The 288,358-nt window shown below is 39.9% G+C and overlaps 10 protein-coding genes and 3 pseudogenes across 10 annotated transcripts; 11 read left to right on the plus strand and 2 right to left on the minus strand.

Moving 5' to 3' along the window:
• Positions 1–8,528: 8,528 nt before the first annotated feature.
• On the plus strand, positions 8,529–12,904 carry LOC139463814 (uncharacterized). The gene is made up of 2 exons (XM_071245147.1): positions 8,529–8,845; positions 12,592–12,904. Exons 1-2 carry the CDS (start codon positions 8,529–8,531, stop codon positions 12,902–12,904), a joined length of 630 nt encoding a protein of 209 aa, XP_071101248.1.
• Positions 12,905–17,065: 4,161 nt separating this feature from the next.
• Positions 17,066–109,689, minus strand: LOC139464047 (dynein axonemal heavy chain 7-like). Its single transcript, XM_071245572.1, has 70 exons — positions 109,546–109,689; positions 107,252–107,435; positions 104,828–104,966; positions 103,692–103,794; positions 102,287–102,391; positions 101,728–101,806; positions 101,205–101,403; positions 99,767–99,886; positions 99,193–99,376; positions 94,053–94,232; positions 92,212–92,370; positions 91,011–91,124; positions 90,611–90,738; positions 89,795–90,098; positions 88,504–88,650; positions 87,946–88,082; positions 86,502–86,637; positions 85,238–85,501; positions 84,331–84,479; positions 83,310–83,583; positions 82,512–82,618; positions 82,169–82,367; positions 80,846–81,199; positions 80,010–80,119; positions 79,100–79,268; positions 78,893–78,995; positions 77,874–78,001; positions 76,389–76,601; positions 75,560–75,793; positions 74,883–74,996; positions 74,471–74,620; positions 73,773–73,955; positions 73,326–73,505; positions 72,578–72,709; positions 71,948–72,043; positions 71,126–71,251; positions 70,260–70,457; positions 69,686–69,841; positions 64,956–65,124; positions 64,280–64,406; positions 63,567–63,783; positions 62,561–62,877; positions 62,052–62,193; positions 54,202–54,315; positions 52,597–52,715; positions 51,859–52,039; positions 50,604–50,833; positions 48,751–48,940; positions 47,693–47,833; positions 46,404–46,607; positions 46,130–46,272; positions 45,059–45,310; positions 44,094–44,372; positions 43,815–43,968; positions 43,216–43,407; positions 42,539–42,672; positions 41,880–42,012; positions 38,859–39,137; positions 37,664–37,909; positions 36,775–36,867; positions 34,830–35,006; positions 34,188–34,349; positions 32,817–33,017; positions 27,813–27,974; positions 27,453–27,638; positions 26,506–26,643; positions 20,930–21,160; positions 19,378–19,708; positions 19,143–19,246; positions 17,066–18,618 (listed from the first exon to the last, which is right to left on the minus strand). The coding sequence occupies exons 1-70, from the start codon at positions 109,558–109,560 to the stop codon at positions 18,412–18,414; spliced, it is 12,027 nt and encodes a 4,008-aa protein (XP_071101673.1). The 5' UTR covers positions 109,561–109,689; the 3' UTR covers positions 17,066–18,411.
• Positions 109,690–110,022: 333 nt separating this feature from the next.
• On the plus strand, positions 110,023–115,990 carry LOC139463536 (cytochrome c oxidase assembly factor 1 homolog). Its single transcript, XM_071244805.1, has 4 exons — positions 110,023–110,249; positions 110,997–111,148; positions 112,593–112,669; positions 115,043–115,990. The coding sequence occupies exons 1-4, from the start codon at positions 110,153–110,155 to the stop codon at positions 115,131–115,133; spliced, it is 417 nt and encodes a 138-aa protein (XP_071100906.1). The 5' UTR covers positions 110,023–110,152; the 3' UTR covers positions 115,134–115,990.
• A 225-nt stretch (positions 115,991–116,215) lies between these two features.
• Positions 116,216–127,543, plus strand: LOC139463537 (uncharacterized). Its single transcript, XM_071244807.1, has 10 exons — positions 116,216–116,297; positions 120,207–120,281; positions 120,873–121,022; positions 122,494–122,586; positions 122,960–123,022; positions 123,720–123,764; positions 124,443–124,528; positions 125,112–125,187; positions 125,446–126,376; positions 127,481–127,543. The coding sequence occupies exons 2-10, from the start codon at positions 120,207–120,209 to the stop codon at positions 127,498–127,500; spliced, it is 1,539 nt and encodes a 512-aa protein (XP_071100908.1). The 5' UTR covers positions 116,216–116,297; the 3' UTR covers positions 127,501–127,543.
• Positions 127,544–129,202: 1,659 nt separating this feature from the next.
• LOC139463655 (histidine-rich glycoprotein-like) lies at positions 129,203–130,974 on the plus strand. Its single transcript, XM_071244917.1, has 2 exons — positions 129,203–129,224; positions 129,749–130,974. Exons 1-2 carry the CDS (start codon positions 129,203–129,205, stop codon positions 130,972–130,974), a joined length of 1,248 nt encoding a protein of 415 aa, XP_071101018.1.
• A 272-nt stretch (positions 130,975–131,246) lies between these two features.
• On the minus strand, positions 131,247–132,509 carry LOC139463538 (QRFP-like peptide receptor). Its single transcript, XM_071244808.1, has one exon. It carries the CDS (start codon positions 132,507–132,509, stop codon positions 131,247–131,249), a length of 1,263 nt encoding a protein of 420 aa, XP_071100909.1.
• An 8,226-nt stretch (positions 132,510–140,735) lies between these two features.
• LOC139463656 (cytochrome P450 3A29-like) lies at positions 140,736–156,953 on the plus strand (annotated as a pseudogene).
• Positions 156,954–165,270: 8,317 nt separating this feature from the next.
• Positions 165,271–178,625, plus strand: LOC139464048 (cytochrome P450 3A29-like). The gene is made up of 14 exons (XM_071245573.1): positions 165,271–165,356; positions 167,499–167,586; positions 168,501–168,553; positions 168,805–168,901; positions 169,404–169,520; positions 170,383–170,471; positions 170,923–171,074; positions 172,146–172,282; positions 172,578–172,686; positions 174,044–174,201; positions 174,659–174,747; positions 175,186–175,323; positions 175,822–175,972; positions 176,788–178,625. The coding sequence occupies exons 1-14, from the start codon at positions 165,283–165,285 to the stop codon at positions 176,866–176,868; spliced, it is 1,533 nt and encodes a 510-aa protein (XP_071101674.1). The 5' UTR covers positions 165,271–165,282; the 3' UTR covers positions 176,869–178,625.
• A 7,067-nt stretch (positions 178,626–185,692) lies between these two features.
• Positions 185,693–203,555, plus strand: LOC139464049 (cytochrome P450 3A8-like). The gene is made up of 14 exons (XM_071245574.1): positions 185,693–185,839; positions 190,060–190,147; positions 190,822–190,874; positions 191,529–191,625; positions 192,033–192,149; positions 192,788–192,876; positions 194,285–194,436; positions 197,625–197,761; positions 198,250–198,343; positions 198,607–198,764; positions 198,995–199,083; positions 199,835–199,972; positions 201,398–201,548; positions 202,172–203,555. The coding sequence occupies exons 1-14, from the start codon at positions 185,766–185,768 to the stop codon at positions 202,247–202,249; spliced, it is 1,515 nt and encodes a 504-aa protein (XP_071101675.1). The 5' UTR covers positions 185,693–185,765; the 3' UTR covers positions 202,250–203,555.
• Positions 203,556–223,296: 19,741 nt separating this feature from the next.
• LOC139464050 (uncharacterized) lies at positions 223,297–229,991 on the plus strand. The gene is made up of 5 exons (XM_071245576.1): positions 223,297–223,400; positions 226,134–226,323; positions 228,838–228,977; positions 229,341–229,464; positions 229,767–229,991. The coding sequence occupies exons 1-5, from the start codon at positions 223,367–223,369 to the stop codon at positions 229,951–229,953; spliced, it is 675 nt and encodes a 224-aa protein (XP_071101677.1). The 5' UTR covers positions 223,297–223,366; the 3' UTR covers positions 229,954–229,991.
• An 8,038-nt stretch (positions 229,992–238,029) lies between these two features.
• On the plus strand, positions 238,030–240,475 carry LOC139463657 (angiopoietin-related protein 4-like; annotated as a pseudogene).
• Positions 240,476–256,250: 15,775 nt separating this feature from the next.
• On the plus strand, positions 256,251–260,825 carry LOC139463658 (uncharacterized). The gene is made up of 4 exons (XM_071244918.1): positions 256,251–256,336; positions 259,177–259,316; positions 259,680–259,803; positions 260,106–260,825. Exons 1-4 carry the CDS (start codon positions 256,251–256,253, stop codon positions 260,290–260,292), a joined length of 537 nt encoding a protein of 178 aa, XP_071101019.1. The 3' UTR covers positions 260,293–260,825.
• Positions 260,826–268,356: 7,531 nt separating this feature from the next.
• LOC139463659 (angiopoietin-related protein 4-like) lies at positions 268,357–270,831 on the plus strand (annotated as a pseudogene).
• Positions 270,832–288,358: the final 17,527 nt, after the last annotated feature.

The raw sequence follows: 288,358 nt of genomic DNA on the forward strand, positions 1-288,358 counted from the left end.
ATCACGGAACTAAACGTACATTAACATCCAAAAATATATAAAATTGATTTCTTTTCAGTGACATCAACCAGTGGCCTAAACGACTGACGGGACGATGTGAAGGTCATACTTGCGACAACAACTCCAGATGTGAAGTCAACACTGACATGACCATCCAATGTGTCAACACACTGGAAAGGGAATATCTGGATAAAAAATAATCAAACTCTTGAGTCTCAGTATGCAATGCCATCCAGGGTGTTTGGACCTCCTGTCTATGTCATGTGAAGGACATTTCCAAATTAGACACATTTGACAAAAATGAAGTTCGGCTCAATTCCCTATTTGACTAGTATTACATATCCAATGTTCTTTTCCTGAGAACAGTTGACTTGCTTTTGCATGTGTTTGTGACGGGTGCCACCGAGTGGACTGGCTACCTCACCTCTTCGCGAATACCTGGTATCATCACTATATGATAAAGGCCCGAGTGGTAGAGCGTCCGCCCGGAGAGCGGAAGGTCCGGGGTCCGATCCCCGGCCGCGTCACATCAAAAGAAGTTAAAAGATGGTACTTGTTGTTACCCTGTCTGGCGCTCGGCATTAAGGGGCTTTAAGGGGCTAAAGAGGCTCGGAGTCCGCATGCACGTCGCTATATAAGTGCAATCATCTTGGACGCGACGTTAAAACCCATTTCAGCTCACCTCACCATATGATAATGATTCATAAACGCGTGCTTATGAGTCGGAAATGTATAATGGACTTTGCCTTCAGCAGATACTTCTTATGGCCATGGACACAGTCGCCGGTATTTATAACAAAAGCTGAGTCATGAACTGTTCTCACAATTAAAGCACTTTCCACTATGTGAATGTGTCAGTCATCTGGAATCATGTCATGACAGACCTGTATATGTATATTTGTGTGTGTATGTGATTTCGGCATGGTGATATTATTCAACAAGGAGCCAAGACTTAGTGGTCAAAGCGGCCACCCGTGACATCGAAACCCATAATGCTGATAAACATTGTGCGTTTTCTGATATTCAGATTTTATTTATTTTTAATTTGAAGTTTACACGATGTACGGCTTTCCCACTGGAAGACACGCCGGTTACATGACGTTATTTGACGTTCATACGTTTTATACGCGACTCTATTCTTGAAACACTCACGGAATACTTCCACATTCCTGGGGAAACCCCTCGGAATTTCCTTGCACGAAAACATAAAAAGTGTTGCTTCTGATCATGTAGACCCTTTAATCTTGAACTCAGCGTTGTATCATACATTGTAAAACGACAGAGAGTTTGACTGCATGATCGTTCACGAATATCCTCGCTACGACCCACCCGAGTGAACAAAACGTAGAAATGCACATCCACTGTGATACCGTAGTATCAACTCGATCCGTGTCTAGACTACAGTGACAGTCTACAGCAAATTATGACTTAACCTTGGTATCTGTTTGACACATTCTTATAATCGCCTTTCAGTGATCGGCCAACTGATCAGTGATAACTTAAACATGTAGCCGCCACACGTTCATTAACAACTTCGGAAATTTCTCCCATCACGTTTATCATGTTGGGCATTTTAACGTCTTGTACTTGATGCAAATGTATTACGACGCGCTGTCATTGTGACTGACTTACTGAGGTTGTTCTTAACAGACCTTTCTCACCCAATGATGATATTATTTGAATGCATATCTTGTAAACAAACAACAACAGATGTTCATGTAAGGCAAGTTGAGCAAACATACGCTCATGCCACCTCTTTTTAGGGGAACTTTTTTATTCCGCGATACAGCTGGTTGTTGTATGGCTGTCAGTGTAAACATGAAGTAACACGCGCAGATCTAGCGCCACATCCCTGGAGGTATAAAAGAGTGATATAAAAAATACAAATGTAACCCCTTGTAGAGTAAATCTCATAAAATATAAACAAAAGTATAAAAAAATTTAGGGTCACGAAAATTCTTTGTAATAAATTTAGATATGATTATATATACAAAATCAAATTGACAAAAAATATTCTTGAAACTTAGGACACCGCTGTGGTAAGCGAAAGAATCAAGCTGGTCAAGTAACAAACATGTGCTTTGCGAAATGAACAGTCTCGATTGACGAGTTAAATGAGAATTAACAGTTTATAAGGAAACATTTTCCCGAGAATAACAAACGACAAGAAGTAATATTGACTCCATAAATGACCATTGTCATTATTTTGCCTTGTCAATGGGGAAACAACGTAAAGAAAAAGTCAACAGTTTGTGTACGTGCTTGACACTTACGATAAAGGGAGACAATTTAAGGGGAGTTAACTCTCGTATGGCAATACTTCCGTCAAAGTGTTTTGTTCACTGCAGTGAAATATCAAGTGTCGTGTTCACTGCAGTGAAATAGAAAGTGTTATGTTCACTGCAATGAAAATATCACTTTTCTCAACTTCAGAAAACTCAGACTTTCAATTCACACTGAAGTATATGATATAAGAATTGACTTTAACCCTGTGTGAGTTCATTGGAGTATGAACCTTCATAGAGTGAGGGCCAAACATTGTATGAACGTTGTCCCAAGTTCCGACGTCCATACAGTTTGGCCCTCACGCTATGAAGGTTCATACTCCAATAAACTCACATAAAGTGAAAGTAATTTCATTAGTTAATGATAATTCTACCATGAATTTGGAATTTACTCGATTCTGATTGGTCAATCAGAGGCTATTAAATCTCAATAAACCCCCTCTGATTGAAACAGATGGTTTGACGGCCGCATCACCGCGGAAGCTAATATTCATAGAATTGTACTATTTTCAGTCATTGTCGGTAGGCATATTCAAATAACTATATATACAATTACAGGTTACAAAATGCACAGATGCGGTTACTACAATATTCAAAGGATGTGTGGCAATTTATTTCGTGCAGAAAAACACGTCAGAAATCAACAAAGGGAATGTATTTACGATTTGGAGACAACAGAGAGCTTGAAATTTTGGCGGTTTTCTACATACGACTGTGACGTCATATCTTTTGCGTCACAATGAGGAATATGACGTCATAATGGTGACGCGCGATGTAGAGCGAAAGCCTTGCAAAGCTTGCTTTGTTTTCTTTAGGGATGCCCGCCTCATGTTAGCTTACCAAGTTGCCGTGATTATATGCTTTCAATGCCTGTCATATGTTCGAGTGAAGTATTACGGTGTAAACAAACTGCTTGAGTATATACAGCACCATATTTTGTTCGGTGATTCCGTAATTCAGATCGATAACCCACTCAAAACACTGGACTCAGCCCATGCCGCTTCACTCAGTGTATTTGCTAACACCAAAGAGTTCGCGTTTTATTTAGTCATGGTAGAATGGAGATAAACATACTGTGTTTTCAATGTAGAGCTAGGTTACCTGTAGATTAAACCCCGCTAAATTTAACATTTGAAACCTCACGCTGCGCGAGGTTAAATCTACAGGTAACCTAGCTCTACTTTGAAAACACAATTTATCATCCAAAACTGGCTCCCACAGGAGATATCGCTTGGATGAGATCAAGCGATTTATTACTTGCCCGTGAAGAGATCACCCGTTTAATAAACATACAGCTTTATTACACATTGTGTAATACCAAAACGCGTGCTTATGTACTCTCGGAACACGTTTCACGAACAAATATTGAAAGCTCTCAACATCCCTTGGCGTATTCAACGACATTGTGTGTGGAGATGACAGATCACTGGGAGGAGCTTATGTACACTCGATGACCCCAGCAACCTTGTTGCTAGGCTGACGTCACATGGCATTGTTTCGCCGATGGATCTTGCAACAAAATTCAAGACATTACGTCATCGGGTATTGTGACGTCATTGTAAACTTGGAGCTGCAAGGCCCCGTTCCACAAGGCGATCGTACTCTAGCGCAACGACAGTCGTTAGTCTAAGTTAAATTATGTGAGTTGTGACAGCCTTAGCACTACGATAATTTTGTGGGACGAACGCCTGAAATCTAAAGGTGGACCATTGTATGATATTAAATTCATACGTTTCAACTTTTGACGTGTTTGAAGTATTATTCTGTTAAACTCAATTGGATTATGCCTTGCATGGATCGTGTAGGTGTCAGCCTATTTACACTCAACAGTATAATTCTAAAAACATTATAAATGACAAGTAATAAATAAAATACTAAACTCGCTCTCGTGTAAAACCAATTTTATGAAACTCGTGAATAGTTGTGGTATCTGACTCGCTTTCGCTCGTCAGATACCAGAACTATTCACTCGTTTCATAAAATTGGTATTACACGGGAGCTCGTTTAGTATTCTATATATCTACACTGTAGATATCGCTGCAATGAAATTACATCACAATGCTTTGCAGACCATTGTGACATCACTGGTTACCATGACGTCACAATCAAATGACATCACTAATGGCTCTGCTACTGAAGCTGTTTGCAGTACTTTTTACACTGAAGACACTGCTAATTACTGTCTACAAATTGAAAAAGTTGAAAGAATGATGTTGGATGATAAATAAAATCTCACCCTCGTGTCTTTTGATATCAAATATATCAACACTCGTTGATAAAAGTGGCAAAAATCCTCGGCAAGCCTCGGATTTTTCCACTTTTATCAACTCGTGTTGATATATTTGATATCAAAAGACACTCGGGTGAGATTCTCTATATGTTTATCTCCTAATTCAATGCCCTTAAATATAATTTTAAACCGACGGCGTGAGGCGGAGGTTTAAAAAATAAACTTTTGATCTAATCAAATCAGAATAACCAGCACTATTTCCATACTATGTGCTCACATCTGGTAGAGAAGGCAAAAGGTCTCAGTACTGCAGGACCTCGGCCAACACTGGCAGGAAGTCATATTGGAACTTATGTTCGAGCACGTGAGTATTTCACGAGTATCACAATCGTCAAAAGAGAAATTACGACGGGTATGAACTGATAACGTCCACTTAGCACCGATTCTGACGGTGAACGCCTATCGAAGAAGTAGTTCCATGTGACAAACCTGACTGACAACGTAACGACCGTCGTTACAATATGATAACTACAATATATGATTCAACCCAGTTACATGTATTATCAATCTCAACCTCACCATACAATGTATAACAATTTGGGAGTTTTACAGGGAAGTTTTCCGGACGTATGGCTACGTCAATCTCTTCCATTGCTATCATCTTAATGTTACCGAGTTAATTGTAGTGGTATTAAATATTACTCGGCGTGTAAGCTTACGAAAATCTCTGTTGCAGAAAATATGTAATACGACGCAATAATCAAATTCGTGTTCGTGATTTGAATAATTTGTCTGATGTACAGAAATTTAGCGACCATATTCCTTCAAAAGTTCTGAAAAATATGATATACTAATGAGAAGGATCATTGTAATGGACCATGAACGTCACCTTAGGGAAGTAGTTGAATAAAACGTTATCAATTTTTTATCACCTAATGACATTTTCAGGAAGGCCATATAATGCCAGACTCATTTAGGCCTGGTTAATCCCATTAAACTCCAGCACCAGGCAGGGTAATAACTAGTCTGTCAAACAGACCCTGAAACAAATATATCCAATACAACCCATGAAAGTCAATACTATTTGGCAAGTCTCTTGGCTCCTATTTGTTATATTTTATAACTATAATTTAACAACTGTATTTTTTCCGTAAAAAGTGTGTATTTCAGAAACTACATGATAGTCTAGGTAACAACCAGTACCTTTATTTAACGTATTTTTGGTGTGACGTGTACACACATGAATTCAAGATACGGAAGCACCAAGACTTCACATATTTCCTACAAACACAGTCCGCTCCAAATGGATACGGATGTCCGACATTATAGCTCTTTTCTTCGCGTGAATCGACCACATGAAAACAACAACAATTAAAGGGGCACTGATCTAACGCAATTCCCCGGGACTGGTTGTTGCCTTTGTTATTGTTTTTTCCCAGTGAGTACCCGGATGTAGAGCAGAAATCTAGACTAGCTCGCGACCTCTGTTGCGCAATTCGTAAGCGCATTAGTCACTTTTATGGATACCGGTAGTAATAAGAGCGTATGGTCACATTGATCAACAAAATGAAATACAGTTTTCGAGATAATAAGGAAATGTAGGTATTTTTGTGGGTAGCATCGGTAATGGTGACGAAGTTTTGATAAGTCACTTGCTTGGTAATTTTGCGATTTTCGTTTACACTATTTTGACTTGCAACACAAAGTAAATATTTCATCTGAGCATTGCTTTTTTTATAGTGTGTATATTTTTTTACTGTCAAAATGTGTAACATATTTATCAAACGTATAAATATTCAGTTATTTTACAAAGTGACTGAAAAACATTTCCATCTGTATTATTATGATAACGAATTCCAAACATTTTGATGTTTAATGTCATCACCAAGAGACTGAAAATGTTACGTTGAAAAGTACATTTCTATGTTGTTAGGCTTCTAATCCTACATAATAATCTGTTGTGATGTTTGTAGGCCCTTTTGATCGTCTTAATCAATCTGGACAGATCTTTTAGTCAAAATGACTGAAATATTTACACATTTTATAAATTGCCTGAGAGAATCACATTTTACAAATTGACGGTAATCTATACACGCTTACAAAGGAAATGACCTGTGAAAACAATGTCTATCGCGCATTGAAGAATTTCCCAACCAAGACGTAGAGAAACAAGAACGAATCGGTTCAAATGAAGGAAAACAAAATGCAAATACCATAATTACAACTTACCAAATTTATGTGTATAAATAGGCAGCTTCCTTGTTCGAGGAATGTATCCGTGAATATCCACACAAAGGAATAATGTCCCACTCATCTGCAGCTATACAAAATAACTTATTCGATGTCGCGTGTCTCTGTAACTATCAAATATTCTAAAAGATATATATCGTTTCGGGATATTATAACCAGTGTTCGTTTCTCAACTGATCACTTGGATTGTTTCCAAGGGTTGGCTGAGAAAGGCCACGTGACAACTATTTTCATAACGTCCACGGTTCCTAAAACATCCACTGAGTTTGATAACAATGAGCAACCAATCAACGTATTATCAGTTAACCCTTTGAACAAAGTATGTTGTTTTTACATCGGCACTTCACGCCATGATATGAGTGTATTCCCTTTGTTTTAGTAAACCTAGACATGTAAACACTCACTTTTGACATATCCACTGTGCAAGATAACAGTGATTAATCAATCAACGTATTTTCTGTTAATCCTTTGATGACTAGGAACGATCCGTTGATTTACATAAAAAAGTAAATCAACTGATCATTCATCTCTTGCTGGGCTGCCACGTGCATATTACATAACGCACATTTCACCTCACTTCAAACCTGGATATAGATTGAATAATTACCCCAGACACAATAAATGCCAAATGAGAACCTTTGTCAGGTAATCTAAGTGGTGCTACCACTAATTGTACCTGTAATAAATTCATTAACTGAGCATCAAGTGAATGACGACAAATACACAAGTGTAGGGTTATACGAGAAAACGTTGATGACAACAAGGGAGTAGTAATCGTATTATCGACGCAATCCGAAATCCGAAAATGCTTTCACTGCATGGATACCTTTTTTTTAGTATTAAACTATAACCATCTGGGGTATTTCCAAATGACGACTTCCGATGAGCTCCGCCCTTCTTTTTGTCTGTTTGTTTAGGCTGAAGAAATTAATTAACATGCGCCCTTTGTCGAATCTTTATAGATCACATTTAACTAATCAGTGTTTATTCAAAAATGCGTAAAACAAATATTGCCTCCAGCCTCCAAGTTTATTTAGCTGTCCTTGCAGACGGTAGCCCAGTCTCTGGTCACGCTCAGTTCCGTTGCGTATCATCCGGGTACTCACAGGGGAAAAAACAATAACAAAGGCAACAACCAATCCGGGAAATGACGTTAGATCAGTGCCCCTTTAAGATATATATTACACCTGAAGAGCCGTTGAACGGCGAAAGATCTTGTGTGGATAAAGGAGTTTTGACAAGCACGAATATCTTGACTCTGTTTAATCAATTCTATATTTAATACTTAAACACCTTACGAAATCACTTGTTTACATATATATATTTGTACTTGTCTCCAACGGAAAGAGAATGACACAAGAAATTGACGATTCAATTGTTTACTGAATAACTGTTTCCTCTACGATAATCACAAAGTGCACTGGGTTTAGTGGTGCTGGAGAATTTAATGATCGCAAACATGCAACCGATTTGCTTACAGAAAAACTACATCCACATTGGCAATATTTCCAAATAACCAGGGGTTGCTAGGATTTAGCCATATATATGTTACATCAGTCTATTAACCAATGAATATCTCTTCACGTGCAGTTCACAATGGGGATGATGAAAGAGATGCAAAGCTAAATCAGATCAATACATATTGATGTCCCCCCGAGGGTCTTATGGATAGACGCTACAGTGACGGCGATAGGTACAGGGAACCAGTCTTCTGATGGTCTCGTCAGCACTAGCTTGCAGTAGTCAGTAGGTGTAGTCACAAGATGACAAAAAGGCAGCTTGGCGTATGGCGCTGCTCTGCCCACTTGGCCATGTGGCTCATAGTGTGTTCCGTTGGTACAAACGCTGGAGGAACATGTGCTGATTTGAGTAACATTCCACAGCTTGAGGCGTCAAAGCGTCTTATTGGATCCACTTTTCAGACAATCCAAAAATCATCCCCTTTTGGCTGTGCCAGGGAGTGTCTTTTGAGAAAAAGGTGCGGATCTTTCAACTTTTACCTCCCCACGTCAGACTGTGACCTGAATGATAACACAACAGCATCACCTTCGTATGAGCAGAGAAGCGGGTATTATTACAGGTACGTATGCTTCCAACTATAATAGGGGCGATGGGTAAGTCTTGTGGTTAAAGCTTTCGCTCGTCACTCCGAAAGCCCGCGTTCGATTCCCCACTGGAGTTCAATGTGTAAAGTTCTTTTCTGGCGTCCCAAGCAGAGATAGAGTAGCCAACTACCTCCAATTACAATCATGCATCTGGGGTGTTTTCTTGTATTTCATGGTTTGAGGGATTGGTGGTCGAGATAAAACTTTATATCAATACACTTTTAGAACATCGTGTTTGTTCTACACATCGGTGTGTCCGTTTCGTTAATCGGCAGATCTTCTCACTCCCATATTCAGTACATGGGGTTGTCTCCCTTCAGGGGCACGTGACGAGTTTCCAAATTGGGGGATCGCCCCCTTGTTTTTATTTTCTATTGCTTATGTGTATTAAATGTTAATTTCCCTCGTTTTTTACCTGTTCGGCGGTAACGAATAACGGGCCTTTATTGTATGTAAAACAGTGTAAAAGTAGCACCTTAACATGATGGTCTTATTATATACTCGACCGCAAAAGAAACGACACCATGGATAGATATATGAGAAACCTTATACGTCCTAACACTGTAAACATACTTTGAGACATATTAAAACGATGAAACTTGGCAAAACTGGTCAACAAGGTTGATTGAAATTAAAGTGTCAAATGTTCTTAAAGTGAAACACAACACTAGTATCTCGTGTGTCCGCCATGTGCATTGATGACTGATGTGCAAAGTCGATACATGGAATGGATGAGGCGGTTGATGAAGGCCATAGGCACTTGAACCCACACTCTGAGGAACGCCTGACACAGTTTAAGTGCAGTTGTCGGCCTTGGTCGGGCGTCATTCAGCCGTCTTTAAATCTCGACCCACAGGTGCTCAATGGCAGGCCTGAGGGCAGGCCACTGTATGGTTCTGATGCCATTCACCTGGCGGAAGTTTCTTGTTGCTCTCGCAGTGTGGGCACGGGAGTTATCATTCTGAAACTCGGTGTTGCGGCGACGTGCCAAATGAGGTATGGCGTGTAGTCTCAAGACTTGATCTATGTACCGAACTGCTGTAACACAATTGCCTCTCCCTGGACCGATGTTCTGAAAGACCACAGGGCCGACACTCTTTTCAAGACCAATTCCACCCCACACCATGATGCTCGGACCACCCCACGAGTCTTTCTCAACAACACAAGCATCCGAATAACGTTCCCCATGGGGTCGCAAGACTCTCTCTGCCATCTGCTGTTGAGATACAGTAACGGATCTCGTCTGAGAAGAGGACTCTTCTCCACTGCTGGAGGCACCAATGCCGGTGCTGTGTTGCCCACTGAAGACAGTCCCGGCGATGACGTTGTGTCAGAATGGGTCCTCAGTGTGGCCTGTGACAGTGGAGGTGTCTGCTCGTCAATCGTCGACGCTCGGTGTCAGCACTAATGTGTCGCTGGTGTGTCCCCATGGTCTGTCGAGCAATTTCAGCAGCAGTACCAAAGCGATCTTGAAGATGCTGTCGCGCAATCTGACGATCCTGACGTCGGGTGGTGACCCTTGGTCTTCCACTACGTGGTCGGTCATCTGTAGTTTTGGTTGTCTGGTACCGTTGCTGGAGCCTGCATATGGTCCTTACGTGGACTTGAAATGCATTGGCTACTTGCCGCGCGGTTTGTCCAGCTTGCAATCGTCCAAGGGCTTGGTGTCGCTGATTTTTGGTCAATCTTGGCATGTGGTAGCAGTTCAATAACGAATGAATGTTATCCGATCTGGGTGGATTTTTATGGGGCAAGAAATGGGGGAACGCATGTGAATTTCAATTTGCACGGAACTCACGTGCATCGGGTTACCATGGCCGTTGCGTTTGGGCGATCGGTTTTATTGTCATCTGCTTTATTTTTTTATCATCAAATTTCATTTTTCCTGACAAGGTAATGTTAAATTTTAGAAACTTTGACAAAAATTACCCAGGTATATAAATGACAACTTTTCATGCAATGCTACTTGAGTGACGTTTCTTTTGCGGTTCAGTATATATCCTCTGAGAGATGTTTAAACACCTGATACGCTGCCCCGCTGTGCACACAGAATTTTGTGACATAAAGGGTGGTTTTGATCCGATGTTAATTACGACTCGGCTCCTCTGTAAGTAAGGCATTGTTCTAGCGTCATCTATATGACTGCTGTCTGTAAATAATCGAGTCTGGACAAGACAATCCAGTGATTGACATCATGAGCATCGATGCACGCAATTGGGATACGATGACATGCATCGACCAAATCACCGAGTCTGACCACCAGATCCCGTCAGTCGCCTCCCACGACAAGCTTAGTCACTTTTTATGGCAAGTATGAGTTGCTGAAGACCTATTCTACCCCGGATCTTCACGGGTCCAATATATTAAGTGTAACTTAGCGCGTCGGTATCTTGATTTAAACTTGGTGCTTCCTTGGCTTGAGTGTAACTTGGTGCGTCGGTATCTTGATTTAAACTTGGTGCTTCCTTGACTTGAGTGTAACTTGGTGCGTCGGTATCTTGATTTAAACTTGGTGCTTCCTTGGCTTGAGTGTAACTTAGCGCGTCGGTATCTTGATTTAAACTTGGTGCTTCCTTGGCTTGAGTGTAACTTGGTGCGTCGGTATCTTGATTTAAACTTGGTGCTTCCTTGACTTGAGTGTAACTTGGTGCGTCGGTATCTTGATTTAAACTTGGTGCTTCCTTGGCTTGAGTGTAACTTGGTGCGTCGGTATCTTGATTTAAACTTGGTGCTTCCTTGACTTGAGTGTAACTTGGTGCGTCGGTATCTTGATTTAAACTTGGTGCTTCCTTGGCTTGAGTGTAACTTGGTGCGTCGGTATCTTGATTTAAACTTGGTGCTTCCTTGGCTTAACCAACCAGATAACAATGGTGGACAACAATAATTTCAGAGCACGTTACGTTTGTGTTTTGGAAGGTTCTATTTTCTATTTGTAATTATTTTAATTTCAATGTGAATCACTTTCAGACAAGCAACTCCAGGTATCCATATGACGTATTTATATTGCCGAATTTAAACACTTAATGGTGAGCTAGGTTTTCTGTTTTCAGTAAAGACAAGCATGTAAAATGTAGCTTGGCGAGGGATTTGCCTCCAAGTGTTTTTATTTAATACATAATGAAATAAAACAAAACAATTAATGTATTTCCGAGGGGCCCATGGAAAATTTAGAAATTAAATGCAACTTGCAATCACAGATCTACACATTGTACGGTAATATAGCAATGAACGTTTGTGACATTTATCAACGTGAACATTTCTGTGAAGACAGATATAAAATACAATCGTCAGTCAAAGTTCCGTAGATATGTTCGTTATTCTATATTTAGGACACATCAGAAGACGTACGCGCGTCCATCACAACTGGCTTTGTTTGCAAGAAATACGGCTTCATTATATATCTCCTTCGTTGTCACTTCGAATAGCGAGATTACTCAAGCAATGTGAATGGCTCATTCACTTGGTTGATGCATGTCATTGTATCCCCATTGCGTGAATCGAGGCTCATATCAGTCACTGATTTGTCTGGCCCAGACTACATTATGTACACAACCGTTACATAGCCAGAACATGGCTGAGTGGCGCGTTAAACAACAAACAAACAAGCAAACACAATATGAATGTGAATGAGGCCAGTTTTGTGTTCATTTCACTCCTATAGAAAGGAAGGTCCGTATTATTCAGCATTTTTTCCTGTTCACCTAAATATGTATATTTTCAGTGAGATCTACCATTGGCCCACAACCCTGGCAGGTAAATGTCAAGGCCACAACTGCGATGACGAAACGAAATGTGAGGTCGGCGTTGACATGACAACCAGTTGCGTGACAGCGGATATAACCGGCTCTATGTGCCCCCAACCTGATCCGATCCCAAATGGACGCTTGATGGAATATTTTCCTTCTGGCAGAAATCGGAGTCCTGGAAGTATTCAGTGGTACGCTTGCAATGTAGGCTTCTATCAACAAGGCAGATTGGAATGCCTTCCTGATGGATCATGGTCCTCTGCTACTTGTGAAAGCTATCTCGGCTGAGGATTAGGTATTGTACGGAAGCAGGTTAAAGGTTATTGGCTCCAACAGTTACGCTGTAACGCCTTTCCCCCTCTATTAAAACTGCAAGGTCAGAGTTGCCTTTGTTTTCTATTATACGAGAGTTGATTGATAATCTCACAAATGGAATTGCGTAATGGTGAAATATTGTATGATGTATATCCTTAAAAAAAAGCCATTTGATGACAGGGTTTCGCTGTGACAAGTCACTAAAATAAGCAGGGTCAGTGACCTTTGCAAAAAGGACAAACTTGAGGAATGTACATGGAGTGAAAAAGGGATTAAAGTACTGTCGGAAATGCTAGAAAACTGCTTTTCTGGCTGCATTTAATAAATACGAGCCATAGGACTATTGTTACGTGTGGATCCACTAAACCGTTTCCATACATAACAAGGAGAGATCACACAACAATTTAAAAATAATTTAATACTGGCAGTCTAATCAAGATTCACATTATTTACAAACAGCAAAAGCAAGTATCAATCACAATAAAAACAGTCTTACTTTATGATGAAAAATCACATCATTTCCAAACAAGATCCAGTGAATGTTTCGTGTAATCCATAATACACCATAGTTCACAAATTGCCGACATAGCATACACAATTAAAGTTTAAAATCTTGCCGACATGGCATGTCAGTTAACACCTCAACCCGACCTGGGAACTGACCACTTTGTCTACCTGTTGAGCAATAGCCAAGCCACAATTGCATAACATCAGCCTTAACTTGGCTGTGAGCTTACCAGGGCTTACATATAGACAATGTGAAGTGAAGTGTGTAATTGGTCAGTGTTGATCACGGGCAATCTGTACACAAGCAACATAATATATGAAAAGGTAGGAATATACATTTCATGATAACAAAGTACATTTAATATATTCTACATATACGTATAGTAAATATACATGTATAATGGATTCTCATAACACTATGAAAAGAGCATATATCAAAATAACGCGAATTGCCCTAATCTAGCCTGTCCTAACTGACACTTTGTTTACCCTTAAAATGTACTTTTACAGGTAAAATGATGATAAACTATATTCGAAAATATTGTTGTCATGCATGTAAGAAATTTCATATATCCTGAGGTGATGACCTCACACAGTCCCGTGCATTCTCCCACGTGCAAATGTCACCGAGTTGGGGGTGGTCTCAAAATATTGCTGTTATTGTACTGAATTGACTTGCGTTGATGAGGTAGCAATTTAGGATATGTACTGCATTATATTTGCTTGGAAACATGATGGACTAGTTAAGAGCTATGAAACGGGATGAGTATTGGAATGTTGCGTTTTTTGTAATCCAGAAGTATTTGCTGTTCTACAGATGGTTTCTTGAGGTAGCATGTATCTCCGCTGATGACGTATATGAATCTGTACTTTTGAATGCTGTGTAATGTCTTGCCACGAACCTTGTACATTGTAAGACAACGTAACCGTGTTGTGCCGCCAGCACATATGTCTTGTACTTATAACTGGTTTCTTATTCAGCCGAATTTTCTCCATGAGTTGAACTTTCTTTTCATATGGTCTGAAGTCGGCCAATGTCATATATTCCTGTATGGTCGCCTTCCGACTACTCATGGTTTGGGCGACAGTATCTGATTCCCAGACGTTATATTAACTGGCGTTATCCATGACAATCACACTGACGTTGGGCAATAGCTGAAGTTCCAACCAGTCTATGAACACATCACCTCCTATAATTTCCTTATGAAAATCACTAGTTTTCTTTTTCGCCTCGAAAACATCCATCAATAAGCCCCATATCATGGGTTGCAGCGTGCAAAACAATGACACGATTACCTTTACCTGATGGTACCATGGGTACTTTTTGTCCATCTGCCATTAGCCACATGTAGTCAGTGGAATGATTCACCAAGGTAAATAATATGGACGCCCTGACTGTGATAGTTATGAATGGTTCGGAGATATGTGACCTCATAGACAGGATGGAATATTTTCCCCTGAAAAGTGCTCGGTCATCGCCATGCGCAGTGTATCCAAATCCCATCTCTTGGTGAACAATAGTGCAGTCCGGGAAACATTAATTATCCCCCGCCCAACAAAGTTGGCGGGGGATACCGAAACAGGCTCCGTCCGTCCGTCCGTCACGTTTCGTTTCCGGAGCATAATTCAGAAACCGTTCAATATGTTTTCATGAAACTTTGCAGGTCTGTCAAGTACATGCTGAACTGGTGCCTTTTGCTATTTAGAAATGTTAGAAATTTTTATTTTTTACGTTTACATGGCAACAAGATGGACTTAGGTTCCAAACTCTTCCTTTTTTTTACAATTTCCATGACAAGTTCCACCTCAGTTAAAAATGGCTAGGGTTTGTTTAGATTTAATTATGTCATAAATTCTGCAACAGGGGCGGGGGATATAGCCACGTTAGTTGCAAACAATTGTTGTATCTTTAAGTCCTCCCAAATTCTACTGCAAGTCAGGGTTACCTTCTGCTCATAAAACTTGTACACTATACGCCTAATCACCCTGTATCAAAGCTGTCTAATATCCTTTTACGACCCAGTTTTGTATTTGAGACCACCCCAATACCTGTTTTGCTTTCTTATACCGTAGACTTGGTGGTATGAATTGAAAACACAATAGCTTGGGCAGTTCGGTGATTCACCCTATCTAAATTAATAAATGGTTTCCCTCTATCTCTCTAAAGTGTAAAGAACTTGTATGCATTTCCAAGTTCCTTGGTTATGGTTATTCAAGTGTAATGTAACATGCATCATGGAAGCAATAAACGCAGCGTCATTTTGTCATTTAAGGAGATGCACATCTAGAATTTTCTCAAAATGATTTGTGTGTGTGGAGTATATGTTTTATGATGACTACATTATCATCATTGTAAGGAGTCAAGTGCACATATTTCTATATAGTAGGTCCCTTTGCTCGTGTCTCCATGCAGGGATTGTGAGGTAAAATGAATCCCTCTGCTTGTCTCCCCATGCAGGTATCACAGAGTACAGTAGGTTGCTATGCTTGTCTCTTCATGCAGGTATCGCGGAGTAAAGTATAGGTCCCTATGCTTGTCTTCCCATGGAGGGATCGTGGAGTAGAGTAGGTCCCTATGCTTGTCTTCCCATGGAGGGATCGTGGAGTAAAGTAGGTCCCTATGCTTGTCTTCCCATGGAGGGATCGTGGAGTAGAGTAGGTCCCTATGCTTGTCTTCCCATGGAGGGATCGTGGAGTAAAGTAGGTCCCTATGCTAGTCTTCCCATGGAGGGATCGTGGAGTAGAGTAGGCCCTTATGCTTGTCTTCACATGGAGGGATTGCGGAGTAAAGTAGGTCCCTATGCTAGTCTTCCCATGGAGGGATCGTGGAGTAGAGTAGGTCCCTATGCTTGTCTTCCCATGGAGGGATTGTGGAGTAAAGTAGGTCCCTATGCTTGTCTTCTCATGGAGGGATCGTGGAGTAGAGTAGGTCCCTATGCTAGTCTTCCCATGGAGGGATCGTGGAGTAAAGTAGGTCCCTATGCTTGTCTTCCCATGGAGGGATCGTGGAGTAAAGTAGGTCCCTATGCTTGTCTTCCCATGGAGGGATCGTGGAGTAGAGTAGGTCCCTATGCTAGTCTTCCCATGGAGGGATTGTGGAGTAAAGTAGGTCCCTATGCTTGTCTTCCCATGGAGGGATCGTGGAGTAGAGTAGGTCCCTATGCTTGTCTTCCCATGGAGGGATCGTGGAGTAAAGTAGGTCCCTATGCTTGTCTTCCCCTGGAGGGATCGTGGAGTAGAGTAGGTCCCTATGCTTGTCTTCTCATGGAGGGATCGTGGAGTAGAGTAGGTCCCTATGCTTGTCTTCCCATGGAGGGATCGTGGAGTAGAGTAGGTCCCTATGCTTGTCTTCTCATGGAGGGATCGTGGAGTAGAGTAGGTCCCTATGCTTGTCTTCTCATGGAGGGATCGTGGAGTAGAGTAGGTACCTATGCTTGTCTCCCCAGGAAAAGTAGGTCCCTGTGCTTTGAGAGACTGCTAACAAAAGTAATTGATTTATAAACTATTTTTTTCACAATGTGAGTAAACTTGTGTGTTCCAATTTGTGGGTATTTATAAGTACATGATTCCCAGTAAAGGAAGCAAATTCCTTTACATCACTTCAAGAAATAAATTACAAATTACACATCATATTAATATTTTATTGACTTCATATTCACTTTCAAACTGCCTTTCATTGCTTCCCAATGTTTCATTTACAAAATCTATGTAAAACAGTGATCTACAATCCAAATCTACAAAGTTGTATTCACAGCAAATATAGGAATTTGATCAGCACATAGTGAACAGCTTGTCAATAGAAAATAATACACATATCTCTGTATGTACAATATAGATATCACAGATGAGCAAATATATACAGTATGTATAGAAATAACTACTCCACAAAACACACCTAAACAGCACCCTTCTAATGCTGAGGTGAAGACATAGCAAAATCATATCACAAATCCTAAAAACGTCAAATTCAGGGAATTCAGTCACCAGTTCTGTTATATTAGGTTTGATTCTTGCAGTTTGAAGTACATGAAGTAATTTAAAGCGTTGTCCTTTGAAAATGACTTCACAAGATATGAAGCAAACTGTTCATGATCAGGAATCCTGTGAACACTAGGGACTAAACAGTAGTCTACATATTGATGGAAATCCCTGTCAGTGTACACTGGTACATGTATCACACCTATTGTATTGTGGAAATAACTGGCAATAGTTTGTTGAAGGACATGCCCATAAGTTGTATTCTGTATTCACAGAGAAGCGTAACGTAATATCAGAATTCTGAACACAGCCTACAGCACAAACTCATATGCTTCTTTCCTATAATTCCTGATTTTCAACATTTGGTAATTTCAAACATGAATATTAAATATCACTAGGATCTGGACACTACAAAACTTGCTATTTTGTTATTAGACATAATTTAAATCCCAGAGGTAGAAGAGTGATGGATATTGATGTGTGAACAGAGCATATTAAACATCTGTTGTATTTAAAACTAAAAAATAATAATACTGAAACATACTCAAGTACAGGACGGATTTTCTGATACCCCTTCTCCCAAACTTTGGCAATACTGAAATTAACAGCTATTTGTCATATTACAAAAAATAATGTTTGCAGCACAGTAACATAGTATACAGCATAAAAACAATTAAAAAAGGTATCACACTGTCATGTCCATATAAAAACACTTATATGAACAATAACACAAACAGCAAAAACTGCATTGTTTGATAAATAACATTTGGAATGTGGACACTCATATTTGGATTGAAAAAGATAAATATGTTTTACATTTGCTTCATTGATAAAAAGAACATCCTCTGCACTGAAAGGTTAAATTTGGTTCCACTGACCAAGGAATGGCAATATTTCAGTTTACATAATAATGGACATGATAAATACTGTTTTCAATGAAAAAACAAAAATACAACATTGCCATGGCAACAATAAAGTTGTTTCCACAGCAACCGCTAGTTGTCCAGCTGACACATCAAAGCGACACCACGTCCGATCCAGTGGGATTCGGGTTTGTCTGATGGGATCATCATAGCAATAACAAAGTTTGTGGAGTGACCAGTAGTGGACAATGTCCCTCTTCTCTCGCTGGTCTTGTACACTGGACACTTGTACACTGGCTTGTCTGGAATGTCGGACCTCTTGAGGGGCTTCAGCCAAAGCTGAAGTCATAAAATGGAATGTTTGATGAAATCATTTGAAGCAGTTTGGCAAGAAAGGATAAGGAACCTTTTTGGCTTTGAAATACTGATATGAAATTTAGCCATTTAGAAGTCTGACCACTTGACTTTCTTCCATCTGATACACCTCCACTGAGGTAATTCTATTGTTATCCAAGTGAGCTAAATCTCATATTTGGGAAAAATACAATATCCCAGGGAGTTTATATAAAATAAACAAGAGTGTTTACAGAACATCCCAGAGACCTTCTGAACAGTGGGAAATATTTTGAAGTCATAATTTGTGATGAATTATTATTGTCACTGTGTGATAAAATATATTGGTGTCGTTCTAAATTAACAATACGGACAATAACATGTGAATGAATAACAGATACACATTGACAGATACACAGAATGTTTATGAGATCCTGTGGAAGTGGTACTAACTAGAAGAATTTCAGAAAAGGTAAGGTTCAGACAGACATTAGTGACTTTGAAAGCACTTAGTCCAGGATTATGCTTACCGGTGGCATGGTGTCAAACAACACCTTTGGTAATGACTCTGCAAGTTTCTTGCCCTTGCGATCCCATCGGGCTCCATCCACATACAGACCATACACATACACACCTGGAAATGAGGAGTTTCAAATTCAGCTATTCATAAAAAAGAACTGACCTGTCAGACATTTAACCCTGGCAGAACGAATCAGAAAATGTCAGTCCTTTTGGATCATCATCATCATCATCATCAATACTCACCATCCTCAGGGGGTTCATCATACTCCTTATCATCCAGAACTTCATAGTCAAAGCCAAGTAGATCGATGGGGATGGTGTACTTCCTGGCATAATTCTGCTGAGCGCCTGTCAAGAAGGCCTGGGTGAAGAAGAAGCCTGACACCCAGAAGCATGTAGGTGGGCCAGTGTCGTACCAGTCTTGGAGGAACTTGAGACGAGTCAGGAAGTCGTTCACGTAGCTGCCGAGTGGCTTCAGGGATGGGTAGGACCTCTTCATCCACATCCCGGGAATCTTGCCCTTGAGGATGCTGAGCACCACCTCCTCCAGTTCCGATGACATGACCACCAGACCCTGGAAGGGAAGATAAGAAAATAATACACTGTGGTCTCTATGTGATGCCATTCTCAAGGTAACTTCAATACTTTGTATACACCTTGTTTCTCCAGCAGCTGAGAATACATACTGCTGCTATGTGGTGTAACATGGGAATACACACAGCTGCTATGTGGTGTAACATGGGAATACACACAGCTGCTATGTGGTGTAACATGGGAATACACACAGCTGCTATGTGGTGTAACATGGGAATACAGACAGCTGCTATAGGGTGAAACATGGGAATACACACAGCTGCTATGTGGTGTTAAAGTCATACATGTCTATTTTGAGTCGATAGGGCCGTCAAAACTCGTGGGAAGTCAATAAGCCATGTGAGCCTTGCAGGAAGTTTCTGCAAACCCCACTGTTACCTAATCTTGAATAAATATGTAGTGAAGATGGCACATGTTGAATGAAGAATACTGTCAATGTAATCTGAGCGCTCATTGAGCTGGAACCAGACTGTGGCTTGAATTGTTGGTTTAAAAGAGCAACAACATTGCAAAGCTGTTGTCTTCATTCATGGGTAGTGGATGTATGTAAAGTAGGAAAAACTGTGGAGTACTGATGGCCTCCTATAGGACAATGATATAACACTGGCATTCTTTTGACAGATTTCTGTTTGGTATGAGTTGACATATTTGATTTAATGCCAAACTCACAATACACTCATTGAAGGGTCTAACCAGTGGCATAAAAACAAGGTTTCTGGAAGAGAAAAACAAAGACATTATTTCCTTAGTGGATCTCTCGAAGGATTGGTCAGATTCAGTTCATGAACTCGCATGCAACATCTGTGCAAAGTTATTGACATTTAGTATTTAATAACTTTAAACTAAAACTATCATTGCACATGTTCCACAACATAAATGATGGCAAGGTGATGAGTCAAACTTCATACAGAGCAGAATGAGTCAAATAAATATTCTTGACAATGCATCATAGATTATTTTATATATCTGACTCCGTATGTCTGGTCATTTGAAACTTCTGGGGGAGCATGATTGCATGGTCATCCAAATACCTCTCAGCATAATTGGTCATTTAATACATCTGAGTCAGCAGTATTGACCATTTGATACTTCTGTCCCAGTATTATTGGTCAAGTGAAACATCTGGGTAAGCAAGGCTGATCATTTGATAATTCAGACAAAATATGGTAAATAATTTAATACTTTTGATATCTCCACTGACCTTAATAGCCTTCCTGATGTTGATGAGGCTGGCTCTGACTGTGATGAGCAGTCGATTGAAGCGGACCATCTCTTGCACGAGGACAGTGTTCATGCTCTGCTTGTATGATGTTGGGTATTTCCGCAGCGCTGCATCTGTGTCAAAGTTGCTGGGCAGCCTTGACAAGATGTCTGCCGCGACCTCATCCACCACATCATCAGTAGATTTACCTCCCTTTGCTGAAGCTCTTGCCTGTAAGAAGGTAAAGAATGATGAAGATATTTTTCTTTTCAGTAATACAATATCATTACATCTGAAAGAAAACAATGACACAAGTAATACTGAACATACTCTGAGGGTGCAAGAAAGCCACTTTGGAATAATGTGAAAACAGCTTCACAATACGATATCAATACATGAATACAATAACTTTACAAGACTACTTTGACGATTTGTACAGTATAAAGTGAAATCAGTAATAGTGATGGTGGCACCCTGATGATCTGACTGATTTCTTACATCCATAATCCCTTCTATTTATCCTTAAATAATGTTAACACATATGTTCAAATAACCTTAACATGATAATAACAATGCCATGATACCGATCATAAACTTTTATTGTAGGCTGTTACTTTTAAATGAATTTATACATAAAATTACAACTTTTATATTTCTTAACGTAACTTCATTTGACTTTTAAGGAATATACATTTTGAAAAAATTGTGCATTTTGAAATAAAAAAAGAGCTCATGCAGACAGGTAATATACCTGTTTAGGTATCAAAATAATCTGTTCATGCAAGTTTTATAGAACATTTCATTGTTTATATTAATATTCATGCTTATTTAATACATTCCTGTGCATATATTTTCTGCTTATCTATGTTAAAAAACAAATGTTTTCTATTTTTCTGTTCTAGTCTAAACAGCTAGGTTGCATTTTTATATTAGTGCTCATAAATGACTGAAGACTCGTTTTACTTAAAAAAAACTTAATTTAAAAAATATACTCCTTGTTCTATAAAAATCATTTCATTGAATTATTTTTGTTATTAAAATAAAACTACAAAATAGAACTCGACACATAGTCAGCTCAGCTAATTTGAATTTATCTGCACAAATTAAATCCTTATCAATAACAACTGGATGTTTCATATTCTAAATGATTGAATATTTTCAGTCATTTTTCAATATAATTTTGTCAAATCTCCATTGCCTAGGCACAATCAAATAATCCAATTTCTAAACTACTGTCATTCTAAGGTGATGTAGGTATAGAAATCTTTGCATGACATCTAATGAAAAGGAACCGGTGAATGAAATCATGATGAGAAATAGAAACATTATTAAGCACTTGATTTGTTTAGTCCAAGACATTACAAAGAAATATCCAAAAGATATATAAAATATCTTATAAACCTATTTAAGTGAATATGAACTTACTCAAGTCTGAAAATAAAGATTATTTGACACAATAGATTACTATTTAAATGATGCATCCCAGAGAAACATAGCAGCATATATTCTGTACAAATAGTTACCGGACATAATATTAACCAGACATGCATTTCTATTTCTCATCAAGGATGATCAGCTGTGAGTGAAATTGATGACTGCAATGAACGTGACATAAAGGAGAATGTGTGACTGTGACGATATGTCATCCACTATTCTCATTTCCTATCTAATATTTGTCTATTTCCTTCAGCTATACTTTATACTACCTGAATTTCTGCCTGTATTTTGTAATTAGAAATTTACACTTGTACATTTCATTGATGACATGTTAGGATGGAGTGTAGCATGCACGTGAGTGTAATCAATTTCAAATGGACATCTATCACACACTGTAACTCACATTGGAATCCTAGTAACAGTAATTACGAAAGCCATGATTCAAAATTATTTTGCATGAACATTTTACATCATCTATTGGTACTTACCGTAAATAGTTACATAAATCTCAACACTGGGACACAAACAATACAGTATAAATCAGGTACAGTAAACTACATCTACACTACTACAGAAAACATCTATCTAATTATTTGCATGAGATATAAGTGCTATAGTATGAGTGCTTGAAATATATGTTTCAGTTCTCATAAATCTAACTAACAAACATATGTAAATTGTTATTTTGTTATATCTACAGATGCCTGTAAAAGGTTAATTTCCATTATAGTCTCAAAAATTCTAAAAAACTATTTTTCATTGTGTGGAAAATAAATCCACCTAATTTGAAAATGAAGTTAACTTAGACATTCAAATGGACAATGCTTTTAATACATTTTTTTTCTTTTCTGCATAAAAAATCAATTTCAGATAAATAGTCCCTTTTACAGACAGTGTACTCCAGATAAGCATTGTTAGATAGGAGAGAAATGCTGGTATGTAGTAGTGCTATCAGCTTTGATTATGGGAAACAAAGCAAGTCTATATAAGATAACCAGGCTATGGTTAAGAAGTCAGCTAGGCTGGATCATCAGACATTTTGAAGATCTTAAGATTCTAAAATAATAATCGAGACATTTTTCGACAGCTACCGTATCTTACCCACCATGACAATTTTAAATTAATGTTCAGAATGTTTTTCTTTAAAAAATGCAAATTAATTTAAAACATTAACTTTGAAAAAAATTCTTATTAAATAAATCATCAAAAAGATAGTAACCATAAATGTTTAATTTAATGTTAATGACCAAATCCCCCATCCATTACATTTCTTCCAAGATAAAAGGTTTATCTGCCTTCAAATTGTCAGCAAATAGAGATCCAGATTATAAGAGATGAAATCACCGTAGAGAGAGTGTCTATCTAAGCAGCAAGGGACAGACTGTGGGAGGTCCTATATGTCTGTCTTACCCGTTTCTACCAACCCCGATCACACAACACAGCGCATTCAGCACATAGGAGGTGATGCATCCCACATGATAAATATAGTGGAGAGTGCATTCGATACAGCATGCAAAAAAATAAAATACATAATAACATTAGTTCATGCAATGTTCAAATTTTAATGTCATTAATGTGCATATTCCATGATTTCTACACCGTGCATCCGCAGAAACATGACCTCTGACCAGTGAGTGAGTGAGTGAGTGAGTATTGCTGACACCACATCAACATGTTACAGCTACTTGTGGCGATGTGCTTTCTGGTGTATTGATTATTTCTATCTTGTGTATATATAATGACATTAAACAATGATAAATATATGTCCATAATTTTTGTGTGTTGCTCATCTCACGCTGGTCCTAAATGACCATCATGCTCAAAATAAAAAAAATAAAAAGAGGCTATTTCATGAGACACATGAAATATCCTATTTATTATATACTTCTTGTCTAGTTATTCTACTTGTAAATTAAATTATTTCATTACAAATGTAAAACCTTGAAACGTCAATTCGCCCTACCTCACATGCAGGGATAGTTCACCACCCCTTGTAATTGCAACTTAAAAAGTAGTTCTGTATTTGTAAATTTAAAAAAAATATAAATAAAAGTAACAAAAAATATTTGAAGTCAATAAAAGGCTACATTTTTACATGCAGTGATAATTCTAGGGCGGGGCCTCTGGAATATCTAACATGTTCAGATAATAGGCCCATGTCAGAAATATTCCTGAGTGAACCCTGGATATGAAGAGATACAAAAACAACTTCAAAATGATATTTTTGAAATCTTGAGCCAGCTTTTGGAAGCGAAAGAATACATGCTGGTCAAGTAACAAAAATGGCCCTTGTGAAATGAACAGTCTCGATTGACGAGTAAAATGAGAAATTTACAGTTTATAACGAAACATTTTCCAGATATTAACCAACGGAAAGATGCTATATTAACTCCATTAATGACAACCTGTCATTATTTTGCCTTGTCAATGTGGAACTAAGGTAAAATTGAAGTCAAAAACAGTTTTTGGTCGGGCAAGAGACTTCCGAAAAAGGCAATTAACGAGGAGATAACTCTTGTATGACAACAGTTCTGTCAAAGTGTTATGTTCACTGCAATGAAAATATCCCTTTTCTAAACTCCAGAAAACTCAGTCTTTCACAATGAAGTATATAATAAATATATGTACCTATTCACCCGCCTGAATAGACCTTCTTGCTCTTGAGTAATAAATTAAAATTCCCCCTTCCAAAGAAACATGATTGCTGTATTTCATCAGAAGGTTTTATTCAAAGAAGCACAGTTACTCTGCTTAACTGCTTCACTTATCCATCTTATGTTTTCCACGTTATCAACAGCGACACAGCTACGAACATATCACAATAACTCATGTGAAATTATGAACAGATGTGGTTTTGGAAACTATCCAAAATTTATAACCAAACAACAGACAACATATCAGTTGTATTCTGAACCAAACTACAGATTTTGTCCTCATATAATTTTTTTGTTATTTTCTTTCCTCCCACCAGCTCCTTCTCAATCTGAGCATGGAGACGAGAACACACAATATCATATGAATGTCTACTGCAATGTTAATATATAAATTGTGCAATATATATCGCCTACAATTTCATATGAGACAAATAAACATCACATATAAAGACAACAATCTGAATTTGACCAAAAAAAAAGATATTACAACCACTAAAATTCCCAATTAGTTTTTTTTTATAAAAACATGTTACTGCAAATATACACATCACAGCTATACAGTGTATAAAATGGAACTGGCCCTATTAATGTTTATTTAAGTACATAAACAAACTCATGTAAATAACTAAATGAAGTCCCCTTTTTCCAACTGCCACAGACACAAAGCAATTAAAGAGCTTTCAGACATGAACAAACAACAGATACATCAAAATAACTTCCAAATTAATTCACACTCAAACCGAGCGAAAGACATGTATAAAACAGTATTAAAACCTTTCATTTCATCTGATCAGGAAATAATTATTTATTAGGCATGGAAAGTATCTGGATTTGGTTTAGTGTCATTTAATGTTTTGTCATTCAAATTGTCTTTCCTTTTCAAACCAAACTGATGATTACAAAGCCACAATTCGCAGCTTTATACAGTATTTCAATCATATCACAGAGTGATGCAGTGAGAGCAAAGTCATACACGTCATAGGCAGTTACAACCGCAGTGAAACCATCCGACTGACACAGCATCATTACATCAATCATGGTCAAAGTCGGGTTCAAACCCATAATTATTAAGCAGATCCTTGTTCAACCAAGGGATGCAACTCAACACAAGACATTAGACCACTGGACAACCAATGCCCATCTGAGAGGTGGTAGCACAATTATATAACTAGGAAGGCATATTAATTTCATAACTTACATTTCATACTAACTGGAAAGTAATCCTACTAAAATTTAGATTTATCTTTTCCAAAAGTAATTCAGATTAATAAGGAAATTCAGAATTTCAGCTAGATTGATCCATAACTCAGCATTAAGGTTCAAGTTCTCATTTTCAGTCATTCTATAAATTAGCAGACAATTTTCCTCCATAAATCATTGAATTCATTATTTACTTTAATGGAAATCCAGAATCCATCTACTTTCCCGCACAATCTACAATCATTGTGAATCCTCCCTTGTTCAGCTGACTAGTGTTCCACTGACCTGAGTGAGGAGGATGTTGTCAAACAACGTCTGTGTTTCCTTCTGGTCCTTTGTGATGTCCGCGTTGGCGTTCATGCCGAAGATCTCGGGGGACGGATTCAGGGGCAGGTTCCTAGTGTACTCAATGTAGCTCTCGTACTGAAATAAATACACCCGTAGGGAACATGTGACACGTGACACCAGCGGGGTTTACATGAGTCTACTAGGTAAATGGGCTTGTACAACACAAGACCGAAGGTCAAGGAGTTTACACCAATGGTCAGCTTGTAAATTCCAGTACACCCCACCTCGTTAGTGACACATGGAACTAATCTATTGGTAAATAGTTTGACTGACATTTTTAGAAGTTGGTAAATGATAGTAAAGACAAGATATTTGTAAGATAGATCCTTATACCATTGTCCAGGGAGACAACTCTTGCTTGACAACGATATAAAGATCTATTCCGAAACCTTGCATCATAATAGAAAAAAGAAGTCGCCATCCATAAAATATCTTGTCTTGATTATAATTTATTTTAGAAGTTCAAAATTTTGTTCATTTTATCAAGGTAAAGACTTATTTGTGTGTGACAATTAGGTCAATCTTGAGACAATTAGGTCAATCTTGAGACAATTAGGTCAATCTTGAGGCCGCCATTTGACTATAAATAGACCAGACCAGAGCAGACAAACAAGTGATTGAGATTATGACAATATCCCCACATATGAGAGTAGGATGACAAACAAATTAACCAAGTCGACGGCACTCAGAAAAAGTATCAAAAGCATTTATTTTGATGAGGATTTTCATTTTCAACACATGCATATGTTAAATTAATACCAACATTGAATAAAGATCTAAAACAAAGGGAAGCAACTCTGCATAGATCAATGTTCCATCTATGCCAACTGGAATGCTTCTAAGAAGGTTACATGAATTATAATGAACAGAAGACTGAAACCTACATCGCCTGTTGGAGGGGAGTAGAAGAGGCCGCTGACATCAAAGTAGTAGTCCTCGCGCTCAATGATGTCGAAGCAGTAGAACTTGTTGAGGATGGTGAGCAGCGTGCGTCGATCCCAGTCGTCAGTGACACGACCACCATAGTTACACTCTCCGGTCAGGTAGCGCAGGGCATCAAACTGGACACTCTAAACACAGGCCAATGTCATTGGTGAGACATGGATGAATATACATCTGATGGTATGTTAACACATCTCATCTGGGTACAGGGAAAGCGTATAGAGTTCAGTCAAGAAAAAATATCATGTAACAGTTGACTTTGTCATCTTCAAAATCAAACCCATCTGTTCTTTCATCCTTACATCATAGTCATTGAGGAACATGGCCAGCTGACGGACGCTGATCCTGAGATCTGTCTCGTTGAACTCGTACGGGATGTTCCAACCCAGCGGACCAAACTTCCTCCTCTCCTGAATCAGTGCATGGAAGAAGCACAGGCCGTACAACAGTTTCTTCCAGCAACTCTGAAACAGCAGCAGCAGCAGATGTAGCATCTCGACACGGAGAGAGCCCTCAAGGAGGAGCCCCAGCTCAACCCAGAGAGAAGGATCTATCCCTCTTAACAACACAACACAGTGGAATCTGGCAAAACCAGAATCTGACTAATTTCTTTTTTACACAGTGGCTTTTGCTTGGTAATATTTTCTCCGTTAAATGTCTTCGAGATAAGCCATCCCCAGCCCTTTCTGCATAAGGACCAGCACTGAGTCTGTTAATGGAATGTCATTTTGTAACTTGAAACTCCACAATCTCTGCTCAGATCCGAGCACATTCTGACCACTGGAGGATATAGTATAATCCAGATTTCTGTCATTACTGAACTAAATTTACTATGGTAAGTAATAATGTATCTTTAAAACTTGTTATATTTACTATTTCTTTTTTCCAGTCCAGTTTAGACAGATTCCACTGTATAAGGAATTTTGTGACCATGTTCAATATGGTATACTTTGAATGTTTTATATCATATTTGTTTGTAAAAGTTTTTCATCTTGAAATTAGGCCTATGTTAAATCCTTTTGAGGTGTGTGTGAATGTTTTTTGCTTTTCACTACTTTTGGTAATTCATTAAAAGCTTTAAGTAGTATAAATTTGATATAAAATCATCTTAAATATATAATAAGAGTTATCTGTATTATTTGAGGTGAGGTGAAATGGGGTTTAACATTGCGTTCATTGCATGCACATGTGTGTCTTCTTGTACTAACCCGGACTATGCCCATTTTATTGTGCTAGCCCAATGAGATACCATGTTGCAGTTTTACATGAATACCCAACTTAGATAGAGTATACTGACTCCGAGCCGACCAGTCCTTGTTTTAGACCCTTAATGCTGAGCACCAGGCAGGGTAACAACAAGTACCATCTTTTAAAGTCTTTTGGTATAACGTGGCCGGTGATTGAACCCCTGACCTAGCTGCTCTCCAGGCAGACGCTCTACCACAAGACCATGGAGGCGGTCCCTGTGTGATTTGAGAAAACATTAACATTTTTGTTGATCTTTTTTTTTATATGGTGTTTTTTTGTTTAAAGCCACACTCAGCAATATCCCAGCTATACAAGAGCACCCTGTAAATATTCAAATCTTGACCAGACAATCCAGTAATTGATATTGTGAGCATCAATCCATGCAGACAGGGTATGTCTGACACTCTATCAACCAAGTCCAACCCGCTGATCCATTTGGTCATGCACCTCTTACGATATTTCAAAATGACAACTGAGTGTTTAAAATTGAATTGAAATGGAGGCTGGTAGATTTAGAGTGGTCCAAACTTTACACATGATTAGAAACTTTCAGACGACAGATGTTGAACGAGTGATGTACTTTGAATAGTACTTTTGTTACATGCTTGAATGCCACACATCTTGTCTCCTAAGTCTGTTTATTAGAACCATGCAGCATGTCAAACTCCTATATAATTATCTTCAAATCAGACTAAAAATATATGCAAACATCTACTTACCAAAAAACACATTCTCATGAAATTACCATACATTTGCATACCATGTGCTAATGTGCTACTATTTTTCTACTCGGGAAGAACATATCAACTTAATCATTCATTCAGTTGATTGGAAATCTGTTGCTTGTACAACATTCACTGTAAAATAAACATACTACGATATAAACCTTGACCATGTGTAAACAGACCAAAGATAATTGCTGAATTTAGAGGGAAATATATTTTGGAACCAACTCAACCTTGATTTGCTCACAGGAATCAGAAGTTCAGAGTGTCAGATGAAAAGTTGTTTTGTGTCACACGCAGCAATATTCCAGCCGAGACTGACCATCAAACCCAATAAGTTGTCTTACATGATAAACATAGACTGGGGACATGGTGGTAGTCTAACCCTGAGAATCATCATGGGACAGAGATGAAATGAAACAGCTTTACTTGTGTATACCCTATACAGTGGAACACTGTTGTTGATGTGTTGAATCCCTGGTTGTGTCAAACTCACAGTCCAGTCCCAGTAAACTTACAGTCCAGTCCCAATAAACTTACAGCCCAGTCCCAGTACACTTACAGTCCAGTCCCAGTAAACTTACAGTCCAGTTCCAGTAAACTTACAGCCCAGTCCCAGTAAACTTACAGCCGAGTCCCAGTAAACTTACAGTCCAGTCCCAATAAACTTACAGTCCAGTCCCGGTAAACTTACAGCCCAGTCCCAGTAAACTTACAGCCCAGTCCCGGTAAACTTACAGTCCAGTACCAGTAAACTTACAGTCCAGTCCCAGTAAACTTACAGCCCAGTCCCAGTAAACTTACAGTCCTGTCCCAGTAAACTTACAGTCCAGTCCCAGTAAACTTACAGTCCAGTCCCAGTAAACTTACAGTCCAGTCCCAGTAAACTCACAGCCCAGTCCCGGTAAACTTACAGTCCAGTCCCAGTAAACTTACAGTCCAGTCCCAGTAAACTTACAGTACAGTCCCAGTAAACTTACAGCCCAGTCCCAGTAAACTCACAGTCCAGTCCCGGTAAACTTACAGTCCAGTCCCAGTAAACTTACAGTCCAGTCCCAGTAAACTCACAGCCCAGTCCCAGTAAACTTACAGCCCAGTCCAGGTAAACTTACAGCCCAGTCCCAGTACACTTACAGTCCAGTCCCAGTAAAATACAGCCCAGTCCCAGTAAACTTACAGTCCAGTCCCAGTAAACTTACAGCCCAGTCCCAGTAAACTTACAGTCCAGTCCCAGTAAACTTACAGTCCAGTCCCAGTAAACTCACAGCCCAGTCCCAGTAAACTTACAGCCCAGTCCAGGTAAACTTACAGCCCAGTCCCAGTACACTTACAGTCCAGTCCCAGTAAAATACAGCCCAGTCCCAGTAAACTTACAGTCCAGTCCCAGTAAACTTACAGTCCAGTCCCAGTAAACTTACAGTACAGTCCCAGTAAACTCACAGCCCAGTCCCAGTAAACTTACAGCCCAGTCCAGGTAAACTTACAGCCCAGTCCCAGTACACTTACAGTCCAGTCCCAGTAAAATACAGCCCAGTCCCAGTAAACTTACAGTCCAGTCCCAGTAAACTTACAGCCCAGTCCCAGTAAACTTACAGTCCAGTCCCAGTAAACTTACAGTCCAGTCCCAGTAAACTCACAGCCCAGTCCCAGTAAACTTACAGCCCAGTCCAGGTAAACTTACAGCCCAGTCCCAGTACACTTACAGTCCAGTCCCAGTAAAATACAGCCCAGTCCCAGTAAACTTACAGTCCAGTCCCAGTAAACTTACAGTCCAGTCCCAGTAAACTTACAGTCCAGTCTCAGTAAAATACAGTCCAGTCCCGGTAAACACACAGCCCAGTCTCAGTAAACTCAAACTTATAGTCCGAATTTCTAAAAGTTAAAAATATTTTAAATCTTACATGAAAAGTCAAACTCAAGTTTTTCAAACAACTACAGAGAGGCACTGGTTAGATTTTGATATCAGGTACAATGGCCCAGTCTTGATGCAACATGAAACAGATATGACAAATGCCTCTGTTTTTATTGCTTGTTTTACAAATGTTATTTACATATAATATGTACAACGTGGTAATATTGCTAGGTCACACGTTATAAGGTCGAGTCATTTGTATTGAACTATTTCTTTGGTCCCCAGGAATTCAAGACATGGGGGTCACACGTGATAAGGTCGAGTCATTTGTATTGAACTATTTCTTTGGTCCCCAGGAATTCTCGACATCGGGGTTTTACTGTACATAGTGTAACAGTAGTGTACACAGCAATAGGCCATCATATCTCATTCCACCCTCCAAACTTCCTATTCATGTGATCAAATGGAATATCTGACAGAAAATGTCCATGACAAAAAATTATCATCTTTTCTGAAAGTAGAATGATAACCTCATTCGCAATTATCTTGACATAGTCTACAGTTACACTAGGATAAGTCCTTATATAACAAAGTCTCTAAGGTTTAAAGAAAATGTAAAGAAATGGAGAGAAATTCTAAAAAATAACACTCAACGAAAGTTGAAACTTGAAAAGAATAACCCCAATCTCTGTCTCATACCTACCTGGACGCCTTCTGCCTAACAAACTCAAACTCGAAATAACGAACATGAATCTTTCAGAACATGCAATGTGCATTTGATCCTCTACACTCACCACTTTATCAACTGTGTCCTGTTGAAACGGTAAAATCTCAGGTATATACCTGTGCTCATTTTGACACGACCACACATAGGGTAACATCAATGATAACATCCAAAATAATGTGAGTACAAATGACATGGACTGGTTGTGGCAACGTCAATGTGAAGAATCTGCTGGCATCAGATTTTGCTTCAAATTAGGACAACTGGTTGGATCTAAAAAAATTAATATCTTTGAAGATATTTTAAAAATGTGAATTTTGAATGAATCTATTTTCTCAAATTCCATGCATATACATAAACATTATCAACTGTTATGGACAGTGTAATTTTAATTGAGTTAACTGATGTCGGAAAGTAAACTTTACATAAATTGAAAAATATATCTCCCCAAAATTGCAGTTCAAATTTCCAAGATTTAAAAATAGACTAATGAATGAATATTCTTAAGGTAATCATGAATAAAATTCCAACATATTTATACAAATATATACATAGACACACAAAGTCTTGCATCAGATTCCTGATCCAATTATGCAAACATCTCAGATGAATATGCAAGATGATGAATGAAATACATTGCTAAGGTCATGGCATACCAAGTGCAATAGTTTCTTTTAGTAGCCAGAGGCAAACAGCACTGCATTGGAATGATGACATTATTTAGTATCACTACCATAAGACTGAAAACAAAATTTACCTCATTTTTGACGCTACCAAAGAACTCAGGGTCTGAGATCGGATCGCTGAGGTATGACTTGATGATGTTGAATCGGAGACCTTTGGGTGGTTCATTGGTCATCTTGACCCCGTTCTGCAGGATGGAGACTGGGAAGGTGGTGGAGGGATAGCTGGTCAGCCACAGACGGAAGTCAGGGTGGGTGGTCTCAGGGTTGAATTCCTGTGGCAGAATGTAAGGTGTGTCAAGTGAAGTCCTTCTAACATGTCCATGAACTACGTGATCGGGGATTGATTGTGAAGACTCATAAGATTTCAGCCAATCCGACAGCTTCTTACTTAAAGACCAACAGTACTCTGTCATCTGAGTTGAAGGAGATGACAATAGGCTACTAGAGCTGAGAAGGGGATGACAATAGGTTACTAGAGTTGAGAAGGGGATGACAATAGTCTGCTAGAGTTGAGAACTCGGGTGACAATAGTCTGCTAGAGTTGAGAAGGGATGACAATAGCCTGCTAGAGTTGAGAAAGGATGACAATAGGCTACTAGAGTTGAGAAGGGGATAACAATAGTCTGCTAGAGTTGAGAACTTGGGTGACAATAGTCTGCTAGAGTTGAAAACTGGGATGACAATAGTCTGCTAGAGTTGAGAAGGGGATGACAATAGGCTACTAGAGTTGAGAAGGGATGACAATAGGCTACTAGAGTTGAGAAGGGGATGACAATAGGCTACTAGAGTTGAGAAGGGGATGACAATAGGCTACTAGAGTTGAGAAGGGATGACAATAGTCTGCTTGAGTTGAGAAGGGTTGACAATAGTCTGCTAGAGTTGAGAAGGGGATGACAATAGGCTGCTAGAGTTGAGAAGGGATGACAATAGGCTACTAGAGTTGAGGAGGGGATGACAATAGGCTATTAGAGTTGAGAAGGGATGACAATAGTCTGCTAGAGTTGAGAAGGGGATGACAATAGGCTACTAGAGTTGAGAAGGGGATGACAATAGGCTACTAGAGTTGAGAAGGGGATGACAATAGGCTACTAGAGTTGAGAAGGGGATGACAATAGGCTACTAGAGTTGAGGAGGGGATGACAATAGGCTACTAGAGTTGAGAAGGGGATGACAATAGGCTACTAGAGTTGAGAAGGGATGACAATAGTCTGCTAGAGTTGAGAAGGGGATGACAATAGGCCACTAGAGTTGAGAAGGGGATGACAATAGGCTACTAGAGTTGAGAAGGGGATGACAATAGGCTACTAGAGTTGAGAAGGGGATGACAATAGGCTACTAGAGTTGAAAGGGGATGACAATAGGCTACTTAAGCTGAGACAGGGTTGAGTACAACTGCTTTCTACAGTTGTCATGGTGATCAACATGGGGACTGTGGATCTCACCTCGCAGATCTTTTCCATCGTGGGCATCCAGGATGCTGCAAGATGACAGTTCTGAAGCATGACCCAGGTTCCCTCCTTCACGCCCTTCTCTATCATCTGCAGGGCAATAGGGCCTTGACCTTGACCCAAGGACAGGGAGTCAAACTTGGCACCACCAAAGCCCTGAATTTAAAACAATCATTATTGCTACAATGCAATATGCAAATTAATATAATGTTTGATTCTGAATCATGAATGTCCAAAATATCTTCTTTAATAACTTGATTAGAAATGATCAAGTGCTTCTCACCCCACCTTCATTCTCCTCCTGAAATTTGTCATGACACTCATTAAAATATTCTCAATTTTGTAAGTGTTTTGAGCAATAAAGGCAAACAAGACTTTGAATGACTTTTAGAACTGATATATAAATAAGAGAGAGAGAATTTATGCATGTCTGCTTCTTTATTATGAGGAACAAAACGTTTTCGAGTATATGCTTACTCCTTCATCACATACTACGAAAAACGTGCTCCTCATAATAAAATAAGTTGACATCCATAAATGTAGACAACGGTTGAAAATATATCCTTAACAATTATAATAATTCAATGACTTGAGAGCTTTATTTCAAATCCTCTGAATTCTGTCATCAGAGCTCACCTGGTCATCAGCAAACTTGAGCAGTGCAGCCATGGGGTCCGCCCCAGGGGACAGGACAAACAGCAGGGGGGCACAGCAGTGACTGTCTCCGAACGCCTTGGGCAGGTCAAATGGTGGAGGCTCAATGAACTTCTTCCCGATCTTCTCCGTGACAAACTCCTGGACACACGGGATCACCTGTGGGGAGTCCATAATGTCATATGTCACCATAAGAGTAGAACAATTGACCATAATAACTTGCAAATATTTTCACATGTCCATTTGAGCAATTCTCTATGCTGTTCGATTTGTCAGTTGAGGTGATATGACCTCACACAGCTTCATTGTTGAAAATATTGTGGCAGACACAAGTACTGACATACAGTTTTGTTGTACATTTGTTTTTATCTATTTGAGGTCCTTTAAGTCTGTAATATTATTTTAAGTTGTTAGTAAAGTAGGTTGGGCTTCTGGATTAGTTTACTTGTAATGTAGAGGGTGGTTGGGTTGGTCCATGTTTGTGTCATTGTTTCTTCTCTTGTGCTAACCCAAGCCTTGTTTTCATTGGCTTGTTCAAACTGTGCACTTTTCATCCATCTTGCACTAGATACAACACCACTTTAGAAGTCAGTCAACATTTTGGATTTGGACACATCTTTGGATAAATAATTCGATTTTTAAGGTTAGTAATCTATAAGATTGCCAGCTAATATCTATGTATATATTTGTATAATAACATAACTTATGTTTTCTAAGTTATGTGGAATGTTGTTTCAGTATCATTAACATGCTTATCTCTGGTATGGTGATTTTATCACCATATTGCTAAGTTAGTAATTAAATAAGGCTAAGTTAACACTATAAATGCTTCTGATCATTCTTCTATATTTCTGTGTGTGAAAGTTTGAGTGAATGCGTTGATTTTTATAATTATGTAAATACTGTATTTGTATGCTATGTCAAACATTGTATGATGCTGTGTAGTCAGTTACATTTGCTACAATTCTTCAATTGTATTCTATATGTTATATTTATTCATAATTGATTCTGTAAATCATTGTGCTGATAGCTGCATAGCTACCATCAAGGAGGCTACCTGGAGACGACCAACACCCCAGTGTCACCCACAGGGTACAGATAATCGTGGCTCGAAATACATTTTTAAATATTGTATCGTGCCAAATGTATGATCAGTTAATGAATTGATATAGTAGTTTCAAGAAAGTGGTAACTGTATTTGTAATGTTGATTGTATTTCACAATCATGGACCAGGTTTATATTGTATCTTATAAGTAATGTCAGGATAGAGTCATCGCCCTTGATAAATTGTTTGTTTACTTTAGGGTTAAGATAATGATTTTATACATCCTAGATTATTAAGTGCATGTACATAATATAGACGTATGTTTATATTTAATGAATGGACGCTTTGTATTGTATATATATGTATGTGTATGAAACCTGTGAACTACTATTTTTATAATGTTATTGTTTTGTACATTTCAGGGTGTCAGTATCTACTATGGCAATACAGACTCACACCCGTAGCCTGTGTTGGACCTTGTATTTGCCATCACAAACCCCGATTACAATGTGGTACTAGATGGTGTCACAAAATGAATCATCGGAACAACAGGCTTAAGTCATTACGTTCAGAGTAACCGACTCAGAATTACGAAATATCTCTTCTTCGTCCAAAGATGCTGTCAGTCCATTGCCGAAGGTTGGTTATTCTCTAAATGTGGTCTTTGCAACCTTTTGTTAAGTAAGTGATTCTGGCTTAATGCTACTCTTTGCAATATTCCAGCCATATCACAGCCGAACGACACCGGCTTCAGACATATTATCCAGGTAGGGAATCAAACCAGACTGTTTGACTTGATGAGCCAACTTCTTCACCACAAGGCTACCCGTCTGTCTGTGACCTTACGGAAACATCCTCGGAATGCCTTTATGATTACATACCTTGTCAGACCGGAGACAGCGGAGCACCAACATCTTCTGGAAAGTCCCCAGCTTCTCATCCCACTCTCCCGGGAACTTCACATGGTGGGGCTCCTGCAAAAGGAAGAAATTGTTATTCAAGGATAGACTTGACAACAAATTTGTATATCACCAGCAAGACTTGCTCCTTTTATAAGTTACTGGCCCTTCTCCAAAATAAAATGGCCAACAACTAAATGGTGGAGACTGAGAAGTGGCCGAACCTCGGGTCGCCCAGCCACCTAGCTTTGAAAAACGATTGTTCCTGCACTAAGATTAAATCTTGGCGTCCATTTGCCTCATTTCATGGCGAATAAAGAAGTTCTTGAACACAACATTACAAATGGCTCTCTGGTTGTCATTCTACCGAGATGATCAAATTAAAAAAAATTAAACATACACGGAGAAGGGTTGAAATTTTGACTAGCAAGACGGCCAATTTAATTCATGTTTCAGCAAGCCCTTTGTAATTTTAACTGGCCAACAGTTATCTCAACCCCTGTCATTGGGGGCTCTCAAACCATTACTGTTGACTCACAATCAGTGGTAATTCAAAGGACTCAACCACACTTGTCTACTTCACAATTCTTATTGGATGATTCATCACAAATGACACATGATGTCAAAGACTGATCATCATCATAAACATTATCATTGCAAATATCTTCCTACTTATGATATGCCAGGTGTCCCTGCTGTGACACATCACTATCACCTCCTTCACCATCAGTTTATTATGTGACATTATGTTCATGAAGAGAGAGCCCATCAGTGTCATTTGATTAGCATCAACATCAACAACATCAACATCAATATCAACAACATCAACAACATCCTCAACATCATTATCAACTCGTCACCACACACGTACTGGGCTATCATAGACAAGCTTCCATGAATCCTTGTAGCTGACAAACTTCTGTCGGATTCCCTTGAAGCGTGCAAGTTCATCAATGCGACACATCTCATCCCAGGACTTGGAGGGAAGCCATGTGGTGGGGTTGCTGTGTGGGTTGTCCAGGCCGATGCCGCCAGTCAGCAGGAAGCGCCACTCATCGTCATCGATCTCCTTCTTGTGCTTCAGGATGTTCACACAAAGGATGAAGGAGAACAGAAGCTGAAGTAAAGGAATGAGAAGTGAGTGAGTGAGTGATTGAATGAGGTAATCACCAGAAACATCTGGGCTCACAGTAACCTGCACAGTGAGTGAATGTTGCCTTACGCTGCAGTCAGCAATAATCCAGCTTCTAGCCACAACCTGTAAATAATCAAGTCTCAACATTAAGATTCAAATTCAATACTCTGGTACAGATGCCAGTATCGTTATCAAGCAAGTGATCAAGGTACTAGCATCGGTACAACAATTTCACATTGTGAGAATAAGATAGTTGACATTCAAATATTGCTTAATTTGATGACAAACGAAATAGAGTAAGACAATGTTAAATCAAAGTCCTTTTGGTAAACAAAAAATGCATAAGGCATAAAAGAATTGGTTCTCAGGCAATGGTTTTTGTCTTTTTCTTTTTTTTTTTTGGGGGGGGGGGGGTGTTCAAACTAGTATGTAACCAAATAAACTATTGTGTACAATCAACCTCAGAAAGAGCCTCCCTACATAAATGTATTCCTTGATGAGCAAAGTAATGGAATACTGTATTTGTCTTCTGTTGGACGTATATTTAAGGATTTTTAAATTTTTTTTTAAAAATGGAAATAAAAACGAAGCGTGCAGTGAACTTGATGATGCGGGCGGTGCCTGAGAGCCAAGACTATGATTTTTTTTAGCCTAAAATTATTGAAAGCAGAGTACCAATATTATTCTATAATATATTATGTAAGGTAGACCAGTGGTTGATAGCATGAGCAACAATCCTCGCTGCCGGGTACGACACACAATCAGACAGGTCACACATTGTAATCAAGAGATGATCATAAGTCAGCTCTCGTGACCATCATGTGTATTCCGCCCAGAACTCAACACAAGGCGTTGTAAAGCAGATAAATGATCAGGAACATAGAGAACACTATCCCAGACAGTCTAGGTAGACTACAGCGTGTATCCCTACCTTATCCTTCTCAAAGAGGGAGCGACACACATTGCAATACAGCGAGTATGTGAAGTGATCGTGTAGGTTGTTCAGCCTGGTTGGGAGATCCTCCGACGTCTCGGCGTTCTCGATGGACATGGTGAAGAGGTTGATGAACCAGGTGAGGGAGTACTGGTACATGGGCTCGATGTTGGCCAGGTCAGCGATGGAGAAGAAGAGGATGGTGCTGTGGATTGCAATGGGTGTGTAGCCCATTCTGGCTGTGTCAATCTTCTTCTCTGTCTCCTCAGCTATGGCCTATTTCAGGGAGTGATGTATGTTTAGGTCATTCAGTATGGGAATAGTTTTGTTGTTTGTTGTTTAATGCCGCACTCAGCAATTTTCCAGCTATATGACGGCAGTCTGTAAATAATCGAGTCTGCACCAAACAATCCAGTGATAGACATCATGAGCATTGATCCACGCAATTTGCATACAATGACATGCATGAAACAAGTCAGCAAGCTTGACCACCCGATCCCATTAGTCGCCTCTTACGACAAGCATAGTCGCCTCTTTCAACAAGCATGGGTTGCTGAAGACCTATTCTACCCCAGATCTTCACAGGTTTATAGGTATGGTACATGCATTTTAGTACGATTAACAAACAACATGGTGGTGGCATTTACCCGAAATCCATTTAAAACTGATTGTATAAATTTTGCACAAACACTGGACTGAATGTTTTAAATGGGTTTACAGTCATTTATTATTTTTGACAAAGAACACATATATATCATACATAAAAAGATAATATTCTCATGAAAGAGTGGCAGTTGCAAAATGTCTTTGTGTGTACTTCGTTCTTAAGCATTTGATACATGTTAAATGTATGGGATGATCAATGAAAGTTCAGTTTACAATGAATGTTAAAAAAACATGAATTGTTTATGTTTTTTATAGTAAATAATATGATGTTCTTAACAATCAAATATACATATTTAACATTATTTAAGAAGACTCAAAAACTCAAAATATTCATTTCCTAAAATTTTTTGATTGTGACATACTTGATTCGAAGGAATCACATTAGTTTCATGGAAAAAACTTGAAAGAAAATAACATTATTGTTACATGTATAATTGCATGGCTAACTACAAATTCTATGCTATAGTGTAGTACATAATTTCAACCTAAAACTTCCAGTGCAACACAGCGAAAAGTTATTCCACAAATGCTGCCTAAACCTTTCATTTCAAAGTAGTGAAATTTCATTCCTAAACATATGATTAATCATGCAAAATGTGCAATGCCTACAGCATCCCAGTGGCTCAAGTCATCCCACACTGCATCATGCTTTCTGCTGAGTATGCACATCACAATCTCATTTGTGCTGACTAAGCAATTCAGCAGGATGAAATCCCCATGTATTTGTAAACATACACCACAACACAAACCCTCCTGAACTGGAATAATTCATTCAAGAGGATTTCTGCTGTAAACACATATATGCTTTCATCCTGCAGCCAACTAACTACTGCACACTGTTTACCACTTCCTTGTTTTACCTGGGGTAAATAGTGGGTAAATCATTAGTTCAGTAACTTGTAGGAGTCTCATGATTCATTAACGCATCGTTGCATGACAAATTTAACCTGGTGGTAAGAAAATGATAGTCTACCAATGGTTGATCCAGTTTTATTATGTATCAATTTATCTTGTTATGTATCAATTTATCTTACTATGTATCAATTTATCTTACTATGTATCAATTCATCTTATTATGTATTGATTTATTATATTTACAAAGTTTCTCAATACCCTGTCAAGATAACTACTTGGCTGGTGTTACTGTATCGCCATTCATGAAACATCTTGCTAAATCTGATCACAATACTCCATCAGAACAAGCATTTATTGACCGGTCATACAAATACAACCCAAGAGCAGCATCCTCAACATGGAGAATTTCACGCAATAATAGCACATATTGTACCGTGGCTCAAGTATCGAGATAAAGTAATGCTACATGAAATGAGTGTATCGTAATACATCTAATAAGTCAGCGATATTCCAGGCATATCACATCAGCAATGGGCTTCGCACATTGTACACATGTGGAGAATCAACCCGGGTCATTGTTGTTGAGTCAACACTTTAACCTCATGGTCTCCTAAACATACACCCTCTACAAAATAGTGTCAGTATTATACTACAGGCCCATGGTGTCATGAACAAAAAGGGAGGATTGGTCTTGACTGTGGGCTTAGGAAACGTGAAATGTTCCAGTTCGAGATACCCAGCACATGTTGCAGATCACAGCTGCATTAAGCAACTCCAGAACTATGCTTATTGTAAACTCCCCACGGAGCTGAGAATATATTATGAGAGAGTGAGTGAATATGGTTTTACGCCACTTTTAGCAATATTCCAGCAATATCACGGCGGGGGACAGCAGAAATGGGCTTCACACATTGTACCCATGTCGGGAATCGAACCCGGGTCTTCGGCGTGACGAGCAAACGCTTTAACCACTAGGCTGTCCGACCGCCCCGAATGTATTATGAATGCCACCTGATCCACTGACCAGTGTCATAACGTACCAGGTGCTGTCAGCATGCCTTTGATAGAGCAGGCAGTACATAACTGTACTGGTATCCTCAATGTCAGTCTATGTCAAATTAGGGGAGTTTTTGCAGTGTCAGGATTACTTATGGCCTAGTAAGCAATCTCATGTCAACGTCAAGGTATTGTGCATATATATACATACAAATGTGACTGCTGACCTTCAACCGACATATAAGGCAGTTCAGCTTGTATATTCCTCAGGGAGCTGAGAATGAAATTTTGTGCACACTGATCCACTGACCAGGGTAGTAATGTTAATCAATATCATTAGTATTGGTGATTGATATTAAACCTGAAATTCAAGAGCACCTTGTCACAGCCCTAATGTTAAATGGTAAAGATTTAGAAGATGCCTAGATTCAACCAACACAGGAGCAGACCTCAAGGCCCCAAGAACCCCCTTGATTTTTAACATGGCTTTGAAGGGCTCACCTGTTTCTCGGAAATCTCATTGGCGAGTTTCTTGGATGAAGACAAGACCTTGATAGCGGTCTCATCCTCCAAGATGTTACCCTCGGAGCTGGACAACACCTCAAGGATCTTGTCTTCAATCTCCTGCAGTTGTCTGTAACATAAATACATATCCTAGTGACCCTGAGCATATAGTGTAAATACTTCAATAGATGCTGTGGGTGTCTATTTATTTCAGAGATGTTTTACACCCAGGGCCTATTTTTTTATTAGTGAAAGGAATTTTGATTTCATGAAGATGGGACGAATTATTTGAATAGACATGTGTAGTCTGCATTTTGTATGATAACAGCTTTCATTTTCATATGTCTTTATTCAGTATCTAAAGGAATATATATGTTCAGAGATTATGACCCAGTGTCCATTCACGGAAGGGTTTATTCATTTCACAATCAGTCTAGGCAACGACTGGATTATTTGTTCCAGACTATAATGGAATTATAGAGATTTGCTTCAGATTTTAAAAAACCCAACAAATATGAATGTTTGCTGAACATGTGGATGTCTTTAAGACATAATATGTTATGAATTAGGAACTGTTCACAGCCTCATTCGGAGAAAGTTATGTGTGTTTTAAATCGTTGGTCCCCAAATCAACACTGATCTCCACCCTAACCCACCTCTTGTTCTCTGCACTCTGAAGAATGAGTGCGTTCTTTTCCTCCTCCAGTTCGGGACGTTCCTTGGCCACCACAATCCCCAGCAGTTGGTCAGACAGACCCTCGGGGGTGATCATGAAGTTCAGCAGTGTCACCTGGGGATAAACCACACCAGGGAATGTTAGAACTCAATGACATCAAGCTTGTGACGAGACTTATGTTGACAGGTCTCAGCTGATGCTAATGAATCATAAACCACACCAGGGAATGTTAGAACTCAATGACATCAAGCTTGTGACGAGACTTATGTTGACAGGTCTCAGCTGATGCTAATGAATCATTGTGATCATATCATCATTCAGAACATCAACGATCTGTTTGTGAAAAGAAGTGTAACAAAGAATTGTTGAAAGAAAAAACAATGTCATTTAAATCAGATCTTGTACTCTGGTACTACACCTCTCTGCTTGAATATCAGATGACCACTCCGTAGGTCATGTCAGGTGAATATCCAAATCAGCAAAACAGTGTTGAGGCTTCTAAATTCTCTGTATGAGTCAGACCAGCATATCTGATTTGTGTCTCAAAATTACCCAGTTCTTTTAACAATGTTCCCACTGAAACAAATATCTTCCCAACCAAAATCATTCAATTGCCAAAACAGCCAATCCACATCAGGAGTGAGTCAGTTGTCTCACCTTGACCGCGACCTCTGGGAGATAGTGAGGGTTCCTCAGCTTGGTGGTCATGTAGAACTTGAAGTCCTGGGAGTACTCTATGGTGCTGTCTCCCAGCTTGATGCACATGCTGCCTCCCTGCTTGAATGTCTGCTTCATGAGCAGGGGCTCCAGGATGGGGTCCAACTCCTCGGCCACGTTCTCCAGCAGCACCTGCAGACACACCAGCACACCATGTCAGGAGCAGGAAACAGAGTGCAGGGCAGAATGCTCCCTCCGTACCACATGCTTGTTATATCAGCCAATTACAATAAGCATGGACTAGACAAGCAATTCGGGCCTGGACCAGAAAAACAATTCAAGTCCAAGTCAGACAAACAGTCTCGACCAGACACACTATATAAACATGTGGGTGATAATGTGAGCAACCTTCACCACAACCAGGAAGCAGTGTAAAATCATTAAGCTGAGATCTACTTGTGTGGCTTCTTGAGTGTTACTTTTGCCAGCAAACATTGCCAAATACTACATTCAAACATGGGTGATGTGTAAGAATGCTTCATGGATACAAAAACTGAATTAGTTCACTTTTTTCAAATACTCTCTTAGTGACAACTTACAGGTGTTCCGAACTGTATGCAGTTCTCCAGCGTGCGGACAAAGTCTCCGTCCGACAACTTGATCATGTGGAGATTGTTGGCCTTCTCCATGTTCTTCACCCACTTGTTGGCCTGACCCTGAGGGTCAATCATTAAAGGCCATCGACGGGCGTTGCTGAAATAGGAAACTAGATTTCAGCATAGAGTCAACTGTGATTCACCAATTTTTGTTGATATAAACATTAAAGGTATCATCATCATCATCATCATCATCATCATCATCATCATCATCCCACTGACCTGATAATGATACCATTCTCCACTGAGAAGCCATCTGTGGGCAGTCCAGCAATGTTCCAGGCCCGGATCTTCACAGGCTCACCAAGTGTATGGATAAGAGAAAAGTCATCAGAGCATGGGATACCCATCTCCTTGACACACTTCTGCCACTGGACAGCCTGTTCCTGCCGGAATGCTGATGTGAAGGCACCGAGGTACGCCACTATTCCAGAGGAGATGAGAACATCACCAGTCAAGTTGATATATTTCTTGCCCAATTCCCTGGCCGCAACACTCCATCTGTAATAGCAATGTAACTCACGTAACTACAAGCTCAGATGACTCACATCCATGGCAGATCTCTGATCCGTGTCAGATTGTCATGACCAACATGTTGTTACCATACCATATTGACATGGCCTCATCAATGATACTGTCACATTCTTGTTTCCTCTTTAACCATCTTAGCCCTTCGGAACCTCTGGCTCAGGCTTATGTTTAGGGTAAATGGGTTACTATTTACACACAGACTTCTTCTTTGAGCTTGTGATTATGACACAATACGGCCTACTGTTTGTAAGAAATAAGCAAAAGAATTAAAAACCTTCCATGAATTATTTGTACATTATAGTGTCATGGGAAGGTGCTCATGCAGAGTACCACTGTGATTGTCCAAGTAAATCGCTATCATTCTTTAACCAAGTGACAGAGCTACTTTCCAATGTCTTGTCATCAAGCTCTTCATATATCAGAAAGCATCATCATGTCAAATGCTTACCATGGGCATTTGTCTCAATTACTTTGTTTAATGATCTATCTATCGCTTAATCAAAGTTTATAAAACATTATTACATTTTCAGTAAATATTTTGAGAGAGATGGTTCTCACAGATACTTAAATGTCTGCAGTTGTAAGTGGCACAGTACAACAAAGCATCCAAATCTTCATCCTTGACCACTGCTGCAGCAATATCATCTGCCTCTCACCTCTCTCGCTCACCACCGAGGCCACCTATCAGCTGTTCAGCTCTCTCCAGCTTCTTCCTACAGAGGTCCACTTGGTTCTCAAGGTCAGCCTTCTTCTGTTTGTTCTGAGCCAGCTTCTCCTCTAACTTGAAGAGCTTGTCTTGAACCTCCTTCAGAGATGCTCTCTTCTTCTCCAGTGATGCCATGGCAACAGCAAGCTCACCCTCGGCTTTCTTCAAGGCTTCTTTCTTTGGAGCCACTACCTTCGCAACTCTACAGACAGGCAAACACTTTGTCAACAACCAAGAAACAAACAACAACATCCAAACAAAGTGGCACTTTTAGGGATTTGTCTGTTCTATGTGAGGATGTACTTTTCAATCATTTTTTGATTTACTTTTTCTTTAGTCCAAAGCAATTACAAAAAGAAACATAAAGCCTACATCAAACGTTGAAAAATTTGGAAACAAATGCTGTGTTTGATGCTTCTTGTTTAAATAGCGTTTTTTTGTTTACTGTTCCTTCTTTTTTTTGTGTGGGGAAAATCTACCTTAAATCAACCATGAAAAAAGGAAAAGAATTATTTATTTCATGTTGCTTTCAAATTGGCAACAAATATCTTCCAAACAGGAACTGAAATGGTATTGTCAGGACTTGTTTGGTTTCTGATGATGAATAAGAAGATTATATCATTACAAATGAGGTATCTACGTCTCCATCTCAGAAACTATTAAGCAAGAAAGTTCACTAGTTGAACAGAGACACTTCTTCCTAGTCATCAAAATGATGGGCAGTGGGGTAGCCTTGTGGTTAAAGTATTTGCTCATCACACAGAAGACTGTGTTCCATTCCCTATATGACTACAATGTGTGAAACCCCTTTCTGGCGTCCCCCGCTATGATATTGCTGCAGTGGCTAAAAGTGGCATAAAACCATTCACTCACTCAAGGCATAAAAATAACCTTGGAAATTTTCTTCCACATCGTTATTAGCACAGCTTCCTTGTCGTGTTCCAATCTGATATCTTATCGTATGAATACACATGCCAGTAACAAAGTGGACACTCTAGTGAGCAGCTGGTCAAGTACTGACCTGTCATAGGTGTCCATGGCGCGGACCCACTTGCACAATCCCTCACAAGCAGTGGAGGCAGTCTTGATCTTTTCTGGGTCAAAGTCCGGATTGGAGATGTACTTAGCTCTGATTGTCTTCATATAAGCCACGGGGATGTTGTCCTGCAATAGACAGGGGTAGGCATCAGATCCACATTCCAGATGGATGAATGTAATATGTTCCTTGATAACCTGGAAATGTTAGACAGATGTAACAAAGCAATGTCAGAAAACAGCAACTGGATGGCACCCACCTTATCATAGTTATGTAGAGACTCCAGGAACTTCATGTCACCCAGGACTTTCTTGGATGGCCCCCAGAAGTCCTCAATCTTCTTACCAGTCCCGGCAGGGTCCGGGATCCTGTCTGGCTTGACCCCCTTCAGGACGCAGATAGTCTCCATGACCAGACGGACGCCATAGGGTGGACTCTTCATACTCTTCACAACTGTGATGTCCTGTAATGGACACAGGAACCTTTGGTCACATTTGATCCTAATCATAATGATTAACATTTCTTACTTTCTTTTCTTAGCAATGACAACTATTTTATTTATTTCACTGTATTGACAACAGGCAACAACAATGCTAATAGTAAGAAGGAGTGTTTGCTTTACATGTAATACACCCCTGCGCCCTTCAACTGTGCCTCTAGTCAACGAAATAATACAGTTACACGCACTTCCAGTTGATTGACATCACTTTCTGTTTGGGAATACATATGCAAAATGCAGTACAACTTCGATACAGAACGTCCTATAAGCTACAGTTTTAACCCTCTCCTGTGTAATATCATGTCTGGTTTGGAAAACAGTACAACTTAAAAAACAGAAAGTCCTGTACTTATAGCTACTTTGGCAACATTTCGAGCACATCCAGTTTAACAACACACTTCTGGTTTGGGGAAACATCCCCAGTGCAGTACAAGTTTGAAACAGATTATCCAACATATAAACCAAATGTCATATCTCTTGGTGAAACTCAACATTAAAACTGAAACGATAGCACATGTTACACATTGAAAGTAGGTCACTGTGACCTACTACTGGTATCATTAGATTGTCATCAATTGTCATACATGTATACATAACATGCTAAATGCATAATAAGACTTGAAAAATATCTGCACAGAAAGGCATGGTAGTGACTGTGTCTTTTGCCTTCCACGCAGGTCACTCACAACCTTTTCCGATCTGGGTCACGCCCAAATTATGACATGTAAATACCTCTTGAGTTGCAGTCAAAACAAACTTTTCCTTAAGCTATGACCTTGAGAATGACCTTGACCAATAAAATGACTGGTCAGTGAGTCAAAATCTCCCCAGGTCTATGAAGGAGAGATAAATGTTATGATATTCCTGGGATGTCCAAGCAGAACAGGGTTTCAGAACCAAATTGCAGTGGTGGCAGTCCAATTCACACAAATCCTAAAAGATTCCTCATTTAAATGGTGCTGCTTAATAAATCTCATTAAGCAAAGAATCCATTAAATGGTGCAGTATCTCCAAAGCGTACTTCAGTGTGGTCGGCAGGAAGCACTTACCTGTGTTGTGAGGGTGTCGAGGGCAGAAAGTGCAGCATTCAGGGCTGGGATTGCCTCGGCCAGTTCATGGTCACATTCATCCTTGATGGACTGGGCAGCCTTAGCCTGCTCGTTAGCTACTGCTTCATCTGCTTTCACAACCTAGATGGGACACATAGACCTCAATACATCACCCAGCTTTCACAACCTAGATGGGACACATAGACCTCAATACATCACCCAGCTTTCACAACCTAGATGGGACATATAGACCTCAATACATCACCCAGCTTTCACAACCTAGATGGGACAAACCTCAATACATCACCCAGCTTTCACAACCTAGATGGGACAAACCTCAATACATCACCCAGCTTTCACAACCTAGATGGGACATATAGACCTCAATACATCACCCAGCTTTCACAACCTAGATGGGACAAACCTCAATACATCACCCAGCTTTCACAACCTAGATGGGACATAAAGACCTCAATACATCACCCAGCTTTCACAACCTAGATGGGACATATAGACCTCAATACATCACCCAGCTTTCACAACCTAGATGGGACATATAGACCTCAATACATCACCCAGCTTTCACAACCTAGATGAGACATATAGACCTCAATACATCACCCAGCTTTCACAACCTAGATGGGACATATTGACCTCAATACATCACCCAGCTTTCACAACCTACAAACCACTATTTCCCCTTTCAATAATTACAAACCATTATTTCCCCTTTCAGTGATTACAAACCATTATTTCCCCTTTCAGTGATTACAAACCACTATTTCCCCTTTTAATGATAACAGATTATGATTTCTCTTATCACTGACTGTAGATGAATTAAAATGTTATTGTTCTGTGATTTAATGCCAATTTTCCAACTGAATCATTCCAAAAAATCTCATTTTCCTATTCACCATGAAATCCTTATTCTAATGATTACAGACAATGAACAAAATATACATTCTAAGTCTAGAATAACTATACTGTTTTTACATCTTCATCATTTCAAATATATTTCAAAATCTAATCAGACATCTAAAAGCGTGGACCCTAGCTACCTTTTCTACTTTAGCCACTTCAATGGAGTCTCTCTCAATGATGACCATTATCTCCGACACATCTTTGGTGGCCTCTATGAGCTGTGGCTGGAGGTCGGTCAGCTCCTTCTGCATCACTGCGACCTGGGAGGAGGCCGAGTCCAGCTTCTCAAGACCCGTTTCATACCGATTCTTGGCATTCATCACCTCCCTGCAAACAGACAGGGAGCAGATGTTTATCCAATTGTTTAGTCAACAATTTGGAAAGATATTGCTTATGATGTATTTTTTAGAATAGAAATATCACAGAAAAAGCAGCTCACCAGAACACACCTCTGAGTCATGACTTAGCCGGTAGACTTTTCTCTCTCTCTCATTCTCCTACTTACGGTCGAAACACGTTTGAGGTGGAAGAGGGAATGGCTGGGTGGGCGCTTTGGCATATCCCAGGGTTCACCATAGGAGTTTTCTGACATGGGCATTTCATGTGAAAATTTCAAATATTCCAGAGGTAAGCCCATTTAGCACAATGTTAAAATGCCCCATTGTATTTGAAAATATGGGCCTTTTTTCAAATTCATAGGTTAAAAGCACAAGGCCCCACCCTAGAATTATCCATATATATGATTCAGGATAAGTATAAATGTTATTTTTTTTCTAAAAAATACATATTTTACCTTAACCCATCTTCCCGAGGCAAGGGAGTTAACTGACTATAAAAGTCCAGTTTCAACCCTTGCCGAACTAGGCTGGTATTATGGAGTTACATTTTGGCTGGACTAACGAGTCTATGCATAGTCCAATCACCATCGTGCACCGAAATCGAAATCCGATAAGGTAAACTGTCGTGTAGATTTCGGTCGATTGCAGGATTTACAAAGCATGTATACCGCCAACTTGTTGGCAACAAATATTTTCCAAATCTTTTCATGTTTTTAATGAAGGTGCTCACCCATTTTCGATTCAATTCGCGATGTAAGACCCGTTTAATCACACTATAGAACTTGATTATCGATCAGATCGTCTTAACTGGGCGCCGCCATTTTGTTTGATACAAATGCAAGTGATACGAGAGGTGGAATCTGATTGGTCTATAGGAGAGGCTCAGAAGGTCCATGACTCGTATTAACCACTGGTGGCGCTACGATCGAGCCCAGGAATTACAGCCTAGTTCGGCAAGGGTGGAAACTGGACTTTAAAAGTCAGTTAACTCCCTTGCTTCAGGAAGATGCCATATCCTGACTCATACATATTTCTTGAATCCCACAGAAGGTGGTATGCTCCACCGATTGTGTGATTCAGACTGTGAGCTGTTCATATAAACCCTGTAGGACTGTTTTTCCTCATATCCTTGTGGGGATATGAATCCTCAACATTCAAGCAATGAATCTTCTGAAGCTGTAAAACCTCACAAATCCTGTTACTCCTTAGTCTCAGGGCCTAATTTGGGGCTGTTTGGTTTACCAATTTTTTACTAACCCTTAAGGTTGGGTAAGTTTCAAAATTTTGTGGAGTCCAATATTTATTTGTATCAGTCAGCTAAGTGGGGGAAAATATAGGCCAAATCCATTCTAGTGGATGATGGTTACCATATTGACAGTAACAGAAGGCTTTCTAATCAGTGTCTTCTCTCAATTTAAGCCAGATAAAATACTAAAAATGCATTTGATTCAATACTGTTAAAAAAGTCATATTTAAAAAAAAAATTAAAAAAATTCTTTTTCAGTGTCTCTCTATTTTCTTATAAATAAAAAATAGAGCAATTATGCATATAAAAATATATTTATACTTTGTATTATATTTTCACATTCTGGCTTGATTCCAGACTGTCAAATCCATTAAACGAAAACAAAGAAAGTGTCTCCTAAAATTACCCTCTCTTCTTCTCAAGGAGATTCTTGAAGGTGTTGATGAGCTCGAGGTAGGAGGTGGGTGTGACGTAGTTGTGTCTCTCCAGCTCCAGAAGGAATCTCTCCGACAGGTCCCGGGTTGATGTGTGGAACTGCTTGCACATGTTGATGCAGCCCACTCGCTCTTCCTCCACAATCTCGATCTCCTCCAGGAAGCGAGTCGCCACAGCCTGCAGGGCATCCTCGGGCCAGGACTGGGGAGACACACATCAATATAGAGGATGGTAATATTTCAGATAGTCAGCGGGCGACAGAATGTTGTTTAATGCCAGCAACATATGACTTGCAGCTTTGGACCTGTTATGATAAAGTCCAGGCAAATCAGTGACTGACAGCATGAGAAATCCATGCAGTCAGCCAAGTCACTGAGCCTGACCACCCAATCCATTAACTTTGACTCCATACAACCAATTCTATCCTCAAATCTAAACAATATAAGGGTAATGCTATTTTTCAGGGCATTATCATTTGCAGAAGCCAGAGGTCTTCCATTAACTGCCTGACGAAGGAGGGCAGTTGAAAAGACTGAGGGCTTCTGCAAATGATAATGCCCTGAAAAATAGCGTTACCGTTATTATAGTTAAAATGAATGGAATTTTGTATCAAATAAAAAGAGACAACAATATCAGTTTTGAAACATTTACTGCAATCAACACAAATGTCACTGATCGCCTTTTACAAATATGGAAACGTCATAGAACAAACCAGATGACGTCACTATATATTGAACGTGACGTCACCTAACAACGGGTGTGATAATGGCCCGTCATCAAGCCATATGAGGGCATTATCAAGTTACAGTGGCCCGCTGATTCTTGATAACATGCGGGTGTTTTACTGATAATTCTATCCATTTTAGCTATAATATCTGATAGCAATATGTGTAATGTGGTAAGTGAAACAGCATCAAATGTGTCAGTAGTGAGTGGACATGCAGGACTATATTCATTGTGACTTTACTTTGAAATCTTCTCTCGGGGCCAACACTTATGGCGGCCATATTGCTCTCTGATACAGATTGTCGAACATATAACCAAACAAGTCCTTTCACCTTGTGAAATTGTCTGAGGTAAAGAAATTCTAGATTTATGAATAATTGTTACTGAAAAAACATGTTTGTAGATGTCCCTTAGAGAAATCGGCCAGAATAAGGGGTTTTCAGACAAACAGGGTCTGGTTTAACAGGGTTATGTCCCTTCTTACTGGCCATCAATCTCACCTGGAACCAGTCAATGGTGCAGCAGTTGACGAGTGAGGGGAACTTTCGGAGACGGTTTCGGAAGGCGTCGCCGATGGGACTCATGGCCAGGACGACATGCAGCTGGTCACGCACTCTCTGGATGAAGAAGTTGAACAAGGCCACTGGAGACCCATCTGTCTGCTTGGACTTGTCCCTCTGCCTGTGAATACATGCATACAGGAATGAGTGTGAGTGAGTAGTTGGAGTTAGGTGAATCAGGCTAATGCTGCACTCAGCAATATTCCAGCTATATGACGGCAGTCTGTAAACCAGACAGTCTAGACCCTGTCTGATGTCAGTGTCTGATAACATGCCATCAACCAAATCCCTGAGCCAGACTTAAAAAATTCCTGAAACATCAAGTCATAACGCAATCACAGGCTGCTTGGATTTCCAAGGCATCTGTTAAAGCTGCAGTAAGCAATATCACGTCAGCTAGACATTCAGTGGTATGAGCAATGGTCAACATCAAAGTGCATGATGATACACAATCAGCCCAAATCACCTCACCACCCTACCCTAAATAATCAGCTCTTGCAACAGGAATCTTGGAATCTAATCTTCTTTGGAATTCCAACAGCGTCAAATCAGCAACAACCATCTTACCTATCATAGGAAGCTGTCAAATACACATTGATCTCACCTATCATATGAAGCTGTCAAATACACATTGATCTCACCTATCATAGGAAGCTGTCAAATGTACAATGACCTCACCTATCAATCTGTCGCATCTTCTCACAGATCTCTTGCTTCTCATCTATGGGGTAAAGGTTGGGGACTTCGCCCGCATTCAGTAAGTTGTTGATGTCCTCAAGGAATGATTCTTGTTTGATCTGCAACATTTACACACACACACATGACGCTGTAACTGTGACACAGAGGTACATAAACAATGAACACATCATCGTCAACTGGGATGTTACGCAGTATCACTTTTTACTGTAGAAGTTCACAAACCGAAAACAAATTTTACTGGACTTGATAACACAAACTATACCTGTCTGTGCCCAAAACCTTTGAATCTACTAGACTAAACATGACTCTCACATCCGGCCAAAGATGACTCTCACATCAGGCCAAACATGGCCCTTACATCAGGCCAAACATGACTCTCACATCAGGCCAAACATGGCCCTTACATCAGGCCAAACATGACTCTCACATCAGGCCAAACATGGCCCTTACATCAGGCCAAACATGACTCTCACATCAGGCCAAACATGACTCTCACATCAGGCCAAACATGGCCCTTACATCAGGCCAAACATGGCCCTTACATCAGGCCAAACATGGCCCTTACATCAGGCCAAACATGACTCTCACATCATTACATCAGGCCAAACATGACTCTCACATCAGGCCAAACATGACTCTCACATTAGGCCAAACATGGCCCTTACATCAGGCCAAACATGGCCCTTACATCAGGCCAAACATGACTCTCACATCATTACATCAGGCCAAACATGACTCTCACATCAGACCAAACATGACTCTCACATCAGGCCAAACATGACTCTCACATTAGGCCAAACATGGCCCTTACATCAGGCCAAACATGACTCTCACATCATTACATCAGGCCAAACATGACTCTCACATCATTACATCAGGCCAAACATGACTCTCACATCAGGCCAAACATGGCCCTTACATCAGGCCAAACATGGCCCTTACATCAGGCCAAACATGACTCTCACATCATTACATCAGGCCAAACATGACTCTCACATCAGACCAAACATGACTCTCACATCAGGCCAAACATGACTCTCACATTAGGCCAAACATGGCCCTTACATCAGGCCAAACATGGCCCTTACATCAGGCCAAACATGACTCTCACATCATTACATCAGGCCAAACATGACTCTCACATCAGACCAAACATGGCCCTTACATCAGGCCAAACATGACTCTCACATTAGGCCAAACATGACTCTGACATCAGGCCAAGTATGACTCTTACATCAGGCCAAACATGGCCCTTAGCATCATGTTCAGGAGATTAATTTGTCATATGGACTACTTTAGAGTATGTAATTTGAGCCACTAGTCCTAACCCCAAGTCTAGTAACATTCAGTTCTGCCTAGTAAGCTCATCTAATAACAGACCATATGATAACATAGAATGTACAAAAACTGAAGTTCAAAGCCAAGTTCAAACTTGTAGACTCAAACAATTTTGGCACAAGCTGCCATTGTTAGCAGAGCTTATACTAGATCAAGCAGAATTTTACTAGATTCACGTTTCAGACTAGAGGCTAAAAAGGCTGACTGCAGTCTAGCTGTCTGTACTGAGTGTAAATTCTAACCCACCTGTGTATCTGAGAACAGGAAGACAGCATGGTTATCAGTCTCAGTAGCTTTCCTCAGGATCCGCTTCAAATCTTCCCTCCACTCTGTAGACGTGTAGCTCTTTGTGATCTCAACCTGCATATAGAGAAATCAGGTGTTACATGCAGCATCCACTGAGTTCCACTGTCACAGAACTTATTTCAGCAAGTCAAAATCCTTTACAGCAAATTTCAGCCATTAATTGCTGCTTTTATTAAAACTTCAATTATTTGTTTCATAACAATTTCCATTCACACCAATTGGTGCCCAGAATATCAACTAAATGGGTAACATGTCACAAATTTAATTCTTTCTAAAAGGTTATTGTTAGTCTCTTATTAATTAAGATAATCATAATTTGTCCTTGGAACTTTACATATCAACATATTCTGTACTATTTCAAACACTTTTTCTGTAAATCTTAAAAAGGTCTGAGTGTTGCCTGAAAATGAAACAAGAATATGAAGAGTAATTTCAACATGACAAATAACATGCATTCACTCCCAAATAGTGAACAATATCCCACAGCATGCACACAACACCCACTCTCTTCTCACCATTGGCAATGTAATATAGCTATCAATATCCACGCAACAATTACCCATGGATCAAAGAAACTGCATGCATTATGGTTAGCGTAAGCTTTCATCAATATATACCATTAAACTTGTTCAAGGGGATGTATGCAATGACATATTCACTAAAGATCCTAAAAACCTAGAAAGTATGGGTGAAACGATACCGCAAGGTAACAATACGATACAAATCACGATACACATGTCACAATATGATACGCATCACGATGCACATGTCATGATACGATACATATCTCGATGTGCATATTTACGTCAAATCACTTGGAAATTTCTTTTCTAAAAACATTTGAGAGCAGGTTTCAAAGCTACCTGTAGACACATGTTCACAGTGTCTATTTTTAGTTGTAAACTAGAAAAGATAATTACAACACATTTTGTAATATATGTGACTGACAAAGTGCTGAGATGGGGTGGGGATCATTAAACGTGTTGTATCGATACGAAAATAGCATATCGTGTATCGTATTGTTGCATGAAAGTTCACGATGCACAGGTGCATCGTTTCAGCACTACTAGGTATAGATTCAGGTGACTCTGTGCCTTCATGCTTGGATGCACCTCTGTGAAAAATACATGCACAATGTAGAAATACATCACTTGACATGCGTCACTAATAACATCACTAATACACACACCATGGTGAAATAAATCTCAATGCAGTTCAGGAACATTATCAATCATTCGAACAAGATCCATCTTGGGAAATAAGGAAATACTATGATGTGATTGGTTATGTCATTGATCATGAACCAATCAGTTGTAAGGCACATTACATTATTTGAAGTTAAAACCTTTGGTAACACCCTTTTGTCTAAACTCCTCCCCAGTGAATTTTGAATTCTAAACGTTAGATAAAAGCAAGGTGTCCAGGACTTAACATTAATTTTGAGGAGATTGCAATAATATGAATTGCTAATGACAAAGAACTCTTGCAATTACACTAGGTAAATATTTTTTATCTGTAGTAGCTTACTCGGTATGTACAAAAATATTTAAAATAACACTTAGTAAATAATTGTTATATCAGATTTGGTATCAGTGTTCTCTACTCAGGTGTTGTTTTAACATTGAATATGTTAAGATGGAACAGTGTAAGTATCAGAGATAAAATGTTATAACGATAACGAATATGTACATCAATTTGAATTAAAAAACATTCATTATTGTTCAAAACATATTTCTCACTAGGAACCAAAAAAAATTCAAAGCTAGGAAAAGCAATTTCAGTGTATCATTTTAATTACTAACAAACATGAGTTTAATTCTAAACTCTGGAGCATCTAGGAATGAATCAAGACACAGCTAACCGAAATCAAAGTGACATTCCAAATCATGATAGTGCTATTCTCATTCACTTTCATTTCATAAGCAGAAAATACATATATTAATAACAAGAAATTTAAAATTCATATTAAACATACAAGAATAAATAATATTACAGTATTTTGAGAAAAAATACAAATCTTAAACATGATAAACAATTGGGGAATATATTTTTGTATCAAATTAACCTGATACATAGACTTCCCTTACAGTGAAATGTGACAACAGCTAAAGCTGTAGCGGGTTCATTGGTTTTGAAACAGACATGCACGACTGGTTTACTTCAGCTCACAGCAGTTGACAGACAAATCTGTGTGACACTGTTACAGACGAGCTATGTCTGTGCCACAGATTACAGACATGTGACTGACGCCCACTCTGTCTGTGCAACAATACCAAAGTCAAAAAATTGTATCAACCGTCTATGTCTCAAGGTCAGAAATGATTACATGGTATTTCTCAAATAGGATAAAAAACATTGGTGGTAATGAAGGCTCAAGTCTTGATTGTTTCTATATATATTACTCAAAAGAAATTAAAGAACAGCTGTTTTTTGTCATGATAAGAGTTAATGTGTCATGTCATGACAGGTTTACTTCAACTTCTTTTGAGTAGTATATGAATGGGTTGGTAAATGGGTTGTTGGTGTCATCAGACTGCTGTGTATATTGACACACTTACAGAAACATCCTTCTTGCAGATCAATGTCACCAGGTGATGTGGATAGTTTCAGCATGCACCATACAAGAAACTGGTTCATTAATTTTGATATTTGGTATTAATTCCAACTTGAAGCCAGTATCATAATTTCTCAGGCGTGACAACCATTTCTCTCTTCAGTATATGTGCCCCAAATCAGTGAAAACAGGGGTACGATTTGACAAACAATCATATGACACCAAGACGGATTATTTCTTCTTATGTAGTTTATAAATGCAGTTCCATGTCTTTGTTCCACAACCACAGTGTTTCAGAATATGCCTATATTACATTTTTAGATTGAAGTCAATTTTTCCCCCGGAAATTCAAAAACAAAAATTGCAAAAATGTAAATATTCACATGATCTCTCTTTGGTTTTTCATTATTCTTGCAGTTTTAATTTAAGAAGGAAAGTCATTGGAGCATTTAGTTTTTCACATACCATGGCATATTTAACAATATGTATTTAAATATGATAAATTTCACAGAAAAGACTAAACATATTTTAATGTAATCATTTCTGACCCATTTATGATGTGAATGTGAAAAGTACAATATTCCAGTCACGTGACCTATGACCTCTGTGACCTGCGTCACATGACCCACCTTGCTGCCAGGCGCCTTTGTCTGTTGTACAGGAACCATGTCAAGCTCGAAGGAATATAAACTCAATCTACCGTATCTTGAGGCACAAATGCATGATAGAAAACAAATGAAATACCACACTCTCTTAATGAGTACACTGTTCCAACCAGTGACTGTCTTCCCAAAAACAGAAATTTCATTTTTCAAATAATCAATCAAGATATGAGACTTTTCATAAAATACAGCCAAGGGCACATGTAGATATACAGCTTTGAATAGTAGAGGAAACAACATGTGATCTGAAGTGTTTGTCAAAGAGAGTATGGTATATGTGGGTTCCCATCAGAAGAGACAAAACTACTGTTTTCGTAGTTCACCAAACTGACTAACAAGGATGCCAATAGATCTCCAAACTGTACTCATCATACTTAATCATGATGAATATCAGGCAGGAGTGTTTTTGTAACAGTTACCATGGTTACGGTGAGCATTCAGAGGGCTCTTGGTGCCATATTCAGGCAGACAATTATTTTGAAAGGACAAATCAATATGTTTCTTCCATTTCATGACACTGCTGAAGCATATAACCAATGATGTTTGACAACACTGCCAAATTTGTTTCAGTTTTGTTATTAATTCTGTTTCTACATGGGACCACAGTGGTAGATGATCATGTGAGGCACAGAAGTAGAATGTTGAGGCTTGTATTTAAGAGGCTTGTCCTTATTGGCTAGAATTTGAATAATATGCAACTGTAATCTCCAAACTTGTACAGGGCGGTCAGGTAGCCTAGTGGTTAAAGCGTTTGCTCGTCACGCCGATGACCCGGGTTCAATTCCCGACATGGGTACAATGTGTGTTTCCCATTTCTGCTGTCCCCCGCCATGATATTGCTGGAATATTGCTAAAAGCGGCGTAAAACCATACTCACTCACTCACTCACCCCCCAAACTTGTACTATTCCGAAAACAATGTTTTCAGCTTCTTCAAAATGTAGCCCTGAGGTTATAACAAATGAAACAAATACGACACAGCCTGTCATATAGTATGGACTTGAGAGTAAGGAGTTTGGCCTGTTGAGGAAGAAGTTTGGGTGTGGTTTATTTTGCTGTGGGGTGTTGGTTTTGGGTTGTGACGGATGGGTGTGGGTCAGGGTGGAGAGGAGAAGTATGAGGTGGAACAGAGGTAGGGGTGGGTGTGGGTCACGGTGTGTGTGTGGGGGGTGGGGTGGGGGGTGTGTAGAGTTGTAGGTGGTTGTAGGGTGGGTGGTGTGTGTGTGGGAGGGGTTGGGGTGGTTGTAGGGAGAGTGTGGGTTTAGGTTGGGTGTTGGTTGTTGTAGGGTGGATGTGGGGGAGGGTGTGGGTGTGGGCGTGGGTGTGGGTGTGGGTGTGGGTGTGGGTGTGGGCGTGGGTGTGGGTGTGGGTGTGGGTGTTTAGGGTTCGGATTAGAGTGTGAATGTTTAAGATGGGGGTCAGGTGTGGGGATAGGGGATGGGTGTGGTGGGTTTTAGGTGTAGGGGTTAGAGATGGAGGGTGGCACAGAAGGTTCGGCAAACTCCTGACTAGTTCCAGAGGAAGGTGGTGAAAAGAATACATAATTTGTGGGAGAATGGAGAGTATTTCAGTCAAATGAAAATCTTCAACCCATTACCCATGAAAAATAAATCATCCCAAATAGTCCTGTTTTTCCCAATGAAAAGGTGGAAAGTTCTTCATCCATTTTAAAAAAATAGAAGTTTTGTCGATAGTAACATCACAGACATTTGTATCAGAATGTAATGTCAAAATGTGTTGCTACGGTTCTACTTGGATGCACAATGGAAAGTCAACCCAGAGCTTGTCAACATTCGACTTCTGTTGGTAATGGAATACAGTACAGGTTCTACTTCAGCAACCCCATCTTTACATGAATCCCCATTTTTGCATGAATCCCCATCTTGACACAATCCCCATCTTTTCATGAATCCCCATCTTTACATGAATCCCCACCTTAATATGAATTCCCATCTTGACATGAATCCCCATCTTGACATGAATCCCCATCTTTACATGAAACCACATCTTGACATGAATCCCCACCTTTAAATGAATCCCCATCTTTATATGAATCTCCATCTTTACATGAAACCACATCTTGACATGAATCCCCATCTTGACATGAATCCCCACCTTTACATGAATCCCCACCTTTACACGAATCCCCACCTTTACATGAATCCCCACCTTTACATGAATCTCCATATTTACATGAATCCTCATTTTGACACAAATCCCCATCTTTACATGAATCCCCACCTTAATATGAATTCCTATCTGACATGAATCCCCATATTGACATGGATCCCCATCTTTACATGAAACCACATCTTGACATGAATCCCCATCTTGACACGAATCCCCACCTTTTCATGAATACCCACCTTTATATGAATCCCCATCTTTACATGAATCCGAAACTTTATATGAACCCTATCTTTTCATGAATCCCCAACTTTATATGAACCCCATCTTTACATGAATTGGAAAACTATATTGAACAATTTTTGTTCATTGTTGGGGTTTGAATTTGGTCTGTGCTATAAGAAAATGAAAGTAGAACTTGTTCATATTCCTCACAAAATAACAGTAATAATTTCAACATGAATGATTAAATGAAGATAAGTCACTTATGGTATAAAAGTAACGAATCAAGCAATCGCAACGCTTTACACGAATGATAGAAAACACTCGCAAGCGCATTCACTTCGTACAAAGTTTGCATTTAAGTAAAATGTTGAAAACGTTAGGATCATTTCTCTCCTTAACTATCAAAGAGTTAAATAGGTCATAATAATACACTGCTTGGTTGTAAGTTAAAGAGTACTTAGGATGTTGGAGTGAATTATCCCTTTAAATTTAGTTTAGATAATCTTAATGATAAAATAATAAACACTCCAGAAACCTAAAAATAATAAAGTGATTAATAAAAGTTTCTTTACTGTGAAATTCGAAAAAAATCATTAGACTTTGTGTTAATGCATAAATGAAACCTTTGTATGTGGAAAAGTGCAATAGAAGTATTTACTCAATTTTCTGTTTCAAACAAAATTGCATTCCATTTATTACTGTTTAAACCTTCCACTCTGAAATTGTAAATTATTGAAAAAATACCAGAATAAGACTTTCAAGTGCAGGAATTTGGTCTATCATGCAGTTAACATTCTTTAAGAAAAATCTTAACAAAACCTCCTAGAACGTTTTTTTGTATCAAAGATTATTTTTCAAAATTAAAATATTCATTCAATACTAAAACAAATCTTTTTCTAAAATAAACAGGTTTCAAGAGCGCGCACAATCAGAAAAACTGTGCCAAGAGCAGATAACTCTGATGCATTGTGGTATAAGAGCGAAAATCTACCTGCGCAGCCAAAATACCTACCTGAGACGTGCAAAACAATAAAGTTGATAGCATATTACAAAATAATAAGAGCACACAGCCATAAACAAAGGACTGCAGCAACAACTAGCTTGGACTTAAGTTACACCATTTATCAGTCACTGCAAATACTGCTCATGGATGTCAATATTCTAACTTGTGTTACTTATGGGATGAAAATCATGGTTACTGAAAGAAATATCAGGCAAAGTGACACAAATCACACTTTAATGGAAAGTAACCAGCTGATAGTGTTGAGACTACCAGTACTAGACTGTCTACTGTCTACACCAATACATCAAGGCCTAATATGGACATCTAGTACGCATGCTTATATCAGCCCCTGAAGGATTCCATGGACAAATTCATTTCCGTCCCACATCCCGCAGATTGCACCCCACTAGTTTGTGTTTCCACTCAAAATAAGAAAAGTCATTTTCCTTTTGCAGACCAACAATTTGTTTGTAAATCCGGCACGAATACAGAAATGATAATCTTTCAGGATAAAATGGCATTACATATTGTAACTACTTCTGATCGTACTGAATTTTAAAACATACAAAACTGAACCCGAAATAGTATAATTCTCGATCTTATCCACTTTGTTTCTTAAACGTTCATCTTTGATTACTATCATATAACTGCTTGTTTATACTGTTGAATGATTCCACCATAGAAATCTCTGTCATATCTATATGAAAGTTGTTCTGGTGCACTGGTATTGGTCACACAGAATAAGGAAATTCTGCATTTCTTCAGCAAACAAATGTCCTTCTGCGGTCAAGTGGAATTCCTGCATTTCTTTTCTGGGACCATGAAATAGTGTCATCTTTCATGGACTGATATATAACATTCCAATATATATATATATGATACACCTACATATATAGTATCTCTAAGCATGGCTTTGTGATGTGGTATACAATGATCCCATATATATATATATATGTGTTATATATATATATGATATTTGCTGACTGGGAACTATTCAAATTTAAAAAGAATTATCTCCCTTTGTGTTGGACAATATGAAAGCAGCACACAAATTTTAGTCAACAGGTATTTGACTCTTTTTATTCATGACTTTCAAGAAAATTAGAAACCACTTTCTAAACATCCTATTAAAGCTTTTAATATTGTCAACGCATGAAGGGGAGATAACTCAAGCAACACCAAAACTTTCACACTTTTCTCCCGAGAATACAAGTACTTGCCTGGTGTAAATCGTAGTCGGCCATGTGAGCTGCAAGTCTTGTAAGAGACTGACGACCGGAACCACCCACACCTACCAACAGGGCGTGGCTTCTGGGTTGTTTGATTACACGAGCAATACGTGATACATGCTCAATGGCAAATCTGAAAATAATGTTTGAAACATGTAAATACCTAGACAAAAGTTATTCGTCCATTGAGAAAATAATTAGAATTAAATATATTTGCTGCAGTAAACATACACTCAGGGGAGAACACTGTCTTAACACTCATGAGAAGTCATTAACACACTCAAATCTGAAAACATATTGCGCATCTATTTCATAGGAACAATGAAATGACGTGAGGCAGGGATAAAAATCTAATAATTCATTTATTATGACCTTGTCAAGAGATATATAATATTGTTTAAACAGATAGCATTTTATACTTGAATTCATTTCACAATAATTTATGAACATGACAAAGTCTTTTACATTTACTGAAAGCGGATGTAAACAAGGAAACCTACCTAAACAGTACAAGATTCATGGGTTTTTTACTGAGGTTGTTGAACTCTTCCAGGTAGCCCTCTACCACATGACGCAGCTGTTCCAAGTCTCGCACTTCAACATAATCCTTCTTGTCTGATTTAGGATCAGCAAAGTCACAATATATTAAACTACGTATGTCATCTTCAGTGACCTTGCCATCACTATCTGAATCAAGATGTATAAATAGCTGGTCGAAGTCTTCTCGCATCTTCTGCTTGATGACTTCGCGAGAGTAATTAAACAGCCAATCCCGATCTCCATCATCGACGAGACGATCATAGTAAACTCTGTACACCTGGAATACAAGCAGTTCTGTGTGAATGTGGTTAAAACAAAAGTGAAAAAATAACTAGATTCACATTCTCTTTAATTGAACAAAATTCTTCCACTACAGTTTAATTAGGTCACTTTTTCAGACTTCTTTAGTAACAGTAAGATCTGTAACTAGACAGCATGGCCCTGTTTCACAACACATCCGTGTACTAGAAAGATCTAGTCCTAGTAGAAAGTATGAGTGACTCCCATACTTTCACACAGATCTACAATAGTTGTAGCGCTAAGATTCTTTTGTAACAGGGCCCAAGAAAAGAAACAACAAAACGTTCTATTTTGTACTCATTCACAACAACTTTGCTTTGAATACATGAGGCAATTAACTAATTCTCTAAAACAGTGGCTCAGACAAAAGGTTGGGGAGTAAAATTAATATCACAATAAGTTTTGGCATCTGATTGGCAATCCTCTTGAAATGTAGGGTTGGTGGAACCTGCATACCAAGAAAGACAAAACACCTGACAAGGAAAAATTAATCATGAAGTGCTGAAGCAAGAGTACTCAATGTTTTCTGGCCGTTATCTACAAAACAACATAAACTGGAGTTACAATTACAGCTGAGGACAATACAGCAAGTCTGTGACATATACAATATAATGTTGATTTGATGTGAACAAGCTGTCGACTTAAGCACACCAAATTGTCCATTACCTCATGCACCCACAGCCTCTTCATGGACGCAGGTTCTTCCATGGTGTCGGGCGTGGAAAGCAGGATGCCCTGGACGACGCGAGCGAAGTCCCGCAGGTTGAACAGATAGTGGGACTTGGCTGGAGTAGGCAGTAGGTTGGTCATGGCTTCCCTGTACACCTGCAGCGTTGCACTCACGACCTGGTCCACGCATGGCTTGAATTCATTGCTGAACCCTCTGAAAGAAACATACACGATAATGTTAGTTGGAAAACTATATGAAACTGTCTTTCCCTTTCAGCAATCAACATTGCCAAAACAGTTTAGCCTCTAGTTTAGTAAAATATATCGAAATATATTATAGCTAATGATTGACTAAATTCTACTTATAAAGATGGCAATTGACAGTCAATTTAACTGCTGGCCCATTGGCCCGTGGCTAGTTAAATTACAAAGGGCTTGCTGAAACATCTTTCTACACCCTTTCTACATGTATATTTAATATTCATAATAGGATCATCTCGGTAGAATGACAACCAGCCGCCATTTTGTAATGTTGTGTACAACAACTTCTTTATTTGCTCAATAATCGCCATGAAATGAGGCAAATGGAAGCTAAGATTTAATCTCAGATCCCGGGCTTTAACCACCAGGCTACTCCACCCTCCCATCCATGGGGAAGAGCACCGACTAATGAACACTTCATGTGCTAGACTCCAGACTGCAGACAGTACCTGGCGGAGATGTGCCACTCCATGATGTTCCTGAAGATGGTGGTCATGCTGTCATCATCAAACTCGTTCATGGTCACAGTGTTGAGATGACGCAGGAATCGGGGAGTGATAGGATTACGTCCTCCTCCTGTCGATGTTCAAACAGATACATTCCAGTTTGCTAGTTCAGCCATACATTACTGTGAAATCACGGTACTATGTTTCCTTTATTCAAAGAGTGACATCACTGGAGCTCCACAAAGTGATCGTTTCACACAGCAAACTTTCCACTATGACAGCAGTACATATATCATCAAGCATTTGCAGTGCTAAGATTACAGGTGGACACAGCAATGGTGAGTAATGCAATCTCAGGCCATGGCAAAACTGCATGACATAATTTGTCTACCTACCACGTGATACACTAAAACCTTGTCACATCGAACGTGTTTTACTGAATATATCGTGTAAGACAATGAAACATTAAGGTCATGCTAGAGTGCCCATCAGAACGTTGGTCCCATGTCGACACTCCACACACCTCAAACTATGGATATCTCAAAAAAGTTTCAAAGGTTCCTGGACTTCAACTGAATTAGCTTTCACTATACTCTCTGTGCATTTCTGACAACCTGACAACTCATAGCTAACTCTGCAACGCTCCCCAAAGATTAGACGATGATAGGCCTGAACTGACCTGGCGGGCCCATGGCTCCCATGAACTGGATGTCCACCAGCTTGATGGGTACCACCTCCTTCAGGTCATACCAGTTCCAGTGGTCAAGCCACTGCCTGACCAGCTCTACTGGGGGCTGGGCTCCGTATGTCTCTCGCATTGGCATGTTCAGGTCATCCACGAAGGCAATCTGCAAACCACAGTACAACACATTATCACCACAGTACAATACACCATCACCACAGTACAACACACAATCACCACAGTACAACACACTATCACTACAGTACAACACACAGAGACCCAGATAAGGTGCGTATCTGCGTGAAATACGCATCAAAATGTATGAAAAACGCTGATGGAAAATATTGTAGCGTATCAAATACGCTAAGGAAATCACTGAAACGCTCTAGATATGTTTTGAATGTGTAATGATAATCATCCATGAAAATACGTGCGTAACGCTGCAGGACCTTATCCTATTTTGTCCAGCCCGTAATATTGAAATCAGAATGGTTTTCACATTCTGAAAAAGATAATAGATCGTTTGCAATCAACACTGAACACGCCTAACGAACGCAGCCTAATATTTATTGTAACACTGTCGTTGATTGGTGGCGCTAGTAATGAGTGTCCAATGAAATTATTCGTAACGTAAAATGATGAAGTTAGTTACAAACAAACATGGCGTCTCGGCAGTCACATGGACGAAACCTAGCCGGTCAGACTAAAATATCGGCCTTCCTAAGCATTGGCAAACGTTCTTACACAACTACGCAGGTAGTAAAATCTCTTATTGAGGAAATGATCGGACTTTGTTTCGAATCTGAGGTGACTATTAGCGATATACTGGACGAACTTATCACTGCTGCCATCTCTCGTCAAGCATCGAAAAAACATGATGAGAATAAACTTTCAAAGAAAACTATGGCCGAATGGAAAGCTAAGTATCCGTGGCTAAATTTCAGCAGTGTTGATAGTGAGATGCGATTGTGTTGTACGGCGTGTCAGGGTGCAAAATCTACACTTTTGCTTTCAAATGTCTGGGCTTCTGAGGGCACACCAAACATACAGATTTCTAGTATTATCAGACATGACGACACTTCTGAACATAAACGTGCATCATCAAAGATTGAGAGAGATTTGGGAGCAGATTTAATAAATGACCCAGATGTAAATGTTGATAGTGTGGGTATCTGCTCCAGTGATGACAAAATTTTGTTTAACACTGTATATTATGCAGCAAAGTCTGAATGCCCATCTGAACAAGTGAATGGATTATTGTTGTTGCAGACAATGAATGGATTGGATGTAAAATATAAAAACTTGAGCTGGACAACTGTTACAGAAGTACAGAAATCAATTTGTCATGTTTTGACAAAGACACTTGTGAATGATATTAATTCTTCCCCTGTATTTGCAATTATGCTTGACGAAAGTACAGATGTGACTGTTGAAAAAAGACTCAGCATATGTGTGAGATATGTGAAAGGTGGAGAACCTATTACTTCATTTCTGTGTAATCAGCCTATTGATGATGGATGTGCTCACACCATAGTTAGGTGTATGGCTGCAGAGTTTGACAAGTTAGGCATTGACTTAACAAAGTGTGTGTCACTCTCCACTGATGGTGCTGCTGTAATGATGGGCAAACACAGAGGCGCAGGCAAGCAAATCAAGGCTAAATACTCACCTTTCTCTGTACAAACACACTGTGTGGCCCATAGACTTAATTTGGCCTGTGTTGACACAATCAAGAAACATGACTTCATGGTAAAGTTTAGGGACAAATTTAATGCATTGTACAATTTCGTGAGTGCATCAAGCAACAGAACTCTGACACTTAGAAAGATCCAAACGCTACTGGAAGAACCTGTATTAACTGTTAAAGCACCTTATTCTATAAGGTGGTTGGGTCTGAAGGCTGCAGTCGAGGCAGTCTTTGAAAGTTATGAATCTATCTTGGCAACATTGTCAAAGTTTGCAGCTGAGAAAAACAGTGTAGCTAAAGGTCTACTCAAGTACTTTGCCAACTATAAAGTAGCCCTGGTCACTTCATTTATGCTTGATGTGCACACAGAACTGGCAGTATTAAGTTGCAGTCTCCAGAAGAAAAACCTTCTATTCAGTGAAGTGAAGCCACTGATTGAGGGTACACTGAATAAAGTTCAGGTGATGGGCAGTCAAGATGGACAGGGTCTTAAGGACATGAAAGACAGAATTGTCATTGTGGAGAATGGAGCAACTATTGGTGGTGAGAAGTTGGTGTATGCTGATGCAATGGGTGATCAGTTTGAGAATCTCAGAGCTGACTACCTGAAAAATCTGTCCAAAAACATTAAATCCAGATTTAAGGAGGAAGATAGTGCTATCTTCTCAGATATGAGCAAAGTAATGGAGCCTCTAACTGTCAACTCTGTCCCACATGAAGAGTCTGAAGATGCTGTTGCCCATCTTGGTGATCTGTACGGTGTTCAGAAGGAAGTCAAGGTAATAGAAGGTAACCTGATTGAAGGACTTGAAGAACATGTGAAAGAAGTGAAACCCCTACTCAATTCCAAGAAACTTTGTGAGGAATGGCCAAGGTTGAGAGGGATGATAAATGGTGCATATTCAAAGCTCCAACCTGAACAGCTGTGCAAGAGGATAATTCTTCTTCACAGAGATGCTCTGCCAAACTGTGCCAAACTAGCTTTAATTGCACTTTGTATGCAAGTGACAAGTGTTGAGTGTGAGCGGAGTTTCAGCACACAAAATCGTATGAAGAACAAGTTCAGAGCTTCCTTGGGCTCAGAGAAGATGGATATACTTCTCAAGATCAGTATGCTAGGTCCAACTCCACAGACCTATGATCCCTGTCCTGCCATACATCACTGGCTTAGAAAAAGGAGAAGAAAGGGTAGACTATTCAGTGACTACAAAGCCAGACCAGCTAAAGTACAAAAACTCGGTGGTGCTAAGCATGCTTAGTACAGACTTTAAGTGTGGCTATTTCCCGTAAATCATGTCTGACTCTGATGTTGTATACATACCATATCCTAAAGTTGGCAGTGGTTTTGTAACTTGTACTATCGCATCTATGAGTTACGCAATTAAAGAATGTATTCAGAAAAAATGTTTTTATTTCAATAGTTTTAAGAGGAAATGTCACTGTGTCACAGATCTCAATCTCTTGAGAACAGATACAACACATTTTAGCTAATATCTCCGAAATACCTGCTTTATTATATCATCATGTATTAATTGAGGGTCTCCCTCTACGAGTCTCCTACACATTCTGACTTAATGGTCAATTACCTGTCTGGTCTCTCAAATACATGTACTTTGAAATATATTAGTGATTTACAGTATGTAAAACCTAAATTACACACAACATTTGAATCATTGGGTAACAGTACGCAGATATTCAGAAGATAGTGGGTAACAAAAAATTTGAATACCCACTTAATTTGTGTAATACGCACCAAAAAAAATCCCATGAGTATTTTACCCCAGACACCAAAATCTTATCTGGAGCTCTGAACACACCATCACCACAGTACAACACTTAAACAGTCAACCTGACCATATGGTGCATCATGTCACGGGGGCTATTCCAGTGTCAACTAATTAATCAATCAGTTTAAAAGATTAAAGGCAAACCATTTTTTTCTCACATTGTGGATATCTTGGTCAATACATAATAACTTGTTTGATAGGCATTACTTAGAAGTTGACGGATGACAAGATAGACACAATTTTTATGGATAACAACTTCTTTAATACTGTAAAAAGCGACGTTTCGGTACAGATCCTTATACTGTTGTCAAGCAAGACTATACCGAAACAACGCTTTTTACAGTATTAAAGAAGTTGTTATCCATAAAAATTGTGTCTATCTTGTCAATACATAATAGATAAATAACAAAAAAGGAAGGTTTAATTAAAGTTTTGATTGTTTAAAGGTTCTAGCAGGTCTTAGTTGTTGCAGGAGTCAGTGACTGCTGACTATATTTCGTTTAGATCATGTATCTTTAACAGAGATGACTTCAAACAATTGACTTGAGACTCATGAAGAGAGTGAAACACAGACATAGTACACTGCAGTCAGCAATAGTCCAGGCATACCACTAAGGCCTCTTACAATCAAGTCTGTATCAGGGCGTACAATGAACAACAATAAGCCAAGTCACCAAACCAGACCATCCGATCCAATTTAGTCACCTCTTACTGCAAGCAATAAAATGTTGGATTCATTGTAACCCAGGTCTCATTTTGTTTGAATTTTGTGGAGTGAATACTGACAGCTATATCACAACAGCCTGTAAATAGTCAAATCCAGATCAGGTAACCTGTGGGGGACGGAAGAGTTGATACTTTGGTCAGAGCCCCTTTCCACGCCGCTTTTAGCAATATTCCAGCAATATCACAGCAGGGGACACCAGAAATGGGCTTCACACATTGTACCCATGTCGGGATTTGAACCCGGGTCTTCGGCGGGACGAGCGAAGATCGCGCTAAGACTGGCGTGAGTCTTAAAACTGACATCGGTCCATGTTGAAGTATGGGACTTACGTTCACCTTAGCGCTAAGACTGGTGTCAATCTAAGTTGAAGGTATGGGAGTTATTAATCACCATAGCGTTATGGTTGCTTTGTAAAACAAGGCCCATATCAGTTTCCTGCTTCTTTATAAAATTCCTTGGTAAATAATGACACGGGATGAAAAATAAAACAGTGCTGAGTGCCAAACATCATCTACGGTCCACTCACAGCCTTCTTGCCAAGTGGTGGTCCGTAGACCCCCTTCCTCCTCCTGTCCAGTTTGGACATGATGATGTTCTGGGTCTGGTTGGCGCTGGTCTGGGCGGAGAAGTTGATGATGTTGGGCTTGAACACCTCCTTGTCCAGCTTGTTCAGGAGGAAGTCCTGAGAACAAAGGAAACATGTTATCCCTGGCTCAGGATGCAAACACAGGTCAAACACAGGCTTCAATGGTCCTAATTTGATCATTCAAAATACAAGTCTTTTCCAACCAAATTTCTGCATAAAGCCATTGTGTCCCCAAGCCCAACACATGGAAATATACAGCAACCCATGAGCTACTGTTGAGCTGTTAATGAAACATGTTCTAAACTCCTTTGAAATTCAGCCAATTTTTTAATGTGATGATAATTTCCAAGAAATTGTCTATTTTCAAAGTTTCCTCTTTTTACTGACAGAGAGTCAGATTACAAAATGAAATGAATCAAAGAGCTAATGAAGCAATCGTATGCAATTGCAAACATTTCTGTATTTACGACAAGGACTTTGAACACGTATTTGACACTATGCGTGGTGTACTCACGATGATGTAGCAGCTCTTCCCGGTGCCAGTGGGTCCAACGAAGAGGCACGGCTTGCTGTGCTGCACCAGCATGTTCATCAGATTGGTGTAACGGATGGTGTCAATGGTGGGCACAATGATCTCATTGAACACAGCATCTTTGGAGATGGGCGGGGCTTCCTTCATCTCCTCACTCCAGGGTACCCATTTTCCAGAACCCTAAATCATCATCATCATCATCATTCTAAATACCATCATCATCATCATCATCATTCTAAATACCATAAGATGGATTGGCATATTACAGTTACATATATATATATATATATGATTGTCTTATATCTTTGAGCATCGAATACTCATTATTGTCAACACAAAATTTCAACACGAAACCTTATTTATACTGTAGCCTCAATTTAATAAATAACTGTAAATTTTACAATAAATTGCACACTTAATATTTATATACTTATCCTTTTACACAATATGCATTTCTTCCTTCTTCTTTTGATGCTATATGGAACTGTGCTTGGTTCCACATAGGATCAAAAATAGAAGAAAGAAGTGAATAGTGTGAGAAAACTGGTTTAATAATACGGCCATGAGATCTCACAATAAATTTAGTATGATTTTATTTGTTTTTAAACAAAAAGATGCTTCTAATTTAAAACAAATGACAATATATCAAGGAATATTCCTAATTCTCTCATGTGAATGGACAATCAATAAAATTAGATATAATCAATTTGGATTAAACATGCCTCTGATTTTATGACTGCTTCACTGCACACTTAGACGATATTCAATACATCAGTGAATATTCCAAAATGTCAAAAGACAGCTTCCTAATCTGAATGTACAGTCTTCACAGCATAAAGATGTCATACCTCCTTCAAAAACTTGTAGTCATAGACTTTGCCCTTGGGAGGGAAGGGGTTGAGGTAAGGCTTCATGGGGGGCTCCACCAACTCCAACAGAGTCAGTGCAATCCTCGTCTCCTCCGTCATGCCACCCTGCAAACAATGCAGCATGTAACAGCTGGCTCTACCTCACTCCAAACAATGCAGCATGTAACAGCTCACTCCACAGGCAGCATGTAACAGCTCACTCCACAGGCAGCGTGAGATTAGCTCTTGAAACGGACAATCTGTACCTTGCTTCAAGCAGTGTTTCAGTTATATCACAACGTTAAACTCAATGGGGGAGGAAAACCACTTCAGTGACATAAACAAGCCAAGGAATGGAGCTCACGGGCCAAGGATCTTAACCAGGCAGAACCTGGGATTCAAACCCAGAAATGAATCCTGGCTGTAGGACACTCCAGCTTGTAAACTGAATACTGTAAATCTTGAAATTAATGCATCTCCAAATTTAATACGATTGCTGACGCCTAACCACAAATGTTTCTTTAATGGGCACAAATACCACACATATTTTTCGCATTTACTTCACACTCTTGTTAATTTCAAGATTTACAGTATATCAAATGCACTCTTCATGTGACAAACTGAAAAATATTACAGATTCAATATCATATACATACAATTCTCAAAACCTTTCACCCTGGCATTACAAATAATTTTGATTTCAGAACACGCAATTGCTGCAAACTTGAAAACATTGTTATTATTTTAAACACTTCATTTCCTGATTCAAAACTGCATACATTCAGAACATCAAATCTGAGAATTTGTCACAAGGTAACTCACAGAAATAAGTTCTCGGAGGAGCTTGTCAAACTTGACACGGCCATTGTCATCAGTGCTGGCTCCGACTGACCATGTGATGGCAAAGAAGAAAATACTCTGTAAAATAGAAAAGTAAAGGTTACTTCCTGACTTCCATTCCACAGCAAGTAAATGTCGTAATTAACACTGGATAAATGAATGTTGTTTTACACCACATTCAGCAATTAAATGAATTGTGGGAGAGTGAATGTTGTTTTATGTCACAGTCGGCAATTACATGACAAGGATGCAAGTCAATGTTGTTTTACGTCACAGTCGGCAATTACATGACAAGGAGGCAAGTCAATGTTGTTTTATGTCACAGTTGGGGATTACATGACAAGGAGGCAAGTCAATGTTGTTTTATGTCACAGTCGGCAATTACATGACAAGGAGGCAAGTCAATGTTGTTTTATGTCACAGTCGGCAATTACATGACAAGGAGGCAAGTCAATGTTGTTTTATGCCTTGGTCAGCAAATAAATAATCACTGTGTGAGTGAATGTTCGGTCAGCAACTAAATTATCTGAAGCTAAATGAATGTAGCTTCATGTGGTCTGCAATGAAATGATGAGTGATAAGACAGATGACCTGGTCTGTGACAACACCAACCTCAAGCCACGTGACGAGCTCCCTCTCCTCCATCTGGGCGATCTTGGCCTCGTCTTGGAATTCATCCATCATACAATCCATCAGGTTCATCAAAGACTTGACCAGGTTGGAATCATTAGTTGGTGACAGTTCCTATAGCAACAAGGGGTAACGTGAAAGGGGGATAAAGTATGGCTTCATTCAACTCATTCAATCTTGTCTGTTGACTCACATACTTTTACTGTACATATTGAGAGGCCATGTCTCACACAGGACACTAATACCATGTGGTTCTATGTGGAAGCATTGTTCATCTTTATGATCAGTAGAAGTATATGCAGATACCATAATGTCACTACATGGCTCGAATAATGCTGATGCAATGTTTAAGTTTAACTCACTCACTCTGATACCGTAAACAAGACAGCAAAATCAGCAGTAGAAACATATTTAGTCCTCTAGTCCTTATAATGATAACATATAGCAAACCCCTTAAAAATGGCAAATTTCTACTAGTCCTTATTTTACCTTAACTACTGGGCACTTTGGCAAGGACAGGACTAGTGCCAATTTCATCTTACTACTTTCTAATTTCTAACATTGCAAAATTATTTTCTATTTCTTGATGACAAAACTTTACTAAGATTCACCTCAGTGATAAAGATTCTTAGTGACCATGGTAACAAAACAGATAACCAGACCCAATATATTTGACCCAAATTGTGATGGTCATGAGATTCTGATTTATCAGGTCTGTGTATTGTCATACCTTGACTCCTCCCTTGCGGACTAACTGGAGGCAAGCATCGACAAATCTCTCGAACAGGTCATTAATGACGCTCTTGTGCGTCTCGTTGAGAGAGGACGGCATGACATGCATCCAGGACTTGACCAGTGGTCTCCAGCCCAAGGACAGGGGCTCCATGTAGATCATGCCACAGCGAGACACCTGCAAGTCAAGGAGTGAGAGAACTTAATGGTGCATACACAAATGTTTCAGTTGAAAGACTGTGGCCTTTAAAAAGTTTCATTACATAAAGCAAACATTTCAGCCATATTCAATGCCTGGGAAGCAATCATATGACTTTCGACAGAAACATATAATGACTCTCAGTCAGGTCTGAACATTTAGGGATTGACTTGAGTATCTAAAAATAGAACGGAAATTACCCGAGAGTCATTCCCCAAACCTAAACTTTATGATCAACAGACTTACTGTGGCGGGGGAGGCTGCCTCGAGGTCCATGGGTTCGAACATGAGGTTGGTGGTGTTGGCCAGCTGGATGATCTCGCCACTCATCAGGCACAGCTTCTTGTTGTCGTCCAGCACGGTGTTCATGTTCTCGATCCAGATTGCATCAACGGGACCATCAAAGATCAGCCATTTACGGTCTGGGGTCTGAGGGAAGAGGAGCATAGTTCGAAATTCAAAATGAATACTTTGCAGAAAAGATCCTCCTGTGATAGAGTCCCACTTCACTAAGGACCAATTCACCACAAGTAGAACATACAGCTTCTGATCAGCACAATCCTAAGATTACTTTGTGGAACAAGGGTCTGGTTTTTAAAGGTATTTCCTCACTTAAAGTTCTTTGTACTAAAACTGATTTTCCTATAGAGTATTTGGGTTATTAACTCACCTTTTAAGTTCAAGGCAAATACACACTCTTTTAAGAATACTCTTAACTTTCTTTACATCTTCAAAAGGTCCAAGTTTAGTGTCGACAGGAACTCCTTTTCAGATCATCTACATGTTCATAACTACTCTTTGTCATAATATAATTGCTGAAAAGGATTTCAAAGCAAAAAAGACATAGAGGGATTTGAGGCATCAAATTCACTGACTTGTGATAACAACTTCAGACTGCAGCTATTCAAGGGTCAAATGACTGATGTCATGTTTAGAGTACTCACTGTGGATGTGGCGAAGGATCTGTATGACACGGCCAGGATACCGTCTGACCACTCGTGGGACACAGGGTCAAACTGACCGTACAACTGTCCCATGGTGATGGCCTTCGGGTTGATGACAATAATCTGAACCTTATTTTCTTCCAACAGACCCTGCACAGAAACACCAAGCTGAGTTAGCCACTGATTGCAACCACAATGGTACAAGTAGCAATTAAAGACTTGCTTCAGAATTTATAAGGAAAAGGTCAATGAATTAGTGTGTTTTACATCAAATCTATCTAACCTTCAAGAGTTGATATAACTGCCCCTCACCTACACTCTAACTCACACAGGCCATACTATCTGTAATGTTTGTCCGGTTGTTCTCTAATTATATCTCACCAACTCCAACATGTAGCTGGTGCTTTTATACCTTCTCATGGATGTCTCCCAGAGCCGCTGCCAGGACTCGGTACGCTGACGTCTTGCCACCGAATGGCTCTCCCACAATCATGAAACCGTGACGCACAATCATCATCTCGTAGATCTACAAAACATAATCAGGAAACATCATCTATCCATCCATCCATCCATCCATCCATCTTCAACACTTCATTAACTGGAAAATATGTTCAATTAAACCAAGGATGGCTCCAGTTGAAACAACATGAGACATCCATAGTTTGAGACAAGAGCTGATAAGGAACAATGGTGATGATACAGAAGTTTGAGAAAACATGTGTCAGTGTGCACATGAGCCATGGTAACAGACAACACAAATAGTTTATAATCAACTCAAGTCCTCTAATCAAAATCATTCAAACTCTGGAAGAACAAATGACATTTCCTTGTGGGCTATCACATTTACCATTAGGTAGACGTAGATCATTGCCACAGATAAAAAAGCAACTTAATTTCTAACCCTACCATACTTGATGACAATTGTTTTACTTAATAACAAAAAGACCTTAAAGTCAGTGTGTCACACCTGAAGTAAGTTCATCATATTTGTGAAGCAAAATTAACAACAGGTTTGTTATAGTCAAGTATATGCTAAATCCAACTTTGATGACACAGTACAATGAAATGACTGTGAACTGGAGTACAAACCTGTTGGATCTTCTCCAGGAAGAAGTTTGTGCACTGGAGGTTCATCCTGGTGCAGACCTCGGCCACAGCCTGGTTGATGACCTCGTAGTCTGGGGTCGGCAGTTTGATGCCGGGGAACAGATCGGACGTGATGCCGTGGAACAGCGGCAAGTCGTGGTTGAGAAACTTGGGTAGGTTGACATCAATGATGGATCGCAACATCAGGATATTCTCATCTTCATCTGGGTATTTCAGCTGGAGAAGATTAAACAAGATTCATTCATCCTTTATTCCTCATATACTAGTTCATTTATTAAATAACACTTCATAATTCCGTCATCAGGCACTTGTCATTTCAATAACCAATTCATAGATCCATCTTTTATTTATAAATCCAGCATTTAATAATCAATTTTTCTGATTATTCATCCTTATCTATTTTACAGACTTTCAAGAGTTGTCTCCCCTAGGTTCATCAGAGTAACCTTGTATTATCATTAATTGACCTTGACCTATTGTTTTGTTGGTTGCAATATTTCAGCGGTCTGTAAAAAATCGATTCTGGAAAAGACAAGACATCGATCTATGTATTTGGGATACGATGACATGCATCAACAGAGTCAGCAACTCTGATCACCTGATCTGTTAGTTGCCTCTTATGACAAGCATGGGTTGCTGAAGAAAATTCTAACCTGGATCTTCTTTGACTAATGGATTGTTTGACACACCATAACATACACAGTTTAAGACATATACCTTATAATTCAGTACCTAATCGAAATGAACATTTAAAAACTACCAAAATCAGACAGGCTAAATCATAACTGCTCAGTCAAAATGACGACTGTACCTTTAAGTTTGCAGCAGCAGTGAGCACAGACTTGACGGCTCTCATGCCGTAATCATAGTGATGTTGTGAAGACAGCTGCTCCGAGCACAATCTGTACACGGCCACAATCTTCACCGACAGTGGGCGGGCCTGGACAAAGCCACAGGAATACAGCGAGATCTCCGCAATCAGGGCGTAGTCTGGCACCATCATGGCCACAGTCCGGAACAAAGCCTGCAAGTAGACGAAACAATCAGCAAGAGATATAAAATACAAATGTTTTCCCCTTTCATGTAACCAATACACTGTGATATTGTACAGTGCGGGAGTGAGTGAATATGGTTTAACGGCTCTTTTAGCATAATTCCAGCAATAACACGCCAGGGGACACCAGTAGTGGGTTATATACAATGTAGCCATGTACAGAATCGAACCCAGGCCTTCAGATGGCAAGTAAAGGCCTTAGCCACTGGATGACCTAACTGCCTAAAAGAGTGTACAAGGCTAAGAGTAATACCTTAAAGTGGACCTTGGATACACAATATATTGATGTCACAAAATGTTGTTCACAGTGTGAAAATTCTGCTGTGCAGTTTTACCTGATACGATACTTCTAAAAATTGAAAAAGCATTTTTTTGTTTGGGTACATTTTGTCGAGCAATTACTGCTATATCACGATGGCCTAGAATTATCAAGTTTGGACCAGACAAACCATTGGTTGATAGCATAAACATTCATCAACATATTGGACACACAATCATCAATGTCATACACAATGACCACCAGACAGTTGTCAGAGCACCATCGGAATCATCCAGGTTACACTGTAATGCCCCGATCACAAGTCAGGTGTTACGTCAACGATGGATACCGAGCACCTATATGTCCCTCGAACCCCACCTGTATTAGGACCATGTTGAACCAAGATCTTCATCCACACTAGGACCATGTTGAATTTAGATCTTCAACTACACTAGGACCATGTTGAACTAAGATCCTCATCCACACTAGGACCATGTTGAACCAAGATCCTCACCACAACTAGGACCATGTTGAACAAAGATCCTCACCCACACTAGGACCATGTTGAACCAAGATCCTCACCCACACTAGGACCATGTTGAACAAAGATCCTCACCCACACTAGGACCATGTTGAACAAAGATCCTCACCCACACTAGGACCATGTTGAACTAAGATCCTCACCCACAATAGGACCATGTTGAACTAAGATCTCCGCCCACACTAGGACCATGTTGAACTAAGATCCTCACCCACACTAGGACCATGTTGAACTAAGATCCTCACCCACAATAGGACCATGTTGAACTAAGATCTCCGCCCACACTAGGACCATGTTGAACTAAGATCCTCACCCACAATAGGACCATGTTGAACCAAGATCTCCACCCACACTAGGACCATGTTGAACCAAGATCCTCACCCACACTAGGGCTATGTTGAACCAAGCTCTTCACCCACACTAGGACCATGTTGAAGCTTACCTTGAGGTTGTCTGGCAGCTCAGAACGCCCAGCATAACCTGGGTTCATAGTGATGAAGACAGAGCAGGTTGGGTTAAGATGGATCTCTGTCCCCTCAAACAACAGAGTGTCCTGTCCAGCACTGATACCTGAAAACAATCATTGAACAACTGAAGTAAACATATTACCCGCAGGGCACAAAAGTAGGTGAAATTATTTTGATGAATTCTCCCTGAGCATTCTGATTGGCTAGTTCACAACAACGGTTCCATTGTTTACAATATTTCCAAAGAGGACGATAACAAACAATATCAAATAAAGACAGTGTCGCAAATAACTTATAGATGTCGTCATGTAATCTTCATGGGGTCACAAATGATTTAGCTTGTCGCTGTTCCAACAATAGATGTTTTCGGAAATCAACATTTATCTTCATTGTTTCAGAAAAACAACCTTCTCCCAAATTGGATAATTTGTCCCTCATATATTAAAGTTGACAGTTCCTCATCCAGGATTGGAATATTTTACTAAGGACATACAAGTCATAACTCTTGAGTTGCTATGGAGATAAGTGACTTTATGTGTGAAAAATTACATTTGAATTTTCATTATATTTTAAAACTACAGCATCTTCGAAACACAAAAATACAATTCACAAGCTTCAATTAACATTTATTACAGAGATACATGACATCCCACATGGCTATCTTCACTAAAGTAAGTTGACGTGAAACATCTTTATGACATCATAGCACAACTGTATCCTAGCACCCATCAGGTCCCTTTCCCTGGTGGGTCACAGATATTAATCCAACCTGTCACTGTCCAGGAGGTGTGTTTTGGGGTATATAAGTTCAGATAACTGAGTCGTATTGTGTAGCATAGTCAATATACTGCACCACGCATCTTGGATTATCATGAATAATTTCATCCCGGGAGTAAAAACTTGTAAAACAACTGCACTAGACTGACACAGAAACTGTTTTCAGCTAGTTTCACAAGTAAATGAAATACAAAGGGAGACAACTGCAACGGTTTACCTCTCTGAATGGTGAGGATTTGTTGGGCCACCACAGACAATACTTCCAAGTCAATTCGGTTGAACTCATCAAAACAGGACCAGGCACCGCAGGAGGCCAAACCCTGGAAGTAAGAGATACATGATCAATCTCTACTCAAACACACAAGCAAACAGCAAACTCGTCACTTGTCTTTCACAACTATCAAATTCTTTTGGTGCAACTCACTTTGAAGAATTTTCCCAGGGCAATGTAGTCGAGACCATCTGAACAGTTGAAGACGACACACTGTTTGGCAACGGCTTTGGCCAGATCCTTGGTGGTCTCTGTCTTTCCGGTTCCAGCTGGTCCTTCTGGAGCTCCTCCCAGGTGAAGATGTAGAGCTCCAAACAGGGTTCTGGGAACATTACACTACACTATACCCTTGGAGACATTACTGTAGGAATTGGTCACTTAACATAGGAATTGGGATTGGTCAGGATGGGGATGGGTGGGAATGAGATGGGGATGAGGTGGGTTGGGATGGGTGGGGATGGGAAGTATGGGGATTTGTAGGATGGGGGTGGGATGGGGTGGAAACGGCTGGGAAGTGGTGGGGATGGATTGGGATGGATGGGAATGGGTGGGGATGGGAAGGGAAGGATGGGGGTGGGTAGTGTTGTTGGATTAGGGGTTGGTGTTGTGGGGATGGGGTGGTTGGTGATATTGGTGTTGGGACTGTATAGTTCATATTTTCTGACATCATAGCAGCCAACAATATCTCGTTTTTGAGCAACATGATTCATGTAAATGTCTATGTCAATATGTTGCAATACAAATTCCAGGCTGCAATACCTAGCCCTAATAGACAGTAATCAAGTCTACTACATACTACATACTGGCCAGCTGGATTACTTGATTATACACAGGAATTTCTTTCTTAATGACAAGGAAAGACAAATATTATTTTACAGAAGTAAAAGTGAAGTAAAAGAGTTGGGTCTATGCTTGAAATCGCAGTGAATGAGAGATTGAAACAAAAGGGAACAGCATTAACACAGGCCTCTGAAAGTCATAATCAGGGCAAATCTCAGATTCAAACCCAGTCAACAGCGGATCCTGGCACACTATGTGTAATGCATGGCTGATGTAAACTCACCTGTAACACCTGTCAGTCAAAGGTGTGATAACGAGACGTCCGGTGTTGCCAAGGTACTCGTAGCCGTACTTCAGCATGGAGTTGATCATTCGGGTCACCATCTGGTTATCCTGAAAACACAAAGAAGACGTTTACACTGAAGTGTGATATGCTTTATCTTTTTGTTCCATGAATGTGATGTTTTGTACAGACACAAATCACATTGACTGAACTAAAACAGTTGAAATCCATATTATCTTCATGGATATCAGAAATTCAAGTGGTCAAGTTGCTTGTCATCCTAGTCTCATAGTCTGGCCCAGATTCAAAGATTTACAGGCTGTCGTGATATTGCTGACTTTGGAGGAAAAGAAAAGATACCCAAAAGTCATTTTTTACAGGAATGAACAAGCATGAAATACTCATATTCCCCATCAATATGACATAAATATGAAAACTCGAAAAATGATTTGTTAAAAAATCCCAAACTATCAAAAGGCACCAGTTTACCAATAGACCTATCTATGTGCCAAGTTTGGTGAAGAAATATTGTAGGGTTTTCAAGATCAACTCCAGAAAGGGGCACTATCGCCATTTTCAGACTATGTGCCAAGTTAGGATACGATATCTCTCATAAGTTTTTAATTCTACTCAGGAAATGAAACGTGACAGATGGACTAAAAGACAGAATGACAGAAGGATGGATGGACAGACAGACAGCACCATTCCTATATCCCCCTTCCACTCCGTGTGGAGGGATAAGAAAGTGCTAAGTGAGCCCATCTGTGTAAGGAGTCCCAAGAAGGATCCTGCTGATTCCACAAGTCTTCAGCTGTGTATCTCCATCAGCGACTCACCTCCCAGTAGTAGCGGAGCTGACTCAACCACTTGAAGTCCAGCTCATTGGAGACGCCACTCTCCACCAGGTGGGCCAACACATCTCTAGCATGGACGTCCATGACGATCAGAGCCTGCAGTGTGACACGGTGCTGCTTGGAAAGCTTGCCTCGGACCAGGGCAACAATCTCATCAATCTGTTCATTGTTGACCTTCAGGTAGTCCGCCAGGGCCTTCTGGCCCGACCTGATTGCCTCATGGATGTAGGATGTCCAGTATTTCTGGGATACACACAGGACAGCTTGACCAGACCAGTGTCTCACCCACTCACCCCTGGGTGTCTTCAAGTAGGCTTCCTGAGATTCTCCAATAACCTGCAAAGTAAGAGTGGGAAATAGTGAACACTACAATTATGATTCCCAACCTAACACAAAGAAACTGTCAAACAATAATTCCCAACCTTTAACAGAGAAACTGTCATACAATAATTCTCAACCTTGAACAGAGAAAGTCATATTTCAATAATTCCCAATCATGCACAGAGAAACTGCCATACAATAGTTCACAATCATCCACAGAGAAACTGCAATGCAATAATTCACAATCATCCACAGAGAAATTGCCATACAATAATTCACAATCATCCACAGAGAAACTGCCATACAATAATTCACAATCATCCACAGAGAAACTGCCATACAATAATTCACAATCATCCACAGAGAAATTGCCATACAATAATTCACAATCATCCACAGAGAAATTGCAATGCAATAATTTACAATCATCCACAGAGAAACTGCAATGCAATAATTCACAATCATCCACAGAGAAACTGCCATACAATAATTCACAATCATCCACAGAGAAACTGCCATACAACAATTCACAATCATCCACAGAGAAACTGCCATACAATAATTCACAATCATCCACAGAGAAATTGCCATACAATAATTCACAATCATCCACAGAGAAATTGCAATGCAATAATTTACAATCATCCACAGAGAAACTGCAATGCAATAATTCACAATCATCCACAGAGAAACTGCCATACAATAATTCACAATCATCCACAGAGAAACTGCCATACAATAATTCACAATCATCCACAGAGAAATTGCAATGCAATAATTTACAATCATCCACAGAGAAACTGCAATGCAATAATTCAAAATCATCCACAGAGAAACTGCAATGCAATAATTTGCAATCATCCTCAGAGAAACTGCAATGCAATAATTCGCAATCATGCAGAGACTCAATCATAATTCCCCAAATTGGATGGGTATTCTGTCATATCCCCTTGTGTAGAGAGGTAAAATGTTATAATTTTCTACCTTGTGTAGAGAGCTTATCATGTCGCTCTCCAGCTCAAGCAGCCACTTCTCCACCTGACCACGGGCCTTGGACGTGGAGATGACGTCGCGTAGCTCAACCACCTCCCCTTCACTACTCTTCATGTGGGTGATATCCAACACATCCGTGAATTCTAGAGATGCAATGCCTTCAAAGCATTTCTTCAGATGGGGCTGCACTCTGATGAAAGGATAAGATGTAGGTTGTATCATATGTACTTGATTATTGGACACATTTGTTCACATTACTGATGGAGTACCACTGACAAAGACTGTAAACTGAAATCTGTGACAATCCTTTCCATACTGCAATACTGATAGCTACCTTGTGGGATCTTTGGTCTCCGACAGGATCTCAAGCAGCTCATCATTGGACAAGAAGAAGAAACGGGGGAAGTAAAGTCGCTTCTTCTCCAGGTATTCGTTCAAGCCCTGTAGAAATACAACATTCCATGTCAAAGTAACAAACATAAACCAGAAATACCATCTAGACAGCACAGTCAGCAATATTCCGGCCATACATCGCCATGGCTTGTATATATATATATATATATATATATAAGGAAGGACCCACGCCATCAGTGACACTGATGCATGACCCACCATGTCACTGAACCTCACCACCTGAACAAATAGTCAGCCAGCATTAGGGAGCCTGGGGTCTGTTCTAACCATGGATCTAGTTAACATTAAAAATATCTGTCTTGCCAGATCACAATATGATATTATTTCAAATCATAAACAGCTGGTGACATCATCCCATTATCCTGACATTGTCTTTATGTCTTAAAAAATCCCCACCTTGTGCAATAACTAGGATATCACGTATAAAAAACTGGTTTGTTTTTTATACATAAAATCATGGGTATTTTAAACATAAAATCTTCAAGGCTACAGATACGCTGATAAAACACAATACTTTTAAGAATCTTTTTTTTCAGTAAAAATATTTTACATCTGATTCCTAAGGTTTATTAAAAGTGTGTTTGAAACATAAAATTGTTGACAAATGTTGCTTCAGATTTTTCTGTCTGTTTACAAAGTAATATCAAACAGTTCTTCTCAGGTTTGTATGAGATCTTAAAGGCTCATCCTCGGTCTTATCACACACATAATACATTACCTTCTGGATGAGTTCCAAAAGCTCATTGGACTTCTTCAGCCTTTCTAGAATCTTGTCAATGTCAAGTACTGCCAGAACATGCTTGTCAATCATGGCTGACTTCATGATGTCGCGCCAGTTCTTGTCGACGGTGGTGAATCTGCGTCCTTCTTCAGGCATCTGCGCCATGATGTCGGGGGAGCTGAAGATAGGCTCCAGATACAGCCAGGTGGCCTGCACCTTCAGCCACTCGTCTAGGATGTCCTGCAGAGTCATCAGCTTCGACTCCCAGTCCCTAGCACCAGATCAGGCTCAGTTACCAACAGTGTTTGAAATCATTTTAAAACCAAACAAGATAGTCCGGCAGATGACCCATAAGTTCTGCCTGCCCATCTTCAAAGTTACCTGCCTACATTCAGACATTATGAATATTGATAAATCGTGAAAAATAAGAGACAAATTGCATCTTGATTCGGTTGAAATAAAGCAAATAATTATTTGAAAATCAACTGAATACGCAAGTAGTCGTAAAATTATCTGACAGACAAGTGGGCAGATGGAGCAAAATTTCACACAGCCCGACAGAAAAGTTACCAGCCACGGGCAGAAAGGCAGGCAGTTATTTCGGACACTGGTTACCAAATATGTTTGTGATGCTGTTTCTATGTGCTTCAATACTTTACTGATCAAATGTTGCATTGATAAATATCCACATAACTTCCAACAGTACATCCAAATTCCAACATGAAACATGTGACATTTTCACAGCATCTATAAGGCATGATAACTGCCTTTTGTGCGTCTTATGTAGGAGAATATTTCTTCTTGGGCAATGACGTTGGAAACTTGTGGGCTTTTTGAAAGTGAGCTAACAGTGTATGCAACTGTCAGAAAGGTTTTTTGTACCTCTCAGCATACAGAAATCATGTGGTCCTTTTACTGATGGTTCTGAGATATTTACAAATGTATTCTAAAACTTCAATTAACTTTTGACTTTTCTTAACTAAAGACTTAAAATGCAAAAAGGTTGCATGAAACCTACTTTATTTCCATCTCAAACGGCTTGATGAACGGTGAGCCTCTCATTGTCTGGGTCTTGACAATGTGGTCATCAAGCAGCTGCTGGATGTCGTCAATTGAGGACAAGATGGACGTCCCAGTCTCGCGGTACGGGATCATCGTGAATTCAATCTGAAATCACACAGTATGAGATGTTATGTACTGCAACACAATGTGGCCTAAAAGGAGAATTATATGCAGAAAATGTTGAATACATTTCAATGCTGACCGGACCCAACCCTTTTGACTTACTGCTACATATCACAAAGTACCAAATGACATCAATTCAGATTTCTATTCTACAGCAGGATTTGTTCCCTGATAACTCCTATTATTTGAACCATGCATTTGATAATCCTGTCAAGAAGATTTCACCCGAGTACGTTGATGTAACCTCAACTAAAGAGGGAAAAGGCGACTGGCAAATGGCAGTCCTGGTAAGTTGGGTCTATTAACTTACTTTTAACTTTACTTACTAAATTTTCTCCACTTTACACCAAGTATCAGACTGCGGAGCTTTGCCGATTTTTGTCTTTATTTTGTATAACGAGTGACTGAGTGAGTGATTATTGATTTAACACCACATCAGCATGTTTGCAGCTATTTGCTGGGACTAAAAAACAAGGCCTTATAGTTGAATGTTTGTTGTTTAAAGCACTCAATATTTCAGCTATATGACGGTCAATAATCAAGTCTGGTTCAGACAATCCAGTGATTGAGATCATGAGCAATGATGTCATGGTACAATGTTACGCTATCAACCAAGTCGATGAGACTGACCACCCGATATTTTTGGTCATCCGTTACGAAAAGCATGGTTTGCTGAAGACCGATTCCTACCCATAATCCCCACGGAGTGGCCCTGTATCAATGTTAAGGAGAGAACTTACCGGAGCCCACTCTCCCTTCATGCTCTCCATGGCTTTCTCCAGAGAGTACTCCTTGCTGGCTGCCTCCGAGATGCCCTCGAACTTGGTGATGTACGAATCCAGGTTCATATCGACAAACTTGGACAGGCAGTATGAGTCGTCGGGACGGATGGTGTAGCCGACAATATCTGACACCTGGTCCCAATGCCGATCCCTCATGCCGGGGTTGAAGATGGTCTGGACAAGCGGCATGTGTTCCTTGAACTCTTCCACTTTGCCTTTCACCTGCAAACATGGAGGAATTTATGTAGGACAATCTCAGGAATATTATTTCAGGACAATACCAAATTCTTCGAATTGCAATCAAAATGTGCGCATAGACAGGAATCTTTTACAGGTGGGATACTGTTTGACTTGCTGCAGAAATATGCCATCCCACAATTTTTCTTTATCGTTCTCGCTATGATGTCATGTCGATGTGAAGTCACAGTTGAATGCCAGTGTTGTTCTTGTGCTTCTATCTTGCTCCCATTTTTCGCATCCTTATTCCTTTTACAATTCTAAAGTTCATTTTTTAAGTTAAGCTCTGAAAACCCAAACTAAACTGATTAGTTTTAATTATGTTCAAAAAGGGATATGCCTTTCATGATCAAAAAAGGAAATAGGGGCATCAAATAAAAGTAGTACCCTAAATTCACCAAACTAACATAAACAAGGGGACAAAGTCATCAATATTCCCCGCAATGGTAAATACTTGTCACAAATATATATAAGAAACTTGTTGCCATGGAAATTCGAAACAAATTTGTTGTAAAAATCACAAGCTATCAACAGGCACCAGTTCACCAATAGGCCTATCCATGTACCAACTTTGCTGAAAAAATATTGTACGGTTTTCAAGATCTGCTCCTGAAACAAGCACAACTGCCTTTTTCAGTCTCAGTCTAAGTCAAAGTGGTTGCAATGGAAACTAAAAAACTTTTTGTTGTTGAAAATCCCAAACTATCAAAAGGCACCTGTTTACCGCTAGACCTATATGAACTCTGGGCCATGTGGCCTTCATTCATGAATGAACTTCTTCTTCTGTTTACCTCTAGGCCTATCAATGTACCAAGTTAGCTGAAGAAATGTTGTAGGTTTTTCAAGATCTGCTCCCGAAACAACATCTTGCATGGACGGATGCATGGTTTCTATATTAGTACCCCCCCAAAACGCGTTCTCTAGGCCTGCATCAGTAGTCATGGGGACTGCTTATACAATTTGATGCCTGATGACAAACACACACCTTGGATGTTATTTTCTTGGGAGCAGCAACGCCATCAAACTGTTTCTCCAGCTTGTACAGACCGCGCCAGATGTTGCCCACCTCCTGATCCACCACGTCAGGATCTACACCGCCCATGGGCCCGTCCATCCACACCCTGCAGCAAGTAGGTGAACATCACACATTGCCATCAGAAGACACTCAGCCATTTCATCAGTCAAGTTGTAATAATGTGGTATATATAATTGTAGTATCGTCAATTCCTTCATTTGCTCTTCCCCAATTTGTCCATCTCTACGCTTAACTCACTCCTCACTCACTCATTCCAAGCCATGAAGTACGTCACATGCACTGTTGGTCCACTCACTAACTCCTCACTCACTCATTCCAAGCCATGAAGCCATGAAGTATACCCGGCTAGAGTATCTCTCCACTCACTCACTCATTAAAAGCCATGATGTACGTCACATACACTGTTGGTCCACACACTCACTCCTCAATCACTCTTTCAAAGCCATGAAGTACGTCACATACACTGTTGGTCCACACACTCACTCCTCAATCACTCATTCAAAGCCATGAAGTACGTCACATACACTGTTGGTCCACTCACTCACTCCCTCACTCACTCATTCAAAGCCATGAAGTACGTCACATACACTGTTGGTCCACTCACTCACTCCTCACTCACTCATTCAAAGCCATGATGTACGTCACATACACTGTTGGTCCACACACTCACTCCTCAATCACTCTTTCAAAGCCATGAAGTACGTCACATACACTGTTGGTCCACTCACTCACTCCCTCACTCACTCATTCAAAGCCATGAAGTACGTCACATACACTGTTGGTCCACTCACTCACTCCCTCACTCACTCATTCAAAGCCATGAAGTACGTCACACATACTGTTGGTCCACTCACTCACTCATTCAAAGCCATGAAGTACGTCACATACACTGTTGGTCCACTCACTCACTCATTCAAAGCCATGAAGTACGTCACATACACTGTTGGTCCACTCCCTCACTCACTCATTGAAAGCCATGAAGTACGTCACATACGCTGTTGGTCCACTCACTCACTCCCTCACTCACTCCCTCACTCACTCATTCAAAGCCATGAAGTATGTCACATACACTGTTGGTCCACTCACTCACTCCCTCACTCATTCAAAGCCATGAAGTATGTCACATACACTGTTGGTCCACTCACTCACTCCCTCACTCATTCAAAGCCATGAAGTATGTCACATACACTGTTGGTCCACTCCCTCACTCACTCATTGAAAGCCATGAAGTATGTTACATACACTGTTGGTCCACTCACTCACTCCCTCACTCACTCATTCAAAGCCACATCCATTAATCCTCCCAGCCATGTTCCAGGTTTAATCCATTCTGATACAATGTGATGAAGTACAATCCTACTCCATATTTGGTACTGAGATGATGAGAACTTACTTGTATTTGGAGTTGAAGTCTACAGTGGTCTCGTACAACTGTAAATACGGCTTGAGTGTGTTGATGACTGTCTGTCGCTGAGGGTAGGCTGTTGTCTGCCAGCCAAACGCCTCCTCCTCCTCATTGAAGACCTCAATCTGGACACAACATGGGTGTTAGATAAAGTCTCTTTCAAACTATAAGAACAACAACACTTAAAAAACTGGTTATTTAAGACAGTATTAATACTTGCTCACTCTCGGGGCTTACGCTGACTCATCACAACATAACATATCCTGGTAATGAAGATCCTCATTCATTAAAACCAACTGTAGTGACTGACTCAAAATCACAGTACTCTCACCAAACTGACATATGCTTTCTGACATTGAACATATTTCAGATGAAAAAGGTAACATTCATATAAAAAATGTACAAATTTCAACAAATATGGAAAATTTTAACCAGAGTTTCTGAATGATAAATCACAAATAAAAAATATTTCATTTCATAACTGTTAGCACACCTACTGATATATGACTCTATATGAAACGTGTCTGTGATGGACACCAGGTGTACCTTCTCTGCCGCAGCCTGCAGCTTGGTGTCGAGGGACTGTGCACGACGTAGGTATTTCTGTATGTCAGCCATATCACCAAATGACTGGAACTCCTCCACCTGCTTGGCGAAACTCTCCAGTTCCTCGATGAAGCGGTCACGGCGCAGCTGTAATACACAGGGTCAGATGTGGTGTCTATACAGATACTATACTCCACACAACCATCTGTATCATTGGAGCAGGGTCATTCATCCATCACAAAATTTTGTTCAATTCCATTCCTTAACGAAAAGATGACCAAAATGAATGGTTTTTCAATAAATCTTTTGCATTTGAAATTTTATTTCACTTTTGCCAGTTTAAGGCAAGTCGGTCCATAAATCAGTTGGTCAGTGTTAAAGGGGGAACTAGGATCAACCAATGAGGCAATCCCTGCAAGTGTGACTGAAGTTGTTGAAATACTATTCAATCTGTATGCCAACTCTTATTTTATGACATAGATCAACCCAACAGTTAACAGGTGAGGTGGGGGTTTAACGTCGCGTCAAAGATTGTTGCACTTATATAGCGACGTGCATGCACGTATGTGTGTGTGTGTGGCTGCTTGTACTAGACTGGACTGATGCCGATTTATAGTGCCAGCACACTGAGATACCATGCTGCAGTTTAACCTGAATACCCTACTCAGACACACTATACTGACACCGAGCTGCCAGTTAGCCCCTTATACTGAGCGCCAGACAGGGTAACAACAAGTACTATCTTTTAACGTCTATTGGTATGACGCGGCCAGGGATCGAACCCAACAGTTAACAAGAATGAAATACTTAGTGATATTAGCCATACAAAAGAGTTACGATCATCTTAGCACTGAAATCATTTCATGGAACCAGGAGCAGTTCTTTACTGGACTGATCATTAACAAGTTAACAAGGAAACAAAACCTGATGGATGGAAGGACAGCACCCATTTCTTTTTCCCTCCCAATTCATAGCGAGAGTCAGTAATTAACCCAATTCCACACAATGTCTCAGTTTCAGGCCAAGGCACTAATCAGAATATCTAGATCCAGACTTGAAATGGGCAACAAACCCCGGACCATAGTCCTCCTTTACTGAAGCTTTAGAGGATGCATCAGAATCAAATTTATCCCCCAAAATTACTTCAACATTCACCACCACCCAGGTATGTTCTTCAACATACGTACTATTCACAAGTTATTTAATCATGACCCCCGGGTGCTTAAGAATACATCAATGAAACACAAAAAAGGAATGCTTAGGGTCTCTTCCAGTCTCTAACATGACCTACTTTGAGAGCATCCTCATACTGGTTCCTCTTCTCCGACACGATCAGCTTGTGTTCCTCGAACACTGCCGGCATCCGGCCATGCCACATGAACACCTGGGCATTGACACGGATCTCGGCTGGGTTGAACTGGGCATAGTCTGACAGGAACGCCAGGCGATCCTTGGACTCCATCAGCCTCTTCTCCATGACGAAGATAGTGTCTGACTCGACTTTCTCAATGAACTGTTTGAGCTGCATCAGCTCTTCTGTGTTGGCGGGCGTCGTCAATGCCTTCTCGGCAATCTGCTCATAGTCGTCACAGAGCCTGGAATAAGGATGGACATGACAATAACATACATTAATATTATTCCAAGAGACTGCCAATAAGGGACGGAGAACCAGGGCAGTGGAGTACGTTGGTTTAAAGTTGCTGTGAACATGATGTCAATTATATCACAGTGAATCAGCTCCAAGTGGGTTGGAAGACCAAAGTGACACAGGTCATATACCACTTTGGTGAAACCCAGCAAGGGTATGACGCTCACAAACCGAGAAACATAATCAGTGCAAACTGGGATTTGATAGTCTTCTTGCATGTCTAAGGGAAGCAAACCTGTACAGCAAATTGCAGCTTAAGAAAAATGAGCAACCTCATGAGGCAAAAACTGCTACCATGTTTCAAGACAATTTCAAGGTAATGATGACATTATTATGCAAGGATGCCCATTATTTCAAGGACACCAAGAAAGTCTCATCCTTTCAAACACTGTTTATCATTATCATCAAGAAAAGCAAGTACATTTCTTGTCATTTCATATGCTAGGGCAGATAACTCACTTCTTATTGGCCTCCTGGTGATCCTTGCACATGCGGACCAAGAGTCGACTGCGCAGTGTGTCAGCCCGCTTGGTGAGAGCACGGATCAGTTCATCACAGTGGACCTCGAACATCCCAAGTCTCAGAACCTGAACAAATATACATCAATGACTTCCTTATTGCTATCACAAAGAACTACACAACACTGATATCAACGTTTGTGTTCAATCATTGAGGTCCAAATCAACAAGTCCAAAAAGTGATCTTTGAGCCAAAGAGAACAGTGAGTCTCCTAACTTTAACATAGAATTACAATAGTCGCAGCGATGTAAGATCACTTTGTGGAACAAGGCCTTGATGATTGTATTGTTGCAAGGAAGGAAACAGCCAACAGTGCTGTAGGTGCAGCGTGGGTGAGTACCTTGCGTGAGTTGAAGGAGATCTCCTCAGTCAGGCGGTGGAAACGAGCAACTTCTTTTGCATAATCGTCAAAGTTGTGTTCCTCCTTCATGAACTCATCCACATCTGTCTCAGCCTTGGAACAAAGATGACACAAAGAGTTACACACTATAGCAAGTCTTCCCATGGAGTTCAGTGTTCCTGTTTAATAGTAATTACCAGATTTTTTACCAGTAAAATCAGGCTTGGACTGGTAATTCATGTGACTGTCAGTTCCTGTGGAGTGGCAAATAGAGTACCTTATAAATCTTTGTTGTTGAACAAAACATCGGCGATATTCATATAAGTATTTGTACGAATGAAGTCAGCTTTACTGTTACCATCAGTGTTTCCCTTTGTCTTTTTTTTGTGCAAGGAAATAATATTTTGATTTGCTTCGAAGTTACATATATATTTGTAGTGACTTTGTCTTGAAATATTAAAAATTAAGAAGAGAAAATTGTGACAAAAGTTTGTGTGACTTTGACATGTAAGTGATTGAGTATGGACTGACATCATGAGCATCAACCAAGTCAGCAAGCCTGATCACCCGATTCCATAATACACTTGAATGTTCTACCAGGATATGTAACAAGAATGACAATGACATGTTGAAGATGATGTTGACGATAATGATGATGAGTCTGCGTGTTTCATGATGCAGTCAACAATATTCCAGCTACTTCAAGGTGACCTTTTATATAACTAAGTCTAGGTCAGATAAACCAATGGTTGACAACATGAGCATCAATCCACAATGACACACAACCTGAGAAATCAACCAGAGGTAACAAACTGTAACAACATGATTGTCATTAGCTGTCTCTCATGACAAGCATGGTGTACTGGGGATATCTTCTGTGTCCGAATTGCCATTGAGGAGGAGGAGGAGATGGACAAGAGGAGGAGTGAGTGAGTGGGTTTATTGCCACTTTTAACAGTATTTCAGTCCTATAACCCTGTGCCAGCTTGATGTGGGAGAAATGTTTATCACTTTGGTGAAACCCATGAACACAGGTATGGTGCTGACAAACCTGGGAAACATAGTTGGGCAAACCGGGCTTCGAACTCCAATCCTAGGTTTTTGGTGCATCCAAAGGACTCTTAGATGCCACCTGTGTCCCCCAAGGATGAGGAAGAGCCAACAGTTCCATACAGTTACAGTTACCATCGTTAACACTCACCTGTTTTGTGATGAGGAAGCTGTATTGGTCATACACCTTACAGTGCTCACTGGGGCCCACACTTTCCTTCTTGATGAGCTCCCGAACCATCTGCCGATGTTCCTCCAGGATCTCCTCCAGAACTACAGGCTTGAGGAACGCCTTGTTCTTGCTGCCATTCTACAATACCACAACACTGATTGAACAGACGGAGAACCTTCACATATTAGGAACATGACACCAAGGATTGACATCACTTACCTCGGGTAGTTATTCTGCAAAACAATATGAACCACAAACCTTGTTTCAACCGTACAGTGCTCTGTACTACATGTATGAAATACTATTTCTACATTCAACATTGAGTATTTCTAAGGCAGCTTCTATTACAGAATCCAACAGCTACACTCTGCTAATAAGTTCCCAATCTATAGTGAATGGTCTGTCCTACTCTCCTGCTCTGGTTCCAGATTTTCACATCTACTAGAAGATCTAGCTTCATGCTTTCTAGGAAATCTATCATTGGAATTATTCATGCAGGCTTATGTCCTTTTACTTTCCCTACTCATCTAAATTGTATGGAAACTAATAGTTTCAAAGTCAACTACTTGGATGTACTAGGTTTCTCTACCATAAGACTTCAAACTTACATGCAGAATATCACATGCTTGCTTTGTGCAGTAAACTTGTACATGCTATATGTGATGTATTTTTCTAAATGAATAAAACTTGGACCATCTAGATGTACACACAACAGTGTTATTGTGAAATCTGATTGACATGTATCTGACATGTATATGTATTCACAGCATATTTCTGTGAATTCTTTGTTTTTTTCTTTCCCATTTGTGAAGTTCAGGGTGTGACTCACTCTCATTGGTAAAGAAAAGGGTTTGACTATTTCCAACTGATGAAGTGAGATGTTTGACTATTTCCTACAGATGTGGAGAGATGTTTGACTATTTCCAACTGATAAAGTGAGATGTTTGACCGTTTCCAACTGATAAAGTGAGATGTTTGACCGTTTCCAACTGATAAAGTGAGATGTTTGACCGTTTCCAACTGATAAAGTGAGATGTTTGACTGTTTCCAACTGATAAAGTGAGATGTTTGACCGTTTCCAACTGATAAAGTGAGATGTTTGACTGATTGTCATCAAAGAAGTGACGTTTCACTGATTCTCATTGATGAAGTTAGATGCGTGACTGTTTCCCATTGATGAAGTAGGGCTTTGACGGTTTCTCATTCATGAAGTGATATATTTGTCTGATTCTCATTGACATGCGACATTTGACTGTTCCCCGCTGATGAAGTAGGAATTTGAAAATTTCTCATTGATGAAGTGTGAGGTTTCTTGACTATCATGCTTAAAGTGACTGTTCCCCACTCCTTAGCTTGGGGTGGGATGCAGTGACAGAAGTGTGACAACATAAGATGAAGACCCCCTGGTCCACCTTCCATGCAAGACAGGCCATGCACAAGGAAAGAGAGTTGATGTTAAAACATCTACATCATACACAGTGGATCACAACGACAGAGTGAACAAGTATAATGACCCTCACAAACATGTATAGGAATATCCTGTGACTGCACACACCATCAAGGTATACTTACGAAAGTTTTCTTTCGCTTTTTTTTCTTTAACTGTTAAAATGTACAACACATTGCTCAACTATCCATCAAACTCTATACTGTCTGATGCAGATTGCAAGGTAGAAATCAAGATTGGATGTAGACATCATTGCATGTTTCACAACAACTGGATTGTTTAAGCATTCTGTACCTTGAAATCAGTATTAATTTCAAACATCCAATTGGTATGAATGCATACCTGACTGATATGTTAACCACAAGTGACATACCCATTCTGAGTACAGTTTGGTCTCCACCCTCGGCACGACGGCAGACGCTTTGATGACAACATCATAGACGTTCAACAGAACCACTTCAAAATCCTTGAATGTTGGTTCAAACTTGATTTGACTTTCATCCAAGATGAGTCTCAGGATGAAACCTGAATGTTCATATGCCCTTGTTGAATCCTAGAATGCAAAGGTCCAAAGGTTAAGTTAATGCCATGTTACATTTAAACCATGGTACAACAAGGCCAGGGGTGGAATCCAAATGTTTAAAGGTCAACATCAATATCATGAAATCATGTCAGAGTCAACTGTAGGTTTTAGTGAATAAATTGATGCTAAAAGTATTCAAAGAAATTTAAAAACTTGTTATAAGAAGTAGCTAAGTTCAGGTAAAAGTATGGATAAGAACTTCTTCATCAAATAGTTGCATCAAAATAATAGTTCTCATTCACCCTTGTGTTTATAAACTATATCCACTCCATGGGGGCACATCAGTCATAAGTACTTGTCTATATGATATATTGTGATCACATTGCGTACTTTGAAATTATCTTGAAACTAATTCAGCCAAGGGTCAAGTGTAATCCTAGCTATAGACTAAACAGAAAGATGAAAGAATTTGTACAAAATAAAATTCCATGTCTTCTTTTCATTCCTTGTTGAAAGAAAATATTTGCTTAAACACTTGTGTTGTAGAATAGCTGCATTTTATCAAAACTAGAGGACATCAATGGACATGTCCAACTAGCTATCAAAAGAAAAAAAATGTTCTTAGAAGAGAGAAATTGATTGTGTAACAAAAGATTTCATAGAATTTGTGTTAGTCTGAAGACAAACATTGTTGGCAATTTGGCAATTAGACATTCTTAATAAATCAAAGCAATACTAAAACAAACACCAATCAAATCATTATTCTACAATTGAAAAACAATGAAGGAAATCCCCTATACTAAAGCATTCACATGTCATTCAATAAAAAAACAAAAAAACTCTTCAATCAACTCTGAAAAACAAGTCCACACCCATGCCTCCACCTCCTGAAAATGGGAAAATAGTGCCAAGCAATCACTCCTACACCCTGGACTACCACATGTATTACATCCCCATCAAATATAATGATACCATGGGCCCTGTTGCCACCTTAGCTTCTTCTTGAAGCAAGTTTGAATAACACTTTATTAAGAGACGTCAATTAAATACCATTGTTACTGCATGATGTTACAAAGCAGCAGAATGACCAATACTCATCTCCACTTTTGTGTGACATCCAAAATACAAGTGGAAAATCTTGAAGCATGCCACTTCCCTCCCCTGTGTTAGGACTCAGGAAAACATTCTTTCCCACCAAAACATTTTTAACAATCCAAAGATTTGTTTAAATACATCAAGGCCTCGCTCCGATGATGCCTAGAGTTTTAATGTAGTTCTATGCCGAAGTGACCTGTTATTGTTTTTTTATTTCGAGTCTGGACCAGACGATCCAGTGATTGACATCATGAACATCGATCTACACAAATGGGATATGATGACATGCATCAACCAGGTCAGCAAGCCAGACCATCTGATCCCGTTAGTCTCCTTTTACGACAAGCATGGGTTGGTCAAGACCTATTTTACGATAAGAGAAATGAAGCTGGTGAAATCACATAACAAAGCTATGGGGGCAGGTGGGCCCATGGTGTGGATCATAACAGAATGGACATATAATACCCTGGATAATCAAGGAAACATGACAAACCCATTCACCCTCCCCACAACCGATGAGTCAACACCCATCAAAGATTCCAACAACCAAAATGGCTCCGATGTAGCCAGCAAGTGCAGCTTGCAATGCAACTGTGCAGCATATTTAATGCAGTGTGCAGCATGTATCGATGCAACGTTGATAATATAAAACATCCAGCCATACCTCAATGATCTTTAAGAAGAAACGACAGCCAGCAGTAATAGGAGTTAATTAGCACAGGTAAAACATTGGCAACAACATACTACAGCAGTATCAAGTGACGGATTATCTAAACATGTACACATTGAGTGACAGATGTAGATTACATGTGATGTACATGATATATGTGTACACAATCACTGTCACGTAGGAATGCAGTGATCAGCTGGTACCATGCTGACAGAACTGTTAACACTAGCATTATTTCATTGATCATCTGAGACTCTATATTGATTATATAGAAAAACACTCTCAAGACAGCATAGTCATAAAAAAACAAATATCAAATGATGGTATATGAACTTTGATGTAAATCATTTTGGGAAGAATTCTGTTCAACCGAAAAAAAATAATTTTTTATTCAATAATAACAACAGATCATGCAATTCGCAAATATATTATCATTTTAAAAAATAACCCTTAATACATTTGTTCACATGAGGAAAAGATATATTAGTAGAAGACAGGAAAGCACTGTCTTTGTTAGTAGTGCATGGTTCATCTCCAGTACTTCACAGGTTTGTAAACACGGTGTTCTACCATCACCCATAAACACATACAGCCGATTTGCAGAGTAGTTGATATTATTAACCAACGAATCAGACCAATGAGCACTTCATTTACATCTCTCAAATGGCAATAGTTCTCGGTCAACATGTGCCACAGTTTTGTGGCTACCTACTCCAGAAATTGTGCTTCAATGTCAGATAATGGTGGTCGCACAAACTTCATACACAGAATTGGGCTCAGTTGAACTTCATGACACAGACTTATTTATTGCTTGACTAACAATATACACATGTCCCCATGATGTTGCATATCGGCATATGTACTGACGAGAGATGGGGAAACGTGTCTACAATGCCTTCATGTGTTGATGACGTGCATGGTTTTGAAGATCTACAAGTAAGACTCGGTGACAGGAACATTCAGTGTAAGGAGCACCATCAGTGGCAGGCGTTTGTAGCCATGCTGTCATGACGCCATCCACACCCTGTGAAGGAACTATCACAGTGCTTGTTCAAGTGATCCTAAAACACTTTTGTTTTTTCACTTGCATAACTTTAGAAATCAAAATAATATTTTAGAATAACAAAATTATTGTCATGTTCATGTGCAGAATTGGATGTTATTGGAAGTGTTATTTAAAGTCAACTAAATATGATGCAAATTGTTCCATGTGCAAAACAAATAATTTATCATTCCTAAACTAGAGGATAGTGTTACATGTGGGATCAGGGAATGTCTGAGAAATTATTCAATTAATATTACTATTATTAACTTGAGGGTCTGATTTCACACCGGGATATATTAGGAGACGGAATGGACCTCAACAAGATGGAAACCTTACACTTTGGACAGAGACATAGCTTAACAAATCATGTACTTCATACAACACAACATTGGTTGGCCAGAGCTCTTTGTTGGAAGCGTGGGGCTGCTAAGTCATCAAAATTTGATATCACCATGCAATATCGAGGGACATTACTAAGAGGGACATAAACACCACACTCTCTCACTCATGCTCTAACCAAACTGTCCTGGGTGCCCAATCTTTGGCTTATCAGGGTTTGATGGATACTGTCAAAAGGGGAGTAACTCACTCACTCACTCACTTACTATCGTCTCAGAAAGCCTGGCGTTTATCATTTGTCCCCTGTTAATGGTGTTATATTGACATTGCCAAGAAAGGGGCCTAACTAACACTCACTCACTCACTGGCCTGGAATGCCCTATATAATTTCATAACTTATAAACTAACAGCTTGAAGCATTCTTAAAGCTCTGGACACACGAGACACTTCTGGGGTCATGCAGCAGATTCAACATCTGGCTACTTCAATCCAACTCTTGATATACATGTACTTGCAATCAAAATGGATTGAGAATTTCCACATAACTGGCTTACATACATAATGAGGTCTCTAAAACTATACTTGGACATCTCGTAACTGATCCGCCGTCATCAACCATTTTGTGAGTGCATTGTGTCTGAGGAGAAGGAGCAAAGAGAGGGCAGAAATATCAAATAGTCTGAAAAAATCAAGATTAGTGTCGGGAGCAGAAAAGGATAGCTGCCTAGCAAGACAAACTTACCCTTCGATTGGGAAATGTAAGCAACTAGTAAAGTGATATACAGTTAAAACTCTGGAATCATGGTGATAACACATATGTAACTTATCACAGATAAAAAGCTGGCATCTTCCTTGGTATTATCATTATTATGTTTCACTGACTAGGGTCTTACTTAGCATGTCCATATGACACATTGATAAAGACTGAGAAAGTTATAACATAAAGGATTCATGAATGCATCTAAATATATTTCATTGTTTATCTATTTGTGTGTTATAGCAGCAATATTTCAGCCAAATGACTACAACCTGTAAATAATCAAATCTGGACCAGACAATCCAGTGATTGATATTGTGAGCACTGATCAATGCCATCATGGTACGAAGACAGTCAAGTCATTGAGTGTGAACATCCAGTCCATAAGGTCGCTTCACACAACCAGCATAGGTTGCTGGGGACAGCTTCTAACAGACAATCCCAACTGAGGAAATGTCTTCTTGTCATTGATAGCACAGTGGAGTTTTACATGTATAGACTGACTGGCTCCACATAAGATATATTTCTATACATGAATATGAACCTATGTCATTTCATTTTAGTTAACTTATACCTATCAATTTTGAAAATTGACATTTATCCTCTCAAAATGTTTATTTGATCAGCAAAGTTTCCTTGCTTAAAGCATGATGGTAAGTGGTAGGAAAGCGTATTATGCAATAGGAGGAACAGGTCAGGACAATGAGTAACTTGTTATCAGATTTAGTGAGCAAAAAGACAGATAGATTCAACATGTGTTCAGTCATATCAATGAACAGTGCATGAAATACACCAGACAGTGAAATGAACATCAGTGATGACGGACAGTCGCACAGCGCAGAGTCAGCAGGAGTGACCATAGAGTGAATTTCATCTTGTGCTCATCACTGATATTGATGACATTCATAAATCGCTGGTACTAACTATAAGCTTGACATTGTCAGAAAGCCTATAATAGCTTTTACTTAATGTCAACAAAATGTCTTAGTCTAGCCTGGCTGTCTGCAAAGCAAAGTCTTCTGGCAATAACTTCCAATGAACCCTATGAACTACAATCCTATATAATGTCCGAGTGTGAGCCTACCTCGGGCTGCCACAGCAGGTCAGTGTAGTCGTTGAGGGAGTAGAGGGTCAGCTGTTGCAGGTTGTCGGTCATCAGAGTGGCCGCACAGTTGAAGAAGGACTCCAGCATCTCCTGGTCCTGGTTGCTAGGCACCTGCTTCCTCTTGTTGCCCTGGTAGAAGATGTTCTGTACCTCCGGGAACCATCTGGAGGAAAAACAAAACTATCGACTGCAACATCATGTCCATGTTAGACCTCCCAATAAAGTATTTAAAAGATGGCTTGTCCATCATATTGGTGATTACAACCCATAGAGTGATCATGGACCATTATTTCTTCAAATACATGCTATACTCCTGCTTGGATGACTCAGGTGGAACCAGAGGATCAGGAGTACACATCCTCTCAAAACACACACAAGCACTGCCCCACCCCTACTGAACATCAAAGTCTTGTTATTTTGAATATAATTCTGAATCAATTTAGCAGACTTCATAAAGCTATATAATGAACAAGAAAAACACTCTAAATAAACTGTCCTGTTTCCTCCCATGGTATTTCCAATAAGCAAGCTAAAGTATATTCCTATCACTGACTTCTTAAGCAGCCTCTCCTTGGCAGCCTCGATGTGTCTCATGCACAGGTTCTGGAAGGTGGCCAGTTCCATGGAGTCCTGTCTGTTGTGGAACTCATCGATGTCGATGAACCTCAGGAGGCTGGAACACAAGACAACATCATTACATGACTTGGAAGCAACTTAAACTTGTACAAGGGACGTAAAGAGCCAATGATGACTGTTGTGTGTTACGGGGGACTGATGGTACCAGTGATGGTCATTGTGACAATTATGTGCCTGTACATACCCAAAGGAGACGTGCCAGAGATCAAGCACCTGCAGATTGTGCCAGTGATGGTCGTGACAATTATGTGATACCGTGGTCCTATTGTGCCAGTACCTACCCAAAGGAGACGTGCCAGAGATCAAGCACCTGCAGATTGTGCCAGTGATGGTCGTTGTGACAATCATGTGATACTGAGGTCCTATTGTGCCTAAGGAGACAAGCCTGAGATTGAGCACCTGCAGATTGTGCCAGTGATGGTCATTGTGACAATTATGTGATACTGTGGTCCTATTGTGCCTGTACCTACCCAAAGGAGACGTGCCAGAGATCAAGCACCTGCAGATTGTGCCAGTGATGGTCATTGTGACAATTATGTGATACTGTGGTCCTATTGTGCCTGTACCTACCCAAAGGAGACAAGCCTGAGATTGAGCACCTGCAGATTGTGCCAGTGATGGTCATTGTGACAATTATGTGATACTGTGGTCCTATTGTGCCTGTACCTACCCAAAGGAGACGTGCCAGAGATCAAGCACCTGCAGATTGTGCCAGTGATGGTCATTGTGACAATTATGTGATACTGTGGTCCTATTGTGCCTGTACCTACCCAAAGGAGACGTGCCAGAGATCAAGCACCTGCAGATTGTGCCAGTGATGGTCGTGACAGTTATGTGATACTGTGGTCCTATTGTGCCTGTACATACCCAAAGGAGACGTGCCAGAGATCAAGCACCTGCAGATTGTGCCAGTGATGGTCATTGTGACAATTATGTGATACTGTGGTCCTATTGTGCCTGTACCTACCCAAAGGAGACGTGCCAGAGATCAAGCACCTGCAGATTGTGCCAGTGATGGTCGTGACAGTTATGTGATACTGTGGTCCTATTGTGCCTGTACATACCCAAAGGAGACGTGCCAGAGATCAAGCACCTGCAGATTGTGCCAGTGATGGTCGTGACAATTATGTGATACCGTGGTCCTATTGTGCCTGTACATACTCAAAGGAGACGTGCCAGAGATCAAGCACCTGCAGATTGTGCCAGTGATGGTCATGACAATTATGTGATACTGTGGTCCTATTGTGCCTGTACATACCCAAAGGAGACGTGCCAGAGACCAAGCACCTGCAGATTGTGCCAGTGATGGTCGTGACAATTATGTGATACTGTGGTCCTATTGTGCCTGTACATACCCAAAGGAGACGTGCCAGAGATCGAGCACCTGCAGCATGCAGGGGTTCGTGACATGTAGGTGGTGGGTCATCAGCTCCAGGCTGGCAAGGAACGACTTGTTCCAGGGTTTGGGGACGACGGCCAGCTCCTCTCGATGAGGCAGCAGCTTCTCCTTCTTGTCCTCATCCTTCTCCCTGGGATCCTTCAGCACAAAGTCAACTGGCAGCAGGAAACATCAGCAGTTAAGTATCTACTTCAATACATCCATGTGTAAGAAAGATCACCCTTAAATTGTGCTTATATTAGCTAGTAACATTTATCAAGTTCACAATTTGTTAGTATTATGGAGATACATTTAACATGGTATGAATACATATTTTCAAATGAACATTACAATCAAATAAATTAATTGTTCCAAACTTGAGGGTAGGGAAGCTAATAACGCATAAACTATAAAAAGGTTTCATTTTATTTTTTGAATGGTCAAACGAAGGGTTATAAGAAAACAATAATCTTATGACCAGAAATGAAACTTCCTCTCACCAATAGCTTTCTTCACACTGAGTAGGTAGTCTTCCCTCATCTCATCAGACAGGTTCTCTATCGTCTCCTCATGACCTCCCTGCAACATAAACACCATTATCATACCTCCATGTCAGAATGATTTGATTGGTCCACGTGATCTTGATAAAGTACTGTATAACCCGTCTTGGAGAGAAATAAATCTCTTATACACTGCCACGAGAACTACAGGCTGCACATGCATTTCTGAGAGACAGAATAAATCCCTTATACCCTGTTTCAAAGCAAAAAGCCGCACGCTTTTTCCAAGCCAATGGATGTCAGGTGACAGAACAAGCTCACAAGCTGTTTTCTATCAATTTTGGATTTATTTGAATTATTTTACAATGTCATATTAAAACATGTCGGTAAGATAAATTATGACTCGTGGTATGAAACTTAATGAGGGATGCATAAAACCCCATGTACCCCAAGTGATTCTGCTACAACTTATGAAATAACATGTACATTGTATCAATGAAACACCCTTATTACATTTTAATCTAAATAACACAGTCTAAATACTGTCTATATAACTCACCTTGAGTGTGTGGGGGACAAGATATAACACATTTTCCAGCCAGGAGTCTTCCATTGGTGCAACATGCTCAGTGTCGATACCATTGTGTATGTAGTAGTAGTATCTCTGGAAATGACAGAAAATATAGAAAACATTTTAATGAAACAAGTTTGACCACTCAGCCCAAACAGCATGTTACCTGGCACACATATCTCACAACTCTCTATATCACGGCTCCTGTGGACTGTCACTTGAAAGTTACCTCATCAGACAAACTAGACTGTGTTTTTACTCATAAACACATATATACACACACACCCCTCCCACCATTTTTCCAATACATTAGTCCAAATTGGTTCCATGGAAATACAAGAAATTTAAAAAATCAAAAATTGAAAAACATGAAAAGGCCAAGAGTTGTTTGAATCTCAATGATTTTTTCCGTAGCTGCGTAACCAAATAAAATTGAGAAAAATTCGAAAATAGTAATAGGCACCAGTTAAGTTGATGAGCAATCCATATGCCAAGTTTTGTTTAAAAATGTCGTTAAGGCCTGGAAACAGACCCTACCCTTGTTTGAGATTACGTTGAAAATTGATTCCATGAAAACATAAGAAATAAAATTTAGAACAATTTCAAAATAGCAAAAGGCACGAGTTATGCTGATGAGCAATGCATATGCCAAGTTTCATTGATAACCAGTGAAAGGTTTTCAAGTAATGGCTCGGAATAGGATGGGACCACCGCCGACATCTACGCCAACGGGAACCGACCCAAATACAATAAGTACAATGCACTTTTGTTGTATGAACGGTGATAGTCCACTGTAGGAAACTTTAAAAAGAACCATGGATCTATCACATAAACCATTTTACCAGGTCTAACAGACAATCACACCAATCATAGAGTACAGAGGTATAAGTACATACAAGTGAGTGAATGCTGTTTTATTCTGACATCAGATATATTACTTTGTTTAAACTACAGCATATCATAAATCAAATCTCGACAACCCAGTTGGTGAGGGCATGACCAATAATCTACACACACACTTATCTGTCAAGATCACTTATATTGTAACCATCTGGTCCTATTTTCAATTTTGGCAATGGGTGGCCCAGTTCTCTGAGATGCAGCAATTTGCTGCCTCCTTCAGGCATGCCAGAAACCTGGGGCCATAGGTTCGAATCCAAGATTCGCACTGATTATGTTTCTAGGTATGCCATCACCATACCCATGTTCATGGGTTTCAATAAAGTGGTAAACGTTTGACACCTGCGTCAATATGGGCTTTCCTCCCACATCAAGCTGACATGCTATAATATTTCTGAGATAAGGTTGGTGAACAAAACACATCTGTTGTCAGCTCTTGCATTCAATCTGTTTTTCTTGGAATCTCAAGGGGGAGACAACATGGTAAACTTACCAGGATATCCTTCTCGGCAGCAGTGGGGGAGCCTGTGCGGGACAGCGGGGGGAGGTCACCATTGGGGGACCCGGCACTGCTCCGGGGTAGGCTCTCTTCCTGCCTGTAACCAGTAGCAAGGAAATATGTATAGACACCATCAGTTGCTATTACAGATGTCAGAAGAGATAGATATGCATAGGCGGATCCAGTGGGGGCCCTGGGTGTCTGGATCCAGCGGGTCCAGACACCCTCCCCCCTTTTGAAAACCAAATGTAGTATGTTCAAGGCAGTACAATTGATTCAGGGAGGATTTTGACATTTTGGACCCCTCCCTTTAAAAGTGCTGGATCCGGGTATGTCTCAAGTATGTGTCAAACTCCTACCAGGGTTAGAAACTAACAGTTTTTGTCAACTAGTCCTTATAATGATACATATAGCAAAACCCTTAAAATGGGCCAATTTCTACTAGTCCTTAGGATACCTTTACTATTGGGCAGTTTGGTAAGGACTATAGGACTAGTGCCAATTTCTAACACTGCCTACTATGACACATGGAAAGTGAGGTTCAAGTATAGAATGTGGAGATTTGTGTATGATGTGCCAAATCATGAGGGTCTCTTCGCCCAAATTGTCTTTTGCATCACTTTCACATTTTGATGTTTAAGTATGGGAGATTAATTGCTCAGCATTTAGACCAACAGAAATTTTACAAGAATTGGAATTTTGACTAGTGGCTAAAGTAGCAGGCCTTACTGTAGCCACACTTTGACTTGTATGACAGACAAACTATCTCCACAACACACCACATCATATAGTGTGTGGCCTTTGCCACTAACCAATTCCGGAGTCCCCTGCTACTTTCTGAGTCCCTTTTCACACAACAATCACAGTGCGAGGCGTAACTCCCACACTTACGATAACTTACAATAGAGCATAAATTGCTTTATTGAAGACTGGCCTTGACAAATAGTTTTAAACACCACAAACTTGAAAAGAATTTGAGTTTACCAGCCAGGACTTGTCTCTTGGCAGACTCAGTAGTGTTGGTATATGGACTATGCCCAGTAGAGATTACCAAACACATATTTCCTAGACACAGGCTTCAGACTTGAGGCTAAAAGTGCAGACTACTTCTAGAAAGCATTTTGACTTACATAATGATGTCCACAAGAGCCTTTCTGAAGTTCTCCCTATCTTTCTTTGGCTGTTTGAACTGGTCCATGTTGACATCTTGCTGCTTGTGTGGTTCTATAGGCTTCAGCTTGCTGGGCTGTTTTCTCTTCCGACTATCTCCTGCAGAAGAAGATGGACTCTTGAAACTGACATGACTGCTTGAATGAACTAAATTTTCAGCAATGTTAATATCATGGTTATGAAGACTAGGGCTGGGGCGAGTCCACATTTACTACCCGGATACCCAGCCCCTATAACCCAACCCTACCTGAGTACCCACTGTAGGTCTCAAGGGACAGGAACAAAATGTCCAATTGGTAATAGTTTGACTGTAGCCCTGGACAAAATGTATTTAGATACACATATAAAACGATCTGGCCATACATACTCTAAGTTGACTGAAGCTTTATTTTTATTCAAACATATAAAAGTCAGAAGGAATGGGTGCATAGTCAGAAAGAAGTGTGAACATTTGTGACTTGTAGTGTAAACATAGAGTTCTAGATCATTTTGTCATTAAACAATATATCACATGACTAACCCATGTAGTCCTGTGGGTACCTGGGTCCTTCTCAGTACCCACCCGACCCGAGTACCCCAGTTACCAATCCCAGCCCTAATGAGGACCCCTACAATTTCATGCTTAATATTGAACACTGCTCTCCCTCATGTTGGTTACAGTGTTGATGAAGTACAAAGTAACTGATGTAAACCAAACCTTTTGACATAATCACTCTGTCAATAATGTGGTTCCAGAGTGTTGTGAATAATAAACACAAATTGACTATCCCTACAAGAAATGAAAGTGTGTGTCTTGAATCAGTAGCCTAAAATATAACCCCTCTCTCCACCTCTTACACTGATGGTCCATATATTACAGATATTAACCGATATCTTACTTTGTATTCATAAGGATAGATGACAATTGCAGTCCATCAATAATTTGATAAATCATTACACAACAACATGGATCAATAGTCATGACATGACAAGTATGTCACAAGAGACCAACTCGAAGTGACCTCGAACAATGTCACACAAGCTTTGACACCATGCCAACTACGCTGTAAATAGCAATGACTCAATAACAAAACAACAGATTATACAACACCTTGGCCCTTATTAACATGATTAAACATCGCACCACTTCATGCCAAAGGTTACCTCAAAGACATGGCACTTGTCTTATGAAGCAAACACCCAAAGACCATTTGATTTCACACCTAGCAGATGACAAAAATATTTCTAAATCTGAACAAAATCAAATAACTAATATTGTCAAAAATCAACAAAATCATTACAATGTTGTACAGATGTGATATGTCACCTACACCCAAAAGAACCACAGAATTATTTCAAACAAATCACAAATTTAACAGATATTATATTCCTACAACCAACAACAAAGGACATTGAAACAATTACGTACACAGTGTCCGAAAGTAAGCATGAAGGTCAAGGGGTCCTTGTCAGCCCTAATGTCAACATTTAGGGTCCCTAGATTCAAATACCACCTCCCTTAATATTAAACATTGCCTGTACATCTACTGCTCTAACTGCACTGAGCCAAACAGCTGATTCATTCACAACATACACAAGCACCCATCCAATTACACCGCCGTGGAAAGATCAACTCTCAGACACTTCTACAGCAAATCAATCTGAATTATTCACACACACACATATAACTTTAATTTCACAAACTTTAAAATTAGCCTGATATACCCTCCATACACATGGAACTCGCCTTCCACCAGACATCAGATCTCATCACGATGTGTCTATCTTACAAATCTAATTACCCAGTCCACATCGCCAGGAAACAACTACAGCAACCCCTCCATTATTCATGCCAGTAGGACAATCACTGAGACTAGGCATGGAATTAATCAATTGATTAATTACAGGAGGGTGGTATCTTCAAAGCACTACATACAGGTCTTAAACTGTGAAACTGTGAAACTTGAATAAGTTGATATTCCTGGGTTTACCTTGGTCTCAGAGGCATGTGACTCTTAGCATTTGCAAATACATGTACAAAATATATCTTGTGTTACAAATAGAAATATTGCAAGCTGACTAATATATATTTTACTTGATTAGTGTTAGAAATTGGTAAACAATTCAAGATTGATCCTTGGTTTGTGAAAGCAGTTCAATGATTATTTAATGATGATGAAGCACATGATCATTTATATGTAGAGAGTGAGTTGGGTTGTATGCTGCTTTTGGTAATATTCCAACAATACAAGGGGACTTTTGATATGTAAATAACAATAAAAACAAAAAAAAGCAAAACATGTAAATAATATTCTGCAACAAAAACATGTACTATGAAAGCTTGTAACAGTAACAGACCTTAAGAATCAATAGTTATTGAAAGTCATTTCTACAAGATCACTCACTTGCTGTAAGTTCTCCGACAAGGTCGATGGGACGTTCATCATCATCTGGTCTCCCGGACAAGAAAAATGCTGGGGGGTTGGACTGCCATGCTGGCTTGCTGCGCTTCGACGGAAGAACAGGTAGGAATCGGATGGGATCATCGGTTCCCTTACCCTTGCTTCCCCCCGCACCTCTTGGGGAGGGCTGCAAACAAAAGGCCTCAATTAAGCCTGGGATAGAAACATAGATTTTTTTTTAAGTGTGCCAGGGGTGTTCCTGTGTGCCAAACTACAATCTACTTTTCAATTAAAAAAAGAAATAGGATATTTCATTAAGCGTATTGATAAATTATATTAACTTATGTTTCTGGTGTAACTGGTGGGGTTACTGGCTTACTCTAGGCAGATATGGAAAAACAACTAAAAGGAGCAAAGTATACAGATATTATGTGATGAAATATCAGGGTTTTATGCAATGCACAAATGTGCATCCAAATGTCGAGAGGGGCTGCAGAATAAAATATATACTGCGTCCCTCGGGGCTCACAATAACATTCATTGTACCTACAGAGCATCAAGAGCAGTTGAGGGAGTCTGTAATTTCATCATAATCGTCAATCATGACCACTGTCCACATGATCACTGATTCAATCCAGGCACTGAAGTAATTATCTAAACATACAGCCCACTACACCATTTCACTACAGGACCCATATATTGCCTGCAGAACCTTACAATTAATTCTTGGGTGCCCTTGACCCCCCCTTTTGTAAGTCAAAGAAAAACCTGGAAATGTATACATTAAATAATATGTTTTTGAAACTACAATGCAAAGTGTACAACATAAACATTTTATAATTTAAATTTCGTCACTTAGCAAATAAATCAAATGGCCAATCTGTTTGTCAATAATACCTAATTTATTCAAAGTAGGGCAAGAATGCATTCTACCAGACATCTGCCATTTGGGTAAGGGACGTGCACAAGCCCCTTCCTTAGCACTGGTTCCTAAGTTTTACAGATGCCATTTTAGCTGCCTCAATAAAATAACAGGGGTTTGCCGCTACACAACGTCTTGGATTGATTGCTTTTTAGAGTAAAAGTTCATGAATAATGGTTTGTTGAAATGTGGCCCCCATGGTTGTCTCCGATGAGGTGTGAACTTCTATTTCCTAGCACTTTTTCGATGTTTAATGATTAAACTTCAAAATTGAATACTGTAAGTCTGGAAAGTTTTGCACCATTAAATTATTGCAAGTGGGTAACAATATCTTAACTGCGTGAGGAATGTTTTGCGACACTATGGCAATGAGATTAGGTTAAAGTTGCTTTTGCATGTGACATAGTTTTAGGAAGGTGTCCAGTAAAATGCATTCTTCCCGTCATGCAACAATGAGAGTGTTAGAAATTGGCACTAGTCCTACTTTAGTCCTTGCCAATCTGCCCAATAGTAAAGGTATCATAAGGACTAGTACAAGTTTGCCAATTTATAAGGGTTTTGCTATATGTTATCATTATAAGGACTAGTGGACCAAAAATGTTAGTTTCTACAGCTGAATGACAGGTTTTATCAGCACCAAGAATCTAATGGTAACTGAAGAATCAACGTGGGAAAGGGCTCTGTTTGTTTGATGTCAGAAATCAAATGAGACCTTTCCTTAAAAGGAATCATTATCAATTATATCGATTGGGGTAGACTGCAGTATTTGTGCCCCCAAACTGGAGGGAATGTTTATCATGTTTACAGAAGTTCACAAACAAAAAATGTTCCAGGCATGCGCACTTCATTATTTACAATCGAAGCGAGTTGCCAAACGCTGTCGTCTTTTTTTGCAGCGCAAGTGTGTGTGGTCAAGGTTTGGATATAGTTGTTATGGGAAATCTAAACAAGAGAACATTTTAAATATTTATTCACACACATAAAAAATCCCAGACATTGATTTTCAAAAGTTATTTTCAGGAGTAGAGTGTATCGCGGAATCTGAATTATTAGTCTGAAAGGTCCCGACTGTCTCCGAACCTACATTTCCCACTGATCGAGCACTTGCGATCACGTTTTTTCCGAATAGTTTTGCTCTTCAACCACTTTTGTACGTTACGATAAATATACGCGCCCTGATTAAGTAAAAAATATGCCAAGGCTGTTATATTGATTGGTGAATATGACTAACTAATGGTCTATGATTCAGTTCAAGAAACTGAAATGATTCTGGAAAGAAACTAAAGAGTAATAAACCCCCCGGTTACGAAACTCGACGAGATAAACAAACGATGATGGTATAAGTTTCTCGCCTGAATTTAGCTTTGTCACCCACCTGAATCTCCGCCATTACTTCCCTAAGGTCTTGTCTGTTTCGTTATAGCTTCATGTGATGTAATTGAACGCTGCAACAACTTGTCCAAGGCACAAACTGTGTGATATCCAGTGTGGAATTAGCTGTCACAGCTAATGCATTGGGAATATGGCGGACGATGAAGGTTGCTAGGAGATTAGAAGCTTTTTAACTCGGTCATTTCCGTAAATTCACGTAATTTAACGAAGTAATATCTTTTATAAAGGGTGTCTCAAAATCATCAGTAATTTCAGTAAAGTATATTATTAGTGATATTATTCGATAGAATTCCCCCAAAATAATAAATAAAAAAAATTCACGACATTTCCTATCAACTAGAAATACCACAAAAATGCGCAGCCGGTTGGCTATCAATAGACTGATGCCAAGTCTTAATATTTTACCTAAACTGGTTCCACTGTTGGTACGCGACGCAAGATTACCGCTTTTACTGTTTAGGTAGACAGAATCCTAGTCAAAATGTTTACCTTGACATGCGGTGATGCACGAAAAGAGAGGGACTTACTAGTTGAGTGGTGGACTGACACAATTATGACGTAATGAAATTGATTATCAATGTACTGCCAGGATGGTACACATACCAACAAGTGTTCTTAAGAATATAGCTGTCTTTGGCGGGGTTTTCGCTCTTGGTAGTGCGTACTACATGACTGAAAAGATTCAAGGTGACATATATAATTATATTATACATATGGGATGATGGGATGACTTTTAGGCTTGATCTTACTTCATCAGTAGTTTAGACTAAATCCCATGTATGCCATTAATACAGCCCAGCCGCCTTCACCTTAAAACATAACATTGTAGTCCTTTCTTATCACAATTATCACTGATAATAGTAAACATGTAAAATGTAAGTGTTCCCTAATGAGTGAGTATGGTTTTACACTGATTTTAGCAATATTCCAGCAATATCACGGCGAACAACATCAGAAATGGGCATCACACAATGTACCCATGTTGGAAATCGAACCTTGGTCTTTGGCGTGACGATCAAACGCTTTAACCACTAGGCCACCCGACAGCCCTGTTCTCTAATGATATCAAATATTACTTGTATTACTGGGGCACAAGGAATGACTCAGTCGACAGTTGTAGTATGTTTAGTTCAAGTCGTTCAATCCAGTTTGTTTGCTAATCCACGTTTTATAATGTATATACACCTATTACCGATAATTGTCAATAAAACCCTTGATTAATTTTTACCATGCCGAGACCATATATAGGAAGGCCTATCAATATTTTGTATCTGTCATTAAACAATAATGTCTCAGTTTCACACATTGCATTAATTGCAAGATCTAAACATGAAGGGAGCATAGGCTTGGAGCATAGGCATGGAGCATAGGCATGGAGCAGATATACCAGTGTTGTGTCACCACCGGTACAGCAACGGACTTTATGGTTTTCAGAAAGGTTCAGGAAAGAAGACTATTATCGTATTCCCATGAAGATGCTGAGACAGTACCAGCCGGCAGTGGAGGCATTTGGTCAGCCCATCGTCAGCAAGAGGCTGGACCTAGGAGACACACAACATAACCGAGTGGATGGACTGAACGCCAGTGTAAGGTTGTCTGACTGATCTGATCCCTACAGGCGGTGAATACATGATTCAACACTGCCTCTTCTCCGATCCTAATTATTCTTTCAAAATGTAGAATCATTATGTGATGGAAAATGCTAGTCCCAAATGAATTGTGGAATAGGATGTCCAATTCTGAATTAAGATGTTCCGAATTCAATTAGGAAAAAACACATTAACATTTAAAAAAACCCAACTCAACAACAATAAGATATTAAGCTCCGAGCAGTGTGCATTTCCATGTAATGGAGGAATCATGAGAATCTGTTGATTCTGCTTCCGGAGTCAAGAGATGTGACTTACTTCTGGAACTAACATCATGTTATGGTTGATGTATAAAATTTCTCAATAATTCTAAATAATGGCTTATAATGGCAGGTGAATTATTAAGTCCTGCTCGAATGTCTTGCAGATAATTTTAAGACTACTTCCATATTCAGTTTTATTATCATGATTATAACCATGATAACTCCTTCTAGATTCACAAGTGATTGTTTGCATTATCATTGATTATTTCAACTGAATCAAGAAACGGCTTGTCTCTTTATGGGGCAGTTTTACAATATTTATGATGTCTGAATGTGGACAGGTAACTTTGAAGATGGGCAGGCAGCACTTACAGATCACCTGCCCGACTGTCTTGTTGGGTAAAATCGTTTCATCGTTCATGTTGTTTGATCATTGCATTGTTCAGTTTTTGTGGCGTCAGGTTTTATAACAAACAACTGATATTGTTACACCTCTAATATCTGGACCACTGTTCATTGTGTATTGTGAATCCAAACTTTTGATGTGTGTTTGAAACTCTGAAAAGGTTAGTTCTTATTTATATATATATATATATATATATATATATATATATATATATATATTGTTTATATTCAGACAGGGATCATGGCCATTTTGTTTGAAAACTATTTACAAGAACATCCAGTTCAACCAGACATAAACAAGTGATTTGTGTTGTCATTCAGCCTTGGGACCAACAATGTTTACAGGTCTTTACAGTGTTGTCGGTACCCCTAGTGTACAGTACATTCACACTGTGTTCTCAAAAGAACCCCCTCGTCCGATGGTAGATGACCAGATGGTGGAAACATGAATATGTATACACATGTTTGGTGTCACCCTGGGCGAGTGACATAGTTCAAATGTGCCTCTGTTCACCCAGCAGGGAATGGGTACCTGATATGTGAAGTGGATGTAAAAACCCTTTAGCACCCGTAGGAAGCTTGGGTTGAAAACTCCCCAGGGAGTTGAGAATGATAGCAGGAATGCAACCAGATCCTCTGTTCAGGGAACAAATAAAACCGATTTGTGCGGAAAGTACCTGGATACCTGTAGTATATAAATGTGTAATAAAATATACTTTACTGTCTATTTTCCCTGATGACAGATATTATCATTTCCTCACAATGTTTTTCAGCTGCTTATTCCAGTGAAAGGACCCAAGGATAAAGGCAGTCTTTACATTCAGGCCAGCAGACTTAGTGGTAAAGACAGGTAGGTGTCCACGAATAAAGGCAGTCTTCACATTCAGGCCAACAGACTTAGTGGTTAAGACAGGTAGGTGTCCACAGATAAAGGCAGTCTTTATGTTCAGGCCAACAGACTTAGTGGAAAAGACAGGTAGGTGTCCACAGATAAAGGCAGTCTTTACATTCAGGCCAACAGACTTAGTGGTTAAGACAGGTAGGTGTCCACGGATAAAGGCAGTCTTCACATTCAGGCCAGCAGACTTAGTGGTTAAGACAGGTAGGTGTCCACAGATAAAGGCAGTCTTCACATTCAGGCCAGCAGACTTAGTGGTAAAGACAGGTAGGTGTCCACAGATAAAGGCAGTCTTTATGTTCAGGCCAGCAGACTTCGTGGTAAAGAGAGGTACGTGTCCAAGGATAAAGGCAGTCTTTACATTCAGGCCAACAGACTTAGTGGAAAAGACAGGTAGGTGTCCACAGATAAAGGCAGTCTTCACATTCAGGCCAGCAGACTTAGTGGTAAAGACAGGTAGGTGTCCACAGATAAAGGCAGCCTTTATGTTCAGGCCAGCAGACTTCGTGGTAAAGAGAGGTACGTGTCCAAGGATAAAGGCAGTCTTTATGTTCAGACCAACAGACTTAGTGGAAAAGACAGGTAGGTGTCCACAGATAAAGGCAGTCTTTACATTCAGGCCAGCAGACTTAGTGGTAAAGACAGGTAGGTGTCCACGGATAAAGGCAGTCTTTACATTCAGGCCAACAGACTTAGTGGTAAAGACAGGTAGGTGTCCACGGATAAAGGCAGTCTTTATGTTCAGGCCAGCAGACTTAGTGGTAAAGAGAGGTACGTGTCCAAGGATAAAGGCAGTCTTTATGTTCAGACCAACAGACTTAGTGGAAAAGACAGGTAGGTGTCCACAGATAAAGGCAGTCTTTACATTCAGGCCAGCAGACTTAGTGGTAAAGACAGGTAGGTGTCCACGGATAAAGGCAGTCTTTACATTCAGGCCAACAGACTTAGTGGTAAAGACAGGTAGGTGTCCACGGATAAAGGCAGTCTTCACATTCAGGCCAGCAGACTTAGTGGTAAAGACAGGTAGGTGTCCACAGATAAAGGCAGCCTTTATGTTCAGGCCAGCAGACTTCGTGGTAAAGAGAGGTACGTGTCCAAGGATAAAGGCAGTCTTTATGTTCAGACCAACAGACTTAGTGGAAAAGACAGGTAGGTGTCCACAGATAAAGGCAGTCTTTACATTCAGGCCAGCAGACTTAGTGGTAAAGACAGGTAGGTGTCCACGGATAAAGGCAGTCTTTACATTCAGGCCAACAGACTTAGTGGTAAAGACAGGTAGGTGTCCACGGATAAAGGCAGTCTTCACATTCAGGCCAGCAGACTTAGTGGAAAAGACAGGTAGGTGTCCACAGATAAAGGCAGTCTTTACATTCAGGCCAACAGACTTAGTGGTTAAGACAGGTAGGTGTCCACGGATAAAGGCAGTCTTTATGTTCAGGCCAGCAGACTTAGTGGTAAAGACAGGTAGGTGTCCACGGATAAAGGCAGTCTTTATGTTCAGGCCAGCAGGCTTAGTGGAAAAGACAGGTAGGTGTCCACAGATAAAGGCAGTCTTTACATTCAGGCCAGCAGGCTTAGTGGAAAAGACAGGTAGGTGTCCACAGATAAAGGCAGTCTTTATGTTCAGGCCAGCAGACTTAGTGGTAAAGACAGGTAGGTGTCCACAGATAAAGGCAGTCTTTATGTTCAGGCCAGCAGACTTAGTGGTAAAGACAGGTACGTGTCCACGGATAAAGGCAGTCTTTATGTTCAGGCCAGCAGGCTTAGTGGAAAAGACAGGTAGGTGTCCACAGATAAAGGCAGTCTTTATGTTCAGGCCAGCAGACTTAGTGGTAAAGACAGGTAGGTGTCCACGGATAAAGGCAGTCTTTATGTTCAGGCCAGCAGACTTAGTGGAAAAGACAGGTAGGTGTCACAGCTGTATCCGAACCCCCAGACCTTGCTGCTGAGTATTGGATGGTGACAATGTGTGATCTGGCTCAGTGGTACCCTGAAGCTGGGGATCGTTGTACATGATGTACATGTGGCACACAACAACATTCACTCACTCACTCTTCCCCAAACCTGAGGGCCCTGGTTCTAAGACCCCAAATATGCTGTACAGAGTTGCCTCCCTTAGGCATGCTATGATTCTATGGTCAGTTGTTTATTACCCAGTTTAACCCTAATTATGATCCTTGGTGGTAAACATTTAAGACATGTATAAGTTTGAGCTTTTCTTCAAGATGAAGATGACATTGTGATAAAACTGAAATACTGTTAAAATGGTGTAATACTTGAGTCCATCCCTCGGTCATGTGTTCACTCTTGTGCTGTGTGTTTCAGCTGGGCTGTTGACCAACTGGACCTGGAGCTGAAGAGTACTGGTCAGCGGTGGACGTTTTATAAAAAACCTGTCGAGGATCCTTCCTCTTGACACTGTGTAGTGTTGACACTAGGATAATACAGACAGTCCATTGCTTCATCATGAAGCAAGTTTTCCTCTATCAGTATATGGATCATGCTTAGGGATGTTTGTCTTCATTGTGACATTGGATTGTAATTTGCTTCATTCCCCACAGTGAAATCTCTTACTGTAAAGAATCTGTTTTAGGGTTTGAAGTCTCCATGCACATGTATCTAGATGGTTAAGTTTGACATTCTACTTGATTTGGTAAACCAGGAATAAAATTCCGTTTCATGACTCTTTTTTCTTTTTCTGATTGGCCCTTGCCCATCTTTGTTTTATTTTAAGTGCTAAAGCTAACATTTTAGATTTCACGCTGTGCATTTGGTTCCAAATTTAATTTAGCGTGGTTGAGTCTACAGGTAACCTACCTCTACACTGAGAAATCAGTAGATGTATCTGCTAATTTAGGTCTGTGATTAGACAGTGATATGAAGTGGTACAAGGAGTCCTGTTCGTTTTGTTGGGCGGTGGGGCAGCCTTCTGGTTTTAGCGTTCACTCATCATGCCTTGGTCTGGGTTCAATTCCTAACATGGGTACAATGTGTGAAGCCCATTTCTAGTGTCCCCCTCAGTGTTATTGCTGGAATATTGCTAAAAATGGCATTAAATCCAACTCCCTCACTTGTATCATGTGCATTCATGTATGTTCTCTGAGAAGAAAGAAGTAATTTGTCGACGTTGTATAGAATACGTACAGTGTTTTAGGGGAACCAAATGAATGTATTCATTATACAGTGACTGTTTGCTGAAAATGTATGTTTGTATTTTTCAAGGTGTTTTTACTGACGTAAAAATGTAAAAAGCATTCTAAAAAATAGTATTAGGGCCGAATAAACATGATAAATGTGTGTGTTAATTCATTGCGTTTTATCCATGCCCTAAGGAATGTTCATGGCTCTACACAAGTAATAAACTGGTCAGTGGATCAGAGTGCACTCACATTTCATCCTTGGCTCCTTGGGGAGTGTACAACCCATTAAGGGGGAAATGATGCACTGATATTCCGATGGATCACAATATTTGACCCACAATACGATACAACCATTCCTGTATCATTGCAGCCCTACAACCCATGGTCCCTTTTGGGCATCAGAAGGTTCTGCGTTCACATAAGTATCTCCATCCATCCAGGTACTCACTCATTCACCACAGCATGCAACACTTGTACTTACTAACTTACTTTGGGTTTTAATGTGCGCTTTCAGACATATGTGTATTTCACGCCCAGCCCACCAGGCCATTTAGTGATGTGGCCGAGAAGGGTATGTCCGAAAGGTAAGGCAACGTGGAGGGGCTTTATGGTCGCTTAATCAATTTTGGCGGAAATTTGGAATTTTGAAAGCCACTCACGGAGACAGTACTCTACTTATACCACAAGTGACAGGAAATTGCGCATGCTCAGAGACTGTTATTTAAAATGATATATGGAATTCCGGAACTGAAACTACAAAGTTTTAGCCCAAGAAGACAGTGATGCTATTGACGGTGTTTTTAATTTTTAAATGATCATGTACGGAAATTATTTTCTTAAGTGTTCTCAAATTCTGAAATGGAAGCATTCAATCCTAAACATGCATACGAAAGTTCTCCGTCCCAGTGGCTGCACTCTATTTCGTTTGAGTCAAGATCCATTTTTTTGCCAATAGGACGCAGGATAGCGTCGGTAAATCCCTGCCCACAAGCACAGATATATGCCACAGACGAACCGAGGGTGAATCTGGGACTGATAACCGGTTCATGGTACGACTAAGGGACGCAACTCTGCACGACCAATGGTATCCAACGGTGCATGAAGTTTGACCCGGTTCAATAGAAACGTTAAATGGCATTGTTTTGCAGCCCTAGTTCCCCTTTAAGTTTTACATGGTAACAAATAGCTTGGTCCAGTTGTTGATATAACTGGTGAAATTATGGTGCTGAAATATGTCAACGGTTTGCGAAAATACGGGGACAATATTGATTATGTTTGTGAAGTTGCATAACAGTTAGCTGCGGTTACTGTGTATCTGTGCAGTCCTTTTAAACGATTTTGGTATTGGCTTATCGCGCTACACAGATTGCGACAAGTCACTATGAAAATCGTTTTTAGGGAGCAGCACCGATCGAGATACGGTTACCGTAGCTGCATAACAGTCTGTTTGCAAGCTTACTGCAAAACACTCTGTTACCCAATACACAGTGTAACGGTTTATAGATGTTTGTTGTAAAACGTAGAGAAATTGGGACATTGTTCCCATATATGTCAAGTCTAGATGATATCAAATTATTCACATGCATAGCTTTTACAACGCACACATTCTTCAATACGAAATTCATGTCCGCATCAATTGTACGCTCCTACTTTTTATGCACACAATGACGTAACAAATATTGTGACGTCATAGAACAAGTTCGTCATTCTTTTTTGGCTGCGACATTGCCCACAAGACGTGGTGCAGGCGCTGACGAACGTCAAAGGTAAGATGGGCCCCAAACTGTTCGCGGCAGGTGTGGTAAGGATGCAGCTCCCGGCGGCGACTGCCAGTACCTTGGTATATTGCTTTTTCTAGGGATAGGGAGCCCAGTTGTCAATGAGTTCGCTCGTCATGTCCGATCCTTACATGACCACCATTCTTGGTGTTCCCGTAGTGCCGTTGCTTGAAAGTTGGTAAAGCTGCCTACTTATTACTGTATGCATTCTGTGCGGTAGGCCAAGTGTTGTGTAAGATTACAGACGAGTGAAAAGCACAAAAATAATGTTGAAACTTTTCAAAGGTCTATTAAATGCAAACTGCCCAGCGTAATTAAAACTAATGGCACAGTAGCGTATACAATAATTTGGCTTATTGTTGAAATTATATATGAATATTTATTGTGATGTATAGAGAGAAATTGATGGACCAAAAATGTAATAGCTGTAGTAGTAGTAGTAGTAGTAGTAGTAGTAGTAGTAGTAGTAGTAGTAGAAATGAAAGTATGCTGAAAGAACGACAGAACAGCAGCCAAATGCAAATGCACTGCACCCCACTCAATAAAGAAGCAGATTAAAGTAAGTGATCAGTGAATTATCTTTTCTTCTGCTGTACTATACGAGCAAAAAGCTATGAAATGTACCGAAACCCCGTTAAGTATTATTATAAATGTACGCCCAGGAGACATGTTTGCGTGCAGCTATAATTTCCATCACTAATTATACAGTTGTGTTTCTATTTTTCTTATGTATATGGTGGAACGTGTGTGTGTGGGTGTATTATATAATTATATAATATATTTATTTAATGGACGGACATTCATTGACGTGAAAAGAAGAATTCAATTTCAGTTTGGTATTAGCAATGTGTACTTTCTGTTTGCTCTACAAATTCTCTACTACTTCTACAAACTAGCAATAGCCGAGAAAAAAACCAACTGATATGTGTTTGACACTATGTACTAGTTTGCAAATATATATGAACAAGACGTTATATCTGCTACGTCAGACAGAAGCTATACATCGACAAAAGCCGAGTTAAATATGTGCCAGGTCACCCTTTGTACCCAGCCGATCCTCAGTTGTCGTTTTTTTCGACCGGAAGGCAGTCTTAGTGCCCGGCCAGGGTGTGGCAAGGCCCATAAGGCTTGTAGTGTGCGTTAGGTGGGGGTTGGGTGGTCACGGTGGGTGTTTTGCCTGGAAAACCAGCGATAACAATCACCTCGGGGAAGGCTCGGTCACACTGACAGTTATAAATCAAACCATCGCCAAAACTTTTCTGTAGTCAAACAAGACTAGTGTTGGTGTCATTCAGCACTATGTCATTGATTCATGTTGCGGTAGAGTTATACAAATCTGAGCATTGCTTTAAAATTCTTCAAATAAAACGTATGCATTTTAAAATCATATATGGGAACTATGTTGGGACAAACTGTATGTTCTCTTTCAGAAATTGATAATTCACAATATCACAAGAGAGATTATTATCAATGGCAACAGCCGAATCAACTATATATTCATGATGTATAAATTAGGATTTATTATATATGGTTTGTTGTTGTTATTATTCTTATTATATGTACGAGGGGGTAATTGCTGCAGCCCATTCGTCTCCCGTGAAATGATTTCTGACAGCATTTAGCCAGGGTGTGGTTTTTTGTTTTGTTTGATGCCTTTCTGCCTGTTTTCATTCTCTTGATGAAGGAGCTACTGGTTCTGCTTCATCGCGCCGAAACATATGACATCGTGTATAAGTGTGCATAGCCACTCGCTATATTTCATGTGTTTGTCCTAATATCCTGAAGGATGGCCTCAGTTGCGTCATATGGTTGTTCCAGGTTAAGACGGGCTTTGGTTCGCATCCTAGATTCTCCCGGAATAAGATCCCAGTTCAGGCTGCACCCTGCTTATATGTTCTCGTAGGTTTCAAGTAAGATGTAAAAATGTACGGATCTCGTTGTCCCGTTGTAACAAAACCACCGTATACTGTTTAAAGTAGCGATAAAGAGTAAAATAAAAACAAAATTTGGAATATAGATTAATTCACAAGTAGGTCTTTATTTAAGTTTATTCTGGTGGCTAAACACTCTCCTCTCCTGCCTGTGGTATGATAATATAGTTCAAGTCTTTAGCGGTATTCTAGGCCTCCAGCCCATAGTACATGTTTGTAATTTAATTTTGATTCTTATTAATGCTAATATCAACAAAATTAAATTATTTTTCACTTTTGTGCGCAACACTAAAAAACATACTCGTGACGTAAAAGTACATTGTATAAAACAATGGTACTTGCAGAATTATCTCCCTTCCACCAGGCTCGCCTGACACATACATAAATGGTAAAATGCATGTAAATTAAATTATTATCCATGGCAACTGTGTGCATCTCAACTCTTCATACAGTGGACATACAATCATAAAGTGTACTTCATCTTCCATATCACACCTGTCTACTTCCGTCCAACACATCGTTTCTTTCCATAGCTTGTGATTTCTTCACCGGAATCTACAGAAGCCGGACCTTAACTTTCCATTATATATATATGACATGACAGATATCGTATCACTATCGATGTGTCCTGATCATTCAGATGGACAACAGGACCGCATCCGGAGACAAGCAGCATGCGACCCCCTCCCATTTTGATATATTCAAAGGACCTCCGGTAAGTAAATCCACGAGACTCGCCCTTAAACCAGTGTGGGCATCCTGCCCATCGTCTAGATTTTGGAACTCGAATATTAGTAACATATGTTGGTTCTCCTACCCCCCTTATTCCACTACTTTCATTCAATCCCCACACTCCCCAAAAGGTGCAACTGCCTCTTATTATACCCATATCAAGGTCTGTACATTTGTGAGTTCCTCTGTATTAAATAGGGGCGGTGGGGTAGCCTAGTGGTTAAAACGTTCGCTCGTCACGCCGAATACCCGGATTCGAAATCCGACATGCATGGGTACGATATGTGTAAGCCCATTTCTGTGACCCCGCCGTGGTATTGCTGGAAAATTGCTCAAAGCCGCGAAAAACCATACTCACTCACTCACTGTACTGTATAAGTGTTCCCTTAAATTCATCAATGAGAAATTGTTTCGCAGTCACCACGTAGAGTCAATACGTATGATAACACTTTGTTTCGCAGTAACAAGTGTCAATACATGTACACGCGTTGTTGTTGTTGTTGTTTCACAGTCATCAGTATGTGTTAGTTGTTGCTCCGAACTTGTCTCAGCAAGACTCTTTTCTCACACTTAGCGCCACGTGGCCAGGGTCACCAAGGCACTGCAAGCCTACATGGAGAAGGTAGAGGGAATGAAGAACGCCAACGCCCACCTGCTGAACACCATGGTGGACATGTGCCCCAAGACATGGAAGATCCTCCCGGAATTGAAGATCTACCTCGAGGTCAGTCGGTCATTGTTGATCAAATATACCCATGAACCAATGCTCTGTGGGACACAGTCGTGGCTGTTTGTTGTTTAACGCCGCACTCAGCAATATTCCAGCTACATGGCGGCGGTCTGTAACCCAGACAATCCAGTGATTAACACCATGAGCATCGATCTACGCAACTTGGATACGATGCCATGCATCAACCAAGTGAGCAAGCCTGACCACCCGATCCCATTTGTCACCTCTTACAAGCATAGTTGCTTTTTACCGCAAGCATGAGTTGCTGAAGACCTATCCTAACCCGGATCTTCACGGGTGCCGTAGTGATTGAGTGAATGGTGTTTTGCGATTTTGCATGCACGTTACAAACAGCAATACACTATCTGTCACGGCTGTCTGTAAGTAATAGAGCTGGGTCACACAATCCCGTGATTGACAGCATGTGCAACGATCCAGGTCGTCGGGGAACGATGACGCACAATCAGCCAGGCAACACATTGCAGCCACCCGATCCCCATTAAGGGATCTACCTGTAATCACAACCAGGGGTTGCAGCGACCTATTCTTCCCGGAATCACAACCAGGGGTTGCAAGGACCTATTCTTCCCGTAATCACCACCAGGGGTTGCAGGGACCTATTCTTCCCGGGATAACAGCCAGGGGTTGCAGGGACCTATTCTTCCTGTAATCACAACCAGAGGTTTCAGGGACCTATTCTTCCTATAATCACAACCAGGGGTTGCAGGGACCTATTCTTCCTGTATTCACAACCAGAGGTTTAAGGGAACTATTCTTCCCGTAATCACAACCAGGGGTTGCAGGGACCTATTCTTCCCGGGATAACAGCCAGGGGTTGCAGGGACCTATTCTTCCCGTAATCACCACCAGGGGTTGCAGGGACCTATTCTTCCCGGGATAACAGCCAGGGGTTGCAGGGACCTATTCTTCCTGTAATCACAACCAGAGGTTTCAGGGACCTATTCTTCCTATAATCACAACCAGGGGTTGCAGGGACCTATTCTTGCTGTATTCACAACCAGAGGTTTCAGGGACCTATTCTTCCCGTAATCACAACCAGGGGTTGCAGGGACCTATTCTTCCCGGGATAACAGCCAGGGGTTGCAGGGACCTATTCTTCCCGTAATCACAACCAGGGGTTGCAGGGACCTATTCTTCCTGTAATCACAACCAGGTCGGACACGACACCTTGTTTCTTTAAGTGGTGACATAAAAGAAGATACGGTGGTCAAAATGATGATGGAGTATGGTTGCTGGGGTGACCACCAACCCTTGGTTCAGACCGTGTGTTTGTGTATGCCATTGTTCACCGAGGACTTACTTTAGTGCACACCTTCTTCACCATTGTATGATAACGGCATAAATGTCAATGTGCTTTCTCGCTCAGTGATATGTGTTACACCTGTACCTGTTTGTCTTTAATGAATATGACATTCAATTCCAAGGCAAATCATTTTCTACACAGGACCAGTCAATGTTGTGGAGTCTGGCCGTGTCGTCACTCCGGCCCTTGTTCAAAGCTCTGAGCAACTACCAGGCCACCACACAAGGGGCAAAGGTAAAACATCACATGATGTGAGGATAGACACGTGTTATAAATGTCATAGATCCCAAAATTAGATATATAATATAGATTCAAGGAGAACCCTGCCATAGTGACGTGTTATCTTCCGCTTGTTTGTAATATATTCACGTAGCACTTGGAAATGCGTTGCCGAGATATAATGATTTTACGAAACTTCGTTATATTCATTTTCTTAAATTCTGGGTTGCCATTTATGTTTTGAAAAACATTTATCTAGTCTCTTTGTACTCTCCAGTAATAATGCAATCATGGCGATAAACCTAAAATTAAGCGTCTATTTTAGAAGGTAAAATTTCACCTTTAGTAAATTGATTCGTTTTACACATTACGCTTTGTTTGATTTCAGGATGCTCTGCTAGAGTTTGAAGTTCGTCTTAATCAAGTTAAAACAATGAGTGCGGAATATGAGGTGATCTTTTTCTCTGTTAGTGTCTGTCATTCTTTACGAAGCTACACACTCTACCTTGGCGTCCGACGTGTAACCGCCTTCATAGAGCTTGATTACTGCTGACTTCCTACCTCGCAACAATTATATATGCTGTGCTGGGCTCAGGAACACAATGAGGCCTTGGCACTGTGACCGTCGTAATTCTGTGTTAAAGCATGACCATTACGACAGGCACGTGGCGTGATGGTTACCAAGGCGTCCATCCTCTACCAGCTCCAATGTCCTGACCTAAACATTTTATATTAATACAGATAGGGCAGAATTGGTCCTCAAATAGCTAAAAATGCAACTTGGTTGGCCTGAAAGAGGACCTAGGTTCGGGCATTACACGGCTTTGATTGCCTGCATGCGTATATCGTTTAATTCAGGTAATGGTTACCCTATGTACTACAAACTACGTTTGTAACGGATACTCTTATTATGAACTAACGGATATAACGAACTTATTTTGTTGGTCCCGCCATTTGTGTATATATGCTGTGTACAAGCTTATAACGAACTACGGTTATAGCGAACTAAAATTCGTGGTCCCTTTGAGTTCGTTATAACCGTAGTTTACTGTAAATAGTGACATTGTCTCAGCTTGTTCACCTGCAGGTTATTGTGTGGTATCGATCTATTCGTAGAGGAGTAATTACATGTTTGTTCCTGATTCCAGCTTATTAAGAAATCTTCCCGTGTCTCTAAAGTTCAGCAGTTTCAGGTAGGTGCCTCGTCATTACGTGTGTGGAGTTGTGTCCCTTATCAGTGCCAGTACCCGCTGGCAAAGATTTTTATTTTTTGCCATTCCCCGATTATGATCCTTGTCCCGTCAGAACGTTACACTAAGGGCTGTTAGTTTTAAAGTGGAACCTGTCTATGATATGTCATGCATGAGTTTAAGGTATTGATAGAACAGATATCACAAACAGTATGCTGTCTGAGTCACACTATAATGAGAAATTACACAAAAACTGTTTCAGTCCGATGTCTGTTGCTGTTGGAAATAGTACTAACTGATAAATGTTGAGTCAGATATGACACATCGAAAAAAGACTTAGAGGAGGATTTAGGATGATTATCCTCAAGTATGCAAGATTTATGCGTCATGAGAAACGTTTGCTAGGCATTACTTAGAAGTTGAAAAAGTAGACACAATCTATGGATAACAACTTTTATAATACTGTAAAGGCGACGTTTTGGTATAGATCCTTATACCGTTGTCAAGGAAAATATAAGGATCTATATGGAAACGTCGTATTTACTGTATTAAAGAAGCTGTTATCCATAAATTGTGTCGCCTTGGTCATGTGCAACCCACACAGTGATACTGTTCCATATTAACCCTGCGCTTTGTGAATGAACACATGTTCTGCCATGACACCTGGTGTCTATTTTGTAGGTCGAGTACATGCTTCGCGAGTCAGGCCGAGCCCTCGTGAACACCCGCAAGCTGGTGGAGGAGAAGATGCTGAAGTTCAGACGCTTGTAAGTATATTAGTCTACAGTCTACTAAACACGCTGCATACACTTTTACATTTCTTAATGATTTGTTTGTTGGTTGGTTAACTCCGCACTTAGCAATATGCCCGCTATACGGCGGCGGCCTGTATACAATCTTTACTGACCGGACAAACCAGTGATAGATGTTATGAGTAACGTCCAATGCCGTCGGGGCAGGATGACCGCAGTGAACCACCAGATCCACTTGGTCGTCTCTTACCATAAGAACGGGTTGCTATAGACCTATTTTACATACTTTTCTGAAGTTGAGAAAAGTGATATCTCCATTGCAGTGAACAAAACAATTGAAATTTCACTGCTGTGAACATAACCCTTTGACGGAACTATTGTCATACAAGCGTTTCCTCCCCGCAAATTGTCTCCTTTTATCGTGTCTAGCACAGAAACAAAATGTTTGTGTACGGTCCACACACTTACGATAAAGGGAGACAAATTACCACACCTGTAATCTTCTAGCGACTTATTTTCGGATGAAGCTACAGAAATCGATTCTGTCTGGCATGTCAATGGTTGGTGGTTTTCCCTATGTGTAACTGATTATTTCCAGACAAACCGAGCTAGGGAAGGAACTGCTGGGGACATTTGAGGATGTCATGAAAGTCACCTGTTCAGAGGGTTGTCAGGTAAAGTCTACGGCAGTTGATTTCACAAGAGAACTAGATACCCCTTGGGTGTCCTGTTACGCATAAAGACTTTAACTTATGTTAATGATGAAGTGGGTTGTATCAAGTTCAGTTGCCTGGCCCATCTTCTGATAAGTGTATGTACGTGTGTGTACGTGTGTGTGCAGGTGCCTTTTATGTTAAAATATACATTTGCACATATTGCTGTTAAGAAGAGCTTTTATGATAAGATACTTTCATGTATATTCACATTTGCAGGTTTCAGATTTAATTAAAAATACTTTGCGGGCCTCACCTGTCAAGAAAACCAACAAGAATGGCCAACCAGTGGATGACCTGAACTTTGTCCAGAAGCAGGTCCAGGTGGTTGTGGACAAGGTCGGCTCCACACCTGTAGACGTGAGTTCCAAGAGAAGACTGAACACCCCAGAAAAGGCAAAAGCTATATCCCAGGCTTCAAGTCAACTGGAGCCTCAGGGTAAAGCCCACACTAAAGTTGTCCTAGCGCCGACCCAACCCAAGGCACAAGCACATCCTCAGACAGAGCCTATCACCAGGTATGAAACAAGAGAACAAGATCGCCCTGTTAGCGCAAGCCAGCACTACCAATTCAGGAATGAAGCGCGCAGGCAGTCTCTTGAAAATTACACCGAATTCAACCGCACTGCTTGTCCTTTCCATTGCGTCGTAACCCAGGAGCAGGTGAAGATGACAAGGGTCTCCCGTCCCAAAACAACCACACCTGATGCTAACTCGATCCCCCGCAACAGCTCTGAGTATAATGCTAGACAGGAATATGGCTACAATGACCAGGGAGGTGTGAGAGCCGTCACCTACACAACCACCAGGGCTAAAACTAGGTATGCCACTCCCAGCAGTGGTAAAGAAGTCTCAGGGCGACACAGCAGATCCTCAAATGCTGACGCTGATGACTATGCCTGCTACCTGGACAACTGTGGAATAATGTCGCCCCGACCACCCACTCCAGGCAGACAGCGGAACAACAATGGCAACACGGACGAGGTGGCCTTGGCAGAAGAGCAACGCCGCGGGACCAAGAGGTCATCGGAGCAGCACAGACAGACCCGGTTCACACAGACAACGGCTCAGACGCAGGGAAGGTCTGGTCAGAGGAAGTCTGGGCTGCCATTCAAAACGTCCATTCCAGACTGCTCGTCAAAGGATAATGGTGAGTGCCACACTATAAAACGTCAGTGTGTATGCCGCAATCTGACTGGCCGAAAGCCTGGAATGTGGGTATAGATTGTACATTTTTTATATCTCTCCTTTATCAATCTAAAAATTGAAAACTTTTCATTTGGATCTGTGAAATGGATACTGCATTCATCATATCCTAAGTTTGATCAATATTTATCTGAATATATTTGAAACTTAGTTATTTTCCTCTCCATTCTGCTGACCATGCGATTTCATTTGACATGGGTGTCGGCCTTTGCATCATGACGTCACATGATGTTACGGAGTCTGGTTATGTCTATTTCACAGCTATTAGAGTTCATGTAGTGTTACCGAAAACGTACCTCCACAATGACATCATATACATTTCTGTCGGGTACTCGTACCCAAATTCAAATATCAATGGGTATTTGTTATATTTATGTTCATTAGATGGGTTTATTCTACAACGGCATCTGTTGATTATTTATACCTTTGTCTGAGCTCTCGGTCATGACCAAACAGAAGGGTTATCTGGTTAGGTCTGACATAGTAATGCAAAGGCAGATTACCCAAAGTTCTCTCAAGTCAATCACGCAGTGGTGCTTTATTTCAGCAAGCCTCTCTCAAGTAAATCATACACTGCTACTTAATGTTTCAGCAACTTTCGCAAGTCAATGATACTTAATGTTTCAGTAAGCCTATTCCAAGTCAATGATACTGAATGTTTTAGCAACTACCCCAAGTCAATGATACTTAATGTTTCAGCAACTATCCCAAGTCAGTGATACTGAATGTTTCAGCAAGCCCATCCCAAGTCAATGATACTTAATGTTTAAGCAACTATCCCAAGTCAATGATACTTAATGTTTCAGCAAGCATATCCCACGTCAATGATACTTAATGTTTCGGCAAGCCTATCCCAAGTCAATGATACTTAATGTTTCAGAAACTATCCCAAGTCAATGATACTTAATGTTTCAGCAAGCCTATCCCAAGTCAATGACATTTAATGTTTCAGCAAGCCTATCCCAAGTCAATGACACTTAATGTTTCAGCAAGCCTATCCCAAGTCAATCATTCTTCTTCTCTTTCACTGATGCTTTATGTGTTTCAGTTTTCTTCGACTGCCGGTGATGAAAATCTGATCCTGAGAATATCAAGATGTCACCTTCAAGTTTTGTTTTCAATGCTCAGTTTTTTCATTACAGGTTATCAGTTGTAACGATATTAATTGTACAGTGGAACCGATCGGTACTTTACTAATTCCAGATAAACACATCATGTATATAATCCATCTGAATATATTCTCCTTTCCCAGTAGTAATCATCTAAGAAACTGTTTCAGAAGTGTCCGGGCTAAGGAGAGGTCACTGTATACTGTTTGTCCATAGTCAGGCTATTGTACATCGTTGCAATTAATCAAAAACTTATTTGTATTATCTTTGCTCTGCAGTATTAAATACATGTTTTGTATACATTCGTTCTTGTATTCTTGAAAATGAAACCCAAGTGTGTTACTTATTCACTTGCTTACCATAGCAACCGGATGCTCACAACTACAGCAAAAGCATCTGAACTAGACAATGAACTCGCGACTGGTGTGTCCACAATGTAACAACAGGATCATGCTTGTTTCCAAAGCATCCACTGGAAACATCCCCTCCCATCAAACACATTGAGGGAGATTTGAGTGAATGGATGTTTCATGCAACATCCCAGCTACACCAAAACGACCCCCAGTTGACAGGACCAGGCAATCCAGGTGTTGACAGCATGAACACTGATCTTCTGCTTCATGGTTCCGATGCTACACATATTACAACCACCGATTCCACTTTTTTAAAGTCAGCATTCATGCCATACATTGTGTTGCGGGGACGTCTTCTGGCCTAGTGTTCCATATAGTGAGAAAAGTGTCTGTTTCGCTATCAGTGTTCCTGTGACAAAGCATTGCACATATGGATTAACCGGGTTCCTCTGTCATGGTCAATCGTACATGGATGAGGTATATGTTTATGTTTCCTTGGTCCCACGTATCTATCTTTCTTTACCTACTGGGTCAAACATATCGGGATCATAAAAATCATAGATGCCCATGGGTCACACGAGACTCGGAAAAAGAATCCTTAACAATTATTGGCTTATAATGACCTGCGCCTCGTTTTCAGAATGCACTACTTTGTTCTTTAAAGGTTTACTACGCAATGACGCTTTTATAACTGCAGTACCGAACCTACGCAGTCGCGAGATTGGAATGGTTCGATAGACTGAACAAAACGTTTTACTTGTATGGAACACCATTATGTTTGGTCATTGTGAAATGTTTATGCATATATACAAAATACAAACTCCTAAATAACTTTGAAACACAAATTTAATGTGTAAATTGCAGACGACACAAGGTAAACAATATGGCTGCTCAATCACATTGTCCGACTTCTGTCAGAGTGAATGACTTTGTCCAAGTAGTTGTGAGCTTAGTTGGAAGAGTTAAGGAGTGTCATTCCACCTCTCTGGACATTGACTGAATACAAGTACACACAAGTAATGGCACGAAACAGGTATATCGCCATCGTATGCAAGTACTCACCGAAAGTCAATCGACTTTCCCCTGACTCGATTCATATCAACTTCCACAGCCAGTTATTGCTATTTGATACCCAATTTGAAAAAAAAACCATGATAGAACAGGGAATACCCTGAGTATTACGAACGTTAAACTAAAACTCGCCCAGGTGAAAATCTACGCCGGGAATCAGTACCCGAAAAAAAATCCCCTTTCTTTACGTAAATGAGTCATGGACGGTTAACTAACGACCCAAAAAACCCAGATACGATGTTCTCGTTGAACAAGTTCAGTAGGACACAAACAGTTTTGTAATACACTGAGTATATATTAACATGACCGTTCTAGCTTGTCTAGATATGTGCCTTTATATTTATCAAACATTAACGGATTTAAACAACGATCGTCAGTTAAAAAGGGGAGGTCACTCTGAGTCCCTTGTGAAAGCACTGATCCAGCAACAGAGAGTTGAGGCGGCGAAATCGGCTAGAGTCGAATAAGATTTGTTTTGCATTCTAGTTAGTCTGTATTATAGCGGAAGCTATATGACAGCAACATGTAAGTAATAGTCTTATCTTTAATTTACATAGCGCCTTATATCCATGGGGATGTGATAATATATATGAACAAATCCCCAGATATGTTTAGGACAACCACCTCCACCTTTACCTTAACAACCACCACCACCTCAACCTCAACAACCACTACCATCTGCACCTCATCAACAACCTCCACCTCAAACCTCAACAACCACCTCCACCTACACCTCAACCACCACCACTTCAACCTCAACAACCACTACCATCTGCACCTCAGCAACAACCTCCACCTCAAACCTCAACAACTACCTCAACAACCACCGCCAACTCCACCTCAACAATCATCTCAACCTCGACCTTAACAACCACCGCCACCCCAACAACCGGATCCACCTCCACATCCAACTCAACCTCAACCTCAACAAACTACACCATCTCCACATCCACCTAAAAAAACAACCTCTGCCTCAATCCTCAACAACCACCCCACCTCAACAACCACCACCACCTCAACCTCAACAACCACCACTACCTAAACCTGAACCTAAACAACCACCACCACCACCTGAACCTGAACCTCAACAACCACCACTACCTCCACCTCAACAACTACCACTACCTGAACCTCAACCTCAACAACCACCACCACCTCAACCTCCACCTAAAAAAAGAAACCATCATCTCCACCTCAACCTCAACAACCACCAACGCCTCCACCTCAACATCAACAATCACCACCACCTCCAGCTCCACCTCAACATCAACAACTACCACCACCTCAACTTCAACCTCAACCACCGCCACCTCAACCTCCACCTTAAAAAACAACCCCCACCCCCACCTCAACCTCAACAACCACCACCACCTCCACCCCAACCTCATCAACAACCACCACCCCTCCACCTTAACCTCACCAACTACCGTCACATCCACCTCAGCCTCAACCTCATCAACCACCACCACTTCAACCTCACCAACCACCACCTTAACCTCAACAACCACCGCCACCTCAACCTCAACAACCACCGCCACCTCAACCTCAACAACCACCTCCATCTCACCAACCACCTCCATCTCAACAAGCACCACCTCCATATCAACAACCACCGCCACCTCCACCTCAACAACCACCACCACTGCCACCCCAACCTAAACAACGACCACCACCTCAACCTCAACCTCAACAACCAACGTCCCCTCCACCTCAACAACCACCGCAACCGCCACTTCCACCTAAACCTCAACCTCAACAACCTACACCACCTGAACCACCACCTAGAAACCAACCAACACCTCCATCTCAACAACAACCACCACCTCAACCTCAACAACCACCACCTCAACCTCAACAACCATCGCCACCTCCACCTCAACGTCAACAACCACCACCACCTCCATCTCAACAACTTCCCCTACCCCAACCTCAACAACCACCGCCACCTCAACCTCAACAATCACCTCCACCTCACCTCAACGTCAACAACCTCCGCCACCTCAACATAACCACCACCTCAACCTCAACAACCACCTCAACCTCACCTCAACGTCAACAGCCTCAACATAACCACCACCTCAACCTCAACAGCCACCGCCACCTCAACCTTAACAGCCACAGCCATCTTCACCCCAAGCTCAACCTCAACCTCCACAATCACCGCCACCTCGACAAGTTGAGGTTTTTTGCTCAATTTAATGAATAAATGTAATAAATTAACCCGATGTTTGTGCATCTATTAATGTGATGTCCTATTAGAATGTCGATGTCCTTTTCGAAGTCAGCCCTCAGTGGACACCGAAGCGGATACTGTGGAGACCTTAGTTCTCTTTGTGGAGGAAGATTCGTCAGGTTGAATAGGTTTAGATTCCGTCTCCTCACAGCCAAAAATCTTCTTGGCTGTGGCTAAAAACTTCTGACTCATCAACATGTAGATGACGAAGTTGAAGGAGGAGTTGATGATCTCTGTGAAGACGTTGGCGGCGGTGAGGACGACGGCGAGGTTGTGGTTCTTCCTTCCTACGTGGATATCGGTGAGCACGTGACGAACGATCATGAGAATATTTCCTGGAGTCAGACACAAGACGTACAGACAAGAAACGGCAACGAGCATCTTGGTCAACCTCTGCTCCTGCGCCGAGAAATTCTTCTTTCCGGTTACGGTTTCAGATCGCCATGAATTGTGCCTTCGAATCGCACAAATGACGGCGACTGTTGATAAAGCAACCACGTAACAGGGGATCTGCCGCAATGCGATGCTCAGAGCGATGTCACCGTAGCATTCGAAGGCGCGATGGTTCTCTTCAAACATCCTGGTTGTCTGGAGATGGATGCGCGTGCGGTTGATGCTTGTGTCATACTCCCAGCGAGTCGTGTACACGCAGAACATGGGCGTGATCAACAGAGCAATGATGACATAGACGCTGATGACGCAGGATCTCATCCGCGTCGCTGTCAACCACGTTTTCGCCTGAAACGGCCTCAGAACTGCCACGCATCTCTCCATTCCGATCACCATGGTGAGAAGGCTGGTGACGCGACCGAAGTACACAGAGATGAAGTACCCTTGCGGATGAAGTAGTGCGGCCCAATTGTTGCCAGTGACCTCGTCCATCCTTGTCACGAGACATGACACCTTCTCCATGTAAGTAGTGATCAGGAACATAGTATCTGAGATAGCCAGAGCGAAGAGGCAGATGTTGGTCTTCTCCTTGATACCCTGGCGTATGAATACCATCAAGGTGATGATGTTCCCGACCAGACCGAATAGCACAACTGGTGGCACGAAGCCACAGTCGATGACAGTCAGGCCTAAGTCACGCTGTGCTGCCGTAATGACATTGTCGGGGTTGTTCCACGGGATGTAGGATACGGCGTGATGGTCGTCCGCGACCTCCACGTGGTCATCATGGTGCCCACCATCAATGTCTCCAAGGCGATCCTTCGCATGTGTCACATTTTCTAGTATCCCGCCAACCACGTGACTTCCGGTGACCAGTATGGAGGCAGTCACGTTGACGATAGACGCGGGTGTGCTCGACATCTTTTTTTAGCACAGAAATCTGAAAAAGAAGCACAGTCATGACATATGTGGTATTTAAACAGTTATCATGGTGTCACAATCATATATTTTTTTAGTTTGAAGTTTACACGATATACGGCTTTTCAGTTAGACGAGGAGTCGGTCACATGACCGCGAAATTGGCGTTCATAAGTGTAAGAACGACACAATGTGACGTTCATTCGTTTTTCACCAGACCTATCATTCTTGAAATGATATAAACACTGACAGAATACTTCCACATTCCCAGGGAAAATCCCAGGGAATCCCCTAGCACGAAAACGTACAGAAGAGTTCTTTCTGATTATTAAGACCCTTTTTAGTGTACATTGAGAAACGTCAGAGAGTTTGACGAATATCCTCGCTACGATCCGTGTCTAGGCTGGCAGTCTACAGCAATCTATGAGTTTACCTTCGTGTCTTTTGACACATCTTTAATCACCTTTCAGTGATCGGCCAATAGATCAGTGATGACTACAACATGTAACCGCAATGGGTTAATTAGCGACTCTCGAAATCTCTCCAGTCCCGTTTATCGTATCAGCCATTTTGACGTCTTTTACTTGATGTAAATGTATTGCGACGCGCTATCATTGTGACTGACTTACTGAGGTAGTTCTTAACAGACCTTTCTCATCTGATGGTGATATTATTTGAATACATGTGTTGCTTAAGATGTTTCTGAAGAGCAAGTTAAGCATCCACACGCTCATGTCACCTCTATTTTTGAGGAACTATTTTATTCAGCGATAAAGCTGGTTGTTGTATGGCTGTCAGTGAAAACATGAAGTCACACGTAATAAATTGTGTATATATCTTGGCCTTCATCCTTTGAGGTAAGATATTGTGATGAAAATGATAAGCAATGACTTTCACTTTGTGTGAGTTCACAAGCTCCGACGTTCATACAGTTGGGCCCTCACTCTATGAAGGTTCATACTCCAATGAACAATGTGAAAGTCAATGCTTAAATGACATTACTTTTTACGCAAATGACACTGCTTATCTAAGAAATAAAGTTTGCTCTATATAAAGTATAGTTTTGCCCTGAACAAGGTACAGTTAAAGCGGGTCGGTCGGGTAGCCTAGTGGTTAAAGCGGGGACCCGGGTTCGATTCCCCACATGAGTAAAATGAGCGAAACCCATTTCACAGCCTTGATGTTGCGGGGGTATTGCTAAAAGCGGCGTAAATCCATACTCGCTCACTATAGTTAAAGCACGAGGACTAAAGGGTAGAGCAAACAATACTTTTCTAAGGCACCGAATTCAAAATTAACTTTGTTGTGTATTTGTTTGAACGGAAATCTGTAATAAGTGAAAATCCTCGAACAGGGCTACCCGACGAGGTGTTCCTCCAAATTGCCTGTACCTTGTTAAAATACATGTAGTCAGATGGAGTCAAGACCATTAGGACGTAACTTTAGCCCAATATAAAGTACAGTCGGCACTTTTGATCTTTTAGCAAAACAACTCAGAATATATAATATATCAACCAACATTCGTCGAGAAAAGTTTATGATTCTTCGGCAAGCCTCGGGGTGTCAAAGATATATCGGGCCCCGTTCCACATACCCCAGATCGTAACTCCAAGATTTTAACATAGACTCACTAAAGTCGTAGCGCTACGATCGCTTTGCGGAGCGGCGACCAGTACTTGTGTTCATATAAAATAATATACAGTTTTCTTTTACCAAAGTATCATCAGATATCGGTGGTATAAACATGAAATGAACTTGTATTTCATTGTTTCTAAACGTTATATTGATATTCAAGATATATACAAATAAAGAAATGGTGGTCAGCATGTTCCCTATGTACGCCAGCAATCACACAGCAAACCAATATAGGAAACCGTTACGAGCAAATGATGTACCATAGGCTACCCCAGCGGCATAAAATAAAACGAGTGAATGAGTGAGTGAGTGGTGTTTGACGCCATTAACGCATTATGTCAGTTATTGCACGGTGTGTTGGTAAGGGAGGTAAGCCCGAAGTGATGTAGGTCTCAGGCATTTACCACTTCTGCCAACGAGCAACGAGCAAGGGTATGGTGCTTACAAACCTAGAACATAATCAGGGCGACTCTAAAGCGTGTATATGTTTGGCGGAGTGTGAAGGTTTCTCATCACCGACCGACCAATATCACTCGGCCTGATCCAATTATGCTTTATATTCATTTCTGCATGCTAAATTCGTTTTCGAGTCCGCATGTTTAGAGTCAATTTCCATTCTGAACTTTCACTTTTGGATATAACCCATCCTGTCCATACCAGCAATGGCCACGTACCTCGTCTAGGTTGGAGTGGTTGTGAATTTTTTAATAAAATTTACTTACCTACCATTTGGATAACAGTAGCGAGACAGTTTTCTTTCGTGATTTTTTTTTTAGAAAACCTTGTTAGAACGTTGGAATGACGTAAACACAGAACCTTATTTATAAAGATTATAACGTTCGCATAATGTCACGTATACACGTTGTAAAATAACTTAATTTTTTTCAGGTGAATAACATTCAAACAACATTTTTAACACTAGGTAAAGTGTATATGTTTGTAAAAATGTTTTTTCCAAACGTTGCAGAAAAGCCTATAAAACGTAAACCCTCTACATCTTGTTTATAACATCCGAAACAAATGCTTAGCGTTGAGAAAACGTTAGTACATGTTTATAAAAGGTTACCTCTATTCGTGTATTATCTGTTTAGAGAAATGTAAATGCGCTTCCCCAACAATCAGCTCTGATTGTCCTGTAGGAGAATGTATATGTACCTGGGGCGCCTGTTCTTCTTGTCGAGGGGAGGATGTGGATCACCGGTTTGAACTGTATGTCAGTTGCATCACTGCGATCAGATGTGGGGGAAAAGTGATGCAGGTCTTGGTAGTGAACAACTTTGGTGAAACCCACGAGCACAGGTATGGTCCTGACTATCCTAGAAACCTTTTCAAAGCAAATCTAGGATTCGAACCCCTTTTTGGGTGGCGCTATAATTATTCCATGCATGTGTATTAACTGGGAGAGAACTCTATTGTTTGTTTCTGTGTAAAGCCATCTTAGGAATCAGTTCAAGAGTTCAATGTGAAATAATAAGAAGCTTATTTCATTTCGCCTGTTCCCTTTTGTCTGCAAACTTTATGTGCGAACCGAACACGCAGATGGTTTAAGTCTTAGAATGATGCCATCAATTCGTCTTTTGGGTTTTTAAAGTTCTGAACAAATGAAAATAGTGACAAACGAGTGCTACAAACTTACCAATCCCTGTGGCAAACGGCGGGTGAAGACATCGACCTTCGGTACCTCAGCTGTCAATGGCAACATTCGCCTCTCTAAAGCTATTATAGTCTCCAGAGGCATTGTGCACGACATTAACCAGGTCCGGCGTTTATCGGCGACTTCCGTCATTTAGAGAAGTTAGATGACAAAGATTTACTCATGAGTAATAATCAATAATGTAACCTTGCCACTTTATCATCAAAGTAAGCGCACATCTGGGCTCTCTTTGCTTGCATTAATTGTTTAAGTTCTCAAACAACTTGGTCGTCATATATATATATATATATATATATATATATGACGACCATATATGACGACCAAGTTGTTTGAGAGCTTAAACAATTAATACAAGCAAAGACGTGGACTGTGATGCTTGAGACTGATTATTTTTCATTCAGTGTTACCAGCAAGACATACAAATTACGTCCACAGTGTTCGAGATACCCCCATCCACCTACACCCTCCAACCCCAACCCCCCCACTCCACCCCCCCACCACCACCCCACACACACATCTACACCCTCCACACAAACACCCTCTCCCCCCCCCCCCCCCCCCACACACACACACACACACGCGCGCGCACACACATGCACACAGTGACAAATATCAAATAATCGGTCTGTGGTTTCATGTCAGCACCATACCCGTGCTGGAGGGTTTCAACATACTGCTCACGTCTAAAACCTGCACCACTTCGAGCTTTCCTCCCTCATGAGTCAACAAGTGTTTTATTTCTGTGCCACATATTGTATAGTTACATACTAAAAACCGATATCAATAGGAGACGCAATATTGTTCGCAAATAACTACATGGAAGACATGTTAAATGTTATCAGAAGCGTAACAGTTAACAGACAGATTGTTTGCGAAAATCTCACCTCGTTGCAATACACAGACAACTATTGGGTTAAGAAATTTAACGAGCTACTCTTTACATAGTTATGAGAGCCCAAAAACGTCATGCAAGTTAATATAGATACATAAATATTAACATAAAGCTGCCCCTAAATATTGAAAGTGTTTTGTTGCTTTTATTTACTTAGGTGTATTAAGTCTGGATAAGAATTATACAGAAGCCCAGCAGCTGACATACCCATGCAATGTTACATGTCTTGGTTTGTGCTCATCGTAATTCGTGGGCAACGTCTGTCAAGAGTGTGTGGTTTATTTGTTTAGCTTGGATCTTCCTGGTGATGGTCTTCCTGGAAACAAAGAGTTAAGATATGTTAACCCCTGAGTGGTTAAGGACTCTACAATCTAGTAGTAGATGTGATTTATTCTCGACATATAGGTTGGAATCCGAGTTGTATCTTATCGATTCTTCCTTTACATCGTCGCGAGTTGATAACATTCCGTACAGAAATGCCGTGGAACAAGGAAGTTAAGCTTGTGTCATTAAAAGTCAGCGCGTTTGTGTTCTATGTGATTTACATTGCATAGAGTTTTGCTTTTGTTTTGATCTGCACAGTTCATATATATCTTCGTTTTGGGTCACCCTTCACAGTCGAACAATGTTCTCTGCAGTCCTTTGTAAATGACATGTCTTCACAAAATGAATCGATTAATAAAAATGCAAAAAAATGTATTTGTTCATAAAGCCTAAAATATGAGGCAATAACTCCAGTCAGAACAGGGTACTTGAAAGTATGATATAAAATACACTACGCTTTCCGCAGTGAGGATGATCAGTGTATAATAATTACTCATATCCGATACATTTACCAGCCATGTCATGCTCTGATATTCTTCTTGTATATGGATCAGTGTCCTCAAGTGCAACACTAAAGAACTGTATTTAGCGTGGGTTCGTTAGTGTGAAGCAACCACATTAGTCCTATATTGAGGTAATTAGTCGCGGGGAGATCCACTTTGCTGTTCACTGACCACTACGACATACTATTGAAGCTTCCGCTTTACCCTGGCCATCGACGCGCTGCAAATTGAGCTTACGAATGGCTTAAGTGGGGGTATTATGTAAACGTTGTAAACAGGATGTGAGACACTCCTCCACATCTTCGTCTGCATCGGGAGTATGTTTTGTAAAGTTAATCAATGGCTGTATAGTTACTTTATGACTATTTTTTAACTTGAGAGTGGCGGGTGCTGTCGATAGAGTAGGACATGCTTAAACTGTTCTCTAACACCTGGTGTCATCACTGAATTTCTGTGATCCAGTCAAATCACTTTTACCGCTATTTACCCCTTGACGCAATATGGAATCTGTCTCGTGGGATTATTGAGACTGGTTATTCTCTGGTGTTGATCGTAGCATTTTTGTCATTTTGTGAAAATGAAGATTAAAATAACAATGACTTCTATTTGATAGTGGTTCCTACATCACCATCACGTGTTCAAATCCACCCATCCACCCGATAGTCCTACATCACCATCACGTGTTCAAATCCACCCATCCACCCTCTGGTCCTACATCGCCATCACGTGTTCAAATCCACCCATTCGACCTAAATATCGGACGGATATCCGAATGAAGGGAAATAGCTCTGTCTCCCGACTAAACAACTCCCAGCACCGAAACAATAACAGCTGCCCCTCGAACATGGTACCCATTAGCGCAGTTATTAATCTACTATCAGTGCTATTCTGAACCGATGATTTTATTCTCCCGATCACCGTCCCTCTACATCTGAGCACGGAGATGAGAAACACACACAATAAATATGGAGGATCTAATGCGGGCAAACAAGATTCGAACACACGTTCATTAGATTGATTCTCGATTATGTAAATCGTAGTAGATTACCAGGAAAGCAACGCAGGCATCTCATCTTAAACTGATATATCATATGCGAGGATAACGCACCTTTGCCGTTTTCTTTCGTCACAAGTGATTTATCTCAAAGCCGCGTTTTCCCGCCACTGTTGAGACCTCAACAAGCCTCACCCGGCCACTTTACCTGTGCCAAGCTTAACGTGTAAGTCAACACATATCGCTGTATACATGGCTGGGCCATAGGGCAAATCTGTTCACAATTGCATTCCCGAAATGCATCTGATCTAAATTCACGGCCTTTTTTTCATTTGTTTGGACAGGCCACGGAATAGCTTAGCAACACAAACACACGCGAGCAGAGAAAACTGTATAGCAGAACCTCAGTGCAGTCACCAAGACCTGTAACCACCAAGCTCCCCACCCCCGTCATAGCAGTGATCGGGACGACAGCTAATATTACCTCCACATCCAGTTTCCCCAACGGCTACTCACGCCTACACGAAATTATGTTTGTGGGGAAATATAAGCGACAAAGCACTTTCCATAGTCATAAGAAATCTTGCCGAGTAGATTTAAGATTCCACTATGTCATAAGCACATGGTTATGAGTCACTATCAAATAGTGATGACACCAGGTGGTTGCGAAAAGGTGGCAATTGCCACAAACACACATGCATGTTAAGCAAATAAATTGTTCCTCTGAAAAATTACGGAAATATATTATGCAAGTCAAAATGCGTAATGATAAATAATGCTTGTGTCATTGTGTTTACTCGTCCCCAATTCTATCTGCAAGATCCAGTTAAAAATGGGGTCGTTACAATGTTCGAGCAGCTATTGGTGATAATGTTTATGCAGCTCCCGGTTGCCTGGCCCAGTCTGAATCGTGACAGGCCGCCAGGTTGAAGTCGAAACAGTGCAAACTGCTGTGGCACGCCAAATCGGTCACAATCCTTTGCCAACTTCGGAAGAGTCTTTTTAAACTTCTCAATGCACTGAAATAATGATTTAACCTTTGCAATACTTGAACGTCCCCCACTATGACATTCCTTCCCACGGGCTTTGGAAGCCCGAAGTGGCGCAATACAAACTCTTTAGTGAGTCACAGCTGCAGCTATTCCCTATTTGTTGACCACCTTCATCACAAAGGATGTGTAATTGAGTAGGGATGTCACAGTAGGTTGACCGCCTCTGTGGCCTAGTGGATAGAGCATCTAACCCGAGAGCTGATGGTTGGTGGTTCGATCCCGGGCCGCGTCATACCAAGATGGGTTAAAAGATAGTACTTGTCTTAATTCTGCCTGGCACTCAGGAGTGGAGGGATAAAACAAGGACTGGTCGTCTCGGAGTCTGTTTTGTGTCCGGACTAATACAATCAAAGACACGCACGTACGCACGCACGCATGCACGCTCGCACGCACGCACGAAGTGAAGCATCATACATCAATAGTGTAGATTCAGTGTTGTCATGTTATCAAAATAGATAAAACATTTTTACATGTTTTGCCAACTCTCTTTTCGACTTGGGACTTATTTACTCCAAGACAATCATATTATGTTATCAAAAAGATTTCTTTACGCTTTTAACAAACCCTGTGTTCACCTCTTTTAGAAGGGGGCGGTCAGGTAGACTAGTGGTTAAAGCGTTCCATTGTTTCCTTTAGCTATTTGCTTGTGACGCACACACAGAGACATAATTTGTTTTGTTTTGTTGTTGAACGCTATATGATGGCGGTCTGTAAATAATCGAATCTGGACCAGACAGTCCAGTGATTGACATAATGAGCATCGATCTACACAAATGGGATTCGATGACATACATCAACCATGTCAGCGAGCCATACCACCCGATGCCGTTAGTCACCTCTTACGACAAACAAGCACATATACATGTACAAACATACCAACACAGACACACAAACACATACATACAGACACACATATACAGAAACTCAAACACACAATTAAGGACACTCAAACACAGACAAAACAGACAAACATAAACAAACACACATTCCCAGACACAAGCAGACCCCATCTAATTTCGTGCTCTTGATTTTCTGTACGAGATAATCCTGAAACATTTGCAAGCTGACGCAGTACAATAACACAAGCAATGTCAATGTGTCCCGGTCTTGTCAGATATATAGATCATGTGAAACATATGTTTGGTGAGTGTAAGACAGTAGCTCGTCACATCAACATGGAGATCTTCGGGCTACAGGACGTCCCACTGCATGTCATTCTGACTCTGACTGTGCTGATCTATATGTAAGTAGACAGATGGAAAGGCTGTGAAATACTCCTTGCTGAACAGTGTCAGTGTCAGAGTTACTGAATTTGGACATGTACATTTCATATTTTATGATTGCGTAAAAATGAAAATTTGTTATGATCATTAGTCGGAATTGTACATATTGATGGGTGATGCCTAATTATGTCTTCTTGGTAAGAGTTGTGACTAGTTTGCGCAAAGGAGCCTTTCCCAACTTGACGAAAGATACACTTGAAGCCTTTCCACACTGGACGATTGATACACTGGAAGCATTTTCCCACTTGAAGATAGATACACTTGAAGCCTCTCCCAATTTGACGATAGATACACTTGAAGCCTTTTCCCCACTTGATGATAGATACACTGGAAGCCTTTCCCGACTTGACGACAGATACACTTGAAGCCTTTTCCCCACTTGATGATAGATACACTGGAAGCCTTTCCCGACTTGACGACAGATACACTTGAAGCCTTTTCCCCACTTGATGACAGATACACTTGAAGCCTTTCCCGACTTGACGACAGATACACTTGAAGCCTTTTCCCCACTTGACGATAGACACACTGGAAGCATTTCCTCACTTGACGACAGACAAACAGGAAGCCTTTCCCCACTTGACGATAGATACACTGGAAGCCTTTTCCCACTTGATGACAGACAAACAGGAAGCCTTTCCCTACTTGACGATAGATTCACTGGAAGCCTTTCCCAACTTGAGCCTTTGTCTCTGCCTCAAAAATTGAACTTCCATCAGTTAATCGTACCATCTTGTGTAACAGCTGCAACTGACACCTTGTCACCATGTTCTTTATCAGTCAGTTTACATGCTTATATACCCTGCATTTTGATGTTTAATTTCAAGGAAGGCTTGTTGATTTGATTAAAACTAGGATCAGTCTGTAATTGACTGGCACGGACGCACTTCAGGTAGTTTAAAATCAGCATTTACAGAAAGATTTAAGTTTACATTTTGATATGTGAGTGAATAGGGATACCAAGTGGTGGAATTTAGTTACGTTTCTTAGTATACACAGTCTGATAAGGAGGATTAAAACAGTGTTAAATGCTGGATTGGATGGGTTGGAATGGAGTTTAGTGACATATTGCAGTGCTACTGTTATCCTTCTTATATCAAGACTCATCAGCTTCAGCATAAAAGCCTTCAACAGGGGAAGTTCTAAATACAACCAGACACAATCTAAGATCATGATGGTGTATGGCGTTAAGCTCTTGAATGTTCGATTTACAAGTAAAACTATATATGATATAGCCGTAATCAACTATATATCCAAGACCATAGATAAGTAATGCCTATCAAACAAACAATATATCTGATTAATGTTCTGTGCCTCGATCCAATAACGTGTTTGAAACAACTGTTTGTCTACCAAGAGCTTTTAAGTCTTTAACTTTATCAGTTTTAATATGAGGAATTTATTGCTATGCCAAATACATTTGTCTCTTTGACCGATTTGATTGTAGTTTTGTCTGAGAATAACCTTTTTGAATTACGGCATGTAATATTAAGATTATCAACAAATAATGACCCATCACCATTTTTAGTCAAAAGCTATTTATTGTCACACTTAAAAGAGTCACTGGTAAAATGCTACCTTGTGGGACTCCCATTTCCTGATCGAATACATCAGATAATGTGGAGCCCACTTTGACTATATTTATTTCCTGTCTTCTTTTGTTACAAATGTGGTGACCATAGATATAGTTACATATCTATCTTCAATTCGGTTAAATTTGTCAAAAATGAAAGCAACTGAAATCTAAAGTTTACTGAGAAAACAATATGTAAAATGATGGACTCCCTTATGATCATTGATAACATCTATGTAAAATGTGTGGGTAAGACACTTAGGCAAGAAGTAGGCATCCCCGTGGGCAACTATGGTGTTCCTCTTCTGACTGACCTGTTTCTTTATGCATCTGAATCAGAATTTTGCTCGGATTGTCAAAGTCAAAAGAAGGTGAATTGGCCAAGAAGTTTCACTTGAGCTTCAGGTATATCGATGATCTGATATAATTCATTACCAATCAAAAAGCCCATTCCCTTCTACTGATTTACCCACCTAAACTATAGAAATACAGGGGACCAGAGAGACCGCTTCATCTGTGTCATATCTAGTTCTTAGCATAAAGATTCAGAGTGAGAAAACACTCTCCACACGACTGTATGACAAGATGGATGACTGCAACTTTCCAATTGTCAACTTTCCCTTTATTGTTTATAGTACAGAATGGACCGATATTTATAAATTTTCCTGTGATTGGGATTCAATATTTTCGAAAATAGTTCCTCAGTTTGTTCCCAAGAAGATAGATACAACTCGGACCCTTCGTACTTGTACATTTCATCATGGTCTTTGTCTTACAGATATGGAACATGGAACTTCAATTACTTCAAGAAGCAGGGCATTCCTGGGCCAGCACCATACCCTTTTATTGGGAACAGCGCTGGATCTGTAGGTCCAAATACAATATTTACAACTATTTGCCAACTTAATTGGGGTGCAAATAGTCCATTCCATAATGTGACTAAGCTTATCAACGGTTTCACAAAATGACAGTATTATAAAAAGTCATGAAGTGACAATTTGATCATGACATATCATGCCAATGTGATTTATGCCTTCTTTCGGCAATATATCAGAAATTGTAGGCTAGACTTATCACTCTGGGAATAGGGTATGATGTCCCATCTGATTTACCGCAATTTGAAAGCAAACGCAGTTGAGATGCATACATATTTTTTATGATTAGCTTCTGTGCATCACGCTCTTCAGTGTAATAATAATAATAATAATAATAATAATAATAATAATAATAATAATAATAATTTTCTGTCCCTTTTGACAGTAATGTGATTGACAAGATTGAGGAAAAACATGGCAAATATGCGGACCTCGCTTTCGAAATGTCACGCTTGTATCCCAAGTACCAAGTTGTCCGATTCCCTATTGTTGTCGGTGCCTTAAATTTGGTACCTGACATATGCAGAGTACCCGGGTTTGGTACTAGGAATACAGCCCGTCTAACAATGCAGAAGGCTGCAGTGTTGGGGAGTCTTTACATTCTCCGAAAAGTTCTGGGTGGGTTTGACTAGGCAGCGCTTCCTGTGAGAAGTCCCATTCGCTGTCTGTGCTGCGTGTAGAGGGGCAAGCAAGGGCCCTGAGCTGTTGATGAGCCTAACCGGTGCCAGGATCACCCAAACCCTCTGCATTTTATTTTAATCTGTAATTAATATTAATATTAATATTAGAGTATATATATTATTAATATTAATATTTAAAAAATGATTTTGTTGATGGTTATTTACTGCTGGACGGTAACAGAAATGAGCGTCAACCTAGCGAAGTGCCATATCAAGTCGGCCCAGACTCAGTTTTTAAAGGAGAGGCTATCTGAACGACCACTGCATCGAGCTAATGTGCAGTGTGTTGAGAAGATCAGCAATCCTGCAGAGTCCTTCGCTTGGATGAAGTCGTCTGGTCTGAAAAGTGAAACAGAAGGCTTTCTGTTTGCTGCTCAGGACCAGTCACTTCACACTCGAAACCGTCAATGTGTGATTTTGCATCAAAATGTAAATATGAAATGTACATTATGCAATGAATTTGATGGGACTGTCCAACACATTGTCAGTGGAGGACCAGATTTGGCCCAACACATTATCTTAAGCGACATGATGGAGTGGCTCGATCATTTTGTAACCGTCTTCGCCATGCTTGTGGTTTTGAAACCAAATGCACTGAACCGATATTCGTCACGGTTTTAGCGCACTTGGCATTCGGACTTTTATATGTCTTGTGTTCCGGTTTAGGAACTACATTCGCTTACATATTACATGTTAAACTCCAGAAAGTATAATGGATCAAGCTCCTAGTTTTAAGAAAGTTGTAAGTACATCGAATTTGGATCATGTCACGAGAACACGCAACAAACACTTCTTTCTACATATCAGAAAGTCCCATGGTTCTAAATTGTTTGATAGAAGTTGGTAGATGACAAAGTAGACACAATTTATGGACAACCATTTCTTTAATACTGTAAAGGCGACGTTTCTGTATAGATCCGTTGCCTTTACTGTATTAAAGTGGTTGTTATCCATAAATTGTGTCTACCTTGTCCATGGTTCTAGTTCTAGTTTTGTAACGAAGGTATTGGTACATGCAGTTTGGATTACTTAACTTCCGGTTACAGAAAACACATTCTTCCGGCATTAAACCAGACATATCCCATGGTTCTAACTTTTGAAGTAATTGGTACTTCCGGTTTGGATTTTGTTATTTCTGGTTTAAAACATACTCAGCATAAAAACTAAATCATATTAAGATAAATCTATCACTGTAACTTAATTAACAATAAAGTCAAAGACATGTCTCGAAAGTAAGAGAAGATTGGGTTACATCTCAGCTTTTGATAACCACATGTACTAATACGAAAGAATATTACAAACGTAATCAACATTAAGTGTTGCACTCGCGAATAGATATTCAATACTTATTTATCATAAAACTTATGAAACCGGGTATTAGCTTATATGTTACAGCAAAAAACAATTAACAAAACGGATATAATGGGTGAGATGACACGAGGAGATGAATGGGTGCCGTAAACAGTGACGAATGAATCCACCCTTGCTTGTGTGACGTATTTACATTCTCAAACATAAATTCTCAATAAAAACACATTTAAATACTTGTTGTAGTGGAATTGCTGAGAGAACCTACCGAAGCATGTCGCCACAGAGCAGTGCCACCTACCTATTTTAATGCACTCTGAAAATCTTGAATCCAAACAAACCGCCACTTTGTGAAGTTACTTCTGCAACCAGGATAAAAAAATGTGAAACAGATGGTGTCAAAACCTAAGGCAAACATTAAATATTTTCTGTGAGGAACCGTGAGGAACCTTACAGGATAGGATTTGTAAAGTAAATGTATAAAGAAACATTGATAAGAAGTAAAGTCTAATTCGGCCGCAACCTACAAATATATCAGAAACCGGCTAACGGCTACCATAATTTGATGTATTAAGTATGGAGACAATTCTTAGAAAGGCTGGAACTATTTCAACCAATAGGTTCAGAGGAGTAGGGTCTTGAAGACAGGCATGAGTGTGTCCACTATTTAAAAAGTATACCTAATTATTTCCCTGGTTGAAAGGCAAGATCGTATCTTGCATTTTATGAAGTTGTATATTCGTATGCACCAGTAGTAGCCTTACGCTGATGATGGATGCCCTTTCGACACAAGGATATTTTAGTATCAAACACAAATATAGATTTGAAGTTTGCTTTTAACTAAAATAATTAATGTTGCATAAATTAGATATTATTATTGTATCATCACAATGATATGTCTGAGGGTATAATGTGAGGATTGCCTTGTGCACTCCAGCTAAGTATGCCTCACCCTCTAAATCTGGGCGCATATCTCCTCCTAATAGATTCACACCAGGGTTAAAAGAAGTTTTCACTTATGTAGAGACGTGCATGCATGTGTAGCCAAACACAAACGCGCGTGTGTGATGTGCGTGTGTGATGTGTGTGTGTGGTGGATGGGATGGATGGGGACTGGTGTTGCTGCTGCAAGGTAAAGTATATGTGCCTGTGTGTCGGAGATGAGTGTACTTTTAGTTTCCTGTTTAGATATTGTAATATTGTCACATATTGGCAAGAAGCAGGTACCCAGTACTTTTCTTTGTTCTGACAGGGTATCTTCCATGATTTTCCCACCATGAAACGACGATACGAAAATATATTTGGGTAGGTTCAATCCCAGGATACCCTCTAAATAACAGGTGTGATAGTGTATGCACAAGTACAGTCACAGTGACCTGAATCTTTCGGAAATGGACGTCGCATTGTATTCCTCACTGCCTGTGTTACAATCTTGATATTAATACAATGAAGCCGAAATATCATTGCTATGTTCTAATTATATGTTCATCTCAGTTCATATGAGATGTATCAATGTTTGTGTTCTGTGTTAAAGGGTCTTCACGGGGAGACGTCCTTGCTTTGTTATATCCGATCTGGACATCTTGAAGCAGGTCCTCGTCAAGAGTTTCAACACTTTTCGAAATAAGGCAGTAAGCAGTTATACGAATTATTTACATTATTCATGCAATAATTTCCGGCACGTACAATGTATATGTATTACAATTACTATTAAAATTATAAGAGCAAATACAATGATTGTAGAGTGGATTGATTCCATGGTGTTGCCTATAACTATCATGATGATATTTGCTTTAATTATAGATGTTAATTGTAAGATAGCTGATGTGGCGTTTTGCAATAATCGCTGACAATGATGACCATGAGGATAGTGGTAATGATTGTCATAACGTTGATGACGAAAAACTTTGATGACTGGCTTTCCATGTCGGAAAAACGCAACACCGTCCGACAGCTGAACTTGCCTTGTGTTACGAATGTATGGTACCATATCCGGTGATGCCAGGCTTCTCGCACAGTGCTTAACCAGAAACACACAGAGCCCACTTTCCTTTTTGGGCAAAATATCTAATGTTAACGCTGCGAATAGGTGTCTTTAAATCCATTTTTTAAATAAAAAGACTCCACGTATACGTACAACATATTTCAAATTAAACCTAAGACACATCGAATAAATTGACAATGCATGTATTATCCATCACTAGGAAGTGTTCACGGTGTTTTGCGTGTTGCGAGGCAGAATATATATATTTCAACTTGCAGATGCCCATGGTTATACCCTACCCGTTAAGCCTGGGGGTGGCATTCTTGGAAGATGATTCCTGGAAGAGGGTGAGAAGACATCATTAGCCCGACTTTCAGTGATGGCAAACTGAGACGAGTGAGTGACTTCCAAAGTCTCCTTACGATAAATGTACCTTACCACACTGATCATAGGTACCAATGGCCACCACTGGCTACCACAAGAAAGCAGAGGTAACCAATGATTGCCAGGAAGTTTTGAACTGACATCGGTAGCAACTGATATGCAAATAATCTCTGCCTCAATACATCCAATTATTATCCTCTGACAGAGGGGAGAAAACAATTACTACATTACAAGTCCTCTCTCTCCTTAGTAAAGCTTTCAAAACGACTTTATGGTAGACATGTGGAGGATATTTCCATATTTGACACATCAATGACCATAAAAGATGTCCGATGCAATTCTCTATTTAACTTGTACCATATGTTCACGTCTGTGTTCAAGTGAACACTTGACTTGCATTGGCAAATGTTTGTGACGGTGCCACCGGTGGGGCAGGATATGCTCACCTTTTCGCAAACACCTTGTATTATCCCCATTTGAAAGTGATTCATTAGCACATACTTGTATCCGAGTGGGAATCGTTCTCTTGATGATCATGTACAGGGGTTTGTCCCTTTACATCTTTTTCTGAGTTTTAGACCGAAAATATCAGTTCCTCTTCTTATGTTTAATTGAAGGATTTTTGTATTATTTGTTTGTAAAACAGTATAAGATTTTTTGAGCAGTTTGGAACCAAAAGTAATAAAAACATAATACAAGGTCACATCCCTAACACAAAATGTCAGCACGTTAGTTTATTGTGCACAAACGGTACTATGTTTCCAGATGTGTAGCCCTTGCCCCCTTCTTCCTTAAGCTTGGTATGGGATTCTTTCCACAGACAGTCATCGACTTCTTCCACAGAAACATTACGGAAATGATAAAACAGCATGACTTAAAGGAACAACAAGAGGTTCGATATAGGAGTTGTTTTTTTTCGGGTTAAGGGAATTAAATATCACTTTAAAAACTCCTAACCTGTTTGGAGGATGTTGAGGATGATATTTGTTGACAACCCTAGTTGAAATTAATATGCAGGAAAATCTCAATGTGAATATCAAGAAGGTTTCCATTTATTTCAATCTATATCATGCATGCAGTAGTCATCATCATTTGATAGTGAGTCATTAACACATGCTCACGATATAGTCGCAATCGTACAATGGAGTGTTTTTACAGAGAGTTCTCATGAATATGTGTTAATTCAAGGATATGAAATCTTACTGTAACAACAACCAATTCTATATTTATAGCAGAGGAATGACTTCTTGCAACACATGCTAGACGCTGAAGGTCAGGTTCAACAAGAAGAGAAGGGTGACGCGGCCAATGGAAGAACTACCGACAATCATTCTGTCAAGCGTGAGTACAACCATATATGAAGCAAAGTAGGGATAGTCTCTTTGAATAAAAAAATAAGCTGTTGATTTTTACGTAAAACACTTTATTCTGTATGAACAAAGCACTTCTTTAAGACATGTAGGCGATTTAGAATGCCCAATTTTCTCAATAAACATTTTGAAATAGGGTGTTGAGTTTGATATATCATTAAAAGCAAGGGTGGCAATATATATAACAGAATATCCAACGAACAATGACTACGAGAGTGCTATGACATTTTCAGTAGGTATGCCTCCATTCCACAAGTACCAAATTTAACGCGAACTTTTTGCCGTTATCCAAGATATTGTGTGTAGCATGGCGTGGTTCGCCACGATCTGATAAAGAAACAGTTACTGCAACACGACAAGGAAGAAAATACATTTTGTTTCCCTTACAGGTCTATCCGCAGATGAAATAGTTGCCCAAGGGATACTGCTCTTGCTTGCTGGATACGAAACAACGGCTTCAACACTGCAATTAGTGTCATATTGTCTGGCCACTCACCCGGATTTACAGAAGAAGGCATATAACGAAATTAAAGAAAAGTTGGGGGATGTCAGTATAACATACATGTTGTACATGTCTTACACGGCGAAACCGGGTTAGAATTAGTCTTCAGCAATGCATGCTTGTTGTAAAAGACGACTAACTTACCCCAATTGTGTAGCTAGATACTCATAATGTCAATCACTGGAGAGTCAGGTCCAGACTCCTTTATTTACAGAGCGTCGTCATATGGCTGGCATATTGCGTCGTTAAACAACATACAAACATAGCATAAGTTGCAGCATCGACAAACTGGGCTACCATATCTGGGTTCTGAACTTCGTCAACAAAATAAGGGTATTATTGTTTCAAATCTGTAATTGTGTTGTCAGGAGTAAGTAAGTAACTATTTCAGGTTCATAAGGAGGGTACCAATAATGGGACTGCCTACATATGTTCACAACATTGCACGCAGAACACACAGTGTGGAAGATACGCTGTATAAGGCAAAACATTATTAGGACTCCCAAGTCGAAAGGATGGAAGCCCAATTTTAATCATCGGATTAATTCTTATCATACTGATGGAAATTAATAAATGCAGCAAAGAGGGTTCGGTTGATCCTAGCTCACTCAAGCTGGTTAGGCTCAGGGTCCTGACACCCTCTACACGCAGCCCAGACAGCGAATGGGACTTCTCCCAGGAAGCGTTGCCCAGTTGAACCCACCAATAAGCTTTTGGACAATGTGAAGACTTCCCAACACTGCAGCCTTCTGCATTACCCAGATTGTCAGAAGGGCTGTATTCCTGGTAGCAAACCCGGGTACTTTCCCGATGCCAGTCAACAGATTGGGAGGTGCCAAACAATGGGGAATCGGACAACATGTCATGCTTTAATCCAAAGTACCATCTCGAAAGCTAAATCCGCATATTTGCCATTCTTCTGCCTCATCTTGTCAATCACCTTGTGCAAATGGGACAGAGAATTCAATGACATAAAAAAGCACAAGATCAGGTTTGTTGGCCTGGATAGGTCAGATAGGTATACGGGCCTATTCCAAAGAATTTTATTATTATCATTTACAATGACGCCCTCTACATATTCTGGGTCGTACCTTGTATGGTAAAAAACACAAGCATTGCGAAGACAATAAAAAGATCGCGCCACATCATCATGCCGCTAAAGATACTGTGTTTGTGCTGGGCATCCACTTATAATGTGTTCGACAGCCCCATTATAATCATGCTTTAATCTACATTTCATATTTACATTTTGATGCAAACGTTTTCATTTGGGAAGTGATTGGTCCTGAGCAGCAACCAGAAAGCCTTCTCATTCACTTTTTAGGCCATCCGACTTCATCCAAGCGAAGGACTCCGCAGGGTTAATGTCCATTTCAACTCGCTGTACACAAACGCGATGCAGTGATCGTTTTAACCGATTTGATATGGCATTTCGCAAGGTTGACACTCATTTCTGTACAGCAGTAAAGAACCATTAACAAAATCAATTATTATTATTATTATTAGGCTCCAAGCCAAAAGGCATGTAAACTGCTGAGTACTAGATACCAAAAATATCTCAAGGTCATATTTGAGAAAACATATTTTCTCCTATTGCTCTGCAAACGTGAGCTCAATGACTATGAAACTTAACATGTGTCTGCTGCTTTAGGTGCTTGACATTTAATCTTTGATTCTTTTCATTGGTCAGATGAAATGTTTCCAAACTGTCAACGAATTGTCTCCATACTAACACTCTTCAAAAAAGGAAACGGACAGATAGAGTTTTAGTAAATTTATTGTACCTAATAAAGTGGATATATTTAATATAATTTCATAGATACAAATAATTTTGGAGCTCGATAGTCACATGTTGTCATTGTACAAAAGCATTGAAAACTGTTCATTGTCATATCACATAAGGCCACAAGGTTGCGCTGAACTCAGTATCTTGTGTGATCACCCCAGGCAGCAATCACGGCTCTGCTAGCTATGCATCTCCTTGGGACTGAATGGATGAGTGTATGAATTCTGTCCTGCGGCCGGAATTCTGCGCCATTCTGCTTGTAAGGCGCTGGCCAGATGTGTGGGTTTCTGCGGCGTTTTCTGACGTTGACATACACGTCGATCGAGTTAATCCCATAGGTGTTCAATTGGGTGGAGATCTGGAGATCTCGACGGCCAGGGCAAGTCGTTGATGCTGGTGCGTTGTCCTGTTGAAACATCTCCCTCTTGCCGTCAGTGATTGGAAGAAGGTGAGGTTGATGAATTTGATTTGCTGTCAAATTTCCCTGAACAACAACCAAGTCAGATCTCGTGGTGTAGGATATGGCTCCTAACACCATGACACTACCGTCGCCGAATTTGTCGAATTCACGTAAACAATGTGTGGCAAAACGCTCATTTCGACGACGATAAACATGATGTCTTTAATATTGCCAGTGAAAAAGAAATCGTTGAAATTGCTGTCGACGGAGCTGTTGCAAAACAGGGACAATAACTGGGTCGGATTCCAGCCTCACGAAGTTGGTTCCTGACAGTCTGGTCCGATATCCTCCTCAAACCAGGGATGCGTCCTGCAGTCTCCGTAGCTGTGTGGCATTGCGATGACGTAGGTGGAACAGTCGAATGTAGCAATCCTGTGCAGGGGTGGTAACTGTTGGACGGCCGGTTGTCGGGCGGTCTGTAGTGGAATTGAACTGTCAAAGGTGGCAAATGGTGCTGTGGTGGACGTTGAAGTGGCGTGCAACAGATTCCCCTCTTTGGATAAGGCCTATGGCGATGTTCCGATCGGCAGCGGCATTGAATGACCAATTATTAGCTTATGCTTGCCTTTTTATTTTTTGGGACACATCTTCAAGGTCTCACTCTTCTGGATAAAATGTTCCAAACCTTCCAGCTGTCTTTTGGATATTCTTGTTGGCAGCAGCAATGTTATATTATTATTCTGACCCATTTTTATCATACATTGTACTTTACGGTTCTTATAAGGTTCTTCTCAGAAATAATTGCAAGTTTTCCCGAAGTATTGATGTCAGGTGTGGGTGTGTAAGTGCCTGCGTGCCTAAGTGCGTGAAGAAGTGCCTGCATGCTTAACAACTTTTGGCATGACGCGTCTGTAGATTGAACTACCGACCTCCATGCGTGTGTCAGTGCATTACATATTTTGGTTAAAAAGATGCGTAAGTACCTTCGTGCGTAAGTATCTTGACGCCACGTGAAATCGAACCACCGACTTTCGTGTGTAGGTATATACGTGCGTATATGCCTGAGGATCGGAATGCAGCGCCTGGGGATCGGAATGCAGCGCCTGGGGATCGGAATGCAGCGCCTGGGGATCGAACTGAGGCAAACTATTTGTACAGTCAAATTATAGACCATAGCCAGATCTATCACCTGGACCCCTACATTGCTGCTTACTTTATATTAATTATAATCATTATGAATAGTATTATTATACCACAGAACAACACAATTCAATATAACATCCTTCTTTACTACTCTTCCCCCTCTGTAACCCAAGTGATATGATATGAAGGCACTAACAATCTGGATTTTTTTGTCTCCAGGAGGATCCTGACTACGACAACATAGGGAAACTGAAGTATCTGGACAACGTCATCACCGAGACGCTCCGACTCTACCCGCTGGCTGTCATGTGCGTTTACAGTCACATCATAACACTGATTTCAGATAGCTGGTTACAATGTGTGCCTTGGTTGATTGAGTGAACACAGTATTCCTTCAAGTAGACCAAATAGTGGTATTTCAGACACAATGTCGTCGTGTGAATGAATGATCTACCAATAAAACCTATCCATATTCATAAGAAATCTCTTTGAAAACAGAGTTGATTGAACGATTTCGATTAAATAATGAGCATGTGTTTATGATGAACAATCAAATAGTGATGACACCAGGTGTTCGCGCAAGGAGAGCGTATTCTGCCTCACCAGTGGCACCCGTCACAAACAAGTCAAAATAGGGAATTGCATCGGACATTATGCTGTTAATGATACGTAAAATTGGGAAATGACTTCTACATGTTTACAATAAATCTTTTTGAAGCTTTACTGAGGCCTTGAATGTTGCTGTAACCTTGATCGAACAACAAGCAAGAGTTGTATGGCGCTCTTTGATAGGAAGAGCATGCTCGATTGTACCTCGATAGTTGTTAAATGTAGACACCAATGACTGAAGCTGCATGGATATTGCTCAACATAAAAGGATATTTGACTATTGGAAAGTTGAAGTTATCCCTCTATTCATACAGTCTTGTGGAGGGTGTTTTCTCAACTGAATCTTTATGCTAAGAACTAGATACGAAACAGATGAAGCGGTCTCACTGGTCCACTCTGAACTTTTATGCATTGAGCTAAACAGATATAGTTGTCTGTCTTGTCTCTTTCATTTCTAGTTCAGGTGGGTAAATCAGAGTTGGGAATTGGGTATTTGATGGTTATCAGCTCATTGATACACCTGAAGCTTAAGTTAAACGTCTTGGCCAAATTCCCTTGTTATGTCCATCCGAGCAGAAATTACAAAAAGTGACTCATATCCTTTTAGCTTTTGAGAATCCAAATGGCGTCATTACCACTGTCTCAAAGCTGTCTGTGAATATAAAGAGAGAATGTTTGTCATGTGGGATAGAGGTGTACAAATTTGAAAAATCAAATGTATTGACATATGGGTCTTGGTTCTTTTCTGAGAATCCACATGATATTAATATCAATTGTCTCAAATACTTTCTCTGAATATAAAGAAAGTAAGCCCTTGATTGTATTGAGGATTATTTTTAATCTTTGAGACGGGGATTTGGTGGTACATCATCTGGAAACAGCAATATATCTCTCCATGTACGCATTTTATGGAGTTTTGGAATCCAGTACAAAAGAGGAATTGACATATCTTCATGTTTTAGAGTCAAGTCAAAAGTTGATAGAACCGAGTCATGGTTTTGGCAGATTTCCTCCTCAGTAAACATACTGGTCTTATATGTGACATTATTTGATACGTCAATTATACCAGGTGCTTTGATCAAACAATTAATGTTGTGATTCTTACATATAATGGCTATGTTATTGAGGCTTAGTCAGTGGCAGCCACACTTTGGATGACAACTGCCTTCGACACAATGGGTTATCTGTCTCAGTTTGTGCATTCCACCAATGACAACATCACGCACTGACTTTATCCATTCTATAGGCTGTTCCAACCCAGTGCTGTGTTACGTGTCCAGGTTATAGTCTTATGCCAAGTGGTTTGTGCCTTGGTCAGCCACTAAAATACCATCAATGATAACAAGGGCAAGGCTAAAGTGTAACCAATTAGAAACTCTAATTCTATAAAAGGTTCAGGTAAAATAATCTAAAAATGATAACGCATTGTGGGTGATTTTATAAGTGATAAAAAGTTGACGCAAAGTTGTTTTGAGGCATGTTACATATATTTGATATAATTTCTTGCTGCATTACCACGTGTGAAACACATTGTATGAGATAACACAACTTGTCATCAACCTTGATTCTCTTTTATCAGGTTAAATCGGTAAGTTTGTGAGACTCTCAAGATCCGGGACATAACACTCGCTGCGGGTCAAACCGTCTACGTTCCTGTGATGGCGATGCAGAGAGATGCTCAGCTGTACAAGAATCCAGATTCCTTCAAGCCAGAGAGGTAATGCTATCCTTGGAGCATGCCTATACACACGATTATAAAGAGATCCGTTACTTTTCTTTCTACCCTGCAAACGGATGTTACTTTAATTCCTCACCACATCACATCATCGTGTAAAGTGTCCTAGAAGTCGGGTACTCATGTTGTCCTCGGAGCTTGGTGTGAAACCAAGGCATTGTAAATGTGTAATTAGGCTTATCATTACGTGCTGACATGATATGATATGCACGAGAAGCTTAAGGGTATCCGACAATGTTTCTACTTTCATGTAAATATGCGTATTAAATATGGATTATGATTGATTCTGTGATAACATTAACTTCTTTTGTAGACACGATGAAATGTCCAATCCGCTGTCATTCCTTGCCTTCCGGGACGGTCCTCGGGTCTGTATTGGGATGCGTCTTGCTCTGGTTGAGGCTAAAATTGCCTTAGTTCATGTTTTGAGGACTGTCGAGATTGATCGTGCGCGAGACACACCGGTTGGATTTTTAATATAACATTTGTTGTCATCAAACCTATCACAATCCTACAAGGGTTCCCACATTTGATAATCCATAAACTTGTTAAACAAAAGCTGAGAAAGCATTTTCTGAAGTGTTACAAAACAATATATCAGCTGGTAAATATCGCGGCATTGTCAAACCCTTGATTACATTGTCTGACTGCTAATATTTCTGTACAGTATCTGTTTGCCAAAGAATAAGGGTTTGATCATATTTACAAGAATGTGTAATTGTTCAGTATAGAAACCCAACCCGTAAGGTACCAAAGGCCGCGTTTCGATGCATGTTCTTGCTGTATCTGAGAACGCAATGTCCGGGGACGAAGACTTTATACTAGTAACCATTGCCCCGGCCATTAGCTGTTCACGGGTTAGGAGTACTTGTGAATAGTAGCGGTAAAACCATTTCCATAACTGTGCGATCAAAATAGTGTCCATTGTATAGTTCCGACTATATGATAAAACCCGGCCAGGTACCATGCGCGACATCACCGTTCTCATGACATCGCCATCACAATGACAATATTGTGCCCATGATATCATCCTCGTGGCAACATCTTATTCAACCTATCAACGTCACTGTGACAATATCATGCTCATGACATCGTCAGCACGGCAACATCACATTCATGATATCGTTATCATCATGATAATGCTGTAATAATAGAAACTATAATAACGACAATATTATGCTCATGATATCTCCATCATCATGTCAACTACATTTCATGACAAAGCCGCATTATAACAATGTCATGTTCATGACAAGGCCATCACCATGACAGCATCATGCAAGTGATATCGCCATAACAACAGCACCAAATTCATGGTAACGCCGTTAATAGGTCAAACCATTTGAGGAAACATCAATATCATGTATTCCCATAATTGTTAATTCTTCACCAATACGTGAGGGAGTGAGTGTATGAGTTTGGTTTTACGCCGCTTTTAGCAATATTCCGGCAATACCACGGCGGGGGACACCACACATTGTACCCATGTGGTGAATCAAACCCGGGTCTTCGGCGTGACGAACGAATGATTTATCCACTAGGCTACCCGACCGCCCCCTTCACCAATAACGTCATATGTAAATGGAATACGGTAATGTTCATGTAACGGGTCGTGTTCAGACACAAAGAAAAGGATAACTGGGAATATCCACTTACATGTATTTGTTGCTCTGTTCACAGGATGTACTGACGTTTAATAGGGACAGCCCGTTTCTACAGCCAACACACGACATAATACTGAAAGTGTCGCCAAGATACTGAAGATGGCGACAAGGCATCAACAGAACACAGACATGGTTGCTCGATCAGAACATGCATTGCAATATGGATATGTGCCACCAACATTAAACCTCTTTGATTGTTTACACCATTAGGAAATGTTTACAAAGACCAATGTATAATATGAGTCTCTTCTGACCCACTGGAAGCATATCGTATTGGAAATGAGGAGCACCTTTACACACCATTCTGTTATCGGCTGTGTTGATAATATTTCATCAATTGCATGTATGGAACTCATGACAACACTATAAAGGTTTGGGGGAAATGTATTTCTGACAGTTTAATATGACCTTAATTGTTTAAATAATATCACGCATGTTAAACCCCGAGTGATCCTGCTACAACTTCTATTAATACCTGGAGAGGGGTTGTATATGATAAAACATCTTTCTATATATAGAGGATTGTTGCATGGTAAAACCTATTAATACATGAGACGACAAGGGTGGTGGGGTGGAATGCGTCTTTCTATATATAATGTGATGCTGGCTGGTAACAAACCCTTTACATTCCGCTATTGTAATCAGAACTCCTAATACCTGTGCTTTACATCACTTACGTCAGGCTTATCTCTCCCTCATCATCAAACATAAAAACATGCTCCTATAGCACTTTGTCATTGGGTCAATTTTCGGGTCCGAACCTAAGATCAATGGCTATTTGTTCAGCACAGCATACGACTTACTGAATGAACCTCGGGCCACAGAGTCCCCTTGCGCTCCCACTATTGATATGTCAGGTGAATCGGAACAAGTACAAGAGGAGTACAGGCAAATGTATACACAAAGACAAAAGTTAAGCACACCCTAATATATTTCACTAATGTTTGGTCCCAATATTTGTAACAGTCATGAAAGATATAATTACGGGAGGAATTGTGTTTTCTCGAGATGATGTAATCATTCATGTGTGACGAAAGCTCATTTGCCATGCATGGTATGTCCGTGCGCATGCTTCCCTCGAGTATCTCTTAGAGCAGTATATCCAAACGTTAAAATTGCTTTCTTAAGCTCGGTTTTAAACAGTTATTCCATGATATTGTGTTTTTTACCATGCCATGCCACAAGATGGCATATAATCGGCATGCATAACGCAGGAATGTCTTGTAATGCCATTGGTCGGAATTTGGGGTATCATCACACTGTCTTAAGCCGTTTAGTCGAGAAACATGCTCAGATGTTCAGGACAGTCCCAGATCCGGAAGACCTCCTGTGACGACACTTCGCGAAGACAGGGACCTTCTTAGTCTCATACGCCGAAAAACCCTTTCTAACAAGTACTCGTCTGAAACAGCCGTGGTTGCCAAATCGTCGTTTCAGCACCAGAACTGTCAGGAACCAGCTGAAAGCAGCAGGACTGAGGGCTAGATGGGTCAGGAAGCGTCCCGTGTTGAGAGATCCCCACAAAACTGCTCGTTTAGCATGGTGTATTACTCGGCAGAACTGGAATCTGAGAACTTGGAGACGGATCCATTGGTCAGACGAAAGTCGCTTTCTGCTTAACGTCACCGATGGAAGAACAAGAGTTTGGAGGCACCGGAAAATGGCCTACACCTCCAGGAACATTGAACTGACTGTTGTATACGGTGGGTGCTCGGTAATGGCTTGGGATGTATCTCTCATGATTGCAGGTTGGATTTAGTCACTATAAGGGGCAACTTAACAGGGGCTCAGTACATAGGGGGCGTTTTGAGGCCCTGTGCACCTGTGGGACGTCAGGCGTTCCTTAGAGTGAGGGCTAAAGTGCCTATGGCCTTCATCAACCGCCTCATCCATTCCATGTATCGACGTTGCACGGCAGTCATCAATGCACAAGGCGGACACACACGATTTGTGATGCCATTTTCTCAGAGACGTGTTGTGTTTCACTTTAAGAACATTTGACACTTGATGATCAGTTTTGCCATGTTTCATCCTTTTAATATGTCTCAAAGTATGTTTACAGTGTTTGGACAAAAAAGGTTTCTCCTATATCTATCCATGGTGACGTTTCTTTAGCGGTTCAGTATATTATACAAGGCACATCCATCCCATGTTATCTACATTCTGCCATGAATTTGGAAATTACCTGATTCTGATTGGTCAATAATTGGTATCGAATTACACTAACCATCTCTGAAAATCCTTCTTAATCATTGCCGAAAGGCATTTTAATTATCAGTTACGAAACGCAGATATGCAGTAAATACAATGGTCATATTATCTGGTAATGCATATGAGCAGAAAATACGATATAAGATAGTGTATCTGAAGTCTAAGGGACCATACACAGATCAATATTCGGCGCTTTGCAAAAGCCGACTGTGAGGTCATATTGACAATAGTGACAATGAGTGGTGTGACGTCATAATAGAGCGTGCGGCGCAAAACAACCTCACAGGGCTTGGTTCAGTTTCGTCTAAGGGTGCTCATTTAGGAGATAAACCTACTGTGTTTTGAAATTTGATGTAGTCCCACTGTAGAATAGAAACCTCTTTATTATAATTTGGAACCTCGCGCTAAAGCGCTCGGTTCCAAAGTATAATAAAGAGGTAGGTTTGAACACAGTAGGTTTATCTCCATTCTACCATGACGGCAACAACGCTTTCAAAACGGCGCTCTCTTGCAACGCGTAATAACACAGGTCACAGGTAGTTATATATGTAACAAATATTACTAGAGTTCAAGCTTAAAAAACACCAAAGTCGTGAGTAGTTCATAATAAGTGTTCAAAACACATAGTTTTTCAAACAAAGTTGACAAATAACACTCCAAACTTAATCCAAAGAGAGATGTTTTTATTTCTTTCAAACTGTTCCACACTATTGAACACTGTGGTCCGGCTGTCGTTTCTCCGAAATTTGTGAGAGAGGTCATTTCTTGGAAATCGAACATGTCATCATTTCTATTGTAGGGGTGACGGGTAATAGAAAAAGGTTTTAAAATGCTAAACGAATATATTTCTACAGCAAACTTTATGAATTAACATTCTAATATACATTTAAATGTCTAAGAGTTATTAGTTAGATAGCAATTACCCCCAGTAAACAATAATAACATCAAAGTAAATGCCTCTCCACCCCGAACTTGGATGTGGCAGAACTTGACCTAAATCACGGTTACTCACACCACACAGCTGTCAATGGCTGACAATCATGTGTTTACATTAACTTGATCTAGTTAAAAGAAGCAAGATGACAACCAAGATCTATGATGTGGTTCAACATTTACCTGTAGATTTACTGGGATTGATCGAGCCTGCTGGTACATCCATATGATTACCAATGGAAATGAGTATGACTGAACAGCCGCTGTTTAGGCTGCAGACGAGCCGGATATTTTGAAACGAGGAATCTGCATGGTGTGACCTGTCATTTCCAAGATTTCACGGATCCAAAGCCTAATAGTGACAGAACTTAGACATTTGTGGTCCAGAAATAGTAGGTCGTGTATCATTTTCATAATTGTGCGTGTTCTGAAATTAATTTCATCAAGTTTGATAAGCTGTCACTTCAGTTGGGACATTGTTTTCGTGGACTTTCGAAAGGGTGTGTTTTCTAATGCACTTTCAAATCCCCTCCTGCCAAATTCTAACGGTGGTGGTTGACGGAAATGGTAATGGATATCGATCAGAAAAAGGTTTGTAAACACCATGTTGTCATGAATAAAATGTCTTCAAACACATTTTATTATGTTATATTTCACTTTAATTGTCGGTTGTTTCAATAATGAAATTACCTGTTCGTGGGTTTCAGAAAAAGTTACCCAAAAAATGAACAATTATTATTTTCTCAACAAAATTTATTAGATATCACTCTTTCACTTATTTTTAATGTGTGAATCTCTGAATTATACCTCCCCACCCTGAAATGAGAACCGTCCTAACGTGTCCCGGTTGTCACTGTATCTGCACTGCACTCTCAGTTATGGCTGCCAAAGAAATTGTTAACAGTAACAGTGCTGTTGAAGAATTGCAGGAAACCAGAAGACAACCCAGTACTGATGCACAGTGTGATGCTGTTCAACATTAACACGTTGACTAACTATCCCTGCTGATGTGATGTTGTTTTTTCAAACAATTTTTATAATGTTATATTTTACTTTCATTGTCGGTTGTTTCAATGAGGAAATAGCTTAAATTGTTCCGATTCTGGTCACCATAGAACATTTTTCTAACAGTTTCATAAACATTTCATTTGTATGCAAAAGATATGCCTTCGTTAAATCTTTTAATGTCATCATCGAAGCAGTCAGGGTTGCGGCCTAGAACGCCCCAAACATCCGATATCAAACTACCGTATTTCCTCTACTTGACACTATATCATATGATCGATTGGCAGCCATTTTCTGTGAATCGATATGTAGGCTATCTATGTATTCATACGCACGTTTTTTGTGTGAAAAGGCTTATTATATTTGAACGGGGTTTCCGTAGCAAAAAAGGAAACCTCTTTTTAACCAATCAGAATCAAGCATTCATCAATGTCATGGTAGAATTCACATTGACTCACGTCGTTGCTGTGCGATAATAATAACCTTTTCATGCGCAAGTAAATTATGATCATGTGAAGAAAAAGCAATGTTTGGGCTTGCACAGAAACCTCGTTGAATGGCTGTTATCTGTTGTTTCTTTAATTGTGACAACCCACTCATAACATTGGACCGCTTCACTCAATGTCTTCTTATGGCAGAATATAGATCAATATACTCTCCTTGCAATGTAATGGCTTTTCCATCAAAGCTTTCCACTGTTCAGTTCAAAATTCTATTTAGTGTGTTAGTTTAATCCACTGGTATCTTACCTCTACGCGGTATGTTTATCTCCCAATATAAGTGTAATATGAAGCACGGTTATTTAAACAAACCATATTTGTGTACGTGTTTGTGTCATACATGACCCGTGAAGATCCGGGGTAAAATAGGTCTTCAGCAATCCATGTTTGTCGTAAAAGGCGACTATGCTTGTCGTGAGAGGCGACTAACGGGATCGGGTGGTCATGCTCGCTGACTTGGTTGAAGCATGTCATCGATCCCAATTGCGTGGATCGATGCTCATGATCACTGGATTGTCTGGTCCAGACTCGATTATTAACAGACCACCGTCATATAGCTGGAATATTGCTGAGCGCGGCGTTAAACAACAAACCAACCAACCAACCAACCTCATGTACATGGAACACTGCTCAATGTACGAAAACCAGGTCGCGGAAAAATGAAATTATTCAAAGCGGCCATAACCCAATTCTCCCCTATACATATCTCCCTGTCTCTCTTTCGAGGGAAGCACTGCACACGGTGGCCTACTTGGAGTGTGGCGGATATCAATAGGTTTGCAAGAAGAGGTGTGTTGCAATGTTCATCCTGGGTCAGAAAGCATCGAGGCGGGTTCAATTTGTGGGACAGATCAAACTGCGACCTTGTGGGTGTGAATCAGTTACTAAGTATATTATACACAGGGGGAAACAGACCGAGACCTAGAAACAAACACGTAAAATCGGAGAAAGGGAGTTATCGCTAACTAGTGTTTGCGAATCGTGTCACTTGAGGCTTTCACATCATATTCAAACACTGTTTTCGGTACTGGGAACTTATTCCTCCACGTCATAGATGTGCCAACTTTAAAATGTTGATAACTCAGAATGACTACTATTGCGGGCTGATTCAATAGTAGATGAGTGTATAATAAAAGCGACTAAAACCTTTTCAATATTCATATACATCTCTGCCAGGTTGTACAATTACGACTATATCATGAACTTGTGCTTATAAATCACTGTCAAATAGTGGGGACACCAAAAAGTTGAGCCTACCCTGTGTACCCTGCTCCTTCGTTGTCATGCATATCATTTTGGGAGTAAACGTATGTAAATTCACTTGTGGAGTTGTTAATGTTTGGGTGTATATTCTGAGTGGTTCATCTTATAACACTGTATTACTGCATCGTGTACATACGGAGTAATTAAGAAAGATAGGGTTTCCATCAAACATTTGTTCTGGTTCTGTCTACAGTTTACTCTCTGTTCACATCTAATTTTGCCCTTGTAGTCCAGTAATTGTACTAGAATTCATTATTAAGTGCATTCCGACTAGAGAAGCTAGGTCTGTGTAAATTTCTCGATACAAATTGATGGGGTAAATAAAGCTCCAGTATCAGTTATTAAACATTCATCGATTAAAAATAATATAAAATACTGACTTAAGAAGCATCCCTGGCAAACACTAACATCAGAGTCAAGGGTCTTCATAACCCTTACAAATCTTCTATCCTGCTCCACCGGTGGCATCAGTCACAAACACATGCAAAGTCAAGTCAATTGTACAAATCTGTGTGAAAAGTAGATGTACATAAATCATTTTGAATTGTTTATAATATCCCTTTTCGTGTTATTTCACAGAGACACAGAAATAAATAAATAAGGTGGTAATGAAATTGATACATTGAAACCTACAGACGACACCAATTAAAAACACTTAAATTAACAGAAACGTTAGTCCGTTTTTTTTTATGCGGATTATTTCACTGTGCAGTTTAGTACGGAAGCGTAGTTGGGCCATGGTGAATTTTGTTTTGTGTAAGTATCTCCTACGTAGGACTTACTATCTCTTACGTAGGACTTAGTATGGCCTAGAATTACTATCTCCTACGTAGGACTTAGTGTCTTCTACGTAGGAGATTAGAAGTCCAACTTAGGAGATAGTAAGTCCTACGTAGGAGATAGTAGGTCCTACGTAGGTGATAATAAGTGCTAAGTAGGAGATAATAAGTCCTACGTATGTGATAATAAGTCCTACGTAGGAGATAATAAGTCCTACGTAGGAGATAGTGATTCTAGGCCATACTAAGTCCTACGTAGGAGATACTAAGTCCTATCACCAAACCTACGTAGGAGATACTAAGTCCTACGTAGAAGATAATAAGTTCTACGTAGGAGATACGTAGACAAAAAGAATTTCACCGGGGCCCTACTACGCTTCCGTAGTTTAGTGTCCAGCTTAACGAGGTTTCACTATATACATGTATGGTCTTCCCAAATACACATTGGACTTGGAAATGGTTGAGGTATTAGTTTGTTTGAACAACTACATTGACATATAAAACATCAACGCCAGAGAGCAACCAGTCTCGGTTATTAACCAAAACAAATTACATCTGGCGTAAAAGGCAAAATGAGGATGAAAATTATATGACTGGATCACTAAAAATCAGTGATTACGCCAGGTGTTCTCGAAAATGGTTAGCATGTACAGCTACGTATATCCCTATAACGTGGCATCTTTAATAATCTGTGCCACTATTCTATAAATTTAACTTGTGCAGATACACATAACAGAAGCCTGCCTTATTGACCACATACAACTGCATTTGAGAAATTCGTCTTAACATCAACAATCTCCTGCGCATATGAATGTGAGCTCTCGATGAATTCTAACTGATGAAAACCCATACATCAGCCACATGGGTACAACGTATGAGTCCAATTTCTGGTGGCCCCTGCTGTGGTATTGCAAATGTCCGACACAAAACGTCTTGAAGGCTTTACTTTGCTTGGTAAATAATTCACTAGGTACAACTGTAGAGATACATTAAAGGAAACATAGGCATGTACGCACGTATTCTTAGGTACAAACATACACTAAATGAGACACACAGACACACAGAGGCTATTACACCCAGTCACACACACAAACAACCACAGACGAAGACACAGGCACATACGCAGACACATTAACGCACACACATTGCAACAAACGTTCCTAAGCATACAGACACACAGAAGCTATTACACCCAGTCACACACACAAACAACCACAGACGAAGACACAAGCACATACACAGACACATTAACGCACACACATTGCAACAAACGTTCCTAAGCACACAGGCACACACACACATATAGGCTAATTAAACATGCATATGAACACAGCCACACAGAAACATACATACAAACATATGCAAACACGCATATGCAGACACAAACACACATACACAGACACAACAAAACGCCTACATAGATACACACACAGAGAGACACATGATAAGCACCAACAAGCACAGACACACAAACACAGACACTCAGATGCACAAACCCAGACAACAAACACATATATACAGTTACATAAATAGAGACTCAAACACAAACAAACATAAGCAATTACATATACACAAAATCCAACCACAACACAAGCATGCACAACCTAGTATAATGTAACCTTGAAACATTTACTCGTACAATCTGAGTGGGCGACGCAGTACAAAAACCACTCGATATTTGGGTCATGCGCGCTACGTGTTTCGTGAGTGTTTAACAGTATCTCGTCACTTCAACATGGAGATCTTGGGGCTCTTTGACGTCCCGCTAAATCTCATTCTGGCTCTGACGGCGATTGTGCTTATTTATATGTAAGTAGACAGTTGAAATATGTGTAAACAGCTTATTAAACAGTGTCAGTGTACATATACAGTACCTTATGTTGTATGATTGCGTAAAAACTAGAAAATTTGTGGTGATCATTTGTCGAAATTAAGCAGTGTCAGCATGATCTATATTGACAGATGATGTCAAATCGTGACTGTTTGGCAAAATGTTATAGTGAGTTTGCGCAATGGACGCAGCGTGTTAATATCGGGAGCGTTGACCCCCTTTCACGAGATATACGCTGGAAGCCTTTCCCCACTTGACCAGATGCACCGGGAACGTAATTTCAACGATGATAGAATCACTGAAAAGTATGGAGATAATGCCAGACTTAGTCTTAGAAGGGTGGTAAGAGTTCAAGTAAATGTACTGATCAGAATGGTTAGGTGTCCTTTAGACGGTGGTCCGGATCTTGTTACTGGGGTCTCTAGATACAAGGACGTCTAGGAGGGGGAAATAAAGACATACATGTAGGTTGCGTTGTTCCTTCTCTTAACAATAGAGGCAAATAAAGCGTGTGACGAGGGCCAGATTGGCGAACATAGCTTATTCTGTATTTCCTCTGGGATAAATTCCCGAACATCGTCCAACTGGAGTCGCTGTCCAACTGTCATGACAGAAGCTGGTTACAGTTGGTTTGAGCCGATGTCCTTTGATCTATTTAGACTGACGTCGTGGCAACCTTTACCTGTGTAGATTTCATAAACCCTATATGTATTTAGATCGTGTCATCTGTTTATTAGAACTAGTTTACTATCAGTGTTGCCTGTATATTAGCCTGATAACTTTATTTTATTCTATCTTTCTCAATGCGCCTTAATGCAATCCATGTGTCTTCATATTCATTTGGGGGCACGGGTGGCCCTGTCGTCGGAGTTGAGTCCCTTGGGCATGCCAGAAACCTATGATTGTGGGTTCGAATCCCGGTTTGCTCCGATTAGGTTTCTACGTTTGTCAGCACCGTAACCGTGCTCATGGGTTTCACCGGAGTGGTAAACGCCTGAGATCTGCATCACTTCGGTCTTTCCTCCCACATCAAGCTGACATGCCGTGATATAACTGGAATACTGTTAAAAGCAGCGTTACGCACAACTCACTCACTGACTCATATTCACATTTCAACGTGAGTGTTTACGCATGTTCTCTTGTACTACATACCTTTTGATAATTCCGTGTGAGGCGTTACTCTAGCTTACACTCGAGCGGCGTAATTGTTATTTAAGCACCGTGACAGTGCAATGTTCCTTCTCTTGACAATATAAAGCTTTCAGAATATCACCCAAACTTGAAGAAACGTATCTATTTTTATCATTGTTATTTTGCAAATTAACTGTAGACATTTTCGATCTTGTAGTTAACTGACAGAAACTGTTTCAAAATTAATTTATTTTTAAGTACAATAATCATTTATCATTTTGAGAAATAGTGAGTGAGTGAGTTAATATTTAACGTCACATCAGCAGCATTTCAGCCATATCGTGACGATTTTTGAGAAATAATAGCAATATTGAAATGACCTGGAGTTAATAACGTTGGTGTCAAGACTGGTAGAAGGAACAGGATGAGAACCTCCGACTTAGTCCGCTTTGTTGTCGTTATTGCTCCAAAGGGAGAAACTGGAATGAAAGTCGGAAGTACAAAAACATCAATGTATTTATCAATTTAATGTTCATGTATATTCCTCTTCATTTTTCTGACATTCCTTACTGACAAGAATAATCCATTGGAAAATTTAACGTCATCACAAGAGAATAATCAATTTCGATTATCTGCCAATGGGCGTAAAAGCACAATAATGGTAGTCATTATATGACTATATCAGTGCATCGTTTTGAACAACTGGGCTTCTAAGTTTATAAATATCAATACAAGGTGGTTACTTTATTTGATACAGTTGCCATCAAGTTACAATTCTGACCTTATATGGACCTTTTATACACAAATTGTTCCGTGATTGGGATAAAATGTTTTCAAAAATAATTCTTCAGTTTGTCCACCAGAAGATATGTACAAGTTCCAAGCCCGCCGCGATATTGCTGGAATATTGCTAAAAGCGGCGTAAAACCATACTCACTCACTCACTACAAGTTCCAAATGTACATTTTACCATGGTCTTTGTCTTACAGATATGGAACATGGAACTTCAATTACTTCAAGGAGCAGGGCATTCCTGGTCCAGCACCATACCCTTTTATTGGGAACAGCGCTGGATTTGTAGGTCCAAATATAACATTTACAACTATTTGCCAACATAACTGAATAATTCACTCTTCTACAATGGCATGCAAATAGTCCATTCCATAATGTGACCAATCTTATCGACTCCGACATTTTATCACTGTATCTGTGTTGTTGTTTGCCCTTACCATTACTCTCAACCCCATGTTTGTTTCCAAGTAACATAAATTTTTAATAGAAACACATATACTACTTGTTAACGTGGAATTGCTGATCATCGGAGAACCTAATGATGCTTGTCGCCACAGAGCAGCGCCCCCCTACCGATTCTAAAATGCACTCTGAAAATCCTGAATCCAATATGGCCGCCACTTGTAAAGCGCCTCTTGAAATGCAAACAGAAAAAAATAAATGTGAAACATGTTGCGTCAAAATTTGATGCAAAGTTTCAAGATTTTACACGTAACATTGATAAGAAAACACCGATCAGAAGTAAAATCTAAAATGCCCGAAACCTAAAATGACACAGAAAACGGTTACCATAATTTGATTTTTAAATATGGAAACAATTCTTAGAAGAAAGATCGAAAGTATTTCCACCAATAGGTTCAGAGGGGTTGGGTCGTAAAGACAATGTACCAAAGATAAAGTAAATTGCACTCTGAAAATCTTGAATCCAATGTAGCTGCCGAACCACTTGGCCAATGACCATAAAAAGAACATAACATGTCAAGCATTTGGTGCTTCAGTACATATTAAGTTGACAATTATGGGATGAAAGGTTGCGGCGCAAGAGGGTACAATATGTCTAAAAAATGAATTGTCGCAGCAAGGTAAGGTCCACAGGCCTGTGTGACAAGGATGAGGGCACTTAAAGTTTCATGGATGTATGAAAATATTGTCAGAGAGGCGAGAGGCAGGTATGCAATCCTTTTCCTTTTTTCTTACAGGGTATCTTCTATGATCTACCTACCCTGAGACAACGTTACGGACGTACATTTGGGTACGTTCATGCTTAAGATACCTTCTAAATAGTAGGTGTGATGGGCAAGTACAGTCACAGAGACATGAGTCGGAAGTCGGCACGTGCACGTGTTCCGTGATATAGTTTATGTACCGACATTATAAGCAGATACTGCATATGTTATGGTCTTGATATTATTTCAATGATGCCGAAATGTCATTGCTGTGTTCTAATTATATCATCATCTCGGTTCATATGAGATGTATCAATGTGTGTGTTCTGTGTTAAAGGATCTTCACGGGGAGACGTCCATGCTTTGTTATATCCGATCTGGACATCTTGAAGGAGGTCCTCGTCAAGAGTTTCAATAACTTTCGAAACCGAGCAGTAAGTAAATATGTGAATTATTTACATTATTGGTGCAACAATTTCCGGTATGTGAATGTATCATAATTACTGTTATGGTAACAGCTAAAACAATGACGGATAGGTTGTGATTGATTTCATGGTATTTGCTTTCAATGTAGATTTTGATCGTAAATTGCTCACAAATGTGTGGTACCACATCCAGGCACCCCAGACGTCTCGCACACCGCTTAACTAGAAACATACAATGCCCACTCTCTTTTCTTGGCAAAATATTATCACTAGTGATTAAAGTGTCTGAAAATAAATGTAATATCTTTTATAAAAAGAATCCACGTATACGACATATTTCAAGTTCAACCACAGACATTGAATAAATTGACAATGCATGTATTGTCCATTACTAGGAATTTTCACATACAAATTGCAATTTGAAACAGCTTGTCGTGAGGACGTTTTTGTTGATTGACGTGTTCACGGTGTTCTGTGTGTTGCGAGGCAAAATGTTTTCACTAACTTCCAGTTCCCCATGGTTATACCCTACCCGTTCAGTTTGGCGTTGGCATTCTTGGAAGATGCCTCCTGGAAGAGAGTGAGAAGTATCCTGAGCCCAACTTTCAGTGGTGGCAAACTGAGACGGGTGAGTGACTTTCAAAGCCTTCCTTCAATAAATGTATACGCATTTTCAGCGTTAGTACCATGGATACCACACTTATCATCGGAACCAATGGCAACCAATGGTTGCCACAAGAAAGTAGAGGTAATCAATGGTGACAGGAAGTATTCATAGGACATTGGTATCAATTGATATGGGAAATGTGAGAATCATTTTAGACATTGCTACATTATAAGTTATGAAGTCTTCTCTCTGTGTGGAGGCCCTAAATCAAACTATCAAAACGTCTTATTATGGCAGACATGTGGTGTAAATTTCCAAATTTGACGCATCAGTGACCAAAATGATGGCCGATACAATTTCTGTATTATGAACAATATGTTTCTATGTGTGTTCAAGTAAGGACTCTACTTGTCTTGGCAAGTGTTTGTGACGGCGCCACCAGTTGGGAAGGATATGCTTATCTTTTTGCGAACACCTGGTATCATCACTAGTTGATAGTGATTCATGTGCACATACTTATTATATGGTCGGAATCGTCCATTAGATGGTTATATATAGGGGTTTGTCCCTTTCTATGATGTTTTTATGAGTTCCTGACAAAACATATCAGTTTGACAACTAACCCTAAAGTGAAGGATTTGTGATCGGTCTCTGCTTTAATACATCCAGTTATTATCCCCTGAAAGGAGGGAGACAAATTATCGCTTTTTCGCAGCATAGTTTGTTAGAACATTCAGGTTACAAAGCGAACTGTATATGTTTTTGTAAAACCCGAATAAAGTATTGTTCAGCATTGCCCGGAACAAACAAAACAATAATTCAAGCCCAGAACCAGTATGTCAGTACGTTAGGATATAGTGCATATACAATACTCTCTTCCTAGATGTGCATCCCTATCAACGACTGTGATCGGGCGCTTGCAAATAATTTCTCAAAAGCCATTGGAAAAGATGAAGGAGTGCCAATGAAACAGTAAGTGCGTTATTTTCGTTGGAAACGGTTGGATAACCTTTTATGATCACCAGTTTGAGTATTCCATTACAACACTTTATAGTGTTTTGGTGACCATACATATAGTTTTCATGATAATTTTACCTTTCAAGCTCAAAAGAATCTGTTTCTGTAGATGATCGAGACAAATGATTACTTGGCGCTGATATTTTATTTTTACATAAACAAACAAACTAATACCACAGTCAGTCCAAGCCCATCATTACCACAATGTATTTTGGAATGCCATACCTGTATAAAGTGAAACCCAATTAATCTGGACGCTATAGTTCCTGCATGCTCTCTCCAAGAAGGTGTTGTTTCTGGATTAAAGGGGTTCACAGTTATTAGGTTCAACTTTGAGTTGTCAGCAGAAGCTGGATTGGAATAATGTACTGCCCACATAAGGTTTCATCAAATATATCTCTTTCAGATACTTTGGAGCTTACACCATGGACGTGATTTCACGAACTGCCTTCGGTATAAAAGTGGATTCCCAGAATGATTTCAACCACCCCTTTGTTGTTAATGCTAAACAGATGTTTAGCCCCACGAAACTGAGATCCTTTTTTGCATTACTCGGAGGTAAGTTGATTCATAATAGATACTTTGCTATTGTAGGCTTCAAATCAGGGGTGGGTGGGGGGATAAGACTTGTTGGTGTTCAAGTGTTCATTCTGTTTCCTGTGGGCACGTACAACCAGGTAACATGATAACACACTGTAGTGAAACACGGGTGGCATATCGCTTGCATGAAATTTGATCGCCTGATATGCGAACTGTTTAGAAACATAATCAAGAATGAATACCATATAATGTAGGTCTATTCACTGTAACAGAATTGTGTACGTGATGCATGCACATACACAACTTAACGTATCATCAGTTACATACACGTGTCGTTTGAATATATATGTTCTGGGTCGAGAAAGATGTAAAGTACATTTAGGATCGCCTTCTGTCTGATCTCCTGGAGAATAATGGACGAACAAAGGGAATCAATCAATCAGGTCTATGGAAATCCTGGAATCGTCACTAAGTCATGTGAACGAAATGAATCTGGACGAATACTGATCTATTGATCTATGTGTATTCCCTGTAGTCGTTGTAGAATAATTGAGCAGATGTGAAGAGATTTTTACAATTTGAAAATGTAACACATTTGTAAATAACAGCTGTATTTAAGGAAACTTGACGATGCTGATAAGGTTGAAATACCTACTGAATAATATGATAGGACTGACTAACCCAACATTTGAATCTCACGCTTTCATATGATACGCTGTCAGTTTGGCTTGTCGAAGGTTGTTTCTGGTTGATCAACAGCGATGAAGTTCGTTACTGTAATGGCGACTTAAAACCGACGATAATCATCCACGATCATGACTTTGTCTTGAATTTGCTTGTAATACTTAGTTGTCTGACAGCTCCTCGTTTTCATGATGAGAATACAATTAAATGCTTTATGAACACAATCCTGTGTTGTAAATAAATGTGCCACTATTTTGTATTTAAAAAATTATAAACAAAGGTATTTTCTTTTCCCATGTTTGAAAGAGAACATCTTTAAAGCCATGATCCCTTTGACATAATAATTATTATTAGTTGCCAATACATGTAATGTGACCATTTGTGGTCTCTCTGTTGTATTTTCAGTTATGATACCAGTTCTTGCTCCCTTCCGGCAAAAACTTGGTATGGGATTCTTTCCACAGACAGTCATTAAGTTCTTCCACAGAAACATTAGGGAAATGATAAAACAGAGACAGCATGACTCAAAGGAACAGCGAGAGGTTGGATATTGGAGTTGTTGATTTTAGGCTTAGGGAATTAAATATCACCATTATAACGCCTAACCTGTCTGGAGGATGTTGAGGATGATATTTGTTGACAACCCAAGTCAACTTTAATAGGCAGGAACATACTTGTCAATATGAATAACAAGTAGGTTTTATTTTATTTTAACGTTCATATATCATGTATGCATTAGTAATGCTAAATGGTAACAAAAGTGGCTGTTTCCTTTAATATTTGTTGGTTCAAAGATTTGAAATGTTACTGTAACAACAACCAATTCTATATTCGTAGCAGAGGAATGACTTCTTGCAACACATGATAGACGCTGAAGGGCAGGATCAACAAGAAGAGAAGGGTGGCGTGGCCAATGGAGGAACTACTGACAATCATTCGGTCAAGCGTGAGTACAACCATATATGAAGCAAAGTATGGATAGTCACTTTGAAAAGAAGTTGAGGTGTTGATTTAAACGTAAAACACCAAGCTCCATGAATCATATCAGTCACAGACATGTTTTGAACCCTTGACTAAGTTAACCCTAATTCTACTATGACATTAATGAATCTATTTTGTCTCGTTGGTCTGTCAGTTATATATAATTTACATTAGACTATGGTGTACCTGATGAATATATCAGAAAAAAAACAATGATCATTTGAAAACAGTTCTTTTAGGCGTGTGGGAGATTTTGAATACTCAAAGTCTCAAAGCATTTTGAAATTCTGTGTTTCTATAGTATTAAAGGCAAGTGTGGCAATACATTTAAGACAGAACACCCTACGAACTACGTCTACGAGAGTGCAATGACAGATTCAATGACATCAAATACTCAGCTTGGCATTTGGCGCTTCTCACATATCCTGATGCCCTGCCTGTTTTGTGACCGTTCTTGTCTGTTGAACGTTATAACGCTTGTATTATCTCATATATGAGAGTATTGTCGTGAAGGTTGTGTTAAAAATGATGGCATTAAAGCAAACGAATACTTATTAAAACTAGTCGTCCCTGAATTCGACCAATTAACCTGTTGAATATATCAGACAAATTTGAGTTATTAGATTAATGCAACACCCCTCTCGCACCAATAAGGTCGAGTACATCATTTACTATGTTATTTGTGATGAACGAAATGTGTTGTCTAGGCAGAAATTTTACCAAAATCTTATATTGATTAATAGCAGTTATATTGTTGATATAATTAAAAAAAATAGAATTGGAAACCACACGCACATCGTTACGTTTAGCACAGCAATGTCTACAGGTAACATAGCTCTACACTGAAACACATTTTGTTTATATCTTCATTCTATCAGGACAAAATTTATCGCGAATATTTTGGCATGGGTTGGGTCCAGGTTTTGAGTGTTTTATAGATCTGAATTAAGAAACAGTTACTGCAACACGACAAGGAAGAAAATACAATTCTGTATTAACAAAGCACTTCTTTAAGACATGTAGGCGATTTAGAATGCCCAATTTTCTCAATAAACATTTTGAAATAGGGTGCTGAGGTTGATATATTATTAAAAGCAAGGGTGGCAATATATATAACAGAATATCCAACGAACAATGACTACGAGAGTGCTATGACAGATTCAGTAGGTATGCCTCCATTCTACAAGTACCAAATTTAACGCGAACTTTTTGGTGTTATCCAAGATATTGTGTGTAGCTTCATGGCGTGGTTCGCCACGATCTGATAAAGAAACAGTTACGCGGCACAACAAGGAAGAAAATACATTTTGTTTCCCTTACAGGTCTATCCGCAGATGAAATAGTTGCCCAGGGGATACTGTTCTTTATTGCTGGATACGAAACAACGGCTTCAACACTGCAATTTGTGTCATACTGTCTGGCCACTCACCCGGATATACAGAAGAAGGCATACAACGAAATTAAAGAAAAGTTGGGGAATGTCAGTATAACATACATGTTGTATTACCGTACACCCCGTAAATATCAGGGTGGGAACTGGTCTTCAGCAACCCATGCTTGTCGTGAGAGACGTCTAACTTATCCCAGTTGTGTTGATTGATACTCAAGTGGTAGATCGCTGTAGATCGCTGTAACAGTTGGTCAAACGATGTGCATGCTCTTGTTTCAAAACTGTTATTGTATTGCCAGGAGTAAGTAACTATTCCAGCCTATAATGGGACTGCATATGTTCACCGCATTGCACACAGAACACACTTAGTGTGGAAAATGCGTTATATAAGGACCATAAATGTTACTATTATTGTTTATATTATGATAACACCACGAAAGAACTACATCAGAGAAAGGGGGTACGGGTGGCCCAGTCGCCCCTCTGTAAGAAGCAACCCAGGTGATATGATATCAAGGCGCTTACAGTCTTGTTGTTTTGTCTCCAGGAGTATCCTGACTACGACAACATTGGGAAGCTAAAGTATCTGGACAGCGTCATCACCGAGACGCTCAGACTCTACCCAGCGGCTGTCATGTGCGTGTACAAGAGAGAGTTGGTTACAATGTGTGACCTGAATGATGAACACAGTATTCCTTCCAGTAAATCAAATAGTGGTATCGTCGTGTGACTAAATGATATAATAAACCCAGTGCTATATACAAATCTAATGCCAATAGTTCTGTGCCTTGGTCAGCCATTAAAACGACACTAATGATAACACAGGCAAGGCTGAAGTGAAACCAATAGGAGACAAGTTAAATTGTATAACAGGTTTAGGTAAAATAATCGTGAAAAGTACGTTGTGTGTGTCAGATAAGAGCTTTAAAGAGCAATAACTAGTAAGCATGAAGTTGTTTTGAGTTGTTTCAACGTCCGTGAGTATAATCTTCTGCTTCCTTATCACCTGGAAAAGAGATTGTATGGGATAACATAACTTGTCATTTATGTTCATACTTGATCCTCGTGTATTAGGCTAAATCGGAACGTTTCTGAGACTATCAAGATCCGGGACATAACAATCTCGGTGGGTCAAACCGTCTTTATTCCTGTGATGGCGATGCAGAGAGACGCTCAGCTCTACAAGGATCCAGATTCCTTCAAGCCAGAGAGGTAATGAGTTAGTGAGTGTGAGTGTGTGAGTATGGTTGTACGCCGCTTTTAGGAATATCCAAACAATATCACGGCCGGGGGACACCAGGAATCGGCTTCACACATTGTACCCATGTGGGGAATCGACCCCGAGCCTTTGGAGTGAAGCAATGTTATCCTTGGAGCATGCTTGTAAACATCATTATACAAAAAATTCCAATTCTTTTCATTCTACACCGCAAACGTATATTACGTTAATTCCTCATCACATCATCGTGGAAAGTGTCCTAAAAGAACACTGAGCCCGGGACCAATTTGAAGGATATGTCTAGACGTTGTCCTCAGTGCTTGGGGTGAGACTGGGGCATTGTAAAAGTGTAATTAGGCTTATCATTACGTGTCAAATTGATATAATATGCTTGATTAGCTTTACGACAACGTTTTTACTTTCATGTAAATATGCTATTGAAATATGAAGTATGATTGATTCTGAGATGACATTTACTTATTTCTTTGTAGACACGATGAAAAGTCCAATCCGCTGTCCTTCCTTGCCTTCGGGTACGGTCCTCGAGCCTGTATTGGGATGCGTCTTGCTCTGGTTGAGGCTAAGATTGCCTTGGTTCATGTTATGAAGATTGTCACGTTTGAGCGTGCGCCAGACACACCGGTAGGAATACGTTATATAATATTTAATATGATGAAACCAATACCATTCTTGCCAGAAAAAGGGGGGGGGGGGGGGGGGGGGAGGGGGAGAGAGAGATTGCCAATGGTAGTCAAGCAAGTGGTTTTCTCATCCAAAACTAGCTTCCACAGGAGATATGAATGAAGCTCGATGTGCAGAGTTGCGTCCCTTTGCCACGAAAGAAACCCGATTCGCCCCGATTATGTTTCTAGGTTTGTCAGCACCATACCCGTGCTCGTGGGTTTCACCGAAGTTGTAAATGTCTGAGACCTGCATCCCTTCGGGCGTTCCTCCCACATTAAGCTGACACGCCGTGATATAACTAGAATAGTGTTAAAAGCGGCGTTAAACCCAACTCACTCACACTCACACACTTGCCAGAGGGACTCCCACATTTGACTTTCCATGAAAGTGTTTCAGAACATACTGGAAAACGTTGTCGGAGGTGTTATAAAATGTTTACCTGTTAAGATCGCGACGTTGGCAAACTCTTGGTGACGCTGATCGTTAGTAGTTGTGTACAGTGTCTGTTTGCCAAAAACTAAGTGTTTGAACATGTTCACCAGCATGTGTCATTGTATGGAATGAATTCCTAAGTCGTTATATACCGCTTTTCGGTGTATGTTTTTGCTATATCTGAGAATCAATGTTCGGGGTAGAACACATTATGCTGTTCCCTGACAGGGTAACAACAAGTACCATCTTTTAACGTCTTTCGGTATGACGCGGTCGGGGATCGAGCTCGAGCTTGGCTGTAGGGAAATCCAACTTGCATGGATTTGTTGCTGTGTTCACAGGATGTACTGACGTTTAAAAGGAACAGTCTGCTTCTGCAGCCATCAAAAGACATAATACTGAAAGTGTCGCCAAGATGCTGAAGATGGCGACAAAACCAACAGAACACAGATATGGTTGTTCGATCAGGCTATGACATAACATAGTAGTGAAGTGTATTTTGCCACCGTCAAAATGTACAGTATGATGAGAGCCATTACTAACTCACGGGATTCACACCCTTTTGGAGATAAGGAAAACCCTTACCAATCATTCTGAAAGTCATCAGCTGTGTTGATAAGAAATAGAATTAAGCGTTTTTGATTTCTTCAATTCGTAAAAAATGTTGGTTTATACTAGACAATGACCTTAACAGCTCAATACAATGTTTCAGGGTTTTCAGCAACTTTAAGATTTGACATTTCCTGTGGGTCAAACAAGGTTTGGGTCCTTTCAATCTTTCCTGTGCTTCTCGTTGCTATACCAGAAGGGCCTTGAACTCAAACCAAACTATGATATCTTTCTGTCGGAAGACAGTGGGGATGTTGGCATGTCCAGTCATCTAAGGTGCATGAAACCGACATTGTTTGGTTCGAAAGCCCCAATTTACCGTTATTATGTTTCGTGATTTTTCAGCATCGTACACATGCTCGTGGGTTTCACCAAAGTGGTCCCACATCCCAACACTCTTGGGCGTCCTTCGCACATTAATCTGATACGCCCCGATATAACTGAACACTATCCAACATGATTTTAAACCCAACTAACTCACTCACTGACGACGTGGCTGCGTAAATGGGAAAGTAATGAATAATGGAAACAATAACTTTCCTTCAGATTTGAACAAACCCCCAAAACGAATTGAGTTAATGCATGTAAACATAATTGGGGAAGTCATATTGTAGTAGTATTCTAATTATGTTGATGAACTATATTTACAAATAATTGTGAATTTCCATTAATTTCTGCAGGCCACACATTATGCACGTCTTGTACGATGTGTAGTGGTGGTTGAGACGCTGAGGATGGGATAGTTTAAGGGCGACTTGTATATTTGCCCCCAACACATCAAATGATGTTCACTGCAATGGAAATATCACCTTTCTCAACTTAGAAAACTCGGTCTTTCATACTGAAGTATATAATAATTAGTGTTATGTCATGTGACATTTAGTGTTTTGTGTTATAGCTTCATATCGGTGATAGCTTAACTTATATATGTCTGATATCCGCCAGCTGCACACTGAACACACGAAAAACATACTAGAGGACATCTTTAACATAAACTACCCGTGAAGATCCGGGGTAGAATAGGTCTTCCAGTGCTTGCAGAAAAGGCGACTAACGTGATCGGGTGGTCAGGATCGCTGACTTGGTTGATGCATGTCATTATATGATATCAGCCATTCGATTGTCTGGTCCAGACTCAGTTACTTCCAACCCGCTGTCATGTTGCTGGAATATTGATGAGTGAGGCGTTAAACAAACAAACAAACAAACAAACAAACAACCATACAAACTGCTAAATGTTGTATCTAAAGCCTTATGCAGTGCATGTTAGCCTCTACGCATGCACTACTTGTTTGAATTAGTAATACAATACTTAATACATGTACAATCATTGTGGTTTATCTGTGACAGTTTACACTACTACAACAACTACAAAATATATATTGCTATGATTTACAAAACAGATACACACGCACAAATGGGGAGACACATTCACACAGACAGTCAGGCACACACACAGACATACACATGCACACAGACACAGACACACACGCGCTGACATAGACTGAGGGACACACATACATGGATTGCATTTTTGTCTAAGCTTGAGGTTGTATGATGTTACATTTGTAATGGCTTGAATAAACTTAGTTACCTTTGCGTAATTAGTCTGTGTTGGACATTGAAATGTTGGTGTGGCACATGGTGGAAATTCCTTGATATTTACGAATTGCAAATGGTAGTCAAACAAGTGGTTTTGTCATCCAAAACTACCTTCCACAGGAGATATGAATGAAATTGCTTTGCAGCCCTGCTGACCAAGGTGACGTCATCGGTTATCTTTACGTAAAAATCAAATTATTGTCTCTCTCTCTCTCTCTAAGCTCTCTTAGCTTTCATATGCAAGACACTCACTATTACTGTTTACATACTGAACAAGTTGGAAGGATGGTTTTGGATGATAGATAACATCTCATAATCATGCCTTTTGATGTCTAATGGGGGCACGGGTGGCCCAGTCGTCCTAGCCGCCGCTATTCGCTGTGCAGAGTTGCGTCCCTTGGACACTCCAGAAACCTATAGTTTGTGGGGTCGAATCCCGGTTCACCCCGATTTTGTTTCTGAGTTTGTCAAGACCATACCCGTGCTCGTGGGTTTCACCGAAGTGGTAACACCTGCATCACTTCGGGCTTTCCTCCCACATTAAGCTGACACGCCATGATATAACTGGAATACTGATGAAAGCGGCGTTAAACCCAACTCACTCTCTCACTTTAATGTCAAATATATCAAAACTCGTCTTTTAAAGTTTACTACTCCTCGGCAAGCGTCGTGTGATGTTGCGATTTTCTATGTGTCTAGCAGAAGAAGTAAAGTAGATATTGTAGGTAACATTTTGTCACATGTACGATGTCAGGGAATGGAGAAAAGTGGCAGTCTGACAGGTGGTGGTTTACAGGAGTATGAACTGCAGGAAACAAGCTGAACAGGGAGAACATGCGGACTTTGCATCAGGACCATATCACCTACTGAGAATTGGGGATCTTAGGCTATGAGGTCAGTGTGCTCTTTGTTGATTTTCATGTTGTTCTCAGCGATGGGTTTGGCTACTTCAGGTTGTCAAGGAGGGTCTGAAGATGGCGTTCTTCAGTTTTGCCTAGAGAGGGCTTGGGAGGAAGGGCAACATAAGTAGGGAGATGCATCTCTCTGCCAAAGAGGAGATAGAAGGGGGTGTTGCCACTGGAGGCACATGTCGCACTGCGCATCATGACAATGGAATGAAGTCTGCCCAATTGGACTGATCAGAGTCAAAATACGCTCTGAGTGTCTGCTCAATGGTCCTTTTGTGTCTTTCACACATGCCATTGGTTACAGTCTCGTATCGCGAGAATATCGATTCAAAATTGACCCGAACAGATTACGAAAACGCAGATATATATGAGATTAAAAAAGTCTCTAATGTTCCCATTTGTTCGAGGAATCTACAATTGATCTCAATTTTTTAAAATACACATATATAAAAATATGTAATATCAATATAAAAACAAATATACTCTGACGTTGCATACATATTTATTGTGAACAAGTAAAGGTAGACACCTGTGTGTAACCTGTCCTTGGTATATGATCAAGCATTGTCCATGTTTAGATCGCTTAAACAACACACCAGCAATCCACATGCTTATTTATCATGAAGGTTTTTTGGTTTGTTTGATGGGGTGATAGGTTAACAGCACACAAAACTTAGTGTCGAAATGAGACAGCAAGGTCACCTTGACTGCGCAAAGTTCTTTAGTTGTCACGGCGGCGATTGTTCATGCAGCCGTTGTTTGTTCAGACTTGTGCAGCGTGTAGTGTGTGAGCGGTCTCTGTGGGCAAGCAGTGCATATTTATACATCTTATTAGTGGACAAACCTGTCTCTGTTTTTAACTCCATTTTAACTTTATGACGTTTTGCAATATTTATGTTTGGAAATTATTTCATGCCTTCATCTCTTTTAATGTAGAGTATTTACATACGGGCGTAGTTGTGCTCAGTGGATAATGTGCGTGTCTGTGTCATTAGAGATTGATGTGTGTGAAATTAGGTGAGTGTGTGAGTGAGTGAGTTAAATTTTAAAGAATCAGAACGACCTTACCACTGACCTTGACTTTCGATGTAGGTACTCCAAAAGGTTACCACCTCAAACTTACACACTGAGGATGAGTGGCACGAAACCTAATGTTATTGCAGTAAACACTTCTTATGTTATCATGACCATGATGCATTTTAAGTGTATGACCTTGAGACGGAATTTGACCTTCAGTATCAGATGTAAGTATTTCATTATCAGTGTAAGTATTTCATCATCAGTTGTAAGTATTTCATTATCAGTGTAAGTATTTCATTATCAGTATAAGTATTTCATTATCAGTGTAAGTATTTCATTATCAGTGTAAGTATGTCATTATCAGTTGTAAGTATTTCATTATCAGTCGTAAGTATTTCATTATCAGTTGTAAGTATTTCATTATCAGTGTAAGTATTTCATTATCAGTTGTAAGTATTTCATTATCAGTGTAAGTATTTCATTATCAGCTGTAAGTATGTCATTATCAGTGTAAGTATTTCATTATCAGTTGTAAGTATGTCATTATCAGTGTAAGTATTTCATTATCAGTTGTAAGTATTTCATTATCAGTTGTAAGTATTTCATTATCAGTGTAAGTATTTCATTATCAGTTGTAAGTATTTCATTATCAGTTGTAAGTATTTCATTATCAGTGTAAGTATTTCATTATCAGTTGTAAGTATTTCATTATCAGTTGTAAGTATTTCATTATCAGTGTAAGTATTTCATTATCAGTGTAAGTATTTCATTATCAGTTGTAAGTATGTCATTATCAGTGTAAGTATTTCATTATCAGTTGTAAGTATTTCATTATCAGTTGTAAGTATTTCATTATCAGTGTAAGTATTTCATTATCAGTGTAAGTATTTCATTATCAGTTGTAAGTATGTCATTATCAGTTGTAAGTATGTCATTATCAGTTGTAAGTATTTCATTATCAGTTGTAAGTATTTCATTATCAGTGTAAGTATTTCATTATCAGTTGTAAGTATTTCATTATCAGTTGTAAGTATTTCATTATCAGTGTAAGTATTTCATTATCAGTGTAAGTATTTCATTATCAGTTGTAAGTATTTCATTATCAGTGTAAGTATTTCATTATCAGTTGTAAGTATTTCATTATCAGTGTAAGTATGTCATTATCAGTTGTAAGTATTTCATTATCAGTTGTAAGTATTTCATTATCAGTGTAAGTATTTCATTATCAGTTGTAAGTATTTCATTATCAGTGTAAGTATTTCATTATCAGTTGTAAGTATTTCATTATCAGTTGTAAGTATTTCATTATCAGTGTAAGTATTTCATTATCAGTTGTAAGTATTTCATTATCAGTTGTAAGTATTTCATTATCAGTGTAAGTATTTCATTATCAGTGTAAGTATTTCATTATCAGTTGTAAGTATGTCATTATCAGTTGTAAGTATTTCATTATCAGTGTAAGTATTTCATTATCAGTGTAAGTATTTCATTATCAGTTGTAAGTATGTCATTATCAGTTGTAAGTTTTTCATTATCAGTCGTAAGTATTTCATTATCAGTTGTAAGTATTTCATTATCAGTGTAAGTATTTCATTATCAGTTGTAAGTATTTCATTATCAGTGTAAGTATTTCATTATCAGTTGTAAGTATTTCATTATCAGTGTAAGTATTTCATTATCAGCTGTAAGTATTTCATTATCAGTGTAAGTATGTCATTATCAGTTGTAAGTATTTCATTATCAGTTGTAAGTATTTCATTATCAGTGTAAGTATTTCATTATCAGTTGTAAGTATTTCATTATCAGTGTAAGTATTTCATTATCAGTTGTAAGTATTTCATTATCAGTGTAAGTATTTCATTATCAGCTGTAAGTATTTCATTATCAGTGTAAGTATGTCATTATCAGTTGTAAGTATTTCATTATCAGTTGTAAGTATTTCATTATCAGTTATAAGTATTTCATTATCAGTTGTAAGTATTTCATTATCAGTGTAAGTATTTCATTATCAGTGTAAGTATTTCATTATCAGTGTAAGTATTTCATTATCAGTTGTAAGTATTTCATTATCAGTGTAAGTATTTCATTATCAGTTGTAAGTATTTCATTATCAGTTGTAAGTATTTCATTATCAGTGTAAGTATTTCATTATCAGTTGTAAGTATTTCATTATCAGTTGTAAGTATTTCATTATCAGTGTAAGTATTTCATTATCAGTGTAAGTATTTCATTATCAGTTGTAAGTATGTCATTATCAGTTGTAAGTTTTTCATTATCAGTGTAAGTATTTCATTATCAGTTGTAAGTATTTCATTTTCAGTGTAAGTATTTCATTATCAGTTATAAGTATTTCATTATCAGTGTAAGTATTTCATTATCAGTTGTGAGTATTTCATTATCAGTTGTAAGTTTTTCATTATCAGTGTAAGTATTTCATTATCAGTCGTAAGTATTTCATTATCAGTGTAAGTATTTCATTATCAGTTGTAAGTATTTCATTATCAGTGTAAGTATGTCATTATCAGTGTAAGTATTTCATTATCAGTGTAAGTATTTCATTATCAGTTGTAAGTATTTCATTATCAGTTATAAGTATTTCATTATCAGTGTAAGTATTTCATTATCAGTTGTAAGTATTTCATTATCAGTGTAAGTATTTCATTATCAGTGTAAGTATTTCATTATCAGTGTAAGTATGTCATTATCAGTTGTAAGTATTTCATTATCAGTGTAAGTATTTCATTATCAGTGTAAGTATGTCATTATCAGTGTAAGTATTTCATTATCAGTGTAAGTATTTCATTATCAGTTGTAAGTATTTCATTATCAGTGTAAGTATTTCATTATCAGTTGTAAGTATTTCATTATCAGTGTAAGTATTTCATTATCAGTGTAAGTATGTCATTATCAGTGTAAGTATTTCATTATCAGTGTAAGTATTTCATTATCAGTGTAAGTATTTTATTATCAGTGTAAGTATTTCATTATCAGTGTAAGTATTTCATTATCAGTGTAAGTATGTCATTATCAGTTGTAAGTATTTCATTATCAGTTGTAAGTATGTCATTATCAGTGTAAGTATTTATTATCAGTTGTAAGTATTTCATTATCAGTTGTAAGTATTTCATTATCAGTGTAAGTATTTCATTATCAGCTGTAAGTATTTCAAGAACATTCCAAAGCATATTCAAAATCTTAATCAAATATCATGTCTCCAGGTTAAATTAAATGTAAACTAAAAATATAGCATTTTGACCTGGTACCATAGGATTGTCTCATACAGTGGTAAGCACTATATATACATGCATAACACTTAACCCATATTTGCCGGGGAAGGCTTTATAGCGAAAATGGCAACAAACTTTATAAATGACTTTCACATTGACCATGATCTTAAGTGTACATTCACGACGTATTCTAATTTTAGAGTGAGTGAGTTGGCTTTAACGCCGCTTTTAACCGTATTCCAGTCATAGGTTTCGAACCAACAATAATAGGTTTCTGGTGTGCCCAAGAGACGCAACTCTGCACAGCGAATCGCAGCGCCTTAGATGACTGAGCCACCATGCCACCTTTAATCTCAGAAGGACATGTTCCAAGTATCACTAGCCTACAATAGTTCCTTCTCGAGTTAGAAAGTGTACAGGCTATGACATGGAGCATGTCCTTGACCCTTGACCCTTGACTTGGCTGAACGGTGGGTCAAACAGAGATCCCAGGGTTTTGAGGGAAAAATATTCAAGAGGCGAACTAGTTTCAAAAACGTGCAGCAGTGGTCAAATTCTGACGAAACCCGTTGTTGGGACTGTTGTGTGCCATCTTTGGATACCAAACAGATGTCAAAATACGTGCCTGTGTTTCTGACTGATCAGACCACAGCTAACCCAGACATGCTATGATGCTGACACACGTATAACTACATGATTTTATTGTGTCTTTATTATGTGCTTGGTTCTGCTAAGAAGGCTGATCTCATCCACATTTCACATGACACATCGCAGGCACAACATGAAGCACCTCGCTGGGGTTCATGGGTACTCAGCTTCCTGCACGATGCTGAACATGATAGGGAATAGAGACCCCTGAACAAGGATACATGCAATGTAGGTTTCTCATGTCATTAGGATTCTTCTCAAATATGTCAGTTCAGATCCCCCAAAATGGAGATAATACGGTTATTTCTGAAATAGTTCACATGTTCAAATATTCATTACAGTAGTGAGTGAGTGAGTGAGTGAGTGAGTGAGTGAGTGAGTGAGTGAGTGTTTTTATGTCGCTTTTTGCAATATTCCCGCTATATCACGGCGGGGGACACCGAATATGGGCTTCACTCATTGCACACATGTTGGGAATCGGTCCCGGGTCTTCGGCGTGACGAGCGAACGCTTTCACGTCATTGCGACACACTGATCTGCGCAGTGCTTCTGCCCTCTCGTGCTGTGTGAACATGTTTCTGTTCCGCTCAAATTTAGTTCCGACCCGGATAAAACATCAGGAATAGATGCAAACATTTGCAGCGGAAATGTTCCGACCCTGTAGGGAAAACTTCCGGTTGACATGAACAAAAGGTTGGGTATGTTTATGAGCTATGTTCCTGTATATTGTTAATGAGCAACATAAAAAAACAGGGAAAATAAGATATGCTATTGCAATAAAAAATAAACATAACCTAAAAGAAAAGAATCTAAATTTCATGACTCCTCACTACCCCACACCCACCCACCCGACATAAAAAAACCAACAACGGCAACAAAATATCCAAGCCCAATTTTTTAATATGGCCCATCGAAAATCCCTCTTTTGGACACTTGACAGTTTCACGAGGTAACGTGAAATTTCCTGAATGACAGGAACCGATTTCAGTGTGATAGGAACCAAGTCTTGACTAGACATGCACCTCCAAAGGAACAAATGTTCGTTGTAAAAGTTCTTCACAGCAGTGCTTGGGGGGGGGGGGGGGGGGGGGGGGGGGGGGTGTACAAAATGCGGGTGAGCCAACCCAGTTTCAGACCTTTGCGCGACCCCTGTGACGTGAGACACGCTCTCGCTTTAAGTAGGGCACCCTTTGCATCGAACACTGTCTAGAACCTGGCCTGCTCACGTGATGTGCTAGAAGGGGTGTGTTCTGGTAGTTTGGGGATAAAGAAAAAGCTCGCAGCATATTGCTCGTCACATTTAACATGGAGATCTTGGGGCTAGTGGACGTCCCGCTGAATCTGCTTCTGGCAGTGGCGGCGGCTGTGCTGCTCTATATGTAAGTAGACAGCTGGTTTACATGTATTACGCTTTAGGTGGACCACTTATCGCACGGTAAATCTAACGGGCTGCATGGTGAGGTCGTCATGTATGTGCATGTTGCTCAGTCTAGTCATTGTCGCGTCAGTAAAGATCCCATGTTCGTGATTCGAGTTCCTAACACATTTTAGTTAAGAGATGAATTGACTAGTGTTTGTCTGTTTGTTGTTTAACGCCGCACTAAGCAATATTCCGGGGATATGACAGCGGTCTGTAAATAATTGAATCTAGACCATACAATTCATTGATAGCCATCGATCTACGCATCAACAACGTCAGCGAGCTGGACCATCCGATCCCGTTAGTCGCCTCTGACGACAAGCACGGGTTGTTGAATACCTATTTCAACTTGGATGTTTCACGGACCTGACAAATGTTCGCGTTATTGGAGGTATAAAAGTAAACACCGGTGTGCACACTGTGTAAACCCGCGTAGATTGGGGATGTTACCCCTCATTGAACAGCATTTCAGTTATATCAAGGCGTATCACCTATGACGCGAGAAAACGACCAAAAACACTTTGACACTTCGATGAAATGCAGGAGCACGGTGTGGTGCTGACGGGCTTAAAAACACAACATAGGGCGCCCTAGTGAGCCCCATATGACCTGTCTACAGAAACAACATGGGGCGAGAACAAAGGCTCCCTAGTGAGCCCCATATGACCTAGCTACAGAAACAACATTGGGCGAGAACAAAGGCTCCCTAGTGAGCCCCATATGACCTAGCTACAGAAACAACATGAGGCGAGAACTAAGGCTCCCTAGTGAGCCCCATATGACCTGTCTACAGAAACAACATGGGGCGAGAACAAAGGCTCCCTAGTGAGCCCCGTATGACCTGTCTACAGAAACAACATGGGGCGAGAACAAAGGCTCCCAAGTGAGCTCCATATGCCCTAGCTACAGAAACAACATGAGGCGAGAACAAAGGCTCTCTAGTGAGCTCCATATGACCTGTCTACAGAAACAACATGGGCGAGAACAAAGGCTCCCTAGTGAGCCCCATATGACCTGTCTATAGAAACAACATGGGCGAGAACAAAGTCTCCCTAGTGAGCTCCATATGACCTGTCTACAGAAACAACATGGGGCGAGAACAAAGGCTCCCTAGTGAGCCCCATATGACCTGGTTACAGAAACAACATGGGCGAGAACAAAGGCTCCCTAGTGAGCCCCATATGACCTGGCTACAGAAACAACATGGGCGAGAACAAAGGCTCCCTAGTGAGCCCCATATGACCTGTCTACAGAAACAACATGGGCGAGAACAAAGGCTCCCTAGTGAGCCCCATATGACCTGGTTACAGAAACAACATGGTGCGAGAACAAGGGCTCCCTAGTGAGCCCCATATGACCTGTCTACAGAAACACCATGGGCGAGAACAAAGGCTGCCTAGTGAGCTGCATATGACCTGTCTACAGAAACAACATGGGCGAGAACAAAGGCTCCCTAGTGAGCCCCATATGACCTAGCTACAGAAACCACATAGGCGAGAACAAAGGCTCCCTAGTGAGCCCCATATGACCTGTCTACAGAAACAACATGGGGCGAGAACAAAGGCTCCCTAGTAAGCCCCATATGACCTAGCTACAGAAACAACATGGGGCGAAAACAAAGGCTCCCTAGTGAGCCCCATATGACCTAGCTACAGAAACCACATGGGACGAGAACAAAGTCTCCCTAGTGAGCCCCATATGACCTGGCTACAGAAACAACATGGGGCGAAAACAAAGGCTCCCTAGTGAGCCCCATATGACCTGGCTACAGAAACCACATGGGACGAGAACAAAGTCTCCCTAGTGAGCCCCATATGACCTGTCTACAGAAACAACATGGGGCGAGAACAAAGTCTCCCTAGTGAGCCCCATATGACCTAGCTACAGAAACAACATGGGGCGAGAACAAAGGCTCCCTAGTGAGCCCCATATGACCTAGCTACAGAAACAACATGGCGCGAGGACAAAGGCTCCCTAGTGAGCCCCATATGACCTAGCTACAGAAACAACATGGCGCGAGGACAAAGGCTCCCTAGTGAGCTCCATATGACCTAGCTACAGAAACAACATGGGGCGAGAACAAAGGCTCCCTAGTGAGCCCCATATGACCTGGCTACAGAAACAACATGGGGCGAGAACAAAGGCTCCCTAGTGAGCTCCATATGACCTACAATTTCAATCCTTTTGAATCCCGTTTTGATTATCACGAAAATTCTATTTCATTGTACATGATTCTGATAAACGCATATACAACAGACAGGCAAACAAAATAGAAATTCCTTTATACAGTGTGTAACTTTCACCTGTGCCCATGATTGTGACAAAAGTGTTGCTGGTTGGTCGCTTTAGTTTCTGACATACATTTTAAACAATACATGCCTATATGTTCTTAAACCCATATTTGCAATAATGTACACTTAAGAATTGACTCGGGAAATCCGAATGGCTAGCGGTCCTCGAACCACAACCTGTGATTTGAAGATCGATCTCTATAACGGCGACACATTGAGGACTACAATATACTCTGTTGATCCCTCTTTTGTCCTGTTTTTGTAACTGTCGGTTCGTGTTTGTGTGTTGTTTGACGGCGGCCTGTAAATAAACGAGCACGGAACAGACAAACCAGTGATTGAAATACATCAGCTAAGTCAGCAAGTCTGACCAACTGATCCCGTCAGTCGCCTCTCAAGACAAGCATACAGCGTTGAAGACCAATTCTAACCTGGATTTTAACGAGGTTTTGGGCTCAAGAAGGATTGACACCGCCCGAGTAGTGCTCAGCGATTCTTGTTCACAAACCGACTGTCACTGTTCCGCTCAGTCGAATATCCCAGAAAATATCCTCAGTATTTTTAGAGACATGTATGTAGTGATTTATTACAGTCACCACATGCATAGTATCTACATTTTCTGCATTAATTCCACTGAAGGAAAACCTCTGGTCAACTTGATTAGGTAAACTGGTCAAATTGATTGTCCAGAAAATGACACCAAAAGTCAATTTGACTTGAAGATTAGTCAAAACGATTAGCCCCCAGTATTCAAACGGACTAGTTGCATTAGTCAGTCTGACTAGCTATATGAATCAATTTGACTAGTTGAATTAGTTAGTCTGACTAGCTATATGACTCAATTTGTCTTGCTATATGAATGAAATTGACTCATCAAAAGTGTCGTGACTAGCGACAAATAGTCAAATTGTCTATTCACATCAGTCCAGTTGTCAGGTCTCTTTTGTCAACGCATCTCGTTCCTTTCGTCAAATTGAAAAGTCCAGGGGATGTCAACTGAAAAAAAACCCAAAGTGTTTGTCGTAGTAATAAGAGATAATCTCATTGTCAGCTTCCTGTATGAGAGGAATACTGTCAGTCCTACAGCAACAACACATTGAGGAAAACAGAGATTTGTAAATTCGGCGGAATACGAACCTGCAACCTCTTGACTTGTAGTCCTTCAAGCTAACACCTGTGCTACTAGACTGTCAAAGTCTCAATTTCCCTAGCTACCATTAGTATTTACTTTGCTGTATTTGTACATGTTTATGTCAATATTGTGCCAAGTCCGTTGTAGGCCTGGCGGTGTTCAGGTGGAGTTTAGGCTGTGAGACTAATTTCTGGTGTGTAGATAGAACACACCAAGTATGTATTCCCTTAGGATTGAAATAAAATGAGAAAACCATTTCCACATTCATAAGGAATATCTGCCAAGAACAAAGTATATCATACGATTCCGACTATATCACGAGCCACAGTCATGCCAGATTTCATCATAATAAGAAAGCACACCCCCGTGAAGATCCGGGGTAGAATAGGTCTTCAGAAACCCATACTTGCCGTAAAGGGCGACTATGCTTGTCGTAAAAGGCGACTAATGGGATCGGGTGGTCAGACTCGCTGACGTGGTTGATGCGTGGATCGATGCTCATGATGTCAGTCACTGGATTCTCTAGTCCAGACTCGATTATGTACAGACCGCCGTCATATTGCTGCACTATTGCTGAGTGCGGCGTTAAACAACAAAGAAAGAAAGAGAGCTCATGGATGACAGAAAATGTGAGAGTACCCAATGAAACCACAAATTCGGCTTAAAGATTTTTGACCTCTACATCCCCAATGTGTCAAGAACTTTAGATCCTTTGACATTAGAGCTTCGTGTATTACAATGGTTGGTTTGTTACAGATATGGAACCTGGAACTTCAATTACTTCAAGAATCTCGGCATCCATGGACCAGCACCATATCCCCTTGTTGGGAACACCCCCTCGTTCGTAGGTTCACATATAAACATTTAACTGCTTGATACGTGTTATGTATTACAGTCGGTTGGAAAATGTTTATCACTTTTTCGTCTTTCGTTTTGTATCCTGATAAGCAATTCTGCCAACAACCAACAAGGATACGTGAGATATAATTGTAAATTGATTAACCACACAGATGTTAGGTCATTCAGGAAATGACGATCAGGCATTTCATGAAATTACAGAATGTACTTTCCATATTTGTCCCTTCATGATGTCTGTGTGTAGAATATGAAAAGCAATTGCCGAAACTCTCGTTCACATGAGGAAAATACTATTCGCAGGTCCCATCTACTCTGATGTATAAGTATCTCATGTCTGGCGTTAGAAAGATGAACATTCGCTTTGCAACATAGTGGCTTTATAATTAGGTTGAAATTTTATTAGATCTCTAAAATAAATGTTACTTTAAAATATGATAAAACATATTTTCTTGCCAATTGAGAACCAATGTGGAATTATGCAGAAAATATATGGACATACTTGCTGATAGCAACTTCTGTTGGGTGACTCTCCCGGTTGACATCTTAAAACAGTTGATTTCATATCCAGTTAGGGTTTACTGCCATGGTACCTTCATTTAAAAAGAATCACCATTGGAGGCGAAATGTCCCAGAAACCTTTTTCTCTTTCTACTTTTAAAGGATTTCTTCTACAAATTCAAAGAATGGAACCGACAATATGGAAACGTATATGGGTAGGTGCATCTCATACACCTCATGATTTGACTTGGCACATGTAGTGATAGTGACATGCTGTCCTTGATACTCACATGCGTCGCAATCGGAAGTAGTGACCGAAAAAATATATTTTCATAATTATTTATGTATTTCGTATGTACACATATCATTTTACATATGTGAGACAAAAGTTTCTTTCCATCTATTTTTTATCCCAATCTAACTTTCTCAAACCAAAAACAAATTTAGTACAGATCATGGCGCCGTGCAATAACAGTTTTATATGCCGATGTCTTACCTAATTCGACTAAAATCGATTTGTGGTCAGGTTTGGTAACTACGGTGTCGTTGCAGGTTTGCCTGGCTCATACACAATTACCAACAGGCCGCCATGATAGCTGAAATATCGCTGCCCGTCACAGCGCATTCACACGTGACACGTGACACAACATTGACTCACTCTATCCAGTTGTTACTTCCGGGTTTTCGTGATGCCCCCGAACACACTTATCACAAGTAGTCCACGTGCTTCTAAAACTGTGCTAAATGTTATGTTTTGAATTATTTGTTTAAAAGCAAAACATCCGTATCCGAACATGTTATGTTTTGTGCAACTTTCTGTTTTCTTATTCAATGTTTTAGCATGATTTTATGTTGTTTCTTGACCATAGGATATTCATGGGAAGAAAGCCAGCCTTAGTTATATCTGATCTGGACATTCTTAAGGAGGTGTTTGTCAAGAGCTTCAACACTTTCAGGAACCGGATGGTAAACAAAATGTTAAAGTAGCTTATTCATGATATTGTTTCAAGGGTAATCACGATTGAACGTTTGTAGTATAAAGGAAGAATATCTCATCCTCTGGTGGCACGTCATGAGTAACAGAAATTGTGTTAAACGCGATATTCAAACCAAACTCACGAACTCTGATAGTGAGCATATTATAGTTTAGTGTTACATGTCCATTGTAACATGTCCGGGGCGGTCGGGTAGCCTAGTGGTTAAAGCGTTCGCTCGTCACGCCGAAGACCCGGGTTCGATTCCCGACATGGGTACAATGTGTGAAGCCCATTTATGGTGTCTCCCGCCGTAATGTTGCTGGAATATTGCTAAAAGCGGCGTAAAACCATACCCACTCACTCACTCACTTTAATATGTCCTTTATATATTTCCAGAAAGTCCCACTTGTGACCTTCCCATTAAATTTGAGTGTGTTTTTCTTGGACGATTCCGACTGGAAGAGAGTGAGAGGTATAATCACCCCTAGCTTCAGCGGCGGCAAACTCAGAAAGGCGAGTCACTCGAGTTGGCTTCCTAGGTTAGAATAGTTCCCCAGTAACCTTCTCGTCGTGCGAGGATACGTAATGGATCGGGTGGTTATGCTCGGCAACTTGGTAGATAACGTGTTAATGACTGGATTGTCCGGTCCAGACAGGCCGTCGTCATTCAGTGGTTTGTTTTGAGTGTAGCGTAATAACAACAACAAACATGTGCACATCTGACCCGGACCGGTCCTCTAGCCTTTATAGGTGACCCGTGAAGATCCGGGGTAAAATAGGTCCTCAGTAACCCATGCTTGCCGCAAAAGGTGACTATGCTTGTCCTTAGACACGGGATCGGGTGGTCAGGCTCGCTGACCTGGTTAATGCATGTCATCGATCACGATTCTGTGGATCGATGCGCATGATAATCACTGGATTGCCTGGCCAGACTCGATTATTTACAGATCGACGTCATATCAATCGCTGGAATATTGCTGAGTGCGGCGTTGAATAACAAACCACCCAACCAACCAACCAACCAATCTTTATTGGTGTGTAACGTGTTCGTGCATCTCGTTAGCTCGATGTTCTGTCCCATTTATTGACTTGTTTAGTTTTACAACAAAAACACCAGTGTATGGGATGTGTGTTGTCTCTTTTGTTTCTAGATGGCTGCTGCCATCAACGACTGTGCAACGACTCTGACAAGTAACTTCTATAAAGCCCTCACGAAAAAGGAAGGGGTGATAATGAAAGAGTGAGTATTGTGTTTACATGACAAACTGCTGGGTCTAGCAACCAAACCACCAATTCCCTGTCTCACAGATCAACCGTAATCCTTAATACAACCAAGGAACGACCTTCATTATATTCAGAGAAAGTAGAGTTTGAGACAAGTGGAAATAATACCATGTTGATTTTCAAAAACGCAATGGATTTGCTTGCTGTTTGGCATTCTGAGAACAGAACCATGTTAAATTCTCTCAAAGCAGTTGATTTTTCAACTTCGTACACCATATAAAAATGTTAAGGGAAAAATTCATTCATTAATTGATGGGGCATTTGTTGCGTGATGACCCTAGAGTGAATGAGTTGGGTTTAACGCCGGTTTTAACAGTATTCCAGTTATATCACGGCGTGTCAGCTTAATGTGAGAGGAAAGCCCGAAGTGATGCAAGTCTCAGACGTTTACCACTTCGGTTAAACCCACGAGCACGGGTATGGTGCTGACAAACTTAGAAACATAATCGGGGCGAACCGGGATTCGAACCCACAATCATAGGGCAATTTGTCAAAAATAAAAGTAAATACCATCTAAAATTTACTGAGAAAACAATATTTGAATTGCTGGTCTTCCTCATTGAAAAAGTCCATGTACAATTTTGGTAACTCGTAGGCATCCCCATGGGTAGATCCATGATCCGTTTTGAATTTCAATCGAAATTTCTGGTCGCATTTTCAAAGTCAGAACAAGGTAATTTTGCCAAGATGTCAATAGCCATCAAATAGCCAATTCTCATCCACTGATTTACGACCCGTGAAGATCCGGGGCAGAATAGGTCTTCAGCAACCAATGAACCTATGCTTGTCGTAAGAGGCGACTAACAGGATCGGAGGGTCAGCCTCGCTGACTTGGTAGATGCATGTCATCGTATCCCAATTGCGTGTGTCGATGCCCATGATGTATATCACTGGATTGTGTGGTCCAGACGCGATTATTTACAACAACCAACCAACCAACCAAAAAAACAATTGCGTGGATCGATGCTCATGATTTCAATCACTGGATTGTCTGGTCGAGACTAGATCATTTACAAACTGCCATAAAAAGCTGGAATATTGCTGAGTGCGGCGTTAAACAACATGCAAGCAAACAAACCACTGATTTACCAACCTGAACTAGAAATTATAAGAGACGAACGAGAGCGCCACATTCGAGGGTATTGACAACCAAGTATCATCAAACATCATCAAAGACCAGTTATTCCAGATTTTCGCTGGACATCCCGAAATTTGTTGATATTGCAGGTATTGTTTGTTTTGAAGCAGTAAATGAAAGCAAATTCTTCTTCCGCGAACAAAATGTCTCGAAGAAACCATACCGAATGTCCCTTTGTGTAACACAGCATTTATATGAGAAAGAAGAACACGATAATCTTTTTCAGTTATTTCGGAGCTTACACCATGGACGTCATTACACGGACTGCCTTTGGTATCAAGGTTGATTCTCAAAACGATTTCAACAACCCTTTTGTGGCTAATGCGAAGGTGATACTGTCACGATCAAATGCAAGAGGTCTACTACCAATAGTAGCAGGTACGTTGCACACTTCTTAAAGACAAAATACTTTTCATTCAACAGCCAACACATTTCAGGCCAGTGTGTTAACTGTGGAAGGAATCTGTCAAAACCACGCGTTATTAGCATCAATCTTTGGCTTGACTTCAAACCCTTAACATCCTTACAACATCGCTATATAAGTGCAATAATCTTGGACGCGACGTTAAACCCAATTTCACCTCACTTCACCTTAATACCCTTATAGGGTCAAGCAATTGTACCACCATTTCTCCGTCTCAAAGATTAACTTTAATCCTTAATACAATTAAGGCAGGACTTTCTTTAAATTCAAAGACAATATTTGAGAGAAATGGAATCATGACCATGTGGATTCTCAAAAACTCAATGAACATTTTTGAACATTTTTGTAACTCTGAGAAAAGAACAAAGTTAAATTGTCAAACATTTGATTTGTTCACGTTATACATCACTATCACACACGACGAACTGACGGAAACAGATCATCCCTTTACCCATGTGATATTTGTCCACAGATATACCGATATCCCTATCTTCGAAAGTCTTCAAAAGACAACTTGTCAAAAGTGAAGACAGTTCTGAAGTTATAAATCTGAGTCATATTTCGGTAAAGGACATTGATGCAAGAAGTAGGCATTCCCATGAGCTCTTCTTGCTCATCCTTTTCAATATGCAAATAAATACGAACTTCTGCTGGGATTGGCAAAATCGAAACACTGGAATAAGGCCAAACTTCAGGCTTATTGGTGATCTGATAATGCTGAGTTGTGGGCATATTGGCAATTCCCTTCCACTGATATACGCGTGAGCTTGAAATAGAGGGGAGACCCGTGACACCGACTCATCTGTTGTATATATATACTCAACAACAAAAGTTCCCGTGACACCAATATTTTAGTGTATTTTTCAAACAAGTAAAGTTTGGTTTTCAATATTGTAGTACATGTACGGAATCAAGTCACAAAAACGCAACTGCTACAGAAGAGCATGCATTCCATGCAAAAGTTGACTTTCATGCAAGCCCCTTGCATTTCACTACCCAAGAATGGGGATAAAACATGTGCGTTAACGGGATTCCATATGCATTGTTTAGCATCGTGCTGACAACAACCACTCAGAAAACTCATTGGTATGCTTGAAGCAGGATCGAGTCAACGTGATGTGGCAAGACAATTTAACACCATTTGGTGTTTATGGCAGCGTTGGCAACAAACGAATACAGACGAATGCAGTCAGAGACCATTCTTTGAGTGGCAGGCCACGCGTAACCAATAATCGACAAGACAACTGGATTCGAACAACAAAACGCAACTGCTACAGAAGAGCATGCATTCCATGCAAAAGTTGACTTTCATGCAAGCCCCTTGCATTTCACTACCCAAGAATGGGGATAAAACATGTGCGTTAACGGGATTCCATATGCATTGTAAAGCATCGTGCTGACAACAACCACTCAGAAAACTCATTGGTATGCTTGGTATGCAGTGGTGCAGACAGCGTCTACGCTGGACGGCCATGCAGTGGAGACAAGTTCTATTCACTGACGAGTCTCGTTTTCACCTCAGCCACAGCGATGGACGGATTCGAGTGTACCGACGTCGAGGTGAATGTTACGTCAATTATTGTGTCATGGAAGAAGATCAGTTCAGGGGCGTCAGCGTTATGGAATGGGGTGTGATTACAGCAAGACAGAGGGCCCGTTTGATAGTGGTAGAAGGAAATCTCAATGGACAGCGCTACCGCGACGAGATCATCGGCCCTGTTGTTCTACCGTTTTTGCATCGTCATGGCCCAGGCATTACCTTTCAACATGGCAACGCCCGTCTTCATATTGCTCGACTTGTTCATGAATCTCTTCAACAAAACAACGTGAATGTCATCCCCTGGCCGGCTTGCTCCCCTGATCTCTCCAATCGAGCACATTTGGAATGAGATGGATCGGCACCTTCGACGTCAACCACGTGTTCCACAGACATTCCAGGAACTTCGAAACATGTTCCAGCAGATATAGACAGATATCCCACAGGACTTTGTGCGACGCCAGGTCCATTCCATGAGAAGAAGATGTGCTGCTTGCATCGCAACCAGAGGTGGACACACACGCTATTTATTTGTAAATTGATATTTTGGAATGTTCATGTTTTTTTTTTTATGAAATCACGCATTTTCAGAAGTCAATATGGCAAATTAAACCATTTGAACACCTACAGGAGTCTTTTATCTGTTGCAAACCGAAATTGTTTCAGATTTGGTAAAAAACATAACTTTGCATTAAATCTTATTCAATGTCACAGGAACTTTTGTTGTTCAGTATATATATATTCATACAGGTTCAATGAAACATACCAAAATATATTCTAGGACGTCTATAAATAATAAATTGATTAATAAACATGATTAATAAACAAATGCTTAAGATACAGTCAGAATAATACAATGAACTCTATTTTTAGCAGAGTCATTTGTTGCTCATACTTTCATCATAGTGGTAGTGGTAAAACTTGTATATCTTTGGGCTTTCCTCATTCATAAAGCTTGTCACGTCGGGATAAATATTGTTCAAACACACGTTCATAACAAAAGTTAGCAAAGCCTTTCATAAGAAATATCTGTCAAGAGCAGAGTCGATTGTACGATTCCGACTATATCATGAGCATGTGTTTATGAATCACTATCAAATGGTGATGATACCAGGTGCTCGCAAATAGGTGAGCGTATCCTGCGTCACCAGTGATACCCGTCACTAACACATGCAAAAGCAAGTCAAGTGTTCACCTAAAAGAAATCACGGAAACAAGTGGCACAAGTCAAAGTAGGGAATTGCATCGGACATAATTTTTGTCACTAAAGCGTCGAATTTGGAAATGTCCTTCACATGTCGACCCGTGAAGATCCGGGGTAGAATAGGTCTTCAGCAACCCATGCTTGCCATAAAAGGCGACTATGCTTGTCGTAAAAGGCGACTAACAGGATCGGGGGGTCAGGCTCGCTGACTTTGTTGATACATGTCATCAATCCCAATTGCGTGGTTGTCAATCACTGGATTGTCTGGTCCAGACTCGATTATTTACAGACCGCCGTCATATAGATGGATTATTGCTGAGTGCGGTGTTAAACAACAACCAACCAACCAACCTTCACATGTCTGCCTTAAAAAGAAATTCGCTCGATTTCCTCTTGTACAGGAATCTGTCCTCCAATTGGGTGGTTCGTCTCCAAGCTGGGGTTGGGAGTCTTTAGAAAAAAAGCCATTACCTTTTTTCAAACGACTGTCTCGGAAATGATCAAACAACGACAAAACGACACAAAGGAACATCGAGAGGTAAGATATCACTTATGGTAAATGATCATTTTTGTCATGTACCATGCCCTGAGATGCATAATAAAGTCATTCTTTGGTCATATACTTGTAGGATTAATTGTAATTTGCCGGATTGTGTACAAACAAAGTGACTGGTCGTTAGAAGGTATTGTAAAGATATGTATTCAAAATATTTATTGGTAAGGAATAGATGGCAGTGTTGACCACATAGAAGCAGCAATGTTTGCTAAGATAAGTTCCATGACTATTTGTAGATCATTTTTATCCCGTAATACTATTCCACAGGCTGCTAATAATGATTTTCGCTTCAATGCAGCAGCCAGGTGGCAAATAGGTATAACTTAAATTATCCATTGATTTATCCTATATTGGATTTATGAACATTAATATCAACAATAAGATTCTAAGAGAACAATGAAAATAGACTTCCTTTGATGATTTTATGACATCTTGAATCAAATTAAGTATTGTTCTTCTCGTATTTATAGCAAAGAGTCGACTTCCTGCAGCTTATGGTGGACGCTGAGGTAGAGACAGATAGATACGAAAACGGTCAGATCTCTGCGAAACATACAGTCAAACGTGAGTACAGACACACCCTGCACTGAATTGTGTGATAACGTGGCTTTAAAGAGTTCACAAGGTGGGTGATTGATGACTTAGTTGATTGCTTAACATCGTTGCTCATTTTATCAGTCAGTGGTTTGGTTGACACGACACGATTATTCACTGTCTACCAGCAAATTATCTCCGGAATCTTACTGTGTGTGGCGTTAACCAACAAACATAATTAACAGTGACATAACCTCGTTTGTGTATTCTATTGTGAAAAACGACTTTTGCAGGTCTATCAACAGATGAAATAGTTGGCCAAGGGATAATTTTCTTCATTGCTGGATACGACACAACGGCTTCGACACTGACTTTTGCGTCGCACAGTCTCGCCATGAACCCAGATGTACAGGAGAAGGCGTATAATGAAATCAAAGAAATGCTTGGAAATGTCAGTATCAACACCTCGGTGCATAGCTATGATCCCTTTTAGCCATATGATATAATATGAGAACACGTGCGTTCCTTAAAGATTCGCTTCAAGCAATTTATTATCATTGTCTAATAAGAACAAGAATGTATGAAGTTGCAGTCCAGTGTTTAGAGCCTTGGGGCAGGATAATAGGTATACCTGTTCAGGAACAGATGTCCGATTGTTGAAAGAGGTTTTCTTTTCCCCAGGAGGAACCCAACTACGACAACATAGGGAAACTGAAGTATCTGGACAACGTTATCACCGAGACGCTCAGACTCTACCCGCCAGCTACTGCGTACGTGTACAACAGTTACAAGACCCGTGAAGATCCGGTATAGAATAGGTCTCCACAATCCATGCTTGGCGTAAATGGCGACTAACAGGATCTGGTGGTTAGGCTCGTTGACTTGGTTGATGCATGTCATCGTATCCCATTTGTGTGAACTGATGCCCATGATATCAATCACTGGATTGTCTGGTTCAGACTCTATTATTTACAGACCGCTGTCATATAGCTGGAATATTGCTGAGTGCAGCGTTAGGCAACAGACGAACGAACACGTGCTTCAGTGTGGGGCAGGGCGGAAGCCCTAGAAACACTCAAAAGTTAAGCTGACCAACTACACGTACTCTTTGCGACCAACGTTGCTTAACTCCACCTGATTTTTAACTTGTGCGGTAGGCACAGGTCCGCGTTCCCGCACGTACAAGTTGATGCATCTTAAGGAATAAGGTTAAGGTCACTGCCAAGTTCATATCAAGGGTTACGCCATCAACAGATTTGTCTTTGTCTTTTGAATGCAGTTGTTATATGATACGGACATATTTCACCAATATAGTACCACAAATGCAGCTGTAGATATATGCCAAAACTGATGGTCAACATTCAGCGTTTGTCAAACTGATCTGTACCACTCCTGGATAAGCTTGATAAACACGTGTCCGACGAAACATTACTGGAGCACTGGAATACGATATTGAGAACATATCTCTCCCCATTACAACATCAGAAGTCCAAATGCGTATTCATAATTCGTCTATTTCAGATTACATCGCAGAGCTTCTGAGAATATTCAGATCAAAGGCTTGAACATCACTGAGGGTCAAACTGTCTTTATACCTGCATTCGCTATGCAAAGAGACCCTCAGCTCTTCAAGGATCCAGAGTCCTTCAAACCAGAAAGGTAATGCTATCCATCAGATGTATCTGATGATATTGCCGTAGTGACTCTCCGCGTGAAGAGACCAGACAGCTGCTCACCCACCCTAAAACTAGCAGTGGGACATGGCACACACGTCTGTCTGTCTGCCTGCCTGTCTGTCTGTCTACACATACATGCACCTTGACACACACATGGACACTATTAACAGTTTGTGTCAGCATCCATCATTATGAAAACAGACCCCCCTTTCTGAGCTCAGTCTGCTTTGTTTGTAGGAATACCAAAGTTCATAATCATATTGTGTTAGCAAAGATTAAGAAAAAGATTTTAAGATTTTAGAATTGAATATAAATTGAGGTTATAAAGCGAGTGTGTTTGGGGATGGTAAATATACTGCATTAGGCATAAACATTGTATTTTGCGAGCCTCGGCGAACTAAATACATAGTGTTTATTCCTAATACAGAATATATGCCATCCTCAAACACACAAGCGTGATAACCTCTTTATCATATAATGTCATTTTTTAATTCTGTAATTCTTTAATTTCCCTCTCACAAACATTACCGAAACATTGCGAGTTTTCCGGGAATACGCGCATTAATATTTATAACGTCACAGGGTAAGTGATGTGTCAGTCGGACAGTGACAGTAGCCAATATAGTTCCAACTGAAATCTGTTTCTTATACAGTGGCGAACCAACAAATACGCAAAACAACAATTGTTTTTAATTGCCTTTCGCGGCAATCCATTGGTCTGTCCGCTAGAATAACTGCCCTTTGTCAAAGGGAAGCTACTCTAACCCTAGTCTATAAGGCGTCACGGCCACGGTCAGACGTTGATGACAGTCGGTCTGTCCTGTCATAACGTTAAGAAGTGTAGTCAGATGTACACACAGCGACAAAACGAAACAAGGAAACATTTCAAACATATTTCGGCCAAACCCAACTATTTTAATTTGTGGAGAAGGTTTCTAGCCGCAGAGGTCTACAAGCACAGATATGGCTACTGATCCCGCTTGGCTAGGCCTCGTGCCCTCAAAAAATTGTTTCGAAATTTATATCGCCAAAGTTGTCAGAACTTATAAAATGCCTTAGCTACGTCACAGTTAGACTCTGATTTTCAGTATATTAGACTGTTCTTTTGATAATTATAGCAATTATCCCTGTAGTTTATCCAGATTCCCGATGGTTAATTTTGACTCGATCGCCGAATGACGAGGGCGACGCCATGTTTGTTTATAAACACTGAAAGTAGTCCCTTCTTGACCTTTGATATTTGCATCTCTGTCCGCATATGACCCCAGCGAATATCGTTTTTATCCGTTGGCTTTATCCTGCTGAAAAACCTACCCATTAAATGATAAAGAAAGATATGTGACTAAAATATAATATCTGTCCGACACAGCCCGCAGTCTGACATTATTTCATTTACTGCAATTTTCAGACATGATGAAAAGTCCAATCCACTGTCCTTCCTTGCTTTCGGATATGGTCCTAGAATCTGTATTGGGATGCGGCTAGCGCTGGTGGAGGTTAAAATAGCCCTGGTTCATGTTCTGAGAACTGTGAAGTTTGAACGTATGCCAGACACACAGGTACAATTCAGTCTTGTATTCATTATTATCATATTTTTAGTCGTCTTTATCATCTTAACATTCATCATATTCATCATCATCATAAGCATTAGGAATCAAAACACCGAAACCAGAAATATTTTAATGTTCATGTCACATGAAACAAAAATGAGAAGGCTACATTAGAGGTAAAGGAAGTGAGGTCAGGTAACATGGGGTCCAACGTCGCGTCCAAGATTGTTGCACTTGTATAGCGAGGTGTAAGAACGTGTGTGTGTGTGTGTGTGTGAGTGTGTGTGTGTTTGTACTAGCCCGGACTAATGCTGGCTTGATAATACTAGCTCACAGAGATACAATGATGCAGTGTAACATGAATACCCCACTCAGACACAGTATTCTGACTCCGAACCAACCAGTCCTTGCTTTAGCTCCTTAATGAATGGCAAGGTAACAACAAGTACCATCTTTGTACGTCTTTTGGGTAATTTTGCGTATCTTAATTATCTCAATTTATTGTTCATCAAGATGGCATAATGATATTGTGCTGTTCATATCACCATGTTCGTAAAAACTCAGTCATAATATTTAGGTTTTTGTCAACGTATAGAACGCTCACTACTTTTCATACATTTGTTTGTTCACAGGAAGTATTGACGTTTACGACAGGCAACCTTCTTCAGACAGAAAAGGATATCAGACTGAAATTATCTGCCAGATGCTGAGCAAAGCAGACCGTCACCAGCAGCTCATGCATTGTCAATAATATGGAGAGAACCCATTGTATCATTTATAAAACTGTATCATGAAGAGGGGGCACTGGTGGCCCAGTCGTATAATGCACTGCAATTCGCCGTGTAGAGAACCTATTGTATCATTTATAAAACTGTATCACGAAGAGGGGTCATTGGTGGCCCAGTGGTATAGTGCACTGCAATTCGCCGTGTAGAGAACCTATTGGATCATTTAAAAAACTGTATCATGAAGAGGGGTCACTGGTGGCCCAGTCGTATAGTGCACTGCAATTCGCCGTGTAGAGAACTGATTCTGAGAAATTATGAAGAATATTTTCTAATAGATCATGGCATAATAACGATTAATTGATTTGATGTTAGGTAAATGTGTGACAGTGAATTGTGATGTGATATAATACAACCATGTTCCAAATAGGAACATGGTAATGCATATTCTAGTGTCAGTGCATTGAATTGCACGGAGTATGCCAGATAGTTATACTTACTTAATGTTAATACTACATAAAGATATATGTGACGTGTTTATCTTACATATAATATATGTCCATAATTTTTAATAAAATCAATTATCTTTGCCTAATCCGTTTCGCCCACTCTGTGATAGGCCATAGCATCTCATAACACACCTCACTTTGCTCCCGAGTAGATATGTTCATTATTTGAGTGTAGTGAGTGTGGCCGAGCAGAACCAGCTCGCCTGTCTTACCCGCCTTTGGCCGAACTGACGCGCCCCACTCGCCCGACCGAAGCCGAGCCGGCTCGCCCGTCTTACCTGCCTTTGGCCGAACTGACGCGCCCCTCTCGCCCGACCGAAGCCGAGCCAGCTCGCCCCTCTTACCTGCCTTTGGCCGAACTGACGCGCCCCTCTCGCCCGACCGAAGCCGAGCCGGCTCGCCCGTCTTACCCGCCTTTGGCCGAACTGACGCGCCCCTCTCGCCCGACCGAAGCCTTCGGTAGAGGCGGGGCCTTTCATGTTGGTCTTCCAGGGGAAGTAATCCAATATTTTGGATGTTGGATAGGCGATGCATACATGGGATATCACAATATAACAAGGCTTCAGGTTATGAGAATGTATGTTAAATTGGTAACCCCCTACCGTCTTTTACCATGTTTCAATCCTCATGCATGGTTTCACCTTTTATTATCTAGGCTGGGAGATTTCTTATTATCCTGTAACATCCAAACATGGAGTTCAATGTGCCGACTTAAGGCTAGTCAGAACTAACATTAAAGCGGCTCCCGGACCCTAATGCCTAGCTGGTTGTTTATTGTTCAAGTTGCATTATAAACGAATTAAACAAAATAAACATGATGAAACCAAAACAGTTGTCTGTTCCTTGTGCTGACTGAAAACCGTCGTCATGAATATTTGTGTTATCAGAGTGAAGAACGGAGTGTGTATTAGGCATTATTGATATTGATAACATTTGTATAGTGAAGTGTATTCCTTTTGTTCCAGTGCACATCTAAAATATGGTTAACATTAGGCCGTGTTGAGAAAGAGAGAAAATAATATTCAGTATTGTAATGTTGAATTTGAATAATAACATTTTCTCGAAAAAAGAGTTGCAGATCATATTTCTTTAGTTTTATGCCAGTGTAATTTATTATTGAACAATGGTTTTGACCGTGTTACATTGTTCCTGTTGAGATTCAGTAGAAGTTCAATGCATTGTGTTTGGACAATGATTAGTTATTGAATGTGGTACTATTAAGTAAGCGGTGGTGAGGAAGTTATTATATTTAGATGTTAAATTCTCTGGAAACTCCCGGAAGAGCAACGATGGATATCAAACGTTATAGAAACATGTGGAATATTCTGTGATGTTCTAGTGACACTGGACTGGTCAAGCACTGTGTAGAAAGGGCTGGAACCTAGCTTGACTATATATGTGGAGAGAGCACGTGCCTATCATCTCACATTTCATGTGACATTACAAGACCAGCTATCTGGGAAGTTTGACTACTTCTCTTTGATAGTGATTCATAAACACATGCGTATGATATAGTCGGAATCACACAAGATACTTTTAATTGAAGTATTCTCTTGTGATTATGATTATGCTTTTGTTGCTTTTATTTACAAATGAAATCTTTTCTTATAAGCATTTAAAGAAGTGCTTACAATATACTGACATTGTGTTGAAAATTGTCAGCAGTTTAGCTTAGACGTGGTAAGGATTATTTGCTGATTCGTCAATATTCATATTCAATGATATGGTATATATACAAAGTATTGTATATCAGGAATAAACACTATGTATTTAGCTCGCAAATACATTGTGGATATTCATAAAACATGATATTTACCATCCCAAAACACAATCGCCTAACGTTTTCTATATTTGTTTGTAATTTAAAGTAGCAATATTCCAGCTCGTGGTCGCCGCTTATTGCGGACTGGGAGAAGACAGAAAAACGATACGAAAGAAAACTCTTACTCGTCGTTTATTTCATAAACACAAACATACACACACATACACATACGCACGCATGCACGCGCACACCACACACAAACATACAACATACACGCACACGCCCACACACACCACACGCAATCACGCAATCACGCCTCCCCTCCCCTAACACACACACACACACACACACACACACACACACACACACACTGCAGGACAGCTTGGTAGTGTTCACCTAAGCGAGGTCACCTGCAAATGTCAATATTGTAGAATACGTCACAGTATAGCATTCAAATGTCTGGGGAACTTTGACAGTTTTCTTAAGTACTTACTTTGCCATTAATTGTGAACAGTTTACGATATTTAACTATGTTTGGCCAGAGTGTCTAGTATTCGTTAACACATTCAGTACGTAAGGGTAAAGGTGTATTACAGCTGAATTAATAGTGGAACTCGTCACCAATTACTTGTTAGTCACACAATATACATATCCTTTGTTTTCGTGATATAGTTTCTCATAGGCCTGTTTCTATTGGTAGGTGTGGTAACCAGTTCCAAAAACAGTAAAGGTTTAGAAATATGATCAGAGAGAAGTAAATATTAGCCAGGAATAAATATGACCAAGTTTGTTTCGTTTCAAAAGTAAATGGTGTAATCTTATTCTTTGGATTAAGTAATACATACTTACACCATTATGGTATGGCTCGTTTATGCTTAGTGGTACTCTACCCAATTCGCCAATTCTACATTGAGGCTTTTTGTCTGAGTGTGTGTGTGTGTGTGTATTTGTGTGTATGAATATATACACAAATAACTAGCAGGCATTCAAAAGCCACTACATTTCCACGTGTGCACAGTCTGGCCTTAAGGCTACAATAAAAACAATTTTTGTCTAGCGTAGCAAGTTTATTTTACGAGTACAGGAAGTTAAACACACCAACCCCAGTCCTGCGCCAAAAGTCACCTGCTCGAAAACATTGCCATGGTCACAATCAGGATTAGTTATCCTGTTCAAAAGGACAACACTAAATATTTGAAAAAAACTTTGTCAGTTTTAATTTACTCAATGTATGTCCATTTGAAAACATCAACAAATTTCACACAAGATCATCCAATCACAGCTACCAGATCTCTCAATCAACATTCAATATTTCTCAACGAAAGCTGCTGGCCGATCGACTGATTCAGATTTGGTGTGATATTGATGGAGCTTTGGAATCCAGTACAAAACAGGAATAGGAATGGACATGTCTTTAGGTACATAATTATGTATGGTACAGTAGGTGTAGGATTAACAGTAACACAGTGTACTTACATGGGAGAGATTAGCATGCTTGGGTTAAGAATAACAACAGAAGTATTGTAACTGCATGATGGGCAGAGAAGCCAACAAGAAGTGTACGTAAGAGGGATAATAGGAGACGGAGCGTCTGCTTAATGGGCTCATAGAAGGTGCATGGAATGAAATAGTCTTGGTCTAGCCTTTCAACTTCACACAAATGCCTATCAAACAATTCATTTTCGTATCATCACTATTTGTGATGTAGTTGGAATCGTAACATGGGCTCAGTTTTGAACAGACATGTCTTATGATCATGGAAAGGGTTCATTGGCGTTGCTCTTGGTTTATGGTCTGGTACTGCAAAGGGGTTTTGCCATGGTGTCGGTCTTAACTGAATTGCTCTGTTAATCGTGCCACGTGAGGAGGGGCGGGGAAAGGAGGAACGTGATTGAGTCTGGTCCATGGAATGTAATTGTCCCAATATTATCTAGTATCTAAACATATTGCTGCTTGTTTTTAGGGGGAAGGGTTGGTTTCGGTGCTTTTGGAGATGCACATTGTCCCGAAATATATAGAGATACTGTAAAGGGATTTTATGATTCAAATAAAATATTTTACACATTACTCTGACTGGTAAATCATTACTTGAGGACTAGATATTCATTACAGGAATGGGCTAAACAATGGTAGTTGTTTGCCTGGATTAATTTGTCACATTTCTTAGATAATTTGCTATTCAGATTGTATTTCCTCCTCTGCTAGCCATTTTTTATATGCAGGGATTAATATTAAGAGGATTTTCTCGTAAACTAAACCGACATAGCAATCAGCACACTTTCTTCATATCTCCCAATGTATACCAAACCACCTTAGGGGTGGTGCTGCGATCGGTATGCAAAAACAAACCCAGTTGTGTTTGTACAAAACAGACTGATTGTATGCTGGCTATAGTTCGATAAAGTTTCAGTTGACAGCAAAAAGAACATGTTTATAGGTGAAAGAACATATTCAATGTTTTGAACAAATTCAGATAAGACCTGTGGGTTTATCTCCACTCTACCATGACGGCAACATTGAAAACGGCGCTCTGTTGCAATGCGTAACAACACAGGCACACATTTCAGCAATCTTAGAACATTCTGAAAAGTGGTCAACGAGACAATAGTTATATATGTAACAATTATTACTTGGCTTCAAGATTAAAAACTCCATAGTCGTTAGTAATTCAAAATAAGTGTTCAAACCACATAGTTTTTCAAAAAAAGTTGACAAATCACACTACAAACTTAGTCCAAAGACAGATGTTTTAATTTCTACCAACTTGGTGTACACTGTTGCACACTGTGGATTGACTGTCAATCCTTGGAATTTTGTGAGAGCGGTCATTTCTTGGAAATCTAACATGCCATCATTTCTATTGTAGGGGTGACAGGTTGTAGAAAAAGGTTTTAAAATGCTAAACGAATACATTTCTACAACAAACCTTTTGAATTACCATTCTACTATACATTTAACATGTGTAAGTGTTCTTAGGTAGTTAGCAATCACCCCCAGTAAATAATGATTACATCAAAATAATGCCTCTCCACCCCGAACTTGGATGTGGCAGAACTTGACCTACATCACGGTTACTCACACCTTGCAGCTGTCAATGGCTGTGGCTGACAATCTTGTGTTTACATTCTCCTTTGCAAGTTAAACCAAGCAAGATGACAACCCCGAGCTATGATGTGGTTCAACATTAACCTGTGATTTACTGGGAATGATTGAGCCTGCTGGTACCAATGGAACTGAGTGTGACTGAACAGCCACTTTTTAGCCGGTCTATGAGTCGGACATTTTGTCACGAGGTAGGGCCTATCTCAGTATCTGCATGATGTGACCTGTCAGTTTCAAGATTTCATGGATTCCAAGCCAGAGTGTGAATGGAATCAGACATACATGGCCCAGAAATAGTGGGTCGTGTATGATTTTCTTAATTGTGCGTGTTCTGAAATACATTTCATCAAGTTTGTCTTCAATTTATGTCGGGACATTGTTTTCGTGGATTTTCGAATGGACAAGTGTTTTCTGAGTTATGGACTTTCAAATCCTTATGATGGTAGTTGACGGAGATGGCAACGAATATCTATCACAAAAAGGTTTTTAAACAACATCTTGTCATGAATAAAGTTTTTTCAAACAATTTTTAAACTGTTATATTTTGCTTTCATTGTCGGTTGTTTCAATGTGGAAATAGCTTAAATTGTTCTGATTTTGGTCACCAGAGAACCTTTGCCTAACAGTTTCATAAACATTTCATCTGTATGCAAAAGATATCCCTGCGTTAAATCGTTTAATGTCATCATCAAAGCAGTCAGGAAGAAGCCAACGCCCAAAATATCCAATATCAATACCATATTTCCTCTATTTGACGCTATGCTGTCTTTTAATTAGATACGTTTTACAGTTCATATGGTGTGATCGATTGGCAGCCATTTTCTATGAATCGATATGGGAAACCATGATTTGAACAATAATTATTCACACGTGGGTGGGGTTAGGGTGTGTGGTTGTGGAGCTGTTGTAGTGATAAAGCCGAACATTCTGTTCTTTTAATCAAAATTTTCTATACTATGACCGATTATAAGTGGTAATATACTGTTACTTTTTTGTGGTAACGTTTCTTATAAAGTTGGAAATAAGCTAAAAGTATATGGTTTCAACTGGCCAAAGGACACTTTCAGGGTTTTCATAGGTCATTCTTCTATATTATAAAAAAAATCTGAATTATGTCTTCAGGACATTTTGGATGACAATCATTCGATGTCCCAGAAAAGGAACCGATGTGGTTATTAAAATCGATAGCTGTGTGGGAACTTTGTAGATACACATAAACAAAAATATACTAGAATGTATTGTCCTGAGCCAAAGCAGATGCTCATCACGGACATGACAGATACTGAGTTTTGCAATGACTAAGGTTAAGAATTGCGGAGTTATGAACCTTTTTGTCTTTGTGTATGTGGACACCGCCATAGTGTTTTGACATCATGTAGCGGAAACATAAAGCAAGTGCGTTTTCGTGTCGAATGTGTCACATTATACATAATCTTACAATTCTAATATATCTGTCATGACGTTGTTCGGATAGATGACAGTATTTTGATGGCTCACAGTTTACATACAGCTGTCAAATAAAACATTTTGTGGCACTGTACTTTATCTATGTACGATCAAATGTGGCTACATATTTTAGAGGCTTTTTCGTTAGCAAAACAGAAACTTGGACACCATTTAACACTTTTTGCTTTTCAAACCAGTCTTTAAGTTTCCATCATGGGGTTAAAAATTCAATAATATACATGTCCGTTAAATTGCAAAGTGAGAGGTTGGTCCAATACCTCCCGACCGCAATTCTCGCACTGCGTTGATTTTTCAGAGCTATGCGTCTGAACATTAACTCGGCAACAAAGATTTCAGCGATAATGTAGTGAATCACAAGCTTTTTGTCAGAGATCTCGCAAGACCTGAGTTGTATGCAACTCTACACCGTGTGACTGCCGAGTTGTATACAACTTCTGTTCGTGCAACTTATTGCATACAACTAGTTGTACCGTGTAATTGCCCCTTTAAATAGAGAAGACAGATGGCAGAAGATTGCAGACTTGATTGACACGTGATGGCGGCCAAACAGCTGACACATCATCACTGAAGAACAAAACATGTCGAATACTAGTGTCATGAAGATCTCTCCAACTCAGTATTTCAGACAGTGAGTGTCTTTCGAACATTTAACACAATTGTACAGAACGTTGATGACGAATAAAAGTAAGAAAAAGTGTGAAAATACTAAAACAACGAAAACAAAGTGCGCGAAATCTCCGACACCTGCCATTGAAAATGTTAACAAAGACACAGAAGTGAGTGATGTGTGTAGAGTCATATCAGAGAGTCTGAATTTGTTATCTGGACAAAATATTGACCTACCGCAACCACAGCCAGTGCAATCGGTCCCCAGCCATGACAGGATGTGGACCCCACCCCAACACTACCTACCCTACATGTCGACACATAGTCAAGTGGCCCCCCAAGGGTTTGGTCATCTAACACCCCAGGCAAATCAACTGCTTGAGTTGACAAGTAAAATGAACTTGGTTCTCTCTAAACTTGACAAACTAGATCTGGTGGAAAGTTGCAGTGCGTGACATTAACACTGAAATTTCACAAATGGGACAGACAATAGAGAATACTGATAACAAGCTTCAACGTCTCCAAGAAAGTGTGGATTTTATGAGCGCACATTATGAAGAGGTAAAAGAACAACAGCAGACAAAAGACCTGACAAAAGCAATAGAAAAGAAACAAGCATTAGAAACAGCGGATCTTTAAGAGGAAATAGGAACAAATATACACTGTATTGATACACTACCCAATAACTTGCATGATACAAGGGAAGAAATGTTGGATCTACAATGGAGGGGGATGAGAAACAATCTGCTATTCAGTGGTATAGAAGAGGAGGATCAGGAGAACACAGAAGAGAAACTGAGAACCTTCATCAGAGACAAACTGAAGGTGGAAGAGGAGATAGTGTTTGAAAAAGTGCATCGTCTCGGACCACATCGTCCTTCCCGGATTCGCCCCGCTATTGCGCGTTTTCTCCACTATCCACAACGAGAGATTGTGAGAGATGCTGCACCGTCAAACTTAATAGGAACAAGGTATGGAGTGAACGAGCAACTACCGAAAGAGGGTAATGAACGTCGTAAGACACTCTTACCAATTTTCAGACGAGCCAGGCAGAACCAGGAAAATGCTAAACTTGTCAGAGACAAACAATTTATTAATGGAGAAATAGTATACCCTGAAGGAAACAGCCCTCGCTACTAGGACAGTCAAGGAGATCATGCACCCGGACCTCATCATACAGATGTAAATAGAGAATATGCTGCTACTCGTCGTTATAACAACGTAAACAAAGAGGGACACAAGTGTGATTTGCATATTAGCAATGATGTTACCTTAATGCAACAGGTAAACTGTCTCTTTATAAATGTATGTGGACTCAAGTCAAAATTGTTATCACCAGAGTTTTGTGAATTTATTGAACGTTTTGAAATTTTGTGCTTTGCTGAGAGTAAGCTTGATTGCTATGATACTGTAGAATTACCTAATTAAAATCCTTTAGTTACCCGAGGACACAACCTCACTCAGTATGCTCAGGGGGGATTATAGTGTGTATTAAAAATGACATTGTTGACAGGGTTACCGTTGAACCATACAAGAATGAACATGTACTTTGGGTACAGATACATTTGCCTCAACACAAGAATATCATGCTTGGTACTATATATATACCACCTGAAGGATCACCTTTCTTTACACCAGAATGTTTCACAAACTTAGATAATTATATAATTGGTTATAGAAATAATGATAATATTATTGTAATGCTTGGTGATTTTAATGCAAGAACTAACAATCAGTCAGATATTATTAATGCTGATTATACAGACATACAATACATAAACATACCTGATGAGTTATTGGAAGAAATGCTAGATCAACATATATTGAGTGAACATGGAATAACAAAAGATAGGTGCTCTATGGATACTGGGCATGTGAATAATCATGGTAACACACTTTTGGGTTTGTGTAAAAATAATAATTTATTTATTCACAATTGAAGAATTGGAAGGAAAAGTAACATGTACAAGTGTGGTGGACTACTCAATTTCAACATATGATGCTATTCAGTACATATCGGATTTCACAATACATGAATTTGATCCCTTATTTTCAGATGTACATAGTGCAATCTCTCTCACACTGAACATACCACCAATAACCATAGACACTGAACCTCACAACACCACACCCTTTCAAAACAAAACTAGAAAATGGAACAAAAGACTATCTTAGGAATATACTGCTGCTGTCAACACAGATGAAATAAATCACATCAACCAGCAACTTATAGAGGTAGGATTCGGTAAAAACAAAGAAAAAAACCTCAATGACATTGTGGAAAAATTAAGTGAAATTTTCATCAAGGCAGCTAAAGATACATTTGGAACCTACACCATCAGGGAATCGAACACTGTAAAACATGTTAAATTAATTAAACCATGGTTTGGCAAAGAGTGCAAAATAGCACAAGGGAAGTACCACAAGATAAAACAACACAAAATAAAAAAGGCTCGTAAACGCAAGCAGAATATATAAAAAGACTCTTGTGAAATGTAGTAGACTCCATAGAGATGTGTTGCAAAAGAAGATAGATAACTTGCAACAACATGACACTAAATCTTTCTGGAAATTGTTAAAACGTGGAACAAGAAATGATAAATCACCACCTATTGATGAGCTTTTTGAATATTTTAGGGCACAGAATGAAAATAGTGAGATTGAAACAGATACGAACATTGACTTTAATACAGACTCACATGATGTATACCTGCTGTGCGATGTGGGGCACGTGGTGTTATAACTGATGTACGATATGGAGAACGTGTTATACCTGCTGTACAATATGGAGAACGTGTTATAACTGATGTACGATATGGAGAACGTGTTATACCTGCTGTACAATATGGAGAACGTGTTATAACTGATGTACGATCTGGAGAACGTGTTATACGTGCTGTACGATATGGAGAACGTGTTATACCTGCTGTACAATATGGAGAACGTGTTATAACTGATGTACGATCTGGAGAACGTGTTATATGTGCTGTACGATATGGAGAACGTGTTATACCTGATGTACGATATGGAGAACGTGTTATACCTGCTGTACAATATGGAGAACGTGTAATAACTGATGTACGATATGGAGAACGTGTTATACCTGCTGTACAATATGGAGAACGTGTTATAACTGATGTACGATCTGGAGAACGTGTTATACCTGCTGTACGATATGGAGAACGTGTTATACCTGATGTACGATATGGAGAACTTGTTATACCTGCTGTACAATATGGAGAACGTGTAATAACTGATGTACGATATGGAGAACGTGTTATACCTGCTGTACAATATGGAGAACGTGTTATAACTGATGTACGATCTGGAGAACGTGTTATACCTGCTGTACGATATGGAGAACGTGTTACACCTGCTGTGCGATCTGGGGCACATGGTGTTATAACTGATGTACGATCCGGGGCACATGTTGTTGAGAACATGTTGTTACAACTGTTGGACGATCTGGGAACATGTTATTATAAAAGCGGAACGTGCATTTTGACACACACAGTCAGTGACGTCAAGGTACAATATCACACACAATCAGACTGTAACGTCAACATGACGCACAGTCAACCAGTGACGTCGTCAAGGCACAGTATGACACACAATCAGCCAGTGACGTCAAGGCACAACATGTCAGACAATCAGCCAGGTGATACATTGTAATTAGCCGATTCCCAATTCTGACAGCTCTTACTTCAAGTTATGGGTCGGACCCGGAATCCCTGGAGTTACAGGAATTACTGAAACTGTCAAACTATTGACAAGATGAACATAGGCTGTATTTAATAACAAACACATTCATAGAGCAGGGGCAACATTTGGAAGGTCCGTGGATCGAAAAGCGAAAACATTATTGCTGTATCTGTGGACAGGTGAACGTCGGTATTGTTTGATAGCTTTGTCAGTAATGCTGGTCCCCGTCACTCCACGCCAGCTTACACTGAGCGGACACTGCATGGTGCAATGCCATCTCACCAAGAAAATTAAAACAAGCGTATTCGATGTTAGAGATTCGATAAACGGACAGGCTCACGAAGCGATAACCAGCATTAGAGACATTTGGTGCATGTTTATCTTAACCTTTTTGTTATTCGATTTTAACAAGCACAAATGTGTGAAATGACTTCAAACCTTTTACGTCACCTTCACTTGACACATATAATTTAACGCACATGTCTCAAACACGGTGCTCAAAAGTGAAGCCCTTTTCCCTCTACATTCTCTCTATCAGAAGTGTTTGGCTTGTGTTGGGTCCGACTTGGCCCGGGCGGTCAAAATCAACTTTAAACACACAGGCGTATCTTCAAATGTGTTTACATCTATAGATTATGTTATATCTACCTATATACCACTTTATAATGTCACGGTACATCGTATTTAAAGAAAACAAGGGGCTCAAAGTGAAGCATTTTTACTGTATTTTCTTAAGAAAATCTATATCAGAAGTGTTGGGTCCGACTTGGCCAGGGCTGTTAAAATCAACTTAAACCTCACAGATGTATCATCAAATGGATTCACATCTATAGATTAGTATTATATCCACCTATATACCACTTTATAGTGTCTCAGATTGCTGTAATTAAAGAAAACAAGGGGCTCAAAGTGAAGCCCTTTTCCCTCTACATTCTCAACATAGTCTCTATCAGAAGTGTTTGTCTTGTGTTGGGTCCGACTAGGCCCGGGCGGTCAACATCAACTTTAAACACACAGATGTAAGATCAAATGTGTTTACACCTTTGGATTAGTGTTATATCTACCTATATACCACTTTATAATGTCACGGTACATCGTATTTAAAGAAAACAAGGGGCTCAAAGTGAAGCATTTCTACTGTATTTTCTTCAGAAAATCTCTGTCAGAAGTGTTCGGTCCGACTTGGCCAGGGCTGTCAAAATCAACTTTAAACACACAGATCTATCTTCAAATGTGTTTACATCTATAGATTAGTGTTATATCTACCTATGTACCACTTTATAATGTCACAGTTTATCGCATTTAAAGAAAACCATGAGTTCAAAGTGAAGCCCTTTTTCCCGTACATTCTCAACATGACTAGTATTATATCTACCTATATAACACTTAATAATGTCGCACGATAACTCAAAGAAAACTGGTCTGTTAAAGTCGACCACTTTCACTGTATCTTCTCAAGAAAATTTCACCAAATGTGTTGGAGTGAAGTATACTCTTTAAAGTGAAGCCCTTTTTTCATGGTATGTGTCTGGTGGGAAAATCCCTTGCTTTTACCTAATCCGTCGTGTTTTTTTTTCAAGGATCATAATCACGTGCACAGGGTGAAGGTAAGGTGAGACACTTTGCATTTCAACCCTGCTCAATGCTTCTATTATCTATGAGTGTGTTTAGGAAAACAGGATTATCTGAGACAGTTGTAATCTGCCATACCGCGAGAATACGTGCTGCATCTCCGAGCAGCTCGTTCTGTGAAAACACACTTCTCCTGAACCTGACTTGGACCACTCAGTATTATTGTCGTGATGGTTAAAAGACGCCATAAATTAAAGTTCTCTATATATCTAGAAACTTTGTTTTATATAAGCAACCCCTAAAGCCCCCTCTTTGGTTGCACACACCACTTTCGCACCTTTCGGAAACACATTAAATGGCCTGGCCGGGCCCGTGTGCGAAATACGCATCAGTCGGAAAGCGCACGTTAAATCTCCAAAGTAAGTAAGTAAGTAAGTAAGTAAGTAAGTAAGTAAGTAAGTAAGTAAGCAACTTTGTTTTACAGTCGTGATGTTTAATATTATTAACCACCCGGGACAAGTCGATCCGACAGGTTGAATGATACGCAGGATGCAAAAGGAGGTAAGCGCAAGTACGGTACAGAAACTGAAGTAAGTTGGGCTCTCTTAGTTTTCTGTATGCTTACACATCATCACGTCATACTGGATTTAAATTAGCTTCTTATTCTAATACTGCTAATCTTTGTCAGTGGCCAGTGAAAGTATCACTAGGGAAAATTCCAATATATACAAAATATACAATTTGTATATATGGTACATCCTTAAATATACAATTTTGTATATATGGTATATCAAAAAATATACAATTTTGTATATATGGATAGATTTTACCACTACTTTACTCAGTTCCTTTTTACTGGATTCTCACAATATGTGGTTGATATTGAAAATATTACTAATAATACCGGACAGTATTATTGCATGTGACAAATATACTTTAAAACTATGTTCATTATGACAACTATATTTGGAGTGTTATGAAATAATTGGCATTTATTCATGTTGACAGCATTTTACATAATAAAGAAATAGAAGATTTCAGCAGACTTTTGTAACTGTTAGATATATAATACGTCCGCCTACTGTTTACAAATAAGATGATCTATACATACAAGTAGTTCAGAGTAGTTTTAAACAGTGACGGTAAAATAAATTTATCGTGAATAGCGGCAAATATGAATATATACAATTTAATATATATGTTTATGTTATGTCATGGAATGTTGATTCTGAATCTAAAATATTGCTTGATATTGTTTGCCAAACAGTTGTATGCACTGTCCATCGTGATACTTCTACTTAAGTTTATAAAAAAAGGATGTTTGTTTAGACATGCGTTCATTGCCGTGTTTTCGTTTGCTGGTTAGCTTTTACAGGTCAAAAGCAAAGTTAATCGCATTACTTTCGTGACGCATTTTAGGCCTGTCATACAGTTCCTGAAACAAATATATCCAATACAGCCGATGCAAATCAATCATATTTGGCAAGACTAGATTACTGCAGTTATATATTTTATCAATATAATCAAACAATTGTTTTTATTTTTGTAAAATATGTTCATTTCAGAAACTAGATGTTAGTCTAGCCAACGGTCTAAACTCGCATTAATTTGGTTACACGTTTCAGGATTTACAGTATTCGTGAAGAATATGTAACAATTAGCCACAATTAGAGCCTTTGGTAGGAGTAGAGGGAATGATAAGCATAGACTTGCTAAGTATTTTATGATATTCATGATAGCTCAAAAGAAACTTTGATTTATGTTTGTGGTACACCCCAAAAAGAGGGATAACACAAGTGATATATTAAGATGACATACAACTTATACATACTTACGTGTATAAACTACTATCAAACAGTGAGGATAACAGGTGTTTGCATAGAGGTGAGCGTATCCTGCATCACCGGTGGAACAAACACACGCAAAGGCAAGTTAGTTGTTAAACCCGAAAAACACGGACACGATTAGCACAAGTCAAAACAGAGAATTTCATCGGACATAACTCCATTTGCTACTTCTGTGGTAGTCACCAATCAACCCATTTATACTTCCAAAAATAGCTTTAACCCTTTTAAAGCTTTTGAGAAATTCATCAGTATGGGTTTGGTCTGACAAAGCAAGAAGCACAAATGGGGCATGTTTTGGCCAATGATGAGAGTATTCTTGCAAGTCTAAGGGTCCAACAGGAGTTAACTTACAAAGTTGTAATATACGTGAAAGGCTTAATGTTGCTGATTAAGCGCAAAGATATAAACTCTAACTGACTGCTCAGTAACATTCATGTAATATTAGTAATATTCAAATAAGTGTACTTGTTCTAGGTGTTTGTGACGTGGATACATATATCTAAGCGTATAGAAAAAACGTCAACAAACTTGTAGCTATGTATAAAATAATAAATAAGCCATGTCCTTCATATGTAACTGATCTTATACCACCAGCTGTGTCACAGAAGGTCAGTTATAATCTCAGAAACCGCCATGATTTTGTAGTTCCATTTGCATGGACATCTACGTTTAAAAGGTCTTATATTATAGATACATTAGGCCAATGGAATAATCTATCATCAGGAATCAGGGATAGTCCGTCAATATCTTATTTTAAAGCTGTCGCATCTGAGCAGCCTACAAGACCACCTATGCACTATAATTGCGGTGAGAGATCTACAAACATATTGCACACTAGATTGAGACACAATTGTAGCACACTAAATTCCAACCTGTTTCGTGTTAATTATCTGATACCATTTCCTGTAAATGCGGAGCTCCTTGTGAAAATTCATTCCATTTCTTCTTCCAATGTACCTTATATGATGATATTAGGGAGACATTACTGACAGCTATCGATAATCTTGGAGGACAAAAAACTCTAAATAGTATTCTTTTTTTGTGATCCAAACTTAGATGTTTTCCTGAATACAAAAATATTCTTGTCTGTACACCAATTCATAGAAACGACCAACAGATTCAGTAGCTAGCATATTATTGTTTCCAAACTGTTTATCATTAATATTGTTAAATCTATATACAACACTAACATGTATAATATTAGCATATGTATGAGATGCACACTGTCTTCACTTTCCAGCACATTGTCCATATCCTTCATATCAGCACTGTATATAAATTTTATATTGCGCACAATGTTTCCACAATGTGATGCTTCAACTGTAAATTGTTAATTTTCATTATGCAATATTATGTATAACTGTATATAGGGAGAAGGTGGTAATAAGTGCTGCACTTGTGCCCAATCCCTTTCTCTCTTTGGACAATACAATATGTTTAATAATAATAATAATAATAATAATAATAATAATAAGCAACCAATGTATTATGATCAGGGTCCATTGGCATCCCTTCTGCAAGTGCGAATCAGGTCCTAACACATCTGTTTTGTCATGTATCACGCGCTATACAGTCGAACCTGTCTTATCCGGACAATTGCTTTTTCTAAAATGTTGTCCGGATAAAAGAGTTTCTGGATATCTGGATACCTTGTTATCTGACCAGAAGTCCTTCCCCAACCTCATTTATACCGAGGCATAAGTGAAATGAATGGCAAAAATATGATTTATGAAGGATCGACCAATTACTAATAAAATACATTGTGCTGTACAGACCTACGCAGCATGCTGTGACAGCGCACTGCATTATTGAAACGGCTGAAGAAATGCATATGTAGCCTAGTTTAGACTATGCACTTGTTTTGTGTACAGATACGACGGCGAGGTTGGGGCAACCTGACACACATGAGCTTTAATAGCCATGTTTACCTGTACTTGTAGTTGACTGCCAAAAATGTTGTCGAGGCATCTGAACATCTTCTTTGTCGAATTGCATTATTAAAGTACATTAAGATGGGACATCATATACATTCATATATATTTGTTGAGCACGAAACCTTGAAGTGTAGCCAGGACATTTCCAAGAAACTATGGGCGGCCATGTAGCTTCACTATCTTATAAATTAAATCACTGAACATAGGTCAAGGTGTATTAAGTAAACAAAGATCTGAAGGGCACACTATGCGTTCATCAGAGTTTGTGACGGATTACGAATACGAACGAACTAGCACTTGTTTGGCACGTAGGTTTTGTTAAGATTTGTTATCTTGTTCTCTCTCTACCCTCTACTTCCTTAATCACAATTTAAATCCTAAATAGACTTTCGGGCCTAACACTGTGGCAATTTTAGACCCTCTGTTTCTGTATTTACTTGAGCTCATTTCCCCCAAGGTTTACACATCTCATAAGACTAAGTCATCAATGATGTCAAAGCTGTCTGACATGTTTCTTATGAACAGTTTATGAAGCTAAACAATGTCCAAGTGACTTAAGCACAAAAATACGCGAACACTTCTGACATAGAATTTCTTAAGAAAATACAGTAAAAATGCTTGTTTTTCTTTAAACACGATGTACCGTGACATAATAAAGTGGTATTTATGTAGATATAATACTAATCTAAACATATGAATCCATTTGATGATACATCTGTGAGGTTTAAGTTGATTTTGACAGCCCGGGCCAAGTCGGACCCAACACAAGCAAAACACTTCTGATAGAGACTATGCTGAGAGTGTAGGGGGAAAAGGGCTTCACTTTGAGCCCCTTGTTTTCTTTAAGTACAGCGTTCTGGGACACTATAAAGTGGTATATAGGCAGATATAATACTAATCTAAAGATGTGAATCAATTTGATGATACATCTGTGAGGTTCAAGTTGATTTTGACAGCCCGGGCCAAGTCGGACCGAACACTTCTGATATAGATTTTCTTAAGAAAATACAGTAAAAATGCTTCACTTTGAGCACCTTGTTTTCTTTAAGTACAGTGATCTGAGACACTATAAAGTGGTATTTAGGTAGATATTATACTAGTTTATAGATGTGAATCCATTTGATGATACATATGTGAGTTTAAAGTTGATTTTGACAGCCCGGGCCAAGTCGGACCGAACACCCGTGTGGCTGTTGAGAGTATAGGGAGAAGAGGTCTACTTTAACCAACGTGTCTGCTTTAAATACGATGATCAGTGACATTATAAAGTGGTATTTACTTATATATAGAACGTTCCTATAAATATAAACACTATGCTCACAGATGGAAATTTGTATAACGATAGCTAGAAGTATTTGATACGTTTCAAATCTTACTTCGTTTAACGATTGCTAGTTTACATGTTACCAAGATCAGCGACGCTTACACACTGCTCCACTTTCTGGTTTTCAAGCGAATTACTCAGAATTACTTATTTATGGTGCACTTATTTGTTTGGTGATTGATCATTAATGTCATGTGTGTATGTTGCATCAATTATATGTAGGTATGATCGCCGATAATGACGTAACTAGCCAGTAACACTTTGGCCCGTCTTGGCCCGGCCCAGCCCGACTTTTAGGCAATGCCCCTCAAGGCCCAATGATGGCCCCGTCACGAGCGCCACTTCGCCTCTCATCCCGCCTGCCTGCTGTGTAGGTCGTCTTGTCTAACCACTGTCTGTGTGTTTAAATATCACTGTTTACAATAGCAGTACCACGGTCATGCATCAGTCAGATCCCACCACGATAGATAATCGAGACTAGATTGTGTGAGATTAATTCAGGCCGATTATTTTGATCTCAACACAACACATACAACCGCGCCCTGCTGAAGTGTTCAAATTACAAAATTGCCGTGTCAAGGTATTCTTGGCAAGTACTCTAAACTAGGTCATTTCTTATACGGGCAATGTGAGATGATAACACGACCCCTGTTTGTATTTTAACACACCATGGTGGATACATTTGTGTCATACCTTGATTTGTTACTCTCCTATGTACCAATGGATGGATTACTGAGAGGCTTAATGTTGCCATCAGGGTCCTGGGGAGGCAGTTTGACAGAGAAGGAAGGATACTAGACAGTGAACATCAGAGTAAAGGGGTAAGTTATTCATAATTTCAAAATTTGTAAAGAGTTGCAAAACATTGTGGTGATGTAATACCATAAAAAAAATTCTTTTTCTATACAAGTTGCTGTACCAATATTTCTGGCTTCGCCAAAACGGACATTGCAGATTCATAGGTATATTTCCTTGGCAAAGTTCAGTGGGTTTAACATCACAGTTCTTCGTCTATCCATGTCTTGTATGCTTCTGTCTTGTCGCAAGCATTGTTAATCTAATTCTAATTCAGGTTAAAATTCGGTACAAAGTTACTTCAAATCCATATGTAATTCATCAATAATGTAGGTTCACTAAATGTACACAAATTACATATGTTAAGTAAGGATAGGAATTTATGGATGAACAACATCTTGATTACAATTAAGAGCGACGTTTCTGTGTAGGTTCTAACAGCGTTATCAAGCAAGTGATCACTTATCCTTACTTCTAAATGCCAATCAAAGAAGTTATCACATATGTTCTTTATTTGTGCATTAAAATCACCAAACACAGTAACATACTAACTGAGAGATAATTGAAAATATAATTTTTCGAATTCAGTAAATACATAAATATGCACATGTGTAGAAACTTCAGGTGGTATGTACACCCCCCAAAATAAGCGTCTTGACCAATATTTAGAAATGGCGTGCAACTTTTAATCCATAACATGTACTCATTATAAGGTTCCATAATGGAAACAAAATTTCTACATGTATTTATCTCTGCAATCTAAATTTCTTCTGAGTTTCTCACAGACCTTGATCTGTGCTCCAGGTGCAATGTGAATTTCATTATATTAAATTTATCAAGGAAATCTGTTTTTGTTTCCTGTAGGCCAACAGCAGTATATTTCTCAATTAAAGATAGAAACACACTGTATGATGTGCAGTGAGTGAGCCTGACCAACTGATCCCATTAGCTCATGACACTCGAAGACATTTGGATGGGGCAACTTCCATCTGCAAAACAAATTGTTCCGTGTTTCATCCTTTACGACTTTAGTGTCACCTCATAGCAACTGTCAGTGAGAAATAGAGACTATATTCTGGCTCTATTCCAGGTTGACACAGCTCAACATTGTAAACAGTGATAGTTCGAAACACAAAAAAACCATCCGCTAGTAATAGTAATGACATCTGCCATTATGAATCTTTTCAGTAGATTAGCACGTGTGACGTTGTAAACATGCCACATTTCAATGAGTGAAAATTCGCAAGACCTTTGATATGATCTCCTGTGTCAACACAAATAATGCTGGTGTCATCGCTGGGAAGGGAGGTGATTGAAAAGCAAATCAGGTCGGAATAACTTCTGCATTTCAAAGGTTAGCGTTTGACTGATTGAAATACAATTTACATCTGACGGTGATAGCTTTTCAACTTGCAAAGTGGTTCATCGTATGTGAATAGCCCCTCAATGTTAGTGTATGCCTATGATCCTCCTAACAGTATGAACAACGCCGAAATACCTGAACACTTTAAGCTAACAGAAAGACATGTGTATTGGCATTTAAATTCACTCAGAAAATCTCACCCATGTCAGTTTGAGTGCGTATTTGTATATGGATATCGTAATAAAAGATAATGAAAAAAACCCTGTGATGTATAAATGTGAATGCTCAGTTTGTTGAGCACTGAATTATTTATTATTTACATTTCAGACTACACCCACATCAATAGTGTTTATTCTTCAAAACAGAACAGGACCAATGTAGCCTAAAACGTAACCTATTGCAGTTTGAGACGCATCAGTTGTGAGGATGAAGAGCTTTTTAGGTCGGGATATGCAAGGATGGGGGCTGTTTTAAGGGCTTGCTAGCTTTTTGATTGGCTGTTGGCAATAGTTCGAAAGACGCCTCTTTTTAAATTTGTGGCCAAGCCTATTGTTGCTTGCATGGAATTTTGGACAATCACACACCATACGATAATGAAATGTCCCAACTGTGTTTATCGATGAGGAACAGCCCGCCAGTTAGCCCTATCCTAGGATATTTTATTTACGACCCGCTTCCTGCAGAGTTGATCATAAACACATCTCCATTAAAACACAAGGTTAGTCTTAAATTCGGCATATTAGACAGCTACGAATGCTTGGTCCACCACCATGTGTAATGTAATCAAGTACAGTGTTGATCTGAACAATTTAAACGTTGAAACACAGACGCAAGCTTATTATTTTGTGCTTAAGTATGAGAGTTCAGGGCAAAGAGGGGTAGAAAAAGTTATTATGTAACAACACATTAATTTGAGTTCGGATTCCGGGAATCCCCAGGGCACATGCTTCCTCACACCACCTAGTTAAATATCCATATTAGGCATTGTCGATCACCGCTGTTTCTGAGAATCACGTCAGTGTACAGCATTATCTCGTCATATTGCCCAGAGAGCAGTGACGGGAGGTTGTGAAAAGCGCCCGTCTTGTGTGTGAGATCAAGATACGACCTGGTTACATCATGCAGCCGTGGAGTCTCATCGTCTTCGTTGCAGGTAACATTTTATATTTATATTTCAGTTTTCTGTAGCATAACGTCAACTGACGAACATACAGCAGAACCTTTCTTCCGAATCGCGCATTTGGCATCCACGTATCTGGTACACAGCAGTGTTTCCATATGAGATAATGTTGGTTAATAGCTGTTTCCAGGTGTAAGTCACGCGATATTTCGCACTGTGAACCGAGAGGTGGTTAGGCAGAAGAGGTCTGTCGTGCCCCAGGCAGACTTTTGTATACGCTAGAGAAAGGGGGCCATAGACTTCATACCCGACCCGGTACACAATCAAACGGGACACTTAAGGCAATCCCCCGTTGTCGTCATCGATCGATTCCGTAGTCGTATTTCGTAGAAAAGAAACACAGCATCGCAGCTGGCTGGAAGTCAGACGTCATTTTGGACTGCATTTCTACATCATAACACAATCGAAGATCAGCAAAATTATTTTCAGTAATCGTCAATAAGCAGTGTGAGTTTTGGTTCAGTCTGATTGGATAATTGACGGCAATTGTTCAGTTGGTTACATTCGCACATATATATACTCAACAACAAAAGTCCCTGTGACACCAATATTTAAGTGTATTTTTCAAACAAGTAAAGTTTGGTTTTCAATATTGTAGTACATGTGTGGAATCAAGTCACCAAAACGCAACTGCTACAGAAAAGCATGCATTCCATGAAAAAGTTGACTTTTATGCTAGCCCCTTGCATTTCATTACCCAAGAATGGGTATAAAAACATGTGCGTTAACTGGATTCAATATGCATTGTTTAGCATCGTGTTACAACAACAATCGTGTAGTTATTGACAGAACCCTGGTATCCGGAAATGGGTCTGCTCATGCGCGAAGACGGCATTGTGGGTAATGCGTGCGCCTCCAAGGTGGCGGCACTTCCGGTTCCGGGAGGCGTGGGGGGCATCTCCCCATCAAAGATGGCGGCGGAGGAGGAGGAGGGTTCTTTGTTTTGGTGTGATGGATGTGGAGGGTAGTCAAAGCAAGGATGGAAGCGATCTTTCGGGAGAGATGGGTTGCCCTGAAAAGGGCCGTTTGGAGGAAGATGATGAAAAAACGGGAAACGGAATCAGGAACCGGAAGGGTCATCCTAGCTACTTTGGCTGTTGGACTCAGTGGTAGCTGCATGGTAGCCAACGACCAAAGTAGCTACAGTTGTAGCATGGCGTTTTGTGGTGTTCTGGCTTTGGCTTGAACTCGTCTGCACGAGTCAATTATTCTATTCACTCTGATGGTGCACAAGTCAACCATTTGACCCATTCCTCCAATGGTGACATCGTCCCTGATTACACTATGTGTATCTTAACACCTTAAGATGCATCGTCCCGAGGTATTGGATTCGCCACCCCATCGCATCGTGTTGGTGTACAGCGAATGGCAACCGCTCCATCATGAGTTGGAAGAGATGGCAGACCGCTTAGGGGTCACTCTTGAGTTTGTGCACAGCATGAATGAAGCGGATCGTGCCTTGCCTGAAAAAGGAGTGGCCCTGCATTGGCTTGTCATCCATAATTTGCTGGGCAACAAAGTGCTGCGATGGTTCACCAAGAAAAGTCATCACCGAAACACATCCGTGCTGTATCTCATGAGGCCTATGAAGACGCCACCCAAGAACCATGCGCTCAACTGTTCTTTGATACGTGGCCAATGCAGAAGGCCCAGACCGCTGAAGACATGGCCCATGCGGGATTTGTGTACACGGAAAGCACCGACAGCGTGTTCTGTCACGTATGTCTGTCGATCTATACCTCTATTAACGTCTGTTTGTAGTCACGTGTGGCACCACGTTTGCATCGAGACACGAGTAAACAAAAATGCCACACAGGCATACACGAGTGCCAACACATGCATGGAAACACAAACGTACACCACGTAGGCATTCCTACATCACGTCCATGTCTGTCCATGTTGGTCCACCTTTAGAATTCAGATCACCGTTCCACAACATGATTGTGGTGGCGGTGGACATGTGGAAGAAGAGGATCGAAATCTGGCCCATCAGACGCTTGGGTTGTCGACCAATCAGAGGGTGCGCTCGCCCTGTTTGGGTCTCTGATTGGTCGAACCGGGGGTTTTGCTTTCTCTCCCATGGTAAAATCCATTTCCTATGGAAAAGAAACACAAGTGTCGGGTCGATTTGGAAAACCGAGGCTCAGGCCGGGCGCCGGAACGGATCAATCAGCGCTTCGCGTTGTGGACCAATCAGCGCGCTGCGTGTCGCACCAATCAGCGTGCAGCGATGTTCGATCCGGTCCCTTTCCTTTAAAAAAGGATCCTTGTAATACCTTCTACGCTTGTTTTTTTAATACAATCAAATAAGTGCATAAATTAAATCAACATGCTTAATGGACAAGAAGTAGTCACCAAACGTCGTTACAGACAATGAAGATAGATGCCTCTCAAAGACTCAAATAACAGCTGAAATGATCGACAGCTGATTGTAACGTTTATTTGCAAGAGGGGGTCAAACAATTTCTAAATGACGTTATTTGTTATTTGATTACATGAAGTGCGAAATGGCCCCATCAACATTCCCCATATATACTCCATATCTTCTGGTTTAATATCAAAACAGAGGTTACAACTAGCTATAGGGTATATAGTGCGAGCACCCCACGGGCACGGTTACTGACAAACTAAGAATGATTATCAGGAAGTAGCTGCAGGTGCGTCATAACGATTCTCATTCTCATTCTCATCCTGCCGTTGTTTCAGTGTTAGCGCTACCCGCCATCAGAAGCCAGGGCGCCCTCTCAGAATGTCCCAACCTTACACAGGACATCATCGGGTGTTCAACGCAGTTCCTGAATGAAACATCCATCAAAGGATTCTTCACAGATTTCGCAAAAGTTTTTAATTTTACATCTCTCCTGTCAAGCTCGAACACGTTCTTGTGTCAGGCATCGTACGTGTGTTTTTCATTTATTTTTATTTATGTAACAGTAGCCGTTCTCAATGTGTAGGGAATCACTGTGTACAATAGCCGGTTTCACTGTGTATAGTACCCGGTCTCACTGTGTACAGTAGCCGGTCTCACTGTACAGAAGCCGGTCTTACTCTGTATAGTAGCCGGACTTTCTCTGTACAGTAGCCGGTCTCACTCTGTACAGAAGTCAGTCTCACTCTGTACAGAAGCTAGTCTTACTCTGTACAGAAGCCGGTCTAACTCTGTACAGAAGCCAGTCTTACTCTGTACAGTAGCAGGTCTCACTGTGTACAGTAGCAAGTCTTACTCTGTACAGTAGCAGGTCTAACTCTGTACAGAAGCCAGTCTTACTCTGTGCAGTAGCTGTTCTTACTCTGCATAGTAGCCGGTCTCACAATGTACATTAGATGTATCAATCTGTACAGTAGCCGGTCTCACTGTACAGAAGCCGGCCTTACTCTGTACAGTAGCCGGTCTTACTGTACAGAAGCTGGACTTACTCTGTACAATAGACGGTCTCACTGTACAGAAGCCAGTCTTACTCTGTACAGTAGCCAGTCTCACTGTACAGAAGCCAGTCTTACTCTGTACAGTAGCCAGTCTTACTCTGTACAGAAGCCGGTCTAACTCTGTACAGAAGCCGGTCTCACTCCGTACAGAAGCCAGTCACACTCTGTACAATAGCCGGTCTTACTCTGTACAGAAGCTGGTCTAACTCTGTACAGAAGCCGGTCTCACTCTGTACAGTAGCCAGTCTCACTCTGTACAGTAGCCAGTCTTACTCTGTACAGAAGCCAGTCACACTCTGTACAATAGCCGGTCTTACTCTGTACAGAAGCCGGTCTCACTCTGTAGAGAATCTGGACTCGCTGTGCACAATAGCCGTTTTCACTGTGTCCAGTACCTGGTATCATTGTGTACAGTACCCGGTCTCACTGTGTACAGTAGCCGGTCTCACTGTACAGAAGCCAGTCTTACTCTGTACAGTAGCCGGTCTCACTCTGTACAGAAGTCAGTCTCACTCTGTACAGAAGCTAGTCTTACTCTGTAAAGAAGCCGGTCTAACTCTGTACAGAAGCCAGTCTTACTCTGTGCAGTAGCTGTTCTTACTCTGCATAGTAGCCGGTCTCACAATGTACATAAGATGTATCACTCTGTACAGTAGCCGGTCTCACTGTACAGAAGCCGGCCTTACTCTGTACAATAGCCGGTCTCACTCTGTACAGTAGCCGGTCTCACTCTGTACAGTAGCCAGTCTTACTCTGTACAGAAGCCAGTCACACTCTGTACAATAGCCGGTCTAACTCTGTACAGAAGCTTTTCTCACTCTGTAGAGAATCTGGACTCGCTGTGCACAATAGCAGTTTTCACTGTGTCCAGTACCTGGTATCACTGTGTACAGTACCCGGTCTCACTGTGTACAATAGCCGGTCTCACTCTGTACAGAAGCCGGTCTCACTGTGTACAGAAGCCGGTCTCACTCTGTACAGTAGCCAGTCTCACTCTGTACAGAAGCCAGTCACACTCTGTACAATAGCCGGTCTTACTCTGTACAGAAGCCGGTCTAACTCTGTACAGAAGCCGGTCTCACTCTGTACAGTAGCCAGTCTCACTCTGTACAGAAGCCAGTCACACTCTCTACAATAGCCGGTCTTACTCTGTACAGAAGCCGGTCTCACTCTGTAGAGAATCTGGACTCGCTGTGCACAATAGCCGTTTTCACTGTGTCCAGTACCTGGTATCACTGTGTACAGTACCCGGTCTCACTGTGTACAATAGCCGGTCTCACTCTGTACAGAAGCAGGTCTCACTCTGTACAGTAGCCAGTCTCACTCCGTACAGTAGCCGGTCTCACTCTGTACAGAAGCCAGTCTCAATCTGTACCATAGCCGGTCTCACTCTGTACAGTAGCTGGTCTCACTCTGCATAGTTGTCTCACTCTGTAGGGAATCTGGACTCGCTGTGCACAATAGCCGTTTTCACTGTGTCCAGTACCTGGTATCACTGTGTACAGTACCTGGTATCACTATGTGCAGTACCTGGTATCACTGTGTACAGTACCCGGTCTCACTGTGTACAATAGCCGGTCTCACTCTGTACAGAAGCTGGTCTCACTCTGTATAGTTGTCAGTCTCACTCTGTACAGAAGCCAGTCACACTCTGTACAATAGCCGGTCTCACTCTGTACTGTAGCTGGTCTCACTCTGCATAGTTGTCAGTCTCACTCTGTACAGTAGCCGGTCTCACTCTGTACAGAAGCCAGTCTCACTCTGTACAATAGCCGGTCTTACTCTGTACAGTAGCTGGTCTCACTCTGTATTGTTGTCAGTCTCACTGTTTACTGTAGCTGGTCTCACTGTACAGTAGCCAGCGACGGCCGTGTCCATGGTGATTAAGTGTGTTGTCAGGTGTTCAGTTGAATGGCAGTTGGATGTTGTGTTTTCATTTTCCATCCGCGGCATTGTTGAGTAATTCATGTGTACACTTTTCCAGAACCAAGACACTTGTTTTCGACTTCTATGGATGTTTATATGACAAGTTCTTCGCTTGCATTCCATCTGCCTGGCAAAGAGCATTCACATCCTTAGACCAGACAAAAAAGGCACTTGACTACATGTGTAACAACAAAAACGGTAACTATGCTTGAAAGACTGGCCTTTACGTTGCAGCATCATGTTAGTGGGTTAGGGTTAGGGTTTGGGTAAGTTAGAGTTAGGGTTAGGGTAAGTTAGGGTTAGGGTTAGGGTTGGGGTAAGTTAGGGTTAGGGTTAGGTTCTAATATTTATTGTTACGAAATAAGTATTTACAAAAAGTAAACAAGCACTTGTAAATATATCACAGTCTTCAAAATCACAGCTGTTGCTATTTACTTGTACATATAAAACTTGTGACATTGAAGTTACGTTGCGTTATGTCCCCTGTAAGACCTTTTATGTACGCTTCAGTCAGTCAGACAGTCAGTCTTGATCTGAACCTCTGAATGTGTATTTATTCAGATGTGGACTATGCATGCCTGGCAGAAACTGGTAGGTCAACCGCCCTGCTGAACTGTGTGCTGTCTGGCCACAAAGGAGGTTCTGACTCTTCCACGCCTGATGGATACCTCGCAACCATCTGCAGGTATACCCAAAACATATTTCAAAATGTTCAATAGAATATTGAAAGAATGTATAAAAGGGCACACGAATATCACTCTGTTCTGTGTGTCAGTTGAATACACGTGTGACTGCATCACTGTTTATCTCTGGATTTAGTAGCCAAAGATTATAACACAAATTCATAAAGCACCGCTTGATAAATGTATGATAGTAATTTTGAAATGTAAGAAAAATGAGGACGTGAGAATTTGGCCATCCTGATCTTCAGATATTTCGAAAATGCATCCTCACTGAGCCTGTCCCATTTAATTTTGGCATTTTCAGTTTATCGCAGCTGTCTGTGAGCTGTATTAAGACAGCCTATGGTTCGTGTCCAAAGAGAACTGGAGATGTCCTGGCAGAAGTGGAGAAGCTCGGGAAACCTGCTGCCTGTGACGCCTGTACCTCCCGGCCTTCACTTCTCCTCGTGCTGTTCTCAGTGCTGGTCTTCATGCTGGCCTTGCTCAAGTAGATACCCTAATGGCACTGATATAAACAATTCATCAAGAATTTGAACTTGTGTTATTTTTGTTGTAGATATTTCGAAACAGGGAAACTGAAATAATTTAACGAAAAGAGTTGGCCCAACTTCGTTACTTATTCACAGATAGTTATCTGTTTTAAAAAAACACCGATAAGATTTATATATTATTATTTCCCGACTGCAATGCTACCGTCCATTTGTTTTTCGGGACAAAAATATATAAACCTTCACTGTTCCGTCATCTCTCTGTGCTAGAGCAGATACCTCTTCACTTGTGTTTAATGTAATTTTGATGGATGCAGTTGGGTCTGTCGTGTATCGTGTCGGAGCAAATCACAAAATACGTTCACAAATTCACGAACATCGCATACATATGATCCAGATTGTGTGTGGTACACCTTGCCGGGCAGTAGACGCTTTGACAGATATCAATAGATGACAATGACACATTCACAACAATCAACCAGGCGGTAATCTAAAGCATACACCATGTTCAGATGTAAAACATCAATATTCTTTCCGTTGCCATTGAAACGTGTAAGCAAGTTTGTATTAGGCAGATGGTGATTTGCCTGAGGACAGCCATATTGTTCCAGAAGTATTACGGCTGCTGGTTGTGGTGTTGCAGAATGTTTTCCTTATATACAATACAACAAAACAAAACGGAAACTAGGATCATGTACTGCACCTGTATTCACAGGATTACATGGGATTAGTCTGATTTATATGTACCCAAAAACAAAGTAATTGTGGTCACTTAATTAATTAATTCTTCTTGCTTAATGCATTGAAGACATTGAAGAGTACTGTTATTTAATTCCGATGAAACTGACTACATGCGCTTAAGGAAGTGGTTTTCTTTTCATTCTACCCAGCAATAACTACAGGAAATATACACAGATTATGTATAAATGTGAGGTTATTTTTATGTCACACCAGAAATAGACTGTTTGAAATGAATAAGAGAAAACATAGTTTTAGACACAGTACAATGATATGCTATCATGGGGTCCAGCCTTGTCTGCCAAATACACGTTGGAAACAATACACAAACACATCTCAACATTTGATTCTGACAGTTGTTGAACTTGTATGCGCCCTTATCGAAATCTACTAACAGTAAAGCTTATAATTATTGACCATTGTTCATTGTTACTTTATTCATTTCCATCAGTATATATATACTAGCATTTTGATTTTCTTGTCTCCCTAATACCCTAATGTTTCAAAGTGACCCTGGTGTGTGTTGATAGTTCCTTTGTTGTGTACACGCGTACACAGTGATCAACCACGAAAGTCATAAATATCATGTCACAATAGGTAATCATTTTAATTGATTAATACGAACTCAGTTACTTTTGTTTGTCAGTGTATACATGTTTAAATAACAACAAAGTTGGCGGGGGATATAGAAACGGGCTCCGTCCGTCCGTCCGTCCGTCCGTCCGTCACGTTTTGTTTCCGGAGCATAACTCATACACCGTTCAATATTTTTTCATGAGACTTTGCAGGTCTGTCAAGTACATGCTGAACTGGTGCCTTTTGCTATTAAGAAATTTTAGAAATTTTTATTTTTTACGTTTCCATGGCAACAAGATGGACTTAGGTTCTGTGAGGGTAGGGTTTGTTTCCGGAGCATAACTCATAAACCGTTCAATGTTTTTACATGAAACTTCTGCAACAGGGGCGGGGGATATAGCCACGTTAGTGGCAAACTCTTGTTTTGATTACATTCATCAAACAATCTGGGCTTGTACCATACACCGAAGCATCGTGCAGGTCATGTATCGATTGACAACTATACATCGACACATAAGGGAGGACGGGCTGTATGGAAAGAAGTTTAATTGTAAGATACTATTTTGGGCCATTGGTTTGGCTTGATCCTGACTCGATTATGTACGGTTGTCGGTTGGGTTGTTGTTTAACGCCGCACTCAGCAATATTCCAGCTATATGACGGCGGTCTGTAAATAATCGAGTCTGGACCAGACAATCCAGTGATTAATATCATGAACATCGATCCACGGCCAGCGTGACATCGTCAGAACGCGGTAACTCCGACGTTCTGCAACTACTATTACTTGTATTAGTGCTACTCGTGTGTTCGTATTGGGGCGGATCAATATTATTTAGGGGAAAAAATATGTTTAGCACCGCTTATAATATATTTCCATATAAAAGTGCGACGTTTCACACATGTATCATGGATGCTGAAAGGTACTGAACTAGATACCGACTGCTCACAAAGACCTTCCTTAAAAGAAATAGTTTCGAAATATTCCCCCCCACGCATCAAACCAGCTTTGCTAAAGAATTATTCTGACAACTAATATCCATTTTGAAGTGCAACCGCTAGTATTAAGTGCTTATATATATACTTCCGTTATTGTGAAGAATTTGCCATGTACAATATTATTTAGAAGATAATAAAACAAACTTCTGTCAACCATATGTAACGCTTTTATAAAATCAATAAATTTACCATGAAATCTTTATTCTCTTCTTCTTGTGTATGAGTTTTATAAAATACCCTTTATATTCCCAAATTATCTGTTACGTTTACACAAATGTATTTATTCAGGATGGATCAAAAGATGTTACTCATTGTATTCAACAGTGAGACACTTCTGTAATTATTGCGATGTTATGTATTATCGTTCGTTGATATAGGAACAATGATGGATTTTGGGTAGTAACCTTTATAGTAGATTTTAATTGAAAAATGTCATTCAATATTGTGTTATAACATTTATATTTTTTATATGTTCTGACGGTGATCCATCATTTACAGGATATTTGGAAGTCTTAACAACTTGGCCGAAGGGCTTGAACGCGAAATACATGAATCATGCAAAATCTCGTGAATATGGATTGGAAATTGACTGTCGTCTTTGTCATCTCTTGTAGGATTTGGAAATTGTTTCAAGCACTCTTGCCTCTTAGTAGAAGTAATATTATTTTAACTGTTTTTTTCACTTCATTTTCTTCAATTTAATTTCCAAAACTCTTTATAATCATTATTTCTGATGCCATATTTTGTAAAATATGTTCCAAATTTTTTAATGATAATTTTGAACACTTATTATTTAAACAAGGCAGATACAGCGCACATATAATCAAGGGTTGTAAAACCGTCTGATCCGAAAGAAATAAATTCACCCGAGTCATCTGACAATCTTCCATGAACAATATTGACCATGTTTTGTAAAATATGTTCCAAATTTTTTAATTATAATTTTGAACACTTATTATTTAAACAAGGCAGATACAACGCACATATAATCAAGGGTTGTAAAACCGTCTGATCCGAAAGGAGTAAATTCACCCGAGTCATCCGACAATTTCCATCAACAATATTGACATTAAAATATCTTTCCTTATTTAATCGACAGGGTAGATGACTGTCACGGATATCATATATAACTGCACTCACTGGAATATTTAGATATTTTATTTTACAAGTGAACAATTGACTTGCCTTTGTGTGTATTTATGAGGGGTACGACCAGTGAAGCATGATATTCACACCCTTACGGTAATAATAGTGAAACATTAAAGTCATGCTCATGATATATTCGGACTCATACAGTCGACTCTAGCAGAGATTTCGTAAAAATATGGAAAGGGTTTGCCTCTTTTATTGGTCCACATATCTTTTTTATAAGATTAACTGAGGCCTTGAGTGTTGTAACCTTGGTCAAACAACTTTATATACTACTCAAAAGGAGTTAGGGAACACTGATGTGTTTGCACTTAAAATAAAAAAGGAACAGAAGGCCAAGACGTGCAGTAAATTCAATAATGGCCGAGTATACAGTAAGAAAGTATCATGAACAATCCACTAATTTCATAACGTGACAAGTGTTGATGTCAATAATGTCACTGGGGTCAAAATTGGAAATCCAGGCCATGAGAGAAAAGTCAGTAACGAGTGTGTCCGCCCCTAGCAGCCACACATGCAACATAACGACGCCTCATGGATGTCACTAATGTCTGTAGTGTGTTCTGTGGGATAGCATGCCACTCCAAACTCGGCCATTTAGCAAGCTGGCGCAGATCTTGAGAGGGAGGGTGGTTCTCCCTAACACGTCTCGTCAACAGATTCCATACGTGTTCAATGGGTACCATATCAGGAGAATATGCTAGCCAATCCATGCGAGTAACATTGTTCTGTCCAATCTCATACCTGTAGCGAACAGCATTCAAATTCCCGTTAATGACGTACAGATTGGTTCTGTGAAATGAGAAGGCTGCCCACACCATGACACTACCACCCCCAAAACGATTGTGCTCACGGACGTTGACGTCAGCAAAACGTTCCCCACGCCGTCTGTAGACAAGAACACGACCGTCATTATGCTGCAGTGAGAACCGAGATTCGTCAGGAAAAAGAACTGCTGACCACTGTTGTCTTGTCCACTGTCGGCGTTGCCGTGGTATAGTTTCTCATCGGCCTGTTTCTATTGGTAGGTGTGGCTACCAGTTCCAAAAACAGTAAAGGTTTAGAAATATCATCAGAGAGAAGTAACTATTAGCCAGGGATAAATATGACCAAGCTTGTTGCGTTTCAACGTAAATGATGTAATCTTATTCTTTGGATTAGGTAATACTTACTTACACCAGTATGGTATGGCTCGTTTAGCAATTTTAATGCTTAGTTGTACTCTACCCAATTCGCCAATTCTACATTGAGTTTTTTTTTGTCTGAGTGTGTGTGTGTGTGTGTGTGTGTGTATTTGTATGTATGAATATATACACAAATAACTAGCAGGCATTCAAAAGCCACTACATTTCCACGTGTGCACAGTCTGGCCTTAAGGCTACAATAAAAACAATTTTTGACTAGCGTAGCAAGTTTCTGTTACGAGTACAGGAAGTTAAACACACCAACCCCAGTCCCGCGCCAAAAGTCACCTGCTCGAAAATATTGCCATGGTCACAATCAAGATTAGTTATCCTGTTCAAAAGGACAACACTAAATATTTGAAAAAAAACTTGATCTGTTTTAATTTACTCAATGTATGTTCATTTGAAAACATCAACAAATTTCACACAAGATCATCTAATCACAGCTACCAGATCTCTCAATCAACATTCAATATTTCTCAACGAAAGCTGCTGGCCGATCGACTGATTCAGATTTGGTGTGATTTTGATGGAGCTTTGGAATCCAGTACAAAAGAGGAATAGGAATGGACATGTCTTTAGGTACAGAATTATGTATGGTACAGTAGGTGTAGGATTAACAGTAACATGGTGTACTTACATGGGAGAGATTAACAAGCTTGGGTTAAGAATAACAGCAGAAGTATAGTATTGTACCTGCATGATGGGCAGAGAAGCCAACAAGAAGGCATTAAGTGTACGTAAGAGGGATAATAGGAGACGGAGCGTCTGCTTAATGGGCTCATAGAAGGCGCATGGAATGAAATAGTCTTAGTCAAGCCTTTCAACTTGACACAAATGCCTATCAAACAATTCATTTTCGTATCATCACTATTTGATAGTAATTCATTAAACACATGGTTGTGATGTAGTTGGAATCGTAACATGGGCTCAGTTTTGAACAGATATGTCTTATGATCATGGAAAGGGTTAATTGGCGTTGCTCTTGGTTTATGGTCTGGTATTGTATAGGGGTTTTGCCATGGTGTCGGTCTTAACTATATTGCTCTGTTAATCGTGCCACGTGAGGAGGGGCGGGGAAAGGAGGAACATGATTGAGTCTGGTCCATGGACTGTAATTGTCCCAATATTATCTAGTATCTAAACATATTGCTGCTTGTTTTTAGGGGGAAGGGTTGGTTTTGGTGCTTTTGGAGATGCACATTGTCCCAAAATATATAGAGATACTGTAAAGGGATTTTATGATTCTAATATGATATTTTACACATTACTCTAACTGGTAAATCATTATCTGAGGACTAGATATTCGTCACAGGAATGGCCTAAACAATGGTACGTAGTTGTTTGCCTGGATTAATTTGTCACATTTCTTAGATAATTTGCTATTCAAATTGTATTTCCTCCTCTGCTAGCCATTGTTTTATATGCAGGGATTAATGTTAAGAGGATTTTCTCGTAAACTAAACCGGACATAGCAATCAGCTCACTTTCTTCATATTTCCCAATGTATACCAAATCACATTAGTGTTGGTGCTGTGATCGGTATGTAGAACAAACCCAAGATATCTCTTTATATTAGGTTCCAAATCATAAAAAGAGGTATCTACTCTACAGTGTGACTACATGAAATTTCAAATCACAGTAGGTTTATCTCCATTCTACCATGACAGCAACAACGCTTTGGAAACGGCGCTCTCTTGCAACGCGTAACAACACAGGCACACATTTCAGCAATCTTAGAACATTCCGAAAAGTGGTCACAGGTACAATAGTTATATATGTAACAATTATTACTTAACTTCAAGATTAAAAACACCATAGTCGTGAGTAGTTCAAAATAAGTGTTCAAAACACATAGTTTTTCAAAAGTTGACAAATAACACTACAAACTTAGTCCAAAGACAGATGTTTTAATTTCTACCAACTTCTTGTACACTGTTGCACACTGTGGATTGACTGTCAATCCTTGGAATATTGAGCGAGCGGTCATTTCTAGGAAATCGAACATGCCATCATTTCTATTGTGGGGGTGGCTGGTTGTAGAAAAGGTTTTAAAATGCTAAACGAATACATTTCTACAACAAACCTTTTGAATTACCATTCTACTATACATTTAACATGTGTAAGTGTTCTTAGGTACTTAGCAATCACCCCCAGTAAATAATGATAACATCAAAATAATGCCTCTCCACCCCGAACTTGGATGTGGCAGAACTTGACCTACATCACGGTTACTCACACCTTGCAGCTGTCAATGGCTGTGGCTGACAATCTTGTGTTTACATTCTCCTTTGCAAGTTAAACCAAGCAAGATGACAACCCCGAGCTATGATGTGGTTCAACATTAACCTGTAGATTTACTGGGAATGATCGAGCCTGCTGTTACAATATGATCACCAATGGAACTGAGTGTGACTGAACAGTCGCTTTTTAGCCGGTCTATGAGTCGGAAATTTTGTCACGAGGTAGGGCCTATCTCAGTATCTGCATGATGAGACCTGTCAGTTTCAAGATTTCATGGATTCCAAGCCAGATTGTGAATGGAATTAGACATTCATGGCCCAGAAATAGTGGGTCGTGTATGATTTTCTTAATTGTGCGGGTTCTGAAATACATTTCATCAATTTATGTCGGGACATTGTTTTTTCGTGGATTTTCAAATGGACAAGTGTTTTCTGAGTTATTGACTTTCAAATCCTTACGATGGTAGTTGACGGAGATGGCAACGAATATCGATCACAAAAAGGTTTTTAAACATGTTGTCATGAATAAAGATTTTCCAAACAATTTTTATACTGTTATATTTTGCTTTCATTGTCGGTTGCTTCAATGTGGAAGTGGCTTAAATTGTCCCGATTCTGGTCACCAGAGAACCTTTGCCTAACAGTTTCATAAACATTTCATCTGTATGCAAAAGATATCCCTTCGTTAAATCTTTTAATGTCATCATCGAAGAAGTCAGGGTTGCGGCCTAGCCACCGCCCAAAATATCCAATATCAATACCTTCTTTCCTCTATTTGACGCTATGCCGTCTTTTAATTTCGCGAGAGGCCTTGACTCAGCGTGTATTAGAGACCTGGCTGGTATTAGAGACCCAGCGTGTATTATAGATACGTTTTACAGCTCATATGGTGTGATCGATCAGGAGCCATTTTCTATGAATCGATATGTCGGCTGTCTATGTATTCATACGAACATTTATTTTGTGAAAAGGCTTAATATTTTTGAAAGGGTTTCCGTAGCAAAAAGGAAACCTCATTTTAACCAGTCAGAATCAAGCATTCATCAATGTCATCATAGTAGAATCCCATATAATTATCATATCATGTCATATCATGAAATCATCTCTCTGCTTCAGTGTCATAATTGTTGATCAATGAACACTCATGCTAATATCACAGGTGGCAGAGTAACACGTTTATTCTTACAAAAGGTATGGCAGCCCTATCCATGTTCGCTGTGGTCACGTTGTTCCTTCATTACAAAGCTAGTGCTGAAGATCATACAGCATTATCTGCAAACCATATTCTGAGTGTACTCAGTTTACTCTTCCATGAAGGAGGCTGTAGTTGAAGGCATACAGAGCGTTGCCTCATGTGCTGTACAGTGTGCCACAGACACCAGATGTGTGGCTTTCAGTGTGTCTTCAACTGATGACATGTGTATGCTTCACCGTGATATGTTTCTGACAAGAATCTGCTACAGTGGGAAGTGGCGCCACTACAATGTAAGTCAAAACTATATTATGTTTTATTATACAAAAATATATTTGATGTTTAATTTACATGATATACGGATTTGTTGCTGATCATTTAGATATTTTATTCTTGAGGGTTTTTTTAGCAAACATTGGAAAAAGTCAGAATGCTTGACAGCATCCCCGTGATCGAATATTCTCGTTACGACTAACCATAGTCAATAAAATAAAGAAATAATTTGAAACTCTGGACTAGATCCGTGCCAAGACTCACACTGTGACTAGAGATATTACATAGCAGACGTTTATCATATAAAGATGATATTCTTTAAGTTGATTTGTAACCTAACAACAAACGATGTCACTGTCGATCAATTTTGCATGCATACGCTCATGTCATGTCTTGTGTTGACGAACTATTCTTCGATACAATTGGATGTTGCATGTCTGTCAGTGTAAACAGGAATTTATTTGTGTATTTACTAAATTTACAAATTCCAAATATCATGAACTCAAAAATGCGTCAGTTATGGCCATAGTTTTCAAAATGGCTGCTGTGAAGTCGAAGCCATTGAATATTTTGTTAACAAGTATGTCAAGTTTCAGCTTCATTGGTCCAGGTGGCGACGGATGTCCAATATGCAGGAATGATGATTCGGGGGGAACCACGATTTGAACAATAATTATTCACACACGTACACATCACTCTTAACAACTTACAGGTACAGAACCGCTGCATGGATGGGGGCGAATATGACCAGGTCAACCTAACCTGTCAATGTTATGGTGGCTACATCGGTCGATTCTGTGAAAGGATCATGCAGGGTACGACGTTACATCACAATTGAACAGTCATTTCTCGTTTAGACAATTCTAGAATTCACACAAAAGTATTACATGTATAAACATGTAATCATAAATATATAGCTCTTATTTTGAATAATTCGTTTCTTGGAATGTGAAAAAGACATTATATCCAAGGGTCAGGAATATACCTTATTCATCCAAATATGGCCCCTGGCCCATTCAGGGTCAGGTGCCACATGATAATCGTTGGCTATACATTTATTCAAAAGAACGAAGATGGATCTACCGATTTCAATCTGTCATGGCAAGAGTACAAAGATGGCTTTGGACAGCTTTCCAAGGACAAAATTGCTTACATTAAAAATAGGTGCAGTCAAATGCTCATATTTTTAACCAAGGATATGAGTTCGAGTACGGGTATACAAATCGTTCTCCCTATCCCAAGACGGTCTGTACTCAATGACATATACAGACACATTGGGAAGCAAACATCAGGAAAGCATGGTTGTGATTGTTTAGGCGAATTGAAAGGACATCCCTCCTCTACCTTCGACCATGATAACGATGACAGCCCCCTGAACTGCGCTCAAATACACCAGTGCATATTGTGTAGCTTTTATATCATTATATCAAACTCACTATGTGTGTGTGACCAATACAAATTAACACATTTCATACCATTCATTTCATTCTTACGTAAAAATATCCAGCGGTTTCATTTTCGATTAAATATGTTTGAGATATGCTTTTCATACACAAATCTATTGATTGTTAAGACAAAATTCAGACTCTATGTTGTACGCAAATATATATCTTCAAGCAAAATCAGCTGTCGCAGATATCACAGAATGTGTCATCTATTTGCCTTGCACACTTGACAGTTCAGAACAGTTTATGTCGACCTGAGCACTGCAAAATAATTATTGACTTGTACTATTCACAATTATTCGCTACTTTGTCCGTGCTAGATTCATTTATGTGTTTTATGGTATCAAATAAAGATATAAAATGTCTTGTTCACCTGGATATGTCATTACAGGATTAAAATGTCAACACATACCACCACGTAACAAATGTTTCTGTTTCCTGCATAAATACTGAGGATTAAAAAGTAAAGGTAAATTCTAATTATTTGAAAAAAAATGGCGAAGTAAATGTGCCATGGCACTGAAGTTCACCTGGAAATTAGGTTAAAACGTCAACAATTACGACCATTCAACAAACGTTTGTGTCTTCGATCTTCAAATATTTTCTGCATAAATATAGTAAGTCTGGAAAGTTTTGAAAGCAGGAAAATACTACAAAAAATGTGAGTGATACACATTCGCAAAAGTTTCATGATGCAGGTACTCTTTTTGCAGACCAACAAGGAACTAAAAGCTCTCAAGAGGCATATTTGTGTTATACCCTTTCCACACATTGTCAAAGTAGCCAGTATATGATTGCAAATACTGTTTCCTTAAATAAATATTGTCATTCAGTGTCAATGGTGTAATGATTTATCTGCCACATCTTGTCAAGTTTCATAATCCTTCATACAATCAAGAAAGGACAAGGAAGTCACAAAAAGTATTTGAGACAAGTGGAATTAATATCATTGGGGTTCTCAAAATCTCAAAGAACTTTCTTGACTTTTTCAATCTCAGTAAAGAACCAAGTTTTTACACCACTATCCCACATGACATGCCTTAGGAAAAACTTAATTCCTTGATCCATGGGACTTTCATTGCAACACGTGATGACTATATCTAGTATTTATCTACAGTTTGAAAATTCTACACAGTGTAAAACCGGATGTTTAATGGTTATATTTTCAAAAGATTAGGGTTCAGAGAACACTTGATTTGTCACACTTGATTTATTTCGGTTGACTACATTTTGACGATGCATATTAGTGACTCAGATAATTTGTCAAATAAATATTAATAGAATTCAGGCATGTATGAAACTGCTTTGTAGACGTGAGGTGGCATATGATTCTGATAGCAGTGAGTTCTAGTACCCCAGTTTTGTAATCACATGTGGAAGGACCAAGAGGTTAACTTAGTGTCCAAGTACGTCCATACATTTCTGATGTTCCTCAAATGGATATCACAAGATCTTGTTGAACTCAGTGCCTCTTGGCGTCACATTGCCAGTAAAAATTACACCAAGATGTTTGAGCTGACCTGCCAGTTTCTTATTTGATTCCACAGTTAGCTGTGTGCTGTGAACAGATAAATCACTTTACCGTTGCTACTGAGTAATTTTGTATGTCACGGCGTGACATGGAGTTGAATCTTTGACAATTTCTGTTCAATATTCCAAATCATTGCAATGCATGCTATTAATTCCTCACTTCTTACAACAATTGTCTTCCCATGCATACTCTCAATAATCTTAGCCAATGTATGCAACATCATGAATGAATGGATCAAAAATGCTACAAAGTATCAAAAGGATGTGTGCCTTGGTTACATTTTCAAACGATTAGGGTACAGATTTGTTTCTGTTGACTACCATTTGGATAATGCATATTAGTGGCTTCGGCAATCTGTCAAATAAATATTAACGGAATTCGCGCATGTTTGAATCGTAACTGATTGTGCAATTTTTGTGATGTGATAGGTGTCTCCATACCGGCAGACATGAAAATGATCAAGTGTTTTTATGATGTTTCGAAAACGAATATAAGGTTATTAGAGACGCTTCGGAATGATTATTGGTGTTTTGACACCCATAGTTGTGCAACTGAAGTTTCCATGCAACCATTTTCATTTGGATAAATAACTACGTTGAGAATTTGTAAAATGTGACAATGGCGAAATTGTTGATGTACTATATTTTCAGAAGACGTCTATTGTAAATAAAAGCCAGAAAACCCTTTTCATAGTCAAAAGAAATCTCTGTGTCGAAATTCAGTGTCGATGTATGAGCTTGCTTGAGTGTACATGTACCTCAATAGTTGTGTAATGCAGACACCAAAGGTTGGAGCTTCTGGAATATTGCTCGACATAAAGGGAAGGTTGACTAATAATAATAAAGGGAAGTCATCCCTCGTTTGTCATATTGTCAGTATGAATTACACCAAGATGTTTGAGCTGACCTGCTGGTTTCTCATTCCATCCCCCTACAGTGAGGTGTGTGCTGTGAACAGATTTCAGCTTTTGTCATGTACAACTCATCGTGTTGTCTTGACAAGTTACTTGATATCCAACTACGAAAGAGTTTTCTAATTATAAGCATGTTAAGCTCATATGGTAGAATAGCATGAACAAGACTAAATATTAACATCTCCGTGTTGATTTTTTCTATCTGTGTCTCTTGAATATCATGTCTTATGAAAGAACATGGAATAAGTATGATATGGAGGCAGAAGCTTTAGCTATTCTGGTTAGAAGTAATAATATGTCCCATTTCATCGAACTTGTGGAATCGGATAACTATGTCTATTTCAGCGTTGTCAGCAGTCGGAAAGCAGCATGTCAAATAGTGCTGATTCACATGATGGGTTGAGAGATTCTGGAGAAAGTGCACTTGTTGCTGATTCTGTTCTTAGTAAAGAACGTGATAAGGGACAGCTATTCATAAATGTACACAGTCCTGTGGGAATGATCGTCTTCCAAATGATTCACGAACACTCATTCAAACAGCCGATGTTAGGGGGCTACCATTTGACTTCAAGGGTGGAGGGATTTTGGTTTGAGATCAGCATTATTGTCTTTTTGTTCAGGAGCTTAATTATATTTTCAAACATAGAAACCTGCTCAACCATTTTTAAATGAATGAATGAAAGTCGGTGCTATTGGAGCAGGGAGAAGAAACTTCAAGAAAAGGATCGTGGCTCGGTTACTCCAGCTGATTACATGTATGCGCCTCTGGCAGCAAATTTGGAAGGTGTTGAGTCTCCTTTCTTATCTAGAGGAGGGGGTCCAAGATTCGCTGCCATGCAGCAATTTGCTTAAAACGCAGGCTCGGTAGACTTCAATCTTGCTGTGGGTTGCCAGCTTGCTGTTCCCGACACTCTCTTCGTCATCCTGGTGAGGCTGGTGGATGCTCTGCCAATGCGCCAGCATCCAAGGACAGATTGTCCGTGATGGATTGCCAGATTGAACAGATTGCTCGGATGTGCGACGTCAAAACGAGGCAATTTGGCCAAGGAGTTTAACTTAAGCTTCGGCTATACAAAGGATCTGATATCGTCCAATAACCATCAAAAAGCCAGGTATGCTGGACTATCAAATTGTGATGATGCCATGTGTTCGCGAAAAGGTGTGTCACAAACACATGCACGTTTTGGTGTAGGTTCTGAGACCGTTATCATGCACGTGCCATATAACATGTACTATAGACCTATGGCCTATCAGTATTATGAATAAACCAATACTGATTGGATTTTACGCCCAAATGGAATCAGTTTCGGTGGATAATTGAGACTGGTTATTCTCTGGCTTTGACGTTTCATATTTCATTTATGCTATAGACAATTGGTAATGGATGTAGAATGAAATAGAAATTTGAAAGTTGTCCCCACAGCACACTGCATAGAAGTTACACTGGTTCTAATCATCGTATCATGGTGTGAATTATCACTTGAGAATTAAAGATATAGGTCCTTTTGTACATAACAAGCATTATTCGAAATACGGTTTTGGAGGTCTGCTATCACAGTACCAATTTGGAAGGGACCAATACAAGTAACGAATCGCGATAAAACGGACACCTTTTGTTCTATTTGTCACGCCCATCATTATTGAGGGACAATGTACATCGGTAATGAGGGACAATGTCACCGTCATCACATGTATATCAGTAATGAGGGACAATGTCACAGTCATCACATGTACATCAGTAATGAGGGACAATGTCACCGTCGTCACATGTACATCGGTAATGAGGGACAATGTCACAGTCATCACATGTACATCAGTAATGAGGGACAATGTCACCGTCGTCACATTTACATTGGTAATGAGGGACAATGTCACCGTCGTCATATGTACATCGTTAATGAGGGACAATGTCACCGTCGTCACATGTACATCAGTAATGAGGGACAATGTTACCGTCGTCACATGTACATCGGTAATGAGGGACAATGTCACAGTTGTCACATGCACATCACTAACTAATCGCGTTGAAAAACTGCCTCCCCCACCCTTTCCCTTTCCAGATATATTATCTACTGGTTGGGTCATTCGTGCACTTTCCAGTCGATGATGCTCTGGATGGCATTGGTGTTGAATGGAAAAGAAACCTTATTAGTCATACCATTAGGCAGACCGTTTGTCCAACATGATATATGTGTTCATTACCCAATAATCATCTTCAACTTTGTATCGAACAACATATATAGACATCAGAAATCGATTGATCTACAACGAAATGAAAACACTTAAAGACATATTCACATCCGATGAACATCATTATGAAAGCATCTTATGTTTGTGTCAATATAGAAGTTAGTGTCCTTGTTTTCGTTTCCACAAGAATTCTGCTTTTAGCAGATATATTGTAGGATTATGGAACGTTCTTTTTTAATTATTGTTTTGCTCCTTTTGCAGTGTTGCAATTTACAAGGTTTCAGCAAAATCAGTTACAGGTTGGTGGTACAGACGATATTATGGAATGGGAATAGATGTTACTTCAGACAACCGTCCATCAATTCACTAAGACAACTACCGACAGCGTTACGAAGTGCAGGGTCACTGTTGAAGTAACTCAGAAGGAACTGCCGCACGCTGAGTGGGCGAGCTTATATGAGTGATCTGACAAGTCAATATGACGTCATGATAACACACAAATTTCATTGTTTATGCATAAACGGGTGACGTCATGTAAAAACACACCCAAGAGGGCCATTTGACAAGGACGTAAGTTGGAATGGTAATAAATATCCATTAAACGATTTCAAGACCAAAATCGTCACGATATGGCTGAAATATTGCCGATGTGACGTTAAACTTTAACTCACTCAAGACCAAAAAACGCGTAGGTCTTTGGTTTCAAAACCTACCTGCCATGTCGTCTTTACATCTTCATGAAACGGTACTGTGGAATGTCCACGATTTATGTTTATATTCCAGTCCAACACACAAATTAGTTCTGCGCTATACTCTGGATGAGAACAACAAAACAAAACACCAATCATAATCCTGTGGAGTACGGTATATCTACAGTTTATGAATAGCAATGCTCATATTATACACAGCAATCGGTGATTCAACAGTGTTTTCTCCCGTTGTGTTCGTCTTGCCTTCTTCTGGAATCTGGCAGACAACGATCGGGAAAAAAACCCTCGTAATGGTCAAAAACATGTTAAAGTGAGGTTTTTTTGGTCATAACACATATTTGTCCGAAAACTCCTCATGCCGAGTCCACTTATCAGGTCCCAGTGACCCAGATTCCCTGTTGATTGGCATGCCAAGTGTCATTTGCATAAAGCCATCCATATTTTTGGTATGTGTTTCTTACCGCAAACATCAAGTAACTATGAGTGGGCGGACGAAATAAAATATATTATTCATTAAAAAATGTGTAAGTTATTTTATGACATTTAAAACAATTTTGAAACACTTGGTACTAGAATATAGTCTATGAATTAATGTATGATGTAGATGGAGTCGCTTTGCCAGGGAAACTAATTTGTAATGAACAACTGAAGATAGATAAGGCTGACCTGGTTCTTATATGACAATATGACATGCAATGGTAGATCTAGTAGTATTTCATTTATTAGATCGGTGCACAATTTTCCAAAGCGGCAGGAAAACTTGAGACACGAAAACGATATATAATTTAACGTCTGAATGGAGATAAAACATGGACAGTCTCACATCCTTCGATTCCATGTTCAGATAGATATTTGATTACATTAATTCTGTCATGGGCGAAAGCATGCATTTCAACATTATTTTCAAGATTATTCAGGTCGTGGGCTACACGGATCATCCACTCTTATAACTACTACTCATGCACACAAGCTTGATCTCGAAGCTCAAAACAACAATGTAGCTCTCAGATGCATTTTTCCCCATCCATGTCGAGCATCAGTCATAATGTCAACGACTCGACAACTTCCAGGTTAGTGGATTTCAACAATGTAATACACACAGCCTCATTCACGGCGTCATCACAAGATTCCTTCCAAATAGCTACCCACGTGATCAGGGTTATGACCTCGGGATGAATTAATTCTAATTTGCATTTTTAGGAAAGAAATGTTTTCGTGAATACTATTTTTAAAAAACTTGCTGTACATGGTAATTTTGAATTGCACTACGGATTTCTTCAATTTATTCTCTTTCTGACCACTCGATCTCCTCGCAACCACGACCCGTGAGTTGGACAACTTTCAAGAACTTTGCAAGTTCGCTTGTCTTCAACATGAGCAACGCAACATTTTTGTGTGACGCTTAATTTGACGGAGACTTGTTAGAGATGATCAAGGGAGCCTTTGGTCGTTTCGATTAAGACACTGGTGAATTTACCGTGGAGAAAGTTCCACTTCAAGATTATATCATTCCGGCTGTCAACTCGAATCAATCGATTCTTGGGATTAGTGAATCAGTGTCATAGCCAGATTTCACTGTGGAACCAGATGAAGGCGAAAATGTCTTTCCACACTGTTTTTGTCAAGAATGCTGTACACGGCACAGACAATCGCGGTTAGAGAATGGTGCCGCCACCATCATCCAGAAATCCGACGATTCGAAAACAGCGCTACAAATACTTCTGGATTGCGCTAAATAGACGAAGTGTTTGGAGAGATCCTAGATACTCGGACTTGAAGGACCGAATATTAAACGTAGCAGCAGATGAAGGATTGGTGTGGACAAAACGGGAAGTGATGCCAGATTGTATTTTAGAACTTGTGCGCGAAGTGTATCCAAATCCACCAGACAGAAACTACACGGGACACATGTGGATCTAATGATCAAACTCAGTTGCGTCGCACTGTACTTTATCTATGTACCGTCAAATGTGGCTACCTATTTTAGAGGCTTTTTCGTTAGCAAAACAGAAACTTGGACGCCATTTAACACTTTTTGCTTTTCAAACCAGTGTTTAATTTAAAAATTCAATAATATACAAATCCGTTAAATTGCAAAGTGAGAGGTTGGTCCAGGACCGCGCGACCGCAATTCTCGCACTGCGTTGATTTTCCAGACCTATGCGTCTGAACATTAACTCGGCAACCAAGATTCCAGCGATAATGAAGTGAATCACAAGCTTTTTGTCAGAGATCTCGCGAGACCCGAGTTGTATGCAACTCTACGTCGTGTGAATGCCGAGTTGTATACAACTTCTGTTCGTGCAACTAATTGCATACAACTAGTTGTACCGTGCGAATGCTCCTTTGAATAGAGAAGACAGATGGCAGACCGAGAGAGACAACGTGGGGACAGACAGAGAGACCTTGGGTTGACGAACAGGCAATCATCACGAGCAGCACACAGTGAAATGGTCCCGAGTAAGAGCCAGAGCCAGTCATTTGTACTCCAGTTAATAAACCTTTTTATTCTTGAACAAAGAAACGTGTTGTGTAACACTTCGGATTTGATTAATGTTACACATTAATCTTAAAATAAAGTTCTTACAGTTTTGAAGCTTAGTGGGTTTTTTTAAAATATAAACTGGTTTGAACTGGGATATAACATAACTATCTTTCCATCAATTCAAGCGGGTGGCGTCCTTGTAATGCTGGAAGAGCATAGAAATTAGACACATTTGTTTCCGTTTGTCTAGTGTGCAGATTGTATTGAGGTTGTGTGAGTGGCGAGTGGTACCGGCATGGTTTTCCAACGCTTGATTTTTCCGATCCGATCTTTAGACATAAAGGGGGAACAAACACGACAATCATTTTAATACTATTTTGCCAACTGACAATGATACTGAATGGCAGAAACATCAAAACCAGTTGTAAAAACGCCTAGATGGTTGTATGTCAGACACTACTTCATTTAAACACCGAATATCATGATGGTGTATCTGTCAATGGTGAAATTGATAATTGATCATTCTAAAGGATAATGAACGAATCAGTTTTCCGAATGTAACAATATGAAAAACATTATTTTGTTTTGTCAAAATTAATATGCCTGTTTGAAGTAGCTTGTTTGTTTGTTATTTAACGCCGCACACAGCAATACTCCAGCCATACTACGGCGGTCTGTAAACAATCGAGTCTGGAGCAGGCGATGAGCATCAATCTACACAATTGGGATACGATGTCATGCGTTAACCTGACCGCCCGATCCCTTTAATCGCCTCTTACGACAAGATTAGTCGTCTTTTAGGGCAAGCATGGGTTGCTGAAGAGCTTTTTAATCCGGGCCTTCATGTGTATATTTAAAGTAGTACCTAGATCATATGTTATATAGTATTTATCATATATGGATAAGTTTCTCGGCAGGATAGGGCTAACGGATAAAAATGCTATCCGTTGGGGTCATAATTATATAGATAAAGATAAAATATGTGGGAGGTGCTACTTTCAGTGTTTCCAAACAAACAAGGCGTCGCCTTGTTGGAGAATCAAAACGATAGTACAATGTACTGAACAAGGTACTGAAAATCATTGTCTATTGTCCGTCAACCTTCATCCTGGATTCAAACACAATCAGAGTGATGCACCTAGTCTGCAGCACACCGACCAAATCCACTGTCACCGACCGAGGCTTCCACAAAACTGGTAGACCAGATCATTTACTTTGTGTACCCCTCTGATAAGTGTAAATTTAACTGTTGGACGATCTGGAAAACGTGTTATAACTGTTGTACGATCTGAGGAACGTGTTATAACTGCTGTACCATCTGGGGAACGTGTTATACCTGCTGTACGATCTGAGGAACGTGTTATAACTGTTGGACTATCTGGGGAACGTGTTATACCTGCTGTACGATTCGGGGAAAATGTTATAACTGTTGGACGATCTGGAGGACGTGTTACACCTGCTGTGCTATCTGGAGGACGTGTTATACCTGCTGCGCTATCTGGGGAACGTGTTATAACTGTTGTACGATATGGAGAACGTGTTATAACTGATTTACGATCTGGAGAACGTATTATACCTGCTGTGCGATCTGGGGAACATGTTATACCTGCTGTACGATATGGAGAACGTGTTATTACCGTTGTGCGATCTGGAGAACGTGTTATACCTGCTGCACGATATAGAGAACGTGTTATACCTGCTGTACGATATAGAAAACGTGTTATAACTGATGTACGAAATGGAGAACGTGTTATAACTGATGTACGATATGGAGAACGTGTTATAACTGATGCACGATCTGGAGAACGTGAACGTGTTATACCTGCTGTGCGATCTGGGGAACATGTTATACCTATTGTACGATATGGAGAACTGATTTACGATATAGAGAACGTGTTATACCTGCTGTGTGATCTGGGGCACATGTTGTTGTGAACATGTTGTTACAACTGTTGGACGATCTGGGAACATATTATTATAAAAACGGAACGTGCAATATGACACACATTCAGCCAGTGACGTCAAGGTACAATATCACACAATCAGACAGTGACGTCAACGTGACACACAATCTGCCAGTGACGTCAAGGCACAACATGTCAGCAGAGACCATCGATTATATGGTCTCCGAAGTCAGACAATCAGCCATTGATACATTGTAATTAGCCGATTCCCAATTCAGACAGCTCTTACTTCAAGTCATGGGTCGGACCCGGAATCCCTGGAGTTACAGGAATTACTGAAACTGTCAAACTATTGACAAGATGAACATAGGCTGTATTTAAAAACAAACACATTCATAGAGCAGGGGCAACATTTGGAAGGTTCGTGGATCGAAAAGGCGAAAACATTATTGCTGTATCTGTAGACAGGTGAACGCCGGTATTGTTTGATAGCTGTGTCAGTAATGCTGGTCCCCGTCACTCCACGCCAGCTTACACTGAGCGGACACTGCATGGTGCAATGCCATCTCACCAAGAAAATTAAAACAAGCGTATTCGATGTTAGAGATTTGATAAACGGACAGCCTCACGAAGTGATAACCAGCATTAGAGACATTTGGTGCATGCTTATCTTAATCTTTTTGTTATTCGATTTTAACAAGCACAAATGTGTGAAATGACGTCAAACCATTTACGTCACCTTCACTTGACACATATCATTAAACGCAAATGTCCCTGTCTCTGATGTCTCCAGAACTCAGTTGCCTCCCCTGTTGGAATTTTGCTATCGACCACACACACATGTGTAAATAAGACAAGATGTCGATTTTCACGAATTGCGAATTGCGTATGAATGATACCGTATGTTATCAATCTCAAATCAAACGGTATTAGCACCACGCGAAGTGGCCCTACCTTTGCCCCCTCCCCCTTTTTAGCAGGGCCCCTCAAGGCCCAATGATGGCCCCGTCACGAGCGCCACTTCGCCTCTCATCCCGCCTGCCTGCTGTGTAGGTCGTCTTGTCTAACCACTGTCTGTGTGTTTAAATATCACTGTTTACAATAGCAGTACCACGGTCATGCATCAGTCCGATCCCACCACGATAGATAATCGAGACTAGATTGTGTGAGATTAATTCAGGCCGATTATTTTGATCTCAACACAACACATACAACCGCGCCCTGTTGAAGTGTTCAAATTACAAAATTGCCGTGTCAAGGTATTCTTGACAAGTACTCTAAACTAGGTCATTTCTTATACGGGCAATGTGAGATGACAACACGACCCCTGTTTGTATTTTAACACACCATGGTGGATAAATTTGCGTCATACCTTGATTTGTTACTCTCCTATGTACCAATGGATGGATTACTGAGAGGCTTAATGTTGCCATCAGGGTCCTGGGGAAGCAGTTTTGACAGAGAAAGAAGGATACTAGACAGTGAACATCAGAGTAAAGGGGTAAGTTATTCATAATTTCAAAATTTGTAAAGAGTTGCAAAACATTGTGGTGATGTAATACCATAAAAAACTTCTTTTTCTATACAAGTTGCTGTACCAATATTTCTGGCTTCGCCAAAACGGACATTGCAGATTCATTGGTATATTTCCTTGGCAAAGTTCAGTGGGTTTAACATCACAGTTCTTCGTCTATCCATGTCTTGTACGCTTCTGTCTTGTCGCAAGCATTGTTAATCTAATTCTAATTCAGGTTAAAATTCGGTACAAAGTTACTTCAAATCCATATGTAATTCATAAATAATGTATGTTCACTAAATGTACACAAATTACATATGTTAAGTAAGGATAGGAATTTATGGATGAACAAAATCTTGATTACAATTAAGAGCGACGTTTCTGTGTAGGTTCTAACAGCAAGTGATCACTTATCCTTACTTCTAAATGCCAATCAAAGAAGTTATCACATATGTTCTTTATTTGTGCATTAAAATCACCAAACACAGTAACATACTAACTGAGAGATAATTGAAAATATAATTTTTCGAATTCAGTAAATACATAAATATGCACATGTTTAGAAACTTCAGGTGGTATGTACACCCCACAAAATAAGCGTCTTGACCAATATTTAGAAATGGCGTGCAACTTTTAATCCATAACATGTACTCATTATAAGGTTCCATAATGGAAACAAAATTTCTACATGTATTTATCTCTGCAATCTAAATTTCTACTGAGTTTCTCACAGACCTTGATCTGTGCTCCAGGTGCAATGTGAATTTCATTATATTAAATTTATCAAGGAAATCTGTTTTTGTTTCCTGTAGGCCAACAGCAGTATATTTCTCAATTAAAGGTAGAAACACACTGTATGATGTGCAGTGAGTGAGCCAGACCAACTGATCCCATTAGCTCATGACACTCGAGGACATTTGGATGGGGCAACTTCCATCTGCAAAACAAATTGTTCCGTGTTTCATCCTTTACGACTTTAGTGTCACCTCATAGCAACTGTCAGTGAGAAATAGAGACTATATTCTGGCTCTATTCCAGGTTGACACAGCTCAACATTGTAAACAGTGATAGTTCGAAACACAAAAAAACCATCCGCTAGTAATAGTAATGATATCTGCCATTATGAATCTTTTCAGTAGATTAGCACGCGTGACGTTGTAAACATGCCACATTTCAATGAGTGAAAATTCGCAAGACCTTTGATATGATCTCCTGTGTCAACACAAATACTGCTGGTGTCATCGCTGGGAAGGGAGGTGATTGAAAAGCAAATCAGGTCGGAATAACTTCTGCATTTCAAAGGTTAGCGTTTGATTGATTGAAATACAATTTACATCTGACGGTGATAGCTTTTCAATTAGACTTGCAAAGTGGTTCATCGTATGTGAATAGCCCCTCAATGTTAATGTATGCCTATGATCCTCCTAACAGTATGAACAACATCGAAATACCTGAACACTTTTAAGGGCTTGCTAGCTTTTTGATTGGCTGTTGGCAATAGTTCGAAAGACGCCTCTTTTTTCAGAAGGTTGTATAGAGAGGAGGCGATGCCAGAAAAGTTTGCTACAAATTTGTGGCCAAGCCTATTGTTGCTTGCATGGAATTTTGGACAATCACACACCATACGATAATGAAATGTCCCAGCTGTGTTTATCGATGAGGAACAGCCCGCCAGTTAACCCTATCCGAGGATATTTAATTTACGGCCCGCTTCCTGCAGAGTTGATCATAAACACATCTCCATTAAAACACAAGGTTAGTCTTAAATTCGGCATCTTAGACAGCTACGAATGCTTGGTCCACCACCATGTGTAATGTAATCAAGTACAGTGTTGATCTGAACCATTTAAACGTTGAAACACAGACGCAAGCTTATTATTTTGTGCTTAAGTATGAGAGTTCAGGGCAAAGAGGGGTAGAAAAAGTTGTTATGTAACAATACATTTAATTGAGTTCGGATTCCGGGAATTCCCAGTGCACCTGCTTCCTCACACCACCTAGTAAAATATCCATATTAGGCATTGTCGATCACTGCTGTTTCTGAGAATCAGAATAGATCTCGTCATATTGCCCAGAGAGCAGTGACGGGAGGTTGTGAAAAGCGCCCGTCTTGTGTGTGAGATCAAGATACGACCTGGTTACATCATGCAGCCCTGTAGTCTCATCGTCTTCGTTGCAGGTAACATTTCATATTTCTATTTCAATTTTCCGTAGCATAACGTCAACTGAACCTCTCTCCCGAAGCGCGCATTTGGCATATTAATTATCGCTAACCAAAGCTTCATACATCTGACATATGAATGATTAGGTACAGCGTATCGGTAAGACTCGCTGATGCATTGTTTATTTCTAATACAGGGTATTTACACTTGCAAACGACCCGTGGAGATCCGGGTTAGAATTCAGCAACCCATTCGTGCTTTGAACAACAAACAAACCATTGCAAACTCACATGATAACCTCTTTTGACGGCCCCATAATCCTGCCAAATGAACAAGATATTTAGTTTTTGTTTTTATCTAACATCCACGTATCTGGTACACAGCAGTGTTTCCATATGAGATAATGTTGGTTAATAGCTGTTTCCAGGTGTAAGTCACGCGATATTTCGCACTGTGAACAGACAGGTGGTTAGGCAGAAGAGGTATGTCGTGCCCCAGGCAGACTTTTGTATACGCTAGAGAAAGGGGGCCATAGACTTCATACCCGACCCGGTACACAATCAAACGGGACACTTAAGGCAATCCCCCGTTGTCGTTATCGATCGATTCCGTAGTCGTATTTCGTAGAAAAGAAACACAGCATCGCAGCTGGCTGGAAGTCAGACGTCATTTTGGACTGCATTTCTACATCATAACACAATCGAAGATCAGCAAAATTATTTTCAGTAATCGTCAATAAGCAGTGTGATTTTTGGTTCAGTCTGATTGGATAATTGACGGCAATTGTTCAGTTGGTTACATTCGCACATATATATACTCAACAACAAAAGTCCCTGTGACACCAATATTTAAGTGTATTTTTCAAACAAGTAAAGTTTGGTTTTCAATATTGTAGTACATGTGTGGAATCAAGTCACCAAAACGCAACTGCTACAGAAAAGCATGCATTCCATGCAAAAGTTGACTTTTATGCAAGCCCCTTGCATTTCATTACCCAAGAATGGGTATAAAAACATGTGCGTTAACGGGATTCAATATGCATTGTTTAGCATCGTGTTACAACAACAATCGTGTAGTTATTGCCAGAACCCTGGTATCCGGAAATGGGTCTGCGCATGCGCGAAGACGGCATTGTGGGTAATGCGTGCGCCTCCAAGGTGGCGGCACTTCCGGTTCCGGGAGGCGTGGGGGGCATCTCCCCATCAAAGATGGCGGCGGAGGAGGAGGAGGGTTCTTTGTTTTGGTGTGATGGATGTGGAGGGTAGTCAAAGCAAGGATGGAAGCGATCTTTCGGGAGAGATGGGTTGCCCTGAAAAGGGCCGTTTGGAGGAAGATGATGAAAAAACGGGAACCGGAAAACGGGAAACGGAATCAGGAACCGGAAGGGTCATCCTAGCTACTTTGCCTGTTGGACTCAGTGGTAGCTGCATGGTGGCCAACGACCAAAGTAGCTACAGTTGTAGCATGGCGGTTTGTGGTGTTCTGGCTTTGGCTTGAACTCGTCTGCACGAGTCAATTATTCTATTCACTCTGATGGTGCACAAGTCAACCATTTGACCCATTCCTCCAATGGTGACATCGTCCCTGATTACACTATGTGTATCTTAACACCTTAAGATGCATCGTCCCGAGGTATTGGATTCGCCACCCCATCGCATCGTGTGGGTGTACAGCGAATGGCAACCGCTCCATCATGAGTTGGAAGAGATGGCAGACCGCTTAGGGGTCACTCTTGAGTTTGTGCACAGCATGAATGAAGCGGATCGTGCCTTGCCTGAAAAAGGAGTGGCCCTGCATTGGCTTGTCATCCATAATTTGCTGGGCAACAAAGTGCTGCGATGGTTCACCAAGAAAAGTCATCACCGAAACACATCCGTGCTGTATCTCATGAAGCCTATGAAGACGCCACCCAAGAACCATGCGCTCAACTGTTCTTTGATACGTGGCCAATGCAGAAGGCCCAGACCGCTGAAGACATGGCCCATGCGGGATTTGTGTACACGCAAAGCACCGACAGCGTGTTCTGTCATGTATGTCTGTCGATCTATACCTCTATTAACGTCTGTTTGTAGTCACGTGTGGCACCACGTTTGCATCGAGACACGAGTAAAAAAAAATGCCACACAGGCATACACGAGTGCCAACACATGCATGGAAACACAAACGTACACCACGTAGGCATTCCTACATCACGTCCATGTCTGTCCATGTTGGTCCACCTTTAGAATTCAGATCACCGTTCCACAACATGATCGTGGTGGCGGTGGACATGTGGAAGAAGAGGATCGAAATCTGGCCCATCAGACGCTTGGGTTGTCGCCCTGTTTGGGTCTCTGATTGGTCGAACCGGGGGTTTTGCTTTCTCTCCCATGGTAAAATCCATTTCCTATGGAAAAGAAACACAAGTGTCGGGTCGATTTGGAAAACCGAGGCTCAGGCCGGGCGCCGGAACGGATCAATCAGCGCTTCGCGTTGTGGATCCAATCAGCGCGCTGCGTGTCGCACCAATCAGCGTGCAGCGATGTTCGATCCGGTCCCTTTCCTTTAAAAAAGGATCCTTGTAATACCTTCTACGCTTGTTTTTTTAATACAATCAAATAAGTGCATAAATTAAATCAACATGCTTAATGGACAAGAAGTAGCCACCAAACGTCGTTACAGACAATGAAGATAGATGCCTCTCAAAGACTCAAATAACAGCTGAAATGATCGACAGCTGATTGTAACGTTTATTTGCAAGAGGGGGTCAAACAATTTCTAAATGACGTTATTTGTTATTTGATTACATGAAGTGCGAAATGGCCCCATCAACATTCCCCATATATACTCCATATCTTCTGGTTTAATATCAAAACAGAGGTTACAACTAGCTATAGGGTATAGTGCGAGCACCCCACGGGCACGGTTACTGACAAACTAAGAATGATTATCAGGAAGTAGCTGCAGGTGCGTCATAACGATTCTCATTCTCATCCTGCCGTTGTTTCAGTGTTAGCGCTACCCGCCATCAGAAGCCAGGGCGCCCTCTCAGAATGTCCCAACCTTACACAGGACATCATCGGGTGTTCAACACAGTTCCTGAGTGAAACATCCATGAAAGGATTCTTCACAGATTTCGCAAAAGTTTTTAATTTTACATCTCTCCTGTCAAGCTCGAACGCGTTCTTGTGTCAGGCATCGTACGTGTGTTTTTCATTTATTTTTATTTATGTAACAGTAGCCGTTCTCAATGTGTAGGGAATCACTGTGTACAATAGCCGGTTTCACTGTGTATAGTACCCTGTCTCACTGTGTACAGTAGCCGGTCTCACTGTACAGAAGCCGGTCTTACTCTGTATAGTAGCCGGTCTTTCTCTGTACAGTAGCCGGTCTCACTCTGTACAGAAGTCAGTCTCACTCTGTACAGAAGCTAGTCTTACTCTGTACAGAAGCCGGTCTAACTCGGTACAGAAGCCAGTCTTACTCTGTACAGTAGCAGGTCTCACTGTGTACAGTAGCAAGTCTTACTCTGTGCAGTAGCTGTTCTTACTCTGCATAGTAGCCGGTCTCACAATGTACATTAGATGTATCAATCTGTACAGTAGCCGGTCTCACTGTACAGAAGCCGGCCTTACTCTGTACAGTAGCCGGTCTTACTGTACAGAAGCTGGACTTACTCTGTACAATAGACGGTCTCACTGTACAGAAGCCGGTCTTACTCTGTACAGTAGCCAGTCTCACTGTACAGAAGCCAGTCTTACTCTGTACAGTAGCCAGTCTTACTCTGTACAGAAGCCGGTCTAACTCTGTACAGAAGCCGGTCTCACTCTGTACAGAAGCCAGTCACACTCTGTACAATAGCCGGTCTTACTCTGTACAGAGGCTGGTCTAACTCTGTACAGAAGCCGGTCTCACTCTGTACAGTAGCCAGTCTCACTCTGTACCGTAGCCAGTCTCACTCTGTACAGAAGCCAGTCACACTCTGTACAATAGCCAGTCTTACTCTGTACAGAAGCCGGTCTCACTCTGTAGATAATCTGGACTCGCTGTGCACAATAGCCGTTTTCACTGTGTCCAGTACCTGGTATCATTGTGTACAGTACCCGGTCTCACTGTGTACAGTAGCCGGTCTCACTGTACAGAAGCCAGTCTTACTCTGTACAGTAGCCGGTCTTACTCTGTACAGTAGCCGGTCTCACTCTGTACAGAAGTCAGTCTCACTCTGTACAGAAGCTAGTCTTACTCTGTAAAGAAGCCGGTCTAACTCTGTACAGAAGCCAGTCTTACTCTGTACAGTAGCAGGTCTCACTGTGTACAGTAGCAAGTCTTACTCTGTGCAGTAGCTGTTCTTACTCTGCATAGTAGCCGGTTTCACAATGTACATAAGATGTATCACTCTGTACAGTAGCCGGTCTCACTGTACAGAAGCCGGCCTTACTCTGTACAATAGCCGGTCTTACTCTGTACAGAAGCCGGTCTCACTCTGTACAGTAGCCGGTCTCACTCTGTACAGTAGCCAGTCTTACTCTGTACAGAAGCCAGTCACACTCTGTACAATAGCCGGTCTAACTCTGTACAGAAGCTTTTCTCACTCTGTAGAGAATCTGGACTCGCTGTGCACAATAGCCGTTTTCACTGTGTCCAGTACCTGGTATCACTGTGTACAGTACCCGGTCTCACTGTGTACAATAGCCGGTCTCACTCTGTACAGAAGCCGGTCTCACTCTGTACAGTAGCCAGTCTCACTCTGTACAGTAGCCGGTCTCACTCTGTACAGAAGCCAGCCTCACTCTGTACAGAAGCTAGTCTTACTCTGTAAAGAAGCCGGTCTAACTCTGTACAGAAGCCAGTCTTACTCTGTACAGTAGCAGGTCTCACTGTGTACAGTAGCAAGTCTTACTCTGTGCAGTAGCTGTTCTTACTCTGCATAGTGGCCGGTCTCAGAATGTACATTAGATGTATCACTCTGTACAGTAGCCGGTCTCACTGTACAGAAGCCGGCCTTACTCTGTACAATAGCCGGTCTTACTCTGTACAGAAGCTGGTCTAACTCTGTAAGAAGCCGGTCTAACTCTGTACAGTAGCCAGTCTCACTCTGTACAGAAGCCAGTCACACTCTGTACAATAGCCGCTCTTACTCTGTACAGAAGCCGGTCTAACTCTGTACAGAAGCCGGTCTCACTCTGTACAGTAGCCAGTCTCACTCTGTACAGAAGCCAGTCACACTCTGTACAATAGCTGGTCTTACTCTGTACAGAAGCCGGTCTCACTCTGTAGAGAATCTGGACTCGCTGTGCACAATAGCCGTTTTCACTGTGTCCAGTACCTGGTATCACTGTGTACAGTACCCGGTCTCACTGTGTACAATAGCCGGTCTCACTCTGTACAGAAGCCGGTCTCACTCTGTACAGTAGCCAGTCTCACTCCGTACAGTAGCCGGTCTCACTCTGTACAGAAGCCAGTCTCACTCTGTACCATAGCCGGTCTCACTCTGTGCAGTAGCTGGTCTCACTCTGCATAGTTGTCTCACTCTGTAGAGAATCTGGACTCGCTGTGCACAATAGCCGTTTTCACTGTGTCCAGTACCTGGTATCACTGTGTACAGAAGCCAGTCACACTCTGTACAATAGCCGGTCTCACTCTGTACAGTAGCTGGTCTCACTCTGCATAGTTGTCAGTCTCACTCTGTACAGTAGCCGGTCTCACTCTGTACAGAAGCCAGTCTCACTCTGTACAATAGCCGGTCTCACTCTGTACAGTAGCTGGTCTCACTCTGTATAGTTGTCAGTCTCACTCTGTACAGAAGCCAGTCTCACTCTGTACAATAGCCGGTCCTACTCTGTACAGTAGCTGGTCTCACTCTGTATTGTTGTCAGTCTCACTGTTTACTGTAGCTGGTCTCACTGTACAGTAGCCAGCGACGGTCGTGTCCATGGTGATTAAGTGTGTTGTCAGGTGTTCAGTTGAATGGCAGTTGGATGTTGTGTTTTCATTTTCCATCCGTGGCATTGTTGAGTAATTCATGTGTACACTTTTCCAGAACCCAGACACTTGTTTTCGACTTCTATGGATGTTTATATGACAAGTTCTTCGCTTGCATTCCATCTGCCTGGCAAAGAGCATTCACATCCTTAGACCAGACAAAAAAGGCACTTGACTACATGTGTAACAACAAAAACGGTAACTATGCTTGAAAGACTGGCCTTTACGTTGCAGCATCATGTTAGTGGGTTAGGGTTAGGGTTTGGGTAAGTTAGAGTTAGGGTTAGGGTAAGTTAGGGTTAGGGTTAGGGTTGGGGTAAGTTAGGGTTAGGGTTAGGTTCTAATATTTATTGTTACGAAATAAGTATTTACAAAAAGTAAACAAGCACTTGTAAATATATCACAGTCTTCAAAATCACAGCTGATGCTATTTACTTGTACATATAAAACTTGTGACATTGAAGTTACGTTGCGTTATGTCCCCTGTAAGACCTTTTATGTACCTTTCAGTCAGTCAGACTGTCAGTCTTGATCTGAACCTCTGAATGTGTATTTATTCAGATGTGGACTATGCATGCCTGGCAGAAACTGGTAGGTCAACCGCCCTGCTGAACTGTGTGCTGTCTGGCCACAAAGGAGGTTCTGACTCTTCCACGCCTGATGGATACCTCGCAACCATCTGCAGGTATACCCAAAACATATTTCAAAATGTGCAATAGAATATTGAAAGAATGCATAAAAGGGCACACGAATATCACTCTGTTCTGTGTATCAGTTGAATACACGTGTGACTGCATCACTGTTTATCTCTGGATTTAGTAGCCAAAGATTATAACACAAATTCATAAAGCACCGCTTGATAAATGTATGATAGTAATTTTGAAATGTAAGAAAAATGAGGACGTGAGAATTTGGCCATCCTGATCTTCAGATATTTCGAAAATGCATCCTCACTGAGCCTGTCCCATTTAATTTTGGCATTTTCAGTTTATCGCAGCTGTCTGTGAGCTGTATTAAGACAGCCTATGGTTCGTGTCCAAAGAGAACTGGAGATGTCCTGGCAGAAGTGGAGAAGCTCGGGAAACCTGCTGCCTGTGACGCCTGTACCTCCCGGCCTTCACTTCTCCTCGTGCTGTTCTCAGTGCTGGTCTTCATGCTGGCCTTGCTCAAGTAGATACCCTAATGGCACTGATATACACAATTCATCAAGAATTTGAACTTGTGTTATTTTTGTTGTAGATATTTCGAAACAGGGAAACTGAAATAATTTAACGAAAAGAGTTGGCCCAACTTCGTTACTTATTCACAGATAGTTATCTGTTTTAAAAAAAACACCGATAAGATTTATATATTATTATTTCCCGACTGCAATGCTACCGTCCATTTGTTTTTCGGGACAAAAATATATAAACCTTCACTGTTCCGTCATCTCTCTGTGCTAGAGCAGATACCTCTTCACTTGTGTTTAATGTAATTTTGATGGATGCAGTTGGGTCTGTCGTGTATCGTGTCGGAGCAAATCACAAAATACGTTCACAAATTCACGAACATCGCATACATATGATCCAGATTGTGTGTGGTACACCTTGCCGGGCAGTAGACGCTTTGACAGATATCAATAGATGACAATGACACATTCACAACAATCAACCAGGCGGTAATCTAAAGCATACACCATGTTCAGATGTAAAACATCAATATTCTTTCCGTTGCCATTGAAGCGTGTAAGCAAGTTTGTATTAGGCAGATGGTGATTTGCCTGAGGACAGCCATATTGTTCCAGAAGTATTACGGCTGCTGGTTGTGGTGTTGCAGAATGTTTTCCTTATATACAATACAACAAAACAAAACGGAAACTAGGATCATGTACTGCACCTGTATTCACAGGATTACATGGGATTAGTCTGATTTATATGTACCCAAAAACAAAGTAATTGTGGTCACTTAATTAATTAATTCTTCTTGCTTAATGCATTGAAGACATTGAAGAGTACTGTTATTTAATTCCGATGAAACTGACTACATGCGCTTAAGGAAGTGGTTTTCTTTTCATTCTACCCAGCAATAACTACAGGAAATATACACAGATTATGTATAAATGTGAGGTTATTTTTATGTCACACCAGAAATAGACTGTTTGAAATGAATAAGGGAACACATAGTTTTAGACACAGTACAATGATATGCTATCATGGGGTCCAGCCTTGTCTGCCAAATACACGTTGGAAACAATACACAAACACATCTCAACATTTGATTCTGACAGTTGTTGAACTTGTACGCGCCCTTATCGAAATCTACTAACAGTAAAGCTTATAATTATTGACCATTGTTCATTGTTACTTTATTCATTTCCATCAGTATATATATACTAGCATTTTGATTTTCTTGTCTTCCTAATACCCTAATGTTTCAAAGTGACCCTGGAGTGTGTTGATAGTTCCTTTGTTGTGTACACGCGTACACAGTGATCAACCACGAAAGTCATAAATATCATGTCACAATAGGTAATCATTTTAATTGATTAATACGAACTCAGTTACTTTTGTTTGTCAGTGTATACATGTTTAAATAACAACAAAGTTGGCGGGGGATATAGAAACGGGCTCCGTCCGTCCGTCCGTCCGTCCGCCCGTCACGTTTTGTTTCCGGAGCATAAGTAATACACCGTTCAATATTTTTTCATGAGACTTTGCAGGTCTGTCAAGTACATGCTGAACTGGTGCCTTTTGCTATTTAGAAATTTTAGAAATTTTTATTTTTTACGTTTCCATGGCAACAAGATGGACTTAGGTTCTGTGAGGGTAGGGTTTGTTTCCGGAGCATAACTCATAAACCGTTCAATGTTTTTACATGAAACTTCTGCAACAGGGGCGGGGGATATAGCCACGTTAGTGGCAAACTCTTGTTTTGATTACATTCATCAAACAATCTGGGCTTGTACCATACACCGAAGCATCATGCAGGTCATGTATCGATTGACAACTATACATCGACACATAAGGGAGGACGGGCTGTATGGAAAGAAGTTTAATTGTAAGATACTATTTTGGGCCATTGGTTTGGCTTGATCCCGACTCGATTATGTACGGTTGTCGGTTGGGTTGTTGTTTAACGCCGCACTCAGCAATATTCCAGCTATATGACGGCGGTCTGTAAATAATCGAGTCTGGACCAGACAATCCAGTGATTAATATCATGAACATCGATCCACGGCCAGCGTGACATCGTCAGAACGCGGTAACTCCGACGTTCTGCAACTACTATTACTTGTATTAGTGCTACTCGTGTGTTCGTATTGGGGCGGATCAATATTATTTAGGGCTTTAATGTATACAGCTGGAAAAAATATGTTTAGCACCGCTTATAATATATTTCCATATAAAAATGCGACGTTTCACACATGTATCATGGATGCTGAAAGGTACTGAACTAGACACCGACTGCTCACAAAGACCTCCCTTAAAAGAAATAGTTTCGAAATATTCCCCCCCACGCATCGAACCAGCTTTGCTAAAGAATTATTCTGACAACTAATATCCATTTTGAAGTGCAACCGCTAGTATTAAGTGCTTATATATAAACTTCCGTTATTGTGAAGAATTTGCCATGTACAATATTATTTAAAAAGATAATAAAACAAACTTCTGTCAACCATATGTAACGCTTTTATAAAATCAATAAATTTACCATAAAATCTTTATTCTCTTCTTCTTGTGTATGAGTTTTATAAAATACCCTTTATATTCCCAAATTATCTGTTACGTTTACACAAATGTATTTATTCAGGGTGGATCAAAAGATGTTACTCATTGTATTCAACAGTGAGACACTTCTGTAATTATTGCGATGTTATGTATTATCGTTCGTTGATATAGGAACAATGATGGATTTTGGGTAGTAACCTTTATAGTAGATTTTCTTTGAAAAATGTCATTCAATATTGTGTTATAACATTTATATTTTTTATATGTTCTGACGGTGATCCATCATTTACAGGATATTTGGAAGTCTTAACAACTTGGCCGAAGGGCTTGAACGCGAAATACATGTATCATGCAAAATCTCGTGAATATGCATTGGAAATTGACTGTCGTCTTTGTCATCTCTTGTAGGATTTGGAAATTGTTTCAAGCACTCTTGCCTCTTAATAGTAGTAATATTATTTAACTGTTTTTTTCACTTCATTTTCTTCAATTTAATTTCCAAAACTCTTTATAATCATTATTTTTGATGCCATATTTTGTAAAATATGTTCCAAATTTTTTAATGATAATTTTGAACACTTATTATTTAAACAAGGCAGATACAGCGCACATATAATCAAGGGTTGTAAAACCGTCTGATCCGAAAGAAATAAATTCACCCGAGTCATCCGACAATCTTCCATGAACAATATTGACTATGTTTTGTAAAATATGTTTCAAATTTTTTAATTATAATTTTGAACACTTATTATTTAAACAAGGCAGATACAGCGCACATATAATCAAGGGTTGTAAAACCGTCTGATCCGAAAGGAGTAAATTCACCCGAGTCATCCGACAATCTTCCATCAACAATATTGACATTAAAATATCTTTCCTTATTTAATCGACAGTGTAGACGACTGTCACGGATATCATATATAACTGCACTCACTGGAATATTTAGATATTTTATTTTACAAGTGAACAATTGACTTGCCTTTGTGTGTATTTATGAGGGGTACGACCAGTGAAGCATGATATTCACACCCCTACGGTAATAATAGTGAAACATTAAAGTCATGCTCATGATATATTCGGACTCATACAGTCGACTGTAGCAGAGATTTTGTAAAAACATGGAAAGGGTTTGCCTCTTTTATTGGTCCACATATCTTTTTTATAAGATTAACTGAGGCCTTGAGTGTTGTAACCTTGGTCAAACAACGTTATATACTACTCAAAAGGAGTTAGGGAACACTGATGTGTTTGCACTTAAAATAAAAAAGGAACAGAAGGCCAAGAAGTGCAGTAAATTCAATAATGGCCGAGTATACAGTAAGAAAGTATCATGAACAATCCACTAATTTCATAACGTGAACAAGTGTTGATGTCAATAATGTCACTGGGGTCAAAATTGGAAATCCAGGCCATGAGAGAAAAGTCAGTAACGAGTGTGTCCGCCCCTAGCAGCCACACATGCAACATAACGACGCCTCATGGATGTCACTAATGTCTGTAGTGTGTTCTGTGGGATAGCATGCCACTCCAAACTCAGCCATTTAGCAAGCTGGCGCAGATCTAGAGGTGGAGGGTGGTTCTCCCTAACACGTCTCGTCAACAGATTCCATACGTGTTCAATGGGTACCATATCAGGAGAATATGCTAGCCAATCCATGCGAGTAACATTGTTCTGTCCAATCTCATACCTGTAGCGAACAGCATTCAAATTCCCGTTAATGACGTACAGATTGGTTCTGTGAAATGAGAAGGCTGCCCACACCATGACACTACCACCCCCAAAACGATTGTGCTCACGGACGTTGACGTCAGCAAAACGTTCCCCACGCCGTCTGTAGACAAGAACACGACCGTCATTATGCTGCAGTGAGAACCGAGATTCGTCAGGAAAAAGAACTGCTGACCACTGTTGTCTTGTCCACTGTCGGCGTTGCCGTGGTATAGTTTCTCATCGGCCTGTTTCTATTGGTAGGTGTGGCTACCAGTTCCAAAAACAGTAAAGGTTTAGAAATATCATCAGAGAGAAGTAACTATTAGCCAGGGATAAATATGACCAAGCTTGTTGCGTTTCAACGTAAATGATGTAATCTTATTCTTTGGATTAGGTAATACTTACTTACACCAGTATGGTATGGCTCGTTTAGCAATTTTAATGCTTAGTTGTACTCTACCCAATTCGCCAATTCTACATTGAGTTTTTTTTGTCTGAGTGTGTGTGTGTGTGTGTGTGTATGAATATATACACAAATAACTAGCAGGCATTCAAAAGCCACTACATTTACACGTGTGCACAGTCTGGCCTTAAGGCTACAATAAAAACAATTTTTGACTAGCGTAGCAAGTTTCTGTTACGAGTACAGGAAGTTAAACACACCAACCCCAGTCCCGCGCCAAAAGTCACCTGCTCGAAAACATTGCCATGGTCACAATCAGGATTAGTTATCGGACAACACTAAATATTTGAAAAAAAACTTGATCTGTTTTAATTTACTCAATGTATGTTCATTTGAAAACATCAACAAATTTCACACAAGATCATCCAATCACAGCTACCAGATCTCTCAATCAACATTCAATATTTCTCAACGAAAGCTGCTGGCCGATCGACTGATTCAGATTTGGTGTGATTTTGATGGAGCTTTGGAATCCAGTACAAAAGAGGAATAGGAATGGACATGTCTTTAGGTACAGAATTATGTATGGTACAGTAGGTGTAGGATTAACAGTAACATGGTGTACTTACATGGGAGAGATTAACAAGCTTGGGTTAAGAATAACAGCAGAAGTATAGTATTGTACCTGCATGATGGGCAGAGAAGCCAACAAGAAGGCATTAATTGTACGTAAGAGGGATAATAGCAGACGGAGCGTCTGCTTAATGGGCTCATAGAAGGCGCATGGAATGAAATAGTCTTGGTCAAGCCTTTCAACTTGACACAAATGCCTATCAAACAATTCATTTTCGTATCATCACTATTTGATAGTAATTCATTAAACACATGGTTGTGATGTAGTTGGAATCGTAACATGGGCTCAGTTTTGAACAGATATGTCTTATGATCATGGAAAGGGTTCATTGGCGTTGCTCTTGGTTTATGGTCTGGTATTGTATAGGGGTTTTGCCATGGTGTCGGTCTTAACTATATTGCTCTGTTAATCGTGCCACGTGAGGAGGGGCGGGGAAAGGAGGAACATGATTGAGTCTGGTCCATGGACTGTAATTGTCCCAATATTATCTAGTATCTAAACATATTGCTGCTTGTTTTTAGGGGGAAGGGTTGGTTTTGGTGCTTTTGGAGATGCACATTGTCCCAAAATATATAGAGATACTGTAAAGGGATTTTATGATTCCAATATGATATTTTACACATTACTCTAACTGGTAAATCATTATCTGAGGACTAGATATTCGTCACAGGAATGGCCTAAACAATGGTAGTTGTTTGCCTGGATTAATTTGTCACATTTCTTAGATAATTTGCTATTCAAATTGTATTTCCTCCTCTGCTAGCCATTGTTTTATATGCAGGGATTAATGTTAAGAGGATTTTCTCGTAAACTAAATCGGACATAGCAATCAGCTCACTTTCTTCATATTTCCAAATGTATACCAAATCACATTAGTGTTGGTGCTGTGATCGGTATGTAGAACAAACCCAAGATATCTCTTTATATTAGGTTCCAAATCATAAAAAGAGGTATCTACTCTACAGTGTGACTACATCACAGTAGGTTTATCTCCATTCTACCATGACAGCAACAACGCTTTGGAAACGGCGCTCTCTTGCAACGCGTAACAACACAGGCACACATTTCAGCAATCTTAGAACATTCCGAAAAGTGGTCACAGGTACAATAGTTATATATGTAACAATTATTACTTAACTTCAAGATTAAAAACACCATAGTCGTGAGTAGTTCAAAATAAGTGTTCAAAACACATAGTTTTTCAAAAGTTGACAAATAACACTACAAACTTAGTCAAAAGACAGATGTTTCAATTTCTACCAACTTCTTGTACACTGTTGCACACTGTGGATTGACTGTCAATCCTTTGAATATTGAGCGAGCGGTCATTTCTAGGAAATCGAACATGCAATCATTTCTATTGTGGGGGTGACTGGTTGTAGAAAAAGGTTTTAAAATGCTAAACGAATACATTTCTACAACAAACCTTTTGAATTACCATTCTACTATACATTTAACATGTGTAAGTGTTCTTAGGTACTTAGCAATCACCCCCAGTAAATAATGATAACATCAAAATAATGCCTCTCCACCCCGAACTTGGATGTGGCAGAACTTGACCAACATCACGGTTACTCACACCTTGCAGCTGTCAATGGCTGTGGCTGACAATCTTGTGTTTACATTCTCCTTTGCAAGTTAAACCAAGCAAGATGACAACCCCGAGCTATGATGTGGTTCAACATTAACCTGTAGATTTACTGGGAATGATCGAGCCTGCTGTTACAATATGATCACCAATGGAACTGAGTGTGACTGAACAGTCGCTTTTTAGCCGGTCTATGAGTCGGAAATTTTGTCACGAGGTAGGGCCTATCTCAGTATCTGCATGATGAGACCTGTCAGTTTCAAGATTTCATGGATTCCAAGCCAGATTGTGAATGGAATTAGACATTCATGGCCCAGAAATAGTGGGTCGTGTATGATTTTCTTAATTGTGCGTGTTCTGAAATACATTTCATCAATTTATGTCGGGACATTGTTTTCGTGGATTTTCAAATGGACAAGTGTTTTCTGAGTTATTGACTTTCAAATCCTTACGATGGTAGTTGACGGAGATGGCAACGAATATCGATCACAAAAAGGTTTTTAAACATGTTGTCATGAATAAAGATTTTCCAAACAATTTTTATACTGTTATATTTTGCTTTCATTGTCGGTTGCTTCAATGTGGAAGTGGCTTAAATTGTCCCGATTCCGGTCACCAGAGAACCTTTGCCTAACAGTTTCATAAACATTTCATCTGTATGCAAAAGATATCCCTTCGTTAAATCTTTTAATGTCATCATCGAAGAAGTCAGGGTTGCAGCCTAGCCACCGCCCAAAATATCCAATATCAATACCTTCTTTCCTCTATTTGACGCTATGCCGTCTTTTAATTTCGCGAGAGGCCTTGACTCAGCGTGTATTAGAGACCTGGCTGGTATTAGAGACCCAGCGTGTATTAGAGGAAATATAGATACGTTTTACAGCTCATATGGTGTGATCGATCAGGAGCCATTTTCTATGAATCAATATGTCGGCTGTCTATGTATTCATACGAACATTTATTTTGTGAAAAGGCTTAATATTTTTGAAAGGGTTTCCGTAGCAAAAAGGAAACCTCATTTTAACCAGTCAGAATCAAGCATTCATCAATGTCATCTTAGTAGAATCCCATATAATTATCATATCATGTCATATCATGAAATCATCTCTCTGCTTCAGTGTCATAATTGTTGATCAATGAACACTCATGCTAATATCACAGGTGGCAGAGTAACACGTTTATTCTTACAAAAGGTATGGCAGCCCTATCCATGTTCGCTGTGGTCACGTTGTTCCTTCATTACAAAGCTAGTGCTGAAGATCATACAGCATTATCTGCAAACCATATTCTGAGTGTACTCAGTTTACTCTTCCATGAAGGAGGCTGTAGTTGAAGGCATACAGAGCGTTGCCTCATGTGCTGTACAGTGTGCCACAGACACCAGATGTGTGGCTTTCAGTGTGTCTTCAACTGATGACATGTGTATGCTTCACCGTGATATGTTTCTGACAGGAATCTGCTACAGTGGGAAGTGGCGCCACTACAATGTAAGTCAAAACTATATTATGTTTTATTATACAAAAATATATTTGATGTTTAATTTACATGATATACGGATTTGTTGCTGATCATTTAGATATTTTATTCTTGAGGTTTTTTTTAGCAAACATTGGAAAAAGCAGAATGCTTGACAGCATCCCCGTGATCGAATATTCTCGTTACGACTAACCATAGTCAATAAAATAAAGAAACAATTTGAAACTCTGGACTAGATCCGTGCCAAGACTCACACTGTGACTAGAGATATTACATAGCAGACGTTTATCATATAAAGATGATATTCTTTAAGTTGATTTGTAACCTAACAACAAACGATGTGACTGTCGATCAATTTTGCATGCATACGCTCATGTCATGTCTTGTGTTGACAAACTATTCTTCGATACAATTGGATGTTGCATGTCTGTCAGTGTAAACAGGAATTTATTTGTGTATTTACTAAATTTACAAATTCCAAATATCATGAACTCAAAAATGCGTCAGTTATGGCCATAGTTTTCAAAATGGCTGCTGTGAAGTCGAAGCCATTGAATATTTTGTTAACAAGTATGTCAAGTTTCAGCTTCATTGGTCCAGGTGGCGACGGATGTCCAATATGCAGGAATGATGATTCGGGGGGAACCACGATTTGAACAATAATTATTCACACACGTACACATCACTCTTAACAACTTACAGGTACAGAACCGCTGCATGGATGGGGGCGAATATGACCAGGTCAACCTTACCTGTCAATGTTATGGTGGCTACATCGGTCGATTCTGTGAAAGGATCATGCAGGGTACGACGTTACATCACAATTGAACAGTCATTTCTCGTTTAGACAATTCTAGAATTCACACAAAAGTATTACATGTATAAACATGTAATCATAAATATATAGCTCTTATTTTGAATAATTCGTTTCTTGGAATGTGAAAAAGACATTATATCCAAGGGTCAGGAATATACCTTATTCATCCAAATATGGCCCCTGGCCCATTCAGGGTCAGGTGCCACATGATAATCGTTGGCTATACATTTATTCAAAAGAACGAAGATGGATCTACCGATTTCAATCTGTCATGGCAAGAGTACAAAGATGGCTTTGGACAGCTTTCCAAGGACAAAATTGCTTACATTAAAAATAGGTGCAGTCAAATGCTCATATTTTTAACCAAGGATATGAGTTCGAGTACGGGTATACAAATCGTTCTCCCTATCCCAAGACGGTCTGTACTCAATGACATATACAGACACATTGGGAAGCAAACACCAGGAAAGCATGGTTGTGATTGTTTAGGCGAATTGAAAGGACATCCCTCCTCTACCTTCGACCATGATAACGATGACAGCCCCCTGAACTGCGCTCAAATACACCAGTGCACATCGTGTAGCTTTTATATCATTATATCAAACTCACTATGTGTGTGTGACCTATACAAATTAACACATTTCATACCATTCATTTCATTCTTACGTAAAAATATCCAGCGGTTTCATTTTCGATTAAATATGTTTGAGATATGCTTTTCATACACAAATCTATTGATTGTTAAGACAAAATTCAGACTCTATGTTGTACGCAAACACTTCCAGAAGTGTTTGTGAATATTGAATGTAAATATATATCTTCAAGCAAAATCAGCTGTCGCAGATATCACAGAATGTGTCATCTATTTGCCTTGCACACAGTTCAGAACAGTTTATGTCGACCTGAGCACTGCAAAATAATTATTGACTTGTACTATTCACAATTATTCGCTACTTTGTCCGTGCTAGATTCATTTATGTGTTTTATGGTATCAAATAAAGATATAAAATGTCTTGTTCACCTGGATATGTCATTATAGGATTAAAATGTCAACACATACCACCACGTAACAAATGTTTCTGTTTCCTGCATAAATACTGAGGATTAAAAAGTAAAGGTAAATTCTAATGATTTGAAAAAAAATGGCGAAGTAAATGTGCCATGGCACTGAAGTTCACCTGGAAATTAGGTTAAAACGTCAACAATTACGACCATTCAACAAACGTTTGTGTCTTCGATCTTCAAATATTTTCTGCATAAATATAGTAAGTCTGGAAAGTTTTGAAAGCAGGAAAATACTACAAAAAATGTGAGTGATACACATTCGCAAAAGTTTCATGATGCAGGTACTCTTTTTGCAGACCAACAAGGAACTAAAAGCTCTCAAGAGGCATATTTGTGTTATACCCTTTCCACACATTGTCAAAGTAGCCAGTATATTATTGCAAATACTGTTTCCTTAAATAAATATTGTCATTCAGTGTCAATGGTGCAATGATTTATCTGCCACATCTTGTCAAGTTTCATAATCCTTCATACAATCAAGAAAGGACAAGGAAGTCACAAAAAGTATTTGAGACAAGTGGAATTAATATCATTGGGGTTCTCAAAATCTCAAAGAACTTTCTTGACTTTTTCAATCTCAGTAAAGAACCAAGTTTTTACACCACTATCCCACATGACATGCCTTAGGAAAAACTTAATTCCTTGATCCATGGGACTTTCATTGCAACACGTGATGACTATATCTAGTATTTATCTACAGTTTGAAAATTCTACACAGTGTAAAACCGGATGTTTAATGGTTATATTTTCAAAAGATTAGGGTTCAGAGAACACTTGATTTGTCACACTTGATTTATTTCGGTTGACTACATTTTGACGATGCATATTAGTGACTCAGATAATTTGTCAAATAAATATTAATAGAATTCAGGCATGTATGAAACTGCTTTGTAGACGTGGGGTGGCATATGATTCTGATAGCAGTGAGTTCTAGTACCCCAGTTTTGTAATCACATGTGGAAGGACCAAGAGGTTAACTTAGTGTCCAAGTACGTCCATACATTTCTGATGTTCCTCAAATGGATATCACAAGATCTTGTTGAACTCAGTGCCTCTTGGCGTCACATTGCCAGTAAAAATTACACCAAGATGTTTGAGCTGACCTGCCAGTTTCTTATTTGATCCCACAGTTAGCTGTGTGCTGTGAACAGATAAATCACTTTACCGTTGCTACTGAGTAATTTTGTATGTCACGGCGTGACATGGAGTTGAATCTTTGACAATTTCTGTTCAATATTCCAAATCATTGCAATGCATGCTATTAATTCCTCACTTCTTACAACAATTGTCTTCCCATGCATACTCTCAATAATCTTAGCCAATGTATGCAACATCATGAATGAATGGATCAAAAATGCTACAAAGTATCAAAAGGATGTGTGCCTTGGTTACATTTTCAAACGATTAGGGTACAGATTTGTTTCTGTTGACTACCATTTGGATAATGCATATTAGTGGCTTCGGCAATCTGTCAAATAAATATTAACGGAATTCGCGCATGTTTGAATCGTAACTGATTGTGCAATTTTTGTGATGTGATAGGTGTCTCCATACCGGCAGACATGAAAATGATCAAGTGTTTTTATGATGTTTCGAAAACGAATATAAGGTTATTAGAGACGCTTCGGAATGATTATTGGTGTTTTGACACCCATAGTTGTGCAACTGAAGTTTCCATGCAACCATTTTCATTTGGATAAATAACTACGTTGAGAATTTGTTAAATGTGACAATGGCGAAATTGTTGATGTACTATATTTTCAGAAGACGTCTATTGTAAATAAAAGCCAGAAAACCCTTTTCATAGTCAAAAGAAATCTCTGTGTCGAAATTCAGTGTCGATGTATGAGCTTGCTTGAGTGTACATGTACCTCAATAGTTGTGTAATGCAGACACCAAAGGTTGGAGCTTCTGGAATATTGCTCGACATAAAGGGAAGGTTGACTAATAATAATAAAGGGAAGTCATCCCTCGTTTGTCATATTGTCAGTATGAATTACACCAAGATGTTTGAGCTGACCTGCTGGTTTCTCATTCCATCCCCCTACAGTGAGGTGTGTGCTGTGAACAGATTTCAGCTTTTGTCATGTACAACTCATCGTGTTGTCTTGACAAGTTACTTGATATCCAACTACGAAAGAGTTTTCTAATTATAAGCATGTTAAGCTCATATGGTAGAATAGCATGAACAAGACTAAATATTAACATCTCCGTGTTGATTGTTTCTATCTGTGTCTCTTGAATATCATGTCTTATCAAAGAACATGGAATAAGTATGATAGGGAGGCAGAAGCTTTAGCTATTCTGTTTAGAAGTAATAATATGTCCCATTTCATCGAACTTGTGGAATCGGATAACTATGTCTATTTCAGCGTTGTCAGCAGTCGGAAAGCAGCATGTCAAATAGTGCTGATTCACATGATGGGTTGAGAGATTCTGGAGAAAGTGCACTTGTTGCTGATTCTGTTCTTAGTAAAGAACGTGATAAGGGACAGCTATTCATAAATGTACACAGTCCTGTGGGAATGATCGTCTTCCAAATGATTCACGAACACTCATTCAAACAGCCGATGTTAGGGGGCTACCATTTGACTTCAAGGGTGGAGGGATTTTGGTTTGAGATCAGCATTATTGTCTTTTTGTTCAGGAGCTTAATTATATTTTCAAACATAGAAACCTGCTCAACCATTTTTAAATGAATGAATGAAAGTCGGTGCTATTGGAGCAGGGAGAAGAAACTTCAAGAAAAGGATCGTGGCTCGGTTACTCCAGCTGATTACATGTATGCGCCTCTGGCAGCAAATTTGGAAGGTGTTGAGTCTCCTTTCTTATCTAGAGGAGGGGGTCCAAGATTCGCTGCCATGCAGCAATTTGCTTAAAACGCAGGCTCGGTAGACTTCAATCTTGCTGTGGGTTGCCAGCTTGCTGTTCCCGACACTCTCTTCGTCATCCTGGTGAGGCTGGTGGATGCTCTGCCAATGCGCCAGCATCCAAGGACAGATTGTCCGTGATGGATTGCCAGATTGAACAGATTGCTCGGATGTGCGACGTCAAAACGAGGCAATTTGGCCAAGGAGTTTAACTTAAGCTTCGGCTATACAAAGGATGTGATATCGTCCAATAACCATCAAAAAGCCAGGTATGCTGGACTATCAAATTGTGATGATGCCATATGTTCGCGAAAAGGTGTGTCACAAACACATGCACGTTTTGGTGTAGGTTCTGAGACCGTTATCATGCACGTGCCATATAACATGTACTATAGACCTATGGCCTATCAGTATTATGAATAAACCAATACTGATTGGATTTTACGCCCAAATGGAATCAGTTTCAGTGGATAATTGAGACTGGTTATTCTCTGGCTTTGACGTTTCATATTTCATTTATGCTATAGACAATTGGTAATGGATGTAGAATGAAATAGAAATTTGAAAGTTGTCCCCACAGCACACTGCATAGAAGTTACACTGGTTCTAATCATCGTATCATGGTGTGAATTATCACTTGAGAATTAAAGATATAGGTCCTTTTGTAGATAACAAGCATTATTCGAAATACGGTTTTGGAGGTCTGCTATCACAGTACCAATTTGGAAGGGACCAATACAAGTAACGAATCGCGATAAAACGGACACCTTTTGTTCTATTTGTCACGCCCATCATTATTGAGGGACAATGTACATCGGTAATGAGGGACAATGTCACCGTCATCACATGTACACTACTGCCTAAAAGTTCATTCCCCTAACACGCGTTGAGAACGCGTGTAACACGCATGTGACACGGGTGCTCAACGGGTTGCACACGGGGTGAGCACCCGTTGGACACGGGTGTGCAACGGGTGTGCATCGCGTGTGCATCCCGTTGCACACGCGTGTGCCACGCGTGTAACACGGGACCGGGTTCCAGTTGAAGTTGACAAATTTATCAAATGAATAGTGAGATAAAACAAAACAGTGAGATGTGAAATTTGAGTTAATGAGCGGCCATTGAGCTGTGTTCACCAGACCGTAAATACAAGGTCGGCCCATCTTAATTAGTGTTCGGTTGCTAGACTTTTATGGCATGAACCATTCCACTAGGGTCCAGTCTAGCCATTGTGGCTAGCCGACAGTAGAACAGTAGTGAATTTAGATGCGAGTTTATTGCTAGGGGAACCCCCGTGTTGACACGATTGTCGCGGGTTGGTAAATGTTCGCCATTAATAAAATGATTGTTTGTGGATTGCGAACATATTCATTTGCCCACACGAGTCATTCCATTTGATTGCAAATATAACGTTTTTCGTTTGCCAAATTTATGCGTTAGACAGTACAATTATGATATAGCCGTCACCACTACTAATGTCTCATTATTTCACGTAGGAATATGTCCCATTTCCCCACACCCCACTTTCTGTGTTGTAGTTTGAAAGAATAAATAAAAGAAGGTTTTGTGTGGGACACTTTTATACTAATTATAAGAGGATGTTGTAAATGAATATGAACAGCCATGCTGTCTGACAGTTGATAGAATTTGAGATCTTCACAATCACCGGGTGTGACCATGTAGACAGAATCTCGTTAGGGTTTGTGATTTTTACATTGTCCAATGACCATAGTGAGTATTGCTGGGGATACCAAACGTAACAGTTTATTATTAGAGGTTGTGAGTACCTATACCACGTAGATAGGATATCTTTAGGATTTTAATCCTTCTTTGAGAGGTATTTAGAAGTTGGAGTACTACGTTAGAAGAAGATTTTGGGGTGACTTTAATCCTTTCTTTCTCTGTGGGTAATCCTTTCACGTTGATTGGAGGAAGTCACTCAACCAGGTCAGGACATGTCGTGCGTTTACTCACTAACTACTGTGAGCGTTTTCGGCATGACATCTTTTCTTGTATAAACATAGAAACGATGCTCACTCACTCACTGTTAATCTTCTGCAGTTTGCTGGCAAAGTGGGGATAAACCTCAGTGTCAAAGACGATCAAACTTAGTTCGAATCCTTGTTTATATGTGACATCTCCCAAATGGGGACATTTTCATAAACTTGGCAAGTGATGATGAATTTTAAGATTAATATTATTATAGTTTATGAAATTGTTAATAAAACTTTAACAAAATTGTGCTTCACTCTCACGAAAAATATATTGTCTGTGAGTAAATTTATATGTCACGTTACATCGGCATTTTTCAGTGATATTGGGACTACATGAAACATGGCTGGTTTTACATTTCTGATACAGGTGCTTGACTGACTGAGTAGTTCATGATCAATATGATATGTTTAAATCAGTCAAGTTTGCAACAACAGATGAATAAGTTGATACATTTGGACCGCAGTTACCGATTAACAACTTAAGACATAGAGACCGGGAGGAGTTATATAACCAAACCTATGATCCTGTTGAGACAGTTGACAGTTAGAACGTTGGATTAAATGACAGTAACTAATTTGAACATTCCCCAGTTATATCATAAAATACATCATAACTCATAACAGTCCGAGAGACAGCTTCCAGACATATACTAGTATTGAAGGGACAATCGCTTTTGACAGTTTAAAAATAAACTCACCTTACAGTGCTTGGCAAGTCAAAACTTACCTCCCTGAGTATGTATTTTAGGTTTGACTATGCTTGTGGATTTCAGAGATAGACATGATTGGTTAGCTAGATGTTATTACAATAAGCGAAAATGTCTTAAAAGTCCACAGTTTGTTTAAAAGTACAAAAAGTGTGTTATAGATCTACCAACGTTTTCTTTTATTGAACATAATATTTGCACTATATTGCTGTAAGCTGTAAATAATCTACCCTCCCCATGTACGTAACTTACATATATTTATGTATGACCAGAACAGCAAATAAAGTCCTGGTAGATAGGTACCTCGGAGATTTAACGTGCACTTAAGCCTATCTCACACACGGGGAAGCACTTATACTATGAGGGTAAAAAAGCGTAATGATTAAATAAAGAAGTGCACACACACACACACACACACACACACACACACACACACACACACACACACACACACACACACACACACACACACACACACACACACACACACAATAAAAAATAAATTAAGTTTAGTCCTTGTAGTAGTCTGTTGGTCAGCTTCTCATCCTGGGGGTCGGGATTCTCGTAGCGACTCTTGGCAAGGAGGGCGGCGGTATTGGCGACGAAGTGGTTTGAGGTCGGTACGCCACTACTCTGGAAGAAGTGGTACAAGTCTGTGTAGTTTGTGATGTCGTACTCGATGTCCTGTCCCCCCTTCTTGTGCACCATGACGAAAGGGACTCCTTGTTTGGCGTAGAGATATTCCTTTGGGGTGTTGATCTGGTCAATCTTGAGATCCGGCCGGGGCTTGTAGTGGCTGATCGGAATATCTGATTTTTCCACTAGTAAATAAAGTTCTTTGGTATGACATCTTTTATCCCTGCTGACGTTATCCTAATGTTCAATTTCAGTCTGCCTCACCAAGCGTAAGAAAGCATTGTACATGTTCTGATAAACCACACTGATGCAATTAAGCAAATGAATATTTGCTGTGGGCAAATATCTATTTTCTATACATATTTGTAGATATGAAGCATTCTAGTTAATTGTGGATACACTGGGCAGACAGAATTGTGTTTATTTCCAGGCCATCCTGGTCGTCGTTTACTACTATAAGGTGTATGGTTGGAGGCAAGATCAAAGGCGCCGCACAGCATTTATTAGACGGGGTCGTCCGTTTCGCTTTGAACAACCACCCCACCTGTCTGTAGGAGTTATATAATCGGTGCGCAAATAACTGTGTCAAGTCCACTGCCGGGCTGATGCGGTGTCAGTGTCAGCGATGAACATGAATGCTCAAATCATAGACCTGTAGCACTCACAAGTTGCTTAGCCAAAATATTTGAAAAGTGTATATTCAATTCTCTGATAACAGCAAATATAACCTTAGAAAAAGATTCAACATACAAACAATCAAATGTAGAACACAGACCTATGCTTATTATCATTTCTTCTGGATATGATCAACCTACGGAACCCTCTATCCGATGAAGTAACAAATGCTCGCTCATTAAAAGAAATCAAATCCTTAATTAATCGTTCTGATGCAATTATTAATAATTTTGACTTCAAATATTTTCATAGATCATGCTAAATTGTCCACTGTCGCCTTAGGCTCGGCTGCAGTGACTTAAACGCTGATAAGTTTAGACGACATGTATCAGACATACCAGACTGCACTTGTGGATATCACCTTGAAGATGCAATTCACTTTTTCTATAACTGTTAAAAAATACGATAATATCAGAAATACTGTGTATTTCTACACACATGGGTATGGTCTAAACATGATATTACATGGCAGTAGTTAAGCAGTTCTACAAACATGACTCTTCTTAAATCAGTTCATGACATCATTGTCAAAAGCAAAAGGTTTGAGTAGCTTAATTTTATGCATGTAGTAAAGGAAAACTGCATTACCTTATTTCACAGACACCACTTGCTTCAGTGTATTGGCTTTGTGTATTTCATTTGTGCATTTTGTATGTTTATGTTCATCACTCTCTTATATATATATATCCAGCTGTTGTTAAGTTGTTACCTGGAGAGGTATTACATAAGCAAGTTTTGCTTGTTTACCGATCCAGATTTCTTTTGAAATAAAAATACGTTTAAGCCAACACAGCTAACCCCAAAACACATGATTGTAAACTATTCAAAAAGGAGCACTAATCTCTGGCTTCTTCTCGGGTGTCGGACTCAAACTCATTTATTCTTAGAATAACATGACATACAATTATCTACAATTTTTATTATGTACAATTTAACAAAAATAATAAAAATAGGATACGTGGATACTAATACAATTTACCAATTGTATTGTACACATTGTTAAGGAATTTAGATAGGCCTTTTAGATTTCTTAGACTGTTAGTGGTCATAATTTTCTTAAATGTTTGGAAACTTAAGATATTGCTTATTTAAGAGTTCATATCGCCGTTGGTGTAAAGCTTCACATCGGAATGAATAATGCAATTCATCTCCCACAGCGATAGAATCACAGAGTGGACGCTGGCTGTCTTCCCTGGGAATGTTCAGCCATCGACCAGTTTCAACTGGTAATCCTTGGTTAGAAAGTTCTGAATTTTAGTATTGGGAGAAATATTGATTTTGAGAGCAGTAGATATTTCGCAAATGAAGGTTGATTCTTCAGGTAAAACGACCTTTGGATTTCCGCTTGGGCTTACTAGCTGCCGTGAGTCAAATTGCTCGTTAACGCAACCGAGCGTGACAAGAGACTGGGCTACCAGTCTGCAAGGACAGCTAAATAAACTTACGCATTTTTGAAAACTGATTGGCTACCCGTGATCTATGAAGATTTCAACAACGGGCACATGGTAATTAATTTCTTCAGCCTAAACAAACAGACAAATAACGGCGAAAGCTCATCGTATGTCGTTATTTGGAAATACCCCTGATTGTTACAGTTTGATAATAAAAAAGTATCCCTGAGTGAAAGCATTTGCGGATTTCGGATTGTGTGGATGATACAATTACTACTCCCTTGTTGTCATCCACATTTTCTGGTATAACCCTATACTTCTGTATTTGTCGTAATTCACTTGCTGCTCAGTTAATGAATTTATAACATGTATACTTAGTTGTAGCACCACTCAGATTACCGGATAAAGGTTCAAATTTGGTCTTTCTTGTACCTGGGGTAATTATTTAATCTAAGTCCAGGTTTGAAGTGAGGTGGAATGTGAGTTATGCACGTGGCAGCCCAGCAAGAGATGTATGATCAGTTGCTTTACTTTTTTTGTAAATCAACCTGATCATTCCCAGACATCAAAGGATCAACAGGAAATGCGTTGATTGATTAATTACTGTTATCTTGCACAGTGGATATGTCAAAAGTAAGTGTTTACATGTGAAGGTAGGGTTACTGAACCTAGGGAATACACTCATATCATGGCGTGAAGTACAGATGTAAAAACAACATACTTTGTTCAAAGGGTAACCGATAATACACTGACTGGTTGTTCATTGTTATCTAACTCAATGTATGTTTTTAAGAACCGTGGACATTATAAAAATAGTTGTCACGTGGGCTTTCTCAACCCCTAAACTTAAAATACCCAAAATAGACACAACACTAGCTAGCCAAATAAATAAACAAACCGACCCAAACATAGCTAAAACCACCACACTAGCATACATACACGAAAATTGGCCAAATTGGTGTCACATTTACACGGACGGATCTTCAGATCCGACCTCCAAACACACAGGTTTCGGAGTCCATACCACACAACCAACTAAAACTACACAATCCTTCCGACTCCCAAACAACCAATCAATATTCACGGCAGAACTAATGGGCATGGCCTCAGCCCTCCATAGTCAAGAATCCAAAAACCACAATAAAATCCTAATACTTACCGACTCCCTAAGTGGACTGCAAGCCCTCAAAAACAAAAATACCAAAAACCGACCTAAATTAATAAATCTAATACTTAAAAGCTCCAACGACCTAACTAACGCAGGCAAACAAATAACTTTCTTGTGGATACCCGCCCACGTAGGAATATACGGTAATGAAAACGCCGATAAGGCAGCTAAACTATCCCTCAAAATCCCAGAAATAAGCTTAAACTTACCCATCTCAAAATCAGAAATTAAAAGTGTAAATAAGCAAAAAATCACCAAAAAATGGCATAACCTATATCTAAACTCAAATAGCCAAATCAAAAAAGTACTCAGCAAACCACTAACCAAACCAAAAATTCACCATCCATCAAAAAAAATCGACAGAGTAATCACTAAACTCCAAACAGGACACACCAACCTAAATAACCACCTAAAAAAAATAAAAAAACATACTACAGGTAACTGCCCACACTGCAAACAACTAGAAACCCCAGAACACGCACTCATCTACTGCACACACTACCTAACACATCGAACCGCATTACAAACCACCCTCAATCTAAACCAGGCTCTCACTCTAGAAGCAATACTAAACCCACAAAATAAACTAGAAAACTTCAAGGCCTTAGGCGTATTCTTAATCAAAACGGAACTAATAAAACGCATCTAAAAACACTATAATCCACCAAATCAAAATTACATAAACACACAAAAATCCACCATACCCAGCTCCCTTAGTTCTCCTCCCTTACCCCATCGGCATCTATTCCAAATCTCAAAATTCCCAAATTCTATATAAGCAACCCCTAAAGCCCCCTCTTGGGTTGCACACACCACTTTCGCCCCTTTCGGAAACACATTAAATGGCCTGGCCGGGCCCGTGTGCGAAATACGCATCAGTCGGAAAGCGCACGTTAAATCTACAAAGTAAGTAAGTAAGTAAGGCTTTCTCAGCTAACTTGGCACCAATGTGAAACAATTGAAACAAACTAAGTGATCAGTTAAGAAACAAACACGGGTTATAATATTCGATACATTTAAATAACGTTTAAAAACGATATATTTAAATATTTTAATATATTTCATATATATTCCAAATATTGTTTCCAAATAATTATTATTAAAGTATTTGATTCTCACATAGACATTTGACATCGAATAAGTATTTTTGTACAGCTGCAGACGCAATGGATATTGTTCCTTTATGTTGATATTCCCGGATACATTATAACTTTGGTAGGTTGTAATAATGATGTTTGCATTTTGTTTTCATTCATTCGTTGCAGCTTTGAACAGAATCATTCTTGTTCCTTTCCGTTTGGTTGGGAAGTTTTTCGATGCGCGATAGACGTTGTTTTCACAAGTATTTTCTTTTTTAAGCGTGTATATGTTACAGTCAATGTGTAAAATATGATTCACTCAGGCAATTTATTAAATATCTAAATATTTCAGTCATTTTACAAATTGACTGATTAATCCAATCATTTATTTAACCGACTGACTAAAAATGATAAAGACGACCAAAAGAGCTTAAACACATCACAATATATTAATTATGCTACGAAAAGAAGCCAAACAATACAGAACTGTACTTGGTGATGATATTAAACATAAACAAATATTTGGAATTCGTTATCATATTCATTATAAAGATGGACATATTTTTCAGTTAATTTGTAAAATAAACTGAATATTTAGGCGTTTAATACATTTCCTTAGTTAAATCTGTTTACATTTTGAATGTAAACATATACACACGGTAAAATAAGCAATGTTCAGATGAAATATTTACTTTGTGTTGCAAGTCAAAATAGTGTACACGAAGATCGCACAATTACCAAGCAAGTGACTTATCAAAACTGCATCACCATTACCGATGCTCCCCACAGATATACCTACATTTCAAAAACTGTATTTCATTTTTGTTGATCAGTGTGACCATACGTCCTTCTACTTTCAATAAAAATGTGCTTACGAATGGCGAGCACAGGTCGCGAACAAGTCTAGATTTCTGCTATATCATCCGGGTACTCACTGGGAAAATACAGTAATGCACAGGTAACAACTACTCCCGCGGAATTGCTTTAGATCAGTGCTCTTTTGTACGTTGAAATACTATATATTGTGAATGCCAAAATGATGTATCAAGGATCAAGTAGAAGATACATTGACCGTTGCACTGGGAGTTTATTCAACAGACCGTGAAAATAACACTGCTGTATCTTATTATTTATTTTAGATGACGCAGTCAAAGCTCACTTCTCCTGGCGGCCATTATCGAACGGCCAGCTAAAACACAACCCCGCGCTTACGTCTACAGGTCTCTTCCTGTAGTACGGTAATTAGTATTCTCTCCCTCAAGTGTATCCTCAATGATATAACCCACCCTCATTAATTACATGCTGCTCTCTTCCAGCCTCAAGGCTATGGAGCTGTGATAAAGAGTCCAAGTCATCATAAAGTAATTAGGGTCCAATAAAAACAATGCGCCGCCAAACCTCATACATATTATCACTGAAAGTCGTACTACAGACGGTTAATGTCAAATCACAATAAAAGCATTTCAATTGCAATAACATGTTCCAGGACCATGTATTCTCTTAACACCATCGGATTTAGAAGCAATGGTCGTATAAAACAAAACAGATCTATTTAATCACAACAGTATTCATGTTATTCCCACAAAATCACATAAAGAAAGGAGACATTAGGAAATACATGTGTATTATCATTTTTCGTCAGGATAACAAAATTTTCTCTCCTTGTTACCACCTCCAGGTTCAGCTTAACACGGGTCCTCCTTTGGTCAAAAGTTTGTTCCCCCTCTAATGAGTGTGTCACGCGTTGCACACGAGTGGCGGACGGGGTGCACACCCGTGTGCAACGCGTTGCACACGGGTCTCACACGCGTGACCAACCCGATGCACACTGGTTGCGTAACGCGTTGCCCATGCGTGTAAGGGGAATGAACTTCTAGGCAGTAGTGTATATCAGTAATGAGGGACAATGTCACCGTCATCACATGTACATCAGTAATGAGGGACAATATCACAGTCATCACATGTATATCAGTAATGAGGGACAATGTCACCGTCGTCACATGTACATCGGTAATGAGGGACAATGTCTCCGTCGTCACATGTACATCGGTAATGAGGGACAATGTCACAGTCATCACATGTACATCAGTAATGAGGGACAATGTCACCGTCGTCACATGTACATCGGTAATGAGGGACAATGTCTCCGTCGTCACATGTACATCGGTAATGAGGGACAATGTCACAGTCATCACATGTACATCAGTAATGAGGGACAATGTCACCGTCGTCACATGTACATCGGTAATGAGGGACAATGTCACAGTCATCACATGTACATCAGTAATGAGGGACAATGTCACAGTCGTCACATGTACATCGGTAATGAGGGACAATGTCACAGTCATCACATGTACATCAGTAATGAGGGACAATGTCACCGTCGTCACATTTACGTTGGTAATGAGGGACAATGTCACCGTCGTCATATGTACATCGTTAATGAGGGACAATGTCACCGTCGTCACATGTACATCAGTAATGAGGGACAATGTTACCGTCGTCACATGTACATCGGTAATGAGGGACAATGTCACAGTTGTCACATGCACATCACTAACTAATCGCGTTGAAAAACTGCCTCCCCCACCCTTTCCCTTTCCAGATATATTATCTACTGGTTGGGTCATTCGTGCACTTTCCAGTCGATGATGCTCTGGATGGCATTGGTGTTGAATGGAAAAGAAACCTTATTAGTCATACCATTAGGCAGACATCGACCGTTTGTCCAACATGATATATGTGTTCATTACCCAATAATCATCTTCAACTTTGTATCGAACAACATATATAGACATCAGAAATCGATTGATCCACAACGAAATGAAAACACTTAAAGACATATTCACATCCGATGAACATCATTATGAAAGCATGTTATGTTTGTGTCAATATAGAAATTAGTGTCCTTGTTTTCGTTTCCACAAGAATTCTGCTTTTAACAGATATATTGTAGGATTATGGAACGTTCTTTTTTAATTATTGTTTTGCTCCTTTTGCAGTGTTGCAATTTACAAGGTTTCAGCAAAATCAGTTACAGGTTGGTGGTACAGACGATATTATGGAATGGGAATAGATGTTACTTCAGACAACCGTCCATCAATTCACTGAGACAACTACCGACAGCGTTACGAAGTGCAGGGTCACTGTTGAAGTAACTCAGAAGGAACTGCCGCACGCTGAGTGGGCGAGCTTATATGAGTGATCTGACAAGTCAATATGACGTCATGATAACACACAAATTTCATTGTTTATGCATAAACGGGTGACGTCATGTAAAAACACACCCAAGTGGGCCATTTGACAAGGACGTAAGTTGGAATGGTAATAAATATCCATTAAACGATTTCAAGACCCAAATCGTCACGATATGGCTGAAATATTGCCGATGTGACGTTAAACTTTAACTCACTCAAGACCAAAAAACGCGTAGGTCTTTGGTTTCAAAACCTACCTGCCATGTCGTCTTTACATCTTCATGAAACGGTACTGTGGAATGTCCACGATTTATGTTTATATTCCAGTCCAACACACAAATTAGTTCTGCGCTATACTCTGGATGAGAACAACAAAACAAAACACCAATCATAATCCTGTGGAGTACGGTATATCTACAGTTTATGAATAGCAATGCTCATATTATACACAGCAATCGGTGATTCAACAGTGTTTTTTCCCGTTGTGTTCGTCTTGCCTTCTTCTGGAATCTGGCAGACAACGATCGGGAAAAAACCCCTCGTAATGGTCAAAAACATGTTAAAGTGAGTTTTTTTTGGTCATAACACATATTTGTCCGAAAACTCCTCATGCCGAGTCCACTTATCAGGTCCCAGTGACCCAGATTCCCTGTTGATTGGCATGCCAAGTGTCATTTGCATAAAGCCATCCATATTTTTTTGGTATGTGTTTCTTACCGCAAACATCAAGTAACTATGAGTGGGCGGACGAAATAAAATATATTATTCATTAAAAAATGTGTAAGTTATTTTATGACATTTAAAACAATTTTGAAACACTTGGTACTAGAATATAGTCTATGAATTAATGTATGATGTAGATGGAGTCGCTTTGCCAGGGAAACTAATTTGTAATGAACAACTGAAGATAGATAAGGCTGACCTGGTTCTTATATGACAATATGACATGCAATGGTAGATCTAGTAGTATTTCATTTATTAGATCGGTGCACAATTTTCCACAGCGGCAGGAAAACTTGAGACACGAAAACGATATATAATTTAACGTCTGAATGGAGATAAAACATGGACAGTCTCACATCCTTCGATTCCATGTTCAGATAGATATTTGATTACATTAATTCTGTCATGGGCGAAAGCATGCATTTCAACATTATTTTCAAGATTATTCAGGTCGTGGGCTACACGGATCATCCACTCTTATAACTACTACTCATGCACACAAGCTTGATCTCGAAGCTCAAAACAACAATGTAGCTCTCAGATGCATTTTTCCCCATCCATGTCGAGCATCAGTCATAATGTCAACGACTCGACAACTTCCAGGTTAGTGGATTTCAACAATGTAATACACACAGCCTCATTCACGGCGTCATCACAAGATTCCTTCCAAATAGCTACCCACGTGATCAGGGTTATGACCTCGGGATGAATTAATTCTAATTTGCATTTTTAGGAAAGAAATGTTTTCGTGAATACTATTTTTAAAAAACTTGCTGTACATGGTAATTTTGAATTGCACTACGGATTTCTTCAATTTATTCTCTTTCTGACCACTCGATCTCCTCGCAACCACGACCCGTGAGTTGGACAACTTTCAAGAACTTTGCAAGTTCGCTTGTCTTCAACATGAGCAACGCAACATTTTTGTGTGACGCTTAATTTGACGGAGACTTGTTAGAGATGATCAAGGGAGCCTTTGGTCGTTTCGATTAAGACACTGGTGAATTTACCGTGGAGAAAGTTCCACTTCAAGATTATATCATTCCGGCTGTCAACTCGAATCAATCGATTCTTGGGATTAGTGAATCAGTGTCATAGCCAGATTTCACTGTGGAACCAGATGAAGGCGAAAATGTCTTTCCACACTGTTTTTGTCAAGAATGCTGTACACGGCACAGACAATCGCGGTTAGAGAATGGTGCCGCCACCATCATCCAGAAATCCGACGATTCGAAAACAGCGCTACAAATACTTCTGGATTGCGCTAAATAGACGAAGTGTTTGGAGAGATCCTAGATACTCGGACTTGAAGGACCGAATATTAAACGTAGCAGCAGATGAAGGATTGGTGTGGACAAAACGGGAAGTGATGCCAGATTGTATTTTAGAACTTGTGCGCGAAGTGTATCCAAATCCGCCAGACAGAAACTACACGGGACACATGTGGATCTAATGATCAAACTCAGTTGCGTCGCACTGTACTTTATCTATGTACCGTCAAATGTGGCTACCTATTTTAGAGGCTTTTTCGTTAGCAAAACAGAAACTTGGACGCCATTTAACACTTTTTGCTTTTCAAACCAGTGTTTAATTTAAAAATTCAATAATATACAAATCCGTTAAATTGCAAAGTGAGAGGTTGGTCCAGGACCGCGCGACCGCAATTCTCGCACTGCGTTGATTTTCCAGACCTATGCGTCTGAACATTAACTCGGCAACCAAGATTCCAGCGATAATGAAGTGAATCACAAGCTTTTTGTCAGAGATCTCGCGAGACCCGAGTTGTATGCAACTCTACGTCGTGTGAATGCCGAGTTGTATACAACTTCTGTTCGTGCAACTAATTGCATACAACTAGTTGTACCGTGCGAATGCTCCTTTGAATAGAGAAGACAGATGGCAGACCGAGAGAGACAACGTGGGGACAGACAGAGAGACCTTGGGTTGACGAACAGGCAATCATCACGAGCAGCACACAGTGAAATGGTCCCGAGTAAGAGCCAGAGCCAGTCATTTGTACTCCAGTTAATAAACCTTTTTATTCTTGAACAAAGAAACGTGTTGTGTAACACTTCGGATTTGATTAATGTTACACATTAATCTTAAAATAAAGTTCTTACAGTTTTGAAGCTTAGTGGGTTTTTTTAAAATATAAACTGGTTTGAACTGGGATATAACATAACTATCTTTCCATCAATTCAAGCGGGTGGCGTCCTTGTAATGCTGGAAGAGCATAGAAATTAGACACATTTGTTTCCGTTTGTCTAGTGTGCAGATTGTATTGAGGTTGTGTGAGTGGCGAGTGGTACCGGCATGGTTTTCCAACGCTTGATTTTTCCGATCCGATCTTTAGACATAAAGGGGGAACAAACACGACAATCATTTTAATACTATTTTGCCAACTGACAATGATACTGAATGGCAGAAACATCAAAACCAGTTGTAAAAACGCCTAGATGGTTGTATGTCAGACACTACTTCATTTAAACACCGAATATCATGATGGTGTATCTGTCAATGGTGAAATTGATAATTGATCATTCTAAAGGATAATGAACGAATCAGTTTTCCGAATGTAACAATATGAAAAACATTATTTTGTTTTGTCAAAATTAATATGCCTGTTTGAAGTAGCTTGTTTGTTTGTTATTTAACGCCGCACACAGCAATACTCCAGCCATACTACGGCGGTCTGTAAACAATCGAGTCTGGAGCAGGCGATGAGCATCAATCTACACAATTGGGATACGATGTCATGCGTTAACCTGACCGCCCGATCCCTTTAATCGCCTCTTACGACAAGATTAGTCGTCTTTTAGGGCAAGCATGGGTTGCTGAAGAGCTTTTTAATCCGGGCCTTCATGTGTATATTTAAAGTAGTACCTAGATCATATGTTATATAGTATTTATCATATATGGATAAGTTTCTCGGCAGGATAGGGCTAACGGATAAAAATGCTATCCGTTGGGGTCATAATTATATAGATAAAGATAAAATATGTGGGAGGTGCTACTTTCAGTGTTTCCAAACAAACAAGGCGTCGCCTTGTTGGAGAATCAAAACGATAGTACAATGTACTGAACAAGGTACTGAAAATCATTGTCTATTGTCCGTCAACCTTCATCCTGGATTCAAACACAATCAGAGTGATGCACCTAGTCTGCAGCACACCGACCAAATCCACTGTCACCGACCGAGGCTTCCACAAAACTGGTAGACCAGATCATTTACTTTGTGTACCCCTCTGATAAGTGTAAATTTAACTGTTGGACGATCTGGAAAACGTGTTATAACTGTTGTACGATCTGAGGAACGTGTTATAACTGCTGTACCATCTGGGGAACGTGTTATACCTGCTGTACGATCTGAGGAACGTGTTATAACTGTTGGACTATCTG

The sequence above is a fragment of the Haliotis cracherodii genome, unplaced genomic scaffold, assembly GCF_022045235.1.
Source record: "Haliotis cracherodii isolate W230 unplaced genomic scaffold, xgHalCrac1.p SCAF_16, whole genome shotgun sequence".
NCBI lineage: Eukaryota > Metazoa > Mollusca > Gastropoda > Lepetellida > Haliotidae > Haliotis > Haliotis cracherodii.

What these genes read in the sequence shown, in the direction of transcription:
- LOC139463655 (XM_071244917.1), top strand. Translation starts at nt 129,203, where the DNA reads ATGTTCTCGTTGAACAAGTTCA. An exon ending in GTTCTCGTTGAACAAGTTCA is followed by an intron (nt 129,225 to 129,748) that starts GTAGGACACAAA and finishes TCTGCACCTCAG; the next exon opens with CAACAACCTCCACCTCAAAC.
- LOC139464049 (XM_071245574.1), top strand. Translation starts at nt 185,766, where the DNA reads ATGGAGATCTTGGGGCTAGTGGACGTCCCGCTGAATCTGCTTCTGGCA. An exon ending in GCGGCTGTGCTGCTCTATAT is followed by an intron (nt 185,840 to 190,059) that starts GTAAGTAGACAG and finishes GGTTTGTTACAG; the next exon opens with ATATGGAACCTGGAACTTCA. An exon ending in TCAAAGAAATGCTTGGAAAT is followed by an intron (nt 198,765 to 198,994) that starts GTCAGTATCAAC and finishes TCTTTTCCCCAG; the next exon opens with GAGGAACCCAACTACGACAA.
- LOC139463537 (XM_071244807.1), top strand. Translation starts at nt 120,207, where the DNA reads ATGGACAACAGGACCGCATCCGGAGACAAGCAGCATGCGACCCCCTCC. An exon ending in CTAAAGTTCAGCAGTTTCAG is followed by an intron (nt 123,765 to 124,442) that starts GTAGGTGCCTCG and finishes TCTATTTTGTAG; the next exon opens with GTCGAGTACATGCTTCGCGA. An exon ending in CCTGTTCAGAGGGTTGTCAG is followed by an intron (nt 125,188 to 125,445) that starts GTAAAGTCTACG and finishes TCACATTTGCAG; the next exon opens with GTTTCAGATTTAATTAAAAA.
- LOC139463658 (XM_071244918.1), top strand. Translation starts at nt 256,251, where the DNA reads ATGAAAGGATTCTTCACAGATTTCGCAAAAGTTTTTAATTTTACATCT. An exon ending in GCGTTCTTGTGTCAGGCATC is followed by an intron (nt 256,337 to 259,176) that starts GTACGTGTGTTT and finishes ACACTTTTCCAG; the next exon opens with AACCCAGACACTTGTTTTCG. An exon ending in TACCTCGCAACCATCTGCAG is followed by an intron (nt 259,804 to 260,105) that starts GTATACCCAAAA and finishes TGGCATTTTCAG; the next exon opens with TTTATCGCAGCTGTCTGTGA.
- LOC139464050 (XM_071245576.1), top strand. Translation starts at nt 223,367, where the DNA reads ATGCAGCCGTGGAGTCTCATCGTCTTCGTTGCAG. An exon ending in ACGTTCTTGTGTCAGGCATC is followed by an intron (nt 226,324 to 228,837) that starts GTACGTGTGTTT and finishes ACACTTTTCCAG; the next exon opens with AACCAAGACACTTGTTTTCG. An exon ending in CATGTGTAACAACAAAAACG is followed by an intron (nt 228,978 to 229,340) that starts GTAACTATGCTT and finishes GTATTTATTCAG; the next exon opens with ATGTGGACTATGCATGCCTG.
- LOC139463814 (XM_071245147.1), top strand. Translation starts at nt 8,529, where the DNA reads ATGACAAAAAGGCAGCTTGGCGTATGGCGCTGCTCTGCCCACTTGGCC. An exon ending in AGAAGCGGGTATTATTACAG is followed by an intron (nt 8,846 to 12,591) that starts GTACGTATGCTT and finishes GTATATTTTCAG; the next exon opens with TGAGATCTACCATTGGCCCA.
- LOC139464048 (XM_071245573.1), top strand. Translation starts at nt 165,283, where the DNA reads ATGGAGATCTTGGGGCTCTTTGACGTCCCGCTAAATCTCATTCTGGCT. An exon ending in GAAGGAGTGCCAATGAAACA is followed by an intron (nt 170,472 to 170,922) that starts GTAAGTGCGTTA and finishes TATCTCTTTCAG; the next exon opens with ATACTTTGGAGCTTACACCA. An exon ending in CTCTACCCAGCGGCTGTCAT is followed by an intron (nt 174,748 to 175,185) that starts GTGCGTGTACAA and finishes CTCGTGTATTAG; the next exon opens with GCTAAATCGGAACGTTTCTG.
- LOC139463538 (XM_071244808.1), bottom strand. Translation starts at nt 132,509, where the DNA reads ATGTCGAGCACACCCGCGTCTATCGTCAACGTGACTGCCTCCATACTG.
- LOC139464047 (XM_071245572.1), bottom strand. An exon ending in ACCTGCTGTGGCAGCCCGAG is followed by an intron (nt 94,233 to 99,192) that starts GTAGGCTCACAC and finishes TTTGCATTCTAG; the next exon opens with GATTCAACAAGGGCATATGA. An exon ending in CAGAGTGCAGAGAACAAGAG is followed by an intron (nt 42,013 to 42,538) that starts GTGGGTTAGGGT and finishes TTTATGTTACAG; the next exon opens with ACAACTGCAGGAGATTGAAG.
- LOC139463536 (XM_071244805.1), top strand. Translation starts at nt 110,153, where the DNA reads ATGGTACACATACCAACAAGTGTTCTTAAGAATATAGCTGTCTTTGGC. An exon ending in CATGACTGAAAAGATTCAAG is followed by an intron (nt 110,250 to 110,996) that starts GTGACATATATA and finishes TATGGTTTTCAG; the next exon opens with AAAGGTTCAGGAAAGAAGAC. An exon ending in TGGATGGACTGAACGCCAGT is followed by an intron (nt 111,149 to 112,592) that starts GTAAGGTTGTCT and finishes AATGTTTTTCAG; the next exon opens with CTGCTTATTCCAGTGAAAGG.